General features: G+C 35.5%; 2 protein-coding genes across 13 annotated transcripts in view; both read left to right on the top strand.

The window, feature by feature from the left end:
- Positions 1-13,616, top strand: part of LOC149801224 (sodium-dependent glucose transporter 1A-like) — a 17,465-nt gene extending 3,849 nt beyond the window's left edge. The window contains exons 1-3 of one of the 2 annotated variants that reach the window (XM_089955290.1): positions 1,058-1,543; positions 6,335-6,626; positions 10,780-13,616. In XM_089955290.1, coding sequence (XP_089811416.1) covers positions 1,481-1,543; positions 6,335-6,626; positions 10,780-11,834 — 1,410 coding nt within the window. In that variant the 5' untranslated portion in view covers positions 1,058-1,480 and the 3' untranslated portion in view covers positions 11,835-13,616. Of the gene's footprint in view, positions 1-1,057; positions 1,544-6,334; positions 6,627-10,779 lie in introns of those variants that run through there. The other variant, XM_089955291.1, reaches the window with a different exon arrangement.
- A 33,459-nt stretch (positions 13,617-47,075) lies between these two features.
- LOC149801223 (uncharacterized) lies at positions 47,076-285,974 on the top strand. 11 transcript variants are annotated; one of them, XR_016420600.1, is made up of 22 exons: positions 47,076-47,663; positions 115,940-116,083; positions 132,986-133,084; positions 135,263-135,327; positions 179,045-179,091; positions 190,235-190,270; positions 197,712-197,813; positions 198,314-198,417; positions 210,471-210,509; positions 219,017-219,110; positions 227,990-228,600; positions 250,430-250,507; positions 258,360-258,470; positions 262,806-262,896; positions 265,973-266,109; positions 270,988-271,200; positions 272,249-272,399; positions 273,958-275,060; positions 277,679-277,810; positions 279,168-283,387; positions 283,429-283,463; positions 283,505-285,974. XR_016420600.1 is itself a non-coding variant. In XM_089955283.1 (20 exons), exons 1-20 carry the CDS (start codon positions 47,202-47,204, stop codon positions 279,459-279,461), a joined length of 4,095 nt encoding a protein of 1,364 aa, XP_089811409.1. In that variant the 5' UTR covers positions 47,076-47,201; the 3' UTR covers positions 279,462-285,974. The 11 variants fall into 11 exon arrangements, 4 of the variants coding, with proteins under 4 accessions (XP_089811409.1, XP_089811408.1, XP_089811411.1 ...); XR_016420596.1 differs by having other exon boundaries at positions 279,168-282,978; positions 283,084-285,974; XR_016420602.1 differs by lacking the exon at positions 283,429-283,463 and having other exon boundaries at positions 279,168-283,194.
- Positions 285,975-288,358: the final 2,384 nt, after the last annotated feature.

Here is a 288,358-nt window from a genome sequence, read left to right as displayed (position 1 = left end):
CTTGTTCATTTTGTGAGCAGATGGAAAGTTTTTTAACCATCTACTGGTCGCGTCATCCCTCCTAGCAACCAGCGAGAAAAACATCCAATGGTTGTGTTCCATCTACTGGTCGCTTCATCCCTCTCCAAGCAACCAGCGAGAAGAACAGCCATTGGTTGTGAACCATCTACTGGTCGCTTCATCCCTCTCCTAGCAACAAGGGAGAAGAACAGCCAATGGATGTGTTTAGTTGCTATCCGCCTCGACTGTTACTGGCATATTTAAATGCGTGAATTTTCAAGTTGTACTTGCCTGTCATTTTTCTCTGGCATTCATTTTTCATATATTGTACTTGTCTGTCCGTTTCCCTGGCATGCATTTTGTATTGTTTACAGTTACACTTTTATACTTTTTTCCAGGTGTGACATTTTCCAATTTTTTATCTATAAGGATTTGTCTCATTTTCCAATGTCGCGTTTTCCTTGGTCGTATTTGTTTGTAAATTGTCCATGTCAAGTATTTTCCGTCCCAGACCTTTATACCAATGTGTGTGATATTTTCCAGTGCGTACCTGTTCCTATGTCATTTTATTTTTGTGATTTTCCTATCATTAATTTTTCATGTCAGAAATTATCATTGTGCAATTTAATTGTCACCCTTTGGGGCCCCGAGTGGCCGAGTGGTCTAAAGCACTCACCGTTACGGATCACTGCCATCTCATATGAGTCTGCGTCGGTTCGGGTCTCGGTTTCGGCTAATGTGGTTATGTAAGAAAGCTTGCCAGTAGCTTCTCGTGGGTCGGTGTTTCTTTCCGGTTTTTTTTTCCGGGTTCTTCATCCACCATTAATACTGTTCGCCATGTATAGCCTATCTTGTGCTGAATAATGGCGTTAAACCCTACAACAACAACTGTCACCCTTCAAAATCAATGAAAACGAATAGCAAATGGCTGCTTAATACAATACGAACTTATTCAATTAAATCGATAATGAAATACTAAGCCAGCCTCGAGTGAAAAAGGTAGACCTATGACAACATCAGCTATTTCCTGATAGTTTCCTCTTTCTTTAAATTTCTCCATTCTATGTAACATGGTCTAAGGGTACTCTACGGAAACATTATCACTGGACTGATTTTCAAACGTACAAGTAAGCAACCCATGTGGATATTTAGTACAACGGATGTGCTAATTTAATATGCTTTTTGAAGTACCCATATTCAACAGTGCGTGTACTGAATGCATCTTAGTCACTGCTCACGTGGACTAAGATATACTATACATTACATGCATATGTATTCGATTTATACAATGGAGAAAATGCTTCCGTTTGCCATCATTTATGCGTTTTGCTTTTTGATGTTGTTTTCGAGTGGCATTTTATAGAAGGAATAATTAAGTTTTACAAGCATGATACTTTAAAGTTGATCACTGAGAGAAAAAAAGAATAGATCTCGTAATCATACGTCACAAGTTATAACAGGGTACAGGGAAAGACAGAAGATGGCGAGTCAACGCTACCTCGTAATCAAGACGTTGTTCCTGATCAGCATAGCTATATGCAAGGTAGGTTACTATCGCAAGAAAACTAAAACGTGCGCGCGTGTGTGTGTGTGTGTGTGTGTGTGTGAATGGCAATATATTGGATAATAAATTGTCATCTCTCACGCCCTATCTGTTTGTGAAAGCAAACGTTTCCCTCGTTATAGAAAGGCATTATTAACATATTAAAAATAATTTCATCATGGTCAGGAGGACACCTTGACGGAATGTAACTTAGTTTTTATTTTTTTAATTGGGGACCAGAGTTACACAGGGATTTAAAATTAAACATACTCTTAAATACCTGGTCTGGAAGTGATGTATGCAAATGTTCTATCCAAAGACGGGGGCAAATATAATGCTGATAAAAAAGAGCACGCAAAGGGACTCGAAACTTTCTTTCTTATTCATGACTTTCCTGTTAAACCTTGGTATATAGGATGTACATATTATCGTAAATGTGGTAAACAATGACATGATCCAAGACAATGCACTCCTAGAAAGGAAAGTGCAAGTACAGAACCAAACAAAACCCAGCAATTAAACAAAAATAGCTCCTTAATACTGGAGAATACCACAGTGCCCATAGAGGGAAACGTACACGTGTTCAAGCGTGAACGGCAGAGAAAAATATACAACCAGAAAGGAACTGCCTAACACCGATGAAAACCAGGAAGAAAGGAAAACCGACCAGATAATAAGAAAAAAAAAACGATTCGCCTTAACATTGAAAACAAAAGAAAGACAATTCATAGCTAAAGAAGAAAAGACTATTAGTTACTCTGAAACGAATTCCAGACAAATCAGGTCTCAGACTATATTTATATAGTTACATGTTTATATGCATAGATATACATGTTTATATGCATAGGTATACATGTTTATATGCATAGGTATACATGTTTATATGCATAGGTATACATGTTTATATGCATAGGTATACATGTTTATATGCATAGGTATACATGTTTATATGCATAGGTATACATGTTTATATGCATGTGTATATCAAACATGTAATTGCAGAAGATAGAAAGTGATAGAATGAAAACATACATGCACATGTTATACCTTACAATATAACCAACCCCGACAAACTGAAAGTAGGCGATTACAAACATATAAACCTAATTTTTACAAAACATGGATGTAAAGAAAACAACAAAACAGAGCAACCTCATTCAAAACTCTTGATTCAAAAAATTAAATCAAGAACGCCATTTTGGTATTTGTAACGTTAAAGAATAGGTACCAAGGTGTTTATTTTGTTTCAAGGCACTTTGATATCAGATGACTAACGAACGGGTGGTTTCATTTCCATATCAAGTGTGTGTTCAGGAAAGAAGTAGATGCCAATTCCAATTTATAAAAACAAATTACTTTCGAAGAAGCACACACGATAAGTCAACGTGGATTTTCGAAGAGAGAGAGAGAGAGAGATCGAGAGATCGTTCCCTTTTCATGTCAAGATAATTTGTATATTCATAATTATAATTGGATCCAACATGCATTACTATCACATTCGTCAAACTAGTATATATTTACTTAACGGGAATTTATTTTCATAAATTTGCACTACTTTTAATATCCAAGTCCACATGGGACAAATGACCGAAATGAGTCAAAAGTTCCAAGAGTCAGTTTGGTGTTAATGAGAGTGACTTTGACATTCAACCCTCACAGCCATGGTATGGCTGCAGTTAAGCTGACACTGAGTCACACATGTCTAAAATCTATGATAGAAACACGTATCATTACAGTCCTCTCAACAGAGTTCTTAACACCTCCTTTAAAGATTTTACTTAACTCCACACTGAATCAGAATTTCACTGAATCTACTTTGATGGTTTCTCATATAGATTAAAACCTATAATGATATGATCTAATCACGACATGAACGGGTATGCAAACCTTCATACTTAAGTACCAATTACTGGAGATCATGTTCTGTTGTTCCAAGTGAAATTGTAATCATATTCTTGAAAGAACGTCATCACTGATGTTGTCCTTCCCCTTCCGGTAATAAATCTTAAAAGTTGTATGGCTGAAGGGCAAGAGACCAGCGTAAAAGACATAGGTTATTATCCTTGACTTAGGTGAGTGGGTTGTGGTTTGTTTCTATGGTGAATGTCACTCCGTTCAGGCAATCTGATTAAAATCCGATCTCCGCTGTCTTACGTACGCATGGAGGGGAGGGGGGTTAACCCAAATGCATACGCTTGCGTATGGTGGGGGGTGTCTACTGATAATGTACGTACGGATGGGAAACGGGGTGGGGGGGGGGCTCGATAATAATTTGTCTAATACGTAGCCTGTTCGACTGGGTTCAGTCGGTGTTTGAATTTTAGCGGACACTAGACAAACCTTTTAAAGTTACGCAGCTTATTTTGATGATGCAGCCAGACAGTCAACGCCGGTAGACTATCTGTTTTATTAAACACGTTAATATTATTAATCCTTGATCGTTTCTGCGTGAATTAAATATAGGCCATTCTATAGAATTCGTGGGATGGGGTGCGTCAAGCGTATGTACGCCGGGGGGGGGGGGTAAAAAAAAGTACGCATGTGTATAGGGAGGGGTCAAGCTTTGCCAAATTTTTGCGTACGAATTAAATGGATGGCTCTTTACCCAGGCAGTATACTTCATTTGATTATAGTTCACACTTTCTTGGACTCATTGCTAGGTACATCTGCTTCAAATGGGCCAACTGTTCCTCTGATGTGTGTGTGTGTGTGTATGTGTGTGTGTATATATATATATATATATATATATATATATATATATATATATATATATATATATATATATATATATATAAAGGTAGAAGTAAACAAAATTATTAGGGGCCCCGAGTGGCCGAGTGGTCTACAGCGCTCTCCGTCACGGATCACTGCCATCTCACCTCTGTCTGCGTAGGTTCGAGTCTCGGGCTCGACCAATGTGGATATGTGAGAAAGCTTGCCGGTAGCTTCTCGTGGGTCGGTGGTTCTTTCCGGGATTTTCCCGGGTTCTTCCTCCACCATTAATACTGGCCGCCATGTATAGCCTATATCGTGCTGAAAAATGGCGTTAAACCCTATAACAACAACAATAACAACAAAATTATTAATTCCTATCTTAAGTGTTCACTCTCCTGGAATGATTTAGTTGTGATCAGATACAAGCCTAGTTAGTTATTTAAATCATTCATTGGAATTGCTAAAGTGGTCATCGACTGGACTAACACTATTTTTGGGATTGTGATTTCATTCAGTGACATTCTGGATTACATTATTCTGAAACATCAGAACATTCAGGACTACTGGAATTAATTCGGAACATTCTATAACTTTGGCCCTATGGTATAACCATTAGGATTATTTTGGATTTAATTCAAAATATAAGTTCCTCTAAAGTTTTAATTTTATAACTTAGAGAATTAAATTGTTTGATTTGACAAAACTTGGTTTTGCTTTTTTCTGTTACTTAAAGACCAAATAGTCATAACACATCCAATGGTGTACTATGCATAATGAGCACATCAAAATATAATTCGACAATTCTACCTCGTTCTTCACCTTGTCCATCCATCGAACAAACAAACAAAAAAAATGCGTAGCATGAGCTGTTTTCATTCCGAATGGTATATTTAAATTCAGAACAAACTAAATGATGTAACGAAGGCTGACTTCCCCTGACTGTCATCACTTAGTGGAACTTGAAAGTAACCTTTCGAAATCTCCTGGGCACTCGAAAATTTGCCTTCTCACATTTAAAACAAATTATATTTCATCACGCTTGGAGTTGGATATACATCAAAGCGGGTAATCTCGTTGATTTTGCGGTGTTCCACCCATTCTCAAGGTTCCATCTTTCTCATCAGTAATATCGGAGATGCATAAGACGATGCTGGCTTTATCTGCTCTTGATGTAGCATTTTCATCTAAGACAGGTTATATTATGCTTTGCGTTTAGCGGATGATATCCAGTATGCTTTATTCTCATGTGTTTCTGACCTGTTGTACGTATGTGATGTATCACCTGGTCAGTATTTGCTGAGTACAATAATGACCTCTTCACATATTTGCCTCAGCTGGTGACGCTGCTCAAATGAGGGCCAAATTTTACGGCGTTGAGCGATTCTTCCGAATGACATGGAAAATCGACCACGTCGTCGGCCGTATCTACACCATCTATGGCTGTAAACATAACTGCAGGTTTATATACTGGCCGCCATGTATCGTGTGCTGAAAAATCGCGTTAAACAACAACAGCATGTTTACATCGCGGTAGACAGGTTGACGTGGTAAGTAACTTATCTGCATCCCACGGCTGCCACCAGATGTTGCTGGTATTCTTTCAACAACAGACATACCAAAGGCATAGCTTTAAAACCTTTAATTTTACTTCTGATTTTAGAACCCAGAGCGCCTGATGGAGCACAAGGCACTTTTTTAAACCGTGGATCATCATATAAGCAAGGTATTAATCCCTTCACTGAAATGGGATCAAAAGTTTCCAGAGTAAGTTTGGTGTTAATGAGAATAGCTTTGACCTTAAATATAAAAATTCAGCTCACATTGCCATGGCATGGCTACAACTAAACTGACACTAGGTCACACATATCCAACATCTATGCTAAAAACATTCGTTGTCATAATCTTCTCATAATAGCATCTTAGCATCTTGACTGACAAAAAATACAGGTGTTTTATACAAAAATACTTTTAGCTTTTTCCAGCCTGATTGAAATCTAGATCTGTCGATATTAATATTTATTTGGTAGGAGATATCGATTTTAATCAAACTGGACTGTATTTATATTAATATTTCAGGGCATGTACGTCGAGATTCCTGGTGCTACAATGATCGACCTGAAGATACTTTTCAACGCCAAATACGAGCAAATCTCCAGATCTGTGTCAGCACGTGGGATTGGTTCTATCATCGGTGGTTTTGTTGGTGGATTCTTCATGGACCGCTTCAGTCAATGGTCAGACTTGTTGCTAGCAGTGTCCCTGGCCCTCGGTGGTTTCGTCCTTTTGTTTTTACCCTTCGTACACGACCTGGGATTTTTGTGGTTCGTTTTCTTTGCAACGGGGATAGCATCGGGCGTGTCTAACATAGGTAAACTTAGCTTTAAATATATGCCTCTCCCCGTGTAATACCTTTTCTTAAGATCTGTTGGAGTACTACCAGCTGCCTTTTCATAGAACCTTCTTAGAATTTATTCATGTATTTACAACAATTACAGAATCGATGGTTATCGTCTAAGTTTTCCAGGCGCAATATCGTAACGGACATTACTGTGTTCCGTTGCGTAATGGAAATGATAGAATCCTTAAAGACTTAAGTTTCGAATATATTCCATCTTTGAATAAGAAGGAGCTACGAAATCCATGGAGTGTTGCTATATGATTTGATGGGAGGGAGGCCACTCGTTAAGATAAGGAACATTATTTCGTTAGTTGATCAAGGTGACATTCCCTTTCAAAATTTCAGCGTCAGACCTTATTTCTGATATTTTCAAAAACAGTCTAGTTGTATAATAGTATTCCGTAACTTGTTTATATTCCTATCATGGCGAATTTAATAATTCACGCATCCACCCACCATTAAAATAGTATCTCAGTTACCAAGATTACGGTTAGAATTAAAAAATTAAAGTAATGTTAATGAATTTATATTAATCAGCGTATACCTTTACGTGATGGGTATTTATTGGCATTGGTGTCATGCTTTGCATGGTTACCTGATGATGATGATGATGGTTATGATGATGATGATGATGATGATGATAATAATCGTTGTCTTCGTCGTCATGTTAGAATTACTGAATCTAAAATATTTTAGCACATGTTGAATGAACTCACAGAAAAAGTTAAAAGCACACAAAGTAAATATTAATGGAATGTAAACAATACCATTGTCATGAATAGTTACTGCACATACAGTACATTCAGACAAGAACTTACATTATAAATGGTTTGAATAAGAGGACAAATATGCATATAAATAAGATGAATATAAGAGATTATAATTTATATGGTATTACGTACACTTCATCATCACCATGTACATTATTTATTTGTTCTTCATGTTGGTGTGAATGTTGGTACCATGACAGTCTCGTTTACTTACATGATCGTGAATGATGCTGTGTGTTGTGCTATGATTTGTTTGCCGAACTTCCTACCTGCGCCTCGTTTTCGTAATGCATGAATATTAATGAGGATCTGACCGCTCCGGTGGCCTAGTGATTAGAGCGTCCGCCTCGGATGCGGGAGGTCGTGGGTTCGATCCCCGGCCGAGTCGTACCCAAGACTTACAAAAATGGTACTAACAGCTACCTGGCTTGGCGCTCAACATTAAGAGGTTAGTGTTAGGACTGGTCGGCCTGGTGTCAGGATAATGTGACTGGGTGGGACATCATGCTACATGTCTGCGGCATGATGCCCCAGTGCTAGACATCACTATGAACTCCTACACTACAGACATCGTAGCGATATGACTGAATAATTGTTAAAGCTACGTTATCCAAATCACACACATTAACGAGGATCTTGTTAAAGAATGGTCTATATCTCAGTGAACTCCCAATTTTCTGTTCAAGAGTATCTTATTTTTACAAGCTTAATAGTAAGATAAATGCCCCCATGGGAATGGTTCGCGGTGAAGTATAATTACACCAATAAAGAAACTGAGAAAAGTCGGAAGCAAGCTGTTTTGTTTAATATCCACTCTCCCACCAGCTCCCCTACTCCAATGCGGTGACCATAGGATAACACGAAATTTGCGTATTGGCGAGTTATTTAATTTATTTGAACTGAATTGATATTTTGACCTGTTGTCAGCAAATTCGTTTGGACCCCCATTTAATAAAAAGGAGTTCACGAGCGGTTCCATGGTTCGCATTTCTAATTGGAGAAAGGACATCTGCACACCACGTGACTATGAAGTACAATAAAAGCAAACGACTATTATGGGTTCTCTTTTGCAGTCTGGTCCACAGTCTCTGTTCTGAGTGAGATTTTGTGACCAAAACCTTGTTCTTGTTTATGGGCGAAAGAGGCAATGATCTCCTATTCTTCGTATTTTTCGCGGAGCACACAGCTCGAGCTGAAGTTAAACACTCCAAATTCCGATATGTTATTTAGAGTAAATATGTATCATTAAAATGTGGCTGGGACATGAATGACGAAGATCCTTCAAAGTTCCAACATTCTTTCTCTACTCATCCATATTTACAGACTGTCTGCATTTTGGCACTTTGAGTTTGAGTTTCCGTCTCAAAAGGTTTTGGTATTATGCGACCCGTTTAAAAGAGACTGGGAATCCATTTTCATGAATTTTACTTCTCTTTTACTGCTAACATACAACGTTTTGTTTACTCTGTTAGTTTATTTAATGGTTAATGGTAATTTTTGAATTTTTGACATGTGTTCGCATGCATAGGAATGCTTACATGTCCACCATGCTGTAATGTTTTATAACAAGGTAAGCCTAGGTTACACTGTGAACGGAAAACTTGCCATTCGTGTGTAACCAACTTTAAGATCGTTAAATGACAGAAATACCTAATTGTATATCTGTTCCTGGTAACAGTTACCAAAGTGGGTCCCAGGTGAAAAGTATTTCCTCCGGACGATACATCAAGCCCGTGAGACATTCTGGATGCTGATTCAGGCCCCTGAGATATTCGGGACGTTAAATCAAGCCCCTGGGACCGGCGGGACAACGGACCTCTTAGATTGCGAAGAATGGCTTACCTTCTAATTAAAATAGCTATTTCTTTAAAATCGAGGTTTTCTTAAATTGAAAAATATTATGGTGATTGACATGGGAATTATCCATATGTGGTGAAAATTTCATGAGAATTAGACGAGAGATCTTAAAATTATATGGATTTTGAATTGTATAGGCTCTATACTACAACTCGAATAGGTAATCCATCGGGATTCTGAAAGACTGGCCGAATCACGTGTGGACTAAAGGCCAGACTCGATGATTAGACTAGGCAGCGGGCCATTGGAATTTCTATTATGCGCCTGTTGTCTGGTAGTTGCCTACTAACCCGATGGGTCGTGTAGGTTAACTCATAGTATTTGATCAGATAGCATTATATGGGTCTTTCCGATCTTTTACCTACAAACGCTGTTTGGTCATTAGTATTCAGCTGTCGCCATAGGGATTGATCTACAGATACACACACGGAAGGAATCGATCCACGTGCATCAGAATGAAGTGATTTATTGATACCGCCTCCTTATTATCCCTTCATGAAAATTTATATAAACATAGGAGAGAAAAAGACAAGGGCACAAAGATGTTCTTCAGAAGTGATTTCAGATACAAAAAGAACTATACATAAAAAAATTATAACTCAGAAGCATTTATACAGCTAGTTGTATAGATTTTAGATATAATAAAATAAAAACATTTTAAGTGAAGTTTGTTCCAAGGTCTGATCCGACAAAATTAAATGTTCAGCAATGCTAAGCTGAAAATTCCTTCACATGCCCCCTTGTTTTTACTGAATCAATCGACAGAGAATTTCTTTTCAATCATTTGGGGATTATGATTGTTGGAAATAACACCGAAAGATCAAATACATTCAAATCAAGTTTCGTATCTTATTGCATAACACAAATGTACAACTTAGATTTATTGATTAATTCGGAATATCACACCTTCGATAGCCAAAGGTAATCGATCCACTTCGTTCCACGTTGAAATGAAACTATAGACTACCCCTGGCAACAAAGATGACAATCACACTGATAACCTATTTTGCTCTGTCAGTATAAACTCATGATATGGACTGGTCAGCATCAGATCTGTACTGGTCAGTATCTTCCGATGTTCAGCTGAATGGTTTATATTTCTTTTGATGTTGTGTTGTTCCAAGATAAAATTATTAATTGCAATGAAAGCATTATTGACCTACTTAAGAAGCCATATCTGTGAATATGGACTGTCCTCCGGCAAAGGAATGTAACTTGGGTAGTATTACGAAGTAAATCGTCTTAAAATAAGTAATAGAAAAGTATGAGAAGCAACAAATTTTGTAAAATTAAAACGTATAATGAACTTGATTTTGGACAAGGTCAAGTCCAAAATACAATTATCCATAGCTTTTATTGAAATTTAAACAAAACTAACAAACAATGCAAATTAAATATACATAACAGTAGTCCATACCCGTAGAAGTTCCCCACTAGCATTATACAAGCTGTTTATCTTTTCTTGATATGGAAAATTTCTCTTATTTCATCCGCAGCCGTAAATGTTGGAATCCTACAGATGTGGGAAGAGAAAGCGGCACCCCCTCTTCATGCGATTCATATGGGATTCGGCGTGGGTGCGCTTTTGGCACCACTACTAGCAAATCCTTTCCTTGCGGTTGTAGCGGACGATCAGAGGAATGGATCAAGTGCTGGAAACACAACAGGCTTTGGAAATACAACCGAACATTACCTTAAAGAAACCGCCGTGCAATATCCATTCGTCATTATAGCCTTTCTTATTATTGGATCTGGTATTCCATTTTTGGTGTATCAGTGCTTGCATATTAAGAAGCGCAAAGCATATTCTCCTATCAACTCCGAGGAGAGAAGAGAACCTTCCCTCATGGAAATGATCAATCCAGCGACTTATGCTGATGGATCCTTGTTTTATGGATGTGTCATGTTCTGTTTGTTGTTTGTTTACTATTTTATGACGGTAGGTGGTGAACAAATGTTTGGAAACTTCGTTCGCTCCTTTGCTGTTGACAACCTCCATTTTTCAAGAAACCACGCGTCTTATCTGGACACAACTTTTTGGGCTTGCTTTACAGTTGGACGTTTCATTGGCATCATTTCTTCAAAGTTTTTGTCCTTACGTTTCTTGCTAATAACGGAGGTCACATTAAACTTCATTAGCGTCACTACCATGGACATCTCAGCAACAAGAGGGCCGTCGTACTTGTGGGGGTTCACAATAGCGCAAGGTTTGATAGCAGCGCCATTATACCCAATAGGGATGTCTTTCGGGAACACCCTTGTCAAAATCTCAGGAGTCTGCTTGACATTAATAGAAGTTGCCGGATCTCTTGGAGATTTTACATTCTTATGGCTGGCTGGCAAGTACTACGATTTGTATGGTCCACAGGCAATTTTATATGTCTATCAGGCCTCCAGCATATTAGTGCTGATTGTTGGAATGTTCTTTCTTATCGTCAGCTGTCTCAGAAAGAATCGATTCTCAAGGAGCGAGTTCGCCCCAGTGGAGTTACCTGTCTCATCAGAGGTTAATGAAATTGGAACTTCTAATTCGAACAATGAAAATGATTGAGAGATACAAATATGGCCAAAAAGTATAAATTAGATTCACGGTGATCTCCCTTGGGCCTTTTACGTTAATCAGATAACCATTTTATGAGAGTTCTTTTTGTCAGCATACTTAGAGATAACCATGCTCCTTGGCAGTACTGGCTTGGTTATCGAGATCTAACTTTCCTAATTGACATCTCCGCTGAATTGTTTCATACTGTCGGAATCGATACAGGTGCATGCACTCCATCCCAAAGCTCTGACAGTCTGTAAGTTTGATTTGAAAGAAGCAGAGTTTTCATAGCTTGAATCCGTCTCTTAGACTGGTAGATTTCAGTAAAGTATGTGAACTCCAAGTATTACATTTTGGAAGTCTGAATTTAAGCTCTTTTTTCGTGAGCAAAATCCATTGGATGATACGGGCCGGGGCTGTATTTATTTTACTATGTTGCGTCTCTTATTGAATTACATAGAGATTAGAGTGACTTTTCAACATGTTTCTATATAATATATATATAGTCACGATTATTTGTTACAATTCTCTCTCTCTCTCTCTCTCTCAAATTTATGAGGCTTGCGACAAAAAGAAATATTCTGAATTGGGTTCCGTACTTTTATCGGTCCCATTACCATGCCGTTCTTAAAATTGGACATAAAACAACCACAAACATCTTTAGACATACCCGTAAACGTACGTATCACAATGTCATTGTCCAAACTTGTTCCTTTGAATAATTAACAATAGTCCCAGAAAAATATTTTAAAGAGCACATTGTAATTCTAATGACTACTCCTTACAAATGTCTCATCGAAAATTATCTAAATTACAATATTAAACACATCCGCAGACTGATTTTAACATAAGACACAAGAATCCGAAAAAGGAATTAATCAAAAATAGGAACGAATCGGATTGCTCAGTTCTCTCCTTAAATACATCTTCAAGAGTCTATTATGACAACATGTAGCAATATACTCCACGTGACAGATCTAACTACTCAATCTAATATTTCAAAATATATATTCTTGTGACCTAATCCATCCAATGGGGAAATAATCTTATTCTTCTATGAACCCATCTGACCAACCTGTGGGAACCAACCTCAAACTCGTAATCAGACCTTATTACTAATATTAATTTCAATTGTCTTAAATAACTACGTCAAGGAATATTTATAGATCCTACGCAGTCTACACTCTTAATATCTTAATATAAAATTTCATACCTGTGTACAAAAGTTAACTATCTATTATCTTGACTATATATGATCATTATAATTTATAGTGATGAATTAGAACTACACATAATATATACACGATCATGTGCCAAGAGTTACAAATAAAAGATAGGCATAACATCTCCCCTCATAAAGAAAAATATTTATTAAAGCTTTTTCACACTTCCATCAAAACACATTCTATGACTAAATTAATCAGGAAGACGTCTTATGAATAAAATATAAATATATACATATATCATTTAAAGCTATACAGAACAATACACGTGAAAGTGCATCTGCGATCAGGTTGTCTCTTCAAGTTGATGTCCTGAATGTTGATGTCGAATTCTTGCAACACCAAACTCCACCTTAATAATCTGATTCTAGTTTTTCATTTTGTTCATGAAAGTAAGGGGGTTGTCATCACTAAATACAACTATCAGAGCATGAGCTGAATTAATATACACTTAAGAGAGTAGTAAAGCCACATTTAAATCCAAGAACTGACCGCAGTATCCGTGTCACAAAAAAAACCTCAGCTTGCGAGAATTGAAATAAATTCTTCCATTTATTGGTCATTCTAATGACTTCACTTATTTTTGTATATTTTAATTCTTAATTGCATTTTTTCCTGGTGATTCCAGTAAGATTTTCATCACCAAACCATGTGGTGGCCTGGAGAAAAAATACTTGTACTTGCCTCAGGAAACCCAGTTATGACCCCACACCACCTAAGTCCCCAGCTGGTTACCCTTTGTATCGGGTGAATCACAATTTAGCTATAAGCTACAATGTTGTTTCTCAATGTAAATTTTTAAGTTTGGCTTATTTTTGCAAAATAACATCGATCTACATAATGCTGATTACATATAGCAGCAGACAGGGTGAACAGACCTTTTGGTCATTTTTAAAAAATAAAGCTTCCTACGGAAATGAAAAATATAAGCGTAATAACGCTATACCGAACCTCTAACTTTACCGAGAGTTTCTCTAATTGGGTTTATTTTGTTACTTTATTTTTGTCGTTCTTTTCTTTCTAAATTTGTATTCGCGTTTTCGTTTACCCATCGGACGTTTCATTGAGGTCGCACCCTCTCTGCTGCTACAAATAAATCATTATTATATCAACCAAATAATTTATCAAGACCTACACGACAGCTTTTTCTGAGATCGTGTAAATTTATTGTTATAAATCCGTACGTACCAGATTGTGCTTTTGAAAAGAAATTTTTGAACTTAATCATGTCCATATCCCCACTACACCAAGTCTGATGAATATTTCGCAGAGTATCTGAATGAACTCCATTAAAAACAACTAAAATATTAGTTATCTCTGATCACTTTAATTATTTGTGTATATCGCTGAGTAACAGATAATATCTGTATTTTTATGCCTGCCTCCAGAAAATAGTCTTGCTGGATTTGTTTCTCTAACATTACATCATCATACACAACTAAATTATTCATAAATCCATCTAATTCATCTACAGACGGTGCTTCATTAATGTCTGTAATAAAATTAATATCATCGCCATCTTTATTTAATAACTTTGCATTTTCATTAAAATCTTTAAGTACATCGTAACATCTCTGATCATCAACTGACGGAGCTACCAAATACAACTTATCCCATTTGAGCCATCTCATTATCAAATTAAGTAATAATTGCGTTTTATCAGACCCGGATGGGTCTATTATTATCATTCTGATAGAATTTGGAAGTGCTGAAATATGTTTGACTTATTCTTGCTTTCGTGTCGCTGAGAAATCAATGATATCCATGTTGTAGAAATATAATAAATAATATGAATCTATATTGTGTTCGATGCTAAGCATCCACATCCACAAGTGGATCAACAACAATAATAACAAAAAAAATAAAAAGCGAGCACTTAGAGATAAATGTGTAAAATGTGGTAAAAATAAATATAAATTTATTTCTAATAATAAAATTGGTGGTGATATCGCTACTTCATTAGGAAAATTACCATGAACTCCATGTGCTAAATACCCAGGAGAAAAACACCTTCCTGGATATAATTGTGGTTCTGAAACCCGACTTGATGTCCGACTTGACGAGTTAGATCAACCAGGACCTGGTGATTATCCAATAAACGCGATTGATAAAGCATGTCATATTCATGATGTAGCTTATAAAAGTGAAGTTTTACAACGACATATTGCAGATGAGAAATTGAATCCTGCATTAAATTCTATTTTGACAAAAATCTTTCAGAGAGTCATTAGCTAATTGGCTGGTACAATCTGCGATGAAAGGTTTATTATTATTAGGAGCCGGTAATTAATCAACCGATTATTATAAAATAATGGAATCGATTTATTATACCCAAGGGAACATTGGAAAGGTAGAGCAGCGATTAGTAAACTCTCTGATGCAGCATGTGTTACAAGTTCTGTTGCTGCAAAATGGTTAGTACGACAGGCAATATGGCAAATTAACTACAACCTAAAATAAAGTCAGTATGCACATTTTGATGTCAGCACTCCTAATGGAGTTCATCAAGCAGATATTTTTTTACCACATGATGCTATTAAAATTGGAAGACGTTAATCACGTATTTACAAAAAAGCGTTAACTGTCGTTGACGTTGCAAGTAGACATAATGAAGCAGAGCCGTTAGCAACTAAAACAAAAACTGAAGTTTCTTCTGCTTTTGAACGAATTTATTACGAGGACCCTTACGCTGACCACAACTATTACAGGTTGGTCCTGGAAAAGAATTTCTTGGTGCAGTATCATCTCTGATGAAAAAACCTGTCAAAATCAGACGAGGACATATTGCAATTCATCGTGATCAGGCAATTGTTAAACGATTTAATCGAACACTTGCTGAACGGTTATTTGGATATCAATATGCAAAGGAAATAATTCAGAAAGATACGAGATCCCACAAATGGGTTGCAAGATTACCAGAATTTTTTTCCAGGATCACACGTTAATGTGATTACAAAAAACATATGCCAATACAACGACATGAATTTTTAAAACAACCAGTATTAGATAATGTGACTCAGGTATTTATATGAACCCAGTGAACATGAAGGCGGTAAAAAAAAGAGTGACTGATCCTATCTGGAGTATTACAACACATAAAATTTCTAGCGTGGCAAGATCCATGGGTAGACCTGCAATCTACAGATTATATTCAACTGTTCCTCAACATGGATTTGTACGCGAGCAATTACAAGTAAATCCTGAAGACAAACAATTACCACCGCATTCACCTTTGTAAACTAGCACCTCGACGTCGATTACATCAAAGACAGGTCAGCATTACATTTTCGCGTGTGTGACCAAAAGTACTATTAATTCTGTCTTAAGTAAATTGTGTTGGATTATTATTTGAATATTGTCACAACATTACTGTTTTGCAGTTCGCACAATGATTGTTCTGTTGTTGTTTCAATGTCGTCAGCATCGAAATCAAGATTTTGTTTTATCACTCTGCTTATAACTATTTTTTTTTTCTTCTTACTATATCATTGTCAATAACATCGTTATTGCCAGTAGTTTCTGTGAAGTCTGGCAATTCCACGCAGACGAGATATTCTTCTGACTCGAGACACTGCGAGATAAACTAAGTTTGACCATTCTATACAATCATCGACGATCCAAACAGTTGTATCAGATGGTTAATCCTTGTGACCAATGAATTGTCATTGCTTATACTAGCTTCCATTGAGTTTTTTCCATGGTTAACGCGCTGTCAACAACATTGACAGGAACTAAGACAATAGCATTTAATGCAAGATTGTTCTCCTGGTGATCCAAGTATATCAACGTCGATATTCTATTATGTAACAAAAATCATTGTTGCTGAAGTGTATCACGAACTATCTTTCTATTTGCAACTATCAAATCAGCTGATCTCCATAAATTCCAAAAATTGTTAAAAGGAGTTTCTGAAATTACTTCACGCATTATTTCACATTGAATTTTATTCGGGTGCAGTCTGATTAGTTTCTTAAACTCTCTTAATTCTGGATCAAGTGCTCTGTGATCATCAGTCATTTCTTCATAATAAGCTACAAAATTCCTCAGCCATCCATGTGGAGACAATCCAACAAAAGGCGGTGGGTGACCATGATCGCCACAGATTATTGCAGCATTATTTTTTGTCAATAACCAATCAAGAAATATTTTTAACGTTTCTAATAAAACGATGCATATTTCATCCCAAACAATAATCCTTGGAATATATTTCTCTCCCTTTCGTTCAGGAATCAATTTATCTCCCTTCCAGCGAAAGAACTTATGTTAAGTGCATGATTTAATATTTCTTTCTCTCATTTCTCTTGCGAGTCTGTGTGTAGGTGTTAATACAACTATTTCTGAACAACTGTTCAAAAATAATTCGATCACACGAGTTGTTTTACCACAACACCAGGCTCATTGAGATAAACTGTTTTATGTCTATCTACAGGATCATATACCGGTGGTGCAGAGGATAATTTTGATATTTGATTCTTTTGGTAATAAATACCCTTAATTTTAATGTAGGCGGATTCAGAATAATTAAGTATATTTTCTTGTTTTAGTATCCATTCACCCAATGATGCATAACTGCCGATATGTACTTGTTCTAGCAATCCTATATTTTTTATTGATATAAAATGAATCCGTGGCGACTCTGACAGCAAACTCAGAAACTCTATTTATCATCGATAATAGATTTATCGAAACGGACGCGAGCACTGAAGATCTTAAATGAGTAAACTGCGGTGACTCGCCATCAGTATAACTCATAAGTGTACCTAATTTAGTTCTGTCTGATAAATTAACATTACTTCGACTTATAAACGTATTTATATTCTTTGTATCAGCTATTTTAAAATCTAGTTCAGCATCGTCTATGATCAATCTTGCACAATGTCGTTTATGACCACTTGATCCTCTTTGTGAGAATTTACCGATTATTTTTCTGTCAAGATCATTTACGATTTATTCTCAATATCAGTCATCATCAGAATATTGCTTTTGTTGTGGTAACCAAACTTCTTTCTGCGGCGGATGTGATATAATTGCTTCACTTACTGTTAACAGTAATAGTGTTTTATATTGAGCATATACCGTAATAAAAGTATTGGTGCCCACGTTTTTTTCTGAAAAATGTTTGCCAAACCAGACATAACAAATCGGATGAAGATTTTCGGCAAACTAAAAAGACTAGATACAAGCAAATCCAGTCAAATCACAATCTGGTAATGTTCCGTTTATGGATATTCTGGTCGTTTCGTGTGTGAGATGTCCAAATCGCAAAATACTTGGAACACTCTCCCATCCAAGAAAACTTCCCAGATTTAGTATTCCATAATCCACCGTGTTTGTATTCGACACAACTGCGTTTTATTTCTTTAAGAAAATCCAATCGTGTTGGGTTCCACGAATTTGTCTCTCTAGCAAAATGAGCAGCCACTGAAGGAACGGTAAAACAATTACTCAGTAACTGTTCAGAATCGTCATGGGTTTATTTCAACGCAAGATTTTTCATTTCTTCATGGAGAGATTCTGTACGATAAATATCTCCATTACGCCGTACCAACCGATCATAATTTCCATTATCGGAACTTTGAAATAACCACACTGATACAGGATCACTTTTACTTATTTCGTTAATAAAATCAAATATCCCATTGATAAAACCTAATAGTTCGATTTCGTGGAAATAGTTTTACTGCGTTAGTCACGCATGTGCATTACGATCAATAATTTCAATTGAAGCTCCTTTCGATTTATACTTTGATTCGTATAAAATCTCTTCGGTTATCGTTCTTATTGTTATTGGAAATTTTAATTTCTTTCCTAATTCAGCTACGTCTTTGACAGATGCTCCGGTATCTTTAATTATTTCTCCCCACTCGTTTATTATTTTACGTCTTTTATCCGTTAACCGTTTCCACGTATCGCGTTTGTAAAACGTTCCGTTAGTCGTTCGGCTACACAATTTATTTTTGAAAATTTCATTGATTTTAGATTATTAACGCTGGGTTTATCATTTGTCATTTATCGGATAAATTCCATAAATAACTGCGGTTGCAGGATAAGCTCTTTCATAATACGGTTTGTCGATACCAGTCAACATTCCTGGTTTGGAATTTTTATTTAATACGGCAATGTTTTCATTATGAAGGACAGGGTCACGTTTGTCACTGATAATCTAAGTATTGTTTGTTTCTGCTAATAACTCCTTGTGACAAATCTTGTATAAATATTTCTGCGGATATAATTTACAAAGTGTATGGAGAGGGAGCTTAGGACCTAAGCCGTGTTTGAAATGTGGTGTTGGGGTTAGAGGCAACACGCAGTTCGTATAAAATGTTGCGGTAAAAAAATATAGAGAGCTCAAAAGATATTATAATAAAAAATAACACTGATACTAATGATAAAGTTATAAGAAAGGCTGAGGACTATCTGGCTAGATTTTCATATAATGATTAAGACCTATAAGGTGGTCCAATCCCCAAGGACCACCAGGCCCAGCTGCACAAAGCGGTGGACCCAAATCAAGAACCACCCCACCCAAATCAGGCTCAATAGATAAAGTTTAAATATCCCTACAGACTTTCACTATGCGGTCACTTGTGCGGTACTATCTTTAATTAAAAAAAAGGCACAGAATATATCTCCAAAGATCCGTCAAGAGGACAATTCATTAACCTTTTGGCACGGGAGTCAAAAAATTATACCCTGGATAAACCGATATGCCTTCCTAGTGAGCAGGCTCCTCCCTGACCGAACCTTCCTCCTCGCCACCGCCGGACATTAAATTAATAAACGTGCATAGCACATATTAAATACATGAAAGGAGGGGCACTTTTTCCTTTCTTCATGAACAATTAATTAACCCTCCACATGGGAATAAAAACCTAGGTGTCTATATGTGACGTCATAGTGGCGACCAATCGCTACTGGCGTCACATACTGCTTGGATGACATCCAGCGCAGCTAATGCAGACTGAATTGCTACCTTTAACTCGAGTGTGTTGTTGCTGTAGGGTTTAACGCCATTTTTCAGCACACGATAGGCTAAACATGGCGGCCAGTATTAGTGGTGGAGGAAAACCCCGGAAAGAACCACCGACCCACGAGAAGCTACTGGCAAGCTTTCTCACATACCCACATTGGCTGAATACGAGCCTCAAACCCACGCAGACAGAGGTGAGATGGCAGTGATCCGTTACGGAGAGCGTTTTAGACCACTCGGGGCCCCAGCTCGAGTGTGTGCTGTGTCTATAACCATTCGAGTATAGCCTTACATTCAGGTCGCTAGGGTCTATGAAGCCAGTCATATTGACCCAAGACCTGACGATCAATTAAATAGTGCCTTTTACGCACACTAATGCCGGGGGGATGAAGCTCTAATTCCTTCCCCAGGGATCAATTAAATAGTCCGCTCATGGACATTAACCAGATGTACATGCCCGTATGGGCGAAAACGTTTATAATTTAAATGATGATGACGAGATTATTGGGAAAGGCACTTAGCTTCCATTTCCTCGGAATTATATACACAATGATGTGTTAAAAATAATCCACTTTAACTATTTGGTTTATCCCTCCGTTGGTCATTCCGCTGTGTACTTTTGAATCTATCTGAGATATATTAGTGAAATATCATGTACTAAATAAACACTACAGTGGGTATTGAATACCATATTAAATTCTCTGTCTTCAAGGTCATGCCATGTGTGTGGAGTACCATATTGAATACGCAGTCTGAAATTCAAGGTCACATCTGACCGGTGCTCAACAAGAATTACGATAACGAAAATCAGTTTGCATGAGAGAGACACAGACAAAAAGACAGATCGTGTGCGCGCATTTGTGTAGAATGGTCATGTAAAACTCTGGTTATTATGGTAATATCTTATCTATCTGAGAATAGATTAGCCTTCGCTTCGTTACGTACGATTTTTGATACGCTATAGGAACAATTTTACTTCAGGTACTTCAAGCAGTCGACAGAATACGATGTCTAAATTCACATGTTTCATGCTGTCAACAGATTTTGGTGCCTAAATTCAGGTGCATCATGCATTCCACAGAATATGATGTCTACAATCCGGCAATTCGTGCACTCAGCATAATATAATGTCTAAATCCGGGTACTTTCATGCAATTGATAGAATTGCACTCGACAGAATATGATGTCTAAATTCAGAATGTTGACAGTTCTCATAACTGAGACTTCTGTGCTGCTTTGTTTATACTATTCGTACTTGTAGTAAAATCACTGAATAGTCTCAAAGTAGGAAGAGAAAAATTTCATTTTACAAACAGCCGACTTAAAAACAAGTTACCTGTATAAACTGCAGTATTCGCCTATCCCAGTACAGTTGTGCCAGTAGCCTGAAGGCAAAATCACCATGCTAACCGGAGGAATGTCGTTCGCGTATCAGAAAAGAATGGATCAATTCTGACAGCACTGACGAGTTTCGGTCCCTGATATACACTGTGACAATGAAACTGTCCTTGTCCCTGTCTTCGTTCTTCTTTTTGTTCTCATCATTGCAATTTATATTTGTTATTGCAATCTGATATTATAAAGAGCAATCCTAATTTCATGTCAGTAAAGCTAATTCCGTATCAATAAAACTATTCCATAATAACAAAGCTAATTCCTAATTCCATATCAGTAAAACTAATTTCATATCAGTAAAAACTAATTACATATCAATAAAGTGAATTACATGTCAATAAAACAAATCACATATCAAAAAAACTAAGTTCATAGCAATAAATTAATTATATATCAGTAAAACTAATTCCATATAATAAAAAAACTAATTCCATTTCATTACAGCTAATTTAATCTGAGTAAAGCTAATTTCGTATCAATCAAGCTAATTACATATCAGTAAAGGTAATTTCATATCAATAAAAGTAATTCCGTATCCATAGGCTAATTTCGTATCAATAAGTTTAATTTCATATCAGTAAAGCTAACTTCGTATCAATAAAGCTAATTTCGTATCACTAAGGCTAATTTCTTATCAGTAAAGCTAATTTCTTATCAATAAAGCTAATTTCGTACACATAAAGCTAATTTCATAGTAATTAAACTGATTTCATAGCAAGGAAGTTAATTTCCTGTAGCTAGAGCTAATTTTATGTCAATAGAGCTAATTCCATATAAAAATAAAAATAATTCTATATCAGTAAAATTAATTTCATATCAATAAGCTGTTTAAATATCAATAAAGAAAAAGTAAAACTAACTTCATAGCAATAAATCTATTTTCACATCTTACTGCGTTTCTACCATTTTCATCGTTTCAATTTCTAGCAGTAAAAGTGTCTGCGGTTTTCAGAATGTCAATTAGTAAAAGTGTCTGTCATTTTCCGTGGAGTGTATTGTCTAGTATTTATTTTTATCATTTTCCATCGAGTGCATTATTCAGTGTTTTACTTGTCTGTTTCCTATAGTGTGCCTTTTCCAGTGTTAGGGATCGACCATTTCATTTGGGGGTGGGGGGGGGCTTTGATTTTCTTTCAAATCAGTAAAAAAAATTACCTCAACAAAATTATCTTTAGTTAAAATAATGGATAGGATAAAACTACTTCTTTCTTAACAAATCGGAGCAAGATTAGTTTTTCAAGCTGTTTGAGGGATGGGAACTTCTTTTCAGAAATTCTTAGTCCCCTCCTTCCAGATTAAAAATTAAATGATCGGTCCTTTATTTAAGTCTGTCTTTTTCCATGTGTGGAATTTTGGTATGGTACAGTGCGTAGATTTTTCCATGTCTGTTATTTCATGTGATTTTTTTTTCCATGACAGGAATTTTCATGATCGGCAGTTTCAGCGTTTCGCTTTAAACCAACCGGAAGTATCAGCAAAATGGCTGCTTAATATACTACGTTCCTTTTGGTTTTTTTTCTTTTTTTTTTTCTTCCTTAAAATCGATGCAGAAATATTGTAAACCAACCTCAATCGCCTGGGTCTGTCAACACTGTTGAAAGTGTGCAATTGAACCTTGTGCAAAAGTCCATACAGCAACGCACTTGTAAAGCTAAGGTAACATCAGCTAGTCCCTGACAGTATCCTCTATGTATGTACTAAAAGTCCTAATAGTAAATTCATCAATTGGGCTGAGGGTCATCTGGCTTTTGTCGAACATCATACAGGTTTTAAGAAGTATGTGTCCACTACTGATAACATTTTTACATTACGTTGAATTTAAACTCATATACATTCAGGTAAATAAATTGGGTTTTTGCGTTTGTTGATTTTCCTAAAGCGTTTGATTCTACTGTGAGAGATATTTTCTGGTTCAAATTGAAGTGAAATGTTTAATACTGTGTATTGGATGTAGACAAATGGCAAAAGTAGAGTGAGATTAAATTATACTTTGTCTGAAGAATGTATGTGTAACTGGCGTGCGCGGTGGAGAATGGTGATTGTCGTCCGTTTTATTTGCTAGGTTTATTAATTACATTAAATAAGAATTTATTGACAGTGGTGTTCAAGAAGATGCTTAATGCAATAAGAATTGTTTATGATTTTATATGCAGATGACCTAATTAGGGTCTGCAGATAACTGTTTATGATTTTATACGCAGATGACATAATTAGGGTCTGCAAAAAGGGCCTAAGTTCTGGGAATACATATTGTGGTAAGCGTCGCCTTAAAGTTAATACAAACAAAAGAGAAAGTTTGGTTTTCTATTAGAGAGTAAGAATAGCAGATGATAGTTTATTCTTCTATAAGGGTTTAGATTCGTGTAATTTGTGCGTGTGATATTTTTGTTTTATTGTATTTACCAAACGTTCCGCCATCAATTTCTCTAACAGACTTAAACGTATATGGGTATAATTGCCGATGGCCAATCGGCTAAATGAAAGTAAAGATCAGTTTATTTAAATTTCCCCATGTAATGGACTATGAGTACTTTACCAAACACATTTTCAATAGACTGATTCTCAAACGTGTAAATTAATAGGTAAACCCAAATAATTATTTGGTGTTATGGATTTACTTTCTTGACATGCATGAAAGAAGTTCGCATATTCAAAAGTGCGCATGCTTATGCATCTTAGTCAATCCGCTTACGTGGACAAATCTGTACAGTGGAGAATATACCTTCCTGTTCAATAATTTATGGTTTTTTTTGTTGTTGTTGTTATTGTTGTTTGTATTTCAAGTGGTATTTAAGGAATGATGTGATAATATATTTTACAAGCATGTGATTTTGAAACGAGACACATTTTGGGAAGAAAAATATATATTGTAACCGTGCTTCACACAATATGACCAAGTACAGAAGACAGAACTTTGGTCACTCATCGATACCTCATCATTAAGAGACTGTTACGAATCAACATAGCTGTATGTACGGTAAGACACTATGGTAACGAAGAGCGTCAAAAAAAAGTGTGTGTGTGTGTGTGTGTGTGTGTGTGTGTGTGTGTGACAGTTACTTTATATGCTAATAAATTGGTATCATCATTTGCACTGTTGGTTTATGAATATAAAGGACAAACACTGGTTAGAGATTAGTTAGACGATATGCACGAGTGGAATTCCAAATATATCGTAGGGTGCGACGACGAAAAGGGTATTGTTATAGAAATAGAGGGCGCTATATAGCGCCCGAGTTACTCTGCCAATACTTGTTGAACACACACACACATTACGAAATAACTGGTATCACACAAAAGAATATTATTTAAGTGATTCATTTTATGTCCGTGCCTTTCTTTTCCGATTTGTATACGGTCAAGTCTCTTTTTCACCAGGGTTACACAAGCTTCCTTTATGCGCCTCTTTCCCAGTGTCGCAATTTCATTTTTACTGTTGTATCGTGCATCAAGATACATGTAGTTAGTCATTATCGACTGCATGAGTGACCAAACTCTTGTTTTGTTCCTAATCGCTCATCACGACGCCATTGGTATATACAAGTTGGATGGTGCTGTGGTTCTATTCAACAAGACTATTTTGCACCATTTTGTATCACGGTATGGGACCCCTCCGGTGGCCTAGTGGTTAGAGCGTCCGCCTCGGATGCGTGAGGTCGTGGGTTCGAGCCACGGCCGAGTCATATCAGACTTACAAAAATGGTACCCACAACTGCCTCGCTTGACGCTCAGCATTAAGAGGTTAGTGTTAGGACTGGTCGGCCTGATATCAGGATAATTTGACTGGGTGGGACTTCATGCTATATGTCTGCGGCATGATGCCCCAGTGATGTCCCTAGACATCACTATAAACTGTCACAATGCAGAAATCGTAGCGATATGACTGAAAAATTGTTAAAGCTATGTTAAAAATCCAAATCACCCACTCACTCACGGTATGGACTATGTTGAAGGCAGAGCGGGAAATGAATGTAGCATTTGTAGTTAACATTTTCTTAAATAGAAATTCATGCCGTAGTTAAGGTGGATTCTTGCACAGTTTTTTTACAAGTAAATTATTTGACTGCTTCTTTCGTAGCTTACCGCGGACTTAAGGAAACTCATTATTTCAGTCGCCTAAAGAAAATATTGGCTTGAAAGTGCAAGACCTTCTAACAGTCCCATCTAAATTTGCCTGGAAATACTACATTGCTTTTTTTCTGGAACATATTCATAGTGGGTTACAATGGGGTTTGCGGAATTTATACCAGCAAAATATTTCAAAATTGTTCGAAATAAATACGGATGACTACACAATTGTACATAATATTTCAGGATTTCATTCGTGGAAGAATATTTCAAAAAAGTTACTGCAGGGTGTGAGGCTTTGGACTTCTCTTTTGAGAAATGTCTGTCCATTCGCAATTCGATATTTTATTCCATTGTTCATTTTCAGGATGGTTCGATACTTTCATACTCTGTGTCGATTTCGAACACGAAACCGACCAAACCAACCCGAACCCGAACCCACCCCCACCCCCATCTCTCTCTCTCTCTCTCTCTCTCTCTCATTGTGATGCCGGAGACTGTAGCCAAAGTCTGACATCATTAATCACTATTGTACCTACTATACCAGTATATATTCAGAGCATGGCATAACCGTGGGTTACTAGAATTTAGAACATGGAAAATATCTGAGGTGAAAACCGCTGTCATGCAATAAGTAGCTTTAGATTTGAATCTATGTACATTGACATTACTGCGTGGAATTTTTATATAGTTTGTTATACATGTATATCCTTTTGAACAGAAACAAGATTTGTTACAGCTACTTACAATCCAGTGACTTCGTGTTTCTTATGATGTAAATCCATCAGACTTCGTCTCCTTCTATGCCTTACCAAATATTTATGTCGTGCCAGTGTGGCTTCCAGGCATTTGACACATCACCTTTCAGTGCCTGATTTTGTACACCACAATGCGTTTTGTTTTTTTATGCAAGTGTCTTTATTCTTTCAAAGGATATCAGAATGTGCTGTTGCAATTAATTTTGACGTTGAATGTTTGTTATAGTGATTGACTGCAAGGAAAGTGAAATCCTTCAATTGGATGAAAATGTTGCTCATCGATTAATGTTACTTTTTTATGCCACTTTGTTCCTTTTGTACTTGTAATAGAGGAATTAAATTTATATGCATTAAATATGGAAAGGTGCTACTTTTACTTGAATAACGTTTATACCCGCTTGCAAGTCGAATCAAATTGAAAATAGATCATGATCTAGTATTGCATAATGAGCCAGCAGATAATGGTCTATGCTACTGATTGCTCCAAACAAACTGGATAGATCCAGATCTGCCGGCATATTATGCAACAGTAGATAAGATGTATGGACTGTACCATTCAATTTCCTCCATATTTTTTTTGTTGTTACTTCTTAAAGAAAGTAACAACTCAGATATGGAGATAAATTTAAAACATCATTAGTTCATTATGTTTATTTATTTTGAAACTGTTAACAAATTTACACAAGGGATTTGAGTTTCTATCGATGCAATTTAGATGACTTTTTGTATTGGGCAATAAGAATGAGAACCAAACACACAACTATAGCCTATACTTCCTTCCATCACAATACCAGATATTCCTCCTTTAGATACCTCATTCATAGGCAGTAAACCAGTGTAACAGGCCTTTGGAATACGTGTCCTTCTCTGTGTGTGTGTGTGTGTGAGAGAGAGAGAGAGAGAGAGAGAGAGTGTATTTCACATTTTACTGTTATTTGTGCACCGGGTATTTCAATTTTCATTTCTATTAAATTCGTCAAGCGAGTACCATCTCTGCTCACTCATAAGTCGAATCCAGCTGCAATCTGCACAAACCCCAGTCTACCGTAGCATAATGCACATTATGGGATGGCAGATCTGGGTTTTGTTGTTTGAAGTTCGACTCGGCTTATAAGCGAGTATTAATAATATATATTTCGAAATGGCAACGTATTTCACACTTGTCAACCATTTCAACAATGAAGTCTGCATAGGCATGGGGAAAATAATTTGAGTACAAATGGACAAAAATATACAGTTTAACACCTGTGATTTTTTATAAGAATGCCAGCAATTGTTTTCCATCTGATTAAAACTGAGATCTGTTTACGTTAAATAAGTATGCACCTTATGTCGGACGCCTCTATTTCAATGAGACTAAATTGTATTTATATAACATTTCAGGCTCTGTACAGTAAGATTCCTGGTGCTACAATAATCGTCATGAAAATCCTTTACAGTGTCAAACACTAGAACATCTCCAGATATGTCATCACGTTGGATTGTTCCAAGCATCGCTGAGCGTATTGGTGGATTCTTTGTCGACCGTCGCAGTGATTGGTCGCATTTGCTGCTTGCGGTGTTCTTGACTCTCTGCGGTTTCGTTATTTTGTTTTCGCTGTCGTTGGAATCTACCTTTTGCTTTTACCCTTCATACACCACATGGGATTTCTGTCGTCAGTTTACCTCGCCATATCGACAATATCGAGCATATGTAACACGGGTAAACACAGTTTAAACCATATGCCCCTCCTTTACGGAATTCGTTTGCCCTTCACTCACGTTGCAACACCTTGTCTGGCTGGGGGAACTGCTGGACAAAACTCTTTAACTGAAAAACACTCCTTCGTATGTCCCAATTCTACGAAAAGCTACTGGCTGGGGTGGGGTGGGTGGGACATGGAAGTGTCCAGATAATTCAAACATTAAGAGAACAAAGAACTAAGATCGAGTGTCATTAACCGAGTTCCGTGTGAGAGGGAGAGATGAAGAGATGAGAAGATGTTGGAGTTCTTATAATTCACAGAGATTATTCTTGCTGGAAACAGATTCATTTATGAACCTGGTTATTTACATAATAATCTCTTACAGTAGTTCTTATAGGATTTAATGTGACATGCGCACATTGGTAACGTTTTTCATTGCATTCGTACATAACCGTATCTCATGTACTACACAGCTCTAATCGTTATTTTTTGTTTTTACCTGATTTTTTTTATTAAAGATTTAACTTTAAAATGCAAATTATGTAGGTCAGAAACATATGGGACAATGCTATGTTGTTGAATTCGCGAGATGCGCTTTAAGGTCTAAGCTGTTTTTCCGATTTGACACATATTTGCGGGAAGAAAAAAAACAGCAAATCACATACTATTTAACCATTGCCTAAAATTACTACAAGGACGTAGACAAATAAATAAACCATAAATTTGCAATCCTGTCAATGGACTGTTGTAATGAAGCTATATTAAAGTGAGTGATTACATTACGAAAACCTCTCCATCTAAAAATAGATGCACTCACGTCTGTATTGATTCAGTAGGAAAGAAGGGACTGCAACTTTCGATGGTGTGACTCCTATTTTTACCAAAATGGGAGTCCTGGACTCCTAGTTTTAAAATCCTAGGGAGACCTCTGCTTGACCAAGGATCAATCTATTGTGTTGTCTGTTATATTGGCATAGTATATTGTTTAAATCATGTAATATCGTGTTTGTGTTAGGAATGACCATTATATATATATATGTATGTATATATACATTGCTGTCGGTCGCTGTAACTTTGGCTCGGAGGACGTATTGGTTTACTTATGGTGAGGGAACTAAGCTTCGGGACCAAGGGATCTGCATGGAATAAGGAGGCTTTTGAGGGATCCTTTGGCAGATTGGGGATGGGCATGCTATTTGGCCATTTAATGAGAGCTGTGTAACCGGAAAGACATCGTGGTCGTGAACTGGAGACCATAACATATACGTTTGGTTTTTGTTTTGTTTTGGGGTTTTTAAAATTAATATTTAGTTCCATTATATGAGTGAAATCAATAATTCAGTACCGCTATAGGAGTGAAATCAATAATTGAGTACCGCTATATGAGCGAAATCAATAATTCAGTACCGCTATATGAGCGAAATCAATAATTCAGTACCGCTATAGGAGTGAAATCAATAATTCAGTACCGCTATATGAGCGAAATCAATAATTCAGTACCGCTATAGGAGTGAAATCAATAATTCAGTACCGCTATATGAACGAAATCAATAATTCAGTACCGCTATATGAGCGAAATCAATAATTCAGTACCGCTATAGGAGTGAAATCAATAATTCAGTACCGCTATATGAGTGAAATCAATAATTCAGTACCGCTATAGGAGCGAAATCAATAATTGAGTACCGCTATATGAATTAAATCAATAATTCAGTACCGCTATGAGTGAAATCAATAACTGAGTACCGCTATATGAGCGAAATCAATAATTCAGTACCGCTATAGGAGTAAAATCAATAATTCAGTACCGCTATATGAGCGAAATCAATAATTCAGTACCGCTATAGGAGTGAAATCAATAATTCAGTACCGCTATAGGAGTGAAATCAATAATTCAGTACCGCTATAGGAGTGAAATCAATAATTCAGTACCGCTATAGGAGTGAAATCAATAATTCAGTATCGCTATAGGAGCGAAATCAATAATTCAGTACCGCTATAGGAGCGAAAGTCAAATTAGACATATCCTACTTATGGATGAAACATTATTCTTATTTGGTATAAATTCTATACTTTAATACTCTTGATGCTAAATTAAACATTATTCATATTTTTGCACATATTCCATTCTTTGATTCACTTGATAATAGATTAAACATTATTCATATCATATTTTGTACAAAACCTATAATTTGATCACCCATGGAGACAGAATCATATCTTGTTCATCCTTGTGTATAAATCCTATACGTTGATACCCTTTGTGATAGACTGTACATTTTTCATATTTGTGTTTAAGTTCTAAATATTGATAATCCATGGTGACAGGGCGGTATTATCCAATCGACACAGTAGGCACTGTGCCTAAGGCTTACGATAAAAAAGTGACCTTGGTTTTTTGTCCCTTAGACGATGAAAACGGTAACAAAGATCTCTTCTTGAACACACACACACACACACACACACACACATATATATATATATATATATATATATATATATATATATATATATATATATATATATATATATATATATATATATAGTGTTAATGAACATTTTACAGAAACGTGTATGTACAAAGAGGCAGAGTCATGTCTTAAATGCATCGCCCCAAAAGCCTAAGAGACAGAGGTGCCTAGGGCCTACAAGGACCTTCATGCGGCCCCGTATGATAGTGTTAAGTCCATATATCAATCACATTTGTTCATAAATTACATACGTTTGATTCTTGTTTCATTACTCGTTGAAGTTATATGTTCTGAATAGTTCCATCGATATTACTTCCTTATCTCAAGTGTTCAACTGTGTGTCCATCATTCTGTAAAATTAATTGTTAGAGTATGCACAAAAACAGTGTCAGATTCAGTCATCGTTCAATTACATTCTAAATAAATATCTCATTTACAAAAGTATTCCCAGTGTCTTCGCTAAATCCAATCCCAACCCGTCTCTATATTGTTAGACATTCAGATTTTTAAACGAAAAGTTTATGAAGATAATAAAGATGACGTAAAACCAACCACCTCAATAAAAAAAAATAAGTAGATACTTTACCTGGAGAACCTTTTTTCATTATGCAAGATTATAATTAGATACTTCTATAATTAGAACGATGATGATAAGACAAGATCATATTGACGAAATTTAGGTCAGCTTAATCTTCCATAATAAACAGATGAGGATCTCTACAAGAAAATCAATGTTAATTAGAATGGTAATAATTATATGTATATACTCAAGGAAAAAGCAAGAATGTAATCAAACGAAAACCATTCGACTAAGCTAACGTAGAAAACTACAAACCTACTCAACGATGGCATACCAAGCCTCAGTGTACTAGCATACTTGTAAAATGTTAGATGATGCCTTGTAAGAGCCAATGGATGAAATAGATAAACTCAATGACGAATTAGCAGCTAGAAAGCACAGCGGAATCACCTTATGTCTTATGATAAAAACGTTGCAGCAAAATTTTGAAACCAACTGAAAAAGTTAGGGAAAGAATTTAAAAAAAAAAAATGATCTTACGATACGCCAAGCAATATGTGTAAGACAACTGATTATTACTACAACAGTGAATAGTTGATATCTAAATATACATTGGGGGGGGGGGACAGACATAAGAAATGAAAAGATTTATTTCATTCAGTTTCCATTTCAAGGGATTGAAAGAGTTGACTATTTAAAGGGAATGAACGAGATTTAAGCATTATTACAACCGTTTACTACTGAATTTAACATTGCATTCGTCTAATTAGAAAACGTAGAGAATAGTACAATCAATGAGGACTGATTTGCCTGACCTGCACAGACTGTCTGCAAAACTGTTCTTCTTTCCTGGAATGAGGAAAATTCAAAGGATGATTTTCTCCGAGGAGGGCCCAGATGAGGAGTTTCCAGAACATGCAAAGAGAAATGGCACGTATGCTTCACTGACGTCGGAGATACACTAGAAACAGGGTTTTCATTTCTGGGTTGTTGATGTGGAGAGCCGAATGATTCTGAAGAATTACGTACTCCGGTTGTAACTGAGCGCCCAAACCGGAATCTGACGCATCGGCAAAAAGATATGAGTGGGGATCGGGTACGTGCATATGTGGGTCCCAGTTAAGAATCTGTCTGGATTCATCCATCAGTATAAATGGTGATGAAAGTCTGGTCCTAGAGAATCAACGCTGATAGAGAATCTGTGTGGTTTCCGTCTTGCGAGAAAGTAAATGAGGGCAAATATGAAGACGTCCTAACTGAACTCTATCGGCAGCAGCGTTCAGTGTTCCTCATAGAGAGAGGTAAAGGCGAGCAGGCAACAGTCATTTTACTCGTAGCACCTCTAGAAGTGTCGGGATTCGATCTATCCGATCTAGTATAACCAGGACTAAGTTCTTGTTTGTGAGGAAGTTCATCCCTCGTAAACGAAGCCCAGGGATGGAATGAGTTTCGACTTCTCAAGGTTGGGTCAAAGACCCAACCAAGTTCACTCTGGACCAACAACGGAAAAAGCCTTGATGGAAGGATTTCACCTTAACGTTGTGGATCAGCCAGTCGTCGAAATGCTGAAGAATGGAGCTCCCAGTAATCGGAAACATATCGCTACTACTCCTATAGCTCGGGTGAAAACTCTGGGTGCGGAAGAGATTTCGAAGGTCAGAACCCGAAATGGAAAAACTTCCTGGCACAAGTTAACCAGAAGTATTTCTGATGTTGAAGAACAATCCGGACGTGCAAATAGGCATCCTGAAGTCAGCATCGCGCTACCGTAAAGGTATGAGGTGTTCGACTTCTCTTCCCTCTCGGTGGGAAGAGGCGAACTACTTCTCGCATGTTCATTCCCTTAGCACAGGAAATGTCTTATCCGTCTACGAAGGGCCTGGTCCCATCGGCTCCTTTGTTACCGGAGTGTCTTGCTAGCTGAAGAACTTCTTTGGGCTCTGTTAAAGACAAATCTGAAAATTCAGACGATGAGGGGACCTTACGTTTCCTCCAGGTATGTATGGAATCGACTAGCTTCCCGACTTCATCAGTCAATTTTTGTGCAAAAGGTACAGCGATTTTTACGTGTGCACTTTGATCATGTGAGGCAGTCTGGTTGAGTATCCAGAGAGGCCATTTTGTGGCCACGTGCACACATACTATCTCGACGCTATGCTCTGTAATAAAAGTTATCTGATAAAGAACAATAATACTAACAATATTGTTTTCATAGGTGAGATTTACCTCTTTGTATGTACTGCGTACTTCATGTACCCAGGTGTATTTGCACAAGGTAGACAATTGTTCTCTGATTAAAGTTTATGAAAGAGAACAATAATAATAATAATAACAGTAGTAACCTCGCCCGTTTGTATGCACTGCGTGTCATATACATCTCATTGTATTACAATTGTTCTCCGAATCAAAAGTTATCGGAAAGAGGACAGTAAAATTAATAATGCATTATTTTTAACACGTGAAACTCGTCTGTATTTTTATTCTGTGTACTTTGTGCAACCCAGTGTACACAAAAGAAAACTATTCACCGTGAGGAATTCTCACTCTCCTTTTTTAAGGAAGACGTTTAGTTGTTAACCTTTATTGTTCTCTTGAAACAGCGCAGATACACAATAACAAAGGGACGCATCAAGTCGTATAAAATACAATGGTGAAATAGAATAAAAACACAGAATAGATGTTTTTATTAAGGGATTTAGGAATTCCTATTAATGGATGTTGGGCCCATGTTGCGTTCTAAATTAAAACCCAAGACTCACCCGTGAACCAATTGTATTTTAAAAATAAGAGGGGTGTATCAAAACCCATAAAGAATGGGACACTACGTGACAGCATAATGAGACCTGTTCAGAACTAAGTACATAAAAGGGCAGGGATTACCAGCATAAGAACAGAAGACGAGAGGGACGAATGTAGGGCTAGATGAAATATGTGTTTGATCGGTTTGAGACACATCATCCCATATTCTTAACTGACGAGGGGGGTGTGTGTAAAACAATTTTAATTATGCAATACTTACCCATCGCTGTACGTAGATGCGCGTGTGAAGTGGACGAGTGGACCGTGTCTTATTAACAACTCTCAGCTCTGAGGGAGAATGTATTCACATTGAACGGACGAGATTTTTCTACAAGAAAAGAGAATAAGCAGCGCAATATCGATGGGTAAGCTATTGCTGCCATTAAACTCTAATTTACATTTCTCTGATTTAATTATCTTCCATTTCATTTCCCTAAAGAGCTAGTTTTCGATTACTCTAGTTCATTCTCCCCTTGTCTTCTGGCAAAGATTGTGACCGGTTACGAATTCGATGGTCGTAAACAGTGTAACAGAGAGAAGTAAAAGAAACAAGTTTTTAAAACTTAACAAATAATTTCATTATCAAAGTTATAAATTAAAATGTGAGCATCTTACAATATTTTTAAGTGAATCGACAATAATCCTAAAGAAAAAAAATTATATTAAAGTCCGAAAGAATTAAAAGTTATGTATAAACTTCAGAACCGCAAATGTACTGGTCCACCAAGAACCCTGACGTTGTCAAAATGGTGTTGTACAGAACACCGTTAAATAATTCACAATAATACCAGAATAATATTATAGTCCAAATATGAGCACTTTCCGTTTCCACTAAACGTTCCAAACAAATGTTTTTCTTCTCAAATAATATCTAAGGAATACATAAAACACGTCGACACACTTGATGTTACAACATTAACACAGGAAATATGAATGACACCAAAGTCGGTATGAAATCTGATTGCTCAGTTCTCTCCTTATATACACCTTCAAAGAGTATATTGCGATTATATGTCGCAATATACCCAACGTGACAGATCGTATTACTCAATTTAATATCTCAGATATACCTACCTATTCATCTGACCTAACTCAATCGAATAGAAATTAATTTTTCTAAGATACCACTTGATCGATCAGTCCAATGGGTAAAAGGCCGAATCTCATAAACGTATTTACTAATAGTTATATTATTAGTAATTGTCAACACGTACGTAAGTATCTTTATTATATGCTCATTTTTTCCCCCGTTAACTTTACATTGTCAGAATCGTGCAATATTACCCGATACTGAACCCGCGCGCCAATATACATATAGCATTCACGTGCATAAAGGAACTACTTTCTATTGTAAACAAACAATGGACGCAGACGCCAGCACTTTTGATTTGTAAACAAATCATGTACACTCGCGTAAGAGGCGCTTTACGTTGTGGTTCTTTAAATTTGTTTCTGAATGAACTAAAACAGATGTTTCGTGGACTGCCACATACCAGCTGCTTTGGCACATTCCGCGTTGATACAATGTTTCTGATTTAGGCTAGCTACAGTATACAACAGACGCAAGAAAGGGTCCTTACAAATAACATATAAGTGAAAAGTCATATACTGTCTTCTTTAGCTGGTCATAAGAATGGCAAAAACAAATATACTTGCAGTTTTACATCCTGAATTTAATCAAAATGTACTTTCTTAGTTCTGCAAATCCGAATTACATGAGCCATGTCATAGGTTCTCAATCTTGATTACACATTTCCAAATTGTACTGTAATTTCGATAAGTGCAATTACATCCTCCTTACTGCACTCAAAATGAAATAAGTATTAAATTCCATAGCGTCTTTTTGACAATTGCAATTGAAAGACTTCATATTTTCCCCACATTATGATTTCAAACATTTAATGACAGAAACAGAAACACATGTGCAGATGTCAACACGCTTCTCCCTAGCTTCTTCGATCCCATGTATTTCATGTGGAATTGTCACATACAAATCCAGTCCATAATCACGAAATTTCGTAGAATCGAACAAAAATACCAAAATCTATTCATTCCAGATCAAATGGAAAAGTTGTTGCAATGCACATTCATTCACAATATGACTCCAAATTTCAATTTTAACTAGACACGCCATGTCATGAGTTCTCAAGCTTGATTACACATTCTGAAATTGTACTGTAATTTCGACTATATTCCAAGTGCAATAACATTTTCCTTACTGCACTGAAATGAAATAAACATTAAATTCAATAGCGCATTTTTGATAATTGCAATTGAAACACTTCATATTTTTCCCACATTATGATTTCAAATAGTCAATGACAGAACAAACACACTTGCAGATGCAAACACGCTTCTCCCGCGCTGCTTCAATCCGATGTATTTCATGAACAATTTGCATAGATGAATCCAGTCCAAAATCACGAACTTTCGTACAATCGAAACAAAATGCCAAAATCTATTAATTCCAGAACGAATGGAAAAGTTGTTGTAATGTGCATTCATTCACAATATGACTGCAATTTCAATTTTAACTAGACACGCCATTTTCTTTCAAAAGTTATCTCCAGCGCGCGACTAAGTTGAAATTTATCTGGGCGGAGTTATGTGCGCATTAATAATGTTGTTGTTGTGTAATGATGAATCTGCGCTTGTATTTAGTTTGGAATACGGCATACATTCATTTACGTTGTTTCTTGTAGTGTACTTTGTTTTTATAATTAAGCCTTAGGTAGAAAAAGAAAATGAGCATATAATAAAAAGGTTATTGCATTTGTATGGGAAAATATGAACTCCTTTTTTTTTTTTGATGGATATACTGCACTCCTAGGGTCATGCAGTATTCCATCCAAAAAACTCGTTCATATTTTCCCATACAAAATGCAGTAACCTATAAATATATAACAACTTGTCGGCCTATTCTGCGCGTCGGGTAATTCTGCGCAACGATACGTCATTCATGTAAACATTGGATCACGTGCTGTTTTTGGTCGAATGTCCACTTTATATCAAGAAAGAACGATCGTCGTTTATTTAAGGAAAGTGATATTCATAAAATGTACAAAAATATCTCACATTTCTATTCTAGATGAATATGAAAATGTGATTTCTAAATGTCAACAGGACGACTCACTTTATGACCTTCTTAAACTAGTAACCCAGAAAAACCTATTTAATATTTATCTTTTATTATCATACAAATAAATACATTCTTAAAAAGATATAAATATTTACCTTAGAACAATACAGCCTCTTAATCCAAGTTTCTTAATTTGCAAGAAGTTGTCCCACACCAACTTTATCGTCTGCTACGCAACTTATCAACTTGCCGCTAGAAAGAGTTTTTTTTTAAAATCCTAAGTTTATAATCTGTTTCTAAAATCTTAAGTACATATTTTCATTATCGAGACATCGTAAACACATTACATTATATTCATTGTTGTTTCTCTTCAACGTAATAATTTATTTTATATAAAATGTTTAACTTTTACTACTTGTTTTACAAGATCGATTTAGTTTGCCTAATACCTCTTACCATTTAGTGGCAAAGTTACGTTGAGTTTTGTAAAACAAACTATAAATCTGACCTAGTTCCTCGGCTGAAATGTTGACAGAACGAGTCTAAAGTAATGTTTCATTTCCATAGCCCTATGCAATAATAATACGTCTTTCAAAGCAATGCACAGAATCGTCCGACATATCGCGAGTCGTGAAGAAAAAAAAAAGGGGGGGGGGGGTTTCCCGTGTTTTCGTCAACTTTACGCTCTTTAACATCTTAAAACAGACAGACCTTAAGCGCGTACACAATTTCAACTAAGGATAATTACTACAATTTAATGCCATGAATAAAAATTGCAAAAATTAGACAAAATCGAGTTACCAAAATATAGATATACATAACAGACCAAACAACTATTGTGGATTATGTTTAGCAACCGCACTAAGTGTACATGTTCAGAGCGAGGTTTCTAGATCGCTTCAAATATCACTAGGCAGCTTAACACGTAAAGCGTAGATTGCCAACCGCCGATGTAATACACATTTGTCATCGATATATTTTTTTTTTCGAATATTTTGGATTGTATTTGACATCTAGTGATATTAAATTAAACTAAAGGAAACAAATTCTGACATGACTACTACAAACTGATTTTTAACTAAATACTTGATAGTGTTTTAAGAAAAATAATAACATTGCTGATGAGCCTTGAACAATTGAAAAGGTTAAGACATCAAGTTTTATCCACTTTTAGTGCAATTCGCCCATGCACAAACAGTGATAAAATATCATCGTTTTGATGAATCCAATCATAAATCTTGCATTTAATTGAATTGGACGTAAACCAAGCACATTATTATCTGTTTGGTGTTTCTTTGTTTGTTTTATGTAAACTTTACGTTCTCGCAGCCCATAGCTTGACTGTTTGTTCCTTCTTTGGTTTCAGTCTTATTGTAGAAGAAAACCTTCACTTGCACTCCTGGATATTTCCCGTTTGTCGTGCCTGCATCTACAAGCATCCATATTCACTAAGGATGTGATCAGATTATAGTCATGCACGTGCTTCCAGTGCATACAGCAGAATCTCATCCCCTAGAACGGCGTTACGTTAAATACTTTGGACTTTTTTAAATTAGTGTTTATGTCCCAACACAATATCTATCATTATTTGAAACCTTGTGGAATATTTAGTCTCTCTGTCTGATTCCGTTGTATCTATGAATGTTCAGGATACAGAGATTCAGTTGCTTTCATCTCTTTTGATTTAAAATCTACCGCAGATTTTACTCGTGTCCCTTCAGCCTTCTGTCCTTTCTTCCGAGACGACCTTGTTAGCGCATGTAGTCCAACAAATTTTGATGGGTTGCCATGAAACTTGATAAATATAGCAGTTCAGCAAAAAGAGAATCGCATATCAGTTAAGTCACGTTGCTTCCATATTTTTTTTTGTCTTGTAACTGAATCTAAATTATGATAGAATCTTATTCTCGCATCCAAGATCATAGCTTTTGGTGGATTGCTATGGAACTAATATTTTGCCTGTAATTTTTGAAACTTCGGTATTATATAAACTTTGCAAGGGTGGGGGTTGCAAGCGAAATAACTGTTGAATAAAATATTCATGTTAGATCTCAAGGTTATCTCTCTTTGCCCTGTGGCTGTTACGCGGGGCAGCTAAACGTCCGGGGAAAGACTATTTTGGATATTTTTTCTTTTTGTCTGTTCTAAAAGCGCTTTTATTTTTTTATAAATTGTTGGCTATACCATGGCGAGACAATGAGATTTAATCGCCGTTCCCAAGAATATACCTTGACAGTCGACTGCGGCTAGCGTGGATGGGTATTGAAACCAAGATCCTTGGATTACGAGTTAGTTGTTCTACCAACCTTACTACCCCGGCTCCTATAATTAGGTCTGTGCGATTTGTTGTTTTCATTTTACGTTTGTTTGGGGGTAGCGGGGAGGAGAATTTCTGTGCGTATTTGTTTCCGTGGATTTCGAAGAAACAGTTGGGACTATGAGATAAACACCTTGGAGTATGTAATACTACCCACCCATACATGTGTGCGTTCGTTTCTCGTCCCCGTTCCCCTTAATCTTCGAGATATGATTTACTTCGTCTGTAGATGTGCATTATTAAAATAGGGACGGGAGAGAATGGCTGGGGGTGGGTAGGGGGTAGAGTGGGGAGGGCTGGTAAAACCGAGAAGTGCGAGAATATGACATGGATCAACGTTAAACGTTAACATAGGATGAAATACACAAAACGCTATCTTTTCTCATTAGATAAATAAATATTGCACCATTCTTTCTCATAAAGATGGACGTCAAATAATGTGGCTGATTATGATTTTGTAAATCAAAGATTCAACGCATTTAGATACTGTAAGTGTTTATTCACCCTCCCCATTTTTTCTGTCCTAAAGTTTAAATCGATTAGAAGAAAAGATCTTTAGAAAGGCAAACGATGTGTGTGTGTGTGTGTGTGTGTGTGTGTGTGTGCTCACTCTAACTTTGCTATTTGTATACGATAGTCTTGATAAGATTGGTCTCATCCAGCCAAGAACAGCACATTTTTCGTTTTCACTTTCATCGAATTCAACTAATGACTTTACGAGTATTTCTTGCAGTGTAATTCTCTCTTTTTTCTCTCATTCAGTAATACGCACGCACACGCACATACACACACACACGCACACACACATCTTGGATTGGCCATGTGCATTTATGAGGGACATTAAACACTGCTCTCGGCAAATGTCATATAATGTAACTGGAGCCAACATGTCCTCTGAATGCATGCCTTTTTTGTCTTCAAATTTCAAAGGTAGTCATTACGAACACATGTTAACATGTTAATACAATACAAGGACAATGAACATAAATTTAGCACAGACTGTCACATAAAAATATTGCTAGAAGTAAATTTCCCTGACATCAGGAAAAGTTAGTTTCGTCAAAATGTACGTAATTTCATACGAATGAAAACATACACTAGTGAAGTAAAATCCCAAGAACTGAAACAATTTTGGAGAAGAGCCAGGACCGGATCGGAGGTGTGGGTGGTTTCCAGGGTGTCCGATACCCCACAAGCTACATAAAAACAACAAACACAAACGTACACACACAAACACGCACACAAATGTACATTCACTTGTCACTTTAAATCTGACCATCGTTGTACTCTTGCGCGTGTTTATTGGGTATTGCGCACACTTTAGGAAAATAGGGAGAGAAAATTCAGGGCCCTTTTTAAATTTGCTACCAACAGCCACCCATCCTTTGACTTGATCCGGCCTTGAGAGTGATGCGTGTTTAGTTGTAGCACGTCAGACTTAACATTCCACGGAACAGTTGGTTCCATAGGTGCTCAACGCGAGCTTGATGTTGAAAAAAAAACAATAATCTGCAGGTAAAACAAAATCATACCCGAGTGACAAAATTACTCAGATTACCCTCATAACCCGTTCAGACATAGGACCCTGTCTATCATGATATACATCTCTTTTATAGTATGATTGACAGGGTCCTATGTCAGAATTGGTCATGAGGGTAATCTGAGGTAATTTTGTCACTCGGTATGATTTTGTTCCTTCAGATTATTGGGTTGTTTTTTTTCCCCCTACATCAGGTTCGTGTCGAGCACCTGTAGTAGGATCCAATATAAGAGGAGGATCTCCTTCACATTCGGGATTTCAAACAGACCCCTACTCCCCCACCCCCACCCCCAAAAATATGGACGGTTTACTCGATTCCAGCCAAGTGGTTGGCATAACGGACGGTTCACTCAATTCCAGCCCAGTGTTTGGCATATTTACGACAGTTTCAACACAAATTCATATTCAGAATTGCGCACCTTACTTTTGCCGGTCCCATTACCATTGTTGTTGTTAAAATTATACATGAAAAGGACACACACACACACACACAAACATACACACACAAACACACACACACACACACACACACACACATTTCTTGATACTCCTGTCAAAGTTGTTTTCCATGTGGATCATCAGACATAAGTTATAAAATGCTTCTAAAAATTGACTTATTTGTTTTGATAATTACATGCATTCAATATAAATGATACGAATATGACATAATTACATCTTTGCCTGCGTAAGTTTTGTTTTAAACTGGAATCATGACTCTTCCAGTAAAAGTGTAAAACGACAACTGATGGTGTAAATCTGGACAGGTGAAATTTACAGGATGTTGATTATTTTGTGTGTGTGTGTGTGTGACTCGTACCATTGTAAATCTGTAACACAGAAAGCTCAAACCGCGCATGCTCGGAACTCCATTGGATACGTCAATCTCACATTATGCTACATTGTGTATATTTGTAAAAAAAAAAAAAAAAAATCATTTTGTCCTGGTCTGGATACAAAAGAAAACCTGTATAAACAGATTGTGTATATGTATGTACGTACGTGTCCGCATTCGATGTCCTACTGTTCGGAAAAGCAAGTTTCATGCTTCATAAGTTCCTGCCTCGTTGCCTTGGTGGACTTGGAAGACAAGTAGATGGAAGTATCGTATGGAGGACGCAAGGTGAAAAGTTGAGAAGACAAACAAGCATGTGAGATACAAGGAATGTACTTGAAATAACAACTAATAAATATTTTTAATTTATAGAATTTATTACAAATAAGATAAACGCATTGAACTTAAAAACACGAAAATATATCACACCAGGAAATACATTGACAAAGACAATGAAAAAGTATATGATTAATGCATTAAGAGAAATGTGATGTTGCTCAGGTTTAATTCAAAGACACACACACACACACACGCACACGCACGTAAACATTCAATACACAACAAAAGAACACAATTGTTAAAAAACAAACATATTCACGTCCATACTGTCAACATGAAAAACGATTGATCAAGATCAATAATGAATCAGAACATGTCCCTCCTTTCTTGAATAATTAAGAACAGCTTTGCACTTTACTAATTATTCACGTCATGTTTTACTGTCTTTTAAAGTGTCCTCTTTCAACTGTGCATAGTACAAAAAAGTACGCATGATATCGAATGTGAATTCAAGATTTCACTGAAGATATTTTTTATCATTTGCATAAGGGACGTTAAATAGTTAGCAATGTTTAAAGGACAGCTGGAAAGATCGACGCTCTCCGATGAACATTGGGATTGAAACATACGGCATTAAACATGCTTTTGTCGTGATTTTAGCGCTAGGTAGAGTTCTGTTGTCATTGTAACGATGCAGAACGTACACACATAAGTATACGATACGGTATTCGAGATGGACGTACCCTCTATGCTAACGAGCGCTTTGTGCAGACCAACGTGGTGAAATTCCACGTTTAGTCGACAGATTTTGGCGTGAAAATTGTCTCATTTGCCGACCCAAAGTCGCCTCCTCCCGACAAAATCAATATTACAATTTCCCGTCATCAATAAAATCGAATTCGAATTATTATTACATACTCTTGTGATAACGCACCGTGGATAACGGTAGTACACACTGCGGCAAAAATTGTCACAATATGTTGGGAGCCGATTTGTCCCCTAGCGATGATTTTAATCACGCATTACTTAAAATAAATACATAAGTAAATAATTGTTTTTACCTCGATTGTACAACAAGCTTTATTAGCTTGTACGACGCCCTCTCGATGGATCAGATCTTAGCTTTATGTGATCTATATGGTTTAAGAAAAGTGGAAAACTCCGTTGAAACCACCGGCCTCGAAGGGGAAACCGCATAACATTGCAATTATCGAAAATTTGCATTTAACCCCAATCCGCATAGATGCAAAGCGAGCTCGTCATCGCTGAGCTATCACGACACCATTATTTTAATTTTATTCACTTTAATATTATTTTTCATCTAATGTTAGGGTCTCCTCGGCTGATGCAGTTGATACGTTGAGGACATAATGCATATTCCGAATATATTAGAATAAAAATAAATAAAAGTCATAAATTATATCGGTTGTTAAGGTTTTAAAACTTACGAAAAGGTTGCCTGCTCTGTTTTGGTTACTGCGTGGAAATCAAAGAAGACGGCGAAGAAGAAAGATAGTCAGAAAGAACAAACTTTTCCCTGAATTATTCACTTCTATCATTCTTTTTTCGTTTGTTTCCGCCCATGTAAAAATTGGATGCAAAAGCTACAAGGTGAGGAAAAACTCAGAAACTATTGTAATACCACCTTTATTGATGTATAACGAACATCCAACAGTGAAACGACCCGAATCCATCACGATCCGGATGCATTACGAATTCGTTCGAAACAACAAGTAGAACAAACATTCTGGATCATTATATGCTGGAGCACGGTTTGGATCTTCATTGTTGGTAGTTGTGTTTCTTATAAAAGATGAAAATAAGGTAAATTCCACTGACGTACCGTATTATACTCGCTTATAGGGAGGGTCCATCTGCAAACTGCACAGACCCAGATCTGCCGTCGCATAATGCAGCTCTGGGTCTATGTATTTTGTCATGAATTATCAATAGAACAAAAAATATAGACCCTGATCTGTCGGCGCATTAATCTGGCAGATCGGGAACTATGTTATTTGCAGTAGGGCTACCTTTAAAGCGAGTATACAATAAAAAGAACACTGCAGTCATCTGAAAAATAAATCTGTGTGGTTGCGTGCGTATTATACCTTTTTTTCAAAGAAAGAAAACGTATTTGCAAGCTAATATTTGTACATCCAGAATACGCTTCATTAGAAGACAGATGAACAAAAATATATTTTAAACAAAGATTGATCTATCATTATGAAACAAGGGCTTTAAAATAATGAAAACTGAGCCGTAGAAAGCATGTAATGATGGTAGAATGATTGCTATTTAATGTATTTGTATATATTGATGGGGCATTTAGAGAAATGTTTCATGCCCATAGATACCATAAGGCGGTTGACGGTTGACCAAGTCCCTTGTCCGGGCAATATACAAGTTATTAGAACGTTGGGTGCCATCGAACTTAATACACACACACACACACACACACACACACACACACACACACACACATATATATATATATATATATATATATATATATATATATATATATATATATATATATATATATATATATATATATATATATATATATATATATATATATATATGAGAGAGAGAGGGGGTATCACTAAGCCGCCACAAGTAACCTGAAGGTATTTACAATACACGAGCTCTTGATACTTTTGTCCAAGAGTGTACGTACTTAAATATTTTATTTGTCCAAGGTATGAACATTAAATTACAGGTTTATTGTGTCATTCTGAAGTATGTAGACGAAGTGTCGACCAGCACTTATCATCAATTGGCTGTGATTGGCGCCCCAAGTAGCAACATGTGTATCCATTTGATCCGTTTCAAAAGTGGGTGATATATAATTTAATTATGCTCCAATTATAAAATAATGGAAGTAAAGCCCCCTTGAGTGGTTGAATTTGGGAGCTTTTCACATAATATTTGCCATTTTATTTGCGTTGAATCGGTGGGCTCCAGAAGTCTGTTCAAATTTAATTCCACCCAAATTCGTGTATAAAATCACAGGGTGTTGCACATGTACAGCAGTTCATAATACGGTGCATGTAATTTGTATGTACCTACCAATTATTTATGTCAGTAGACTATTAGGTGTCTTCTTGTATTAAAATACAGATAAAAATAGTTTTACTGCGTATATTATTCAACTAAAGAATCTCAGCCAGACAGAATAAAGATTATACATTTTAAAAGTGTACATAAAATAGCGAGACAGAAACATAAAATGTTTTCATTTAGTACTCACAGATGGTTACTACATTTCATTCTATCTTCGATCCCATCCATCTACTTCTAATAGCTAAAGCTGAGAGAGAGAGAGAGAGAGAAAGAGAGAACAAATATACATAAGAGATTATCTCAAATTAGCGACGAACATAGTCGAATAGTATATTAACCGTACTTGACAAAGACGAACAAAACATTCGGTTGTAACTGGACATCGTTGCTTTAGGTTAACATTGACCATTGACTTCAAACAGACTATATCTGAACTGTATTTGAATATATATATAGAGTAACGGGTTGTAGTACAACCGTACACCCCCTATGCTCATTTAATTTTGATATCAAATCATCGCAAAACACATCAACGAAACAATCGATTACTATCTGAGGAACAAATTATAAAATGTTTTGATAAAAGCAAGAAAAACATCGGTACAATATAGATCAATGTATAATGTAGCTAAAGTCTATTTTATATTGACATTTCCAGACAGATGAAATTTAATATGAAAGGAAGTCCGATGTAACATTAACCGTTTATCCTCATATAGAAGTCGAGTCCAACAGCAAACAGCGCAGATCCAGAGCTGCCGTCGCGTAATGTACTCTCAGATCTGGATCTATGCAGATTGTCAGGAGTAGTCAGAAGAATGAACAACATAGATAACAATCTGTCGGTGTTTGCACTTGTACTCGACTTATTAGCAAGTGGTTATTGTTTGCACTTGTACTCGACTTATTAGCAAGTGGTTATTGTTTGCACTTGTACTCGTTTTATTAGCAAGTGGTTATCCTTTATCTTGATAGATTCGCGTCATCAAAGATTTGCTTTGGATGGTAGCAAATCGATCATTAAGCCCTCTAAAACGTGCAAATGAATATAAGAAACACACGATGACATAGACCAATACCACCACCAAAACCACAAGTACTATCTCTACTTCTATCACGTTATTTTTGCCACGACTAACTTGGACAATAATTATCCTGCCTACAACCACACCCGCGAAAAGAAAAATCACAGCCCCTCCCCTCCTGAAGATCAAATGGTTTGTACCATATCATTTGAGGTTTGGAATGTTATACTCGGCTTTCTTTCATGTGCAGTCTTGTTTTATGTAGTTTAGCTACGAACAAATACGGTGATACACCGAACAACGAAGTGTATCACCGACGAATAACAGCAATTTGAGATTTTTTTTTTCGTCTGTTCCGAGACATATTGCATTGGTTCGCATGTAGTTGAGGGGATACTTTAAGAAATAATTAGCTACTATTTACACTAAATGGCAATGGGTTCAAAGTCAGCTTAATACCCCAAAAGTCAATCAAAACGCTGTCAGGCGAACAAACATCCTTATTTTAAAACTCACTTTGCCTGCTGAAACTCTTTCGAATTTTGAGCTGTAAAATTTTGAAGTTTCTTGCAAATGTCTGCTTGTGTGTTTCATGTTGTCACAACAACCTGATTAAAATCAGACTTTCACTATACTATGCGAAGAACAGCAGGACAGTGGAGATCTGATTTTACAGAAGGACAGTGGAGATCTGATTTTAATCAGAATGATTGGCAAAAATAAAAGCAATAAGTTAGGAGAACTGTCGACACGAGCTGATGTTTTGTCTAGTCGAGTTGCATTTGATTTAGCATTCCAAACTTTCAGCATCTACGTTTTCATGCTGATGTTTTCATTCGTCTTTTCACGAGAATGAAAAGTAAATATCAGACGGTGAATATAAAGTGTTGATATAACTGTGAGGCGTGCTACGTTATACAACTAAGTAAATATTTAGCTAAAATTTGTGTATTTTTAGTTGTGTAGTACCTTCTTTGTTTTTACGGAGAAGGTTTATGTAATTTAGTGTCTGATGGCTACCTACCTTACTGCTAAATGACTGGTTGCCCCCCGCCCCCCCCCCCAGTGTAGTTCAAATAGTGACTATGTTAGGTCTTCGAAAATGTAGGAGTTATCTCCCGTTCTACCACGCTGTAAATAATTATACGTGACGGGGGAATTCCAACTGACTGCAAGGTGTTTTCCAGTGACGTTAATCTTAAACAATGCGCGCGCATTAGGTGATGTCTCTCTGATACTGTCATAATCCATTCATGTATGGCGCACCGAGTTAATGTAGACGATGTAGATATGGTGTGCGCTTTGTGTTCTTCCTGCCCATTTAAGCTTAGATACAGCTATATCAGTGCATAATGGCAGAAATAAATATTGTTGAAGAATGGCTGCGATCTTTGGACTTAATTAGATATGCGGAATCGTTTATAGACAACGGGTATGATGATTTAGAAATTTGTAAACAAATAGGCGAGCCAGATTTGGATGCTATTGGCGTTGATTCTAAGGAGGCGAGAGAAAAGCTGCTTCGTGCTATTAAGATTTTAAATGAAAAAGGAGGTAGTTCTGTGTATTTGACATTAGAGGATCAAAACAGGAATAGTAAAACTGAAGATACTGTACATAAAGCAAAGGACACGGATGCTGGCACACCTCCGACCCCCATTCATAGGCCACACGTGCCACCCGCTGGGGGTTGTGACCGGGGTGGAGAAAGACGGTCTCTTGTGAGTTACTCTCGGTTGCAGCTCTATGTTATTCTTAGGGATAAACTGATTGAGGAGGGAACTGATTTGGCTAATCCACCCTATACATCACAGGTAAGTAAAAAAAAAAAAAGGAATATACAAAAATAAAGGTTTATGTCGTCAGTGATTTACTAGGCCCAAAAGTTTGTTATCCACTGGTCACACTGTAACACTTTCGTGGCGCACGGTTGGTAATGTCAGAAAATAATACAAGCTGGAGGATAAAGTTTCTCGGTCAATCCCACTTCTTATTTGTCTGACATTACTTACTTACCATGGCCCGTAATGACTGAACATGATAAGAATTGCTAGAGAGCAACCTGTTGGTTTAGGGATATATTTTTGAGTCACATTTTAAAACAGTGTTTTTATTTTCAACTTCCGTTCTTAAATATATAGCCTGGGGAAACAAATATCTCAATCTGTCTGTCTTTATGTCATTGATGTACAATAATAAGTTTGAGAGGACAAGAGACTTTTGTTACAATAATATTAATAAAATAATTTGGAATTATAGTAAAACATGATGGTACAGCGTATTAGCAAAGCATCAGTGGTACAAAAATACCACTGGTCTCTGAAATGTAAATGCAGTATAAAACTCATTTTGTTATTTTAACCTTAATTATAAAAATAGATGTTTCTTGTACATTTCTTGTACATGATCTTTGGATGACAGAGCCAAAAGAGTCTGGTTGAAGAAGACAGTATGACATGATATCAGTATATACCATATATATTCGTTTACAAGTCAGGTCTGACTGCAAACTTGATAGACCTAGACCTGCCATCACATAATGTGCCATCAGATAAGGGTTTGTGTTTGTTCTTCTGACTAGCCCTAACAAACTATTGTAGACCCAGATCTGTCAGTGCATTATATGATGACAGATCTGGGTCTGTGCAGTTTGCATTTCCCTGATTTATAAGTGGATACAGGGTATCTAAAAATACACCATTTTCTTGCCATTAAGCATATTCCATGACTGGCTTTTTTTTAGGTGTTTTGTCCATAGTATTGGGATCACATGTAATCAAGGTAAATGTTTAGTTTTACGAAGAAAAGAATTACTTTATTTGTTGTCTCATGCGATGATGCGCTTACATTTTCCTTTATTTTATACCTTAATATTTGTATGTTTTAGATCTATAATGAGTGCATATGACTTTTCAATCACAGTGCTATTCTAATATTTCTTTTCTCCTCCCAGAATTTGAGTTTAATTTGGTTTTGTGTTTTATGGCACATCAGTACAAGTAGGTTATTTGGTGCCAAGATAATGGCAGTAAAGTGCCTTGCCCAAGGATACTGTGGTAGTAGACCTTACCAGATCCACTGGCCGGATTTGAACCTTGAGTCATTTATTAACAGGAGCATTTTGTACATTATATTTTTTAATCATTATATATATATATATATATATATATATATATATATATATATATATATATATATATATATATATATATATATATATATATATTATTAAAGAAACCAAACAAAAACCTTAAGTTTAAAACCAGTGCAGTATGAATAAAATTTTTGTTGGCCTTACTGAGAAGTTCTGACACAGTGCTAATTATCATTACTGGTACTAAAATATCATGTGGTCTCAGTGTTAAAATAATTAAATTGTATTTATACATAGCACACATAATACTTAATGTTGTATTTTATATTGTCACACAATTGTATGCAAATAATACCTAGGGTCATAGGTTATCAGTCTGTGATCCAGTGTAACAGAGGTGTATCTTATCAGGACTTGATCTGTTCCCACCTTTCTGACTACCATACAAACACGCTTGGGAGTCTTTTCTTCATGTTAAAACAAATGTTTAGAACAAAAACATTTTATGGGACATGGAAATCAGTCTGGCTTTCTTTAAGCTTTAATATGTGATTGGATCCATTGAAATATATTTAATTTTATAGAAGAACAGTGTTGTTTAATAATTCTACATGTTAAAAATAAAAATGTCATGTAAAACATTGGAATTAATCCATTAGAATTTAAAAGTCTTTTTATTAAACTGTTCTCAGTTATTTTTTATATGAAAGTAAAATTAAGATAAATGGGGTCATATCAGAATAGACATGAGATAATTTAGGAACAATGTGCTTTGTAGCTAACATATTGATATGTGTGGTATAGTAATGGGTTGTGCTCCCTAATTTTCTGGTGTTGTCATTCAGTGATGATACAGATTAACTGTACCATACTTAATAGAAGGGTTTTCACAGAGTTCTGCCTTATTTTGTTCCAGATGATCAAAACTTGTCTGGTTCCAGTGTTTTTAATTTTGTGCTTATGCATAACAATGTGCAAGAAATAAAATTCTGTCATTTTTATTATATATATATATATATATATATATATATATATATATATATATATATATATATATATATATATATATATGAACAAAAGCTTTTCATTTCTGTCCAACCTCTGGAATGAAAATTAATTTTATTTATACATTTCTTTTTTTATTCTTTCATTCTAGTGTGATAATGTAATCTAAGTCAAGGTCTACTCATCTTAAGTACATCTGATAGTTTCAGGTAAGGTCATTAAAACATATTTGTGGTCGGTTTTAGTCTTTACGTTCATGTTTCTCAATGTTGACCCCAGCACTATATTCCCCCTGGTAAAATTTTAAAAAGAAATTACATTATATATGTTTTAAAAAAACACTACCTTCCCCAATTTTAAAACCATTGTAATAGGAAACACACCTATTCAGGTTTTTTTGTGCTTACAGGTTAATGTTTGGGAGACATGTGAAATTCCTGGTCCACATGTAACATTGGTTTTGTCTTATGAGGCGATGTTTACAAACATTATGTTCCGCACGCACGATACCTTTTATTTACTTTCATAATGTGAAAGCTTTAATTTGATTGCCGAGAACCATAACTTAGTACCAGTTTACATCAGCACTCTGTTATTTTGTAAATTTTGAATTTGGCACTTGTTTTTGACCTTGTGCAAAATCTTTGGTCAGTTGTAGAAACAAAATTGCTGCTTTTGTTTTAATTTAAATTTTTCTTCTGCAAGTTCAGAATACATGGCACATAGTCTACAATAATTTTGCGTTAATTGGTTTTTGTGTGGCAACTAGTTCAGTCCCTTTGTCAGTGTTTTAATTAAAATTTAAATTCACAGATTATTACAGGTTTTCTGCTAGTTCTTTTTTTTAAACAAAAAAGGTCCTTTGTTTACTGTAAGAACAATTTCTATTACAGCCCTTTTTAAAGCATATATCTATCAGCCACAAAATCTGAATAATAAAACCCAGTTGTATTATAAAGATAGTTGAATATGTATTTAGAATAAGCAATAGCTGACATTCAGTCTATTTCAGCTTTCTTCATCTTCCACCACCAAAATATACTGGCTGCCTTTTATGGCCTGTCATATGTTAAAACTGGCCCCCAAAAATCAGAAAATCAAGGGCAGATTTTGATTTGGACTCAAATTGTTGGCTGATAGATGTGTCTAATTGATGGATCACTGACTCACCCACCTGATCCATTGTAATAGATTCCAATAGCTCACTGACCACTGCTATTGCTGGTTAGGCGTGATTGTTGCATAATACAACCAGGTTGAAATGAAAAACTTGTTGTCCAGGTAGCTCCAACACCTGGATTGCCAGGCTATGGCAGATATATGCTCAGGGGATCTTTTAGGAGCTGGACTTGAACTGTTACTGGTCTTAAATATTGTGCAGTGTGATGTTATTTGATTAGACTGTGTTACATTCCATCAGAACACCAGGCAGATGCATTAGTGATAACATATTTGCTGACATGCTGGATTAGGCTTGTCAGTCAGAGGAAAGATTGCAACGCAGTGGCAGGTTGTGCTATAACTCTTTGGCGTTCAATACAACCATACAAAGTTGAAAAATATGAGAACCTCTTGAAGCCACAGGTATTAAAATCTCAGTAATAGACATATATGTTTTTTTTTTAATAAATGAGTGAACATCATGTGCACTTATTATTTATATGGACTTATTGTTTATTGTTACACCATCCCATCTGTTTGTAACCCTCCACCAATTATAAAAACATAAGGCTTCAAGGATATAAAAAATGCACTAAAGTTAGTCATTTCAGTCATTGATTTATAACTTCTAACCTGATTGTCGCCAGGAGGTACCAAATGCTGTCCACTTATTGTCATTTCCAGGGGGTACCAAACACTGTCAACTTATTGGCATTTCCAGATGGGCTAGGTTTATGTTTTCAAACAAAAGATGTGATGTAGTTGACCATCTTTGATAATCTCAATAATCCAGTAAATTTTGGAGCTACATCTCTTCGAACACATGTATAAAAGAGTTCCTCTTGTTTATTTGTTCAGTTTATTTAGAAATATTAAAACCAGACATGCAAATATTGGATGCAGACAACACATTTTACTGAAATGGACTATTCTAGAAACCAAAAATGGACAATGAGCAAATTTTTGGACTTCATCCAGCTGTTCGACCAGCTACAGTCAGATGCAACTTTCTCTCATTTGAAAGTTTTGGTTCCTTTTGTTGTTACTCAACTTGACAAATATTATCCACCATTTTATTCAGGATCTAATCACATGTTAAATGAATCAAACAAGGAATCCACTATAATGGGTAATTTGAAATATTTGTAGCTGGTACATACAGAAGCTTGCTTCCTATGTGTATGTGGCAGTCACAGGACAAGTCCATAGATGCTTGAATGAGTGAAAGTGTATCTGGTTCCTGGATCTGAACAGTGAGGTGTAGTCATAAAATTTAGAATGGTAACAGGAGGTAGTGTTATGTTATTCCACATGGATTAACAAGTTGTGAAATTTTGTTTGCATTTAATCCATACAATTCTGAACATATTGCTGAAATATCCGCTAAACTGACCATAACTTGGAGCCATGCTGGTGTCTTGTATGCACACTGTGTGTCATGGACATATCTGTCTACATCATTTGCATGAATTTATGAAGAAGTGAGATCAGAACCACAGTGACTATCAGTGTCATTACAGGTTTGGGGGATGATTTAGTTGAGCAACTTTACTTATTTATTTTTTATAGTAAAAATGTTGAAATGCCCATGTGTGCTTATTTGCAGATATACTTATTCTCGGGACTGTCTTTGTTTATAGATATAAAAAGAATAATTATCTTTTTTGAAATACCATAACTAAGGGTCAAAGAAATAATTCCTAGATAAACTGTCAGAAAACTTAGGGTTTGGGGTGGGGATGTCAAGAGTGGTTGCTTAGTTTTTTTCTGGAGTTGTCTGAGTAACAAATGTGTAATGTAGATACAACAAAATTAACATCTTTTTACTCTTTGTATCAGTTGCTTTTGAGATATTTCATGTAAATGTTGTTTCCAAACAGGAAAAAGTAATTACTCAATAACCATAATAATTATGAAGTTGAGATGGATCTCACCACTACCAGATTAACAACATATAATGCAGTAAAACACCCAAACAGCTTACAGTATTGTGCAAAATAACATCCTTGCAGATATCCCAGCTGTGACCAGGAAATATTTCCCAATACGGTCTGCACATTTGACCTGGAAGATGGACAACCTGGTAGTTTCTCATACATGCAGCCACAAAGGGCCTTCACTGGCCAAATGGTCTAAGGCACTCACCTTTACAGATCTCACTTTGACCAACTTGGGTATTTGAAAAAGTTTGCCTGTAAATTCTCATGGATGAGTTGTTCTTCTTGTTTTTTTCCTCCACCAGAAATACAGCATGTATCATGTGCCTGAATGTGGCATTATACCCATAAAGCCATAAACCACATGCAGCCACCATAGTTTGCCATTTTCAGCAAGGCACTCTGAGGCACATCGGCCTATAAATTACACATACAGATACTGAAAGAAAGCAGATTTTGTATTCTTTTATTTGTGTATGCTTTGTCAAAATTTCTTGAGGTACCAAACATTTATTTCAGCTTCCAAACACCACCAAAAATCAACAGTAAATCTGTCAGCATACATCAAAATATGGTTGCCAGTGACACCATTCTGGATCTGCTACTCACCCATGCATCTTCCAGAATGAGATTCAAATTGTTTTCTAAAATTTATTTATTTACACAGAATCTCTGTGTCTTAAATAGAGCTTTTAGTCAATTCCTCTTTGGAACTTTATGCCAGCTGTATACATTATACTCCGAGGCTTTCAACTTGATTAAAGACAACTTAGGGCTAAACTGCAAGATTTAAATGTATTAACTTGTTGGGTTGAAACTCAGGGGTCTCTTTGGTGGCTGGATCGTCTAGACTGAGGAATTGAGAACAACACAATTTGAATTTTCATTTCTCTTTTATCTATTATTTCCCTACTGACCCATGATCTTTTAACTTTGTTTTTTGTCAGGTTGAACTTATTTATCCTTTCTATCTAACACTGTTCCAGTGAAACATAATACTCAAGCATGACTGTTTTTTTTCACAATGAGTGGATGATCTATTGTAGATGTTGACATTGGTGAAGCTTCAGTTGCCACAGCTGTCATACACGATCATCCTACTGTGTACCAGATTAAAGGGGAACCTAAAAGTATGACTATTAGTGTGTGGGAGTCAGCAAATTGTTTTTTTAAAGTTTAGAATGGGTCCTCATTCTCAGAAAGGATGGGTTTAGGGTTTAAAGCTTATTCTGAAATGGTGTTGGTAGAATTGTTTGTCATGGTTCAAAGTTCAGGCTAAAATGTATCTAGTAATATCTACTATCTCTTGTCACCTTATCAGACAAGTGTCTCCTTCTGCCTAACCCATCATCTGAGTGTACCTGTTGTCCAAGTTAAAGTCAGTGTGAGGTTTAGATAGATAATAAGGGTCACTGATACCAGGTTGGCTCCTATTATGTCATGGATTTCTTACTCCTTCTGTATTCCAGGCTGTTTCATAGAGCCCCTTATTAGGATTTCTTTTATCCTTAATTTGCTTTTTTGCCCATTTAAGTCACACATTATCTTGAGCTGATTTGGTATAATTAGTTTGAGGGAAGGAACACAATTCACTTATAATATTCTCATAACTTTTTGAGCACAAAAAAACTAAAGCTCAGACTCAATACCACTATCCAAGTTCAGTACCAGTACTCAAGTTCATTTTCAATACCAAAACTAAATGCTGGTGTCCACTGGTTCAATACCAATGTCCAAGCTCAAGGCCACTACCCAAAGCTCAACACCAGTGTCCAAGCTCAGTGCTACTACCCAAAGCTCGATACCAATATCAAAGGTCAATGCCACTACCCAAAGCTTGATACCAATATCAAAGGCCAATGCCACTACCCAAAGCTCAATACCAATGTCTAAGCTCAATACCACTACCCAAAGCTCAATACCAGTATCAAAGGTCAGTACCACTACTCAAAGCTCAATACCAATATCAAAGGTCAGTACCAATAGCCAACACTCAGCACCAATATCAAAGGTCTGTACCAATAGCCAAAGCTCAATACCAATATCAAAGGTCAGTACCAATAGCCAAAACTCAGTACCAATGTCCAAGCTCAGTGCCAATACCCAGAGCTCAGTACCAGTATCCAAGTTCAATACCAGTACCCAAGCTTAATACCAATATCCAAACTCGGTGTCAGTATCCAAACTAAATATAAATTTTGCATGATAAATAGAAATATTATGTAGGATAATAATATTTTATTATTGGTTCCTTGGATAAAGTTATAAAACATGCTGTGATTGCTCCGGTGGCTTAAGTGGTTAGAGTGTCCACCTCGGATGTGGAAGGTTGCAGTTTAAAACCGTGGCCAAGTCGTACCAAAGACTTATAAAAATGGCACTAGCAGGTGCCTTGCTTGGCGCTTAGCGTTAAGAGGCTAGTGTTAGGACTGGTCAGCCTCAGGTGTCAGGATAAGGTTGACTGGGTGGAGCATGATGCTATATCACTATAAACTGTCACACTACAGAAATATTAGCAATATGACTGAACAACTGTTAAAGCTATGTTAAAAATCCCAAAACACACACACACATTGTCATTCTCATGCCACTACCTTATTTACTCACTTATAGGTCGAGTAAAACTGCAAACAACAAAGACCCTAATCTGTTGTAGCACAATCATAACCAATGTTGTTTGTTCTACTGATTGCTCCTAACAAACTGCACAGACCCATATCAGCCAGTGCATTATGTGATGGCAGTTTTGGGTCTGTGTAGTTTGCAGTTGAACTTGTCTTATAAGTGAGCATATGTGGTAGCTGCTTAAATGACATGCTTTCTTTTTGCTTGACAAACATTCTCAAACATTTATTTACTCTAATCCTCTATTTTGCCTTATAGACCTGTGAAGATTGCATTACTTTCCTATGTATAATCAATCAGATTTTCAAGACCGAGGTCCATTGGTCATATTTACTGTTACCATTGTGTGATGCTTCACTCATGTGTGCAACAGCAAAACGTGTCTCTTGCTGACAAAGATAACATAATTAGACCTCGGGGATTACTTTCAATATAGTTTCACAAATAATACGGAAAACTAACCAGAACTACAACTATATTTAAATGAAACACTAAAACATTATCAAATGTGTTTTTTATTTGCAACCAAGGATATAATGCAGAGTAGTTTACCTAGCCAACTTCTGATGGGCATTGATGATTGAACTAACCAGATTTTATTGACAGTACATGTATATTCAGGAAAAAGTAATTTTCGTTTGCACACAGATCATCCAGACAGTGAGAACAGTTGATATTTCATAACGTCAGGATATTTGTGTTAATGACAGTAGACAGAATATAGTATATAAATTTGCTTCCGATTTCTGTGTGAATTGATACTTTAAGTATTAAAACATTGTTTTTTTAAAGTTCTTTTTAAAGATTTTATTTCCATGGTATGACGTAATTGCACAACAGCTATACTTTTAAATATCTCAAAACAGTATCCTGAAGTTGGTACTTTTCACCTTTTTGTTGAGCCATCATTTGTGGGAAATTAAGACAGAGCATCAGTGTCATCATTAGCAGTTTATTGTGGTTTTAGTGCAAGTTTTCAGATGCTGCTTTAATCACTTAGCAGTCCTGGCTGCTTTTTGAAATTTTTTAAAATCCAGCATAGATAATATAACAATATAAGAATATACAGTATACCAGTCTTATATCCATCTTCCCATCTTGCACCATGTGATCATAACCTCAGTTGTAAACACGAAGTCTTTTAGTCTGGATTTTAGGTAGCACACATGTACATTTTAATTGACAGGTAAGAGACGTTTGATCAAAGTTGATGGCAAAATCAAATGCATGATAGAAAATTGCTGAATTGCTTTTTGGTAGTATGATCCAAGACACAAGATCTTTAAGGAAAAAGTATATATAACTAAAGTTGGAATTAATACATAAAATATATTGATACTTTAGCGTTGGTTCAAAGTGCTCTCCATTCAAAGCCACCTTGATCCCTAAGACAGTTTCACTAATCTATGATTCGAATGTTAATTACAATTCAGTTCAGATATATTCAAAAGAGGGGCACTGGGTGGAGGAGTGGTTGCTCGCCTTTACAAATCACTCACACATCTCACCTGATGGAGCAAGTTCAAGTCTCGACTCAACCAGCATGGGTATGTGAGAAAGCTTGGCAGTAGCTCCGTCAAAATATACTATCCGCCATGTAGAGCCTATCATGTACTGAAAAATGGCATTAAACCCCACAGGCTAAAACTAAACCAATCAAAAGTGTTTTGATTAATGAACAAAACTTGTAATTGCTTTTCTTCTTATTTATTAAATTCAAACTTTTGAAAAGAAACTTATAAAAAAGAATGTGAGCATGAAAACTATTTTTAATTTTTTCTAAAAAAAACTACAAGTTCTTTTAAGTTTTAGATTCATGTTAGGGTATTTGTGGTTTTATTGACTCAGCAAAAAAATTGTGATGCAAGTGATATTATAGAAACTATTTTTGGACATGACACTTGTCAAACTTTTACTGCCAAATTTTACCGACTCAGAAAGGGGCTAGCTGCAGACTTCAGCAGTCCAGTTGGCACCGCCACTGATGACATACATCACACCTAGCCCCAAGCTTTGTCCAGCAAGGAGATAAACAGAAAAAAAAACAACTGGCAGCCATTATTCTGAGTCATAGGCAACACATACTATGCTCCTTTTTCACCTGTGTCTTCCTGTGACAAGATTAGGTTTATCGTGAAAGTTAATATCTAGATACATTAATATATCATCAAGAACAGTCTCGTATACATCAATGAAAGTGTCCTTTTCTTCAATTGATGTTTGTTTGGAAGGGTAATTTTTTAATGGACTCGTTCAAACAGTGGTACATTATCTGACAGAATATCTTTACACACACTTTTCCCCCTATTTATTCTTTTACACAGTGCATAAAACTTGAACTCCATCAATGTCTGCCATCAAATGATTTTACAGTTAAACTTGTTTGCTGGACATTATGGAAGCCCATGTTACATTTGGACTTTTTTCCACCATTTAGGCTGGTTAATTTAATCAAATATCTCGATTATTGAATTTTCAAGACATCAGATTTTCAAAATTTGAATTAGTTTTCTATAGCACATTAAATATTCAGACATCAAATACGTTTTAAAGTTTACAGAATTAAAAAAATGACATTGGAATGTAAACAAAATAATGTTTTATCCATACGCCAAAACAGTTTATTAAGTATGTCGATTGTTGGATGCTTGCTTACACTAATTATAGCCTGAGTTCTTCTGGCCCTCCTACCTTTTTTTATCTTTATACTGGCTGAGAGGGTCAAGATTTGCAGATCGGAAGATATTTTATTTCCCTGAGGGATCACCCGTTATTCTTTACTATACCATTGCCTTTTATGAACAGTTTCTAGTCATGTACATGGTTTGAGCCATAATAATTTTACATGCAGTATCTACTCCATGAAGAGTCAAACTGCATTCTTTTCAGCATAGAAGCCATCAGATTTTCAGGACTCGGTTCCCATTGTTTCTATCTAATGTTGGTATTGTTGACATGATGAAAAAGGGATGTCACTTTTAGGTGTAATGGTGAATCTCTCATGGCTGTCTTACATAGGCAAACTCTATCTTGCATGTATACAAATTAGAGAAATTATCATCTGGCTCATAATTAATATTTTCATGAAATTGCTGAACATTAAAATTCTTCCTTCATGTTTTTTTTTATATTAATTTTTTATCAAGTCATATATTTTCTTTTCCAGGCAAATTTTATTTAGGCACTTTGTATGTTTATTAAGCATGAGATGCTTATTTTAATTTCAACTTTGGTTAGGTTACTTTCTCTCCTCATAACAAGGAGCTGTCAGGAGCCTTTCCCTCAGAAAAGTGGGTTTATCCTGAAAAATGAGTTTTATGAATGACCAGTCAGTCTCAGGAAAATGCACCCAAACCCATCATCTGCCATTTTATAGTGGGATTTATTGCAGTTAATGGCGTGCATTTATTATGTAAAATTTTACGAGACATTTGTCATGTGGTATGCATGTCTTAGAAAGACTGGTTCTTATTTCAAAAAGGAAATGTTATTAAATTATATTGATAGGAAACTAAGTTTTAGGTTTGTAAAATGATGTTAATTGGTTGGAGCCTTAAAAAAGAACACTTACTTCACAATCTGTGGTCTTGTGTTCAGTATTTTCAATTGATCCTGTACCACACTCTCAGAAATATTGATTTTTTTTAGAGCACAGTGCTGCTGTAGCAAGGAAATGTAATTTTACTACAGCATGTTTAAGATAAAAACTACAAAAAATAATTCTCTGTTTGTAAAACATTTTCTGCATCTTCTCTGTATTGACCTCAACTGTAAAGTTTGATCCCTATGGGTGGGTCCTGACTGAGGGAAAGGAATGCCCCAAAGGCAGATGTCAATTGGGTATGAACAGTCTGTCCTAACATGCCTGTCAAACATGGTTATAGAGTCTGGATCTATGATTTAAGGACTTAAAGTTCCTTGAGAGGTGACAAGGCATTCCAGTGTTAATGTCAGTTACACCTATTAATTTAGCTTTTCATAGTAAGTGTATACATGTATATGGTCATATGATGAGGATTTCAGTTGTGGACAAGTTGTGATCCTGGGACCAAGTTCCTGGGGATAGGGCCTGACCTCTGGGGTTAGTTGCATGTACCTGTGTTTTCATCCCCAGGTAATGCTGGGGAAATAAATATTTGTCTGGTATGATCCAGGGGCTGAGTTACTGGAGGGTATGAATGCTCCCAGAGGTATGGCCTTATAGTTAATTGTTGAAATTTGGCTTATTGGTCATACATGCTAATTCTGAGAGATACAAGACATGCAACCCTGGGGTTATTTATGAACAGTCACCTCTGTCTCCACCCCCAGGGATGAGATCACATTTTCAAAATTGTTGGCACAATTTCCACTGATAGGGCAGTCATTTACAAAGGTTTCATGTGTCTGGTTTAATGGATTTGGAGGAGATATGTATCTATCGATGTTACACACCTATGTATGTTTATCATATGTAATCACTGACAAGTCAGGTCCAACTGCAAACAACATAGACCCATATTTAATGATGCATAATGTGTGAGAAAATCAGGGTTTGTCTTATTTTGTTCTACAGATTAGTCATAGACAAACTGCATAGACCCAGATATGCTGGTGCATTATACATTGGCAGATATAGGTTGGTGTTGTTTGCACTTAGATAAGATATATAAGTGAGTACACATGGTATTAGTCCAGTAAATCAACCCCACAAATCTGTGTTGATACTGATGGATGATGTTGTGGGTATGATGTCATCTGTTTATTAAAATATGCAATTTTGCTGCATGCAAATCATTCTGGAACAAACCTGCATACACTTTAGACACATACCGGTAATTGGTAACAGCCATATGAAGCGCAAAATTCAAAATGGCCACAGGACAGATGGTTGTGCATTTCCAGGTGGATTTACAAGTCACCAAACATATGATATGCTCAGGAAATATAATCTACATGTCACCAAAAGAACCCTTCAGCTGACAGGAGCTGCACAGCCACGAGAAATACCGGTAAGTGTATAAAATATACATTGATGTGTGCAGCCAAATTTGTATGCAGATAATTGCAGCTTTTAATGAATAGGTGATGTCAGCCCTTCATCCGAAAATCAGTATCACCACAGGTGATGGGCTGATTTATTGGCCTAACATGGTATGTACAGTTGGACTGACCTTGCAGTATCCATGTGTTAAAAAGAGATGGATAAAAAAATAAACAATGGAATGCAGAATAGATTTAGTGAAATGTGGGTTCTAGAAACATGGAAGAACATAATCCTTTGGGAGTGACTATTTTAATAAGGGAGAGCTTTTAAAGTTTCATTTAAGTTGTTAATTTTTTTCCTTTTTACCTCACATATTTAACTAATATAATGGGTTTAATAAGGTGGTTTTATTTTTGACAGTCAGAGCTAGAATATTTTTTCATGCTATTTGAGAGTTTCAGTCTTTCAAAAAAGTCCCATGTCTCTTTCTTCCCCCTTCCTATGATAAATGGTGGGTCCCTTGATGAGAAAAATATGATTTTGTAAATGTTGTTATTCAAATATCTTATTTAAAAAAAAACAATGATTGTGATTCAGATATCTGATTTAAAAAAACAATGATATGATGACAGTTTTATTTCCTCCTTCACCCATTGCCTCCCCCCTTTTTCATTATCTATAAATCTGATGTCTAGTTTTGACAAACCTTTGATGGGGTTCATGGATCAGGTCAAATTACTGTATATGCCCTATTAACTGCCTCATCCTGTAGGTCAACCTTTTTTTCAGAATGAGACACATACATAAAAAATCAAAGAAATAGAGGAAAATAGGGGTACAGTGAATAACACTAAGGAAGCTGCAAACTGTATTTTCACACCATCAGAGTGAAAAAAATAACATAGTAAAAAGACATTTACTAAAACATGCTTTTAGTGTGCTTTTTGAGATATCAAAATTACTTTGCTAATCTATTATTTGATTATATTCCAGTTATGCCATTGGGTATTGGAAATAACTTTTTACGAATGATAAATTTGTTGCATCATTGTTTTGTACTTAAAATGGTTTGATATAGCAGATGCAACATAACTTCAAAGTACTCACTTATAAGTCAAGGCAAAGTGCAAACAACAAAGATCCTAATCAGCCATTACATATTGAACCAGCAGATCAGGGTATATGTTGTTTGCTGTATTGAATATTCCTGACAAACTGTACACATCTGGTGGTGCATTGTATAATGTTAGTTTACAGATGGACTGGACTTATAAGTGAGTATAAATGGTTTTAGAGATGGATCCATTGGTGAATGAGATCTGTAGTGGCACGACTATATTGATACACCTGGTAATGACCACCTGCCTCCACTCTGCTGTTGTGAAAGGATTCCTTCAGGACAAAGGTAGTCCCACTATGCACTCCAGTGGCTGTCACCCAAAATTTGTTCAAACATTTAGACATAATTGCCAACTTGAAATGCGTGTAATTTATATTGACAAGTTGAGTTATTATAATTTAGCTCCTTTTAAATTACACCAGATCATTTTCATTCATGATAATGGTATAAAAAAATCTTTTTAAAAAGTAAACTGAAACACCGCTAATATTTTGCAAACAAATTTTACTCATCTGTAAATCAGCAGGTGTTCTTGTGGTAAGTAAATTACCCTCAATTATGAGGAACAAACAAATAATGAAGGTATGAGAGATAAACCATCTTTGAATGAACTCATTTTAAAAAGTATTGTATAGCATTCTCAGCTGTACGTACTGTAAAACCTTTCATAGGTGGTCTTATAGTTAGTACAGTCAGTCTCAATGTACAGAGGAAGGATATATTGGATCAAATGGGTTGGCAACAGGCTGCCTTAATTAGTGATGCCTGAAACTACCACTAAATCTGTCTGCAGATATATTGAAGATGGCAAATGTCTATAATTTATCTGCTTCCACTGTTTTATTCCTGAAATTGCTTGACTAGAACAAATTGTTTAATTATTTCATTGGTTTTCAAAAACACTAAACTGGTGTTAACAAGAAAAAAAGGCGAAGACAACAGGCTTTGTAAAATTTAACAAATAATTTATTTCCCTTGAAAAACAAGGTAAAAATGAGGAAAAGAACTTACAGTTTTAAGAATCAAATCCAAAAATAATCCCAGAATAATCCAAGAATTAAAAATTAGAAGTCCTAGTAATAAGACGTTCTAATGAATTTGAGTTTGAGTCGCAACAAAAATCCAAAATGGAAGGCAATGATGTATACTGTAGCCAGTATAGTATTGACCTGTCAACAGTTCTTTGTTGTACCTCAGAAAATAATATTCTGGTATTTGAATTCTGAATAAAAAATTTCAATAAATGTCTTTGTCCAAGTATTCTATGTGAGCACTTAAATATTCCCAGAGAAAAGAATTAATCTCTTAGAATCCAAATAATTTGAAGAAAAATTAAAATACAACTCCAACTGGTCACAACAGAAGAAAAAACACCTTGATATCTAAGTGTTTAAAAGCACAGTTGATATTTTTTCTCAAAGCATCTATTAAACCGGACTACTGCGCAATTCTGGTAAAACCAGAATTTTGAAATAGAGACTGTTATATGTAAAAAGTCACGTACACCCAGTACAGCTTCAATTCAACCCTAAAATCCCACACTAGGAATGAATAAAAATAAAAATTAGAATTTTTTTTACTCCAGCTGTTATTAATTTTGAATCAAGGTCAAGAACTAGGTCAGCATAAAGATACAAAGTTCTCTTATTAGGTCAAACTAATTTCTGAAAAATGTCAAATTCCAGTAAGCAAAATTACATTGGTATAAGATGTAATGGAATAAAATAATTTAAAACTAACAAACAAACAATTAAATTAAATCAGATATAAATTAAATCTAATATACATAACACTGGTATTGTTTTTCAGACATGCAAAATATATGTGCATTTTTGAAATTGTATGTGCACTTTTTGCCTCCAATTGTATGAAAGTATTTTATAAACTTGAATAGGATAGTGAAATCATGAAATTTGTCACATTTTCTCCTACATTTACATTTTAAATGTGTATCTTTTTGTAAATTGTTGTTATTATTCAATTTGTTTTTGATGAAAACAAATTGGAAGATGGATTATTTTATTAGCCTGCTATACCAACAGTATTTTTCTTTGAACATTTAACTCTATTGGCATGCCTATTGTCACAACATTTTGCTCTGCTGGCATGCCTTTTGTCACACCATTTTGAAAATATTAGATGAACTTTTTTCTTTGACATTTATAGTTTTCAGCAATATTGCACCTATCCAGCATTTTGGTGACAAATGAAGGTAATATCTGTCAAATTAAGGTAGCAGCTGTCATCTATCTTTCTGATTAAGGTAGCATCTATTATTCTTCAGGTCCAAACTAGCATCTATTATTCTTCAGGTCCAAACTAGTCTATGATCTGTTAAACCTGCAATGATTTTTCATGTGTACCTGGTTGTTGATTATTGTTTGTAAAGACAGCATGTAATGAATCTGTCACTGTGGCAGTCATTAACAGCAGGTCATTGATAAGACTTTTGATTGACAAGGGTCTTTTATTTGGAATGATGGCAAGACTGGTATTTGCCCTTTTTGCTTTTGATAGTTTTTTTTTTAGTTTCACATTTTTTAGGGGGCACCATAATATTTTCAGTGCTTAGGGCCATGGAAGGTCTTAATCTGGCCCTGTGGGCAGGTTATGAATTTGCTTTAATGATATTAATAGAATTGATGCTATTTACCCACAACACCTAACCTGAACCATCATTTTGCTTGCGGACAAACAAAGCAGCATTGGAGTGTATGCACAGTGTGATATTTATGCTAAATTATGTCTGTACTCGGTGAACCATGTTGCTCTGCTCTTTGTGTACAAAAGAACACCCAAGGATGAACTAAAAATCAGATTTGGTTGATTAAAGAAAACAAAAGAATTCATTTATAGCCTTTAAATTCTTGAATTGGGGAGATATGTTATTTTTCTGCACAGAGGATACTTATTTTAATGTTTGGTCTAATAAAACAGTAAATAAAACTCCCATTAAAATCTAACCTCTTTTTCATGTCATAATTTACATTTTGTTTTTCCCTTACTGGTTTTAGTAAAATTATAATGTCTGTTTGTGAAATATTATGATCATTGATTATCCTTTGTTTTCATTCGTATATAAATGATATATATCATATTTTCATTTATATATAAATGTTATATTTTATGTTTTCATTCATGTAAAAATGATATATTTCACATTTGTCTCATTTCTTACACCAGAATATCATTTTTTGGTGATCGTAAGGACATGTGAATTGAGAAATTTACAAGTCCTGTTGAATTTGGACCATTCCTTTATTAACTGACCAGAAACAACTAAAACTATACTAGCCATCAGATTGAAATTATGAAAACTACTTTCTGACAGGAAATGTACTACTCGACTGGTAGATTTGTTTGTTTGTTGCTTTAATGCCAGTCAAGACAAGTAGGCAGTAGGAGAATAGGAAAAAGGGCTTTGCCCTGGAAGGACATGCCATTGTAGGTGACCTAGACTAGCCCGTTGATAGGACTGAAACTCGCACCCTATTGGTCGTGAGTTCAGAACATTATAACTAGTCTCAGCCACTGTGACTCCCACTTCCAGGCTGTTGGAATTTGGTACCGCTAATTTCAAGTCCTGTACATGCATTTATTGTTTGTTCATTCTTTTAGTCATTTTATTCCTATGTCTACTCTTTTGCTTACTAATTTGTGTGCATCTATATTTCCTAGCTTGTTTCATTGTGTGTTCATTTTAATTATGCAACTGACTGGTGAAATTGAATTAGGTTATCAATGGCAATCTCATTACAAATCGTCAGAAAATCTTGAGGCACAAAGTTGTAATTAAGTTTTAAAAACTCCAGAAGATTATTTTTGAATTTTTATCGAGCAAAAAATATGCATGATTTCAATTTTTGAAACCTTAATTTTATTCCAGTAGTGAATGGATTGCAATTATTGAATGTTGAGAAAATATCAATGCATAAGACTACGTATACCTTGTTTTACAGTTCTCTTGACTTTTCAGTATTTTGATGTTCTAGCCACAAACTAAATATTGAGTCAGGTATGAAGATGGCATTGCTTCCGAGTATTTGTAAAATTTGTTCTGGAAATAATTCACTATTAATTCTTGATGAATATTATGCTGATGACATTTACCAAGTTTGTGTACCATTTATTAGCTAGACAAGAAACTACACTTAATGTCGGATATTTATAGTATTAAAAGCATATTGTATTTCAGAATATTGACCCTTTTTTGAATATATCATAGGATGGTTCTGAAATAAAGAATATAAGTTTAATTTTATTTCCACTTGTAGGGAGATGACCTTGTATCCACCCTTTCATTTATATAACAGAGTGACTTTCTATCAGACTGAATGATAATTTGCCATCCATGATGTGCCAGCAAATATGGTTCTGTGCAGTTTGTTAGGAGAAATCAATAAAACAAACAAAATAGACTCTGATCTGCTGAAATGTTATTCAGCACCACAGATAAGGGACTATGCTGTTTGCAGTTAATCTATTCCACTGTACTAAGGCTCCCCCCCTTTGTGATTTTAATTGCACTGGGTTGGTTTTTTGTTTTTGTTTTTTTATACATTATTAATTTAATGTGATTCTTTGTGTTTTTTATATATATAACAGAAATGTGTTAGAGTTTGCAATGAGAAAACATGGATGATACTGGATACACATATATTTCTGTTTTTTGCCTAATGAGCGAGTATATACTATAGTGTGGATTACTGACCAACAATTTTGAAATAAAAGTCAAGTCACTATACTGAACTAATCAACATAAAGTTTGTTGATTTTGTGGATGAACTCTTCAGGAAGATATTAAAATTATTTCTTAAGCCAGAGAGGGTAAATTGTACTCGCTTATAAGATGAGACCAGCTGCAAACTGTACATATCCAGATCTGTTGTATAATATGCAGGCAGATCTGGGTCTGTGTAGTTTGTTAGGAATAATCAGTAGAACAAACAACATAAAAACTGCAAGCATGTTATGCTTCAGCAGATCTGGATCATTGTTGCGTGTGGTGTTACTTGACTTATACAGTGAGTATAGTTGGTAAGTTAGTCTCTGCTTAAGTAAACAGAAGTTTACTATGTGAATTTGATGAAATTCAAAATGTACTGGAATTAACTGCCTTTAGTCACCACTTTTTTGATCTTTATATTTTTATATTGCTATAACTTTTTTGTTTCCAAGTCACTTTCATCATTGTAAGTTACAGTTGATAATGCACTATGCTTCTTAATCACCAATGGCTGCCTGTGCGAGATTTCTTTGTTTTTTTCATGCATGTGCATGAACAAAAATATGTCATCAACAACAAAATGTAACAATCTCTTGAACATCAATGAAAGTGCCTGTTTTTTCAATTCATAAGTTACTGACTTGTTGTTGTTGTTGTTGTTGTGGGGTTTTACGCCATTTTTCAGCACGATAGGCTATACATGGCGGCCAGTATTAATGGTGGAGGAAGAACCCGGAAAACCCCGGAAAGAACCACTGACCCACGAGAAGCTACTGGCAAGCTTTCTCACATGCCCACATTGGCTGAATCTTTGACTCGAACCGCAGCAGACAGAGGTGAGATGGCAGTGATCCGTAACGAAGAGCGCTTTAGACCACTCGGCCACTCGGGGCCCCCTACTGACTTGTAGAAGACATTTTGATTGGCTGATTGAAACAGATTTACAGACTATGTTAGGTCACATTGGCAAAGAAATTTACATATGTTCACAGTGATTGGTTACAGGTTTATGCATATTGATGAGAAATGAGGAAATCTCACAGGCGGCCATAGGTGAAACAAGAGTGTTGCAGATTTATGGCCCCCCCCAAAAAACAGTTTCATGGGAGTCATGTTTGCTGAGCCCTAGTTAGTAAGTTGTGTATAAACTAAGGTATTATTACAAGCCATGGTTTGATGTCTAAATATTGCAGCAGGCTATAGTTAATCTCTAACGCAAGGTTACTGTGACCAGAGAGAAGACCCGACATCTTGAATCGACACAGGCATTAGATGATGTGACTTCCCACCTATGTGTTACAGCTTAGTTCTAAGATCAGAGGAACCCATGAGGGACCGGGGTGTGTTTTAAATATGTCCCCACATGGACAGACAGTGAGAAGGGTATTTTCCGCTAAGTTCGATTGGATGGGGTCAACGCGACACCCAGTAGGAATTGTGATAACAATTTCAATCTGAATTATAACTTCTGACTAACAAGCGAAAATTTGGTCTTGCCTAGGAAGATTGCTGAGCAATATAGGGTTACTCTAAGGAAGCCCCTCATAATTTGGCAGTAAAACGAGTCTCTAAGAGGGAGACAGAAGTGAGACTAGCAGAGCAGTCTGAGTCAACAAATCTAGTTGGTGGAGAGAGTCGAGGAGGAGGAGGAAAAGGAGTTGAGGGGGAGAAAGTGGAGAAGGAGTATAGAGAAGTCAAGAAGGAGAAGGAATTTGGAGAAAGTCGGGAGGAAGAGGAGAAGGAATAGGAGGAATAAGAGAGAAGAACACACAGATGAGTAGAATACAAGGACAGGTGGAAAGCTATCTCACGCTACTAATCAAATGATGCAGTAGGTTATCACAGAATCGAGTGGAAGGAGAGTACTTGGGAAATTTTAATCATTTGAGTCCTGAATTGTCATTAAATTGTTAGTCCTTGAATTTCATATTTTTGTATATTCAAGCACCCCACCCCAACCAAACAGACCTACCGCAGTAGTGGCATAACAATCCATCATGCCACAGTGATAAATTTGTGCCCTTAATGGGCCTGTGCAGATGCAGGGATTGCATGGGGGGTTGCTAGGCCACTGCATGTGATGAATCATTTCATAATTCTGTCCATTAAAATTAATTTGATTAATGAATCAGTTCAGTATGCAAGATGGTTCTGGCATAAAATGCATAGTTTTAATGTATTCAGAAATAGCTTTCAAAATGTGTTTCCTACTCGAATTTCAGGCGAAATGTGTTAACAGGAACTAATGCTTTAATCTTGTGACATGCCATATGTACTCGCCTACAAGTTGGGGCCAACTGCAGATGACACAGATCTTGATCTGCCATCACATAATGCACAAGCAGATCAGGGTCTGTATTGTTTGTTCTGTTGATTAGTCCTAACAGACTGCATAGACTCAGATGTGTAAGTGCATATTGCTACAACAGACCTGGGTCTGTGCAGGTTGCATCTGGATCTGGCTTCTATGTGAGTATATATGGTTAGTGGAACAAACAAATGGTTTTAAATGAACATCAGCTTATATTGCATTTGATGATACAGTTTTGTGGTTTTTAATGGCAGCAGACGGTTTCTCTTTGGAATAGATGTGTACCCATTTTACCCTTGCATTTTAGATAAGGCCAGAGTTACAGGCCTTGACCTGTTTTCACACTTGCAAGTTTGGGTGTCATTGGGACAGACCCAGTGTTTGCCTAATTGTGGGCACCTCTAGGTCCTCCTGGGTCTTGGCTTAGTCTAGGTTAGCCTATAAGCAAATAAGGTGGGGTGGGGTAGCCTAATTAAAACCTTTTTGGAGAGGTAATCCAGGGACACACCAGGATTGGCAGAATTTGCCAGTTGGGGTGAAACAATAGATATATCAATGTATCAGTATTTTTTACCGATATCATTACAAGAAGTGTAGAATTGAGATCAGTCACTACAAATTACCTTAATCTTCAGCAGTCGTGAATAATTATTAGTCATTTGCATTTTTATTCTTTACACTGTGAATTCATTTTATACAGCTGCAGCAAGAACAATTGCACTGATTTATGTCAGCAACAAAGAAAAACTATTGACAAGACCCAATCCCCTTCTACAAATTAGTAAGACAAATTAACAAACTCGTGTGGTTTTAACTCTGCTCCACTCACTCGCCTATTCAGTCAGTTCAGTTTTGCCCATCACCCCTGCCGGTGTGTAGGCTGCCCACAAAAGATCACCAGAGGTTTTCTGCCACAGGTTGGTTTTTGCTGGTGGTGTCTGGCCAGTGGATCTGGAGAATTCTTCTTAGGCAGCTGTTGATGAAGGTCTGAACTCTATACTCGTCTATTCCATACTGATTATTTTATCACACTGGTATGCCCAACCACAGATTATTTGATCACATTGATATGCCCAACCACTGATAACATATCCACAAAAAGAAGACATGTTCATCATATATGATTTAAATACTTTACTGATCAATTTAAAACAACATTAGCACAAAATGTTTCATCAAGTTTTTTTGTAATGTCTCTTTTTTTTTACACTGATATATCATCAGTGACAGAACATATTGATAGAGAAAAGAAGTGAGTACAGAATCTGCAAGCAGGCAGATTCCAAATTGCATAGAGCTATAGTCACCATGTTAATTTGTAGAAGGGGAGTGGGTGTTGTTCAATAATTTCCTTTTTCACAGACAGAAATGAATGTCTGTGGCTGCAGCAGTTGTTAAGCATCTACAGGAAGTAAAATGTTAAGGATTTTGTTGTAAATTGTCATCGCTTTCAATACATTGGACTTGTTCTAGATGAGATTTTTGTTGCACAAGGAATTTGCACTATTTCTTCTAGTTTGAAGATCGCAGTCTGATACCTTCCAGATTTTAGTGGAGATATGAAATTAATAATAAAATGTTTTAAAAGCATTCACAAGATGAGTCCTGCACCTGATCAAATGGACCAATCAGCCTTAAATGGCCTAAGAGGTTGAATACAAATCAGTCATCTAAAAGGCAGTCTGTTTGGAGGTATTTATTTTTAAAATAAATCTTATCGTTGATCTTATTGATACACATATAATGTATATTGGCCCTCGGCCTAAATTGGCAGCCTGAAAAGCTAAGGTTGGCCCTAGGCCTAAATTGGCAGCCTGAAAAGCTAAGGTTGGCCCTAGGCCTAAATTGGCGGCCTTAAAAGCTAAGGTTGGCCCTAGGCCAATTACTGGTAGATGGAAAATTATTTACCACATGATCTTTATCATGTTTGAAATATGTTTATGAGTGTTGCCATGGTATTTAGGTCATGGGCCACCATTGGCATAGTCAGTTTTAGCAATATTATGCTAGGATGACCCCTGACTATCTGTAAGTGTTACAAGGGTATAATTTAACTTTTGTGGTTGTCATTGGCTTTATTTGATACAATATGCACATCTTGTTGTTTAGTCTAAACTTGCTTTAAAAATCCATTATTCACAGCCTGTTTTGATTCCAGCATGATGGGATTGAAGAAGATGCTAAGATCTAACTGGAAAATCTTGATTTACTGCGAAATGACCACCATGCATGCTTGATAATTTGCTGGGAAATTACCACCATGCATGATTGGTGATATGCTGGGAAGTTGCCACCATGCATGCCTGTTGATTTGCTGGGAAGTTACCAACATGCATGCTTGGTGATTTGCTGGGAAGTTGCCACCATGCATGCCTGTTGATTTGCTGGGAAGTTACCACTGTGCATGCCTGTTGATTTACTGGGAAGTTGCCTCCATGCATGCCTGTTGATTTGCTGGGAAGTTACCACCATGCATGCTTGGTGATTTGCTGGGAGATTACCACCATGCATGTTTGGTGATATGCTGGGAAGCTACCACCATTCACACCTGATGAATGTTACCACTTAGCTTTGTAGCTTAAATAAGTGTCAGAAATGGACCTTACATGTTTTATTTGCTTGACCATATATTGTAAAGATAGAATGCACCTTCAAAGTGGAGACTGCCCAGCATGGACATGGGGAGCTAATTTGTTCAGTATGTACATGCATGTCATGCGAATGTTGTGACATTGTCAGTGTGCACAAATTATAGTGAGTTTGCACTTCGTAAAATTCATCCAGATAAGTGCACAGTACAATACATGTATTATGTTTAATGTAGGTGGCTCTTGGTTTACACCATTGTGCATTCCTTGGGTTATTGTATCAAAAATTGGCATAAATTGATAGTAACTATCCCATAGGATACTTGTAAATTAATGAAGTTTCGGGGCATATTATATCTTTAAGTTTTTAAGTAATGATTATTTATGCATAATTTTGAAACAAATTAATACATATAATTTTTATGTCAGCTGCCTGTGCTTCAGAGCACATGGTGCCAGCGATGGCATAAAAGCGAGGACAGTGGCACAGATTGAATCTTATTTCTTCATTAAAAACAGCATTAAAATGAAAGAACATAAATTGAATTGGCAGATTTTTTACTAGCAGCTTTGATAATGTGAAAAATACCCTAGATAATAGTCTATGTACATTATTTTCATCTAATTAATCTGAAGAAAACTGGTAATTAAATAGGTCAAATTAACCTAAAGGTTGTATAAATTAGGTTGATTTTATAAATGAATTTATGATGGTATTACATGGTATAAAAGCAGTATTTGGATAAATGTAAGGTAGATTTAAAAAAAATCAAATTGTATTTGCAATGATACAAAATTTACTTTAGCCCTCATCAGTTCTTGTTTCTCTTCCACCAGCAGTAACAAGTATCAATCTGATTAAAATCTGATCTCCACTGCCCTACGTGAAAACCTGACAGCGACTGCTAAAGAGTCATATTCCGATGACCTGTGTTATTACCATAATTGCTTACTGTGTCAGCCAATCAGATGAAGTCTTATATCTTTGCATTTGGGAAACTGAGCAGTATGACTGGAGAGCATCAATCACTTTCAAATTTCTGAAAGCTGCATTTCTATTGGCAAATTCAGAAGTCACTAGAACATTACCCCATTATAGTGTTCACTGAGTTCTTCACATAGGACAGAGGCGATCTGTCTTTAATAAGATTGTAACATGTATTGGCAAGGAAATATTATTTACTATAGCCCCTTCAGTTCATATGTCTCATTTCCACCCACATTGTATATTGACTAGGAAATATCTTTTACTATAGCCCCTTCGGTTCTCTGCCTGATCCCCCCCACCCCCAGTGTATTAGCAGGGATATATGATGTACTGTATCTTCTTTCAGTTGCTTATATTTTATCCACCAACAATAAGGTTATGCTACATAAATTAATAAATATAGACTATTGCAGTAAAGTGCCCATATTTGATTTTTATTTATAGACTATTTATTGAGTTGCTGTGGCCTGATTAAAAGACCTTGTTATGTTCAAGTTATTCTTTGTGTTACCTGCGTTACCATTTATACATGTTCATAAGTCATGTCCTTGCCAATGCACTGATGGTGGAAATGAGACACAGAAACTGATGGGGGAAGGGGTGTATAGAAAATCATACCATATATATTCGCTTTTAATAACAGATCCTGATTTGCCAGCACATTATGCAATAGCAGATCTGGGTCTGTGCAGCTTGCAGTTAGACTCAAATTATAAGTGACTACATATGGTATGTCCTTGACAGTAAACTGTTATTAGAAACATAACGTAGAAATTTTAGGGGGCTATAAAGTATGTTCGAATATATTATTCTGTGTTCTCCTGAGCATCAAGTATTATCATTTCCAATCTGCACGGAACAAGTACAGCTTAAGAGCATAGTATATATATCGAACAAACACGCACTAATACTAAATGGATTGTGTTTATAGCAGGAGCAATATGCTAACAACTAAATGTTTAAAATGTAAATGTTTTGCATAATTTTGATGCATTACAATTTTCTTTATATATTTGTTGTTAATTTGTCTGCATAAAGTCCACAAATATACAGCTTGGTTAGTGCTTATTGTTATAGACTGGTTGTTGAAAAACTCTGTTACAGTCATCAACTTTTTCATTTGCTTTTCTGTAAAAACTGTAATACATGCACCAATGATCTTGGCAGGTGTAAAAAAAATTCTTTCAAAAACATGTATATATTCCATGAAATTAAGAATTAAGCAACCAGAAAAAGAAAAATTACATAGCTAAACGTTAACTATCCTGTCACAATGCTTTCTTCCTCATGCTGTATTATTGTGTTTCAGTAAAAATGCTGTGGAGTACTGCTATGTTATAAATATAAAAAACCCACATTCTTAATGCAGTGTATCAGTCTAATGGGAATGCAACTTGTTGCTTTTCCTCTCCAGAATCTCAAAACCAATAAAGCATCTAGTGTACCATGAAGCACAATCCTAATGCAGTATTTCACTGTAACTGGAATAAAATGGTTTCTTCTCTGCTCCTGAATGGCAAACACTAATGAAGTTTCTAACGCAGTAGTTGCTACATTGTTGAATCGTACAAATAAATTCTGGTGACTCATGTAATCTGCATGTCATAGAAGATTAATGTATGCCATTTAATGGCCCTCTGTGGACTTTTTCAGAATCTATTTTACATACTAAATGTAAATGTTCCAACTGTAAACACCATGTCATTAAATGTAAGCTGTACGTACTGTATATTCAAATCTAATGGCAAACTACATAGATCCAGATCTGCCATTGCATAATGTACCAGCAGATCTAGGTCTGCACCACTTGTTAGGACAAATAAGAAGAACAAACAAAATTGACCCTGATCTGCCAGTACATTATGTGATGCAGATCAGGGTCTGTGTTTTTCACAGCTTATTTTCAAACTGTTTGGCATGTTCTTCAAATACAGTACAGTACTGCTCCTATAATTCATCGTAAAGGCAGAAAAACAAATTTGTATTAACTAATTATTTTGTATAAAATCAGCGTAATTTATGTTTGGTGATTTATATAAAAAAATATGTCGTCCCGAGTCATATGGAAGGCCTTGCAGATCCTGCAGCTTGATCATCCGATACCAGTAGAATGCTGGTCTGAAATATCATCGTACAAAGAAAAGTAACCAGTAGTGTAGATGGGTGGTAGATAAACCGATCATTTTTTGGATTTTAAATCCAATAAAAGGAGGCAAGAACATAAAAATTGAAAAACAAGAAGTTAGTTGACCACATGTGTTGTTTGAATCACATGAAAATAAAAAATAAAAAATTTCTTGATCAGTCAGATAATAGTCAGTAATATGGTGTTGTTCCCTCCCTTTGATGATTTGTTGTTGTCAGTGACAGTGTGATTGTCTAGGAGCTTATAGTATCTCAGATACACCTATCCCTCAACAGGTTGTCCTTCAGTACTACTCACAAACCAGCTTATAATGCTGTCTTAGGTGTGGATCCCATTTATTTTTCTTCTGGAAAATACCAAAAGAATTAGTCCTTGTTTGTTGATGTGAATATAATCTGGTGAATGAAACTTTGATATATTGCTAGTTTAAACATCAGTTAGTACTTAAGGAAATTCGAATCTGCATCATGACATTTGCAACTTTTAAGGCCCCTTAAAAATATGTTTCTGGTCAGTCAAACATCCCTGTTTCTTGTTGCTGACCATAGCACCTTTTTTCCCCCCATGGTAACCCCCACCAAAAAAATCACATTAAATATATATTATGTTTTAAAAAAAGAAAGGAAAAAAAAACAATCTGACTACCCTGATTTTAAAACCAGCGCTATAGGAAATACACATAATTTCTTTTAGCCTAACAAGAAGACATTTATTTTGTTAAATTTTCTTTACTGAAAATATTCCCAGATACTTTAAATAACAATATTCAACAATATTTTGATGCATGACAATATTAGTTGTGACTAGTGTAAAATCTGAGTGCCATGAACATAAGAACCTTCTGGAAGAAATAATAATAGTTGTCAGTACCACAGATTTGACTTGCATAAGAAGTACCTAATGACTGCAATACATGACTACATAAAGGGTAACAATTTTCTTTTATCGTTTTAGTAGGTAATGTGAAGAAAAGTGAATTGATTACTTTGGTTTTTGTGTCTGTTGACTGTTTAAGCCTGTAACACACAATTATGGAGATAAAGGGAGTAATTTTAAGTGGCCTACATGGTGTGAGTACCTTCGGTGTAGTGTCAGAGCTTTCCATGTTTTAGTTAATTTTGTTCAGTCTGCTATAACAAATTGGCCTTGACATTTCTCACCTTTTTCTAAATGTTGCGTGTATTTCAAACCTGAAAAATTTGATAAGCTGTTGGTCTTTGAAAAGTAGTTAATTAAATCAACCAAAATATGAAAGAAGTATTAGCAGTAAATTGGAAGAGATTGTTTCAAATAGATTAAAGATAAATTGTTATGCTGTTAAGGCCTAGATTCCTTGCTGGACTAAGATTACTGTACTGTTTCCTATTCTCAACCAACCAGCTACAATCAGCTTGGGTGATCTCTACTACTGTGTGGACTACAGAAGAACATCATTCATCCAGACCTGTTTTGGATTTCTGGGGTATGCAGATAACATATTCTCTGAACATGAAGGCTTGGTATAACCGAAACTCGGTTGCATTGGAATTCTGCTCTCCTACACATTGTTCCATATTTGATCATGTTCAATATAATATCTGCAGAGTGATGGTCCATTTTTTTTGTATTCCTAATTTTTGAATGCAGTGAAGTTCTCTTTCTAGCTGATTAGCCAATCCAATTGCAGCTTACATACTGATTTGTAATGACAGAAACCTGTACAAGTCATTGTTATTAACAAAGTTCAGTGTGATCATGTAAGTGCTTGATTAACTGTCACACAACATTATGCATCCTTTGTTAGAGTGCAGGCTGGAGAAGAAACTTTAAAGCTCTTAGAATGTAAATACATGTAAGTGGATAAAACCAGGTTATGGACCAGATCTGGCCTGTGGCCTATAGGTTGTACCAGCCAGGCTTACTAAGTGACTTTTTTATTATTTGGCAATCATAGGCGTTCCTTGATTATTTGGTTATTAAAAGCATTTTACCAAAGACACTTTGCGAAGTTGTACAATTGTTGGCATGCAGTTTTCCACATATTGTAGTACAAGTATGTCCCTGCTCTTACATGCGGCTCTAATATTTACAGGTGGTACCATTGTTACAATGATTACGTGATCACTGCTGGTTTTGTCTTTATGCATTAAAACTTATTTTTAACACACACATTTGTTGAATGTATCAGGAGTCTATTCACAGAGGATATTCTCAAAAAATCCTGTCCCCTTTAAAATTTGAAGATACCCCTCATGAAGAATGCCTTTCAGTGTGTTTTTGGATGTTTAATGTAGCTTTAAAATTTTTAGTCATGTCTCTACGATGTTTGCAGTGTGGCAGATTATAGTGATGTCTAGCACTGGGGCATCATGCCTCAAACATGTGGCATCATGTCCCATCCCAGTTACCTTATCCTGGTACCAGGCAGACCAGTCCTAACACTGACCTTTTAATGCTACCAAGCGACACAGCTGCTAGTATAATTTTTATAAGTGTTTGGTATGACTTGGCCCAGGTTGGAACCTGCTTCTTGCATCTGAGGCAGATGCTCTAACCACTTAGGCCACTGGAGCTGTTGAAAGTCCAAGAGAAATCAGTCTGATCACTTGGGAACTTAACTTGGTGTGACCTATGATTTGCTTGTTCTGGCCACAAACTTTTCAGCTGATATTTTCAGTTTTCAGCTTCCTACATTACATGGACCCCTACAGCTACTATTGGCTTATAGGCTGTTTCATTAACATGGCACACACGTGAAACCATTTTGTCTATCACAGCCTTTATAGTATTTCATGTTTTTCATACCTATTTGAATGCACTCTCATACAAATCTTAGTTAACTGGAATATTAAATTTCAAAATTATCATAATTAAATTTATCAAAAAACTTGAATGTAATAATATTTAATAACATAATTTATATTTTCTGAATTATTAAATAACTTTGACTTATTGCTAATGACTGGACAACCTCATCTATTTCTGTACAACAAAAATGTTCCAAGGAATTGACCTCGAAGTTGCAGATGCTCTGTGATGTTGTGAATAAGCACATAGGTGCATACCTTGAGCACATACCTGTGGAGGGACTATCTTTATTACTGGTATGTGCAAGGTCAGCAGGGTGCTTACTCAATTATTGATATGATTCAGTAGCTGTAGTGATCACTGCCTACTTAATAGAAAGGAAATTATTTTAAGGTGTTTGCTGATGTGTACCTTTTACCTGTGATATTTTAACAGGTGTTGCCCTATTGTGGGATGGGGAAAGTATCTTATTATTGTCTTTGGTAGAGAGTGATGAACAAAATTAAGCAAAGATTATATAAATGAACTATTCCTATATTCACTTGTTTCTGAGTTGAGACCAACTGCAAACTGCACAGATCCAGATCTGCCATTGCATAATGCACCAGCAGATCTGGGTCTGTGCAGTTTGTTAGGAGTAATTAGCAGAACAAACAACAGAGACCATAATCTGCAGATGCATTATGCAATGTCAAATCAGGATCTATGTTGTTTAGTAATAACTCAACTTGTAAGCAAGTACATAGAGTAACCTTTTGAAGTTTTACAATCTATCCTTCACTGTCTTTCCTTTTTTGAAGATGTGATTTTTACCTGTTTTTGATTTCTTTTAATTATGACTGAAACAGTAGATACACATTATAGGAAGGAAATATAAAATATGAATTGGGAATACAGACCAGACTGTTAATGTGAGAACATAAGACGATTTCCATACAAACAGGTAAAATGTACAGTTTCAAAAACATACAGTACACCACAAATTTTGACATGTTTTTTTTATGCAAACCTTGATTTGATCTTTACTGCTTTATCTCTTTTTTAGTCTGTTTATAGATAATTCAAACAGTAATCTTATTGCTGTTGGACTGTAACAAAACATCAAAAAATATTTTATTACGTCTGAAAAAAAGAGAAATAACAACCAGAAAGATATCTGTTCTTAGTTTCACTAATGCAAATGGCTGTAGAAGGTCACAATATTCACTCTTGGAATAATCTTGATTATAATTTTTCGCACAGCAAAAGAAACAATTATTGAGTTTTGGTGGAAGGTATGAAAGTAAAAAGTAAATTTCTGCATGGCATCATCATAGTTATGAACAGAACTAACTGATTCGATATTGAAACTTGAGACATGTCGCAAAATTAATTGCATTCCTCTACCTATACATTTAAGATGTTACATAAAACATAAAACACAAGGATACATTTTGATTTAGATTAATTCTTTGAGAAAAAAGGTTATACATGTAATAAAGTATTAACCACAATGGAGGTATTAAGTATCTTTTTCATGATGATGCTTTGGACTGGACTGGTTTTCAGTTGTACTTATCAAAAACCAGGAGAGCTAATATGGGATGGGTGTTATTCCTTCGTTGGCTGTCCGACCTCATTATCCATCTTCTAAAAACTTTTTATTCATTAGCACAAATTTGTTGTCTCTGCTCCACTTAAACTTCTTGGAGGGATGCCATGACATTTAACATTCACATTCATGTCTTAAGTGAAAATGGTGCCAGGCTAACATCAAATATAGCCACCATCACAACCATCTTGGAAATCTTGTTACTGTTACTCCTAAATGGAAAGTCATATCAACAAGATGTCTTCACCATTCTTATTGTGTTTAGTTGGTTATAAAATATATTGGTGCTACCTGGACATTCCATATGGCCACAACAGCAGTCAACCTGAATTTTTTAAAATTGAAACTACACCATAATGGACGGACATATTAACATGAGGTTTTGACTTAAAGACTTTGCATGATGTCTAGTTGGCCAAAATTTGCTGAGTTGACATTTAATCAGGACACCACAGCAGCCATCTTAAAATCTTTTTATTGCTACTACTCCTGAATGGAAAGTCATGTCATCATGGGTTTTCACTGGAAAGTTTGTTATGGCATCTACTATTGACCTCTAATTAAAACTGATGTTTAGTATGGTCACTGCAATGTCCATCTTGAAAATCTAAAAGTAACCTTAAATCTAAAGCCATATCAGTGCTGGCTTTTCACCAGAAGACTTATTTTGATGTCCAGTTTTTCTTGCATGAAAGTGGTGCTGAACTGACATTCAGTAAGCCTACCATGACAGCCATATTGAAAATCTTGTTATTGCTACTCATCCTAAATGAAATTACATGTAGTTATGTAGGTTTAATTAATTGATTGATCAGGATTTTAGGTAGCACAAGCTTTGTAAGGTTATGAAGCACCACAGAAAGGTGATATCATATGTGATCTATACATAAAAAGTGGTTAATTTGACCACCATGAGGTAAAAAGAAAATGATTAATTGATTGGGATTTTTTACAGTGAACCAGCATTGTAAGTCTATATACATGTAGCAACATCTGGGTTGTTGTTTATTTCACAAGACTATAATTATATCCAGTTTTCAATAAGAAAATAATGTGGGTCTGACCTCAGATATGGCTTACACAGTAAACATATTGAAGCTCTTTGTCCCTTAAAATTCTCTCATCATGGGGTTTTCACCACACCTCTTTTAATGGTGTCTGGTTTGTCCAGAATGAAAATGGTGCTGATATGGTGCATAGCTAGTAGCATCATTCAATCTTACAAGCTTTTTAATTTCCATAGCATCTTCAATAATTGCCATATTTGAAAGTTGTGACAAATGGACAAACTAAGTATTTGTTGGTTAGATGGTGCTCATGGTTTTGAGGGTGAATTGCTTGAATGTAAAGGGCAGTATAAGGAACAGAATACATAAACTAATTGTAAGATTTCCTGGATCAGTGGCAGTCCTTTACCAGCAGATGCCATTTCAGTGATAACATACCAGCAACATGCTGGCTGCTAACTTGGCACAGCATTTAGCATGCTGGAGGGGGGGGGGAGGGAGGGGGGAATACAAGTCTACTTTAACAGAGCTCTAGACCAGTCAGAAGCAAACAGGCCTTTCAGTGGTGTTGATAAGAGTGAATACAAAAAACTATTGAATCAGAAGAAGATAAAATAATTTTTAATAAAGAATTTTGTATTTCATTTTCACCCACTCAGGTCTCTTCAAATTGAGAATGTATAGTTTGTATCCACTGTTTTAACAAGGCAGTTTGTCAGTGGTTTTGCATTAAACCATTTTGAAACAAATTTTTTGAGTTTTTCTTCAGCTTTATGCTTTTTGCATTTATGTTTTTGGTTGTAAAATATAGTTAAGATTTACTAGTGAGATTTGACCTGAAGGAATTTAAGTGTTTTCCAGATATAAACTTGAAGACATATTGTGGACATTTTTTGGTTTCTCGGTAGTCTAGTTTGCCAAAGTGTTCATGTAATAATAAACATTGTTTGTGAGAAAGTCTAAATGTACATGCATCTCTTGGATGAAAATACTTGATTTATGCATGCATGTGCATATCAACCAGAGTGCAGACCCTGCCAGTCAGCTGACAGAGGAAGACATTTCTTTCAATATTGTCATCTTCCAGCCTGTGAGGCATATATTTTGATGTGAACTCAAGGAAGAAATATTATGATGTGCCATCCGAGAAAGTCTTAAACTTTGTGACCAAAAAATATATAGGATTTGACATGTTTTATGTTTCCTTTTCTTGTCTTGTACAGACTGTAACATATTTACCTTTTATATTTTATGTTATTGTACTTCATGTTTACATTTATTTAGAAGGGTTTTTGGTGGGGGTTTGTGCAGTTTTAACAAATTTTCTTTTTTTTTTTTAAAGCTTTACTTTTAATTGGAACCATGTATCCATTATTATGCAGAGGTGAAGTTAATGCAAATACATAGATACAATGTAATAAATCATTTTAACTTTGTTCAGATGCATTATTTGGGAGGTTGAAAATTCAAAACAATTTATTGATTTGGTTGATTATTGAATTTGCAACACTCACTTTAGAGTACTTTGACATTTTCCCAAGTGTTGCAGTGACACATTGAGGACATTAGCAAATCTTCATCATTCATGCTTAACTAGTGTAAATGTTTTGCTAAGGTTTGATACTGGGCTGACCTGAATTGATCTAGGGTATTAAGGAACAGTGCAAAATCATTAGTATGCAAACAAATGTGAAACCCTTTGAACACTCCACATTCTACTCACTTATGGATTTATTGGATGTATTGTTAAATTGTCAAAACATACTTGACCAAAGATGAGACATTTTTCTCCTTGTCGGATGTTTGCCTCAGCAAGAGTTTGATTTATGATGGAACTATGTGCTAAGGCTATTAAACATTCAGGACTACCTTTATTGTTTTGACTTTGGCCTTGTTTTCAAAGCTTGGTACAAGAATAATTGCAAGTAATTCCTTGATGCTTGAGATCAATAATTCTCTTGAGTTGTGTGTGTTAAGTGCATGTCAGATTGACTGGAGAAGAAAATCAATACCATATTTGAGCATGTATAAGAACATTTGCATTCACAAACAGTGAATAGGAAGCTCTTACCTTAGATAAAGACTGCTCCAGTGGCCAAGCATCTGTCTTGGATGCAGGAGGTCATGGGTTCAAACCCTGGCCGATGTTGTACCAATGACATATAAAAAGTGGTACTAACAGCTGCCTCACTAAGCACTCATTATTAAGAGGTTAGTGTTAGGATTGGTCGGCCTGGCGTCAGGATAATGTGACAGGGTTGGACATGTGTGCGGCATGATGCCCCAGTGCTAGACATCACTATAAGCTGCCACATTGTAGACCGTGTCATGATATGACTGAAAAATATTTAAAGCTACATTAAAAATCCAAATCACATGCACACACCTTAGATAATGCACTAACTGATCAGGGTTTGTTATTCCTACTTACAATTTCCAGTGAACAGTGTTCACATGAATTGCCAGGGAATCATTCAGTAACTACTGCATGCACAAGGTGTATTGTGCATGCAGTAGTTACTTGTGTGCAGGGTGCTGTTGAATGTAGCTCAGTGATCTGTACCTGTGAAATCCCTTTTAAGTAGCTGTACATCTCTTACAAGGTGTAACCTTGACTCTACAGCACTCAAAAGATAATTCTACCAAGGACAATTTTCAGATCACCTGTAAAGAATGTACTGAAGGTTTTAACTTCATGTGTTGTAGATCAATCAATTCAAACCCAACAATACAGTGTGGCTCAGACCTGAAAATCCTAGATATTTCACTGTGTAGTCTGGTTGTGGTGTACTTGGGTGGGCAACGGTGGAAAATAGTTTGTGTACAGTGTACAATGATGCATTTTTTACAGTTGGTTGGTTGGCTTACATGGATAAATCTAGTATTTTAAGTTGTATCGCCATGACAGCATTTTTAGTCAAACACAATAATATCACTGGAAAAGTATTGGAATTGTGTCAGATCTTGCCATCATACATGTCCTTAGGCTTCCAAATTCCCAAATGTATAGTTATTGCTGGGGTTTATATATAGGAAGATGAGGCAAGATTTCTGTACATTTTGGTTAGGATGACTTTAATATGGAGACGGGTCGAAAAATATTTAACTATTGTACATGCCTTTGAAATTCCAGCACATGCTTAATATAGTTGTTGTTGGAAAATCAATTCTTTGAATCGCTTCATAATTTATTGATTTTATATCTGACTTAAAAGTCGGACAAATTTAAAAATCTGATGGTTGCCCAATTGGTTACCAGGAAAATGTAGCCCTGCCTTAATTCATTAGCCCACATAAAAACTGTAGACTTTTGTTTTGTCTTGTCTTATAATTTACTAGGAGGAGTCATTTATAACTATTCTATTTTATGTGTGAGCTATTTTTATAGCTACATTTTTGGTAGAAAGTACAAATAATCATGATAACGTGTAAATTAGTGTTGGGAATTGGTCGAAAATTAAAGTTCTAGGATTGGTTCATCAGAACCGATTAACCATTGATTTTTAATCTGTTGGTGATATTTTCTAGATTTTTTGGTGGAGAATGTAATTTTGTCATAAGCTCCTTTCATCCTGGAAAGTCTTATGGTTTATTGACTATTTGTCATCTGCTGTTGTTGCAGGTGCTTGGATTTTGACACTAAATAGCGGAAGGCTATTTTAACTGGAAGCTTTTATTCACATATTTTGCATTTCCAGGAAGATTTTTTGCAGAGTAGAATGGATTAAAAGCAAATTTTAAACAGTTTTATTTGGTGATAGAAAATCATAATGGAACACCTGATTGATTTTTTAAACTTGGTTTCACTATCATGTAGTTTACCGCTATCCACCACACAGTTGCCCATGCCTAGTATTGTACACCATGATGTGATGACTTATGTGTTTAGGCTCAAATAAACAGTGACAAAAGAAAGAGTGAAAACAACAAGCTTTGAAAAATTTAACAAATAATTTAGTTCCCTGGATAAACACTGTACAAATGAAAAGATAAGAACTTATGGTCTTAAGAATCAAATCCAAAAATGATCAAAGAATAATCCACGAGTAAAATTTTAGAAGTCCTAGTAATGAAATGTTCTAATGAATTCAAGTCTGAGTCCTGGTGAAAATCCAAAATGGAAGGTGATGACTTTTTCTGTGTCCTTTATTGTACAGGTTTGTCTACATTAATTTGCTGATTCACAAACAATATTCTGGTGTTTTAATTTCTGAATAAATTTTACAGAAATGTCTTTGTCCAAGAATTCTGTATTAGCACTCAAATATTTCCAGGAAAAAGAATTAATCTTTCAGAATCCAAGTAATTTGAATAAAATTAAAATATAACTCCAAACTGGTCACAAGAAAACAAACACCTTATGTCCCAGTGTTTAAAAACCCAACTAAGATTATTTCTCTATAGACAAAGGTTATACAGACGAATAATGCATAAAAGAGATACCCATATGAGGGTCACGTGATCATATTCCAGAATGGTTTAGGAGGTATATACATGTCTAAGGTCACATATTCCAGTACATCCTTGATTTCACTATTATCATTCACATATAAGCAATGAATTAAAGAAAAGAAGTTGTTTACTTGATTCTCGATCAAGGCCAGGAACTAGGTCAGCAAATGATACAAAGTTTGGTGTTTATGACTAACAGTCAGGTCAAACTAATTTCTGGAAAATATCAAATTCTTAGTAAAGAAAACTACATTACTTTTACAAGCACTGAAATTAAAAATAAAATGATTTTAAAACTTAAAAACAATTAAATTAAATATATATAACATATGGCAGATCAGGGTCTGTGCATTTTCAGTTGGTCTCACCTTCTAGGCGAGTACATATGGTAGAAAACATTTTTTTTTTAAAGAACACAGGTGCATAGATTCTAGTCACAATTCTAATATCAATTTTAATAGTCTGACACTTTTGTGAGATTTGACAAAATTGAATATGATACCACTATACCTTGATATGTCCTTAAGCTTTCTTATTCTGACTCCATTTTTCAGGATGCTTTTGCATCAAATAACAATTTCTCTGACCATTGTTTAAGTTTGGAGACCTGGTGGTTTGGTGGTGAATTTGGTGTGCCTGTTTTTCTGCAGCTGGCATTTCTGCAAGATGCATTTCTATTAATTGTCATTTCTATGACAGATAGATGGGTGATAAATAATTTTTTTAATTTAAATTAGAAAGGTGAAAATAAATCTTTTAAAGGCAATAAGAAGGGCATAATAATTATTACACATTAAATGGATTTATTACTTTGCTCAATTGCCAAAATCTCATTTTTATATTTACTTAGTGCATTAATTAGCAATATTTTCATGTTGTGAGTAGCACTCCTATTCATACCAACGTTTTCATACAATTAATTGCTGATGTGGTGGTCACTAAGAAAGATTGGCATAAAAAATGTCATTAGCAGAAATGCAGCTGCTGAAGTGACAGGTTGCGGTATAACCGATAAACCGTTAATTTGCAGGACATGTGATAAGATGAGTGCAGTGTTGAATCCTGCCTAAACCTGGCTGGGTTGGGTGGTGTGGTGAATCCTGAAGGCAGGGCATTGTCTTAACATGATAAAGCATCTTATGTATTGATGTGCAGCTAATCATCACACCAAACTTATTAACCAAAAGCATTTTGTTGATTTGGACTACTTGTTTATCTGTAGGAAACAGTAGAACAAGGTGTCCAGATTAATAGGGTTTCACTGTTATGAATTTATGCAATATAACTATGTACCAAAAGGAGTAACGTATTTCTTTTCAAATTTTACGTTTCGAGATGAACTGTGTTCTCATATGTTTGTAAGTCATCAGGCATTTGCATTACAAAACATTGAGCACAAATCAAGAAACCCATCTTACATGTAAATATCTAAAATAAAAATGTCAAGAAATATTACCTCATTCAATGCAGTATGAAGAAGCATTGATTTTCATTACAGTATTTACTTGCTTATAATTCTAGTCTAACTGCAAAATGTATTGCCCTATAATGTCTCCATTCACATTATATGCTGGCAGATTAGGGTCTGTGTTGCTTGTTCAACCCAGATCTGCCAGCACATTATGCAATAGCAGATTTAGGTATATGTAGTTGTTAGCTTATAAGTGAGTAGTTTTCTTAACTCTAAAGTTTATATTTTTTATTTTGGTGAGTTGTAAAATTCTTTTCCAATGGATTATGGGAATGAAGTACTAGTGCAACATACAGTTGCAGATTTTGCACCCAAGAATTTGCTTGAATCCTGTGATGTGGTGATATGGTTCCACATGAGAATCTGTTTGCATTGGGAAAGTATCCATCATGCAGATTTGAATGCAAAATTTAGTTGATTAAGAATGCCTATCTTTCTCTTCAGGTTGATAGCGGTATAGTAGCCATTTATTCTAATCATTCTTAACAGGTTCAGAATGTTTGCAAAGATGTGATAGACCAGCTGTCTTTTAGTGCTAGATTCGTAAAACAACATGCAGATATTGATGAAATTCTTCCAGAGTCATGACTGGTACAATGAAATAATGGATGGACCTTTTACATTGTTATCTGCACTTGAGTGGCATTGGTGATGCAGACTATAGGTCCACAGTGGCAGATGGGGCACCATGATAGATCATCAGAAGATGAACCAATCCAGCTGCTGAGGTCTGCAGTAGCCATTGGTCAGTGTCTAAACACACAGCCTTGAACAGTAATTTGATCTTCCCACACAGATAAAGCACCTTATCTTGTGTAAACACCATTTGGCAAATTTTCAGCTGGGGATCTGGAAATAGATTTTGAATATATCAGAGTATATCACCCTGAATTTTATGGTCAAAAAATGCAAAGATTCCATCTTAAACCTATAATGAAAATGACTCTATAGCCATTTGGGATTGGAATATAAATAAATATGAGAGGGAAATATATCAGATTTAAGTAGGCAGGGTTGTAATGTTTACAGTTATTATTACAAAAGAAGGCATTTGATATGCATGTGTAGGAATCCGTATGAACAACATGCAGGTATAAATCCAGCCTATTGATAGGATCTGTGTTTGTGGCATATATTTGATATACAGGAATGCAATTTTTCCCACACAAATGTCTTCTTGATAACTTTTATTTTATGTACATTATTTTCAACTTGGTTTGTTATCAGTTTCCAAATAATTTTGAGCTTTCTGCAAATTTTAACCGTAGTTTTTTAATGGATTCAACATCTGTGCCTGAGTAATATTAATTTTAATCAGAATATTGTTTTTTTTTCCCTTCAGAAATAGGTCTAGACTATCCCAAACTTTCAGTTCATTTTGGCAGATCATTTTATGGCTTTGTGGATTTAACGCCATTTTTCAGCACATGATAAGTTAGTTATACATGGCAGCTAGTATATTCATTGGATGAAGAACATGGACAAATTCTGGGAAGAAACACCGATCCATGGGAAGCTACTGGCAAATTTTATTTCACACACTTTCAATTTCAAGCAATTTACATGGTGGGCACCATGGTATTATGATGGGGAAATAATGTAACGACAGTGTGCCTTGGTCTAATAATAGAAATACCATGCATTGCAGGCTCCTGGGTCCTGTAACAGAAGAAATACTGCTCATGACAGGTACCTAGGTCGTTTAATAAAATTAACATGCATGGCGGGCACCTTGGTATTGTAATAGAAGAAATGTTGTGCACCTAGGCACCTATGTCTTGTACTAGGATAAATGCTGTACTTGGCAGTCACCTTGGTGTTTTAATAGGAGAAATACTGTATGGTTAATCATAGGCAAGGAAGCTTTATTTATATAATCTTTGTCACTGCAGATTAATTTACCAGCACTTCCTTCACAAACAAGAGTTTTAATTTTAAAAGTTAGGAAATGCATGCAACACCTGGCAGTTCCAATTACAGTGGTGAAGTTTTTGCTATGTTCTCAGTTTCTAAACTAGTGACTAAGTGACTTGTACCATAACAGCTTGTTTTGAAGACATGGAAATGAATCTAAAGCATTTTTCTTTTTTCTGAGAATCTGTCTAGTATAAAGACAAATTTGAGCTATCTGTTATCTAATGTTTTTTTAATTTATTTTCATGATTAGATGCCCCCTGCAATCTAAGGCATATCCTAATGTTGATAATAGGGCTGTCTGTGCAATGTAATATGTACCTAACGGTTTAAGATAATTGATGAGCTTTAAGACTGATCCTAGGCTGAGATTGAACAGAATTTAGGTCAATTGTTCAAACAACTTGACTTTACTTCATTATAGACTCCATATCTGACTTGGAAGAATTCTGACTGATCCAAAATTCTACATTTGTTCATTATGAACAGGTGTCCTTTCATCGAGCTTCTGTCCTCCGGTGTCTGTTGTCAATCAACATTTGCTGTTTTAAACCTTGTTTCCAAAACCTGAGTTGATTTCAACCAAATTGTGCAAGAATGGTTTAAACTTTGTAGAAATGATGCAGAACTACCATCAAATAGGTCTGCCACTGCAAAAAATCGGAAACTTCTAAAAAATGCTCAACAGAATATGTCAGAATTTAATAGAAAATACCCTGACATTTAAATTTGTACAAATGATGCCAATCTGTTATCAAGGATTGCTGCCATCACTTTTTGAGGGAATGTTTTCCATCATGGAGGGCTTTGAAGTTTGTCGAAATGATGATAGTTGGTCATCAGATATGGCTGCCATTACTGGAAAAAAAATGTTGTTGTTGTAGTTGTTGTAGGGTTTAATGCCATTTTTGAGCACATGGCTATACATGGCGGCCAGTATTAATGGTGGAGGAAGAACCCGGGAAAACCCCGGAAAGAACCACCGACCCACAAGAAGCTACTGGCAAGCTTTCTCACATACCCACTTTGGCTGAATCCGAGACTTGAATCCACGCAGACAGAGGTGAGATGGCAGTGATCCGTTACAGAGAGCACTTTATACAACTCGACCACTCGGGGCCCGTGGAAAAAAAAAATCTTTAATTTATTAAGTTGTTTAAAGGGAAAAAAATAAATCTTTAAACAACTTATCTAAAACGACTGGAGAGAATTGTACTAAATTTTAATGAAAGCATCATGGCATAGAGGGCGTTTTAATTGTTTACATGTACAAAGGATGCTGTTGTGCTGTCAAATATAGCCATTGTTACTAAAATAAAAAGCTTTAAAAACATCTCAAAAACTGCTTTCAAGAATTTGACCTGGTTTTACAGAAATTATCATAGCCTTAATGTCTTATGTATTCATACAAAGTTTATGGACAGTGTTAATATAAAAATAAGATGTTTAAAAAAAATTGCTCAAAAGAATTTAACCAGCTTGGACAACAACCATCTTTGCCTGGAGACCATTCAGTATTAGGCAAATTATGTTGATTTGCCCTCATTTATGGATGAAGTCACACAAAAAAGGAAACTTTGAAATAAGTGTTGTCATAAAATAGGCAATCAACAGCTTTTGAAGAAATTTCCGTAGAAGACAAGTATGTGCATTTCCAGGGCATTGATGTTGCATTAGGTAACTATTGGCTATGTTTGAAACTGACAATTTAAGATGGGGGGAGGCATGTGGGATTTTCTTTTGAATCATGCTATTTTAAAAAAATTTACCTTTAGGTAAAACAAATTTTAAAAGTAATAGATTTAACAGGTTGTTGTTTTCCTTGAATATTTTGTTCACGTTATTTAAAGGGCTAGAATTTTTTTTTTCTTGGAAATCCCAGGACTACACCCACACCTCATTAAATTGTTGATCTTGTTTCATGATATTAAAGACATCTTGCATTTAAAGCTTGATTCTTTTTTTTCCTCAGAATTTTTCATGTTATTAAAAATATTGCAGTTCAAGGATGAATAATGTGTTTAGAGCCAGTAAAATGATATGTACTTTAGATTTGTATGGCTAAGTAAAGAGCAGCAGACAGTTTTATTTTTGCCAGCCATCATGGCTACTGCAGGATGGATTGGTTACTTGTAAGGTAACAATGTGAACACACTGATTTTGGAGTACCAGTCTGTTTATGTGCTAGAAGAGGGTTATCAGGGTTGGCTGCTGTGTAGACAATGTGTCTGTTGCCGAGAGGAATTTACACCTAGCACACCATCGCTGTTTACCTACTTGGTACCTGATACTCTTGTAAAGTCACACAATCAAGTCCTTCTGTAATATTGGTCTTATTTGTCAACTTTTATTACCATACATGCTTATATTGTAGTCCACTTTGACTTCTATAGAACATCGATACTGACTCTACCAATGCCATGCATTGGTATGGGGTAAACCCCATGTTTTGTTCCATCCTTTGTTTGTGTCCATGGAAGCAATTTTGGGGTTATAAACTAAATTGGACTATGTGGCTACTTTTTGAGGGTGAATGAATAAGTTACCATTGATTACTACATCCCATTAGCTACTTTCACAGATGATTTTTAGGAAATGTTCCTTTTATTATTCACTGTACCAGATAATTTAGATCTGCTGCACTTTATATCCCATTGGCAATCATTTTTACGAGATTATTAAAGATCTTGAATGAGAATTCATGAATAAATATAATTTCAGTAATTTTTTCTTTAAATTTAAATAAAATTAAAATAGAAAGTATTTTTTTGCTTAGCTTATTGGTCTCTTTAATATTTCTATCATTTTTATTTATTAAAAGCTTTCCAATTCAGAATGGTCTTCATTTTTGCTAAATTTATAAAACTCTTCATAATTTAGCATAATTAGGTAGACATTTTGTGTACATGTATTTCAAACCCAGTCTGACAGGCTTAAACCATTAAAAAAAAATGACTATATGTATTGATTTTTCCTATTCCTCACAGCCGCCAATCTGATAAAAATCTGACCTCCCTGTCCTACTTGAAGATCTGACAGTGACCACTAAGGGATCATGTTCTGATGACCTAAGTTACTACCATCATCGCTAAATTGATGAGCCAGTCAGATGAAGTCTTGTATCTTCACGTTTGGGAGACTGAGCAGTATGGCTGAAGAGCATCAATGTGTGCCGAACAATTTGATTCACTTTCATAGTTATAAAAGCTGCATTTTCATTGGCTAATTCAAAGGTCACCAGAACATGACCCCTAAGTGGTTGCTATTAGATCTTCATGTAGGACAGTGGAGATCTGATTTGAATCAAATTGCCACATCAGGTCCCAAATTTAACATAAATTTCTTTTTGACCAGAAGGACTGGTGAATCTTCACTGCAAACCTTCCCACAAATCAATGTCAGGTACATATTGAGATTTACTAACCATAAGTTTTTCTTAATTATTATTCAAGTTACTAGTCCACAAGAATTTACTAATCTCAGGCTAATAGATCACTGCTAATTTCCAGCCCTGAACATGTCTTTATAAAAATAATCTGGACACTTGTCATTCATGTTATTTACTTAGGGGATACTGGTTCCTATCGTTCAGGAACATTAGCCAGAGAATGTCATTGGCCATTGTCAAGAAAATTGATGTTAACCATTCTTACTTAGAGAGTTAAAAATACTTAATGCATTCATTGAGCCCTGTGTTTTTTTAAATTATTTTGAAGATCCTTTCTGAACCACGTTTTATTAGCTTTAGGTGAGTAGGTGAGACATCCATAGTCTCAGCTCAGGACTTCTTAAAAGCCAGGGTTTGGGTAGGGAAATAGTTGAGTATCATGTATTCTCAGTAAATATTGGCATAGGTTTTTAAGATGCATCATTCAGTTTGGGTTTATATACGGTTGGTACCTGTGAATGTCAAATCGTTACATAAATTAGACTGCAGGTCGGATATGATGGCTCTCTAAAGTGGCCTGCGGTAGATCAGTTGGCTTCACTGGCTCCAGTCTTGATCAATGAGTGACTCCTATCATGCTGTGGAGAACCTGATGGTTCTGTTGTATGGTGGGGAATGTCTTTTTCAAAATCAGATAGGAGATTATCCATTCTTACATCTATGGTTGATAAAGCAGTGTTATTTGTTAATACCAGGGTCACATTTCAGCTTGATTGTTTTCTTACATGTTTGAGTGCATTATAACAGAAGTGCATATAAATTCATTATCCCTGAATGCTGGCTTTTTGTATCTTGAGGTCATACTCTTGTTCAAGGTTTTATATCTTAAGCACAATTCATGATAGACTGAAGTAAACGGTATTAGTGAGGAGAGATGCCAAATACTGTAGACATTCTAATTGCATTTGAAAAAACCCTGCCAAAGTTATATTTTTTTGAGACCCTGTTCATGGAATTCGAGTTTGTGTCTGATGTTGGGCTTCCTCTCTTCCAACCTGAAGACAGATTTATCGTTCTAGCACACAGACAAATGAACCGTTGGAAAAAATAGGGTGAGGTTAAGTTGAGGATGATAAAGGGACCTTGAGGCAAAAAAGCATGGTTCCAATAAGCCCCCTCCTCCAAACCCATAAACTCATTTCCCTCATATGATTTTGTTTTAGTGAGCAATGGGTAATGAAAAGCAACATCTTCAACATCTCTAAAATGCATTTGACTGTATGATAGACTGTTTGAATCAGATGTACATTTATTCAGTCAGAAGTACAAGAAAACTTTGTATCCTACCCCTATTTCAGGGCAAAAAGGAAATAATATCCCTGAGGTAGTGCCAAGACGTCATCTATATTATATGACTTTACAAAGGCCAAGATAAAGATGGGAAGAATCGGCTTTATAAGTGAAACTTAGGTACATGCAGTTGCATTATGATATTGACTTTTTTTCTGTCTCATTCTGTTCAGGGTCAAAAGTGTGAAATTTGAAGGTGAACAGAATTTAAAGAAAGTTAAAAAGATCAAGCAAGTTTTTCTTTGACTATTTGCCATGAATAAAGTGCATGCAGAAGTCTTTATGGCAGTATATACAGTGTGATGGGTCACATATATACAGTGTGATGGGTCACTTATATACAGTGTGATGGGTCACGTATATACAGTGTGATGGATCACAAAAAGAATGATAGGGTGTTTATAAGATGTAATTGGCCTGCTAGGGAGTAAAATATATAAAACAAATGACAAGAAAAATCAAGAAAATGACTGGATGTGAAAAATGGCGAGTTACATTTCAGGCTCTTTTTAAAAAATAAACTGTACCTAAGTCTTGTCTGTGATATTTATGTGCAGACTACATAAATTTTGACTTTGAAAGGGCAATACCAGTTATCGCCCTGCTGATAATTACCTTTCATAATTACAGGCTGTCTTCACTAATGGAATTCTATGAGGTATTATTATAACTAAGCTGACCACACAGGACACTAGTTTATCGATGTACTAGATAGAAGTGATAAATTATTACCAATCTGACAATCTTGGATAATGCAAAAACATAATTCGACCAGAATCATTTCCTGTCCATTGTGATATAATTTTGTTACTTGGCAAATTTTTTTTTAAGGAAACTGATATAGATAAATCACAGATGTATCACAAATGTGCACTATATACAAAGATTGTTATGTAAATATCTTATGCAGTATTTCCAATATTATCTTATTTTGCTATTGTTTGGGGTTCTGGATTGACTGAGGCTGGCATTTGCAGACTTCGCATCAACCATCCTGATCTGTTGGACCATTTTGTTGTCCTACAGTAATGCCAAACTGTCACTTTTATCCTACAGTAATGCCAAACTGTCACTTTTATCCTACAGTAATGCCAAACTGTCACTTTTATCCTACAATAATGCCAAACTGTCACTTTTATCCTACAGTAATGCCAAACTATCGGTTTTATCCTACAGTAATGCCAAACTATCGGTTTTGTCCCACAGTAATGCCAAACTATTGGTTTTATCCTACAGTAATGCCAAACTATTGGTTTTATCCCACAGTAATGCCAAACTATTTGTTTTATCCTACAATAATGCCAAACTATCGGTTTTATCCCACAGTAATGCCAAACTATTGGTTTTATCCCACAGTAATGCCAAACTATTTGTTTTATCCTACAGTAATGCCAAACTATCGGTTTTATCCCACAGTAATGCCAAACTATTTGTTTTATCCTACAGTAATGCCAAACTATTGGTTTTATCCCACAGTAATGCCAAACTATTTGTTTTATCCTACAGTAATGCTGAACTAATGGTTTTATCCTACAGTAATGCCAAACTATTGGTTTTATCCCACAGTAATGCCAAACTATTGGTTTTATCCCACAGTAATGCCAACAATCAGTTTTATCCTACAGTAATGCTAACTATCGGTTTTATCTATGTAATGCAAAACTATTGGTTTTATCCTACAGTAATGCCAGACCATCAGTTTTAGTAAAATCTGATTATTGGTTTTCTCCTACCAAACTATTGGTTTTGTGCTTCATTAATACCAAGCTATAGGTTTGTGATAATAATAGAAATACTCGGATGGTTTTATATTTTTGTAATGTATGTATATGGGTATAAGCACAAGTGTGAACAAAATAGACCATGATTTGATATTGCATAATGTGCTGGCTGATCAGGGTCTATTTGTTCATTCTAATGATAGTTCCTATCATACTGCATAGACCAAGATCTGTCAGCACATTATGTGAGAGCAGTTCTGGGTCTGTGCAGCTAGACTTGACTTATAAGCAAGCGTATATGGTACATTGAAAAATGATGTGACCTAATTGGTGAATCTCGTAGACTTTTCTATTACTCCCATAGAAACACCATCAGACTTCTGTAGTACAGCAAAATGCTTTTAGCTTGATAATTTAGCCTTTGATGGCCAGTTGTTTCTTGCAGTAAAAGAAACTCTTCCCTTTAATCCAAAATCAGAGGATATTTATCACTGTTAACAATATTTACAACAGAAATATTGATCTTATCCCTTGTCTGAACAATGCTATAGACAGTGAACTTGGCCATAAAAATGGCTGGTACCAGGAATATGTACTTTACGGCTATCAACCATCACTTCTCAGACAGATCTAAAATCGATTATTAACATAGACATTGACTTTTTGGTGCTATATCTTGCCACTGGATCACGGTTAATCCAATTTGTGAAGGTCACCCATGGGAACCCCATATATACTGTATATACTTGCTTATAAGTTGAGTCCAACTGCAAACTACACAGACCCAGATCTGCCATCATTTATTGTTCTGGCAGATCTATATCTGTTCAGCTTGTTTGGAGTAATCAGTAAAACAAAGTAGACCCTGATCTGCAGGTACATTATGTGATGGCAGATCAGGGTCTATGTTGTTTGCAGTCTGACTCAGGACCTGTAAGCAAGTATAGATATTACTCATTTTAATATCAAGTTTAACTGCTAATAAGAAAGACTCTGATCTGCTGTGTCATAATATGCTGGCTTATTAGGGTCTATGTTGCTTGTTCTAATTGTTACTCCTAACAAACTATATAGACCCAGGTCTTCCAATGCATTATACCACATTAGAACTGGATCTGTTTGCACTTGGTTCACTTGTACATAAGAATATATGGTATGTACTGAAAACAGCTCAGTCAAGAGAAGATGGCCTCTGAACGCAGCATTACCTAAATTTGTGTTCATTTAGCACAATTGGTCACATAGAAAATGTAAGACAAGTTTTATTTGTCTACTTGTCCAATGGATTGGATATTATTTGACCACTACAGAAAAAAAATTGTTGAATTTGTTTTTTCACCATGAGGATCATGGCTGGATAAATGCAGAGTGGATTGACCATATTAGACTGTAGAAGTCAACTTGTACTGATGAGAGGCAGCTGTATAGAAATGGCTGCTTCTGCAGGGTCAGTTATTTTGCTCTGATAATTTTTTTTCTGATTGGCTTAGTATTTTTGAACTCATCCTTTCATTTTAACTACATGTCTTTTCATGATGAGTGCTGCACAGTGTATCCTGCGTTTAAGCATCACTGGCCTCCCTTAGTATTTAACTTATCATAAGTCACTATTTTCATCTTGCAGATAATACTCAAAATATAACAAGTTTTATCAGGTACTGTTGTTGATAGTCTTGGCTTGGTGGTGACATAAGCTCATTCACCAGTTCACCCTGAGATGGAAGAAATTGGAGAACATACAAGCAACTGTAGAAGCCAAAAGAAACCTCGAATCTGGGCCTGACCATGAATTAATACAACTTTTAGGACTGTGACACAAATTACTTGAAGCTACAGGCTTCTTGGTTCTTATAAAGTGTTCCTGTTTATTTTAAAAGTCTCTGCTTAGGCCAGTGGTTCCAAACCACTTTTGGGACCGCTTCGGTGACCTAGTGGTTTGAGTGTCTGTCTCAGATGTGGGAGGTTGTGGGTTCGATCCCCGGCCGAGTCATACCAAAGACTTACAAAAATGGTACTAACAGCTGCCTCGCTTGGTGCTCAGCATTAAGAGGTTAGTGTTGGGACTGGTTGGCCTGGTGTCATGATAATGTGACTGGGTGGGACATCATGCTACATGTATGCAGCATGATGCCCCAGTGCTAGACATCACTTTAACCTGCCACACTGCAGACATTGTAGCGATATGACTTAAAATTTTTTTAAAGCTATGTTAAAAATCCAAATCACACTTACACACAAACACACGCTCCCCAAACCACTTCTGGCTACAAAACTAAAACATGGTTTTTTCTGAGCCTCGTGACTAGCATTTTGATAAGTTTTGCCACCCTCAAAAAAATCCTGGCGACCCTCTCTAGAATTTCTTTGCAACCCTGGTTTGGGTCGTGTCTAGGGGATTGGTAACCACTGGCTTGAGGCCACAACAATTAATATTTGGGTTAAAAGTCAGAGCCTTTCACACCCACTGAAAGGCTCTATCTTTATATTGTTCTCTGCTCAGGGATTGTTCTCAAGACTGGAGGGGTGCAAATCAAGTGTATAATAATGACCTTATTTAAAGAAGGTAACACAATTAGCTAAAAACTAATCTACCTTGAGGCCCTCATACAAAGGAATTTATTTATTTTAGCTGCATCTCTGAAGCCACTGGCTATATTGGGTTTGGAAGAAGGAAATAGAGTGGGCATTTCTAATCTCAACTGGAATACTATTCCAGAGCAGAGTTCCAGAGTATTGGAAACGTTTTTTAAATAACTCCTTGTTTGGTTTGGGAATTTTATACTGTTCGGTAGACATGGATCACAGGTGGGGAGTATTACCAGATAGCCTATACTGGAATAGTGATTGTAAATATTCAGGAGCACTATTATGAGATATCCTGTACATTAATTTGGCTTTTCTCAAACAGATTCAGTCTTTAATAGGTAATATTTTTAACCTACCAGCTAAATTTTCCTTGCTTTCTTTCTGGATTGATATTAGCCCAAATGCTCTTTTTTGAAGATGTGCCAGCTCAGCTATGTTTTTATCATTTGAATTACCCCATACTGTATTACAGTAGTCTAAATAGGGTTGTATGTAACTGTTATAAAATAGTTTTCTGTGCCTTTCAGGTAGAAAATGTCTCATCCTACTGAGAAACCATAAACTTGAATTGACTTTTTTACTGATATGTTTGATATGTTCAGTCCATGATAGGTTATTATCTACCAGAACACCTAATAGTCTATCATGACAGACCATTTGCAAATTTGTATCCTTCCATGTCAGACATAGTTCATCACTATCAAGATTTGTCCTTCTTTGCTGTGTTGAGATAAGTAATATTTTAGTTTTACCAGTATTTACCACCATGCCATTGCATGTGCACCAGTTTTCCATTTGTTTAGGGCATTCTGAAAAGAAATTTCGAGTTCATGCTTTGTGTTTTGGTTGTCTGTCAATGTTGTGTCATCTGCATAGAGATCTGTAGATGATATTGTGTCCCTTAGTAAAAGTGGTAGGTCATTAATAAATAAAATGAATGGTAATGGACCTAGAATTGAGCCTTCTGGTACTCCATATCTAATTGTTTCAGGTTCAAACAGAACCTTATTTATGTAAACATGTTGTGTTCTCTCACTAAAGTAAGAAGTAAACCATCTAATTGTTCTTTCATCAGTTACTCAGGGTGATCTCCCCTGCTGACTTTTCTGATGATTATGGATATGTCACTGAGTGGGTGAATTTGGGGCAGACTGATCTGTGTTGTTAGATATGTATTACATGTAGATTATAATAGTGAAATACATGTAGACTGAGTGATATTGTGTTCCAGAGGAGATAAGCTTGTCTTGACTCATTCCTTAAATAAAATGAATTTGCATTAGGCAAAGTTTACTTTTTTGTGTGAATTGTTGTACATTTATATTTTTGTGAAACTTTTGTGGTCACCTTGTTTACCTGGTTTCTCATTATAATTCGGGGTTTTCTCCACTCTACACCAAAAAGTATGCCTTTTGCTTTGCATGAATTATTATTTCTCTCTTTGTAATGGGATAAACTACATTGCATATGTAGAAACCTAAACAAGTTCTTATTAACTCATTCGGCCCCAGAGGTTTTTGTCGTTTTTGCCTGAAATGTGCGTAGGAACGAGATGTGGGGTGCTATTTCTGAATACATCGTAACACAGCGGTTTTCAATGGATTATCCATGAGAATAATGCCTATTTGTATTAGAAACATCAATTTCCATTGGTTATTTTGCTTGCGCATGAGCAGAAGGGTAAAAGTTGGAGTTCTTTTTTTTTTTTTTTTTTTTGCTTAATAGACCCATCATTTTCGTATGGAGACCGCAATTTCTTCCAAATGCCCACCTTATCCTAGTTTTTGCAAAGGTTCACCTGTCTGTGTGCAGTTAAGACCAGTATGCCTTAGATCCGAGGCCGAAAGGTCTAAAATCCGGACACAAAATCGCATTCCGATCTCGAGCGAATTTTGGGTGGAAAAAAAACGGGTCCAAAAAATGAGCTTTTTCTAACTGTATTTTGTAGTGCAACTAGAACTTCCAGATTATTTGATATCAATTTAGAGCTATATCTGTCTGCTATTTTTTAATACCATCCACGTTGGTCTATCTTAAATGGCCTTGATGCTGCAGGGCTTTGAAGTAGGGTACAGCCTCATCACGCCTACAGACGGGATCGGGGCCGAATCGGTTAAGAAAATTTCCATTTCTCTTTCAAACTGGTCAAAAAATTATCTCCCTTAGCAGATCTTGGGTCATCATATTCATAATCAGGTCCTCTCTCAAACCGGCATGTATGATAAACATCCAGTCATAAAGGAGCCATTCCCCATGGATATCAAGAGTTACAAGAATATTTACATCTACATCAAGAGTCCAGAATCAATTATACTACTTTAAACATAAAGATCAGATAAACACCCAACAGTTATGGCGGAGAGAATATTTCCTTTTAATAGCCACCTTTGTTCGGCCACTATGGCAGAAATTTAGAGATTGTCAGAAAATATGCTTGCACATTCATTTACACCATAAGTATGAGATTTAGAATAATTTCATCATTATTCGTTGTTTTCAAAGGAAAAAGCAATTTAATAGTAAATTGGAAATATTGATTTTGTCTACATCAAAACCTCTTCAAATCAAAGCAGACTGACACAGTATTTTCTGTTCCAAGTATCCTTGTTCCTTGAGCATTTAGACATACCATGTTTAGACTTGGTAGATTTTGTTTTGATATGTTAATGGAATACAGTATTTCTGCCATATAATAAAATGGGTTGAGTGGGAGCCTAATCAATTGGTCCAAGGAGTGGGGTGGAGTGGGAGCCTAATCAATTGGTCCAAGGAGTGGGGTGGAGTGGGAGCCTAATCAATTTGACCAAGGGGTGGGGTGGAGTGGGAGCCTAATCAATTGGTCCAAGGGTGGGGTGGAGTGGGAGCTTATTACCATACAACGAGATCCTTGGTAAATATTTGCTAAACATTTCACAGATTTTGTGAAAAATGTGGGCGGGCCAAGAATGGGCATATCATTGGATAAATATGGTATACCAGTAGTGGTTCATGTCTAGTTATCCAATTTTTGATGAAAGAATGTGCCAAATGCTTGTATTTGTTGAACTTGAGATAATGAATTTTACTACTCTGTCCAAATTTATTTTAATACTTGCAAGAATTGGAAATCATGGAAGTACAAACTTCTCTAAACCAAGCACTTTTAAGAATTAGAAGTGGCCAGTATAAAGAGGTTTGATTAGAAAAGCAGTGTACAGAGTAGACTGGGTAATGAAAAATATAATGAGGTTTGATTAAAAAAGCAGTGTACTGAGTTGACTGGGTTATGAAAAATATAATGAGGTTTGATTAAAAAAGCAGTGTACAGAGTGGACTGGGTTATGAAAAATATAAAGAGCTTTGATAAAAAAAAGCAGTGTACAGAGTAGACTGGGTTTTGAAAAATATGAGGTTTGATTAAAAAAGCAGTGTACAGAGTAGATTGGGTTATGAAAAATATGAGGTTTGATTAAAAAAGTGTACAGAGTGGACCGGGTTATGAAAACTATAAAGATCTTTGATAAAAAAATGCAGCATACAGAGCAGACTGGGTTATGAAATATATAAGGTTTGATTAGAAAAGCAGTTTACAAAGTGGACTGGGTTATCAAAAATATAATGAGGTTGGATTAAAAAAGCAGTTTACCGAGTGGACTTTAATGAGGTTGGATTAGAAAAGCAGTGTGCAGAGTAGACTGGGTTACTTCAAGCCCATTTTAAGGTAGTTTTGCTGTACTTGAGATTTTTAAAAAATAACTGGGTACAAAAGTTGTCACACTGTTCTTTAATTTAGAAACAGTAGGAGGTACACATTTTTTCTAGTTTTTAAAAGCATAATATTAGCATTGTGGGGGATAAATAACATCAGAATAAATGGAACAAATGGCAAAAAACCATGGAAGGGAAATTGAATGACTACTGGTAGTTAATGATAAGGTTTTAGTTTTCGTGCAGTAACATTAAAACTGAGTAATGGCAGATTTGTGCAGTTCACTGAGTACATGGTATCTAGCATAGAGACATTGAGACAAGCTTTCTGTCAATCTGTTGATCATGCAGTCACTTTAATGGTTTATATATGTATCAAACAGTGAACACCATGCACCCTGATCTGTTGTGACATGATGTACTGACAGATCAGGATCAATCCTGTGTACTAAAACAGTGCCTTTTGTGAAGCATGCAGTACTTTCTGATTTCGAAAAACATAGCAGTGAACTCAACCAGTTGCTTGAAAATCTCAAATTATTGTTGTTGTTGTTGTTGTTATAGGGTTTAACGCCATTTTCAGCACAAGATAGGCTATACATGGCAGCCAGTATTAATGGTGGAGGAGGAACCCGGGAAAATCCCGGAAAGAACCACCGACCCACGAGAACTCAAATTATTCATGCAAGCCCTACTTGTTAGCCTTGTTAAATTTCTGCTATATTTAAACAATTTACTGTGATCAAACCAGCGGGACCAAACACACTATTTTTCTTTAGTAATATTTTGGTTGTTAATTAAAGCAGAAAATTTGAGATGGGGGCTAGTTGTAGCAATAGAGGAAGTAGAGGAGTCCCAAATCCTGTATTTTGCCGAGACCACTTCACTTCAAAATATGTACCCAACCAAGTGTTTTTTCATTTACTGCATGGCATAGTGTTATACAAGGGCATTATTAAAAAAAATTCATAGCCACCTATATTCCCGTTAGAGTTTCAGTCCATTTAGTTGTTGATAATTGTAGTAGTGCTAGAGGCCTTGCTTGCATAGGATGAGAGAGAGAGAGAAAGAGAGAGAGAGAGACAGAGAGAGAGGGAGAAAGAGAGAGAGAGAGACAGAGAGAGAGATCTATTAGATAAAGAACTGAGAGTTGTACTGGAGGAGATCTATTAGATAAAGAATTGAGAGTTGTACTGTTTGTACTAACTTATAAGTTGAGTCCAAATGCATAAAACTTAAACCCTGACATAGACAGCAGATCAAGGTTTATGTTGTTTGCTGTACTGATTACTCCTAGCAAACTAGATAGACCCATATATGAAGGTGCATTGTGAAATGGCAGATCTGGGTGTGTGCAGTTTGAAGATGGACTCAGCATATAAGTGTGTACATATCATGTGTTAAGTAGACATACAGATATGTAAAATTAGCTTCCTATGATAACTGAGATATCTATCAATGCACCTTTATAGTTATAGAAAAGGAATTTTTTAGAAGTCGCTGAACAAATATTTTTTATATCTAATTGTAATGGCTAATGTTCACAATTATTTGTGCATATTTGTCTTTATATTTTTTATCATTGATTGTTAACCCATTGGTCACAACACAAAACTGGGTCACCATGCCATTTTGAATGAGTTGCCAAGATCAGCCATACTAATTAGAAATTTCATTCTCAAGTGGTTTTTTTATTGTTCAATGGGTCACAAGGCTAGCACCACAAACCTTATCTGGGTTGCCGCCCAAAAAGTTTAAGAACCACAGTTTTAGATGAATCTCAGATTCCATCAGGCAAGTCAGCCAGTCTGTCCTTAAATCCTATGGAAAACAATATAGTATATATACATGTACACTTGTAGAAGTTGGATCCTACTGTTGACTGATAAGATCCAGATCTGCTATTGCATTATATGCCAGCAGATCTGGGTCTGTACAGCGTGTTAGGACTTGTAAGTTAACATAAACATAGACCCACATGTGCTGACACATTATGCAATGGCAGATCAGGGTCAGTGTTGTTTGCAGTTGGACCCGACTTAAAGGTTACTGGTAATTTTGTGTTGTAATTATTTGATTATATTGTACTGTTAATTTTGTGATGTAATTGAACCATGACATTGTAGTTCACAGTAGTACTACATACATATATATTAAATCTGTCTCAAGTGCTGTTGATACTATATATATATCTTTCCTAAGCAGTCATACCTGGGAAGTGAGTAAAGTGGAGTCATTAATTTGTTCTATAGGACTTTGCAAAGCTGATTAAGACAGGTGATTGCTTGATACAGGTGACTCTGAAGGCATATTTTGTACTGTACTTGTTAATAAGGCCCAAAGATTCACAGACAAAAAAATTCCCATGGATCCCCCTTCCCTTACTCCCTCCCCAGTTAACTGTCCAGTCCCTAATTGCCTTTATTTTGTGTACAGAAATGGAGAGAAACTGAAGGCACATGGACAGTAGAATACTTGGAAATTTTGGAACATAAAAATGGTACCTGCTGGTACATGTACAATGGCAATGTTTTCTATATGTTATTTTCCCTCTAATTTTTAATCTGTGTATATGTGCAAAAATGTAATGATTGCTCTTAAAAAACGAGGCCTGATCCCAACAGGTGTTTTCTTCAAAGAGATCTTGGTTGATAGCTGTTCATTTCAATAACAAGAGGCTTAACCCATATGAGATAAGATGTATTTTGGAATGTACTCTATATTCTCATTAGTGCTTGCAGGTCAGCATTAAATACCATCGCTTATAAGACGAGTCCAGCTGAAAATTGCACAGACCCAGATCTTTCATCGCATAATGTTCTGGTAGGTAAGGGTCTGAGCAATGGTTAGCAGTAACCATTAGAACAAGCAACATAGACTCTGATCTTCAGGCACATTATGCTATGGCATATCAAGATCTTTGTTGTTTGCAGTTTGACTTGACTTGTAAGTGAGTATAGATGAAATGTCTGAATGTTTTATACCAGAGGTTGGCAACCTATTTTAAATCGTGTGCCACTTCCCCCCCACCCCCATTAATTACAAAATGAACAAGTGCGTGCCACTAGTAAGAGATTTACACTGCTGAAATCGAAATTTTGGGCTGCCTTTGACACATGCTGTAGGTTACCGAGCCCCATTTTATATAAAGTGTCTGTGATAGTGTAGCAAGACTGAGATTCTGTTGCAAATTGTGTGGATTATCCAGGTTTAAGATTTACCATGTTTACTTTGTGCTTCATTCTCATTGGCCAAAGTAATATTGTATGTACTTGCTTATAAGTCAAGTCCAACTGCAAACTGCACTGACTAGGATCTGCCGTAGCATAATGCTCCAGCAGATCTGGATCTGTGCAGTTGGTTAGGAGTTGTGAGTAGAATAAACAGCATAGACCCTGATCTGCAGGTGCATTATGCATACCACTGATCAGGGTCTTTGTTGTTTGCATTTGGAGTCGACTTATAAGTGAGTATATACAGTAATGAATCTGATATTTAGGACCATCACCTCACAACCCCATCCGCTATCAACAAGAATAACCCTTGTTTATCAGAAAATGATTATAATAATGAAACCACTCTTGCTGGTAAAGAATTCATTAGCCAAAGCTACAAACCAAGGAGACAAACAGTACTTTTCCAAAAATTAGAATGGATGGATATAGACTGGCTAAGTAATAGTAGTCTTCTGGTCAGTGACTATGAGACTTATTTTAGCACTGAAATCCAACATGGGAATGGGGAAAATTAACAAAAGTAATTATTTTATGTACAGTTTGTCCTTGTTTCCTCTGACCTTTCCCACCCCAGTGTACATATTTGGACAGTTGGGGTGCAAGGTCAGAGTGTATTTCCTACCAGTATCACTGAAACCATACATTGGCAGCATTGGTAGTCATTTTAAGTAGGTGATGTTGTATTGAATCCCACCTGTCTGATTTGGATAAGTAAATAATTGTATTTTTATTTATAACATTTAGAACTTTAATAAGCCAGTGCATAAAGCAAATCTAGTGTTTACAAACTGGACACCATACTTTTTGATATTGCATGGTGACCTGTTCCAAATATTGCGGCCTAAATTGTTCTTGATGTCAAAGGATCAAATTATACAGGAATAGCTGAATAGACAATTGAATACTAATGCTGTTTTAACAGTGATGATACTAAGCAGTGCTACATGGAAAGGTTGATTGTAAATACTTGATGATTTGATCTCTTTTTGGTTTATTAAAGTTCCAAATTAAATGTTAATTGCTGTGTCTGAGAAGGTAAATATTCTACTTATTGATATCAGGCGGGCAAAGTTCAATACAATATTGCAGATGTTCAACAGCCCCTGATTAATGTGACTTTCCCATGCTGCTATATATGGGGTTTTATTTGGTTAACTTCTATTTTGGGATGTTTGTGTGTGTGATATTATAGACTTTCACACCTGCAAACTGTCAAGGGCAACCAGAAGAATCTACCTCACTGTGATGAAGAAAAGCCAATATGTATGTATGTATGTATGTATGTATGTATGCATGTATGTATGTATGTATGTATGTATGTTAAGGACATTATAAACCTAGGCAATCAACCCACACAGAAACATTTGTGTAATATTAATACTGTTCAGTTTTTAGTCTGCAGGAGTGAAATAAAAAAAATATTAGAAATGGGGGAAATAAAATTGGCGTTATTAATGGTTTTATTTTCACCAGGCACAGAAAACTTTCTTCTGTCTCTGTGATTTCATGTTCTATCACATGCAAATAATAATGTATGTAGTCACTGTTGGAAACCATCAAATGCATGTTATTGGGATGTGTTGTAGCCTTGGATGACAGGTTTGCTGAATTTGGGACAGGAAGAGGGCATATTTGTCCAACAGAGAAATTCAGTCCTGAATAGGTGTGGAGCCAGTGTTTACAAGATTGACCTGAGTTTTGCTGACGTTGACAGATTCAAAACTATCTTTCAGACTCTACAGCTCCTGTTTCCAGAAGGTCTTATTGACAGCCTGCATTGCAATTTTCAGTTTATAAAAATTTGAAATTTCTTTAGATTAGTGTTTGAAAATATTGGAAATAAACCTTAAATGTGTAATCTACAATACTGGCTGTGTTTCTAGAATAAATGTGGCAATGTCAAAAGGATTTTATTCAGTGTCAGAAGTTCAAGGACCAGTGCTCTAAGTTACATTCTGCTCATTTGCATATTCTATGCAAATAAATTGATTAAAAATATATAAAGACACATTTTAATACATTTAAATTACACAAAACAATTATCTGTTCCAGTGTTGTCAGCGTATTGTTCCTGCCATGAAGAAAGTCTGTCATTTATTGCGGTTCATTTAATAAATAAAAAACTGCCATGTGCTATTTGGACAAGTTCTTGATGCACATGTATGTTTGAAATACTAGTACAGAAAAACCTGTCTTGAAATAGCATTGCAATGAGGTACCACCAGCCTCAATAGACCAGATTCTCATTTCATGCATTTATTGATTATATAGTGTTATGACCTCTCTTGAGAGGCCACTGTCTTGAGAGATTATGATTGTTGGCAGAAAGGGTGGTCTTTCAAGACAGTTTCTCCTGCATTTTATCACTGTGAGAACACTCACTCATATAGAGCCAGATAATTGAATATAGCCAGAATTAGTCCTGGTTGCTGATGAGTTAGCTGTCTGGATGCAAATTTAAAAGGCTTGATTGAAGTCTGACCCAGTCTGGTATCGTAAGTTTGCAATTTGCAATGTTCATTAAATGTTCACAAAATATCCTATTGAATTTTTAAAAATGCAATTAGTTCCAAACGAAGGAGTAAAGCATGCAGTTAACTAAATTGTTATCTAGATCTCGGAAGGATCTAAATGTAGAAACTCTAGTAAATCATTGTTGAAAATGAACATGCAAATCCAAATAGTGGCTTCTAATTTATTATGCCAGTGATGATATATAGTGTAATTATAGACAGTGTTTAATTATGTTCCAGAATTCATATGCAAATGAGGTTCAATTGGACTTCCAGAGTCAAAATTAAAATGTGTTTTTTTTTTTTTACAAACTGATGACATGAGCCAGAGTATCAATATAAAATTTGAATATGAATATGTTTGACTGATACAAATCATAAAGGTAATGAGCATTTAAAACAATGGATACTGTAAGTAACAGTCAAACATTTCATTTAACAGTGTAATATCAATTTGTAAATACATTGATGCAGCTTCCACTTAAAAAAGAAAACAAAAATTTGAGATTTTGATAATGTCTGCTCTAGACTGAATAATTGTTTAGGTTTCCCCTTCTATCAAAGAGAAGGAAAAGTTTTTAATATGAAAGGAATTTAACAAAGAAATAAAGATGGGACTTTCAAATATGATACACAATTTGTCTTCATTGTGTTGAATTTTCAAAGTGAATATGTTGAAATTAGTGTTAATTCCACAATCATGTGTTCTAGAATATACCCAAGTTTTGGCCTCAGTCATACCATATACATGTTAATCAATTCTTCCTGTTATTATATTGTAACTAAGCTCTTCTTTTTTTCCATTAAATTTTGTGTTTGTCTTTTAAATCACAGAAACCATGAACCACAAATTGTACTCTCATGAACTAGAAACATTTTGGTTTGAATATTTTCATTTTTGTGCAGAGACCAATCTGTCAGGCAAAGGGGTGAGGCTTGCCAAGTTAATGGCCTTGCCATCCATGTGAGGCATTACACACACACACACACACACACACACACAAACATGAATGGAATCTTTCAAATTAATACCCTGTTTTTTAGATCAATGTTCTAAAATCTTTTAGTTGTCAAACATGAACTACTAGAGTTAGCCATTCATCACTGAACTTTCCTAGTAAAGTCTCTAGCAGATGATTTTAGGAATTTTGTGGAATTGTTTTGTGAGAGCTTCAAAATGATGATAAAGATCAGCATGTGCTGATGAAAACAGTTTTACCTCTACTGGTCATAGACACGAAGAACATATGGGATGGTCCGTTTTCTGTCTGTCCGTCAGTTTATTATCACTATTTCTCTTAAACTACTTCGGGAGGATTGTCATGAAACTTTACACACAAATTCATCCCATGGTCTAGTTGGTCCTAGATGATAATAGTGTGTTCTAATCTCCAACATGGCTGCTACAGTGGCCATCTTGAAAATATTGTTATTGCTACTTCAGCTTCATAAAGTGTAATATTGTGATGGTGTTTCCTCCAGAAGACTTCAAACAATGTCTAGTTCATCCTAAGTAAAATAGGTGCCAAAACTGGTGTCCAATATGGCCACCATAGTATCAGACTTATAAATCTTGTTACTGCTAATAGTAAAGTAAAGCAAAACTGAGGTCACCTGACGTTAGACCTTCTGCAGCTGGGTCTTAAAAAGTAGACAGCAATTTTTGTTTACATGTTTCTTCATGTTTAATTCTTACCTTGAAATATGGCTTCCAGTTATGTCATGTGATGAAGATAGTCCTTATCTTGTTCAGTAAATAAGGGCTGCAGAGTTCAGAGAGTTTTGAAATAATTTTATCAGTTCCTGCAATTTCTTGGCATGCATTGATTATGCTAGATAATATATTTTGTAAGTTTTGCCACTGATACCATGATAAAGCTTAACTATCTACTACTGTTTGTTTTCAAACAAGTTTCTCAGATAGCATTGCAGGCCTGGCAGATTGTGGTGTAATATGGTACAAATTATCTGACATTAGCATCATGAGGTATTACCCTCCCACCATGGGGATTTGACATGTTTACTTGGACTGGTTTTGCTTTTTCTCATGGATCCTGGGTAGTAAGACATATTAATGATTAAATAGGTACCAGTCTCTACAGTGAGACCCTGTGTTGTCACATGTCAAATGGTCATTTGTTTCCATTTAGTGATTGGGTCTTACCTATACACTTATAAAGCTCTAGTGTCAAGAATTTATTTCTTAACAGTTCCCCCCAGCTGTGAACATTAAAAAACCCCAAACTATTTTGGACTTGTTCATGTTGTTGTAATATTTACCAGCTGTCTGTGAACCAGGCTACAAAGTCCACATTAAAATTTCAGATACAAATTAAACACTTAAAAATTCAAGTCATTAAAAGTTTCACATATATGAGTGGCATAGAGAGGGTGCTAATGATGTATATGCAGGTCATACAACAAATAAGTGAAGATTGGGCTGTTGTAATAATTCTTACTGATGTAAAATTCTTTTGACATTAATAATAATGCCTGATAACTCTCATTAAAACATGGCTGTTGATCCCTGCCAGAGCACAGCAGTCATCTTGATAATCTTGTGCTGCTTTGTTGATCCTAAATAGAAATTGTGCCAATCTGACATTTAATTCAGAACCATGGCAGCCATGTTGTTTAGTACTGCTCCTCCTGAATGGACCTGGGATTTTCATTTTATGATGCTTTTTTTTGTCCTGAATAAAAAGGTACCAATCTGATGTCTAATATGGCCACCACAGTGACCATCTTGAGCATTTTGTTACTGGTACTTTGCCAGAATTGATGGGGATATCAAGATTGGTTTTCAGTAGCCAACTTCTTACGATGTTTACTTGGTTCTAAATAAAAATGGTGCTGATCTGTTGTCCACCTTGGCAGCCATCTTGAAAATCTTGGGAGTGCTACTTCTCCAGAACAAAGCCATATTGACATGATAACTTCTAATGATATTTAGTTTGGTGCTTAATGAAAATGTTGCCATACACACATATAATATGGCTGCCACATTGGCCATCTTGAAAATCTTGTTATAACTACTTCAGAAGGAATGTTTATATCAGCATAGAGTTTTCCCTTAAAGACTTTTCATTGATGTCTATTTGTTTGTAAATGAAAGTGGTGCAAATCTTCTCTCCAGTATAGTTACTTCTAGATGCCTGGTAAATATGGCTGCAGAAATGTCTGTCTTGAAAATACTGTTATATCTGTTTTCCTTGTTGGCTGGTAATTGACATTGTGCTTTCACCAGAAAACTTTTTATGTCAAATTGAAACAGTGTGCTTCTGCTACTTAATATTGCTACCTTGACAACTTTCTTGAAAATTTTATTATTATGCCTTCAAAACAGAAAGCCATATTTCCCACCAGAAAACTTCTTATTCTGTTGTTTTGGTCCTAAATTAAAATGGTGCTGATCTGATGTTCAGTATGTTCACCTTGATGGCCATCTTGAAAATCTTGTTATTGCAGCTCATCTTTAATACAAAGTCATTTTGACATGGGGTTTTCATATGAAGAGTTCTTGTGGTGTCTAGTTGGTCCTAAATGAAAATGATCCAATATGACTCTCAGTATGGTCACCATAGTGGCCATCTTCAAAATATTGTTATCTCTACTCCTCCATGACAGATGGTTATATCAACAATGATTTTTTGCCAATAGATTTTGTATGATACCTAGTTGGTTCTAAATGAAAATTGTGCCAATTGTACATCCAACATGGCTGCCATGATGGCAGTCATGAAATACTTGATGCACTAATCTGACCTCAAATATGTCTATCATAGCAACTGATAAGAATATCAGAGATAGTTTCAACTAGGTTGTCATGTTTATTAATTTTTTTTAAAGGTTTACATAATCATTGGAACATGAAATGTGTTATGACTCTGTGGTCTTAAACTAAGTAATTGAAAAGAACAAAAACCATTAAGTGTTGTAATTTTCAACAAATAATTAATTTTCCCCAAATACAAGGTGAAAATTTAAAAAGAACTTACAATAATAATTAAGAATTAAATGCCAGATAGTCTTAAAAGTTATATTACAAATCCAAAGTGTGGACTATTCCAATGAATTCCAGTGGTATTCTGAATGAATTCCAAGTATGAATATGCCGATGTGCCAGAAGTCTTGAATGTGCTAATGTGCCAACAGTCTTGTGTAACATAATGATATAATCCAAAATGTCCTGTAATGAATTCACATTAGTTCCAAAATATTGATTTTGATCTGAAGTCATTGAGCACTTTGTAATTACAATGAATAATTTAAATAAGTAAATTAATCCTCACAAATTAAAATTGAACACAACTAAAGACTGATTCCACTTTGAATGTTAAGATAGGAATTATTAGTAACATTTAATAACAGAGCCAGGGTGAGGGTCACTTTTTCATCAAATTCTTAAACAGCTTCTAGAACTTTTTTACATTTCTGAAGAAAAAAAACTAGATCATGAACTTGACATCATAAACATGTTTACCTCCATTTAAAAATTATCTCAATAGATAATCTAAAATTATAGATATATATTAGCTACCATATGCAATATGTTGTTTACAAAATAAGACATTAGTCAGGTAGGCCCTTAACTCAGTTACTGACCAAGGTCAGTGACACAATATCGAGATACGTAACATATAATCACTGAGAAAACCATCACAAAATACAAATTAAATATACAACATGTGATTTGTGCCAAATGTTTTCATAAAGATATTGATAGGAAGATAGTCTTCTTAATTAGGTTCAAAAATATGTATTTTCCACACATTACTTGATAAAACTATTCAGGGGCAGATCCAGAAATATTGTTTGGGGGTGGATTTGAGTGTAAAGAAGTAGGTGTGGAGACTGTTTGACAGAACATCCATTGGAGACCAAAAGGGTGATGCTCACAGAAGCCCCAACATCTTTAGCATTTCCTGGTTTTTTAGCCATCTGACTATGAAGAAAACTTAATCTTGGAAGTGTTCTGGTTTCAGGGTCATTTTTATGGGGGCACACCTTTATGCTCCACCCTCCCCTTATGCCTCTGATATTTACCTGTATACCTAAATTACCATCAAATTTTCACAGACCAATAACTGATACAAGTGTCAAGAAACTTAAGACACGGTGTATTACAGAATTTGGACTGACACGACACAGTGTATTACAGAATTTGGACTGACACGACACAGTGTATTACAGAATTTGGACTGACATGACACAGTGTATTACAGAATTTGGACTGACACGACACAGTGTATTACAGAATTTGGACTGACACGACACAGTGTATTACAGAATTTGGACTGACACATTTCTTTAATGATTCCATAAATGGCATAATGTTATAAGATTAAAACAAGGATCAAACTTAAATTTTGTTATCCAGCTGAGTTGAATCTGTAAGGATACATATATTTTATTAACACAGATATGTCTGTATTGACCAAACACTACAAAATGCATATTCAGTGACTTCACTGATAAAACAAGTTGAGCCCATCACAATGTTACATCATAAACAGTTTGCAGAAATGTGCAGATTCATTCACCCAAAAATTTACAATTGCAGACATTTTCTTTCTTTTCTCACACAATATTCTTCATTAAAGAGAAAATTTGGAATACTTCAGAATATAGTTTGGTTATATTTTAAGTCAGTTAACAACAATGCTTGCAAAATAATACACAGAGAACAGCTTTCCCCCACAAATATAGCTGCATTTTATTGCTGTAGATAGTTGGGCAGGTCTAGTACAAGGATCAATATGATAACCGACCTCTGTTAAAGTCAGTTGCCAATTTATTGTCAGAGTCCGGTGGGTAGTATTGCATGTCATTAGAAAATTGGTTGGGTTATAATTGTTTTTGATTTTTATTATTAACATTTCACATGTAATGGAAAAAATTGCATTCCAGAATGATTATGTACATTCAAGTACTAAAGATGCTTTGCATTGTATTATTTCTAACATATCTGTTAACAATTATGAACTTGCAAAAAAGATTTTATTTGAAAATGTACAGTACAACCATTCATAACGTCCACTTTTCTAAAGAACTGCCTTTTGCTTCTAGCAAGGTACTGATTTCCTTTCTCTTTATTATATTTCCTTTATTTAATTTAGTGCAGCCATGTTGTCTGGTTCCCTACCTGACATCTCCTCCCACCCTTTTAGTTAAAGATCCATAATTCACATCATCAGTGACTCCTTTGGGTTGGAGACTATACATTATTCATAATGTTCTATTTAAATGTATCTGGCTCTTAACAGTTGCTTGGATGAATGTGTAATGTCATTCCTTTTATGCCTCCTGAAATTAGGTCACAAATAAAATCAATTAACCTCAAACTTCTTTGTCCACTTCTGAATATTTGTAAACAGTTTACAGTTATGCCTAGACCTTTTTAAACAACTTACATGTTTGCACAGATATTTGTAAACAGCTTACAGTTATGCCCAGATATTTGTAAACAGCTTACAGTTATGCCCAGATATTTTTAAACAGCTTACAGTTATGCCCAGATATTTGTAAACAGCTTAGTTATGCCCAGATATTTTTAAACAGCTTACAGTTATGCCCAGATATGTGTAAACAGCTTACAGTTATGCCCAGATATTTGTAAAAAGCTTACAGTTATGCCTAGATCTTTTTAAACAGCTTACAGTTATGCCCAGATATGTGTAAACAGCTTACAGTTATGCCCAGATATTTGTAAAAAGCTTACAGTTATGCCTAGATCTTTTTAAACAGCTTACAGTTATGCCCAGATATGTGTAAACAGCTTACAGTTATGCCCAGATATTTGTAAAAAGCTTACAGTTATGCCTAGATCTTTTAAAACTGCTTACAGTTATGCCCAGATATTTTTAAACAGCTTAGTTATGCCCAGATATTTGTAAACAGCTTACAATTATGCCCAGATATTTTTTAATGGCATACAGTTATGCCTAGATCTTTTAAAACTGCTTACAGTTATGCCCATATATTTTTAAACAGCTTAGTTATGTCCAGATATTTGTAAACAGCTTACAATTATGCCCAGATATTTTTTAATGGCATACAGTTATGCCTAGATCTTTTAAAACTGCTTACAGTTATGCCCATATATTTTTAAACAGCTTAGTTATGCCCAGATATTTGTAAACAGCTTACAGATGTATGCCCAGAAGAATATACAAGTAGATAGATAAAAGTGAAATTTTGCAGTTTTGATATACATGTATTGCAAAATAAGAATTACATTTACTGTATTCACTCTGTGAACAATGTCACTGTTCACTGAAGAGTGAACAGTGTAAAGACCCTGATTTACTAATGCATTATATGACCTCATGTCAGGGTCAGTGCTGTTCACTTTGAATCAAAGGCAGAAAGAACAGGGTTGACTCTTTATCATAGAGTAATGAATGCAAGTCTTCCCTAGTGGGGTGGGGAATGTAGCATTGGCCTGACACACCTTGCTGCATGTTCTAAGAAGCTATTAATGGAGTCTGCCAGGGTTGCATCCCATCATAATGTTCCAGCTGAGACGGTCTTTGGTTGTTTTGTTTGTTTTTAAGGGGAGTGCAGTTTATTAAAAGAAAAATTGACTTTGTAGTTTTAATCCTTTTTTGACTCATCATTGTTTTGTATGCCATTATTGGAATGTGTAACTAAGCACTATATAGCCAGGATGTGCTGTTATACCCTATGCATATATAAATAAATATACAGAGAGGCATTTGTCCTGTCAGTAGTTTGATATGTGTTTTTCTAAAGAAATTTTCTTTAAGTCAACTCATGTAATATCTTTACTAAAAACATGTCTGTGTATCAGTCTGTCTCTATTTTTCCATCCATCCATCTTACTGCATATACTCATTTATAAGTCTAGTCCAATTGCAGGCTGCACAGACCCATAATGTTGCATAATGTGCCAGCAGATCTGGGCCTGTGCAGTTTGTTAGGAGTGATCAGTAAAACTAGCAATATAGACTCTAATCTCCAGGCACATTATGACACGGCAGATCAGGGTCTTTTTTGTTTGCAATTTGACTCGACTTATAAGTGAGTAATGTGGTTGGTCTTAGATGAGACAAAAAGTTATTAAAGCTGTGTTACTTAGCTACTGTATGAAATGATGTATACATGTTATGGTATTCTTTATTACAGAAAGTTTAATATGCTCACCGATTTTTCTTAAACCACAAAGGATGGTGTTTAAGTGCTTAGTACATTAGCTCATGATGATTTGGCAACCCCAAGACCAACTCCCACAGGAAGGTTATCAAAATGACTGATTAGGTGAGGTGATAGTGGAAAGAGAAAACCTTAAACGCCCTACTGTTATTGTAAACCTGAACAGAACAATTAGTCTTTCTAGATAGCTAGTGAACTGTTAAAATTTGCATTTTGCAACCTTGTTGTTTACTGTAGAAATTCTGGCATTGAAATTGTTGATTATTAATTATTAAATTATGATTTTGTGTCTGCTTGACCTACATTATATTACATAAGGACATGTTATGAATCAGGTGTGAAGTTGATTGGTATGTAAGTGAATAATATGATTGATTGATCGATTGATTGATTGATATTTTAACAGCACATTAGCACATGAAGTACTAGTTAGCTAAGTGCCTTGCCCAGATACCACCAAACAGCTGTTGCAAGCTTTACTTGGCAGGGTTTTAACCAGAGTCCAAATGAGTGCATTTATATTATACCAGCTGCTTAGTTAACCCAGAGCAGCTCCATCAGAAAACTTGTTGTACGAACATAAAATATGTGGCTTAAAGAAAATGATCAGTGTTTAGTTTCCTTTCGCAGATTAATTTTTGTCCTTTTTAGTTTGATGTCAATGTCTAAGCCCAATATTGAGAGCCATATGTACTCACTTATAAGCCCAGTCCAGCTGCAGATTCCCCAGATGCTGATCCCTAACAGATGCATGATCAATGCTGTTAGTTAGGACTGATCAGTAGAATAAAGAGCATGGGCCCTGATCTGCATGTGCATTATGTGACAGAAGATCAGGCTCTATGTTGTTTGCAGTTGAACTCAACTTATAGGCAAGAAATATACTTAATTTTGCACTACTCTTCTTGCATGTATGGTGGCATTGAAAAGGGTTTTCATTAAAACATTTCTCGCAATATTTAAACAGTTTTGAATGAAAATGGTGCACATATGATGAGTGACCACCAAAATATCCACACTTTTGAGAATGAATTTTGAAAACCATACCCAAATGACCTTTGAGTCAAGGCAGAGGCCGTTGATTGCATTTGTTTACTACAATGAGCTTATGAAGACATTGACTTGTACAAATGAATATTGGCTGGACTTTGTATTTAGTTGCATTCCAGTGAATAAGTCAGTAGTAGTCTGTAAGGTCTAAAATCTTGATTTTGACTTTTAGCTGTACTGGCTTGTAAGAATGACCACAAAAACACTCAGATTCTATGAATTAAAGAACACCTCCATGCAGCTGCTGGATTATAAGAGTACATGACAGGTTTGGTTGAAATACATTAAATGGTTTGAAGTTATGCTCTGGAAACAAAATTGTTTTCGGTCAGGTGGACAGTCAGGGAGACGTACATACAGACCAGAGTATTGATATATTCTTCCATATTACTAATTGGAGGAATAAGGCATTCTGCTTTACTACAGAAAAATTGCACTCGATTCTCCATTGATTTCAAGATCTGAATATAGATCATTTTTTTTGTTTTATTCTAGAATTTTTCCCCTTGCCAGAGCAGTTTAACAGCACTAGCAGTGAAGTATGCCACTGAATTACAGACACATTTTGAGGATGTGCTGGAATGTCTTGAAGACATGCGATTGTGGCAGGTCAACGAGGATGCAGTATCCATTTATACAGTAAGTCAGGCTGTTACAACTATCTACCATATATACTCACTTATAAGTCATCTACTGTATATGCTCACTTTTAAGTCAAGTACAACTGCATTTAGTGTAGACCCTGATCTGTAGTCACATAATGCATTAGCCGTTCTGGGTCAGTGTTGTTGGTTCTACTGATTACTTCTAACAAACAGAACTGCTGGCATATTATACAGTGGCATATCAGGGTCTGTGTAGTTTGCAGTCGGACTCATAAGTGACATTTCTGTCATGTGGCAACACATCATAAATTTACTTTTTATTAAAAAACTTTTGTAGTCTCCAGGGACTGAAACTAAATTTGTTATTAGACACTTTAAAAGTTGAGTTCAGTTTAATCCTAGTTTACACCGAGACATCAGCATGCATTACTTGTAACTGCCTTAATGATGTCCTTTCTGTCGTTAATAATCCATACCATGTACCGTTGAAGCGTCATTTAAGAAAATCCTGATGATGCATTCGTGCATCATTTTATGTTGTATGGTCCAGTGAACTTGCACTCGACTGCTTTTTATGTCTGAATTATAACCCTGTACTTTCAATAAATCATTTTAAATGGAACTTTAAATTCAATCACCTAAGTTGACAGGCAGTTCAGACGTTTAGCTTCTTAATTCTGTCATTTTATGGTGGTTTAATCAGGTATTAAAGTCGTGTTTGTGTTTTTGAAATTCTTTTGCCATTTTTATCTCTTGAGTTTTGAAATCTGCAGAGAGAATCTAAAATTACATAATAAAAATAATTGAACTTGTTTATGGAAAAATATTCCATAAATGTGCAGCAAAAATCCGTCAGGACATGGAGTTGATAGCTGTAAAAGAAAATGCATGAAAAGAATGAAATCCCTCTAGACAGATATCGATATTTAAGAATTGTGTTTGCATAATTGAGTTCTTGTTCTGCAAGATAGTGATCAGTTCTGTCTTTATACAAACTCTAGAGGTGCTTTTAGGTTTGGTTTTCCCTGGGAAAGGAATTATATGAAAGCTGTTACAGGGACTGTCATATTTCTCCTTGTACTGTGAGTTGACTACTTTTGATGGAGTACTTATTTTTGTGATTCTGTGGTTGCAGCAAATAATGAATTTAAAGATCTAAGACTAAAAATAGATTATTTTTATTTCTGGTTTTTGCATTAAGAAAACTGGGTCAGTTGGGTGAAATAAAATGCTAAAAATTCATTTTTCTGCCTCCAGTGATAGAAGAATTCACAAAGTCATCAAGCAGAAGATATGGTAGGTTAGGACATCAGAAACAAGGCTGTTTTCCATTTAGATCCATTGAGTACTGGTGGAAACCTCAGAACTCTGCAATAAATAAATTTAAGTTCAAAAGTTCAAAAAATGTTATTTCTTTGCAAAACTACAAAAAAAAAGATAACCACGAAAATAATTTTTTAAGAAGTTTTTATTTTTTTATTACAGACACCCAGAAAGATGGGTGGGGTGGGGAACCCAACCACGCATGATCACATTTTTAGCATAAAACCCAGCTGGGCCAGATATTTCTGAGTAGTGCAAAAACCCAGCTGGGTCTGGGTGGCCAGGACATGTACCTGTCCATCCCTAATAAAGACCCTTGAAGAACTAAGATACAAACATAAAGTGGTAAACACTAAATTTGGTGTATGCAGCAGAGTGTGCAGTTGGTATAAATGAATGGAAGAATTGTTTGTTTTGGCTAAACGTTGCACAAACGATACAAAACTGAATATGTGTGGCTTTATTATTAGATTTTGTCATAGAAATATTGCCACCAACCAGTTTTTTGAAAAAGATTAAGTGATAATGATAAGTGTACTTTTTTAGGAGGGAACAGAACATATTGAGCATTTGTTTTTGTCTACTGAGCCATTAACCACTTTTGGAAATTATTTGTGGAATAGATCCGAAAGTATGATCTGAATTTTACCTAAAAGATGTTTTTAAAGGAAATAATAGTTTTAATAATCTTTTTAACTGCCTAATTTTGCTTGCAATATGTTATATATAGATGCATCAAAACTTGCAGATTGCACCAATTGTTTGTCATACAAAATGCTGGAAATATGTAGTTGAAGTGAATGACAAAAATTGATAAGTTTGAGAAGAAGCAGACTGTGTTGTCAGCTGAGACTGGTTTTTAGCAGACTTCCTGTTGATGATACTCCTCCAGAACAGATGGTCATATCAACATGATGTTTTCAGCACAAGACTTCTTATGATGTCCACTTGCAGTGTTTCGGTGTCATGGGGCTCATGTTTTTTTTTCCCCTGTCCCCCAAACCCTTTAACTTGTGTGCCCTTCTGGGTGTCCTTTTTTGTCAGAAAAAAAACAACAAAAACAATATACATGTACATGTACCTACACGTTTTCTTTAGTGTATATTCACCCATGTCTGTGTTGGTGCTGCATGGAGATATGTCCAAATGTAAGATGACAATAAATATAGATGTATGTGTAAAAACATTTGGTCATTTAGTTGGTCAATGTTTGATGGCCATTGAAACTTCGTGTGGGTGTGGGGGTGAATGTGGGTGTGCATGTGTGTATGCATTTGCAAATATGCAAAACAATTTAACTTAATGCCCCATGCACCAGGTCAGGTCATAAAATGTAAAATCTTGACAAGTTATATTCACTAAAGAAAAGCAGAGGTTGAAAAATTGGCTTGTCTAACTTGAAATGGCAAGTAAATATTTTCGGCAGTCCAGTGGGATTTTCAATCATTTATTCAGGATTTTCCAGTGTTTCTCTTTAATGAAAATGATGTTCTGTTGAGAATATTGCAGACTGTGCTGACTGGAAGTCCATACTTTCTATCAGAAGTTTATTTTCCATTTGTTTTAATCACACTCATACAAGTGCTCCAGTCTTTATCATCAGTACTAATAAAGACCTTTCAGAGGGAGAGCAGACTGATCTCAATTTGTAATTACTTGCAACTGGTCTAGAAGAGTCACAGAATAAGTTCGAGATAATAAACTTACACATGATCAAACTGATGTTAAAATCAGTTAAAATCATCAGCTTTTATTATTTCTATAATAGCTAGTTGAGCAAGACTTTATTCTGGTCGAGTAAAAACTTGTATTACTTGCCTTAGTGGGCTTAGGGTCAGTGCTGTTTGCAATGGGACTCAACTTATAAGCAAGTAGATATGGTATGTAGCCAGATTTTGTTTTTAAAATTTATAAAAATAGAGACTAATTTAGAAATCGAAGTGGATGATCACATAACAAGATGAATTTGGAGTATCAAGCTGTAGTCTCTGTCACATTACGGTCTATCACATTATGTCAAGGTGGCATTAAATTTTTATTATATGGTACTGTGAATACTCGCTTATAAGGTGGGACCAACTGCAAACTGCACAGTCCAAGATCTGCTGTTGTATAATGTATCATTAGATCTGGGTCTGTGCAGCTTGTTAGGAGTAATCAGTAGAACAAGCAAAATAGATCCTGATCTGCAGGTGCATTAGGATTCAGCAGATCAGGGTTTATGTTGTTCACAGTTAAACATGACTTATAAGCTAGCATAGATACTGATAATATGATTAAATCCACTAATACCAGTGTACTGCCAGTGGAATGTACTTGCTTGTATGGTTCTATAAAACTAGATGTAAAGCCCATAATTACTTGAATTGAGGAAGAGTCTAATTATTAATGTGACCCTCAGATGGATGTATATCTTCTACTGAATCCAAGTTGTGGAACACCTGTAGGCTTTTATTTGTGACTTTTATTTTATTTAGATCAATTTTGGAGAGAATAAAATAAAGTGGGAGTTACAAATAAGCTGAATAGAGGAGAAGCTCTCTATTATTGATAGCCATCAAAAAGAGTTCAGCTGACAAAACATTTGCAATTGGTCGTTTTCTTGTGATTTCCCTGCAGTTAGTCGTAAATTACATGTAATAAAAATGGCACTTACAGCTGACTCCCTTGGCACTCGGCATTAAGAGATTAGTTTTAGGACTGGTGTCAAGATAATAATAATAATAATAATAATAATAATAATAATAATAATAATAATTTTACTTAAAGAGGGCAACACAATTAGCAAAGAACTAATATACCTTGAGGCACTCATACGAAGGAATTTATTTATTTTACTGCATTACTGAAGCCACTGGATGTATTGGGTTTGGAAGAAGGAAATAGAGTGGGCATTTCTATTCTCAACTGGAATACTATTCCAGAGCAAAGTTCCAGAGTATTAGAAACTTTTTTAAAATAAATCTTTATTTGGCTTGGGAATTTTATACAGTTTGGTATACATGGATCGCAGGTGGAGAGTATTGCCACGTAGCCTATACTGGAATAGTGATTGTAAATATTCAGGAGCACTATTATTGGATATCCTGTACATTAATTTGGCTTTTCTCAAATGGATTCAGTCTTTAACAGGTAATATCTTTAACTTACCAGCTAAATTTTCCCTGCATTCCTTCTGGATTGATATTTGCCCAAATGCGCTCTTTTAAAGATGAAGTTACTGATCAAAAGATGAATGCACATACAGAAAGTTCAGTTCTTTCATGATACAGTCAGTTATTAGCTGTATAGGTCTCTACAGAGTTACCTTTAGGATTAAAATCTCTGTGGATTGTTCAATCTTATCAGATCAATTGACAGTATGATAGATATATGATTCCACAAAGTGAAGTGCTGTCCTACAGAATCATCTGTCTAAATGACATGATAATGATGTGATAATTGCCACAATTGTACACACCATTATTATACCTGGTATTCAATTCACATTGCTATATTGGAAACCAGTCATGCTTGCATAACTAAGATATGAGATCATCAGTTTGGTTAAGTTAGTTGTCCTTTATAATTATTTTGTTAAAATTTGTTTATAAAATATTGTGTGCCTTTATACATGTGTGTATGTGTTTTTGTGGAAGGACTGTGCAGCTCAGGGTTCCAGAAAGGTCCTCAAAATGTACCCAGTTATGTGTCACAATAAATGTATTTTGATCTCACCCTTTTTATTGGATGACTCTATGGTGTTCATTATACAGACATGCCCATGTGAAAATAAATGTGCAAAATGTTTAATCTTAACCCCAGGCTTGCATTAGGATTTGATGCCCACTTTGTAGTTTATAATTTACATATTAACCCCCGGAGGTTTTTGTCATTTTCGCCTGAAATTTGAGTAGGAAACACATTTTGAAAGCTATTTCTGAACACATCCTAATACATCAAATTCCAGGTGATTTTCCAATAATGCCTAGTTGTGCTAGAAACATTGTTTTTCATTGGCTATTTGGCTCGTGCATGAGCAGAAGGGTAAAAGTTGGGATTTTTTTTGTTTTTTTGTTTTTGCTTAATGGATCCATTATTTTTGTATCGAGACTTTTCTTTATTCCAAATGAATATCTTATCCTACTTTTTTGCAAAGGCTCATCTATCTGTTTGCAGTTCAAACCAGTCTGCCTTAGATCTGAGACCAACAAGTCTAAAATCTGGACACAAAATCGGATTCCAACCACAGGCGAATTTTGGGTGGAAAAAAATCAGGTCCAAAAAATGAGTTTTTTCCCACTGTATTTTGTAGTACAACTAGAGCTTCCAGATTATTTGGTATCATTTGTAGAGCTACATCTGTCCACCTTTCTATAATACCACCCACTTTAGTGTATCATACATGACCTTGACGCTACAGAGCTCGGCAGTAGGCTACTACCTCCTGCCACGTAAACTCGTCGCCAGGGGTTAATGTGTTAAGGACCTATTTGTGTACTGGGAATGAGATACAATGGTCCATTCCTTTACGTCTAGGAAGGGAGTAGAGAGGCATGGGCTGGGGTGGGTACATTGTATGCATATGAGGAAAGTATAAGATATTCTGTATGCAGACATTGCTCTTACATAATCACCAACTTGGTTTTCTTCAGGTTACCTTAAAAGTTGAGTGGCACCCCCAATGTCCAAGTGGTCTAAGGTGATCACCTTTATAGACCACTGACATCTCACCCTTTACCATGTGGGTTTGAGTCTTGAGCTCAGTCAGAGGGGAATGTGACAAGCATACCACTAGCATCCCATTGGTTGATCGTTTTCTCAGGTTCTTCCTCCACCAGATATAATGTCCACCATCATGTGATGAAAAATAGTGTTAGACCCACAACAAGAACAAAAACATAATGTTAGTTTTTTCTACAAGTTTAATACACACAAGAGGTCAAAACAGCATTTAATTGCATAGTTTGCTCTTGTGCACACAATGTTGCATGCTTTTCTTGACCTCGATTGTTCATAGATAAGACAAGAACCATCACAATGGTGGGGGTGGAGGGTGTGTGAGATGTGTTACTGTGTGATTTGTTTTAATTTGACTGAGCTGGTAATGGAAAATGGTATAACCCTTAGTTGATCATGGGGTGTGCTGTGTTGCATTTAACTGAGTTATGAGTACAGAATCCTCTTGTGCAACCTAGAAACAAACTGTAATCTGTCATATGCAGTACAAGTGTGGTAAACAATAGAGCAAGTCTAATGCAGCCTTGTGGCATATTGTCATCAGTTATATGCAGTACAGATGTGGTAAAGAATATGTCTAATGCAGTCTGGTGTCATATTGTCGTGTATTGTATGTAATGCAAGTGTGTTACAGAATATGTCTAATGCAGTCTGGTGTCATATTGTCGTGTATTGTATGTAATGCAAGTGTGTTACAGAATATGTCTAATGCAGTCTAGTGGCATATTGTCGTGTATTGTATGCAATGCAAGTGTGCTACAGAATATGTCTAATGCAGTCTAGTGGCATATTGTCGTGTATTGTATGTAATGCAAGTGTGTTACAGAATATGTCTAATGCAGTCTGGTGGCATATTGTCGTGTATTGTATGTAATGCAGGTGTGCTACAGAATATGTCTAATGCAGTCTGGTGGCATATTGTCGTGTATTGTATGCAATGCAATTATGTTATAGAATATGTCTAATGCAGTCTAGTGGCATATTGTCGTGTATTGTATGTAATGCAAGTGTGTTACAGAATATGTCTAATGCAGTCTAGTGGCATATTGTCGTGTATTGTATGTAATGCAAGTGTGTTACAGAATATGTCTAATGCAGTCTGGTGTCATATTGTCGTGTATTGTATGTAATGCAAGTGTGTTACAGAATATGTCTAATGCAGTCTGGTGGCATATTGTCGTGTATTGTATGTAATGCAAGTGTGTTACAGAATATGTCTAATGCAGTCTGGTGTCATATTGTCGTGTATTGTATGTAATGCAAGTGTGTTACAGAATATGTCTAATGCAGTCTGGTGGCATATTGTCGTGTATTGTATGTAATGCAGGTGTGCTACAGAATATGTCTAATGCAGTCTGGTGGCATATTGTCGTGTATTGTATGCAATGCAAGTGTGCTACAGAATATGTCTAATGCAGTCTAGTGGCATATTGTCGTGTAATGTATGCAATGCAGGTGTGTTACAGAATATGTCTAATGCAGTCTAGTGGCATATTGTCGTGTATTGTATGCAATTCAAGTGTGTTACAGAATAGGTCTAATGCAGTCTAGTGGCATATTGCTGTGTATTGTATGCAATGCAAGTGTGTTACAGAATATGTCTAATGCAGTCTAGTGGCATATTGCCATGTATTGTATGCAATGCAAGTGTGTTACAGAATAGGTCTAATGCAGTCTAATGGCATATTGCCGTGTATTTTATGCAATACAAATGCATTACAGAATATCTCTAATGCAGCCTATTGGTATATTGTGATCTGTCATATGCAATACAAGTGTGTTACAGAATAGGTCTGATGCAGCCTATTGGTATATTGTGATCTGTCATATGCAATACAAGTGTGTTACAGAATATGTCTAATGCAGCCTATTGGTATATTGTGATCTGTCATATGCAATACAAGTGTGTTACAGAATATGTCTAATGCAGTCTAGTGGCATATTGTTATGTATTGTATGCAATGCAAGTGTGGTAAAGAATAAATCTAATGGCAGCCTATATTGTTGTTGTTGTTGTTGGGTTTAACGCCATTTTTCAGCACACAATAAGCTGTACATGGTGGCCAGTATTAATGGTGGAGGTAGAACACGGGGGGAAAACACCAGAAAGAACCACTGACCCTGTAGTGGCATATTCTCATCTGTTATATGCAATACAGGTGTGGTACAGAACAGGTCCTACAGTATGTGGTCATGTGGCATTTATCATCTATCATACATGCAGTACAAATGTAAAGAATAGGTCTAATGCAGCCAAGTGGCATATTGTCATCTGTCATATGTGCAATGCCAGTGTGGTACAAAGTGATGTAACTTGCAAAGTGGTGGAAATTTAAGGAATTCTGTGGAGCTTATTAAAGATGATGGACTAGATCACTCCTTTTGTCTGAAAAAATTGACTAACCCTGTATTTTATAAATTACCAGTACTAGCCTGTCAAACCGTTTTTTTCTTCAGGAGGTGGGTGGGTGGGTGATTGGGATGATGGACCATCAGACAGCTCAAGAACAGTATTCTTGGTCTGCTTGTTAAATAAGACCCATCATATTAGTTGAAAATAAATATGGCAAAAGAAGAAAAATTATCCTGACAAGGCAATCCCTAAAATCAAGCACACACAATTTGTCTGCAACCTGTTGAATTGCTTGATGGCAAATGTTCCAGGTCTGGAAAGGAATCAACTACTACTAAATATGGACTGTATATTTGTTTCTTCTGTGAAGAGAGGCATGAAGGGAGCTGACCCCTGTTCCTTCATGATCACAGGATTTTATAAATTAAGGCCAAGTCCAAAATAAGGCTACTTTTAGTAAAACATTTTACTGCAAAAGTTAAGATTTTCATTATAATAAATATGAAGGAAAAATTGGATGCTAATCAGATTTTTGAAAATCAAGAACCATGAAAAATGTAATTATATAATTTTCTGATATTTATTGTAATTGAAAAGCGTAATATTTAGTATTAATATATAAAGATGTCTCAAGTTCTACTTTGCATAATTTTTTTAAAATTTTCATGTGTTTTATGTATGTTCTGTGGACCTTAGTAAATATTTGCATGTCAGCCTTTTGTTGCTGGGCCAGTGCTTTATTTATGCGGACATGGACAGAGTAAGATTCGACTAGTCCTCAGATCAATTAGTGTGAAATTTTCAGGCTCTGAGGTGTGTTGAGTTTCTCTTGAACATGTATCACTTCAGATGAAAATGGATATGATGGGCATGGCATCAAAATATGAAAGGTTAATTTGAAATGTAAAAAAAAAAGAACAAAAGAAGATTTGAATCATTCTCATCCATTTTGTGCTTTTATTTAGCCTGATCTGTTTGGGGGTTCAAGCTGCAGAAGGTTTGGGAGAAGGGAAAACTATTTTAGATTTACAACTTCTATGTCTGAGGATCTACCTGTTTGCTTGGAATTATAAATGAAAAAGTTTGACCCAGATCTGTTGGTACATTATGCGATGGTAGACTTAGCTTGATGCAGTTCACAGTTGGTGTGCCATGCTTATGAGCAGATATGGCTTGTGATGAGTCTATTGACCCAAAGGGTCTTGAATTGTTTAAGGGCTCCAGTGTGATGAATGGGCTTGTTTTTCAGATGTCATTTAGGGATAAAGGAAGCCCATAAATCAAGTGACAGTTTCTCTAATTGTCTGTTTATCCTTGAGATGTCCTTGAGATTTCTAAGCAACACTTGTATCTTCCATCTGTTGCCCATTATTATTTGGATGTAACAAATTTGTCCCATCATGCTTTGTGACTGCTTTTGTGGATGAACAGTTTGACTAGCTGCATAAATCAGGATTTGAATCATCACCACTTTTAGATTTAACTTGTGTTTTGTCTACCTTCTGTACTTGCTTATAAGACTAGACCAACTGCAAGCTGCACAGACCCAGATCTGCTGTTGCATAATGCAGATTTGGTCTGTGCAGTTTGTTAGGAGTAATTAGTACAACAAACAACATAGACCCTGATCTGCAGGTGCATTATGCTATGGCAGGTCTGGATCTTTGTTGATTGCAGTTTGACTTGACATAATAGGAAGATACATACTGTACGTCATTGTCTTACTATTTGTACATGAACCATTATTTCTTTAATGTATTTGCTTGAAAAGTTTGTGTAGAAATGGTGTATATGGCAGTGAATAACAGGATTTATGGTAACCCTTTAGCAGCAATGAAGTATAATGTAAAGCATCAGGTAAAATTTTGGATGCAGACAACATGTTCACTTTTTCCAACATGGTTCCTCTTATCAAATGAATCAGTGTGTAAGCATTGCAACAGTTGGCATTTGTGAGGAATGAGATTGTCCTACTGAAGCACATATTTTCTTGATGGCTATAAGTTACATGGAAATAAAAAATGACTAAAGTAAAGTTTCAGTTTGTTTCTTATTTAAGGGATCAAGACAAGCAATCATATCCTGTCATAAAGAAGTGAAGATTTTGTTTCTTTGAGAAGTAAAATATCCGTTGATTTAGGTGACTTGTATTTTTAATTCATTTTCTTCCTGCTTTTGATCCTATCTTTTTCTTGAAGTTAATCATCAAAAATAACATTGTCAATATTACGAATACTGACAATAATAGGATAATGACTTTAAAGATGGTTATACACTGGCCTTGACGTGAGATAATATTGAGTAATAAACTGATGACTACCAGTCCAGATGTCTAGAAAATGAATACAAAATTAGTTTATATATGCCTAATGCAAACTTGTACACTGTCAAACCTGTTTTAATCAGACACCTGTGGAAAGTGAGAAAATCTCCTAATACAGGTATCTGTTTCAAATATGTTAATTTCTGCTGTGATCATTTTTAAGGGATCAAGGAAAAGTGTGTTCAAGACAGGTGGCTGCTTAATGAAGGTACCCATTAAAGCAGGTTTAACTGTAGATTCAAGCAGTAATAAAGACTTCCAAAGTTCTACTTCTTGATTAAAGTACCATATATACTTGCTTGTAAGATGAGTCCAACTGCAAACTGCACAGACCCAGATCTGCCATTGAATAATGCACCAGCAGATTTGGGTCTGTGCAGTTTGTTTGGAGTAATCAGTAGAATAAACAACATAGACCCTGATCTGCTGGTGCATGATTGCCCTGCAGATCAGGATCTTTCTTGATTGCAGTTTGTCTTTTCTTATAAATGAGTACATACAGTACCTACCTTATATATCTGTGTATGTCAGCTCCAACTGCAAACTGTACAGGCTCAGATCTACCATTGCATAATGCACTGGTAGGTCACGGTCATTGTAGTTTGTTTTAAATGTATTCAGTAGAACAAAAACATAGATCCTGATCTGCCTGTGAAGTATGCTATGGCAGACCAGGGTCTGTTTTGTTTGCAATTGAACCCAACTCATATGCAAGTATATATGGTAATTTCATACAGTACTTTTCATGTAAACATGGAACTGCAGTAACTCATTGGTATTGCAGTTTATTTATAATCTAAGGTTACGGGGGTGGGGGTGGGGGTCATACCTGTCCAGGACAGCTGGTGTCAGCTACGTTGATGCTCATATTTCCTCAGCATGATATAGCCAAAAAACTGTTCAAAGTCTCCTTAAAAACCAACCAACAACCCAATCATGCTGTCCAAAGGTTCCATGGAATATACAGATTACGGGTCTGACTACCTTAACAAGGAAAGGCCACGAGTGGCCAAGTGGTCTAAAGCGCTCTCTGTTACGGATCACTGCCATTTCACCTCTGTCTTCGTGGGTTCGAGTCTCTGATTCGGCTAATGTGAGTATATGAGAAAGCTTGCCAGTTGCTTCTCATGGGTTGGTGTTTCTTTCTGGTTTTTTTCTGGGTTCTTCCTCCTCCATTAATACTGGCCGCCATGTATAGCCTATCGTGTGCTGAAAAATGGCATTAAACCCTACAACAACTACAGCAACAACCTTAACAAGGAACACATTACGCATTTAATTACCATATATCCTTGCCAATAAATCAAACTGCAAACAAAACAGATTCATATATGCTGTAGCATAATGCACCTGCAGATCAGGGTCTATGTTGTTTGTTCTACTGATTACTCCTAATAAACTACACAGACCTATATCTGCTGGTGCATTATGCTCTGTGCAGTTTGCGGTGGGACTTTTCTTATAAGCAAGTATAGAAGGTACTGCAGAATTAAACTGGATCCGTTACCCTACTATTTAAGGAACCAGTTTTTTTTAAAATAAAGTGTTTATAATGAGAGTGTGTTGTTTTATCAGTTAGTTCACAAATTCTTTTTCTGTTTGGCTGAAATTGAGTAAAACATTCAACTTAACTAGATCCAAATCCATAGAACTGCTACAAAAGCATCAGTCAGACCTATCAATTTCTACATTTTTGTGTGCAAATGATATTGCTTTTATCAGTGCTAGTATTGGATTGCATTGATAGTATCCTGCTGTAATTTGCTTACATGAAAATAAGTGTATGTGGAAAGAAGAGCACACAGGTCCTTGTTAGTTTGGTGGCAAAAAAATGCCCTGGATTTATACTGGTATCAATTTAAAGACATAAATTGATTTTTCTGATGATACTTGAGTACTAGTTGCATGATTAGGAATAAAATTGACTTTTCTGATGATGAGTATTAATTACATGATCAGAGATAAATTGACTTTTTTGATGATGAGTGAGTATTAATTGCATAATTAGATAAAAATTGACTTTTCTGATGATGAGTGAGTATTAATTGCATAATTAGATAAAAATTGACTTTTCTGATGATGAGTGAGTATTAATTGCATAATTAGATAAAAGTTGACTTTTCTGATGAGTGAGTATTAATTGCATAATTAGATAAAAATTGACTTTTCTGATGATGAGTGAGATTATTAATTGCATAATTAGATAAAAATTGACTTTTCTGATGATGAGTGAGTATTAATTGCATAATTAGATAAAAATTGACTTTTCTGATGATGAGTGAATATTAATTGCATAATTAGATAAAAATTGACTTTTCTGATGATGAGTGAGTATTAATTGCATAATTAGATAAAAATTGACTTTTCTGATGATGAGTGAGTCCAAAGTACATGATTAAACATAAATTGACTTTTCTGATTTGTGAGTACTAATTACATAATTATAGACATAAGCTGACTTTTCTGATGATTAGTGAGTGCTAATTACATGGTTAAACATTGAGTTTTCTGATTTGTGAGAACTAATTACATAATTAGAGACATAAGCATACTTTTCTGATGAATAGTGAGCACTAATTACATAATTAGAGACATAAACTGACTTTTCTGATGATTAGTGGGCACTAATTACATGATTAGACATTGACTTTGCTGATTAGTGAGTACTAATTACATAATTAGAGACATAAAATGACTTTTCTGGGTTCTTCATCCACATGGTATACTGGCCATCATGTATAGCCTACTATGTTTTGAAAAATGGTGTTAAACCCAATCAGATCAGTGTAAAATAAGGTAATTTAAAAAAAAGAAACTTTACTAATAGCATATAATGTATTTCATCATCATCAAGCACATATGAAATTTAAGTGCATGTGACCTTTGCTAATTGTTAAAATAGGCATACTGTCTATACTTGCTTATATATATAGTCCAGCTGCAAACTGCATTGACCCAGATCTACCATCACATAATGTGTCAGTAGATCTGGATCTGTGCAGTTTTATTATGAGTAATTAGTCAAACAAACAACATGCACCCAGATCTATGAGTGCATTATGCAATGGCAGATCAGGGTCTAGCTTGTTGCAGTTGGACTTGACTTGCCAATTACATATGGTATATATGCTTGTTATTCAGATTTAAAAGATATAGGTCATGCAGTGCAGCCAAAGGTTTTATGGTGCTTGCTCAGGAGTTCTCTGTGATCTTTGTTTACTTGTCCTCAACTTCAAATGTAAAAATGTCAGTATTCAAAACATATTTTGCTCCTTGAATATGAGGCCACTTAACTATAGTATAATTTATACAGAAGAAAATAAATGTTTGCTTTTAATGGTATCACTTGTAGAATACACCTGGTAATAAAGTACTCTTTGCTCCCTGACCCCCTAGAGTTTGTGTAAAACCTTTGTAATCTTATTCCAAACAGGCAGATTTTTATAACAGGATATCATATCAATGTATTTGACTGTGCACCCCTGCCTGTCACCAGGTTCAAATTTTCTTAATTGAAAGCACTTGTACCAGTCCCAACCCCATCTCACTCAATGGAGCTATCATCTGCAGAATTGTCTACATTTTCCATACTTTATTACAGGATTCTATATATAGATATAGAGACTATCTCAGGTGATTTGTTAGGTAATGATCAAATACTTTACTTATATGATTTTGTAAAGCAGTCAGGGGGAGCTGGTTGAGTATTTAATGAAGAAAGAAAAATAAAACAAGCATTGTGTGCATGAGTTGAGTGCAGTATAAATATACTTCATAACATTTGTTCATCTGCAACTTGTACTGACTTGGATCCCACATAGCACAGTGAATGTGTGTAGGCCAGGTTTCATGTTTGTTGTTTGATAATTTGAAGCAAACATTTTGATCCTTTTTTACATTTATTTAAATCTTGGTGAAGCACTACATGTCATCTAGCTAGAAAATAAGTGTATTTTGGTTAGACCATGTCCAGGAATGATTAAATATAAACCATTTTCAGTGGGGGCCCCAAGTGGCCGAGTGGTCTAAAGTACTCTCCGTTACGGATCACTGCCATCTCACCTCTGTCTGCGTGGGTTTGAGTCTAGGATTCGGCCAATGTGGGTATGTGAGAAAGCTTGCCAGTAGCTTCTCGTGGGTCGGTCGTTCTTCCCAGGGTTTTCCTGGGTTCTTCCTCCACAATTAATACTGACCGCCATGCATAGCCTATCATGTGCTGAAAAATGGCGTTAAACCCCACAACAACAACAACCATTTTCAATGGATAAACCATATTTATGTTAGTATTGTTTCTTGATCACATTTATGAAGGTGTGGTCTAATGAAGTTTCTCTTGGCTTATGAGCTTATGGCCATGTGGCTGTTGTCTGTCTGTCAGCATATGCATTTTTTTCCAATATGGAGGCCGAGTTTTGTATCAAGTTTTGATCAAACTTGGAATGTAGGTTTATATCATCAGTATCTGTATTGAGTTCAGATATGAGTAAGATCCATGAATATTAATCAGGCAGTCTTATTTCTGAGGGTTGAATTTGTTACCACTCATGAATATTAATCCAGCAGTCTTATTTCTGAGGGTTGAATTTGTTACCACTCATGAATATTAATCAGGCAGTTTTATTTCTGAGGGTTGAATTTGTTACCACTCATCAGACTTAGTTTATATTCTTATATAATCAAAATCGTGGACAATTTCGATTATGAGTGAGATCCACACATATTATTCAGATTATATTACATCAGATTGGCTAAAATGCTGACCAGCTGACTGTTGTAAATAACATAATTTCATCCAAATAGGGATGTTTAGGTACTTGACATTCAGAGGAAGTTTAATATTTCCAGCCTATTTTAAAGAATTGTTCTGGAAAACCCAGACCAGTTTTAAACTGCATGTGAGACCTTTAAACAGCTTTAAAAGAGCAGTTAAGAGGCCTTTAATGGTAAGCCAATTAACACCAGAGCACAGACTCAAATGATGGTAAGAAAAAAGGGAGATCTGAAGGGAATTGATGGTAATTTATATGATTAACAACCTGACAGTGCTCTACATTTGTACACTGGTCAGTTTTTTCTGGAACATTATTCTAGAATTTGTCCGAAATATTATTGTAATGTGAATAATTTATAACTTTCTTTGATTTCCAATATATGTTCTGTATATTTCAGTTATTAAATTTCATATGCACAGTAGAATGAAAGTAACGTTTAGTGGTCATTATGTCAGCATTTAAGCATCAAGTCAGTCAGCAGACTGGTGAGCATTTTACAGATCCCTGTTTCTCAAATGTTCCATTATGGCAACGAATGAATTGTGGAACTGCATAATGTTCCCCAAAATTATTTTCATTGTCATAGGACCTGCAAACCATTAAAATCTGTAACTTCTATGATTTTTACTCATAATTTTAATTTAAAGACAGTGTCCATAAATATTTCTTGCAATACAGGAACATTAGACACTCAGTAAATGTGAACAAATTGTAACAAGTGTCTTTGGGTCAGACAGCGCTTGACATGCAAACAGTATTTTCATGAAATATGCAAACAGTATTCTCATGAAACATGCAAACAGTATTCTCATGAAACATGCAAACAGTATTCTCATGAAACATGCAAACAGTATTTTCATGAAATATGCAAACAGTATTCTCATGAAACATGCAAACAGTATTTTCATGAAATATGCAAACAGTATTCTCATGAAACATGCAAACAGTATTCTCATGAAACATGCACACTATTCTCATGAAGCATGCAAACAGTATTCTCATGAAACATGCAAACAGTATTCTCATGAAACATGCAGAGAGTATTCTCATGAAGCATGCAAACAGTATTCTCATGAAAATTCTTGCCATAATGAAAACATTCTTTATCCATGAACAGTGGTCTTGGGCAGAGGACTTGTATTATCTCAGAAGTGGGCATGAAGAAAACAAAGATGGTGGAACGTACTGAGTGTGATGTGTCATGTTTGTTGTTCTGAGAATAACTTTGGCATTGCAGCATCTATTATGAACATCAAAGTACATCTAAGAACATGTGTATGACATCATCATGACATCACAATGCATTAGTCAGTCAGAACACTCATGTTCCAACAAGCTTTGCCCAATATTTGTTTTACCAATTTCAAAATAGACATTCATTACAAACAATTTTCAGGTTAGACATAGTGTTCAGTAGAATTTTATATACATGTTTTTCTGTTCCAGCCTCCATCCATGACATCCTCCATACAGGAAGATCTGTATAATGCCAGCTTATACTCCAGCTCTGGTCGTGGACCTCCACCTATACCCACAGTCCCACCGGTATAACTTCTTTCATTAACCATGCATTTTGTACACCCATGTGGCAAAAGTGTTTCTTCAAAGGAGAAATGGAAATATAAAAGAACAGAAACTATGAATAATTTACTTTTCACTCACATGTAATTAAAGAGAGAAAGCTTGCAAATAACTATTTTTTTAAAGTACCTATTGAAATTTATTTACTAGTTACACATTTGAAAGCATTCTGTACAGACGAATGCTGATGTTGTGCTTGTATATAGATGAATGCTTATGTCATGTACACCTTTGTATACAGATGAGTGCTCATGTAGTGCTCATGTCATTCATAGACACACACTTGTGCTTATGACATGCTCATGTATAGGTGAGTGCTCATGTCATTCACAGACACATTTGTGTGCTCATGTTATGCTCATGTATAGGTGAATGCTTATATTTAGCTCATGTATAGATGAATGCTTATGTCATGTACACCTTTATATACAGATGAGTGCTCATGTCATTCACAGACACACATATGTGTGTTCATGTTATGCTCATGTATAGGTGAATGCTTATGTCATACAAACACTTGTCTACAGATGAGTGCTCATGTCAGACACAGATGTATATATATGAGTGCTCTGTAAAATACGCACATGTATAGATGTACAGATGAGTGCTTTTGTTATGCTCACATGGATGAATACTCATGTCATGTACACTTGTATACAGATGAGTGCTTATGTTACACTGTACAAGTGAGAGCTTCTGTCATGCACAAATGTATACTGATGAGTGCTTATGTTTTGCACATGTATGGATGAATGCTCATGTCATGTACACAGATGACTGCTCATTGTTATGCATATTTGATTTAATTTATATTTGATTTAATTGTTTGTTTTTTAGTTTTCTTTTTTTATATATTCCATTACATGCTATTGTAATGTAACTTTATTTACGAGGATTTTGAAATTTTCCAGAAATTAGTTTGACCTGACTATTTTTTCATAAACTACTTAATAATAGAAACTTTGTATCAGACAGAAAGCACCCTGGAATGAAAATCTTTCATTTTTCATTGTTCACCATCAGATTGGTCTGCCATTACTACACAGTAGAAAAACCTCGAAATGGCTTAGCAGCATTTGACCAAATTTGTCACAAAGCATCCTTGCATGAATGTCTTGCATGAATGTTTTGCATGAATGTCTTGTGAATGATGCCATTTTCCTGTCAGAAAGCACCCTGGTATGAGGATCTTTGAGATTTGCACAAATGGTATTTATATGTCATCTAATATAGCTGCCATTATTAAAAAAGTTAAAAACTGTTAAATGTCAGAAAGCATCATACTTGATCCAGATTTTTTTTATAGCAAAATGCCCTTAAATTACATTATGTATGATATGGATGAGTAATCTCCCTTGGAGTTCTTTTTTTTCTTCCAAAATGAAATATGAATTATTGATTTTACCAAACTTGGCACGTGGGAATCTCGACAGTATCACAGTCAGGTTTATTGAACTTGTGTCCATGACATGTTGATGGTCAAACTCTGTGACACAGAATTTTGTATTGTGCTTGACATCATGTGAACATAATAACTCAAACACAGAAGAAATTTTTGTCACCAAGTTGGAGTTTCTTAAGAATACTATACTAATTATCCATACTAGGATGGGAAGAAAACAATGTAAAAAGAAAAGTTAAAAGAAAATGGGCATGTGAGTTTTCAAGAAAGTTTGTACATAAAAATACCCCAAAAGTATAAACAAAATTGGGATGCTGCCACAAGTTTTAAAATCGTGACCTCTTGTATGACAGTCATGACACACAGAAAGACAAATGTGGGTGTTTACGTGGTATGGTTTTGTACTCGGCATTTAGGAATATAAGAGGACAGATAAAATGGTCATGTTATGGATTCTCAGAATTTTTGTTTGGCCAATTTTAGGAACTCTTGTTTCCATTATATACTAATTCCATTGTAAAAAATACTGATATTTTAAATGAATGCACGTAAACAAAAATTGTTTCTTTTTTAGGCAGTCATGTTCAGAATACTGGTTGGAAATACTGAACAGTTAAAACAAATGAATTTTTTGTTGTGAGTTTTTTTCTGTTAGGATTTTTTAAATATTTTATGATCTTTTTTCTTTGAGTTACTTAGCATCTTGTACAGATGTTTACTAAAAAGTGATTTTCTTTCAGCCTGATGGTAGCCATCTTGATAGGGGCTATGGGGGCTATGGAGAGCTGAGAAGTGTTCAGTCAAGGTATGTACATGTTTTATCATTATTATCTAAAGTTCCAAACCCCCAAAATATGTAAGATATGTAAATGGATAGACTGGACTTGTGAGGTTTGTCTTAGACTTGCTCCACCATCACAGTTTATTACAACAACTTTTCCCCCTTACAGTATTTCTATCCACTATCTTGATTGTTTAATGTGATTTGGAATAATGTATTACCCCCCACCCACCCCCGGCCATTACTAACAGAAGAATCTGGATCTGGATAGCATAGTGGTAAGGCGCTTGCTTTGCACATCTGTAGTTCCATGTTAAATACTGGGTACTGAGACATGCAACAGTGAGTGGTCAGGAGTCCAAGGATGGTGGTTTCCACCTAGGGGTTTAGCTTTTTTCCACACTTGCCAGAATCTGAACTGTTGAGAGAGCATTCAGTAAATTACACGAACTTGTACAGTTGACAATTATAAAAAAGAGTAAACTCTTGGAAGCGTGTGTGTGTGTGTTTGTTCTGGATTCTTAATGTAGCTGTAACAGTTTTTCAGTCATATTGCTATAATGTGTGCAGTGTAGCAGTTTATAGTGATGTCTAACACTGTGGCATTATGCCGCAGACATGTAGCTTCATGCCCCACCCTGTCACATTATCCTGACACTAGGCGGACCAGTCCTAAAACTAACCTCTTAATGCAGAATGCCAAGTGAGGCAACTGCTAGTACCATTTTAATAAGTCTTTAGTATGACTTGGCATGGGTTTGAACCCACAACCTCACACATCTGAGGCAGAAACTCTAACCACTAGGCCACAGACTCTTGGAAAAAAGACAGATAGTCAGTTTGTTGTTTTTGTTTACAGTGTAAATCCAAGCAAAGCAAAATAATGAGAGGGAGACAGGATTTTTCAGGTGGATAAGTATTTGCATGATACATTTGAGGTTTTAGGTTTGATATCTAAATAATGTCATATTCAGGTGTAAGTAGTTGTTGATCTGATGTTATGTTCTCCATTGCTGACACATGTAAAGCCATCCCTACAATTAACAAGGAATATTAAAATACCAGTCCTTTTGCAACCTGTTGTACATCTATTTACTTAAGGCAGGAAAATCTGTTCAGGCTGAATTTGATCTTTCATGGTATCAAAAGGTTTACATACATGCCAACCATTACGCTTTTAGTGTAATAGTTATGCTTTTTTCCCACTAAATTATGCCTTATTTTTAACTGTATTCGGATTACATGTTTTTGGTATATCCCCTTCCCCCCAAAAAAGTAATTTTGTTTTCTCATTTTTATTAACATCCCATTAATCCCACAGACTGTATTCTAGAAAAGACAGCATCTATGTAACTACGACATAAGATTACGCTTGTCCGAAGACTTGAATGCACTTTCCTAACAGTATTATGTTCTATTTATAGCAGTTACCCTATTTCCAAGAAACATGCTGGTTTCTACTTTTGACCTCAGTTTCTATTTATAGCAACTGTATGGCTTAGTTAGGAGAGAACAGATGGGTTTTCTAACTTTCAATCTTTGCTCGCAGATTTTTTGTTCTAAGTCATATTTGGTACAGAACCAGTCTATAGGTATTTGGCACTAAAAGTCGTCAGATTTATTCTAGTCAATGTGTGTGTTAGAGCAAAAAATATGTTTCAAATAATTTCACAGATGGATTAGGAAAAGACGAAAAATTGTTTTAGTGATTAGTACACGTACATGAATTACACAATAGAGCATACCATTCTAGGGCAGCTTCACGCCCCTTGCAGGCTACATGGAAAGGATTTTAATATTGGTCATGATGGTAAAACAAAGAAACCTTGAATTACACCTCTCCCTTGATAACTCACGCACAAAGGAGTCCACAAACATAGACCGCACAATAAGCGAGGCTCGAGTTACCGAGGGACCTCCAGAAATTAAAATCACTTTGACATCGAGAAAACCATGGGGTGGGGATCGGCATTAGGGAACTGGGCTGTTTATTGACTGAATCCTCATTTTACAATCACTGTTTATTGACTGAATCCTCATTTTACAATCACTGTTTATTGACTGAATCCTCATTTTACAATCACGTCGATAATAATTTTTAACAACACGCATTTTCTAATGAAGTTGTTCATAATTCTGTTTAAATAACATTTATTTTCAAAATATCAAACATATGAAAGATCGTTCCAACTGGTTTCAACAACCATCACGTGTCCGCATAAAACATGTGTATTACGTCGCTGCGTTTTGTTTTCTTCATGAGTCTGGTTCCCGTATTGGTGTTTGATATTATCTTGCCAAATTGGGAGTCCACACTGCAGGGAACTAGACTAACTATTGATACACCACCAAACAAGATTCTTTTTACTAAAAAACACGCTACATTTATTTCGTGAGACAATCTTCTACGTTAACACTCAATTTTTGTATTGCTCAGTTTGTGTCATGAATTAATTAATTGGAATTAATAATGAAACTTCTTATCATCCTTGAGGATATCTCTAAGTGCCAGTTCAAGAATTCTCTGAAAGTCACTTGCCCACAATGGTCCGTATCTGTGAAATCAAACTCTTTATTTTACGAAGTATTCATTTTGCTTGGCTGACTTATCTTTGATCACAGTTATGAAAGAGTCAGTTAATTTTTAGGTAGTTTATGTTGCATACACGAAAACATTTATAAGTGTTCAATTGATCAAATGAAGTGAGTTCAACCGACATACGACCAAGGCCGCTAGATTTTAAGTTTGTAGATTTTTGTGCCTTTAACTTTTCTTTTATTCCACCTCCTTTATTTGATTCAAAAGACATAATTAGTGTGATAATACAAAGGTCAGCTTTTAATTCAGTGCAGCAATACAACAAATGCTTTCGGAAGTCAGTTATTAAAACACGGTCAGCACTTAATTAGGTTCTCAGAGAAATGCTCGCAGACGTAGCTGTTACGGTGGATTGATGCATTTTATGTTTAATTACAAGAGGACACATTGCATTTATGACGATTACACTTAAAAGGAACTTAAAGATAGAACTAGAACACAAACTTCAGTTGATTAAAAAAAAATTTAATTTGTGTTTATTTATTAAAGTACTGCCTCCACTCGGTGTGAATGACATTTTCATTGATCAAAATTTCCTTACATATCGTTAAATGCGGTGTACTAGGAATGTCGTTTGGAAAGAAAATGTAAAAAATTATATGACCTATTTTTAAATGTGATAATTCAGTGTTGATTAAAATTTCCAGGTCCTATCTACCGTTTTCGATGATAAAATGAGTGAAACATCAAAGTTTCCATTACCAATTTTGATCGCGATTTTCTTCAGGTTCAACAAATAGTGATATATTTTGGAGGTATTTTCTGGTTTAAATATCCATGCCTGACCCTGCATTATAAGTGGGTTCACAAGTTATCAGGGCACAAGTTATCGAGGGAGTGGTGTAGCTTGTTTCACTAACTCCAATACTAAGGTAACTTCTTTTTTACAGCAGAACTTAATTGTGGACACAAATTTTATAAATGCCGAGGCGTTATCTACCAAGTTCTTAATAGAACACGGACTACACCTAGCAGTAGAAGATTACATTGGTCCTTTGTTCAAACTGATATTTCCTGATTCCAAAGTTGCAGAAAATATGCACATGCAAGAACAAAATCATCTAATACTGTTAGGTGTTTAGCAGAAGATACTTCACTTAAAATTGCACAAGCCATGAAAATTGGGCCGTTCAATATTGCAACAGACAGGAGTAGTGATCATGACAAACAGTAGTACCCAGTCTGTGTAAGAGACTTTGACAACAAAAAGGACAAAGTCAGAGTGCTCTTCTTTCATTGCCAGAATTAACAGTAGATTCCACTGGAGAAAACATTTTTTTTATTTGCTTGATAATGCTCTGAATAAACATAAGTTGGCAGAACTGTACGGGTTTTTCAGCTGATACTTTATCAGTGTTGACTGGAATTCATAAAGGATTTGCATTCTATATTTTGAAAAATGTCTCCATCATTGTACATGTCAGGTTGTCTCTGTCATATGATGCACCATGCTGCAGGAAAGGCTGCTGATACAGTTAGAAAGAGAACTCTTGAAGTATCAAGTTGGCACTCTACCTGACAATGTACTTTATGCGGACAGAGTTGTTTTTTTTTCACCTTATTTTTCAGCTAAAAGACCCAATAACTGTAAGACATTAATTTCCTCTTCTTTGTCAGGTTATGAAAGGATCATTGGTTCTTTACCATTCTAATGCTGACTGTGAGAGATTGTTCACTATTGTTAACAAAAATAAAACTGTATCCAGATGCAGGCTCTGTAACCTAGCACTTAGTGCTCTACTGGTGTGCAAAACATTCATAGTCTCAGCTGGTAGAAAGTGTTTTGAAATGCAATATGAGATTCTGTTGCTTTTAAAAGTGGAAAGCATTTAAATATACGAAAACTTGAATCTCTAATTGATGTTAAAAGTCCAGAGGGATAAAAAACTAATTTTGTACATATGCTTATTGAATTTTTATCATGTTATATGTGGATTACTCTTTTTGTCCACTTGGATTACACATTTTCCTCGCCAGGGGTTGGCATGTAGGGGTTTAGTTCTATATGGATTACACATTTTCCTCACTAGGGGTTGGCATGTAGGGGTTTAGTTATATGTGGATTACACTTTTTCCTCTCCAGGGGTTGGCATGTAGGGGTTTAGTTATATATGGATTACACTTTTTCCTCACCAGGGGTTGGCATGTAGGGGTTTAGTTAGTGAATGCTTAAATAGAAGTTTGATAACTCGAACATCATTCACTCCAGCAATCAACATCCCTTATGAAGCTTGTGACCTCTACAGTTGTTGACATTCTACTGTGTTTTTACATCTTACATATCTACATGTTAATAAGTCAGGTCCAATTGCACCCAGTATAGACCCTGGTCTGTGGTCACAATGTGCCTGCAGATGAGGGTCTGTGCTGTTTATTCTACTGATTCTGCTGATTACTCCTAACAAACTGCAGATCTGGGTCTCTGCAGTTTTCAGTTGGATCTGAATTATAAGCATATATGTACAGCACATCTTGTCACAGCCCACATAAAGTTATCGGGATGGTACAAAAAGTAATCATAAAGTAGGAGCTATCCTTTTTTTATTTTGCTGTTTTGACATTTACTAATGCAAATTTTGGTTCATCTTTATTTGTGTGGAAGGTTCTGGTTGCAGCAGAAAGTATTTTCAATCATAGAAATGATTATTTACTTTAGCTTTTTCACATCAATGGAAAGAAACAGTCAGAACAATGAAGACTAATCAAAGATATTGTCAGTCTAGAAAACCAATTTTAGATATAATTCAAGATTTTCTCTACCAGTCTACATTTTAATATTTTTTATCTACTTTGCAGTCTGACTGATATTTACCATATGTACTCGCTTATTATAAGTCAAGTCCTAACAAACTGCACAGACCCAAAACTGCTATCACATAATGCACCAGCAGAGCAGGGTCTGAGCAGTTTATTGGGAGTAATCAGTAAAACAAATAGCATAGACCCTGATCAGCAGGAACATTATTCTATGGTCAATCAGGATCTTTGTTGTTTGCAGTTGGACTTGACTTATAAGTGAGGATATATGAGCCCTCAATCTATAGCTTCATTTGTGTTGTCTGATTGAGACTTATATTTCTGTATATTATTGATCACATATGGTGGTACGGTTTTAGAACTTAATAAACTTGTAAAGGCACTACACCCATATTTTAGAAAGATAAAGGATTATATTGTATTTCAAATGAAAGACAAAATCAGTGGTGCATTGTGTTTCTTGTGAAACAAAATCAGTTAGATCCAAGATACATTAAATTATCTGCTACTGGTCTTGATTCTTCATCCAGACATTTGAATGATTCTGTCCATTGAACCGCATGTCACTTGGCATTAGATTTTGTCTGCTGAACCAACTCACATGTTGCTTTGTAGTTTTTGATGAACAAAATGAACACCCTTTGGATTGGTTGATTGTTGGTAACTTCAGGTGAATCCATATAATGTGGTTTTGAATGAATTTCTTTGTCAAATACACACCATAGTTGTCACTGATGACTGATACATCCATTACGTGACAAGCATGTGGGTAAGTATGGTATTTTCACTGTTTGAAGAAGATACCACTTCATTGTGAGTGACCTTGTTTGACCTCAGTAATTCTTGTTTAAGGAGCAGTTCTGTCATTGTTATCCTGGCAATATTATGGTAGATAGCTTTGTCATACAGTGATAACCACAAGGAGGCTTCAGTATAATCCAGAAATGCTAAATAAGTAAAATTGATTTTGTTACTAGTTGCTTATTTCTTAAATCTCAAAGGTGACTCACTTACATTTACCCATAAAGATACTGAAGTAAATAAATTTTTGCCCTAGGTACATTTATAATTTAAATAACATGCTTTTCTGAGATGGTCATATTGACTTTGTTCCAGTAATGGTCATTCAATGCAAATGTATTCAGTCAATCATTGGTATTTTTATTCTATGGAGGATACAAACAACATTTGCATGCATTCGAGATTGTATTATAAGGTTTAGGTTTTCATCAAATCCGATGACATTTGCTGAATGTGACTCTGATAAACTGCAGAACTCTAAATAAGACTTTAACGAATTTCATGTTTAACTTCCTGGTTTGCAACCAACTGCAGTTTTTAACAGTTTCTGTTGTGTATTTTGAATTCATCATCAAGGCTTGTCATGCGACAAACCGTTTCCTGACAATGACCAACTCAGGGTTACTCAGCGGGACATGTCTCTTTGATTGCATTCACTGTTATCAAGTGCTATTGAATAAATATGCATGGAACATCCACAAATTCTGTTATTTACTTAATATATACATAATAGAATAAAATGTTGTTGATGCTTATGATGTCATAAATACACTGACACCCGGTACCTAAATGCTTAAAATTAAATGGTTTTGTATACTTTAAGCGCATAAACAATTTTGATCTAATTTTTAGTTGGTTTATTTACATAATTTATAGACCAGCTAATTTGTTTTTGTTGGTTTTATTGGTACTTTTAGCACATTATTAGCTATATAATACTGAGGAAAATGGGAGCCAAGTATTATTCCCAAAGACTTACCAAGATGGTCTTGGATGGTCCGGGTGGGTATCCAACCTGTGAACATTTTAGATTATGAGTACAGTACTCCACCAACAACTAGGTTTAGATTCTGCTGTGTATTTACCTCCTTCCTCTTTTGTTTTTTTAAAGCAAAACTGAAAAAATAGTAAATCTTGAGATGAACACTGATGTTCTATTGATTATTCTTTTCTTAATTTGGTGACTTTGTTTAACCATTTTATCTGTTAGCATTAATTTTTTCTGTTACTTCCTTGTGTATCTTGTTATCTTACCTTTCTTTTATCATTCATCATATTCTGTAATACCTGGTGGATAAAGAAAAAAACTGCACACACTCACTCTTAACGTATATACTCACATAAATGCCCATTTGTGTATCAGCCGACCCCCAAACTGAACAGGTTTAAACACTGAAAAGTGCATGACCCACATTTAAGCCGACCCTCAACTATTAGACATCACAATATGCACGAGGTAAGTTCTAAATGCATTTATTTAAGCAAACTTATATTAGCAAAAATTACATGTATACTTATCTCGAGGTTGGCATGCATGATTATTAAAAAGAAATGGTATAAACTTGTTTGAAAAGTAATTTATATAATTTTCTGTTTTCTTATTGTTATTGCCTAATTTAGATTTTAGCATAATTTGATCGAACAATGACAAGAATTTAACAATCGCGAATTGCTGTAACACTACCTCTCCCGTTTGACTCAATTATTGTTTGTTTATGCATTACTGCATTGGACATTTTATATCAGTGCACCAGTAATTACGTTTTTACTTCGCCTAGAAATTGTAAATACCTACCTCATTAAAATGTAATCCCAGTATGACAACACAATAAACAAAGATATGGTTTGATTCAATGCTCGCAATTAGGCTACTGAACGTATTTACATAATGGCCCCGCCACATGTACATTGTAGATTTGAACATGCACTGAATGAAGTACATTCCGCTGAATGAAATACATCCCTTGGAGTCCAATCATGGGCACCACTGCGTTAAACTTTAATGATATCTTCAAAATACAATAATGAAGTTCAGAATTAATGCTTCAAAAAATATGCTAATACTTTAAAAGCTGAGTTGCAATTTGGGGTTGCTCCACGGCTACCTCCCAATTTCATAATATCTTCCGATTTTTGCAGAGAACTCCCGATTATTACATTAAGTCTTCAATTTTCATTTCTCCTAAACAAGAAAAGTCCTACATGTTCTGTTGTATCACCTGTGAATTATTGTTGTGACGAAATACTTACTTTACTATAAAACATTTGCTTCTTCACTAAATAGAATGTTAAGTTTAAACATTATTCACGTCAATTAATGACTTTTTTACCTGTAGAAAAATAAAAAATAAACCAGAACAAAAAATAAACCACAACAGTAAAATCATCGACAATTACTTTCAATCCCAAGAATGCTGTAACTCCATCTGCTATATAGTGCCATTCCCACCGAACAAACTTAAACTAGTGAACACCTGGCATTTTTATACTGTATATACCAAAATTAATAACCATTGTTCAGTTAATAGAAGGAAGGAAAATACATACTATACAGCAAGTGTGTCCTCAAATAACTGATTCGGAATACACGTTTTGTAGCAAACAATACTAAATGCCTTACAAGTTGACATTAATGGGATAAGTCTGATATACAATGAGGAGAAAATAGTTGCCACATGTGAGGCTGCCTATTTAGGTACTTTCGTTCAACGAAATTGGAATTCTTTATTTGCCAGTCAGTTGGTGGTGCTTGCATAACGTACAGTAATGTAGAATGTGGTTTCTTTGACTTATGACAGAGAGCCAGTCATTTTCACAAAATAGTTGCAGATAACGATTAGCTTTTAATAGTCACACTAGTTTTCATGCTTGTTTATTTAAGACTAACCTTTAGTTATTGTGCAGTTTGGCCACAGCTAACCAGAATATGAAATAGGGCATGTCCTTGGGGAAAATAGGGCTCATCACAGGGAGAAACAGCAAATCGTTTTATGAATTTCATGCATATTGGACCAGGAAGATCGATCAGTATTTAGTGAAATCAAGGCTTTAAAAATGTCATGAAAAACCTTCTGATTTTTTTAGGTCCAAATCTCTTTATTTTTTATTCAGTCTCCCTACTTGGCGTTTGACAAATTGACAGGTATGCCTTACAAAACTATGGTAATTGTGTTAATTTTATGGAATTACACATCAATGTACTGGTATAGTTGACGGTCAAAACTCCCTCTTAACATAAGCCAGTTTCAGGATTTTAATGATTAACTGGCCTGTATTGCTGTCAGAAAATGTAAGACAAATTTGCCGACTATCAACAAAGGAGATGCCAAAACATCAAGCTTTCCACTGTGTGGAAAGTTAAGGTGTTGTTCAGCCAAAACACAAAACTAAAATTGATTGATGTTCAGCTTAGTTGATCTAAATGAGAATTTTAGCCTTTATTATTATCACTCTTTGTGAACATGTAAATTATGATGGTTATGTGTCTTGTACAATTAAAAGTGCATACCTTTTTATAAATATTACCTCAAGTTGTAGGACCGCTTACATCATTGAAAATGAGTATCTTATGAGCGTGTGATGCAGCGTAAATGAAACAGCTATTAAGGACTAGCTGAAATGTTATCTGGAAGAATGCAGTTTGGTTGAAACAATGAATAAAGCAAAATCTGCATCTAATGTGTTTGGGAATAAATAAGGATTTAAGTGACGCTATGCACGCTTTGCACTGTGTAAGTACTGTACATTATAGTTAGCCTGGTCTCCTGAGTAAACTCAACCATCCCATGAACTATGAAGTATGTATTTACCTTTATTTAATTTTGTGTTGGAGAAATCAGAAAATATGCAAATGAAAAAAAATAATAAAATCAATCACAGTACTTTATAACAGTTTAAACAGTGTTGGGTCACCAAAAATGATTTTATTTATAACATGGATTTCTCTTAGGACATGGAATTAAAAACTGTCAAGTTTATACATTGGCCCTCAGATAAGACACCCCCCCCCCTTTCCATGCCTCAATTTTTTGCCTTAATTATTCAGCTAATACACAAGTATATACAGTAGTTCTTTGGGAATACATTTCGCTGTTGATAAGTGCATACAAATAATTACATGTGATTTTTAATTATTTCTTAGACTGATGTATATGCTTATTATCTTGATTTTACAGTAAGGTGAATGACAGATCAATTAGGGTTTTTGTGATTGAAGGTCTACTCACTTAGATTGTGTTGTACACTGAGGGCTGAAGACTTCATGATCTAGATCCTAAAATTGCCCCTTCCCCCAAAAATAGTGAGACACTGATAAACAGGAGATAGGCCTATGGCGCATAGGGAGTGAGGGAGGGGGGATAGAGAGAGAGTGTGAGAGTGAGTGAGTGGAGAATCAGTTTTCTTGAAGTTTGTTCACAGAATGGTGACATTTACAAACAGGAATTGTCCTATAACCCATGGACTTGTGGCTTAATATATTTATCATCCTGAGAGAGAATGCTAAAATCAGAAGGTAATGGGGTTAAACTGAGGTTAACGGTTCCTGCTTACAGTGCTATGACAGTGCTTGGTGTAGAAAGTTATTGTCTTATGGACAGACGTGTTTTAATCAGGTCTAGTTTATTAGTCATACTTACATGTAATTGTATGTAAAAATATTTTCAGTATTTGCTCACACATGACACTTGTCTTGTCAGGTTTTATTTAATTATTCATCCAGAGACAGGTTGACCACAAATGCACTAGCCAAAATTTACAAAATTTCATCTGAGCATCCAGTTTAATAAAACAAACAACAAAATATGTTTTTTTTCTTCTCAAGATTTGGGAAAGCTTGCCAGTAGCTTCTCGTGGGTCGGTGGTTCTTTCCGGGGTTTTCCCGGGTTCTTCCTCCACCATTAATACTGGCCGCCATGTATAGCCTATCGTGTGCTGAAAAATGATGTTAAGCCCTAAAACAACAACAAATCAAGATTTGGGGATACAGGCAGGTTTCTCCTGTTACTAAATTATTTTACTTTATAAGCAGCTTTTTTTAAAATATCCCATTCATTGTTAATCAGTTCTAACACTAAGATTATATGCAGCTGTTGCACCTGTTTATGTTTATTAATTCACAGTTTTATTGAATTGTAATGTTACGTTGCTAAAAGCAGCCTTTGTACATCTACATGTTCTTTAATACAGTGTTATTAAGTTGTAATGTTCAGATCATGTGTTGCCTTTGCACATCCACATTGTTTTTAATGTCACAATCACAGTGTTATTTAGTTGTAATGTTAAGATTATGTGTTGCCTTTGCACATCCACATTGTTTTCCGTGTCAAAATCACAGTGTTATTTAGTTGTAATGTTAAGATTATGTGTTGCCTTTGCACATCCACATTGTTTTCAATGTCAAAATCACAGTGTTATTTAGTTGTAATGTTAAGATTATGTGTTGCCTTTGCACATCCACATTGTTTTTAATGTCACAATCAGTGTTATTTAGTTGTAATGTTAAGATCATATGTTGCCTTAGAACTTCTACATTGTTTTCAATGTCAAAATCACAGTGTTATTCAGTTGTAATGTTAAAATCATGTGTTTCCTTTGCACATTCACATTGTTTTCAATGTCAAAATCACAGTGTTATTTAGTTGTAATGTTAAGATTATGTGTTGCCTTTGCACATCCACATTGTTTTTAATGTCACAATCAGTGTTATTTAGTTGTAATGTTAAGATCATATGTTGCCTTAGAACTTCTACATTGTTTTCAATGTCAAAATCAGGGGCCCAGAGTGGCCGAGTGGTCTAAAATGCTCTCCGTTATGGATCACTGCCATCTCACCTCTGTCTGCATGGGTTCGAGTCTAGGATTCGACCAATGTGGGTATGTGAGAAAGCTTGCCAGTAGCTTCTCGTGGTCGGTGTTTCTTCCCGGGGTTTTCCCGGGTTCTTCCTCCACCATTAATACTGGCCGCCATACATAGCCTATCATGTGCTGAAAAATGGCGTTAAAACCTACAACAACAACAACAATGTCAAAATCACAGTGTTATTTAGTTGTAATGTTAAGATCATATGTTGCCTTAGAACATCTACATTGTTTTTAATGTCAGAATCAGTGTTATTTAGTTGTAATGTTAAGATCATATGTTGCCTTAGAACATCTACATTGTTTTTAATGTCAAAATCACAGTGTTATTTAGTTGTAATGTTAAGATCATATGTTGCCTTAGAACTTCTACATTGTTTTTAATGTCACAATCACAGTGTTATTCAGTTGTAATGTTAAGATCATATGTTGCCTTAGAACATCTACATTGTTTTTAATGTCAAAATCACAGTGTTATCAGTTGTAATGTTCAGATCATGTGTTGCCTTTGCACATCCACATTGTTTTCAATGTCACAATCACAGTGTTATTTAGTTGTAATGTTAAGATTATGTGTTGCCTTTGCACATCCACATTGTTTTTAATGTCACAATCAGTGTTATTTAGTTGTAATGTTAAGATCATATGTTGCCTTAGAACTTCTACATTGTTTTCAATGTCAAAATCAGGGGCCCAGAGTGGCCAAGTGGTCTAAAATGCTCTCCATTACGGATCACTGCCATCTCACCTCTGTCTGCGTGGGTTCAAGTCTAGGATTCGACCAATGTGGGTATGTGAGAAAGCTTGCCAGTAGCTTCTCGGGTGTTGGTGTTTCTTCCTGGGGTTTTCCCGGGTTCTTCCTCCACCATTAATACTGGCCGCCATACATAGCCTATCATGTGCTGAAAAATGGCATTAAAACCTACAACAACAACAACAATGTCAAAATCACAGTGTTATTTAGTTGTAATGTTAAGATCATATGTTGCCTTAGAACATCTACATTGTTTTTAATGTCAAAATCACAGTGTTATTTAGTTGTAATGTTAAGATCATGTTGCCTTAGAACTTCTACATTGTTTTTAATGTCACAATCACAGTGTTATTCAGTTGTAATGTTAAGATCATATGTTGCCTTAGAACATCTACATTGTTTTTAATGTCAAAATCACAGTGTTATTCAGTTGTAATGTTAAGATCATATGTTGCCTTAGAACATCTACATTGTTTTTAATGTCACAATCACAGTGTTATTTAGTTGTAATGTTAAGATCATATGTTGCCTTAGAACATCCACATTGTTTTTAATGTCACAATCACAGTGTTATTCAGTTGTAATGTTAAGATCATATGTTGCCTTAGAACATCTACATTGTTTTTAATGTCAAAATCACAGTGTTATTCAGTTGTAATGTTAAGATCATATGTTGCCTTAGAACATATCTACATTGTTTTTAATGTCAAAATCAGTGTTATTCAGTTGTAATGTTAAGATCATATGTTGCCTTAGAACATCTACATTGTTTTTAATGTCAAAATCACAGTGTTATTCAGTTGTAATGTTAAGATCATATGTTGCCTTAGAACATCTACATTGTTTTTAATGTCAAAATCAGTGTTATTCAGTTGTATTATTAAGATCATATGTTGCCTTAGAACATCTACATTGTTATTAATGTCAAAATCACAGTGTTATTCAGTTGTAATGTTAAGATCATAAGTTGCCTTAGAACATCTACATTGTTTTTAATGTCAAAATCATAGTGTTATTCAGTTGTAATGTTAAGATCATATGTTGCCTTAGAACATCTACATTGTTTTTAATGTCAAAATCATAGTGTTATTTAGTTGTAATGTTAAGATCATATGTTGCCTTAGAACATCTATATTGTTTTTAATGTCACAATCACAGTGTTATTTAGTTGTAATGTAAAGATCATGTGTTGCCTTAGAACATCTACATTGTTTTTAATGTCAAAATCACAGTGTTATTTAGTTGTAATGTAAAGATCATAATTGTCTTTGATTTGTTAGTCATAGTTCAGAAGAGTTTATGGGATGGTTTGTTTTCCATCATCCATCGATTGATTTGGACAAGTCATTTCTGATTAAAAAAAATTACTTGAAAGATTGTCATGAAACTTTAAGCACACATTCATCCCAATGTCTGGTCAGTCCTAAGTTAAAATGTTGACCCTTGGACATCCAACATAACCACCACAGCACATGTCTTTCAAAACTTATCAATATTCCTCCTGGACAGAGATGTTCATATCATTATTGGGTTTTCACTAAAAGATCTCCTATAATCTCAAGTTTGGATTTTAAAAAAATAGTGCCTGTCTAACATCCAGGATGTATAGTCAAATGGACTCCATCTTAATTTGCTTCTTCAAAATGAAAGTCATTCAAACACTGCTTGATCACCAGTTGACTTCTTATGGTGTCAGGATGGTCATAAAGTATATGTATGCATGAATTGGTGTTTAACTGCATATCAGCATATTAATGGCTATATGGTGTAAGTTGAAAGTATGGTTCTTAAAATATAAAAAAGAAAATAATTGTACAAATACTGTATGAAGGTAAACAGCAAAATAAATTATGAAAGGCAGGGATGTTCAAAAATTCTGTTAAAGGAATATAAAATGAAAGCTAAAGATAAAACTTGTAAAATCCTTAAAACATGTGGTCTTAAAAGAAAATTATGCTATCTGATATCCAGTATGGCTGCTATGGTGGCCATCTTGAAAATATTGTGATCAGTTCTCTTCCTGAATGGATGGTCATATTGATATTTTGTTTTCTCCAGAAGTCTTCTGATAGTGTCTTGTTTGTCCTAATGTCTGTATATATATATATTTGCATTTAATGGCACTTCAGCACAATAATGGCTACATGGTGACAACTATAAGCAAAGTACTAAAAAAATACAAATAAAGAATTGCACAAAATCTTTGTTGGTTCTTAAATATAATTGTGACAAAATTTACATTGAGTACAGTTTGTGTCTAATTTGTACAGAATAAAAATGGTGCCAATCATGCTATTCTCACTCAGGAATATCAGAGATGGTTTCAACACTCAGCAGTTAAGTTAAAGAAACAGTCTTATCTTGGATTTTTGGACAGTAGATTTTGGTCCCTCTGGCCCAAAGTGGCCCATAAGGTCAGCAAGGTGGAACAAACAAAAAATAATCCACAAGATTACCAACTCAGCATATCCAGTTAAAAATCTGCAGTTTGCAGAAATAGTTTGGCCACCCTGGAGAAGAACAAATATATGACGTTTCTGTAAGTAAACCTGTCTAATTAAGAAATGACTATTGTAGAGTTGCATGTAGAGTTTGACTTATTGTTCACATAAATATCCCCGTTTTATCATGGCTTATAAATTTAATGAAACAATAATCTGGATGAGGGACATTTATACATTTAAGAAAAAAAGGTCCCAGAAATATAGACAGGATATTTGCCTGAAATGGCTGAATAACAGATATATTTCGCCGAGTGGGTGAAAAACTCAGTATTTCTACAAGTGGCAAAGTCCTGGTAAAAATACTTAAGTGTTTCACTGTGTATGTAACGATGTTTCCTCTTGGTAAAGAGGGGTGGTTAATTTATCTAGAAGATGACCTCCCTAGATTTTATTGCCTGGTGTGAGTGGATAGATAGAACATCAACAGAGAACTGAGCAAAACTATTGAGGAGAAATAATACAATATGAGCCCCCTTAGACAAGAGAATACAGTTTAATCACTGACATAAACAGTGTCAGATTCAATTCAAACAAATTTACATTACAGAATTTCAATGGCAGTTTTCTATTATTGATTCATTTCATCATGATAACGAGAGTGGTGAAACGATGACAATGTCCATGCCTGATTTGCATCACCTAGTGTTGCTTTCTGTCTCCGTGTATGCCACGTCTTCCCACCTTCACATGTATACATTTGATCTTTCTTGATCCTTCTATCCTAACCGCTCAATCACTTTTTTGGACTTCCGGCTTTCAGACTGTCCTATACTGTTCCAGAGAGCTGTTTCCCTTAATGCTGTTATTTCCAAGAAATGTGCATCATGACACTAAAGCCTGTGTTTGCCTTCAAGACAGCCACCTTGTCCCCTTACTTGTCTTAAAACAAGGAAGAACTACTTTTTTGTTTTCCCAGGAGTCAAACGAGTCTTGATTCTCTTGCAGGAAAATCTCGAACTGAGGAAATTTGCCAAAAGTCATTACTTTAAATTCAACTTTTCTTCCAGGGTGTATGCCTTAAGTTAAGTTGACCAGTCATAATCAGCTGTTGCTAATTTTTTTCCCCAAGATAATTATTTCTTTCTTCAGATTTAGACAGCCTAGAATCTGAGAATCTGACACATACCAGCTTCCTTTTGTTAAATGGCTATTGACATGGCATTCCCATTAAGTGGATATGGTTGGCATCTTAATGTTTACTTTTCCAGTAGAGCTTTGTGATGCCTGGGTCAATTCTAAGTTAGCTGTAGATGCTGGCCTCCCCTTACCAATGAAATATTCCAACTGACATGGGAAAAGGTCATAGTGATCCTTCACATAATACCTTGCTGGCATGGCTGTACTGAAATTTTAATGTACATTGTATTCAATTTTAATGTTCAATACTTATTCAAAATTCGACACATTACACACTGATTAGATTTTCATTTTCATATCAACTAGCAGTGTGTATAACAGATTGAAGTAGCAAATTTCTTACTGTATCTGTACGATAATGTCAGCGGTTAACAATATGTATTCTGTGTTTGTTTTTGCACAGATTATATCAGTAGTAACATATTTCTTTTTCCCAATTCAAGGTAAAACAGCTCATTATAAAAAAAGCTAAAATTTCTTGGTCAAAATATCACTGATGTGGCATTGACAAAATATATCTGGTATTTCACTTCAGTGAATTATCAAAATTATTTCTATTAGAAAATCAAGTAATTCCCAGCCTAGCATAAAATAAATTGTACTAATTGTTTTCTAATTGGTTTCAGTAATTATTATCAAAGCAAGATCTTGAAAATGATATTGTCCCTACAGTATTTATCCATATGGGGGGGGGGGGACTATGCAACAAGATGGGTATCAGTTTTGGCTTCCTCTCTCAGGGTCCCATGGAGCAAGTTAAAGTTTATAGTTACTAATAAATCAATTTCAGTGACAAGTTTAAATATTTTTACTCAGACATTTTGTATCCAGTCACAGTAAAAAAAGGCATATTGTAGCCTTAAACCATGTGACATGTTTTGGGTTATGTTACCAATTGATGGGTGATGAGGGATTAATGGATGTTGGTGGTGGTAGGGATTGGGTGGGTTTGGTAGATAAAATATACTAGTAAATAGAAAGTATAGATTTTCCATGGAGAGTCATGAAAGTAGCTCAAGTTTTACATGAACTTCCTAGCAACCCATCAGAAGGTCAAAAACAAAAGCTTTGGGTTGATTGTTGTCAGTGCTTTTTCACACATGAAAGAGATGGTTGTTGCACTCATGGACCACAAAATTCCCCTTGAAACTAGATTTATGATAAAAATGAAGCCTTCAGTTGAAAGATATGTCTTTGTTTCATTATTCTGTACAACATGTTAGACATTAGGCACATATGTTATCTTCAAAAATGCCATTTGAAGGGCACAGAGGTTGTTCGGAGAAAAAACAATATGGTGGCAAGTTACATTATATCTCTTTTCATGTAGCGCACCCACCATGTTCAAAAAGTTTCACAGGGAGGAGGGACTTGGTTTCATTTGACACTTTACAGTACACGAAAACAGTTAGGTTTTTTAATTCAGTGGTAATTGGAGTAAAGTGCCTTGCCCAAGGACACAACAGTATCTGACCCAGGCTGGTCTGATGGTTGGATTTGAAATCATATCCTTTCAGTCGTGAGTACGGGCACGCTAACCACCGAGTCACTCTGGCTCCTAAGGAGGCAACTAATCAGGGTGAATTCATCATCACTATAAGTAGTTTGTACTTAAATTACATAATCCACTCCACAAACTCCTGTGAAAAAAGCCAGGGATTACTGGCTGATGACAATATTTCAGCCATAAACCAGCTTTATGTGTTTATGTATTGATTTCATTTACTTAAACACAAAGCATTTAAGAGTACCATTTATGCCCACGTATAAGTTGAGTCCAGAGTGTACAGACTGATCTTTGTTGCATAATGCACCTGCAGAGCGGGGTCTATGCAGTTTCTTAGTGCATTATATGACAGCAGATAAAAATCAATGTTGCTAGCAGTGGACTCAACTTAGAAGTGAGTATATATGATAAGTGATAAAAATCACCTTGGTAAATCGCACCCACTGTAAAATGGTTGGCTGTGTTTCACTTTCAGCAGACAAACATACAGTAGGTAACTTTTAGAGTGCCAGTGTTAATAATTGCAATTTCAAAATGGGCAGCATCTGAATGAATTTTGCTCCGTTGTGTTGTAATAGCACTTTGCCTGAAGTCAGCCTTGTTCAGGATGTTATTATGAATATTGTTAAATTCTTTGTGAGGAAAGTTAATCTTTCAAACCCTTTTCTCATTTCCTTCCCCACCCATAACAATTTATAAATGCATTACAGCCAGAATATTCTTACCTTTCCTAAAAGCTTTTAGGATGTTTATTTGATCAGGTCTCTGAACTATCAGACCTTCCTGATTTCTTTAATGTCTATGTTTTCAGACATTCTCCATACTGGAATGTGTTCAAGTAGGTGGGTGTAATCACAATTTATTAATTGAATAGTCTGGTTGATGATCAGTTCCTTGGGTGATGCAACCAGAATCTGGAGAACATGACCCGAACTGTAAGATTTGGACAACTGTTTCAAAATGTACAGAGGGAGCTGTCATGGTTCATTGCTTAGAGTACTGGACTTGTGACTAGAAGTGAGCAGATTCGAATCCTACCTGAACCAAGCCAGGTTGCCTGCTATGGTATGTCACAGGGCAAGACATTTTAACAAGCTAGGTTGCCTGCTATGGTATGTCACAGGGCAAGACATTTTAATCCAAATGCCTCATCATTATATTATTACCTTTCTTGTGTTAATTGCCATTAAATGCCAGACCTAACCAAACCATTGGGTTAGGAAAGGTTGAAGTGAACTGCACTGTAATCTTCCACAACAGTCACATTCTTTGAGCAACATCCTCAGTATTCTGGCCGGGTCAGGTGTATTTTTATTCCACATTTTATCTGCATTTTTCACTTCTCTTAAACTGCCACCTTCTTTTACCAGTCAAAAAGTTATCCATTCCATTAGTGGCTGCTTAAGTTGGTTGGTTGGTTGGTTGTTATGAATTTAAGGCCATTTTTCAGCACATGATAGGCTTAATCCATGGCATCCAGTATATTGGATGGAGGAAGAACCAGGAAAACCCTGAATAGAACCACTGACCCATGGGAGGCTACTGGCAAGTCTTAGAGAGTTTGTACTTTTAGTGGAAAAATGTTGCAGGATGAACATTTAAGCAAAATGAATCCCTCTCTTCTCAGTATTGCATTGCCATGGAAACAAATCCTGGATCCACTTCTGAAATAGCAACCATTCTCCTTGTGACTATATGCAGAGCAACAAACTTAAAATCTGGACACATACAAAATGCACACTGTGTGCAGCACCAGTAGCCACAATAAGAATATAAAATGAACACTGTGCAGCATCAGTAGCCACACTAGGAATATAGAATGCACACTGTATGTAGCATCAGTAGCCACAATAAGAATATAAAATGCACAGTGTGCAGCATCAAGAGCCACAATAAGAATATAAAATGCACACTGTGTGCAGCATCAGTAGCCAGAATAAGAATATAAAATGAACACTGTGTGTGGCATCAGTAGCCACAATAAGAATATAAAATGTACACTGTGCTGCATCAGTAGCCACAATAAGAATATAAAATGCACACTGTGTGCAGCATCAGTAGCCACAAAAAGAATATAAAATGAACACTGTGCAGCATCAGTAGCCACAATAAGATTGTAAGATGCAAACTTACTTCTGCCACAATACAAGTGTAAATTTTTTTCATAAAATCAGGGGCTAAGTTTTGTTCTTGATTCCTGGCTACCAGACTTTTTTTTATCTGATTTATGCTGGGTGTGGTCCTTTGGCATCTCTGCACAAAAGCCGTATAATACAGTACATATTATTCTGTGCAGTATTTCTTTACAATGGTGAATATATTTTCCAGATGGGTGGCACTGTTTTTTATTTTTAATTTTATTGCTGCCTACATATTTATCTACATGGTTGAATATACCTGTTATGATTCTATTGTAACTGAGCCAGCTGGACTTTTATGTTATAAACTGAGGGTCTAGAACCTTGGGGTTTAGGAATTCTCAACTCTGTTATAATAGAGCACTTGTGGCTGGCTGGCAGACTGTGATCTAAAGCTCAGGCTTAGGATTGTTTTCTATTAACCAGGCAGCTATGTCTTAGAGCCTACACAAAAGTGTCATTTTTTATTCAAACGTTTTTGAAAAATATCTGAAATTAACAACAATAGCAGTGAGATGAGAAACCAACCATGATTGTCATTGTCATGCATAGCAACATCTCATGGCAGACACAGAACAGAGGAAATGCACTATAATACATATCAACATCTCAATGCAGACACAAAACAGAGGAACTCCACTATAATGCAATGTCTCACTGCAGACACAAAACAGAGGAACTCCACTGTAATATCAATGTCTCATTGCAGACACAAAACAGAGGAACTCCACTCTAATGCACAGCAACCTCTCATTGCAGACACAAAACAGGAACTCCACTATAATGCAATGTCTCAATACCGACACAAAACAGAGGAACTCCACTATAATGCAATGTCTCATTGCAGACACAAAACAGAGGAACTCCACTGTAATATCAATGTCTCATTGCAGACACAAAACAGAGGAACTCCACTATAATGCATAGCAACCTCTCATTGCAGACACAAAACAGGAACTCCACTATAATGCAATGTCTCAATACCGACACAAAACAGAGGAACTCCACTATAATGCAATGTCTCATTGCAGACATAAAACAGAGGAAATCCACTATAATGCAACGTCTCATTGTAGACACAAAACAGAGGAACTCCACTATAATGCAGCGTCTCATTGCAGACATAAAACAGAGGAACTCCACTTTAATGCAATGTCTTATTGCAGACATAAAACAGAGGAACTCCACTATAATGCATAGCAACGTCTCATTGCAGACATAAAACAGAGGAACTCCACTGTAATATCAATGTCTCATTGCAGACACAAAACAGAGAACTCCACTATAATGCATAGCAACCTCTCATTGCAGACACAAAACAGGAACTCCACTATAATGCAATGTCTCATTGCAGACACAAAACAGAGGAACTCAACTACAATGCATAGCACTGTCTCATTGCAGACATAAAACAAGAACTCCACTAGAATGCAACGTCTCATTGTAGACACAAAACAGAGGAACTCCACTATGATGCATAGCAATGTCTCATTACAAACACAGAACAGAGGAACTCCACTATAATGCATAGCAATGTCTCATTGCAGACACAAAACAGAGGAATCCACTATAATGCATAGCAACGTCTCATTGCAGACATAAAACAGAGGAACTCAACTACAGTGCATAACCCTGTCTCATTGCAGACGTAAAACAGAGGAACTCCACTATAATGCAGTGTCTCATTGCAGACACAAAACAGAGGGACTCCACTATAATCCAACATCTCATTGCAGACACAAAACAGAGGAACTCAACTACAGTGCATAGCACTGTCTCATTGCAGACATAAAACAGAGGAACTCCACTATAATGCAAGGTCTCATTGTAGACACAAAACAGATGAACTCTGCTATAATGCATAGCAATGTCTCATTGCATACACAAAACAGAGGAACTCCACTATAATGCAGTATCTCATTGCAGACATTAAACAGAGGAACTCCACTATAATGCATAGCAACGTCTCATTGCAGACACAAAACAGAGGAACTCCACTATAATGCAGTGTCTCATTGCAGACATAAAAATGAGGAACTCCACTATAATGCAGTGTCTCATTACAGACACAAAACAGAGGGACTCCACTATAATCCAACATATCATTGCAGACACAAAACAGAGAAACTCAAGTACAGTGCATAGCATTGTCTCATTGCAGAAATAAAACAGGAACTCCACTATAATGCAATGTCTCATTGTAGACACAAAACAGATGAACTCCGCTATAATGCATATCAATGTCTCATTGCAGACACAAAACAGAGGAAATCCACTATAATGCAGCGTCTCATTGCAGACATAAAACAGGAACTCCACTATAATCCAACATCTCATTGCAGACACAAAACAGAGGAACTCAACTACAGTGCATAGCACTGTCTCATTGCAGTCATAAAACAGAGGAACTCCACTATAATGCAATGTCTCATTGCCGACACAAAACAGATGAACTCCGCTATAATGCATAGCAACATCTTATTGTAGACACAAAACAGAGGAACTCCACTATAATGCAACATCTCATTGCAGACATAAAACAGAGGAATTCCACTATAATGCAATGTCTCATTGCAGACATAAATCAGGAACTCCACTATAATGCAAAGTCTCATTGCAGACATAAAACAGAGAAAATCCACTATAATGCAACATCTCATTGCATACATAAAACAGGAACTCCACTATAATGCCTAGCAATGTCTTATTACAGACACAGAACAGAGGAACTCCACTATAATGCATAGCAATGTCTCATTACAGACACAGAACAGAGGAACTCCACTATAATGCATAGCAATGTCTCATTACAAACACAGAACAGAGGAACTCCACTATAATGCTCTCATTGCAGACACAAAACAGAGGAACTCCACTATAATGCCTAGCAATGTCTCATTGCAGACACAAAACAGAGGAACTCCACTATAATGCCTAGCAATGTCTCATTGCAGACACAAAACAGAGGAACTCCACTATAATGCATAGCAATGTCTCATTGCAGACACAAAACAGAGGAACTCCACTATAATGCCTAGCAATGTCTCACTGCAGACATAAAACAGAGGAACTCCACTATAATGCCTAGCAACGTCTCATTGCAGACACAAAACAGAGGAACTCCACTATAGTGCCTAGCAGTGTCTCATTGCAGACACAAAACAGAGGAACTCTACTATAATGCCTAGCAATGTCTCATTGCAGACACAAAACAGAGGAACTCCACTATAATGTCTAGCAATGTCTCATTGCAGACACAGAACAGAGGAACTCCACTATAATGCAATGTCTCATTGCAGACATAAAACAGAGGAACTCCACTATAATGCATAGCAATGTCTCATTGCAGACATAGAACAGTGGAACTCCACTATAATGCCTAGCAATGTCTCATTGCAGACATAAAACAGAGGAACTCCACTATAATGCTTAGCAATGTCTCACTGCAGACACAAAACAGAGGAACTCCACTATAATGCAATGTCTCAATACCGACACAAAACAGAGGAACTCCACTATAATGCAATGTCTCATTGCAGACATAAAACAGAGGAAATCCACTATAATGCAACGTCTCATTGTAGACACAAAACAGAGGAACTCCACTATAATGCAGCGTCTCATTGCAGACATAAAACAGAGGAACTCCACTTTAATGCAATGTCTTATTGCAGACATAAAACAGAGGAACTCCACTATAATGCATAGCAACGTCTCATTGCAGACATAAAACAGAGGAACTCCACTGTAATATCAATGTCTCATTGCAGACACAAAACAGAGAACTCCACTATAATGCATAGCAACCTCTCATTGCAGACACAAAACAGGAACTCCACTATAATGCAATGTCTCATTGCAGACACAAAACAGAGGAACTCCATTATAACCCAATATCTCATTTAGACACAAAACAGAGGAACTCAACTACAATGCATAGCACTGTCTCATTGCAGACATAAAACAGGAACTCCACTATAATGCAACGTCTCATTGTAGACACAAAACAGAGGAACACCACTATAATGCAACGTCTCATTGCAGACATAAAACAGAGGAACTCCACTTTAATGCAACGTCTTATTGCAGACATAAAACAGAGGAACTCCACTATAATGCTTAGCAATGTCTCATGACAGACACAGAGTAGAAGAACTCAACTATAATGTATACCAATGTCTCATTGCAGACACAAAACAGAGGAACTCCACAATAAGGCATAGCAACGTCTCATTGCAGACACAAAACAGAGGACCTCCACTATAATGCATAGCAACGTCTCATTGCAGACACAAAACAGAGTAACTCCACTATATTGCATAGCAACGTCTCATTGCAGACACAAAACAGAGGAATCCACTATAATGCATAGCAACGTCTCATTGCAGACATAAAACAGAGGAACTCAACTACAGTGCAAAGCAATGTCTCATTGCAGACACAAAACAGAGGAACTCCACTATAATGCATAGCAATGTCTCATTGCAGACACAAAACAGAGGAACTCCACTATAATACCTAGCAATGTCTCATTACAAACACAGAACAGAGGAACAACACTATAATGCATAGCAATGTCTCATTGCAGACACAAAACAGAGGAACTCCACTATGATGCATAGCAATGTCTCATTACAAACACAGAACAGAGGAACTCCACTATAATGCATAGCAATGTCTCATTGCAGACACAAAACAGAGGAATCCACTATAATGCATAGCAACGTCTCATTGCAGACATAAAACAGAGGAACTCAACTACAGTGCATAACCCTGTCTCATTGCAGACGTAAAACAGAGGAACTCCACTATAATGCAGTGTCTCATTGCAGACACAAAACAGAGGGACTCCACTATAATCCAACATCTCATTGCAGACACAAAACAGAGGAACTCAACTACAGTGCATAACACTGTCTCATTGCAGACATAAAACAGAGGAACTCCACTATAATGCAAGGTCTCATTGTAGACACAAAACAGATGAACTCTGCTATAATGCATAGCAATGTCTCATTGCATACACAAAACAGAGGAACTCCACTATAATGCAGTATCTCATTGCAGACATTAAACAGAGGAACTCCACTATAATGCATAGCAACGTCTCATTGCAGACACAAAACAGAGGAACTCCACTATAATGCAGTGTCTCATTGCAGACATAAAACAGAGGAACTCCACTATAATGCAGTGTCTCATTACAGACACAAAACAGAGGGACTCCACTATAATCCAACATATCATTGCAGACACAAAACAGAGAAACTCAAGTACAGTGCATAGCATTGTCTCATTGCAGAAATAAAACAGGAACTCCACTATAATGCAATGTCTCATTGTAGACACAAAACAGATGAACTCCGCTATAATGCATATCAATGTCTCATTGCAGACACAAAACAGAGGAAATCCACTATAATGCAGCGTCTCATTGCAGACATAAAACAGGAACTCCACTATAATCCAACATCTCATTGCAGACACAAAACAGAGGAACTCAACTACAGTGCATAGCACTGTCTCATTGCAGTCATAAAACAGAGGAACTCAACTACAGTGCATAACCCTGTCTCATTGCAGACGTAAAACAGAGGAACTCCACTATAATGCAGTGTCTCATTGCAGACACAAAACAGAGGAACTCAACTACAGTGCATAGCACTGTCTCATTGCAGTCATAAAACAGAGGAACTCCACTATAATGCAATGTCTCATTGCCGACACAAAACAGATGAACTCCGCTATAATGCATAGCAACATCTTATTGTAGACACAAAACAGAGGAACTCCACTATAATGCAACATCTCATTGCAGACATAAAACAGAGGAATTCCACTATAATGCAATGTCTCATTGCAGACATAAATCAGGAACTCCACTATAATGCAAAGTATCATTGCAGACATAAAACAGAGAAAATCCACTATAATGCAACATCTCATTGCATACATAAAACAGGAACTCCACTATAATGCCTAGCAATGTCTTATTACAGACACAGAACAGAGGAACTCCACTATAATGCATAGCAATGTCTCATTACAGACACAGAACAGAGGAACTCCACTATAATGCATAGCAATGTCTCATTACAAACACAGAACAGAGGAACTCCACTATAATGCATAGCAATGTCTCATTACAAACACAGAACAGAGGAACTCCACTATAATGCCTAGCAATGTCTCATTGCAGACACAAAACAGAGGAACTCCACTATAATGCCTAGCAATGTCTCATTGCAGACACAAAACAGAGGAACTCCACTATAATGCATAGCAATGTCTCATTGCAGACACAAAACAGAGGAACTCCACTATAATGCATAACAATGTCTCATTGCAGACACAAAACAGAGGAACTCCACTATAATGCCTAGCAATGTCTCATTACAAACACAGAACAGAGGAACTCCACTATAATGCATAGCAATGTCTCATTGCAGACACAAAACAGAGGAACTCCACTATAATGCCTAGCAATGTCTCACTGCAGACACAAAACAGAGGAACTCCACTATAATGCCTAGCAACGTCTCATTGCAGACATAAAACAGAGGAACTCCACTTTAATGCAATGTCTTATTGCAGACATAAAACAGAGGAACTCCACTATAATGCATAGCAATGTCTCATTGCAGACATAGAACAGTGGAACTCCACTATAATGCCTAGCAATGTCTCATTGCAGACATAAAACAGAGGAACTCCACTATAATGCCTAGCAATGTCTCACTGCAGACACAAAACAGAGGAACTCCACTATAATGCCTAGCAATGTCTCATTGCAGACACAAAACAGAGGAACTCCACTATAATGCCTAGCAATGTCTCATTGCAGACACAGAACAGAGGAACTCCACTATAATGCAATGTCTCATTGCAGACATAAAACAGAGGAACTCACTATAATGCCTAGCAATGTCTCATTGCAGACACAGAACAGAGGAACTCCACTAAAATGCGATGTCTCATTGCAGACATAAAACAGAGGAACTCCACTATAATGCATAGCAATGTCTCATTGCAGACACAGAACAGAGGAACTCCATAGTATATTTCTGTGTTCAATAAAAATTGTTAAGTTTGAGCTCAGTGACCTTGGTAAATAATGTAGATCTAGTGTAATGAAGAATGCAAATAATGACCGCTGGTATTTGAAAGAATTTTGGTCCGCATGCTAATAAGTAAGTAGATAATGTAGATCTAGTGTAATGAAGAATGCAAATAATGACCGCTGGTATTTGAAAGAATTTCGGTCTACATGCTAATAAGTAAGTAGATAATGTAGATCTAGTGTAATGAAGAATGCAAATAATGACCGCTGGTATTTGAAAGAATTTCGGTCCACATGCTAATAAGTAAGTAGATTCAGATTGTGATCTGTTAGTTGTTATGATTTTACATAGATTAATAGGTAAAACAATATGGTAGCAATCAAAATGGTAAAGGCCATTAATCCCTGTATCACATGTCTGACCTTCTGTTTTGATAAGAATTGGATCAGTTAAAGGCTTAATCATCCAAGTTTTATTTATTTTTGTATTGGTGCCATTTCCACTGAAGAATGTGGGGACAAGTGTTTACGTCTATAGATGTGGCCTGTTCTTCCACCTGAACTCGGATGCTCCAAAGCAATTTAGGATTTTTCTGTTTTGTAGAGTTACAATGGTTGCCATTATAAACCACCTCAGTATAACACAAACCCTGATATAATACATAATTGGTTTTGGAATCTCATCATAAAGCACCTCCTTATAGCATGATCCCTGATAAAACAAGATATGGTTTTGGAATCCCATTATAATGAACATCAGTATACCATAATCCCTGATATGATACAACTGTTGTCATGGAATCCCATTATAATGAACATCAGTATACCATAATCTCTGATATGATACGACTATTGTCATGGAATCCCATTATAATGAACATCAGTATACCATAATCCCTGATATGATACAACTGTTGTCATGGAATCCCATTATAATGAACATCAGTATACCATAATCCCTGATATGATACAAATACTGTCATGGAATTCCATTATAAAGCACCTCATTATAAAATGATCCATCTATAACACATATATTCATGAATCCTATTATAAATATCTCAGTATAACAGAATCCCTGATATAACATATATATGGTTTTGGAATCTCATTATACAGCACCCCATTTTAACATGATCCCTGATATAACACAAATATATTCATGAATCCCATTATAAAGCACCTCAGTATAACATGATCCCTGATATCATACAGATGTGGTTTTTGAATCCCATTTAAAGCACCTAATTATCAGATGATCCCTGATGTAACACAAATATATTCATGAATCTTATGATAAAGCTCCTCAGTATAACATGGTCCCTGATATAAAATAGACATGAAATGCACAAAGGCATCCTTTTATTTTTTGATTGGTCAGAATATTTTCAAGTAAGATTTGGAGTCGTGTACAGTTTTGTGATGGTTTTATTCCCAGACACCCTCAAAAATTCCTTGACAATTTCCCTTGGGATATCAGGCATCCACTTTTTTGTCAATTGGAGCCCAAGAATGGGCAGTCTGCCTCATGTTTGTTTGTGGGCTCTATGGTCACACGGAAATGTGCCTTTAGAGGAAGAAAGAAAGGGGAGGGTGTGTATGGCAATCCAGATTCCACTTTGTACCAGCCTCATATTATTTCTCTGCCAGTAAATAAATTCATATTTTACTAGCTGACAATTTCTCTAATCAGTTATTTGCAGTTATTTTAGATTGTTTTTCTGGTCATTACCTACAAGATGGTAGAATTAGAGATGCCATATGTCACAGTTACACTCAATCAATTCAACACCATTTGTTGAAATAAAGGACAAATATTGCAGCAGATCTGATCAACGATTGACATTGTGACAGTCTTTTGAAAAAGGATCTCCAGATATTGGTGTTGATACATGGAATTCAGATACATGATACTTTAATCTTTAATCAATTACTAATAGAAATTTTTCATTGCAAGGCAACAGCATTAGGTATAAATTATAGTTGTGTTCTTGCTTGACCTGTCAAATCTGCACTAAATGAATGTCTTGTAAAATGCTTCATTTATCATGTTATTCATATAAAGTGTCATGGTGAAGCTTTGTATAGGTGAAAATAGAGCAGATCTTCTATGCATCTCACATTTAGTTCTAGATGTTTTTTCTGCAGTCATTCAAGCTATATCATGTGGAAAAGGATACACTGATGTATGAGCTTTATCTCAATTATCAAGTGAAACTGTGTGTCTATGTGAAACATGAAATTGCATTGTCATCACAATGATGTATATTATGTCACCTCATCTCATCAACCAATCAAAACAGATTTACAAGTTTCAGGAAAGATTTGTTCTTGTATTAGAAAGAAAACTGGTTTTTGTTGTGGCGGGGGTTGGGGGGTATACCAGAACCTAGTTTGACAGATCCATGAAGACATGTGAGAGAGTTTGATTGAACAAGACTATGTAAACTAGAGTGCAGTAAATTGCAAATTCATTTATTTTCAAAGGCCTTGTATTTCATATTGCAAGGGCCTTATGTTTGATGTTTTTAAAGGTCTTATATCCACTGTTTTAAGGCCTTGTATTTGATGTTTTAAAAGCCTTGTATATGTTTTAAGGGGGTTATATTTAATGTTTTAAAGGCTAATATTATTTTTTTTAAGGGTTTTGTATTTATCATTTAAAAGGCCTTATAATTGAGTTTTAATGCCTTGTATTTGATGTTTACAAAATGTTCCATTTTCATTGCTCCCTATATTTAGAGGATAATCCAACATTTCATTGGTCCCTATATTTAGAGGATAATAGATCTGCATTTATTAGTTTGTGTGGGGCCCCAGAGTGGCCGAGTGGTCTAAAGCGCTCACTGTTACAGATCACTGCCATCTCACCTCTGTCTGCATGGGTTCAAGTCTTATGCTCGGCCAGTGTGGGTATGTGAGAAAGCTTGTCGGTAGCTTCTTGTGGGTCAGTGGTTCTTTCTGGGGTTTTCCTGGGTTCTTCCTCCACCATTAATACTGGCTGCCATGTATAGCCTATTTTGTGCTGAAAAATGGCATTAAACCCTATAACAACAACAACATTAAGGATGTTTAAGTGGTGGTTTTACTGTGACAGTGAGTTTTATAGGCAGTGCTGCAGCAGAGCAGGTTAGCTGAATGTTGAAATGGTAAAACCACCATTAACATTCTCAAATAATGTAACAGTTTAATTGCATTTTAACAGAATTTAAGAAATACATTGTGCAAAATTCTGAAAATATTAAATATTTATAGCTTTATATCACAAGGAATGCATTGCTACAAAGGAACTAACATGTCTGATTATATCTTTTAGGTTATATGTGGTATGACAGGTTTACAATTTTTGGCACTGCACTGTTGCACATTTTATCTTATTCTCTTTAAGTTTGATCATGAGTTTGATCCCATGTACCAGCAAATGAAAGATTTCATGGTTGATGCTTTTCTGAATAAAATAATCTCTGTTAGTCCAGCCAGATCTATATATTAAGAGATTATTAAAGGGAATCTTATTTTGTTTAGTTGCAGTGATTTCTCTAATGCTAAAAGGATGTGCATAAAACCACCTGTGCCATGAATAGAATAAATAATTCAAGGTCAGAGGGTCATAACTTAGTGTAGTTGATTGTCAGAAAGATGCTTGATTTCACTGCTTTGGTAGGTCATGTGCTGATGCTTGCTTGCAGAAACAAATATTGAATTGAACATAGTAGATGAATCAGTTCTATCACAGGGTATGACAACCTTAATGCTACACAGGAAATTGACTGAGATTTGATGGAGAGAATGTCAAATGGACAGAAAATGTAATTAATTATTTAAATGTCTAACTAGCTCATAGTATGTCTGTTTTAATTCATAGCTGTCAATCTTTCCCTTTAATGTTTCAGATCATTTAATTCCTGATTATTGTGCTAGTTCAGTTTATAATAGTACTATTTTAGTGCTAGATGCCAGGCTAAAAAAAAACAACACTTTATATGCCAGTCAAGCTCACTAGCCTAGCAGAGAGAGAGAGAGAGAGAGAGAGAGAGACAGAGACAGAGACAGAGAGAGATCCCCTTACATTTGTGTGCTTCCATAGCAATGATGTTTCTTAAATTGAGAAATTTAGCCATTTTTAAAATAAATTTGGTTGAGACAATTTGTATGACATGATTTACCACATTGTTTTCCCAGGTTCATTCCCAACAGTGGTGTGGCTTCAATACCAGCTCTCTGTAAAATCAGTTTTTGACTTCTTCTTTAGAATGACTGAGACTATTTTTAATTAGCTTTGTTTTAAATTTTTCATAGGACATGTTCTACCACAATAATGTTTTGGGATGTCTTCCATAAAAGAACCAAGTGGAAAAACCTATTGGTAGTTTCTTCCCCAGATTGGCTGATTGAAGTTTGATTGAATTTGGTTGGAACAATTCTTAGAAAATGTTCTAGCAGAAATTGTCTCTATCATAACCCATAGCAGTGGTGTTGTTTCTATAGCAACCTAGCAGCCATGTAGAAAACAAGATTATTTTACTACTTCTTCTGAATGCTATATTCAATATAATATCTACTCATGCCTTAGTAATTGCATACTCTGGGTTTTGACCAAAAGTTGTATTTAAATGCCTTTTTAAGCACTTCTGTCTTGAGCACTGTATGGTTCTTTGAAGTGAAATTGAATAAACCAGCATGATTTTCACTGAACTTACCAGTATGAATGCCTGGTGTCTTGGCTTAATTGGTGTCATAAATGGATCTTGCAATATGAATTATTTAGTTTGATCATATTGGGAAAGGGAATGTACCACCAAAGATGAGAACACCCATCATATTCAAAGGGAGCTAACTCTTATATGTACATGTGATTTTGACATGGTTTATAATATCACTGGCATGTACTTATTATTATTAGATTAACTTCATGAAATTTACACAAATAATAGAACAGTGTGGATATTATACATGAAATACAGTTCATAGTTTGACTTTCAACAGAACTGCCTGACCATACCAGATCAAATTTGATAGATTTACTCGTAACATGAATGCCTTTAACATTTTTGTATAAAAGATTCCAATACAGTTGTACAATATGTAGTACAGCTGAAGTTATTCAAAGAAACACAGTTAAACAACATGTCAGATACTATTAGTTTGAACAAAATTGCTGAAAATTATCTTGCCATAGATCTCTTCAACCCAAGTTACCTGATTTATTGTTACATTGGCCTTTTAGACCAGTTTATTCCAGTGAGTAATATATGGCCCAGTTGGGTCTCTTGTTTGGGCTTTAAGTTGTGTTTTGTAGCAACCATGTAGCAACCACAAAAGAAACTGTAGAAAGTGTGAATTCACAGTACCATCTATCATCCTCGGACAATAAAATAATGATTATTCTCCTGTCCCATAAATCAAGTTTAAACTTTTTTTAAACCAACATCACATGTCCCAAAACTAAAGGAAACCAAAACGATTACATGTTACAGTAAATTAGGTCAAAAAAATGCTTTTTCGATAACATATTGAACAGTAAAAATTATGAAAATGTAATCACTGCAGTCAAATCCAGATATTGGCTTGTCCCGGTTTGGTTCACATCTTGGTTTTTACATTAGACTTACTGGAGTTAGTCCTTGAACCAACTATCAAGTATACATGGGAGTGGAATAGATGCTTTAATCTACCGATGATTTTATACAAAATGCTCACATGACAAACCTTTCTTTATTAAATTATAGCATAGTCTTGGAATGTTCTGGAAGTGAAAACAGGTTGAAGGTGAATGGGGCAATCAGCCTTTTAAAAAGTCCAAACACTTGGCAGTCAGAAGTATAACAAGCAGTATTTATTTTGATACGGAGCCATGCTTGGACGAATTGCCAGAAAGGCAGCAGTTGCACTTGGTATGCATCATTTGTCAGCTGGAGTACAGCCCATGACTGAGGAAATGGCTGCCACCATGAAAATTAAGAAAAAGAAATGGAGCAATTAGTAATTGACTTCCATGCATTTTGGATGTGTAGTTTCTGAAACAACTGGAGTTCATTAAGGCCAAAGTATACTGCACATGAATTTTTGTTGAACATAGTGTTGTCTTAACATCATTGGATCACACTAATATTTGATATATTTGTTTTCCACTTTTAACAAGGGCAAGTACATATTTCATTAACACCTTACTGAAAATTGATCCGACTTATGAAAAAATAATGACTGCTTTATTTAGAATTTAGTGCTGGAATAAACTTTGGGTTTAGGAGGAATCTTATTAATTTGGAATTAATTGGTTGAAGGTCAAGGTCATATGACTGAAAGAATAAAAATGGTTTCTGCACAAAAATATCAGTTATTGACCATGTTCGTTAAGTTGATGGATAACTTACATGCTGGGTAAGAAAGAAACTTGTTAGTTTTTGGGTCAGAAAGTGAAAGGTCAAGGTTAATTTTACTGAAGGAATGAAAATGTTTTTTGCATAATAACTTTACTACCCTGACCAAAGTTTGTGGATTGCTTGTACTTAAGGTATGGAAGAAGTCTGTTTATTTGTGAGTCAAAAGATCAACGGTCAGAGTCATTATGGGTTAAATATAAATGGATTTTCCAGAATAAGGTTTGTAAAATTCGTGGATACACTCGAAGTAATAAAGAAACATATATATTCTGGTGTCTAAAGGTCAGAAGCCACATTTGTGGTAGGTCTAAGTTTCTGCACTGAAGCCCATGTGTGTGACACAAGTTCATTGATTCCCCTTGGTCAGTAATATCCAAGTCAGTCATGGAGAGTGCTATTATACATGAAGTGGGCGTATAATGTGCTGTTTGTTTTAATATGCAAAGTTTTCTAAAAGTGATTAGTAGATTTCTCAGCCTGCAAACCTGTACTTAAACTACCCCTGAGTATCAGTACAGTTTTGAGGGCTGACTGATTTATTTGACTGTATAATTCTAAGAATATTTTTTTAATGTAGTTGTAATCGACACTTCAGTGACTACAAAGTTTTGTCCATTATGACCATTTATCTTTTATTAAAAGTGAAATGTTTGAGTAAATGTAAGAAAAAGGTTCAAAAGTTGTACTTTATTAAAAGTAATTCATTATATTAAGGTTATAGCTGAGTCAGATTTTATTATACAGTTAAGTACCACATTGAGTCATGAAGAAAAATTGTATGAATGGGAAAGAACAGTTTGATAAAGGAAACAAACTGAGTTATTGTGACCAGGATATTAAAATCACCTGTTGTCATTCTTTTACTTCTTCTCTTAGAGTACAGTGCTATAATTTGTCTCTTGAATCCTACTTAGCCCATTGCTTGTCAGTACTGACATTATTTTAGTATCTGGTTGATAGGTCATATGGCCATTTAGTTTTTCATGCCTGCCATAAAAGGTGGATCATATTGTGATGTTGTCCATTCAGCTGTCTGTCCAGCCATCTATATGTTAACAATTTTGTTGTGCACAATAACTCAAGTTCTCCACTACTGACACTTAACACTTTATGGATAGCTTACACTTAGCATACGGATATAAGGATACCAGCCTTAGGAATCACAATGTCAGGGTCATTTTGGCTGAAAGGATGACAATTATTTCAGCACAGTAATATTAGTTCACCATGACACATTGGGGCCAAACTTTGTGAATGGTTTGTGCCTAGGTTATGTTGCTGTTGTTGTTGTGGGGTTTAACGCCATTCTTCAGTAAAAGATAGGCTATACATGGCGGCCAGAATTAATGGTGGAGGAAGAACCGGGGAAAACCCAGGAAAGAATCACTGACCCACGAGAAGCTACTGGCAAGCTTTCTCACATACCCACATTGGCTGAACCCTTGACTCGAACCCACTCAGACAGAGGTGAGATGGCAGTGATCCGTAATGGTGAGTGCTTTAGACCACTCTGCCACTCAGGGCCCCCATAGGTTATGGAAGAAGTCTATAAATTGTGTGATCACATGAGCATTGGTCATGTGACTGAAAGAATAAAAATCATTTATGCACAATACTTTTCACTGTACATACAGACCATGGCCATCCTTTGTGGATAGCAATGCACATAGAATAAGGAAAAGGTTTATTCATGTTCAAAGGTCAACAGGCCATGAATGAAGAAAAATGTTTTCTGCACAAAATTTTCAAACTGTATATTCATCAAAGTTTGCAGATGATTGCAAGTTGGGTAAGAATATGGTGTTTTGAGAATCAAAGCATCCAAGGTCAAGGTCACTAACTGAAAATAATATTAAAAAATTGGTATAGTAACTTAACTTGTAGACCATGTACCTTGACCAATGTTTGTGGAGGGCTTGCAGTTAAAGTATGGAACATTTTTTGGTTTTGGGATGGAAGGTCAGGATAACTTGGAAATATGGATTTTTGTAGAATAATTTTTATTTTGAACTATGTTCCCTGACCAGAGTTTGTCTTAGGGTAATAAAGAAACACATTCTTTGGTCTAATATTTAGAGGTCATGGAAGTAGTAAGTTTGATAAGAAAATAGTGGTTTCTGCACATTAAATTGACTTCAACACTGCATACCGCTTCAGTGGCCTAGTGGTTAGAGCGTCTGCCTCGGAAGCAGGAGTTTGTGGGTGCCCCACTGCTAGACATCACTGTAAACTGCCACACTGCAAACATCGTAGTGATATGTCTAAAAAATTGTTAAAGCTACGTTAAAAATCCTAATCACACACACACACACTCAACACGAAAGTCCAGGATCAGCTATGTGCTATATTAGTGCTTCACAGAGGATGAAACATTGTGTCACTCATGTGCTCATGTTTGTAAATGATTGAGTACTGCAGATTTCTAGATAACACTTGAAATTTTAGTAATTTTCTTTGATTCATAGTGATGATACCTCCAAGTGAATTTCTTAAATATGGAGTGAAAAAAAACCAACAAAAAGCAGAAACATTTCCCCAGAATTTAGTAAGTACAAGACCAGTCCAGATTACATTAAATATATCTAGCTGTACTGGTTGTAATTTAATTTTTTGCATATATATGTTTGGGGGGGAGGGTTGGAGATGGTGTAGGAAATTGTCATACCTGTCAACTCCCGATTTTTGGAGTCATTCCATGCCTACTTCACGATTGCTTAATACTGTATCTCACGAGTTTTGCAGAGAACTCCTGATTATTATATTATGTCTGCAGATTTGAATTTTTCAGACAAAAATCCCACATAAATAGCTATATCATATACAATCCACAGAAGCGATGTTCTATTTTATCAAGTGTATATTAGTGTTGTGACATAATACACAACACACTTATCACATGACATAAACTTCATGACAAATGGTTAAGTAGAATAGATTTAATTGAGTTCACTTGTGTAGTTTAAAGGGGAATTTTTTTAAAATTATCTTTTAATTATGGTTAAATATGAAATAATTAATTATTAGTGGGCTTGGGTATTATAAAGCATGTTTGAGTGAAAGAGTAATTAGCAAATGGCAGAGTATTATTTATGGCATTGATGAACATTTTAAACATTTTCAAAATGCCAAAATGCAAGCATGACGAAAGCTCACCTGATAAGAATGAGCCGAAGGGGATGAAGTATCTGTGTTAATTCAACCAGGATGGTTTGGAAATATCAATTGGTTTTTGAAGTCTCATAAAATGCTTTAAAAAAAAATAAATATCATCATAATTTTAAAAGAACATTTAATGTTGAATGTGTTTTTTGAATATTTTATTCCTTAACACATTAACCCCTGGTGATGAGTTTATGTGGCAGGAGGCAGTAGCCTACTGTCGAGCTCTGTAGCATCAAGGTGAGTGGTATAGAAAGGTAGACAGATGTAGCTCTACAATGATACCAAATAATCTGGAATTTCTAGTTGGGAAAAGGGGGCCCCGAGTGGCCGAGTGGTCTAAAGCGCTTTTCGTTACGGATCACTGCCATCTCACCTCTGTCTGCGGCGGTTCGAGTCTAAGATTCAGCCAATGTGGGTATATGAGAAAGCTTGCCAGTAGCTTCTCGAGGGTCGGTGGTTCTTTCCGGGGTTTTCCCGGGTTCTTCCTCCACCATTAATACTGGCCACCATGTATAGCCTATCATGTGCTGAAAAATGGCGTTAAACCCCACAACAACAAAACAACAACTAGTTGGGAAAAACCTCATTTTTTGGACCCGATTTTTTTCTACCCAAAATTTGCCCGTGGTCTGAATCTGACTTTGTGTCAGGATTTTAGACTTTTTGGTTTCAGATCTAAGGCAGACCAGTATGAGCTGCAAACAGACAGATGAACCTTTGCAAAAAGTAGGATAAGATGGGCATTTGGAATAAAAAGTGGTCTCGATACAAAAATAATGGGTCAGTTAAGCAAAAAAATTAAAAAAAAAATCAAAAGAACTCCCAACTTTTACCCTTCTGCTCATGCTCGAGCCAAGTAGCCAAATGATAAACGATGCTTCTAACACAACTAGGCAGTATGTTATTGGAAGATCACCTGGAAGTTGGTGGTTTAGGATGTATTCAGAAATAGCTTTCAAAATGTGTTTCCTACTCGAATTTCAGGCAAAAATGACAAAAACCTCCAGGGGTTAATGTGTTAATGGGTGCATTTTGATGATGTCACCAAATTTGAATATTCCTTGCGTATTTAATCACTTATGCATCGACATTGCACATAAATTAAAAATTTAGCGATTCCTTGACAATTTCGATTCCTTGACAATTTGTAAAAACATTCAAAAATCCTTGATAACACATTAACCCCTGGTGACAAGTTTATGTGGCAGGAGTAGTAGCCTACAGCCGAGCTCTGTAGCGTCAGGGTCATGTATGATACACTAAAGTGTGTGGTATTATAGAAAGATAGACAGATGTAGCTCTAATGATACCAAATAATCTGGAATTTCTAGTTGCACTGCAAAATACAGAGGGAAAAACCTCATTTTTTTTACCTGATTTTTTTCTACCCAAAATTTGACTATGGTCAGAATCCTCTTTTGTGTCTGGATTTTAGACTTTTTGGTCTCAGATCTAAGGCACACCAGTATGAACTGCAAACAGACAGATGAACCTTTGCAAAAAGTAGGATAAGATAGGCATTAGGAATAAAGAGTGGTCTCGATGCAAAACTAATGGGTCTGTTAAGCAAAAAAAATGACAAATAATAAAAAGAACTCCAACATTTACCCTTCTGCTCATGCGCGAGCCAAATAGCCAATGAAAAATAATGTTTCTAACACACCTAGGCAGTATGTTATTGGAATATCACCTGGAAGTTGGTGTTTTAGGATGTATTCAGGAATAGCTTTCAAAATGTGTTTCCTACTCGAATTTCAGGCGAAAATGACAAAAACCTCCAGGGGTTAATGTGTTAATGGGCACTGTTTTGTGAAAATGATGCTTAAAAAATTCTTTGTAAAAGCTCCTATTTTTAGGTCCCAATCTCCTTTTATTCAGTCTCCCTTCTTGACTTTTGAAAAGTTGATGGATATAAGTTGTTGAATACTTGTTGTGTTTGTGGATTTGTGGCAGAGGTAGCATTTTGTGGTTTTCTCTTGCAATTGGGCATTATTGCTGGAAATCATGTTTTGATGTCACCTTGAATACAATAAAGCAATTCATTCCATTGCTATATGTATATATACTACATTGTATTTGTGCTTACTTATATTTCATAAACATTCATTTGATATAATATAGATGAATTTTCTCTAAACCTGCTAATGACATAGTACCATGGTACCTGTGGTAGGAGATACCTGTCCATCAGGGACTTCATTTTTTTTATTACACTTTCAAATTAAATCATTTTTATATAAAGGACACCTGTCTTTAGAACAATGTTGTGTCCTTTATGTACATGGTTTGCTATATATGTCACTATGTATCAACTTAGAGTGGCCAGCACAACCTAAAATGGCAGAGGTTGGTTTATATTGATTATGACAAGCATAGGCAAAACTCTGCTATGCACTTTTCACTCTCATGGATGCCTGTGACATGATTTCCTCATTCTCATGAATATGTGCAGATTAAAATGTCATACATAATAAAAATAAGCAATAACATATCAGCTAAAGTACTCTTAATGGTCAGTAAGTATTTGGAAGATTGATTGATTGATTCATTCATTAAGTATAATATGTTGGGTCATTGTTGTGAGAAAATTTTACTTGGGCTGGCAGTGATTGGTTAAGCAGGTTTGTGCATGTTCATTGGAGATGAGATCTTATTACAGGCAGTAACAGGTGCAAAGGTGTTTTGAGCAATTTTGCCCATGGCTTGCGACAGTTCTGCATACAGGTAGGATATGGCAACTTTTTGTATACAAGATCACACGTACTGCAAATCCATACCGCCTGTAAACAAGTCCACACAGACTGCAAACAAATCCACACTGACTGTAAACAAGTCCACACAGACTCTAAATTGCAAAATAAAAGCAAGTATAGCAGTTTTGTGAGTTTAATGATTGCAGTAATTTTGTGATGACTAGGTGTATATCAAATGAATGCTAATGACCAATCAGATGGACATTCTGAATGTTTGTTATTAGAGTTATCATAGTTGTTATTATTTTACAAATGCTTTGTTACACTAAAGACATGACACGAATAAGTGAGCATATAGACATGTGGATGTTTTATTTAAGTGGTGCTTTGAGATGTTTACTTTAGTTTTGTTTGAAAACATTTCATTGTCTGCTGTTATTCATGCTGAAATACCAAAAATATCAGTCTTTTGGCATTCACAAAGTTTTAATGTCACCAATATGCATACATAATTTGCTAAAATTTAATGGTGCTACAATATTATAATTTAAAGTATGTGCTTGTTCACATATGAGTTTTTTTCTTCTTTTTGAATCAGTTGTCTATCACCTAAGGACAAAATAACTTATTGTGTTGTATGATCAAGATAACAGGGGTGGGGGTGGGGTGTTATTTTAATATGTGAGAGGGTCAGTGAAGGTCATATGTTGTTAACCGATTAGGGTAATATTAATTGAAAAGCCTGTCTTAAAAAAAAAAACAATCAAGGGAAGTAACTCACACAAAAAGAATGCTTATTGCAAAATTATCCATAGAGATGAAATAAATGAGCTGTATGAACAAAATTTCCAAATGTATTACTTAAAAGTAGTTAGATAAGGTGGCCTCATTTGAGAGGACTTCTTAAAAAGAGTCGAGTTGCATATGAGTTTAGTCGCATTACAAAACTCTTATAGACAATGCATGTATGGATATTTGCAAGTCCTTGCACACAGTAAGTCTTTCCGATTTGGTCAATCAAACATGACAGGATCTGCCATATTAAAATGTCTCATGAATATTTACGGACACGTCAATTGCTTCAGGACTGTTGATGATACTTAAGCCATCATTGTATGGGAAACAGTAAATTACTCCACAAACTAAAGGGTGATTTATGTGCAAATGATTTGTTAATTTGTAAATGGGTTATAGATTGGTGGTATGATTGCTTAATATTGTGGTTTTGCCAAAGAAATAACATCATGACATATATTACTTTGAAAGCATTGTCTTTGGTAAAACTTTTAGATAAGAAAGAGAGATAATAAATGAGACAAATAAGAAAAGGTGATGAAAAATACTGAAAAATCATTTCAGTGTACGAGTGTTTACAGCTGCATGTACTATAAGGAATGAATGAAGTGGTATGATCATAATCTAAATATACAATTCTGACTGTGTATTAAACCTAGGCCATCTGTGTTGCTAAGCATGTGCTTTTCCAAAGTGTTAAAAGAATTAAATCCAAATTTGTAACCAGGATACATTTACCATCCATACTAGTTAATATAATGCTTACTATGTTTTATTCTGTGTGACAAAATGCAAACAGTGTAGATCCAAGCCAATCATTCTCATAACTTACTGCGGAAAACACTTTGGATATGTGGAATAAATAATTTAATTGACATGACTAATTCCACTGCTCTGGTAGCCTAAGTGGTTAGAGTATTTGCCTCAGATGCGTGAGGTTGAGGATTCAAAATCTCAGCTGAGTAATACCAAAGACTTATAAAAATGGTACTAGCAGCTGCCTCATTTGCGCACAGCATTAAAAGGTCAATGTTTGGACTGGTCATCCGGGTGTCAGGAAAATGTGACTGGGTGTGACATCATGCTACATGTCTGTGGCATGATACCCCATTGCTTGACATGACTATAAACTGCCACACTGCAGACATTGTAGCAGTGTTAATCGAATTGTTAAAACTATGTTAAAAATCCAAATCACACACAAACACAACTAGTTCCTGTGTAAATGACAACTACATGCAAGCCATTTGCACATGTAAATGGCGCAGCCTTGCTCAGTACAGCAAACTCATTTTATTCTTGATGCATAACTGCTTAATCAAAATTGCATGCTAGTAGAGAAACTCGAGTTATGAAGATCCAAGGAATTTTATGATTTTAACTTCATTCTAATTATAGTTATGGAGAATTTAAAAAATTCAGACTTGAAGGTTGGGCTTTTACTTTTGCATTCAGAGTGTTACATGAATATTTGACCAAATCATATGATGGACCAGTGGTTTAGGGTCAACATTGTTTTGATTGCAACATTGGTTTTCCCATTACATCAAACCAAAAGAGTCGCACACACGAAGATATGCAACAGAGATTCAGATTGTGTGTGTTAGTGCTTGACTTCAGATTAGTGTACAGTTTTGCCCCAAGCAAACATACCTTCTATAAAGGAAGTGGCATTATTTGTTCCAATTGCAGCAAGTATGATAAGAGTTATCTTTCCTTGGGACAGTTTAAGTGTATCCTGCATACAATAATCAAGGTTATTCTTAGGTCCGACAGAAATGGCAGAGTGGATTTCCAATTGTGTTTGTTTTACATATGACAGCTGAACAGCTTAAACCCTTGACCTGTCATCTCAAAACATTTTAAGCTGGAAATTACGCTGAATCTCAAAACCTAAAAGTCATTCCCACTTGGATAGTCTTTAACTTCAATTAGAATAAATCTAGAATAACTGAATTTCAGATTTTTCTTCTGGCCCTCTGTCATATTTCCATGCTTTTTGTGTACCATGAATGATATGCCATATGTACTCACATATTAAGTCCAACTGCAAAATGCACAGATCCACGTCTGCCATAACATTTTGCGCCGGCTGATCTGGGTCTGTGCAGTTTGTTAGGAGTATTCACTAGAACAAACAACATGGACCCTGATCTACAGGTGCACTGTGGTACAGTAGATCAGGATCTTTGTTGTTTGCAGTTTGACTCGATTGTAAGCTATACATAGAGTCCATGGAGATATGATCACCAGCAATTCATTTCCTTAGGAACTGAAAGGTAACGTAAATTGAGACATTATTAACCATAATAAATTGAAAACTCCAACTTTGACATTGAATGTAGGATGTCTAGGTCACAAAGCTAGCACTTAAACATATGACTCAAGATTTGACCACCTGAACTATCATTACAGTGTATTGATGTACTTATGGTCAGTTTATTTTTCCATATATTATTTTAATCCAGAACAATGAAGTCTGGTAGCTCTACATAAAAATTAAAAAGGTGGTTCTTTGGAAGATTTAAAAAAAACCCCAAAAAAACCCCCAAAATATGACTATTCAAGAAACTTTTTCTGGAAGCATCGTGCAGAAATAAGAACCCCCATGCCTGTTCTTTGGGTTTAGTCCTACATTTTCCTAAAATTAGGTTTGCTGTAAAGTACAATTTTGAATGCTTTTTTTTCTTCTTAATGACAGTTCTCTAAATAAATATGAATGTATGTAGCTGCTTTTTTTAAAAAGTCATACCAATTTATGAATTTAAAAAGTCATACCAATTCATGAATTTAATAAGTCATACCAATTTATGAATTTAATAAGTCATACCAATTTATGAATTTAAAAAGTCATACCAATTTATGAATTTAAAAAGTCATACCAATTTATGAATTTAATAAGTCATACCAATTTATGAATTTAATAAGTCATACCAATTTATGAATTTAAAAAGTCACACCAATTTATGAATTTAATAAGTAATACCAATTTATGAATTTAATAAGTCATACCAATTTATGAATTTAAAAAGTCACACCAATTTATAAATTTAAAAAGTCATACCAATTTATGAATTAAAAAATTCATACCAATTTATGAATTTAAAATGTCATTCCAATTTATGAATTTAAAAAGTCATACCAATTTATGAATTTAAAAATTCATACCATTTTATGAATTTAAAAAGTCATATCAATTTATGAAGTAATTTCCCTGGAGGAAGTTTATGCGTCAAATACAGTTGCTGCCATTGGAGATGGAATACAGACTTTGACTTGATGCAGATCTATCTTTTTTAACAATCCTGAAGGGCCGATAATGAGAATTTGAAATTGATTTTGTGGTTAGTGTATGTCAACTTTAAGGATGAATTGCTTCCTGCATCTTTAATGACACTTATATTGTCTTTTTAGCTAGAAACGTTTATTAAATATCTTTTTCTTCCACTAACAGTGGTAAATTATTTAATTTCATTCAAGCAGTATCTAACTTTATGGATTTCTCTCCAAAACAGAATCATTATTAAATGTCTGTTTCCTTGACTAGCAATGGTAAATTGTGTAATTTAACTTGGTTTATTTCCCTTTTCAGACATGGTTTCCCTGGACCAGATTATAACTATGTTGCCCTAGGGACAGGTATGTATGAACATGATGTCTTTGAGGATAGCTGTTGATAGCTCTAGGAGCATGGTTGTATAACAATAATAATAATAATAATAATAATAATAATAATAATAATAATAGTAATAATAATAATGTTATATAACTGGTGAAGAAAGAATCTAGGAAACCTAATAAGAACTGCCAACCTACTGTAAGTTACTAGCAGTTTTCTCATATACCCACATTTGCACAGGCCAAGACTCGAACCCATGCAGACAGAGGTGAGATTGCAGTGGTCAGTAATAATAATAATAGTAATATAACTTGATTTAAGGAAGAAGCTCATTTTGGTCAGTAAACCAGTCATGAAGCCTTCTGCAGTTAAATATATTTGATGTTCAGTTTGTACAGGTTATGGTGTGTTTAGACAACACTGCTATTAAAAAAGTAGATAACTGATCCACTGTTAATATTAGGGCATTACAGATCAGTAGTTACAGCATTCACAGCAGTGGTAAGTACATGTACGTTTATTGTACTAAAGAAGAGTAGTACTGAATTACACAAAATCACACGTTATTATTTTTCTAGTGTTGACTAAGATACATCTTAAAAACTGACCATGTCTTGGGTGGAACAGAATTCCACAGTTTGGCTCTAGGAAAAGCAGTCTTATAAAACTCCAGATTTGTTTTAGGTAAATGTCAGTTGCTGTTTGTGAGGAATCTTACTGTATATACCCATGTATATATCAGATCCAACTGCAAACCATATGGACTCAAATCTACTGTCACAGGATGCAATGGCAGGTCTGGATCTATGCAGTTTGGTATAATTAATAAGTGGAACAAGCAAAATGGACTCTGATCTGCCAGCACATTATGCAATGGCAGGCAAGGGTGTACGTGTTTTGCAGTTCAACCTTACTTGAATGTGAGTACATACGGTACATGTAGTTCATATGTGTGGCACCATTGGCAAACCAATGGGGTAATAATCAGTCAGTTGCAGTCAGAATTGAAATTAGCATGCACATGATATATTCCAGTACTCAGGATTTGTATGCTTCCTTGAAAACACAAAGTACAGGATTTTAATCTTTTAAATTTAAGGCCTTGAAATCATCTGCATTTTAATTTATAGGTCCTTCAGATGTTCATGATAATCTTTTTTGCTCCCTTGAAAATTATTTTGGACTATTTTTTGTCATCGCTTCTGGAATATCGGCATCATCAGTTCATCAGTGATATTTCCCAGGTGTTGCTGATCGCTGGTGTTTTAGCTTTAACGGTTTGTATTGCTTATCATTTTGGTACATGAACACTTTTGTATTCTTTATGGTAACATTGATCTGGATATCACTGTCAGTTTGGGGTTTAAGGAGTTAAATGAATACATTTTGGAAGAAGCAGATCTTGTTGTTTTTGTTTTGGGTTTAACACCATATCTCGGCACAAGATAGACTACGTATGGTGGCCAGTATAACTGGTGGGGGCCGAATCTGAAGCAGATCTTGATTGTGGCATGTCAGACATTAAATTAATTAACGAGTTATAATAAATTAGTTTATTTCTTGTATGTTCTAGTTTTATTTTTAAAATGTCTTTGGGTCACATGGTTGGCAAGCTGCTAGCTTGTTCAGATTTTAGGAAATCCTGATGTGGTGGACTGAAAATAAGATACATATTGACGTGGTGGTTTGAAAGCAAGACTTCCTTTCACCAGGTTGTAAACACGCATTGTGTTTGGATGATATGTTTGATTCTTGACTGGGTTTGTTATATTTTTAAAGGTGGGACATGTTTTAATCACCTTGCAGTGATGCTAGGACAGGAAGAGCATGTGCTTAACACTTTGCCCATCTTCAGTGGTCATTGATCTGCTTAATTTCATAGACCTTTTGGTATATGTACTGGCTGTAACAGTTTCTGCCACTCTATTATCTCATTGGATGCATCGGAAGAAAAAAAAACAAATTTAATAATTGTTACATTTACCAAGGAAAATTGCTTGGATTAATCATAGCATTTTCTGTATGTCATATTTAAATTTTTCCAGTTTAAACATTTCATACATAATTTTCTTTTGGATCAAGGTTTGTGGACATCATGGAGGTCTCAGTTTTGAAATCATGGCATTGTTAGCTTCATATGCCAAAGGTTGAGGTGGAATGTAGTAGATCATTGATCCTTGGCCAGCACAGATAAAGTAGCCAAGCCACACAATAATTAAGTGTGACCTGTGTACCAAAGTATGAGCCTTACTGACCTTTTAGCTAGTTTGTTTACATCCTGATAGGTGGGCATGATGAAAAATGTACCTTCTGGAAATCACCTCAGAGTGCTTAATGCAGATAAACTTGGGTCTGACTGCAAACAGCTTGGACCCCGATCTGTTGTTGCATATTTACTGACAGATCAAGTCAGTGTTGTTCATTCTACTGATTACTCCTTACAATCGGCATTGATCGAGATCTGCCAGCATATTATGCAACATCAGATCTGGGTCTGTACAATCTGCACATTGATCTGTCTTATGAGCGAACATGTACATAAGCAGCTCTGTTGTGTGTCTGATGTTATGTATCCTTATCCCATAGATTATTATTTTTGTTCCACTCTGGTGTGCATTCCCCCCCCCATTATTCTTGGCTAACCTAGGAATCATTTAATGCCTTTAAATCAGTTTTTTGTGAGACATGTAGCTTTAATAGAAAATAAAAAGGAATAGTTTGCCAGTGTGATATTCAGATGTCTTACTGTATTACCATTTGACAGCCCTAGAAGAGTCCTCAAACTGTACTACCATTTGGCATAGCCCTAGAAGAGTCCTCAAACTACTACCGTTGGACATAGCCCTAGAAGAGCCCTAAAACTGTACTTCCATTGCACATAGCCCCAGAAGAGTCCTTGGATGCAGGAGGTTGTGGGTTTGATCCCCAGCTGAGTCATACCAAAGACATAAAAATGGTACTAACAGCTGCCTTGCTTGGCCTCAGCATTAGGAGGTTAGTGTTAGGACTGGTCGGCCTGGTGTCAGGATAATGTGACTAGGTGGGACATGATGCTACATGTCTGTAACATGATGCCCTAGTGCTAGACTTCACTAACTGCCGCACTGCAGACATCGTAGCAATATGACTGAAAAATTGTTCAAGCTATGCTAAAAATCCAAAACACACCCACACCCAGAAGAGTCCTCAAACTGCACTACCATTGGACATAGCTTAAGAAGAGTCCTCAAGCTACTACCATTGGACATGGACCTAGAAGAGTCCTCAAACTACTGCAATTTGACATAGCCCTAGAAGAGTCCTCAAACTGCACTACCATTTGACATAGCCCCAGAATAGTCCTCAAACTGTACTGCCATTTGATATAGCCATAGAAGAGTCCTCAAACTACTACCACTGGACATAGTCCCAGAAGATTCCTCAAACTGAACTACCATTGGAAATAGCCATAGAAGAGTCCTACAACTATACAAAACATGTAAGACCCTGTTAACATGGGATATCAAGAAATGTGTTTCTTGAAATATACCAGAACTCATACTATGTCTGATCTGTTCCTTAAAGTTTGCCACAAATTATACCATGTCTGGTCTATTCCTTGAAGCATACCAAAAATCATACCATGTCTGGTCTGTTCCTTGAAGCATATCACAAATCATACTAGTCTGGTCTATTCCTTGTGGCATACTATTTCAGTAAGGAGTATACTACAGAAAATTAGATAATAATAATACATTATTCTAGATATCTGCCCTCAGGACACCATTTTAACAGAAAGTGATTGGGTAATCTTAAAACTTGACAACATACAGCAACTTTTGAAGAAATACTGATATGGTTGCTTGAGAAGTGCTGATCCTCATCAAAAATAAAAACAAAACTCCTCACAGCCAGATTAATCTGAATACTACTTTACATGTGATGGCTGTTCAAAATTCTGAGTGGCCCACTTGTAGTTTGTGCAATATATCTCTCTCTCCAAGCATTTCAAGCAGTCAGTTTGATATTAGCCATCTTACTGAACAGGTGTCGACACCTTTTCTTGGTAACTTTGATGCCCACCTACACTTTGGGGCTGTAAAGATATTAATGCTAGAGCAAAGAAAATAGAAGAACACAATCTTTGCCTTTTTAATGATAATTTGTATACCTTGCTGCATCCTGCCAGAGGATCCTCAAACTGGTCATTAGATCTGACCATCAGAAATCCATCTCTTGCATTTGACTTATTGTAGGAGGTTGGTTACAACCTTTATAATTGTGACCACTATCTAAGCTACTTGAGAGATAATATTCCAGACATTAAGGACTTGGACAGGGATGGAAATTAATCAAAAGCAGACTGGGAAACATTTCAGTCTTACTGTGAATCATATTTGGAGAGCCAATTATTTTGCCCACATAATGGATCCAATGCCCATTTTAGTAAAGATACAGATGTTGCTGGGGATACAATAGGAAAAGGTCTTTAAATATTTCAATGCCATTCCAACAACTGAAAATCTGAACAAGTATGGTATATACCAAACTGAGTACATGTATCATCATAACATTAGAGATGGCAATAGGAAAATGGAGATCCTATGTCTCTGGGTTGAACTCTCACTTCTCCATTAAATCAGTTTTGAACATGATATGAAAAATCATTTGCAAAAATAAAAGCAGCAGTATCAGAAGTCTAAACAAATCTAATTAAATGTTCACAACCCTACCAGAAATCTCAAATACATTGGCTGAAACCTTCTTAGTAAATTCCTCACAAAGGAATTATTCAGAAGAAGCATCACCATCTTTTTGGATTCCCTTTCCAAGCAGAAAGCTTGGCAAAACCTTAAATCTAACAACCGATAAGTATCTCAAATCTTACAGAAACATCTTAGGTTGCATAATCTGGAATTCTGTACAGTTGAGTGCCAAGTCAAATTGGTATAATGGGTCATGAAAGACAGATAAAGCAGCAAAAGCTGTGCTGCAGTAACCTGGTTCTTAATGGAGGTTTCTATATACTGTTTTTAGATATCATCTAAATCAGCATGTTTTTCACATACATAGACACACACATATGTACCTACCTACCTACTCCTTGTAGTATGCACTATATACACATGCATGCATATATAGTATGTTTGTAGTATACGTACATATATACATACACACATGCACATACATACTCCTTGTAGTATACACCATGCACACATACATATTCCCTGTAATATACACCATACACACATACATATTCCTTGTTGTATATACCATACACACACATACATATATATTTATTGTAATGTACACCATACACACACATATTCCTTGTAGTGTACACCATATACACATACATATTCCTTGTTGGATAAACCATACTCACATACATATATATTCGTTGTTGTGTTCACTATTCACACACATTCCTTTTAGTGTACACCATCCACACATACATATATATTCCTTGTAATATACACCATACACACATATATATTCTTTGTAGTATAAACCATACACACATACATATTCCTTGTAGTACACACCATACACACAATTACATATACCTTATATACACCATACACATATTCCTTGTAGTGTACACCATACACACACATTCCTTGTAGTGTACACTGTATGCACACATATTCCTTGTTGTATACATGATACACAGACATATTCCTTGTAGTATATTACACCATACACACATACATATATATTCCTTGTAGCATACACCATATACACATACATATATATTCCTTGTAGTATGCAACATATACACACACATATATTCCTTGTAGCATAATGCAGCTTCTCATCCAGCTAATCAGAGCAGTGATCATAGGTCACACAAAGGTCATGCTTACACCTTAAAGGTTATATAATTGATAAATGTTGATGTTCATAGCATACACTACTTAGTTTATACATGTTTGAATGGAAATGCCAAATCACCATGTGATGGAGCTAATCTTTATCCCCCTTGAGTCACTTTTTATTTAAGCTCACCCTTCTGGAACATATACCTATTTGTAAAAATCTGCATCCCAATATTGTTAAGATTGTAACTTTTTAAATAGAATAATTCGGGTCACCTAATTTTGCTTTATAGCTGATGAGTAAACTTTGAAAACTTATGCTTTTTTTATTTAGGTTTGTTTGGTAAGTTAATTTGATCTATAATCATGCTTGATAAACAGTTTGTATTAAAAGATTACTCATTACCAAAGATTTAAGGAGATGTTAATTTAATTTTTTAATGCCATGTGAAACCTCACCATCAGGAACATGATTGCTTGTACTTTGAGTACAACATAATGAGTATATAAAGTAGTAACTGTTTTCAAGTGCTTTTGAACTTTGCTTCCTGAGCATAAAAGAACTTCATTTACACACATTGAACTTTTCATCCTGAGCATAAAAGAACTTCATTTACATGCATTGAACTTTTCATCCTGAACATAAAAGAACTTCATTTACACACATTGAACTTTTCATCTTGAGCATAAAAGAACTTAATTTATATGCATTGAACTTTTCATCCTGAGCATAAAAGAACTTAATTTACATGCATTGAACTTTTCATCCTGAGCATAAAAGAACTTCATTTACACACATTGAACTTTTCATCCTGAGCATAAAAGAACTTCATTTACACACATTGAACTTTTCATCCTGAACATAAAAGAACTTAATTTACATGCATTGAACTTTTCATCCTGAGCATAAAAGAACTTCGTTTACACACATTGAACTTTTTATCCTGAGTGTAAAAGAACTTCATTTACACACATTGAACTTTTCATCCTGAGCATAAAATAACTTCATTTACAGACATTGAACTTTTTATCCTGAACATAAAAGAACTTCATTTACACACACATTTGGTTCTCTTCTTTGTTTAGATTTTTCTCTCCTTGAATAGGATCTTGCAAACATTTTTCATAGAGATCAACAGAAATCTCTGGCAATTTCAGGTGCAGAATGATCCATCTCCACTTTGTTGGACATTACTGGTTATAAATATCCATTTTGCTACTCTTTATTATGAATGAAAAGTATGGGATTTTTTGGGTCCCTATTTATAATTTTAAACATGAAATAGTATCTAAGAATATATCTAGCAGTTCTGAATCAATATTTCTTTGATTTGTCAGATACATTCAAAATAAGAAATGATATTTGATATTGTCATTTTCATAAAGTATTTTCATTTTCGTAAAATACAGACCATATCTATTTTTTATTTTCACGAAATTGTTATCATAAATCAGCTTAAACAGACTGGACTTCTGGACCAATGAAAACATCTAATATTCCATGACGGTACTTTTATTATGCGAGGCATAACAAAGCCCAGATATAAATCAGGTATTAATCCACAACTATTACATACATACTTTAAGTAATCTTTCTGTATTAAATTGTAATGCGTAGCATTGTAATATGTCTGTCTCTTAATGACTTACATGGGTTTTTGGTATTTTAGAGCTCTTCAAGTAGCAGCCATAGTATGGAAATGGCAGTTAGGTCCCACAGTATGGAATTCACCATACTGAGTGTAATGATGATTCATTTTGTGAATGTTCTGTTTTTCCTTTTTTTATTCCTTGAATTCAAGTTTGCATCCTTGAGACATTTGACAATTTACACTGGGGACAAACCATATAGATTGCTTAACCACAATTCAGGCAAGTTGATATTTTCATCTACTTGATATTTTACTGATTTAATCAAAGTCTGTGTAAATAGCTGTTCATTTTGCATTTTCCTTCCTCTCCAGTAATCTACATATTTTTCCCAAGAGAGCTGGTTGAGACAGGAGTCTGAATAGGAAGAAAACTTGTGGTTAACAGGTGTTGAATTATAGTTGTTTTGCTGATGGAGAACATCCAGAATTCCATGTTTCTGCATAATGTGTCAAAAATGTGTATGTTGCATGCTAGCTATAATTATGTTGCTATGGCAGTCATAAATCTGGGGCAGAAAGATTTCCATTCCTAAATTATGCTTGTGTGTGCCCAATCCATTAGTTATTTCATGTATTCATTTGTGAAATACCTCATGATAGATACAGTATGTACTTGCGTACATGTCAGGTCATACTACAGAGAACATAAACCCTGATCTGCAATCATTTCATGTGCTATCATGTGAGGGTCTTTGTTTTTCATTTTAGTGATCTCTCTCGACTGTATTATTTGATGGCATATAAGGATGGATCTGACCTATAAGTGAGCATATATGGTTAATAAAATCCTATTCATTGGTATGGGTAGAAAAAGTCTTATTTGAAGGTCAAAATTTTTCAGGAGAAAGGAGGCTTTGGCAGGGATGAGATTTCCATGTCTCACTTTGGTATGGATGAGATTTCCATGCCTCACATTGGTACATCTGATTTATAATTTTTATCTCATTCTTTTACAGAGTTAAATTCACAATGCTGAATACATGTATATGTATACTGAATTGTGAAAATCAACTTCTTGATTATAGGTCATACGATATCAGTGTCAGATAACAAGGCCTAATCCTGGAGCGTTTTCTCCAGAGTGCATTTCTGAGTTTATGTCATACTAGAATTAACAGTGATGCAAAGAAATTCACCAAGTACGTCCTTTTGTACATGATCATAATTTACAACTTTTTATTTAAATTGGAAGTGTTTGATTTTACTAGAAGCCTTACTCAGCAAATAATTTTATATTCAATTATCAAATGTTTTACAACACACTGTAGAGGCCTTAGGTAATAAATTGGTCTGAAGCACTTTCCTTTTCCAACCACTGCCATCTCACCTCTATCTGCATAGGTTCAAGCCACAGGCTTGGCCGATGTGGGTATATGACAAACTATCTGCATATGTTTGAGTCACAGGCTTGGCCAATATGGGTATATGACAAAGCTTTCCATTGGTGGATCTTACAGGCGTTTTCCCAGGTTCTTCCTCCACCAGTTACACTAGCTGTCATGTATAGTGTCTCTTGTGCTGAAAAATGGTGTTAAACCTACAAAAACAAACAGAGAACACACTGTATGCTATTTAAAAGCAAGTGCTCAAAAATATAATTGATAACCTGATTTTCCATGAAAATTTTGCAGCCAAAACAGTACAGTTTGTGTTTTTTCACTTGCTAAGCACAAATATGGAAGAAAAACAGAAATAGCCTAATGAAAGTGTTCAGCTGAAGATTCACATGATGTCGGCTTCTAATCCTGAACCAAAATCCGTAACAAAGCGAGTATTTATACAAAAATGGGCTGTCAAAAATGCATGGTTACAATACATAATTGGTAAAATGTATTGCAATGTGTGTTGTTCCAAGAGAAAGGACATTTGGTGCATGCAATGATGTATGAATTTCAAGTAAATTCATTAGATACATTTCCTCCTAGCACCATAAGGCAGCTTTGCAGGGAAATCTCTTTATGTAAAGATGCAAAATTTTGAGGTCACACTTGTATTATAAAAACCAGGTAGGACATATTTGATATGTGTTTTACAATGAGATATTGAAATATATGAGGGGGAGAATAATGATATCACCAAAGTGGCAGTACAATACCACTTTTATGGCTATTGTGGCATTATCACATTTGGATCTACTTTCTTTTCCCATTTAGGAAATATATCTACTCTTATGTATATTATTCAGATCTGTATTTCTATATTTAGGTCTGTTGAAGTTTTCTTTTTTTCTGCTCCAATCTCACTTTTTCTCTCTCTTTGGATGAAATGTGTATAGACTGTATATCCTCTTGTTGAATCAAGATGGAGGCCCATTTCGAAATGCTTAAAACAGAACTCCAAACAACAGAAGTAGGCTTCAGCAATAAACTGTTTTAGTGTTCCAGATGAATCCTGCAGATTATTAGTGACTAAACTTACATGAATGGTTACAATTTGATTTTTTGTAATCCATACATTATCGTATGCTTTTTCCACTCTACAACAAATTGACACATTTTTTTAGAAAAAAAATGCTTGTTTCAATAATGTAAACAGAAAATTCAGGTTGCGATTGTAGCTCTCAACAAAATCATAATCTTGTTTGAAAATGATGGAGAAATCAGGCATTGATGAGTGTTGAGAGCAAGTTGAAGTTACAATACAAATTTGAGTGCAACATCTTTAACCAAATTGCATTGCAAGCTTGCCTGGCCAGAAATTCACTTTGAATGCAGAAATGAACAAAATAAAGAACCAAAGTCCATACAAGTTAACTCACAATCACTAAAAGCTTTTTTGTAAAGCTGAAATCTGTCAAATTTAACTGCTATCTTATTAATCTTTTTTCATTTGAAAAGTAATCAGTTTGACAAGGTGCACAATTTGAAGCATTATTTGTGCAAGCTAAATTTGTAAACGGTCACCTTCCTAAAATTATTTTTAATTTTGGAACTTGCTGTATTGCTGAAATGGACAGTGATGCCTGTGTATTTAAACTGTCGGACATAGATATCCTTGATTTCCATGGGGATATGAATTTTATCTGAATAAATAATTGTCTAGATAAATGATTATAATACACAGAACACATACTGTAGGTCAAGAGAAGATTCTATTTTTTTTTGAGGAGGGCAATGTCTAGGTAATTAGTGTGCAGACAAGGGACATATGACTGACTGGACCCACTTTACAATGGAGTTTAAATTTGTCATAACAGCTGTACATATGTTGGATGGAATGATTGTTACTCTTCAGATACATGAATTGGCATGTAAATTAATAGATGTACTTTCTGATTGTTTCTTAAATTTACTCATGCTGTACAAAACTGCTGAAGTTGTAGCCTACAAGCTGGAGTTATGACTCCTGTTTCACTTAGTACTTTGCCCATGAATTGCATCATTTTGGTGGACAAGGACACATTTCTAGACCAGTTTTGTTTTCTTTCAGTTAATTTTAATGCAAACATGGCAATATTCATATTTATTGTAAGTTTATGATTAATGTTCATGTTTATGCTGACATTTTCAATATTTTTTGGGGGGCTACAATAGCTAGTATAAAACTGGAAACATTGTTTTCATTTCTTATCAGTTTTCGTCATTGCCAATTTATATTTAGCCAAACTTTTGTTTCTATTACAAAAGAGAATGCTGAGATATATTTATTATATTTCTGTTACAACAGTAAATATTGATGTATATTTATTATGTTTCTATTTTCTATCTCTTCAGGCATGTGTTGTATATTTCCTCATAAAGTCTCTACAGGTATTTGGCAAATGTATTTGCTTTGGCTTACCGTATATTTACTTTTCAATGCTTAGTTTTTTGTTTTTTTATGTCCCATTGCCTCAATCAGCTTTTTAAAATGGCCTAGGGTGATGGTCAAAGCACATTTTACCTGATAACACTTCCCCTTTCCTTGCACACTAATATATTCCCCTTGTGGGCTTGAGGACGTAGAATAGGCCTGATGCTCCTACTATGTATCGTAAAAGGCAACTAAGGAAGGTAGGCAGTCTTCCAGGGATGTGTCCTCTAATGATGTTGTGGCTTTTACACTTTTTAAAAGAGTAATAAAATTTGACTTTGCATTTGAAGGATTTAAAATTTGTTTGGCTTCTTCTTTGTTTTGTGTGCCCATCTGAGAGACTTAAATTTACAGGTTACTTTGTAGCCATGATTGTGATGATGTGCCATTTAACCCTATAGATATATACATACAAACCATACACTAATAATTGTGCAATTTGTATGAGCTTGTTTATCACCACGCACATAATGAACCGCTTATGTGTGGCTTGTGGTCACATATTCATCAATTATAAAGGGCTTGTAGGTGACGATTCAGTTTATTTACAGGTGATATACAGACGAAGGATTATGAAGGATTAGGATTTTTTATGCAAATTATGCATTTCATTTATAAATGAAGAATACCTCTCGTTTAAGTGAAATGTGAGTCATTAACTTGCAACACTTGTTCACCTATGGGGCGAAAGATTATCTGCATGAATTATTCTTAACTTTTAAGTGAAGGTTAAAAGTCATTTACATGCTCCATTTATCCATGATACAACAGCAGATTCTCACAAAATTCTGAGTGGCTCACCCCCACCCCCATTTGACATAAAAAATGTATCCTTATATAAATACAAGTGAACAGTTCTGACCTTATACATTTCCATTTAAGTAAAAATTTGTGAAATGATTCCAATAGTCATTAGCCTGTTAAAATCACTGCATTTGAAACAGATCGCTCAATATCAGCGTTTTATGGAAAATAAAACAAAAAAAGTGACAACCAAAGACATAATGTATTACCTAAGTAATAAATACAGTGTTTCTTTCAAACATACTTATTGGTAAAGATGTTAAAATTTTAGAAAACTTCTACCGATTACCTGTTGATCCAAATTAAATGTGTTCAAACCTGAAGTTAAGTCAACATTTAAAAGAAAATTAAGAGTGTACTATAGATATCACTACCTAATTAATGTCAGGTATAAAGTTCAAGAATTCATCCTCATTATCTGATAAAGTTCTGAAATCCCTCTTCGTAGTCTAGTAATCAATGTGGACTAATCATCATAAATATTGTCTGACTCCCTTTCCTTGGTCTCACTGTCATATGCAGATGCTTATTTAGAGACTGAGCTTGAGCTTTGTAAGTAACACTTTGATCATACAATTTGTGACATCTATTCAAGGTTGCAACCGAACACGTCATTTGTGCAGCAGGATCAAATAACCACTCTCTGTTACAAGCCACTGTACCACATTGGCGGCTCGAACAAAGAATAGTCACATTGGGAAACATGGGGTTCAGGTCTATTATTTATTGGAGGAGGCAGACTTTGCTTGGCACTGTAAAAGCTCATGTATTTGCAGCTCAGGCCAAACGATTGTCAACTTCAAAACAAAGTGGCTTTTACAAGCACTGGCAGAAAATGTTTTAATGATAAACAGGGAGCCTATTGCCCATTTTATTACCTGGGTTATTATCATTTGGTGGGTACCTGAGTACCCAGATACCGGTTGGCATCTTTGGGCAGAATCTGTCATCCTCATATAGGCCACTACAACTGAATTTGAAATCAGGCTTTGACTCACTAGCGATGCTGTAGTTTTCTTTCAGAATCCAATGACCACTTTAAGGCTAATCATTGTGTGCTGTCACAAATTCCGTTGTTGTCATTTGAATTATAGGATATTTGTGTATACTGCACAATTCTCTATAGGACAAGAGTGAATGAAACAAAACCACCATAGGGAACACATCATTGTAACATAATTCTATAGATGCAGACTGCCATGTTTTAAATTCCAGAAATGGGAGAGGAAGTGTTGCCAAGTCTAAATTATGATAGTGTTCACCCTGGAATATAGAAAAAAATTCAGCATCCAACAGTAAATTATTTCCTTTCAGTTCATTACATTATAAACAGTTGAATGTTTAGTGCCAAATAATATTATTTTAAATTAAATTATTAATAAAATATATTCCTGGATGCATACAAGTCCATGTTCCAGGGTATGTCTGCAATGTGTGGGTGGGTGTGCTTTGCTCATTTCCACATTTTGCAATTTACAGATACACAAATGCATGTAGTCATACACATTATGCTTTATTCTAGTCTGGATACCAAAAATCCATTTAAGTTATTAAATTTAAAAAAAAAATCTTAAACCTTTTAAAAATCAAACATGGTGAAATTCTCATTTTTATTTGATACTAATTGAAATTTATAAATCTAGTGGGAAGTTTAATGTTTTTAAAAATTGACACAAAAATTCGTAATAGCACCTTTGCTGGACTTGGGTTGTATTTTGCAGTAAACTGTTAGTCCAGAGATGACATTGGCCTTGAACTCAAGAATCATACACATTTGATGAATGCTTATACCACCTATAAATCAGAATGTCACGTGTAAGTGAAATGTTGGTCAAGCGTGGATTAATCTTGTTTTCACTTTAACTGTACTTACTTTTACAGAGACTAACTTTACACTTACTTCATTACATATGGAAAGTAAAGTAACTCAATAAGAGACCTTCATGTCCCCTGTAAGTTAAGCATATATTACTTGTAAGCGAGAATACCACACATACTTGCTTATAAGTCAAGTCAAATTGCAAGCAACAAAGATCCTGATCTGACGTAGCATAATGCGCCTACATATCAGGGTCTATATTGTTTGTTCTACTGATTACTTCTAACAAACTGCACAAACTGAGATCTGCTGGTGCATTACGTGACAGCAAATTTGTGTTTGTGCAATTTAATGTTGAGCTCTTATAAGCAAGTATAGTCGGTACATTATTTCCATGAAGCGGCCACTGCTTCTGTTTGTGGAGAGCTGCATGGCTTAATGATCAGTTCTTGGCTGAGGGTTGAGAAGTCACAAGTGCAAGTCTTGACTTTATCACGGCTTTCATCATACAGCACTCCCTCACTATAAGACCCTTCATTACAACAGTTCTCATTATCAAGCAGGTTATATAGCATTCTTGGTCATGGACCTTATTTGATGAAGTGGTAGTAAAATTATATGTATAATGTACTTACTTATAAGGTGGTCTCACTAAATGGCCATCTAGTCGGTGGCTTCCAACGACAGTGTTATAATAACGGGGTACTGTGTTAATATTTGTCAAATGATACAGTTGCATGTGTTGTTATCGTAATATCATACATGTACTTGACCAATACTACATTTGTTTCAAATTTTGAAGGACATGAAACAGATGATGTGGTCATACAGGGCAATGGCATATTGTCAGTGTGGTTGAAAGAACACTGGTTTCTGGACAGCAGATTGTTTTTACCAAGTTTTCTGCATCACTTGCACTTGGATAAGGAAGAACCCAAATGATTTTTTGGTCCAAAAGGTCATAGTTCAAGGTCATTGACTGATAGAATAAAAATGGTTTCTGCATAATATCAGTTCTACATCTCATACCTGAACCAAGCTTTGAGGTTGCATTGCACTTAATGTTGGGAAGAAGCCTACTAATTTTGAGGTCAGAGGTAAAGGTCTCTGTCACTAAAAGAAGAAAAATGGTTTCTGCACAATAGCATTGGTTCTAGATTAGTTGTACACTACATATATGGACCAAACATTATGGATGGTGTGCACTGGTCAGAAGATCAGTGGTCAGAGTTATTGCAACAGAAATAATTTGCAGTTCATGGTACTCTTCTTGGGTCATGTGATGAATAGAATCATCATTTAATGTTCATTGTAATGAGGTTGAATGAGGCCAGTAGAGATATAACGATTTACTGATGCACTCTGATAGCGTGATATTTCTTTCCACCAATGCATGTTTTGGCAGTAGGTAGAAATTGCTTGTTCACCACAGTGCAATACCTCAGAATTTAGACAATGTATTGATTCAACTCATAAAATATTGCACATCAGGATACACGTAAGAAATATGAAATAGAAATGACAGAAAATCAAAGTTTTGCATTCACTTTTCCAGAAATCAAAGTTTTGCATTCACTTTTCCTTTCAACAGAGAATTATTTATAATTAGAGTTAAGATAAACAGTAAACAAATCAAAGTAAGATTGAATTAGGTACGGGAATGCGTCATTGTGTGGAGTAATGTATGCTCTCTGAGGATTATGTATCAGATTGGTGTCTGGAAATTTCCAATTCATGGTGATCCAGATGCTTGCCATGCTTGTAGATGAACATTTGTTGCACCATGATGTGTATCTCATTGCAAGTTTAATATTGCAATGTGCATCAGTTTGAATTCTCCAAAACAATGCATACTGTCATATATTTCATTTATATCTTGTATCATATTTCTAGACTTCACATATTCAGCTAATTTCATTATCATTTAGTTATAAGCACTCAAGTATATTCCACTATTTAGTTATTCATTCGGCCACGATTTTTCTGTTTCTGATCCATTGAGTCAGTTGTAATGAGCAGTTCTGGGCAAGCTTTAACCTGTAATGGACTGGCATTTAATACAGGTAGAATGTTGTCATTGTATTTGGTTTGACCCAACAAATCCAGAAAAACTAAAGCTAATAATGTTTAATTTGCTATTTGGTGGTTCAGGCAAAATTAACTTAATCTACTTAAATTTAATTTAAAGTAATTAATTGTAATTTAATTGTTTAATTGTAATTGTTATTTAGAGTAATCTACTTTAATAGCTACAGTCACAGGTCACCACATTATTTTTTGGGGTATATAATCGAAAGCAGTAAACAGGTCTGCTCATGGAGTACATGTACATGAGAGCAGTGCATCCTCTCTTTGCATGTGTACTTTGGGTAAGGTTAGACAAACAAAGATTTCAGAAGAATTAATCAGCAAACTGGGTTTTGATTAAAGGAATAAGAAATGGGAATCATTTGTGAATGAATTGGCTATAGCAAAAATGCATTTCTTTGTGATATTTGATCTGAGATTGGAGAATCCTGAAGTGGGTGTACAGATCTCGTATACTGTTGTCAGTGGGCAGTCAGGTCTCTATTTTAGTCTGTTGGCCCTGCTTTTTGTTTCTGGTTTATAGTGTATACCAGTCAAACAAATGAGGTACTCTCTTGTGGCTGCAGAGTGGTTCATTTTGTTTTGTCCAAATAAATACTTGTGCAGGTTTTGTAAGGGTGAAGAAATAGCTGACGGATGCTATGCTACTTTTTAAAGAGCATCATTATTTCACTTATGTAGGTGTGTTTTGATTGTATTCCAACAGAGCAAATTTTTACTGTATTTAAGATATTTTTGTTTATCTGACTTGCAAAAGCACATTTAAAATGGCTGCTTCATTTATTCCATCAGAACAAGGGTCTGCTGTGTGTTAATTTTACAAGAAGAGTACATACGTGTATAAAACAGTACATACATGTATAACACAGTACATACATATGTAACTACATACATGTATAAACAGTACATACATGTGTAACAGGAGGCATGTGCAACTTTCTAAAGGATATGAGCCAGATGGTTTTTAAATATACCCATATCAAGTATATGTAATTGGATAATCGTAATTGTTAGGTCAATGTCTGGATGTGGACTGCAGGCCACAGGTTGCACATGCCTGATGTACAGCATTCAAACAGTCTGCTTGCAGTATACATAAAGTGTATGTACAGCATATGTACAGTCCATTTAAAGTATACATACAGTGTACCCATCTTTCATCTGAATACAGTCTTACTGGCCACATCAACCCACTATCATTCACTCATCACAGTGATTGATATTCCAGCTCAAAATGAATTACCTCCCTTACAACTGGGCAAGTTGAAATGGTCAAAGTAAGTAACATTGGTCAGAGATTTAAAGGGAGAATTATCTATATGGAATTAAAACTCCATCTTAAAACTATTTTCTTGATACTTATTAGAATGAGACAAACACTGTTCTTTGAAATGATTTCAGTCTTTAAACTCTGAAAGAGTACAGTCTTTGTGTGTACCATTAGCAAACTTTATTCATTATTTGCAAGTCATTATGGCAAAACTTGTGTGGGGGACTGATTACAGAGAAAGAGAATTTAAACAGCAGTGAAATTAGTAGAAATTAAAGCAATCATAAACTTTCATACAAACTCTGGACGTTTATTGATTTTCTAAGACAATGGCAGTACTGATGTGTAAGTCTGTCGATTTGCAATTTGGCATGTTATACAAGGGCCTTAATGTGGGAAGATCACAATACATTAACAGAACTTTGCAAAAAAATGGCAATCAGAACAGGCAGCTGATGTAAGATGTATTCCATATCCTTTCATAATCAAAAGTACAAAATGACTTTTTAGTATTGGTATGATAATGTTTACATACTAGCTTACCACGAATCAAACTATAATTAACATAATATCATTTTCAGAGTTTACTTAGGTTCTGTTCCATGGTCGATGATTTTCATAGAAATAGATGTACTTTTATCAAAGAAGGTGGTCTATTGTCTTTGGACGTGAGTTAGTTTTATTGGCTGATAAGTTAAATGAGAACATAATGGGTCTGAGAGAAATTCATCGTATGGTTACTTTATTTTATGGCATTGAGATCACACAGGTTTAAGAGTTGGCTTTAAATTTACCTTTTTAGGACTTAAACTTTTGATTGGCATGCCATTAAACACATAAACACACATACACATGCATGCACGCACAAACGCATTTGGTTTCAGAATGCATAACTTTGACATTCAGTAACTTTACTTAAAAGACAGAATCGTTATATTAAAGGTTTTCTTACCGTGTGGTTTCTCTCCCAGCATGCTCAGATGTTAATAAATCTTTCATATTTTTGGGTTTTAAGTTACTTACTGTTCAGTTTTAGAGATTTGTCAGCCTAATGCTATATTTGGTTTCTTCAATCAAGTGTCATTAACAAAATAAGACAGCTGGGTTTGTTAAATCAAGTGTCATATGACAAAATCAGACAGTCGGGTTTTGTTTAATCAGGTGTCATTCGCCAAAATCAGACAGTCATGTTTGTTCAGTCATGTGTCATAGGACAAAATCAGACAGTCGGGTTTTGCTAAATCAAGTGTCATTTGCCAAAATAAGACAGTCATGTTTGTTCAATCATGTGTCATATGACAAAATCAGACTGTCTGGTTTGTTCAATCAAGTGTCCAGAAAAAATCAGTGTATTTTTGCTAGGATACATTTGCAATAACTCTGGTAAAGAAGCAAACTATTTTATTTTATTTTTCAGATAAAGATGGTGAACGTAAGAAGTCGTCTGTCCTTGGTAAGCTGTTCCGCAACATTGGTTTCCGGCGCTCTAGTAAAAAACATGCATATAAGCAGCATAAAGGTAGGAAATAGAGGAAAATTGTTGGTGTCCATAGTAACATATATTTTCTCCAGAAATCTTGTTTATTTATTGATACTTGTAGCAATACCACCAAGAAAATGTATTTCTGTAATCAACAGTGAAAATTTCACAATGTTACTCATTACTGGATATCTGTCGATGTGAAATAGTCACAATTATTGTTTCATTACACCAAATGCAAGGTAATTTTACAAAATTATCTTATTAAGCACAGATACGTTCAATTAATTAGCAGTATTCAGTAAAGCCATTATTGGGGAAGAAATTGATTGGTAATTAGTGAAAAACTAATTAATAATTGGTATGATATAGCAGTGAATCTAAATGAGATTTAAATCATTTGGAATGAAGGTTTTTAATTTAACTGAGAGACTGTAATGTCTGCAATTTGTACCCTCTTTCATCCAACATGAAATTATTTAATATCAATTTATCAACTTCATTGCACATTTCACGCAAATTATGGTTTTCCTCGGCAGGGGACTTGAATGCATCAGAAATCACAATGAGTGACAGGGACAGGATTGCTCTAATGCAGCTGGTTAAGGAGGGCAAAATCTCAACAGAAACAGCGCTAGAAGTTGTAAGTTACCCATTCTGTTAGTCATTTTGTAGACTATTTTCATTGTCAATGACAATAAAATATATGCAGTTGTTGCAGCCTTAAAGATCCTGGATTTAGCCAGTTTTCAGAGTTAAAGTCCCATTTATTGTGTAGTCAATGTACAGAAATCCTGTTTTGACAAATTAATTATAAGACCATTACAACTACTCGGCAGTCATCCTTTAAGATGAAAGATGTATATTTATGATGTCACTATAGCGAATGACATTTGAAGGACCATTATTATGGGGTTGGTGTTTTATAGCACAAACACAAGTAATTTATTTGGTGCCGAGGCAATTGGAGTAAAATGCCTTGCCCAAGGACACATTTGAGTAGCCAACCTATCTGCAATTGCAAATCAGGGCATGTGTTGTTTGATATATAGTCCTAGCAAATTGAATAGCCCTAGATCTGTCAGTGCATTATGAAATGGCAGATCTCAGTCCATGCAGTTTGATCTGAATTGTAAGCAAGTATATGCTGTATATGGTATTTAAATGATCAAAAAACAACATTTGTTCAATAACATTCTCATGCTGGTGATTAGTTACTTGTTTCCTATGCCAAACAGCCAGTCAGATCCAGTTAAGGAGATGCTGACTCGATGACAGCCAAATGCAGATTTAAGTAAAAGTGCATCCCACTCTCTTTGAGACAAAAAATTTGTATGCCTCTCTACGAATGTGGAAGGGGTATGTAATGTATTGGCACATATTTTTGTTTTCAGTTTCCTTTAAAACTCCCCAGAGATTTTCACTTGAGTGGATTGGCAGGAATTTCAGACCTCAGGAACATTGATCTCCTCTTGGAATTATTAGATTCTTATTTAATTCTTTGTAGCTGTTTTACCGTTTGTTTTAATCCCAAGACTTTCTGCTCCATTTTAGGTAATGAAATGGATTTATGCTGACAGTTTTTGTTCCTTGGTGTCCATTTATGCATGTTTTAAGTCTATCCAGAGAGTGTCTGTCCTTGGTTTTGCAGAACAAGGCAGCTGTTGTGCATAAAGCTACATGATTTTGATGCCAAAAATATATGAATTATTTATCATGCCTGAAACAAGTGGGTTTCATTTACTGTTCTATATTTATATAGCCCTGTCATTCTCGAAACAAAGTTTTGCTTACTTTGGTGTTTTATAGCACAGCGACACAATCAAGTACATTGTTGGAGTAAATTGCCCTGCACAAAGACATGCACAAGTATCCAACCAAGGCTGATCTAATAATAACAGTTTGAACACACACCCTTTCAGTTTGCATTTCCATCATGCTGACCTCAGAGCCACCATGGCTTCTGCCTCAGTTAGTCATTTGACATGCTGGAGGATGCATCATCTTACCTATCCTTTATCCCCAAGACCACAGGAGGCCATTCTTAAAACAGGCAACCATAATTTCATCATGTTACAAGAAACCAGTGTTGACTTTATTTTGGTTTGGTTTAGTGCTTTACGGCACAAGTAGGTTATTTAGTGCTGAGGCAGTTTCAATTAAGTACCTCGCCCAAGGACACGCCATAAAAGCAGACCCAGGCGGGTTGGATGGTAGGATTCAAACCTGCACCCTTTCAGGGGTGAGTCCAGCATGCTAACCACTGAGCCACTGTGGCTGCAAGTGTTAGCATGGATTTTTTAAATTCGCATTATTATGAGTCAACTTCACATAATGTTTCAAAAGTACGGTACACACACTGCATATTTAATTACTTAAACTTCACAGTTTGAGTACTGTACACACACTGCATATTTAATTACTTAAACTGTCACAGTTGGAGTACTGTACACACACTGCATATTTAATTACTTAAACTGTCACAGAGTACTGTACATACACTGCATATTTAATTACTGAAACTGTCACAGTTGGAGTACTGTACACACTGCATATTTAATTACTTAAACTGTCACAGTTAGAGTACTGTACACACTGCATATTTAATTACTTAAACTGTCACAGTTGGAGTACTGTACACACACTACATATTTAATTACTTAAACTGTCACAGAGTACCGTACACACTGCATATTTAATTACTTAAACTGTCACAGTTGGAGGATCAATTAATGCTAGAGGGAACCTGTAGTACTGTGAATCACCTCATAGTTGTAGGTATTGAATTTCAAGGCTTTGTTGCAAAATGCATATTATGGATACTTCATTTCTAGGATTTTTGCTATTAAAAAACAACATCCTCCACACCCAAGAATTAGTGATGATATGATGATATTAATAATGAACAGATTATACATATAGTGAGAGATCTGAGTTCCGAATCTGAGATGATGCCTGCATTCTTTTGCATTTATTTAAAATGAACAAGTTTAATACCACTTTTGTAATTATTCAGCCTGAGATCAAACAAACTTAATACAACTTCTGTAATTATTCAGTCTGAAATCAAGCAAGCTAATACCACTTTTGTAATTATTCAGCCTGTGATCAAACAAGCTTAATACAACTTTTGTAATTATTCGTTTCAAATGAAACAAGCTTTTATACCACTTGTTTCATTTGACAATGAATAATTACACTTCTGTAATTACTCAGTGAAATCAAACAAGCTTAATACCACTTCTGTAAATATTCAGTGAAATCAAACAAGCTTAATACCACTTCTGTAATTACTCAGTGAAATCAAACAAGCTTAATACCACTTCTGTAATTACTCAATGAAATCAAACAAGTTTAATACCACTTCTGTAATTAATCAATGTGAAATCAAACAAGCTTAATACCACTTCTGTAATTACTCAGTGAAATCAAACAAGCTTAATACCACTTCTGTAATTAATCAATGTGAAATCAAACAAGCTTAATACCACTTCTGTAATTACTCAGTGAAATCAAACAAGCTTAATACCACTTCTGTAATTACTCAATGAAATCAAACAAGTTTAATACCACTTCTGTAATTAATCAATGTGAAATCAAACAAGCTTAATACCACTTGTCTAATTACTCATTGTGAACAGAATGCAGTAGTCCTATTGGATGCTTTCAGAGTACATGTACATAGAGAAAGCTGAATTGATCTGCTGGTTGCTGGTAGTTATGTGCAATAAAAATGTGCTGTTATGAAGTCTGTTCTGGAATACTACTTGCAATCGGAAGAATAAAATATTAGTAAAACCTCATTTTAATTTATAAAAATTTTTAATATTTGAATCAGAGTAGGTAATTGCTTTTAAATTAATCTAGGAAATCTAACTAGATAATATAGCTCCTCTGTGATCCATGTGTTGGACGTTTTCATGAATAAACAGCTACCATTATCAATCAGAGATGTATTATGCTTGAAAGAACAAAGTGTGGTTAACATTTTATTTTCTTGACATTTTATTTTCTTGAACTTAAATGCTTTCACATTTCTCACACATTTGCAGATTTAAAATAGGGATTGTATTAAATTTTACTGAGTACATATTTATTATTATCAATGAATATACATGTACTTTTTGCAGCAAAAAGTAAACAGTGTGTAACTTTGCATTTGTTACTTTGCATTAAATACTTTGCATTTATTACTTTGCATCTCATAGTCATTACATTAGTTTAGAGCTTTCAAGTTCAAGAAATTTTGCTTGCAAATTAAATCATAATAATTTCCATTGTTTGTCATACTGCACTGAATAATCATTTATATTATTACTAGAAATGCCATTTGGTATTCAGTCAAATGAGTGATGCAGTTCAGAGGGGTAGGGATGCAAGTGTACTTTGAATATCAGCTTGGTTCATATTTCATTGGAAATTTAAATTTGTCATCTAGCTTGCAGATAAACTCCACAAAATAATTTGTACCCCATGAATTTAAAATGATCTTATCATGCAGTGATAATATTGCAAGAAAGGTAAAGAAGTACAGCTTGTGATGGAAGTTCAGACCTCTAGTGTAAATTTTAGTCTGTTTTATTCTTTTATGTGTCATTGTCATTTTTCCACTAAATTATACTGAAAGCTCCCTCCTGCGTAGGGTTACCCTCCCTCATAAACAATTTAAGTGGTTTGGTATGTATGGTGCATATCGATGGTTTGACATCAGTAAATGATGTTTTGTCGGACTGCATACTGTATCTTTACAGTTTTGAGTATCTGAGGCAGTAACACAAATTAAAGTTAATGAAAGGGGTGCTTAGATGCCAGTTTAGGGATGTATGCATAAGTTTATCATGTTTGAATAGTTTAAAGGCAAAAAGAGACATTTGTACAAGATTCTTTTCAATAGTCACAGTGGCATAGCAAGAAATTTAGCTGCCCCTCCCCCAGAACATAGCTCTGGATCCTCTTCCAACAGAAGAGGTAGCTCTCACTCACTCCAAACGATGTTACAACTTTCAGTTTGTTTTCTTTTTGTATCATTAGTGCTTGCTCCTGCATAAGCCTTGTTACAAATCCTACACTAAATTATCTTCTTTGAGGCAAGGACTTGATAATCTGTAACCTAAAATAGAATTTAATCAACATTAAGTTAAAATCCGTGGTTTAACATCTATAAAACTCAATGATTTAATGTATTTCTGCTATCATCGTGCGTGAGCAGCATGAAAGTACTGTAGTAAAAACTATTTCTTATTATTGCAGAAGCAGTTGATATAGGTGTGTGTATTGCTACTTTGAGACTAATGGTGTGTATTGCAATATGAATGACGTGGTGTGATGTGTATCATTATACATTTTTGTTGACTCTTTAACAACTTTATGTCTTCAGGGTCAATTTAATAAAGACATTATGATATCATTCTCCTGGAATTTTAAGAGAAACTAAATGAGCATGGTTCTTTGAAAGGTCACATGTGAATATTAACTCCTCCAATAAGAAAGAGTTATTGCTGTATGTAGTTTTGCCTATGTGGTAACTTAATAATCTGTGTGTGTGTGTGTGGTGGCACATCAGCACAATCCTGACTATATATTTTCCAATAAGTTCAGGTATCCCAAAAAAGCATACAGAACAAAGGTAAAATGTCCAAGTCCTTTTCTCAGCTGGAACATAAATATGGGACACATTCCAGGGCAGAAAGTTTGTTTCCATTAGTTGTCTTTTGTGACATGCAGGGGGGTACACTGTGCCTAATTTATATCCATCAGCTTGCAGGGTGGTTTGGACTATGTACTTTATAAACTATGCTTTTATTAATGAAATATAATTGTTCTTTGCCATATCATGAAATAAATTGAGAACATAGTATTTGCACATCCATCTGTCTCACTTTTGCTTCCATGCTTTAATTTCAAGCCATTTGTGATTAAGGAATGAAACTTAGGATAGTTATACTACATTTATAAAGAAAAACATGTCATATACAACATTGGGGGCCTTATCTGCAACTCCAAGGTCATGACTCAGTATTATGTATTTTCCATGACATTTTCCATTTTGTTCTATAACTATAAAGCCATTGAAGATGAAGGGATGAAACTTGGTATGCTTGCATAACATCACTAAAAGGTCCTTTGCATCCTGTACTGGGTGTGTGTGTGTCTTTCTTTGAGGTCAAGGTCAAAGGTCATTATTTGTTTGTTTTCCATCACATTTTCTCTTTCACCCTGTTTTTTTCAAAGTCATTTAGATTCATGGATGAAATATGCTATGATTATGCAACATAACTAAATTGTGAATCACTTTTAATTGGGGTCAATCTTTCAGGTCAGTGTCTCAGCTCTAGTGTTGCACCTTGAGCATGGCATTATGGCTTACTTCTCACAATTTTTTGTCCTGTGTCCCCCAGATCTTGACCCTCTGACCAGCATGCATTGTAATAAATGCAGGTAGCAATAAGGTCTCACTGGACAGCATTTTTTGGTGAATTTTCATCTGACAATGACCTTTTACAGAAAAATGAGAATAATTTTACATTAAAGATACAAATAAAAACTAATGATTTTTGTAGAAAGCATGCATGTGAGATTTTGACTGTGGCAGCCAGGCTAATTCCTTATACAACTGGTGGCTTTTATACTGAACCAACACTGCCACCAACCCCTCTTTTTTACATTCATTTTCGACAGGAAAAAGCTATTTTGAATACTTTCCCTGTGACAAGGCAGCTAAAAGAAACAGTATGTGCCATGATTAAAGTTCACTAGTACTGTAATAAGTTAGGATACTTTTCATCACCCCTCAACCATCTGACTTTTAGATATTTACCTCTGTAGCAGACATGTAAATGCACAATCCAAGTTGGCTGTTCATTTGCAGCCAAAGTTATGTATTTGATCTCCAGTGCTAGTCTAACTGTGACAGGCAGTCAACAAACAAGCCAACCCATTTTCAAGCCTAACTCAAAGTAAATCTAAACCACATTGCAGATTTAGCTTCTGTGTGAATTTATAAATGCTAGGCTTACAATAATTAAGTTCATGCATTCTACTTTAAAAATTAGGGAAGTGTGAAAATATGAAACTATCCAGTGAGACCTAAGTTAATACTACAGTTAAAGGAAATCAAGATCCAGAAAGGAAAATTCCATGGTGCAGCTCACTTCAGGTTCATCGGATGTTCAAATATGTTAATATTTTTTTAGGAGTTTCTGGAGCACATGATAAAATGTTTATTTGTAATTGTAATTATTGATGTAAAATTTGATGATGATAAAGTTAAGATAGCAAAACTCAAAGAAAATAATGGAAATTATTTTGCTCCACTAGTGCATTTTTTACTTCAATTTATGTACTACACTTTTTCTTTGTCCCTTTTTAAATGTGGTGTGTACACCATATTTTGGGGACACAGTGCCCTTTCTTCTTACCACCCTTTGTACACAACACAGTATGTTAAGTTTTTCATCACTCATTCTCTTCTGTACTGTAACTCTGAAGCTGTTTGCTATACTTTTATATCATCATTTGAAGGACAAACCACAATGGAGTTCTATTTTCAAGGTCAAGGTAATGGCTTAATATTTTATGTTTTTTATGTTACTTTCTCTTCTGCTCTTTACCTTGTAAGGTTAAGGGATTAAAGCTGGTGTGCTGGTTTATCTAGAAGATGTGTTATGAATTACATTGGGGTTCCAGTCTTCAGGGTTAGGGTCAATAGCTCAATTTATTTTCTTCAGTTTTCCAACACATTTTTCTTTCCACTCTATAATTTTATAGCTGTTTGGGACTTAAGGTTTATTTGTGTCATAACTAATAGTTTTGTCTCATGTCATATTCTGGTTCCAGACTTTATGGTCAATATCCCAATGCAGTATGTAGAATTTTCCACTCATTAAATTTTTTGGTCATTTGCGATGAAGCGTGGTAAAACTATATATCATCATAAAAGTGTGTGTTACATGCTACAGTGGTAGTCCTGTCTTTAGCGTTGCTGGTAAGTTTATTTTAGGTTTCAGTTACATTTTCTCTTGCTAACTTAAAAGCTGTTTAAGATAAATGGACCAAACCTGGTATATTTGCATAGTGTCAATTGAAGATTTGTTACTTTCTACTTAACACTCCAAACAAACTGCACAGACCCAGATCTGCCAGCATAATGTACTGGCAGATCTGGGTCTGTGCAGTTTGTTAGTAGTAATCAGTAGAACATAAATACAGACCATGATCTGCAGGAGCATTATGTTGTGGTAGATTAGGATCATCATTGTTTGACTTATTAGTGAGTATGGCTGGCATTTATTTGATTCAATAAAGACTATTGGAAATTTTAAAAGGACTAAATAAAACTTCACATGTAAATTCCTTTTTCTTTGTCTCATTATCTGTATGGATTAGGATATTGTAGACAGGTGTTGATTTCAAGGAAAGTCTTGGGTGGCATGTGTGTGCCATGATTTATGCAGTTGTAATATTAATGTCTGACCATTCCAATTTTTATCCCTGATTGACCCTTGATATTGGTCATTAGGATGGCTCACTGTTAAATTTGATGTTCAGTGTCTCATATTTCTGGTAATAATGTCATTTCCATTCTCAAGCCAGCACTAATTGAGTAGGTCCCAGACAATTGGTCTGTGAATTTTATTGAACAAAGATTCCCATAAGTCCTTGTCATCTGCATTAATGTACAGGCTTAAAGTCTGGTAACTGAAATCTAAATTATAATCAGCTTGAGAAGTACTCTTTAGCCCCATATCATGCCCTCCAACACTCTTTGGGTGAGCAGATTTAATTGCCCTGTTTGCAGTTTCAAGCGAAAATGACCTTTTAGTGCCCCACCTCAGATGTGGAAGGGGAATATGCATTGAAAACTGCCTTTGCAGATACCTCTATAGGAAGGACACCTAGCTATAAAAGAAAACTTAGATAAATCTTTTCCTTAATTTGCATTATATATTTTATGTTTAATAAAGAACACCTGATCATAAACTTCATAATTTATTATCCAGTGCTTTTCCTTTCTAAACCGGTTTCATTTAGTGTTTCTTCCAGTGTCCATCAACCAGTATGCCTAATTATGGTTTCGCTTTTAGGTCACTGGGATAGAGTATTTGCTTCCACGAACACATTTCAGTCAAGGTTAATTTGACATTTAATTATATTGACAGATGATAATGTAATGTGCTACACCCATTTCTTCAATTGATTTTGTGTACTGCAATTTAGTCTGGGAAATATTGGATTTCTTTTCCTGCATTGTGAACAGAACATACAGATCAAAAATATATTTAACAATGTTACATTTGTATCAGCACCAGAATAACAACTTACTGTATTTATTTTATAAGTTGTGTCCAAGCAAAAATTTACACTGGTCTGCCACCATCATATCAAGGTCTTTGTTGTTTGTTCTTTTTATTCATCCAAGCAAACATTCACATCAGGTTGTTTTCACTGCTCCTCTGAAACTACATGGAGGATTGCCATGAAACTTTAGCACATGCACATTCATCCCAAAGGTCTAGATGGTTTTCATTCAAAATGGTGATGTTTCAGATATCCAATATGGCTACCACGGTGTCCATTTTGAAACTTGATATATATGCTTTTGTTGTTGTTGTGGGGTTTAACGCCATTTTTCAGCACACGATAGGCTATGCATGGCGGCCAGTATTAATGGTGGAGGAAGAACCCGAGAAAACCCCGGGAAGAACCACTGACCCACAAGAAGCTACAGGAAAGCTTTCTCACATACCAACATTGGCCAAATCCTGATATATATGCTTTTTGTAAATGAAAATGGTGTTGACTTGGCCTCCAGTATAACCACTATGGTGGAAACTTGAAAATATTGTCATCTCTACTCCTTCTGGATGGATGGACATATCAGTGTGAGATTTTCATCAAAAGGCTTTTAGTAATATTTAACTGATTGTTAATGAAAATGGTGCCAATCTGACATCCATTAAGGCCAATGTGGGAAATTTAATTGAAAATTATTTTGTCTCAAAAGAGAAAATCATGTTGAAATTAGCACTTCACTAAAAGACTTTTTATCATACCTGTTTGGTCCTAAATAAAAATGGTGCCAATTGTGTGTCAAGTATGGCTGATATGATAACTGAATGGATGGTAATATTGAAATGGGATTTTCACCTGAACACTTCTAAGGATCTCATTAGTGGTCCTTAATGAAAAAGGTGCAGATTACATCCACTATGAATACTGCAGTGGCTATTTTGAAAATTATTTTGTCACTCAAGAATATCAGAGATGATTTTAACACTTAGCAATCACAAAGTAGAAATGGTCTTGTGTTTTCCCAGTATTACTTTTCAGCATGTATTGACACCACTTTATTGGAAAGAAGCTGTATGGTATTAGCTCAATAAAGGAACTTCATGGTGATGTTTCTATGGTGATGTTTCACTGAGAAATTTGTAGACTTTTTGAGGAAGTACAACTTAAATACCACATTCTGACTACTTGTTTTAATAATTTTATATTTTTATCTTTATATTTTATTTTATCTTCTAATACTTCATGTTTATGTCTGTTTCTTTGGAAGGAGGGGCAGGTTCTGTTTTGTGTGTGCACAGGTGGCTGATGAGGCCAATCTTTGCATGGAATGTTCTTTTGCATAGGGGACAAGGGATGAGTGGGACATCTCCATGAGGATTGATGACACACACTTTTCTGGCTCTGCAGCTATTGTCCTCACACAACTTGGAGCCTTTGTTCACGGAGGAATGCCAAGTGACTCAATCGCTTGCTGCTTGCTCCCATGAATCAGGCTTTATGTTGAATGCTTTCAATGCAGCTTTCAGACTGTCTTTGAAGCGTTTCTTCTGATCTCCATGGGATCGCTTTCCTTTCTGTTGTTCACCATAGAAGAGTCTCTTAGGCAGCCAGTGGTCTGGCATGCGTGCAACATGTCCCGCCCAGTGTAGCTGAGACTGCATCAAGATGGTGTGGATGCAGGGTAGACCTGCTTGGGCGAGTACCTCAGTGTCTGGAACCTTGTCTTGCCACTTGATGTTGAGGATTTTCTTGAGACTTGTCGTGTGAAAGTGGTTCAGCTTCCTGGTGTGGCATTGGTACACTGTCCACATTTTGCATGCGTAAAGTAGTGTGGGGAGGACAACTGCCCTGTAGACCTTGAGTTTGGTCTGGATGTTGATGCCTCTTCTATTCAAGACATACAGTCTGCCAAAAGTTGAGCTGGCTCTGGCAGTGTGGAGGTTCACTTCACCATCAGTAGTGATGCTCTGTGACAGTGTGCTGCCAAGGTAGGTGAAGCGGTCCACTACATTGAGTTTTTGGCCATTGACGGTGATGTTGAGCTCAACATAGGGCTTTCCAGGGGCTGGCTGATGTAGGATTTGAGTCTTCATGGTGCTGATGGTGATACCCAAACTTGTGCACGAGCTGGAGAACTTGTCAATGCTGCATTGCAGGTCGGCTTCTGAGCCAGCATTGAGGGTGATGTCATCAGCAAATAAGAATTCCCTGATGGTGTCTGTCATAACCTTGTTTTTCACTTGAAGCCTTCTGGGGTTGAACAGTTTTCCATCTGTACAGTAACTAATGCTTAATTCAACATCTCTGTCTCTGAAAGCATTAGTCTAAATGGCAGAGAACAATAGACTGAACAGTGTCGGTGCCAGAATAGAACCCTGCTTGACACCATTTGTTACTGGGAATGGCTCCATTGTCCTGGACTCGTGCCTGCATTCTGTTGTGAAAGTGCTGCACCATGGATGTAAATTTTCTCAGGCATCCATACTTGGTCATTACCTTCCACATGCCTTTTCTGCAGACTGTAAATAAAGGCCTTTGTCAAGTTGACGTGGATGGAAAGAGGTCGGCGTTTTGCTCTTGACCTTTCTCTTGTAGCTGCCTCGCAGCAAACACCATGTCCATGATCCCACGAATCAGTATACAAATGATAAACTCTTTCATCTGACTTTTCTTTTCCAATATGGCTACCACTGATGTCTGTAAAAGGGTCTATAATTTGTATGTTTATATTTAATTACAAGTCAGATCCAACTGCAAAAATGACATAGACCCTGAACTGCTGTCACATTATACAGCAGCATGTCAGGGTCTGTATTGTTTGTATTACTGATTACTTCTAACAAACTGCATAGACCCAGATCTGCCATTGTATAATGTGCCAGCAGATTGGTGTCTGTGTCCTTTGTTGTACTAATTACTTCTAAGAAACTGCATAGACCCAGATCTGCTGGCACATTATGCGATGGCAGATCTGGGTCTGTGCAGTTTGCAGTTGAATCCAGCTTGTATGCTGTCAGATATGAATATCCCAAATGATCATGTGAGAATTTAAGATTACCTATTTAAAACCTCTAAATTGTTCCTCAGTAACTGATTGAAAGTCTTAACATCTACTATACAACTGGTGAGTTTGCCATGGCAAAAGCTTGAATAGTGATCACCTTGGCATCTGTTTGCATGTCCATCTGTCTGCCTGACCACAGTCCAGATTAACCTCAGTGTTAAATTTTTTTTTTTACTTTATACTTCAGTAGTGTAGTCTGTTCCTCAAGCACAGTTGACCACAGAGTCCTGTTACTTGGTATGTGGATAGATTTTTTATGTGTACAACACCGTGATAGCAAAACTTGTATGGTGGGGGCTTTACACACAACTTGTTTACTTTTATTTTTCTTTACATTACAGGTGAAAAGATACGAACAGGATAGGCGTGATGATTCTTCGGTAAGTATCACTGTCATACTTTTCATGGCATTAATTTAGCAGAATTCCATATATAATGCTTATTTAATATGTGGAAAGCAGTGTGAAGCCTCAGTACATGAAACTATTCAACTCATGATTTTGGTGTTATCAAATTCCTAGTACTTTGGTATATATTAAAGAAGAAATAAACAGTACTATAAGAAGCACAAATTGAGTGTAGCACCTGGAGCCAAAAGTAGAAAATGATCTCTTCTTATTGTGTAAGCATTAATTAACCTAGTTGTCTAAAGCACATCTCAGAGATTGTTAGCTTTTAATCTGGTCACCTTTGATTCAGGTAAACATTTTATATCAGGCATTATGAAGAAAGAAAAAAATCCAAGATTAGCATATAAAAAACAATAAATCAAAAGCAACCCTTGATTTTTATAGACATCTAGCATAGCCACAGGTGCAATGGTCTTTAACTTAGTATAAAAAAAATTGAGATCCTGAGCCTTTAAGAACATGTGATCCATAATCGTCTTTTACAAACTACACAGCTTCTAATTTCCAACTGATGATGTACATCCTGTTAAACAAGACAGTCTTACTCAAGTGCGCCACATATCAAAACCATCAAGTGGGTCACCACATATCAGAACCAGAAAGTGGGAAACCACATATAAAAACCAGTAAGTGGGACACCTCATAAAAACCAGCAAGTGGGACACCACATATCAAAACCAGAAAGTGGGACACAAGATTTCAAAACCAGCAAGTGTGACACCACATATAGAAACCAGCAAGCGGGTCACTACATATCAAAACCTGCAAGGGGTACACCACCGGTATACCACATATGAAAATCAGCAAGTGGCACACCATGTATCAAAACCAGCAAGTGGAACACCAGATATCAAAACCAGCAAGTGGAACACCAGATATCAAAACCAGCAATTGGAACATCACATATCAAAACCAGCAAGGGGGTCACCACATATCACAGAAAGACATAAGCTTTGTTGCATTTTCTGGAAATCATTTTGAAAAAAAGGGAAATATGCAGTTTTGTTAAAAGGACACTCACAGAATATGCATCTTTTGTGTCATCCTACATTGAAGTCAAGAAGCTTAGTTTAATTACAAGCAAGATCATAAAAATACTCAAATTACTGGAATCTAATATAGAGCTCTGGTAGCTCAGAATATGAAGGCTGGAAATAAATATCACAGGTATTTGTAGGCATTGTTGTGGTGGGGGGGATCTTCTGTGCCGCCTTTTCCATGAAACAACCAGCCATCTAGTGGGGACCCTGAATCTTGTATCTGCAAATGTGCAGTTAATAATGCAATGGGATAAAAACAACTTATATAATTTTATGATCAAGTGTTCAGATTGCTTGTGAAATGTGAGATTTAAAAAAAAATTATGTTTTAGAGAAATGGCACATGGGAGTTAGAAATATACACTGTGTTCACTTATCAACTATCAAAGTGCACCGCTAACTTGCACCTTGATAACTTATATATCTGGATACAGTGTCATCTGATTTGTGGTGAACTTGTTTTTAATTCTTTTTTCTCCCTGATGAAAATCGTATCCTGAGCAGTGACAAAGTCTGACTTCTGCAAAATCCTTGGGACATGAAACACATGGAATATTTATACCATATATGCTTGCTCCCTTGTGGGTTTCAACTTCAAACAGCATAGACCCTGATCTTCCATCACATAAAGTGATACTATTCATATAAGAAAATATATATTACAAATCATCTTCATAATGGAAGTTAGAAAACATGCCCTTTCTCTCACAGTTACTGCTAACTGTAAGTTTGCTGCATTGATTTTTTTACCACATTACTCACAAGTTAATAGAGGGAGTGGTGTGTATAAATATTTGGAGTATAAATGTGTGCTTGGTAATGTTTTAAAAGGTAATTCAATATAAATCTGTTAGGTTGCTTGTGTAAATTTGAGTTTTATGGGCACATATAAACACTAACATAGGATTTAAAGCAAAAATGTTCTGTTAAGCAGAAAAGTTGTTATAGCAATGGAAATTAGGCAGAAAAAGTCATCATTCAGAAAAATAAACCCATTGGGAACTTAATAATTAAAAAGATGCAGAAAAGATTTATCACAAATTAAACAAATTTGACAACATTGAAATATTTTTCTTTGAAAACATGTCTATTCAGACATTTTTTGGACAGTATTTTTTGTTGCATAATGTAAAAGTGGCTAAGCATTTATCCAGCCACATTGTACACACAAATCTGTTGTATGATTGTACATGTGGCTCAGAGCATATCTGACTGTACACAGTGTACACCCAGATCTGTTGTTGCATAATGTATAGGTGGCTAAGGTCTGTACAACTGCAGGCACACCATGTTCATTTGGCTCAGGATATTTCAAACTGTCAGCAGTGTACACCCAGATTAATGGCATAATGCACAGGTGGCTCAGGGTCTATGCAACTTCAAACAGTTTCACCCAGATCCATTGCATAATATTCAGGTGGCTCAGGGTCCAAGCAAATGCAAACAGTGCACAACTAGATCTGTTGCATAATGTAGATATGGCTTAGGGTCTATGCACCTGCAGACTGTATAACTAGATCTGTTGCATAATGTACAGGTGGCTTAGGGTCTATGCAACTGTAGACTGTATAACTAGAAATGTTGCACAGTGTAGAGATGGCTCTGGGTCCATGCAACTGAAAACTGTATAACTAGATCTGTTGCGTAATGTACAGGTGGCTCAGGGTCTATGCAGCTGCAGACTATAACTAGAAATGTTGCATAATGTAGAGATGGCTTAGGGTCTATGCAACTGCAGACTATAACTAGAAATGTTGCATAATGTACAGGTGGCTCAGGGTAAATTATAACGACTCTATGGTCTTGAACAAAGTAACAGAAAAGAGCAAAAACCAATAAGTTTTGTAAAATTCAGCAATTTATTTCCCTAAAATACAAAGTGTAAGAAATCTTAGGGTATTGTGAATTAAATCCCAAATAATCCTAGAATTACTAACACAAGTACTAAAGAATAAAGTTCTGAATAAACTTTAGTGGTATTGCCAAAAAAATCCAATGCTAAAAGTGTGATGGCCAGAATAGCAATGATTTGCCAACAGTTATTTGTTGATTTCACAATAATAACTTCCAAGGATATATCCTTGTTTGAATTTCACTAAAAATCCAAATCTATTTTCAAGAATATTATTTTAGATGAGCACTTTGTATTTCCAGTGAATAAATAATTTCAATTAGTAAATTCCAGCCCATGTGAAACACTGGACACAACAATGTGACTGATTTCTGCTTCAGATGTTATTGCAGGAATAAACAACTTTTCCAATAAACAAGATTTTATACTCCTCTGCCTGACCTAGTCCATAATTAAACTTTTATATTAAAAAAACTATTACCTCATGGAAAATTTCATTCATGAAGGTTCCATCTCCTGCATTATATGTCCAATTCTCTACCAACTGAACTAACATGGCTCAAACCCAGATCAGCCGTCTTTGCTAGCCAGTAGGAGGCAAGTTACATAATTATGCCTTGGTTGATGCAAAATGAATGTCTTCTACCAGACACTTAAGAATTTTAAAATTATTGCAGATAAAATTGAGACTTTACATTAGATTTGTTTGAGGTCATTTTGGCCTAGACTAAATGTGTCATCCAAATTGTGATCCAGAGTCTGTTGTCCAGTTGGTAAGGATATACACAGGGGCATGACCCCGGGGCAGTTTTTGGTTTAATAGAAAGTGAACAGTTTGCTTATGCAATATTCCATAGATAACCTTGTTATGCCAGGTAAGCATGTGTATACTTTAAGGTGGAACTATGAATAGTTTCAAAGTTATGACTTGGGGTGGATGGGGTGGCAGTCCTCAGAAGTCAGAGAAAGACTCAGTGGCTCATCCTGGTTACATAAATTGCTTGGCTTTTTATGCTACGCTTGTGTCTAAATGATTGTAGGGTGGTGATCTCAGTGTTGTTCAAATTTTGATCCAGGAGCTGTGCTCCATTTGGTAAAGACAGACAGAGGGGCAAGACCTAGTGTTCATTGAAAAAGAAAGTGAACTGTTTGCTTATAGAGTATTCATTTTATCAAAATATGTAGAAATTTGGAAGGTGACCTTTGATTGCCCCCAATTCTCCTCCACAGTGGTTGGGATTCACTAGAACAAAAAACAAAAATAATTCCCACTCCAGAAACATTAAACTTAGAAAGTTTTGTAAACATTTATACCATTTGTTTTAATGTTATGAGCTTGTGTAAAACCTTGTACATTAACATTATTGCTAAGGATAACTTTGTGTTTGGTCCATTTCACATGTTTTTCAAAGGAAAGTGACACAGAATAATCATCGTATCGCATACTGGTATTAAAGTTTAGAAACTAGTATTGTTTTGGTTACCATATTTTAAACAAATTGTATTTTTACTCTTTGCTCTTTTAAAAATTTCCAATCTAAATGGTGTGACCCATGAAGAGTAAATGGTCATTTAGCATGGTTGAGTATTATGATTCTATTGTTTGAATTGATAAATCATTTTCATTAAATGGATGGATACGTTTTTTTAAATATTATTAAGACAACTCCTTAGAGTGATTTCCCTTAGAAGCTGAAAGCAGAGGCATAGTTTTGTCTCCACCTATGTAGATAACCCTGATGTACTATATGGCTCATTATCACACTCTGATACAAATTAGCCATATAAACAAGATAAACTAACTTCTGATTAAGATAACCAATATGTCAGACTGTAGTCCTGTAACCAGATTAGATAGTTGTTATCAACCATTTTGTTTTAAATTGCCCAGAACCACACCTAATGGACTTATTGCTGCTTATTGTGTGCCACTGAGTTAATACTATCTGGCACATTTTATGGTTTGTTTGTTTTGATTGCTTTCCCATCACCATGGCAAACATGTATTATATTTCAGCTCTCAGTACTGACAGCAACTCTTTTTTTAAAAATCAGATAGGAATCCTTAGGAATCCATAAATCTGTGTGATTGTGCTTTTTTTACACAGAAAGTTGGATCCATTTCAACCATGTAATGTGATGGATGAATTTTTCTCTCTCTTGGTCTGAATGTGAAATCCTGCAAAGTAAATCTTACATTACGGTAAGATGCATGTAACAAGCCAGCTCTGGAAAGCAGAGTGACTGCCTGATTTCTTATTTAGTTGTTGGGAACATTGTTGCCAAAAGTGGATGATTGCATAACATAAAGGTGACTGGATTAGGTTTGACTGTAGGTTGTACATGTCAGTGTGTTATTTGTCGGTGGATTAAAAAACAGAAGACATGTTGTACTGATACTTATGTAGCACGTGTATTATAATAATGTAATTTTGCCATCGTGTCTACAGATCTTTGATTGTCAATTGGTTACAATCACTCTTTTGACAGGATTGTTGTCCCTATTCTTGTAGGCTTCAACAATCAGTTTTGGCATCTATCCCCATTTCCTTGTCATGTGTATGAAATTTTATGAATACATTGATTTTGATGAGTGATACATACTGTTAGAAAATTGGGTCACAGTGATCTCGTTTGTATTCTGCAGTGAATGGATTAGGTTATACATTTAGTTATTTTTTTCAAATTTTCACAATTGTTGCATGTTCAGTAAATGTTGTACTTACATTTATATTAGAACTCGCCCTTCCCTTGAAAAACAGGCCATAGTGACCTTTTTTATGCCCTTGCCATATCTCTAGCTGGGATATTCAGTGTCATGTCATGTAACATTCTGTCACATCCTGTAGATTTAGTTTCCGGTCTATAACATTTGAAGGTCTTCATGGATTGAAATCAGATTTGGTGCAAGTCTAAATTACACCACAAGTACTTGGTCAGGATTGATTTTCAAAGCCTTGTTGCAGACTTGCCAGTGAAATCCACATTTATTTCTAATTTTGCCCTTCCAATTTATTTCTACAAAATAGTTTTTGAAGAACTTCATGAATTTAATCAACTTTTGTATGAGGTTTTATATCAGCAAGACCTAGGTCCACAGTTTGCCAGGAAGTTTATAGCATTATGTTTTTTTAAACTTAGAAACCTCCACATCAGTTTTGTTTCTGCTCAGTAACATTTGAAGGACAGAAATCAAATTTGCTGTGGGGGCTGGGGGTATTGGTGGGGTTGACTGGCAGATTGTAGCTTCTTATAAGGTGTCTGCTTTATTTGGTTATTGTTATCTAGAGGGTGATCACCCTTGGTGTTGTTGCCGAGGTGTTATATAAAGAAGATCATTGTACAAATTCAGATAGATGAACTCAAACACAGGTAAACTAATATCAAGAAAAGTGATCTATGGATTTAAACAATAAATTCATGCAGATATAAGCAAATAAATTAGAGCAAATCATTATATTGGTATCAACGAATTACATGAGACTGACACAGATACCTTGTGTTTTCAAGCTTTGCTCGCTTCTACCGCTAGAATTGTGTATGTTGACTTTCCAGACATCCAGTCCCTTGGATAAATGTTTTACAAGACAATTTCTGTTAAATTCAATCTCGTAGTCTCATATGTTTTTACCTCTTGCAGGAAAACATAGACTGACTAAATTTTGCAATGGGGCATATTAAACCAAGAAATTTTGTGTGGGAAACATGCCCCTTATTTAGTGTAACCAATTAGGATTTAATATATCTACCAACCTTATAACTAGATGCCAAAATTGTGGTCAGCCTGACTTCTAGATTTCCAAAATAACTGATTCTGGATAATTTCAACTATGACATTTTTGATATTTCCTTAAGGTCTGTCTGATGGTTAAATAAACAAAGGCTTAATCAAGAATCACTTCCTCTTATGACACAGACATAAAAAATCATGCAGTATAGCGATTTAGCATGCACCTGTCCCCATAAATCTAATTAATTGTTCTCTTGCCTAAACTAATGTGCTATTTATAGATCGACAGAAATTTACACCCATACACATGGTATGAGACTTTACGTTAAGAAGACATAAATCAAGTTGACTTTAACCATTTTCCTGCAGAATGTTGTGTAGTTGTGACCTCTGTTTGACCTAGGACGTTGCCTATTAATTTCATTTCCACTCAATAATATTTGATAGCCTTGATGTCATAAAACCAGATTTGTCACAATTTTTGTATTAGGGTGATTCATTTCATTTTATTTTTCATTACATTTTTTCAAATTGTGAGTTATGGTGCCAATCTGCCAATATTTCTGCCATGGTGGCCATCTTAAAATTTGTATTTTTCATTAGTTTTTTTCAAACTTTTTGAGTTATGGTGCCAGTCTGCCAATAGTGCTGCCATGGTAGCCATCTTAAAATTTTTTTTGTATCTTCTCCTGAATGGATGGTCATATTGATGTGGGGTTTTCGGAAAAAGACTTATTATGATATCTAGTTAGTCTGAAATGTAAATATTGTCCCATAAATGAAATGTTATCAGCCTGATATCCAGTATGGCCACTATGCTAATTATTTTTGTTATTGCTGATTGGCCTGAATGGATGGTCATGTTGACAATTCATTTTCCCTAAAAGTTTTCATGTAATTGGCCCAAAATGAAGTCTATATCCCACAGACATCCAATTTGACTGCCATAGAGGAAATCATGGAAATCCTGTTATCACTAATCATTAAGGAAAAGTTTTGTTACCAAATTTTGGTATGTTGGAGCTTTTTAAGAATGTCAGAGATGGTTTTAATACTCAGTAATTAAAAACAAGGAACAAACTTGTGTTAGATTCCTGGAATTCTTTTTGGCCAGTAGATTGTCTGTCCCATCAAGAAACTCTTGGTATTTCTGATGATACTGGGCTTTATAAAAGAGGTAGATATAATTCAAGGAATGAAAACTGTACACCATGGAACCCTTTTATTCATGAAAAATTAGTTTAAGAATTCCTCAAGTTTACAGAAAACCTCAATTCCTTTTAAAATTAACAGAACTACTGTCAGGAAAACACAGGATATTAGGATAGGATTTTAATTCACGTTTGCCTGCTTGATGTTAGTGAAAAGCTTGTGATTGCAAGCCAGGTATCGAGACAGATATTCAAAAATATTGATTAAAAGATGAAAACTTGAGTAACTTGATGAAACCAGGATAGGTTGTCTTTCTTGGCAGTGTTCTGACAGATTTTACTTTACAGCTCTGTAACATACCATATTTACTCGCTTATAAGACAAGTTCAACTGCAAACTTCACAGACCCAGCTCAGCTGTCGCATAATCTGCCAGCAGATCTGAGTCTCTGCAGTTTGTTAGAAGTAATCAGTAGAGCAAACAGCATAGACCCTGTACTATAGGTGCATTATATTTCAGCAGGTCTGGATCGTTGATGTTTGCAGATTAACTTGACTTATAAGCGAGTACATGTGGTACTCATTTTGCACCTCTGTGATCCCGGGTTGATCTAAGATTTTGTGACTTACAGTTTTCTTCCAGTAAAGTTTTGAATTGCTAGTGTCTTGTGTGGTTGAATGTTAACTTTATTTAATCTATTCAGAACTTTTGTCAAGACAGAGAGGGTAGAAGTTATGGCAGATCAAGAAAACAGCTGAACAACAAACCCGCCAAGTCACCCTCGCTGATATATTCAGGTAATTCAATGCATTCATTCTTTTGGGTGCAAGATAATGCACCTATTTACCTATCAGAAAACATTATGCAACCCGAATTAGACCTGTACCAAAAGTAATAGTTGTTTTTACTAATGTAATTTAGCTCAAGGCCAGGTACACAACTCCCTCGATAACTTGCGCACATTGGGGTCTAAAAAAATATAGAATTAATTATTGTTTCATCTGACATGTATTCGGCAGTGGGACAATCATTGTCAGCACAAATAATAATAATAATAATGAGGACTTTGTATAGCACCTAATCTTTAGAAGCTCTAAGCGCTTTACAACATTAGACAACACCTATAAGATAAAAAACATATAATGATATGATTACAAAAACAAACATCATGAAATTAGAAAACATATGCTGAGAATATTTAAGGTAGGAAACATTATTAGGTCTTTAAGTTTGTTCTTGCAGTCGAAATAAGTGAGTTTTGAGAGCCCTCTCGAATGTGATCACTGTGTCTTTGTGTCTAAGTTCAGTGGACAATTCATTCCACGTTGCTGGGCCCTGGTATGCAAAAGAACGCTGTCCATATGACTTTGTTTTCATAGTGGGAATAATGAGTATACGATTGTCAGAAGAGGAGCGTAAGTATCTTGCTGGTGTGTACACATGGGTAAGATCAGATAGGTATGTTGGACTAGAGTCAGACAGTGAAACATAGCACAGAGAACAAATTTTGTGTTTGATTCTGGATCGAATGGATAGCCAGTGTAGGGTACAGATCATTGGGGAGGTGTGCTCTGATCGTGGTATTTTAAGTATGATCCGAGCAGCTGTGTTTTGAACTTTTTGAAGTTTCTGAAGCAGATATTGAGATGAACCTGACAGAATTGAGTTACAATAGTCCAGTCTTGAAAGTACTAATGAACACACAAGTGTTTTAGTGGCATCAACTGAAAGATATTTGCGAATTGAGCTGATACGTCTCAGCTCAAGATATGCAGCCTTGCAAATGTTCATGACATGTTGGTGCAATGTGAGAGTACTGTCCAGAGTAATACCTAGGTTTCGTACTGATTGTGTGAATTTAATGTTGGTGTTGCTGATATTTATTGTTTGAGGTAAAGGATGTGAATGAGAAAGTCTTTGTGTTTTGATCAGAATGGCCTCAGTTTTATCATCATTCATCTGCAGCTTGTTACATGTCATCGATGATTTCACATCAGAAATGCACCTCTCTACACCTTGGATGGTAGCATCAACTTCAGTTGGGTGGCTAGATTTGTATATTTGGGTGTCATCAGCATACAATTGGTGAGACACTAGATGATGATTTATGACACTTGAGAGCGACTGAGTGTACAGAATGATGAGAACAGGTCCAAGAACAGACCCCTGTGGAACACCACAACATAGATCAACTGGGCTGGAGTGTATTCCATTTGCAGACACAATTTGTGATTTGTTGACCAAGTAGGACTTGAACCACAGTAAGGCTGTATCCTGAATGCCAAATACATGCTGGAGACGGTGAAGTAATATGTCCACTCCTCCATATCATCATCAAGAGAAACGCCCATCTCAGGACCATGAGTCTGTACAAATTTCTCCCAAACAGCCTCTGCATTAAAGACAACAGTCTCACTGAAACCTTGAAAGTCACTGTCATTGTCACTGTCTCTGTCACTGTCAAAGGCAGCTCCAAGACCCTTAATCCAGCACCCCTCTATGATCTTTGGAGTGATTGCTTTCCAAGCCTGACCACCCATGAATACAGCCTCTTTTAAATTCACACTCTTGAGAAAGTTTGTAACACCTTCTTCACTGATCAGTATTGACTGTATTAACAGCCGATGGTAATTCTGTTTAAAAATGCTGATAATTCCTTGATCCAGTGGCTGGATTATAGATGTTGTATTTTTGGAGAGGTATTCCACCTGGATCTTTCCATTGCTTGTTACAAGTGAATCAGCAAGGGGTTGGGCTGGGCAATTATCCAATAAAAGTATAGCTTTCTCCTCTAAGCCACTGGATCGCTGGTGGTTTCTGATGGCTGGGACAAACATCTTCAAAAACCACTCCGTAAATATGGTCGCAGTCATCCACACATTTCTGTATACAAGTAGAAGACTGTCCATGTTCATATGATGGAAACAATGAGGGGACTTGTATTTGCCAATATATAATGGTTTCATCTTATGTGTACCAGTTTTGTTCACACAAAACAAAAGTGTTAATCTGTCTTTGTTGAGCTTCAAGCCCCCCTTTTTGTGTGGGTCATCTTTGGAAGCAAGAGTTTTGTCTGGCATCATTCTGTAGCAAAGACCAGCCTCATCACAGTTGTAAATTTGGTCTTCTGTGTATTGTTCACTGATGATTATCTCTTTGAGATGGTTTGGATAATTACATGCGGCTTCCTGATTCGCTGAGCATATCTCTCCCGACAATGAATTCTGTTTAATTCCATGTCGGTGCTGAAATTAGCAATGTATCAAGGTTTAATTTACCAAGTCTTATAATTTTTTCACGTTCAGCATATTTTAAAAGATATTTAAAATAAATTTGCTTTGGAAAAAAAATTGGGATCCACACCGTACACCGCGTTATAAGCGGGTTCACGAGTTATCAAAGCACAAGTTATCGAGCGAGTGATGTATTTATAAAAAAAAATTACAAAAATTAAAACAAATAGGCATAATTGGTGTTGATGTTTTGTGTAGATATGGCGTAGATGCACTCTCCCCAATGATTAACTGTTTTGCACTGTTATAATGTGCTTAATAATGAACAAAGTAAAATATATGCTGAATCAATTACCTGAACATCATTAATTTAAATAATTTTCAAACTAAATAGAGAAATAAATTCAGTATGTGTGTGTGTGTGTGTGTGTGTGTGTGATTTTGATTTTTAATGTACCTTTTACCAATTTTTCAGTCATATTGCTACAATGTCTGCAGTGTAGCAGTTTATAGTGATGTCTAGCACTGGGGCATCATGCCACAGATATGTGGCATGATGTCCCACCCAGTCACATTATCCTGACACCAAGCCGACCAGTCCTAACACTAACCTCTTAATGCTGAGCGCCAAGCAAGGCAGATGTCTCATTTTTATGTCTTTGATATGACTCTGCCAGGGTTCAATCTCGCTAACCTCCCGCATCTGACGTTATGTTGAACCACTTAGGCCACTGGAGCAGTCCAAATTCAAGTAGGATTATAGGATGTGGATGGTTGTTTTTTGGGGGTTTTTTTTGAAGAGCACTTTTAAAGTTATATCATGCTGAAAAAGTTGAGTTATGTTGAGGAAAGTCTAGAGCAGCTTATTTTCTGGAATGAATACAATGGGAAAAATAAAGAAAATTGATTTAATTAAGTAAAATGATGAACATTTAAAGTTGAATATATTAAAAAAATCTGTAAGGTTACTGTTACTGAACTTGTTATTGAACTGGAGGTCATATATTTTTTCTAATTTTGATCAATCACGGAATATTGCTTATATCACTTGAGCTAGTTCAGTTATGAGTGAATTCCTTGTATATTAATGAGATGTCCTGCATTAGATTGGCCAGGCTTGTTAACACTCTGGAGGTCATGTTTCCTACCAGAGTTTGATCAAACTTAGAATATGGCTTGTATCATCAAAATCATGAATGGGTTTGATAATGAGAAAGATCGAAGCATGTCAGTGAGGTGGTTTTGCCTAAGACTGACAGAGTCTGTTTTCTCTCTGCAGGTAAAATTTCTGATTTTATTTTGATCAACTTTGAATGTACAGTACATACTCACTTATTTTAAGTCAAGTCCAACTGCATACTGCATAGACCCAGATCTGCCATCACATAATGTGCCAGCAGATCTGGGTCTGTGCAGTTTGTTAGGAGTAAGTCAGTGGAACAAACAACATAGGCCCTGATCTGCAGGTGTATTATGCCATGGCAGATTAACCCTTTATCTCATGCAAGCGTCTTTGGACGCCTCTACTCCATTCGCATGGAAGCGCCTTTTGACACCTCTACTCCATTCTCATGGAAGCACCTTTTGACGCCTGCTGTAAACATCAGCCATTTTTAGCCGGTTTTCGTAGCGCCACCTTCGGGGAAAACTCCCCTATTAGATACTACATTCATTTCTGCGAAAGACAATTAAATCAGATCACGTGGTCACTGTTTATGCACTGGTCGATATCTGCTGTTTAAAGTAACTGGGTCGTAATCTCCACTCTCCAAAATGGTGGTCGCGGATTAGAATCACAACTATGAAAGCTTGAATAACTTAGGTAAAGGCTCTGATATTGATGTAGGCAGCAATTCGTTTTTATAAATTATAAAATTCAGATGACTTAGTGATGTAGATGCAGACGAAAAACTTCGAGTATGAGAAATGGCAGCTACGGTTGGTCACGTGACCTCACTGACATGACGGTGAATGAGTTCTCTCAAGATTTTAAAGCACATAAAAAATTCTTCCGTGAAAAATAATTACACAGCTATAACAATTGGACTTTACTCTTAAATTTTTCCACAAATAATAGATGTGTACCAAAAAATGTAAAATGGTTAAAATTGCTGTTAAACGTAACATAAACTACATTGCTTAACGGTTCACAGGCAGGCCTATGCGTATGGAGTCGAATTGGTAACAGGAGTTCTATTTATAGCGCGCTGCACTTTGTAATTATGCTGTATGAGGTAAAGGGTTAAGATCTTTGTTGTTTGCAGTTTAACTTGACTTATAAGCGAGTTTATATGGTATGCTTATTGCATCAAAATCCTAGAGGAGGTGGATTAGCAATATCCATGCATATTAATGAGATGATAATGCATCTGGCTGATCTTGTTATCACTGTTTGCTCTATTATTGATTCAGTTAGGCTAGTATCATTAGGATGTTTTCTTTGAGCCTGATCAATGCAAATTATTGAGATGGTTTTGCATCTGATTGACTTTTTACACCCTGGAGTCCATATCTCTTGTCCAGTTTTAATCAAACTTGGAATCAGCCTTATATCATCAAGATTTTGAGCAAGTTAAATAATGAGATCCAAGGATATTAAGGATGTGTTATTTTGGATCCGATTGGCTGCTGTTATCACCACAAGATTCTGTATTTTTTTATCAGATTTTGTTCAAACTTGGTAAATATCATCAACATTTCAAATGAGTATAAGTATGATCAAAAGCTATGCATGTTAATGAGGTAATCTTGAATCAAACTAAATGCATTTATTCCTGAAGTGGTGACCATACTTTTCATTCAGTTTTTGAGTAAACTCGATCAGTTATTTATATCATCCAGTCACTTTGTGAGCATGTTCTGGGCGTATAACTTGTGCTATTTTCAGAGTGGAAGAATGTGATCAGACTTTAGTAAAATTGGTAATAGCATAGGTATAGGTTCGGAGATAGTTTGCATGGGGTTTTGTTCTTTCAGTGTTACAGAAGTGAAATGATCAACTGTTGGGTTATGTGAAAAAGGTTAGTAATATCAGGTTCACTTGAGCCTCTTGTTTTTGTATTGGAGTTTCATTAATAATGGGTGCTTGAATTTTAATGTGTTCTTTTTTTTAAAGGGTTTAAGGGACCCAGTTATAATGGATGCATAAAACTGTTACATCTTTATGGGAGAACTAAATTGATAAAAATCAGAAAAATTATCAACATAAAGAAATATAAACCTTATATCAAATGTTTTAAGTTGTGAATTGAAGTAGGAAGGATCATGTAAGAAGTATTTAAATTCCAGGGTCCAAATTTTTGTTTGGATTTGACAAGTGTTTGGAATTGGCAGGGTTTGGCTTCAGGTACTTTCACTTAACTTCAGTACTGTATCACAAATTTACCAAATTTTGCAGTGATTTGATTCTGAACTGTTTGATTCTTCTTAACATATAGCAGTTAAAGAATCAATGCACATTAAATTCCATTGTCTTGCAAAGTGATTTAGTTTATTGGTTTCAATTCCAACGTTGCTGGCACTGGCAATAAAATCTAGTCACATGCAGTATATTTCCTTCAGTTTATTGAAAAAATTGATTCTTGTGTTTTAGTTAGTTTTTTTCAGTGGAAAATGTATTTGGAAGCTGTTACTTAATTTCTGCCAGATGGAATTTAATTTTGGTTCTATTTGTATGCAAGTCTAATCAACAAATCTGAAATCAAATTGGAACTTAAATCCTTTTCCACAACCATGTCAGAATGCACATTTTAATTACCAGACCTCAGAGTAAAATTGGATATGCACATTAAAAAGTGTTCTGTGTCATAGCTAATTCGTTATGATTCATAACTTGTGATTGCAGCTAATTTGTTCCAATTCATTACTTACAACCTCAGCTAATTGGTACAGATTTATTACTACTGATTTCAGCTAATTTATACCTCAACCCACAAATAATTCTGAAATCAGATTTGATCGTGAATGCAGTTATTCAGCATCTTTTGTTTTATTTGAGAAGAATTGTAACATCTTTACGTTTTATCTTGTAGTGCTACATATTTACAGTGTTTGGGAGGGATTGATCTTTCTGAATTTTTTTTGTAATAGTCTCATTCAGCATTATACAAGCATCTCGTGGGTCGGTGGTTCTTTTCAGGGTTTTCCCCGGGTTCTTCCTCCACCTTTAATACTGGCCGCCATATTTAGCCTATTGTGTGCTGAAAAATGGCATTAAATCCTACAACAACAAAAAAAATCAGCATTATACATAATGTACTTACTACACATACTGTACATGTACATACCCCTTTCAAAATGGGCCATGGTAGTTCATTTGGTATAGAGTGTCAGACTTGTAATCCATTTTTGTCACCGGTTCAGTACCTACGTAGGGCAGCCCAAGGTAAGTTGCCTTGGTGTGTCCTTGTGAAAGGCACTTTGCTCCCATTTCCTTGGCATGTTATTGCCAATAATGTGTTTATAAAATTCCAATAAAATCCACATAAACTATTTCAGACTCATAGTAAGATAGATTCACATGACATACTGTATTCAGCAAAATATAGCATATGTCTTAATAAATGAACACCATTCTTTATGGTTAAAACTTGGCCACTTCTAAGCATATCTGTCTTGATCACAGAGGGAGGGAGACTGCTGTTTATATCTACCTTGAATGTCGTCATTTTATCGATGCCTGCCAAAATAGATGCCTGATTCAATTATACAGTTTAAATTTTTGTGTTAATTCAGTCTCCAAAATTGTTACTTGGGTCTTTTATTGGGTATGACCATATTGGAAGAGAGAGAGAGTTCACCTCCATAGTGGAGAATTCCCAGCATAAACAAAAGGAGCTAATTCTTGTAGTATATATCTGACACAGGAAACTATCCCAGCATGAACCTTATGTTGAGCTTTAATCTATTGAAATTTCCTCTTGAAATTTACCCAGATTATAATTTTTTATCAGCACAGCGATGGTATTGCACTCAATATGGCAGAGAACGCATCTCAAAATTATATTCCTAAAAAACACATTGGTAACATGATTGCTTTTCACAGCTGTAATCCTGGGTTAATTTCCCAGACCAGACACATGCAAGGCTTTGTGGTTGCCCATGCAAGGTCATTGGTTTTCCTTTCGTCCATTGGTTTTCTGCAACTTTTGTCACAGTATCTGAGCCATGGAGTATAGTTATAATAATAATTCATTGAATACAAAAAGTGAAATTTTGCATTTCTGCAGGGTTTTCACCTCACAAGTTTAGTCCCAATTGTCACTCATTCAATCTTAAAAATACATTAACTTGGCAGCTGTCAGGGACTTTGCATTGCATCTTGGCAGATTGCTGCAAACCTTCTCTGTTTTCATTCCAAAAATTGTTGTTTAAAGTGGAAGTTAAACTTAAATACCAGTAGTTGCCAAGTTTTTCAGATTTTTTCCCTGACAAAATAGTGTGCCCGTCGTATGCACAGGAGACAGGATTTGTAAGGACATAATAATTGGGGGAAACCTGTGATTCCTTGTTCGAGGTACAGCTTTGTAGATGAGTGTCAAAAAGGCTGTAACACATCTTGATCAGTGACTGCATAGGAGCTCTTGATAAGCTTATGGTCATTCTCATATATTTTAAATGCTCCTTTACCATCTCTATAACCGCTCCGGTGGCCTATTGGTTAGAGCGTCTGCCTCAGATGCGGGAGGCCATGGGTTTGATCCCCGGCCAAATCATACCAGAGACTTACAAAAATGGTACTAACAGCTTCCTTGCTTAGTGCTCAGCATTACAAGGTTAGTGTTAGGACTGGTCGACCTGGTGTCAGGATAATGTGACTGGGTGGGACATCACGCTACATATCTGCGACATGATGTCCCAGTGCTAGACATGACTATAAACTGCCACACTGTAAACATCGTAGCGATATGACTGAATTTTTTTTAAAGCTAGGTTAAAAATCCAAATCACACACACACACACACACACACACACACATACCATCTCTGTACTCAAAGCTGCTATGGTCTTCAAGGTAAATTTGATCTTTTGAATACAAACAGCAATCCATGTTTTTGATTGATTATTCTGCAAATTTCTTGTAAGATTGAAACTTTCCAGTTATTGTTAAAGTTGCATACATATAATTAGCATTGATTGTTGAAAAGTGGCGAATTTGCACTGCTTGGTATAATTTGCATAGAAAGAGCAGTGTCTGCCATCAAAGAAGAAACCAAGAACAGCAACTGAAATAATTGTTATTGTTAGTACACATACACACACACACACACACAAGATGTATCTTAAATTTCATGTTCATTGAAATGTTGTAGTATTTAACTGACATTGCCAAAGTTAAGTGTTTTATGCACATAGTTTTAACACATTTATTTCTTTATGAATTTTTCTGAAATGAAAAATAATAAGTCTTTTACTGAAGAAAACTTTTTCATCTTCCATTACAGATGAAAATAACAAATGTGAGGCTTGTCAAAACCTTCAGGAAAGTCCTTATGGTTTCCCAGGAGATCAGGGGTGGAGTGAGCAAAATCAACTTTTCCAGTGTTGCCGACACCATCGGGTACACAGTGTGAGTCACATCGAACGTGCTGATCATGGCCATTCTCCAGAATCAGCACGAGCAATGTCATGTTCACCATTACGATCTCATTCAACTCAAGTATCTTTGTTGAACTCTCCTGTGCAGTTTTCTCCCAATCATCATTCACGGATATACTCACCAGTTATTCCACATGAGATGAAAATGTACTCAGGTGTTCACGCTCTTTACGGTATGCCAGGAATGGATGTATTAAGGGACCGACTTAATGTAATAAAAACATCAGCATATGTCCACAAAACACCATCAAAAATTTCCCTGATTTCCTCAGGCTCTGAACACTCGATGGAATGCTCATCCCAAGCAACAACCCAGACTGACTTAGCAGTGATGAGGGGAGATGACCTGAACTACTGTAGTAACTCTACAGTCTCCATGAGCTCTGACACATCACCGGCTGTGAATGGAAGGAGGAAATATAGAGGTGGAACAACGGAAAAGACAAAGACAAACAAGGTAATTGATTGATATTTCCAATATTTCTTCCAGGTGCCAAGGTTGTGAGCAATTCACAAGCTTGAACTGAAACTCTGTTCAAAATTCCAGAGTCTGATTGGTTGTTGTGTGGTGTCACTGACCAATCAGACGTCAGAATTTTTACTTAACACATTAGCCTTTGGAGGTTTTGGTCATTTTCGCCTCAAATTCAAGTAGGAAACACATTTTTAAAGCTATTTCTGAATACATCCGAAAACACCAACTTCAGGTGATCTTCCAATAAAATACTGCCTAGTTGTGTTAGAAGCATCGTTTTTCATTGGCTATTTGGCTCGCGCATGAACAGAAGGGTAAAAGTTGGAGTTCTTTTTTTTTCTTTTCTTTTTTTGTTTCGTTTTGCTAAACGGACCCATTATTTTTGTATCGATTCCAAATGCCCATCTTATCCTACTTTTTGCAATGGTTCATCTGTCTGTTTGCAGTTTATACAGGTTTGCCTTAGATCTGAGACCAAAACATCTAAAATCTGGACACAAAATCGATTTCGACCACAGCAAATTTTGGGTAGAAAAAATTGGGTCCAAAAAATGAGTTTTTTTTCCCCTCCATTTTGTAGTGCAAATAGGAATTCCAGATTATTTGGTATCATTGTAAAGCTACAACTGTCTACTTTTCTATAATACCACCCACTTTAGTGTATCATGCATGACCATGATGCTACAGAGCTCAACTGTAGGCTACTACCTCCTGCCACATTTACTCGTCGCCAGAGGTTAATGTGTTAAGTCTAATTTACAGCTGTGAGGTATCACTGTCAGTTAAATCTGATTGACTGCTTTTTTGGTATCATTGACCAATCAGATGACAGAATTTTAAGTTAAGAGCAAGTTGAGCATGAAAATTTTTTGTAATTTCTGATCCAAGTCCCAATAAAACAGTTTCTCATCCCAAACATCTTGTGTAAAGTCACAAATTTTATGAAAAGTTCCATTTTTCTTTTAAAAAAATGAGGACTCCCAAGTCCACATCACATTTTGAAAATTATATGGTTTTCAAACTAAACAGTTACAGCTAACTAGGTGTATTGAAATTAGTGAGAACCATGTGACACGAGTGTTGATGTGACAACAAAAATAAACTTATCTTCACATGTATCCCTTAAAATTGCATTGTATAGAAAAAGCAAATACTGTATAATTGATTTTTAAAAATATGGTAAACCTCTTTATAAATTTCCCTTGTCTACAAAGCTCATTATTTTTGTCTAGCTTGTCAGTGTTACTATCAAATATTTGTTGCTTTTATGCATACTACTTGTATTTGAAGAAGTTTCTTTTTTTAAGCTATAGTTCACTGATTGGTTGGAAAGTGGGCTAGTCAAACTAAGTTGGAAAAAATGGTTGCTTTTACTTTACAGACTTCATTGCATGGCTTAGAGCTTGATTTAATCAAGCAAATTTTGATATATCTGGCGTAAATCTTATTTATCAAAAGGGACCGACAGTAAATCGGGATAAATAATGTAGAATCAGGGATCAACTGAACTCACTTCAATCTTCTTCAAAATCTGTAAATCACATAAGAATTAGAAAATTTACTGTTTAAAAGCCAATAATGAATGTTGTAAAACATTTTAACCATTGGATATTTTCTGGCTTAGGCTTATTTCAGTCTTGTTGGCTTCACTCTGAGAGGAGTCATTGAATATAGAATTAATCAGTAACCAGTCAGATGTTTAAAGCTGAGTGCAGTATAAATTATAAACCAGTTTGCTTATTGAAGTTTTGTCTTACATAAGGGACTGTGTGATGTAATGTAATCCTTCTTGATAGCTCTCAAAAAGGTCTCCTGTTGACGTAAATGTGTGATTGTTTTGAAATTAATTCCTGTTCCCACAGTTAAATCTGTGTCTTGCAGCCTAATGGGTTGTGGTAGCTGTTTTATGGTTTTCCACAGAATGTATCATTTATCTTGCAGCAGTCTCCATCGCACTTTTATGTTGCATCCTCTTATTTTTATCATCATCACAACCACCACCAAGACATACAGTCATCTTGTTGTCACCACAACCACCACCATCATCATCATTATTATAACCATTTTGTTCTTGTTATTCTTACAGTTAAGGTCAGTAAAATAAGAATCCTGTGGCATTCTATGAAATGGTGAGAGTACTAGGATTTTGGTATGATTTGGTTTGGTGTTTTGCTGCACACCAAGTTGCCTAGTTTTAAGTGGTGACAAATCAGAGTTGGGCAGGCTGAATTTTCCATACTTGGAATTTTTTTGTGACAGTTCTTGTTTCTACTTTGTTCTACATGCATATACTATCATTATTTCCATTCTTTTCTGGAGCTTGTGTTCATTGAAAAAGATGAAACCAGTTACATATAAAGGACACTACAAAACTGTGTCCTTTATGATCAGATTCCTTTATACAGAGTTTCAAAAAATGGGAAAGTTATCAAAAGGGACCCATTGCCATTATCATTATTTAAACAGGTTTTATGGAGGCTTCCATGAAGGCAAGTTTCATCTTGGCAAACTCACCATCATTTTCTTTGCCCTTACCCCTTTTCCTTAAGATTAAACAATCTAGCATAAATTCATTTCTTTAAAGAAAGAAATCAGACGCTGCTTCTACTAGTCATGGGATTTAAGTATGAATTCGTTTGTCAAACATTTAATCTTAAAGAAAAAAGAAAATCATCTTTTTTTTTGAATGAATACGTGCAGTGAAAAAATATCATGAAATGGTGAAATTACATGTAAATACTGAAAATCTATGAACCAGACTGTCAGATGTAAAATTTCTATCATTACTTGAAGAATGTTAATTCCCGGGGTGGCTGGGGTTGGGTAGTGGATTATTGCTTTGGAAGGAATATTTCATGCTCTTCATGATAACAGATATCTTGATTTAAGTGGTTCGTGAATAGTTCATGGCAGCCATCTTGAAAATTTGTATTGTTACTCTTCCAAATTGGAAAGTTCTATCAACATGGAGTTTCCACCAAAATTCTTCTTATTCTTTGTTAGTCTTAAATGAAAATGGTACGAGTCTGACAGCCAACATGTCCACCACAGCATCTAATCAGAAAATCATGTTATTCCAGAAGAAGAGACAGTTTCAACACACAGCAGTTAAAGGAAGAATGGTCTTGCCTCAAATTCATGGAAATTATTTTCATCCAGTTAAGCGTTGAGACCCTTTAAGGAGTCTTGTTTTTATGTTATACAGATTTGCTTCATGTTGCACTGGTAATTTGTTTTTTTTAAAATTATTTTGCATCAGAAAAATTCCTGTAATTAGCAACATTTCATATTTGCAACATGTTAGGGCTGTGAAGCTAGTGCCAGACTTTTAAATTACATTTTACACCCAGTCACATTCAAATTTCATGACTTTGTGCATTTGGTTCATTTGAATAAATCAAGTTACTTGAATATGGTGTCTAGATTTTTGAATTGACTGATCAGTAGACAGGGTGTTAAACAGGAAAGGAGATATGTAGATTTGATTGATATACGGTACCTTATTGATGGATTGTATTATCAGATTGGGATATAACTTATTGCCTTTGTATTCAGCCTACACTTGTAATCAAAAGTTGGGTCTTGTTTTGTACCTGCCATCTTACAGCTTTCATTCAAGGAGTGTTTTTATTCTCAATCCTGATTACACTATAGCAGATACCTCATATACTTGCTTATAAGTCGAGTCCAACAATAAACTGCATAGACCCTGATCTGCTGGCATATTTTGCTACAGCAAATCTGGATCTTTATTGTTTGCAGTTTAATTCTACTTGTAAGTGAGTATAGATGGTAATAAAACACAGGCAGTTGCATTAATGCCAAGATTGGGTTGTTAGCTCTAAGAGTCTTAGACCAGACAAGCTTACGGGTATATACAGTAATGGAAGATTTTATTGTCAATGGTTTTAAAAGGGTCAGTATAAAGCAAACACAGATAAAACTCACAAACAAATCTTATTGTAGACAAATTATACTTGCAACAGGAATGATTTGTAGTGGTAATTTTTGGACATCCTGTAGATCTAATGCTGATGAAACACTTATAACTAGCTGTGCATTCGTTTATACAATAGCCATTGGCCTGTGAAATACTGATAATTTCTGGTCAACAATTAGGCTTGCCAATCAAGTGGAGTTGCCAGATCATGCAGATTGCCAGAGGTAGATTATGGTAACAGTAGGAGCTGCATTGCAACTTAACTGTTGTACTAATAGAACAGTCTTTACAAATAGTTAGTGGCTTAGCAAATAATTTGCCCCCCCCCCACCACCACCACACACACACACCACCACTACCACTACCAAACTTAATTCTGAGGCCCCTATCAAATAAGGACCTAAGTAATATGGGGCTCGAAACACTACAACAAATTGCACGGTTTCAGTCAAAACTAGTAAGAACAAAGTTCTGTGACAGTTCTAATATGTTGGCATCATTTAATCGTTACAATCAGTCTAGCACATCTGCAGCATGAACATTTTGTCATTTGCTCAGTGGTAGTTTATAAATGTAGCTTAATTAATTAGTATAACATTTTATGAATATAGTTTTTTTCAAGGAACTTTTGACAATTTTATGATTCTGAAAGTTAAGTGATTTTTTTTATCTCGATATTTTAAAAATCTGTATATTGTGCTCAGGTGTTTCAGGTAGCGCATGTCCAGCACAGTAAAAGCCATCTGTGCTACTGACAGAGTTTAGGGGCCAAACAGTTATTGGGGTGGAGGTGGGGGTGGGGTAGATAGTGGCTCAAATTTTTCTTAAAGAAAAAAATGTCCAGCTGTCAAATAGCTTCAAAAGGAATATTCTTACTTTGGTTCATAGCAGCAACAGACAAGAAAAACAACCTGTTATATCCATAATACTGGTTGAAACAAAATCAATTATCTTCAGATAAATTAAATAAAATAACTCTGCCTCTCCCCCCACTCCATGCCAGCCAACCTGCAACCCCCTTTCAATTTAGTGGTCAGCCCATCTAAAGTCTTGCAACTGTATGTTTTTGTATGGTGCTACTGACACAAAATAAGTTGCTTCATCCTTGAAATAAGCCATATAATTAATTTATGTAAGTGGATCAAAACCATCCTTGGCAATAAATTAATCTTAGTTAGTTACAACAAATAATCAGATACTTAGGGCATATTGATTACATTCATCTCTATTTTTATCCAATCTTGGATTTATATTGCTTCAGTTGCTACAACTGAATTGAATGGACTTTTCTGCTTTTCCACTTACCTATGAGCTGTTTTGTAGAGGGAGGCTCAATAAAGACTAAACTGCATGTAATCAGACTTTCTAGTACACATAATAATATATTAATTGTCATTTTTTCATATCCTTTAAATAATATACCATCAATTAATAAAAAAGGAATTACTTAGCTTCTTTGCAGCCATCTTATCAGATGCTCTCAGCTGACTCAAAGCTTTGATTCATTTACAAATTTTAACATGGTAGCAGTCTACTTTTTTGTATTACCATCTAAACCTCCTTATAAGACAAGTTTAACTGCAAACTGCACAGACTCAGATTTGCCATTGCACAATGCACCCGCAAATCTGGGTCTGAGCAATTTGTTAGAGGTAATCAGTTGATCAAACAACATAGACCCTGATCTGCAGGCACATTATGCTATGGCAGATCAGGGTCTTTGTTATTTGCAGTTTGACTCATCATGTATATGAGTATATATGGTAATTTTTTGTATTCATTAACCTTGTACTTCTAATTAAGAACTTGTTTAATAATGCTAAAGAGTTACCTGCTTTAATTTTGTATACAGAGACTATTTCTTTTAATTTGCAAGTTTTAGGCAGTTAAGAAAATTATAAATAATGTTTTACCTATCATTATTTGTACAACCCCCAAAATAACTAACAAATTGTGCACACAAAGCTTGTCAGCCTTGTCATTATGCCTTTGTTATAGTTTTGAACTATCTGTACGCATTGTTGTGTTGTGTGGAACTTCCTGTAAGATCAGACATTAAAAGATGCAAGGAATGTTCATTTGGTGGTTACTGAATAGAGTAATGGGTTATTTCTGACAACTTCAGCCATAAGGAAGACTACCATTCACACATGCTGTCATAAATTCATCCTGTCTGCAGGTAGGATTGTATTTGTCTTCAGTTGCAAAATCTCTTGAATGTTTCCTTTCCAGACAGCTTCCAATTAGCATTGTTTTGTAGGCAACACAAACCACATACATCCATGTAGAAGTACTCCCATCACGGTGCAGCCATTATGGGGCATTCATGATTGTACCATATATGCTCACTTATAAGTCAAGTCAAAGAGCAAACTGTGTCTATGCAGCTTGTTAGTAGTGATCAGTGAAACAAACATTTGAAACAAACATTTTTGACTCTGATCTACAGGTGCATTATGCAGTGGCAGATCTGTGTCTGTGTTGTATGCCATTGGACTCAGCTCTTTGTGTGTGTGTGTGTGTGTGTGTGTGTGTGTGTGTGTGTGTGTGTGTAATTTGGGTTTTTAATGTAACTTGAACAAAATTTCAGTCTTTCTGCTATGATGTCTGCAGTGTGGCAGTTTATAATCATGTCAATCATTGTGGCATCATGCCACAGACATGTAGCATCATGTCCCACCCAGTCACATTATACTGACAGCAGGTCAGCCAGTCCTAGCACTAACCTTTTAATGCTAAGTCTTTTGTATGACTGCCAGGATTTGAACCAGTAACCTCCACATCTGAAACAGATCTTCTAACCACTAGGCCATCAGAGCAGTCCTATAAGTTAGTATAAATGGTAGATTCCAACTGTTGTGGATATAATAATAATAATAATAATAATAATAATAATAATAATAATAATAATAAACAATTTATTTATCATTATACTGCATGGAAGGATTTTGTTTTGTGTTGATATTATTGCAATATTAATTAATAGTATAAAAATAACTGAACAAAAGGAGAAAAAAACCTGAATTAACCATGATGTCATTATCCATGAATTGAGTTCAATCTTGTATAAGAATAAACCCTTACCCTTGCATTCAGTCCATGAATTGAATAGCCTGATCTGAGAATAAACCCTTACCCTAGCATTTGGTCCATGAATTGAATAGCCTGATCCAAGAATAAACCCTTACCCTTGCATTCAGTCCATGAAATGAATAGCCTGATCCAAGAATAAACCCTTACCCTAGCATTTGGTCCATGAATTTAATAGCCTGATCCAAGAATAAACCCTTACCCTAGCATTTGGTCAATGAGTTGAATAGTCTGATCCAAGAATAAACCCTTACCCTTGCATTCAGTCCATGAATTGAATAGCCTGATCTAAGAATAAACCCTTACCCTAGCATTTGGTCCATGAATTGAATAGCCTGATCCAAGAATAAACCCTTACCCTAGCATTTGGTCCATGAGTTGAATAGTCTGATCCAATAATAAACCCTTACCCTTGCATTCAGTCCATGAATTGAATAGCCTGATCCAAGAATAAACTCTTACCCTTGCATTTGGTCCATGAATTGAATAGCCTGATCTAAGAATAAACCCTTACCCTTGCATTCAGTCCATGAATTGAATAGCCTGACCTAAGAATAAACCCTTACCCTTGCATTCAGTCCATGAATTGAATAGCCTGATCCAAGAATAAACTCTTACCCTAGCATTCATTCCATGAATTGAATAGCCTGATCCAAGAATAAACCCTTACTCTTGCATTCAGTCCATGAATTGAATAGCCTGATCCAAGAATAAACCCTTACCCTTGCATTTGGTCCATGAATTGAATAGCCTGATCCAAGAATAAACCCTTACCCTTGCATTTGGTCCATGAATTGAATAGCCTGATCCAAGAATAAACCCTTACCCTTGCATTTGGTCCATGAATTGAATAGCCTGATCTAAGAATAAACCCTTACCCTAGCATTTGGTCCATGAATTGAATAGCCTGATCTAAGAAAAACCCTTACCCTTGCATTCAGTCCATGAATTGAATAGCCTGATCCAAGAATAAACCCTTACCCTTGCATTTGGTCCATGAATTGAATAGCCTGATCCAAGAATAAACCCTTACCCTTGCATTCAGTCCATGAATTGAATAGCCTGATCTAAGAATAAACCCTTACCCTAGCATTTGGTCCATGAATCGAATAGCCTGATCCAAGAATAAACCCTCACCCTTGCATTCAGTCCATGAATTGAATAGCCTGATCTAAGAATACACCCTTACCCTAGCATTTGGTCCATGAATTGAATAGCCTGATCCAAGAATAAACTCTTACCCTTGCTTTCAGTTAATGAATTGAATAGCCTAAGAAAAACCCTTACCCATGCTTTCAGTTAATGAAATGAATAGCCTAAGAAAAACCCTTACCCTTGCATTCAGTCCATGAATTGAATAGCCTGATCCAAGAATAAACTCTTACCCTTGCATTTGGTCCATGAATTGAATAGCCTGATCCAAGAATAAACCCTTACCCTTGTATTCAGTCCATGAATTGAATAGCCTAAGAAAAACCCTTACCCTTGCTTTCAGTTAATGAATTGAATAGCCTGATCCAAGAATAAACTCTTATCCTTGCATTTGGTCCATGAATTGAATAACCTGATCCAAGAATAAACTCTTACCCTTGCATTTGGTCAATGAGTTGAATAGTCTGATCCAAGAATAAACTCTTACCCTTTCATTTGGTCCATGAATTGAATAGCCTGATCCAAGAATAAACTCTTACCCTTGCATTTGGTCCATGAATTGAATAGCCTGATCCAAGAATAAACCCTTACCCTTGCATTCAGTCCATGAATTGAATAGCCTGATCCAAGAATAAACCCTTACCCTATCATTTGGTCCATGAATTGAATAGCCTTATCCAAGAATAAACCCTTATCCTTGCATTCAGTCCATGAATTGAATAGCCTAATCCAAGAATAAACTCTTACCCTTGCATTTGGTCCATGAATTGAATAGCCTGATCTAAGAATAACCCCTTATCCTTGCATTCAGTCCATGAATTGAATAGCCTGATCCAAGAATAAACCCTTACCCTTGCATTTGGTCCATGAATTGAATAGCCTGATCTAAGAATAAACCCTTACCCTTGCATTCAGTCCATGAATTGAATAGCCTGACCTAAGAATAAACCCTTACCCTTGCATTCAGTCCATGAATTGAATAGCCTGATCCAAGAATAAACCCTTACCCTTGCATTTGGTCCATGAATTGAATAGCCTGATCCAAGAATAAACCCTTACCCTAGCATTTGGTCAATGAGTTGAATAGTCTGATCCAAGAATAAACCCTTACCCTTGCATTCAGTCCATGAATTGAATAGCCTGATCTAAGAATAAACCCTTACCCTAGCATTTGGTCCATGAATTGAATAGCCTGATCCAAGAATAAACCCTTACCCTAGCATTTGGTCCATGAGTTGAATAGTCTGATCCAATAATAAACCCTTACCCTTGCATTCAGTCCATGAATTGAATAGCCTGATCCAAGAATAAACCCTTACCCTTGCATTTGGTCCATGAATTGAATAGCCTGATCCAAGAATAAACCCTTACCCTTGCATTTGGTCCATGAATTGAATAGCCTGATCTAAGAATAAACCCTTACCCTAGCATTTGGTCCATGAATTGAATAGCCTGATCTAAGAAAAACCCTTACCCTTGCATTCAGTCCATGAATTGAATAGCCTGATCCAAGAATAAACCCTTACCCTTGCATTTGGTCCATGAATTGAATAGCCTGATCCAAGAATAAACCCTTACCCTTGCATTCAGTCCATGAATTGAATAGCCTGATCCAAGAATAAACCCTTACCCTATCATTTGGTCCATGAATTGAATAGCCTCATCCAAGAATAAACCCTTATCCTTGCATTCAGTCCATGAATTGAATAGCCTCATCCAAGAATAAACTCTTACCCTTGCATTTGGTCCATGAATTGAATAGCCTGATCTAAGAATAAACCCTTACCCTAGCATTTGGTCCATAAATTGAATAGCCTGATCTAAGAATAAACCCTTACCCTAGCATTTGGTCCATGAATTGAATAGCCTGATCCAAGAATAAACTCTTACCCATGCATTTGGTCCATGAGTTGAATAGTCTGATACAAGAATAAACTCTTACCCTTGCATTCAGTCCATGAATTGAATAGCCTGATCCAAGAATAAACTCTTACCCTAGCATTTGGTCCATGAGTTGAATAGTTTGATACAAGAATAAACCCTTACCCTAGCATTTGGTCAATGAGTTGAATAGTCTGATCCAAGAATAAACCCATACCCTTGCATTCAGTCCATGAATTGAATAGCCTGATCCAAGAATAAACCCTTACCCTTGCATTTGGTCCATGAATTGAATAGCCTGATCCAAGAATAAACCCTTACCACAGCATTTGGTCCATGAATTGAATAGCCTGATCTAAGAATAAACCCTTACCCTAGCATTTGGTCCATGAATTGAATAGCTGGACCTAAGAATAAACCCTTACTCTAGCATTTGGTCCATGAATTGAATAACCTGATCAAAGTATAAACCAGGGGTTGGCAAGCTATGGCAAGGTGGCACATAAAGAGGTTTTGTCTGGCACAAGAAGGGCAGCCAAAAATCTTAGTTTTAACAGTGTTACTCTCTTGCTGGTGGCACGCACTCATTCATTTGAGAATTAATCTGGAAAAAGTGGCACGTTATGTAAAATAGGATACCAGACCCTGGTATAAACCTTACCCAAGTGTTTGGGGCCATGACTTGATTAGTCTGGTCCAAGTATCATCCCTTATCCTAACATTTGGTCCATAAATTGTGTACAGTCTGGTCCAGGTATAAACCCTTACCTTGGCAAATGGTCCATGAATTGAATAGACTGATCCAAGAATAAACCCTTACCCTTGCATTCAGTCCATGAATTGAATAGTCTGATCCAAGAATAAACTCTTACCCTTTCATTTGGTCCATGAATTGAATAGCCTGATCCAAGAATAAACCTTACCCTTGCATTCAGTCCATGAATTGAATAGCCTGATCCAAGAATAAACTCTTACCCTTGCATTTGGTCAATGAGTTGAATAGTCTGATCCAAGAATAAACCCTTACCCTTGTATTCAGTCCATGAATTGAATAGCCTGATCCAAGAATAAAGCCTAACCCTATCATTTGGTCCATAAATTGAATAGCCTGATCCAAGAATAAATCCTTACCCTAGCATTTGGTCCATGAATTGAATAGCCTGATGCAAGAATAAAGCCTAACCCTATCATTTGATCCATAAATTGAATAGCCTGATCTAAGAATAAACCCTTACCCTATCATTTGGTCCATGAATTGAATAGCTGATCCAAGAATAAACCCTTACCCTAGCATTTGGTTCATGAATTGAATAGCCTGATCCAAGAATAAACCCTTACCCTTGCATTTGGTCCATAAATTGAATAGTCTGATCCAAGAATAAACTCTTACCCTTGCATTTGGTCCATGAATTGAATAGCCTGATCTAAGAATAAACCCTTACCCTAGCATTTGGTCCATGAATTGAATAGCCTGATCTAAGAATAAACCCTTACCCTAGCATTTGGTCCATAAATTGAATAGCCTGATCTAAGAATAAAGCCTTACCCTAGCATTTGGTCCATGAATTGAATAGCCTGATCCAAGAATAAACCCTTACCCTAGCATTTGGTCCATGAATTGAATAGCCTGATCCAAGAATAAACCCTTACCCTTGCATTTGGTCCATGAATTGAATAGCCTGATCCAAGAATAAACCTTTACCCTTGCATTCAGTCCATGAATTGAATAGCCTGATCTAAGAATAAACCCTTACCCTTGTATTCAGTCCATGAATTGAATAGCCTGATCTAAGAATAAACCCTTACCCTAGCATTTGGTCCATGAATTGAATAGCTGGACCTAAGAATAAACCCTTACTCTAGTATTTGGTCCATGAATTGAATAACCTGATCAAAGTATAAAACCAGGGGTTGGCGAGCTATGGCAAGGTGGCACATAAAGAGGTTTTGTCTGGCATGAGAAGGGCAGCCAAAAATCTCAGTTTTAACAGTGTTACTCTCTTGCTGGTGGCACACACTCATTCATTTGAGAATTAATCTGGAAAAAGTGGCACGTTATGTAAAATAGGATACCAGACCCTGGTATAAACCCTTACCCAAGTGTTTGGGGCCATGAATTGATTAGTCTGGTCCAAGTATCATCCCTTATCCTAGCATTTGGTCCATAAATTGTGTACAGTCTGGTCCAGGTATAAACCCTTGGCAAATGGTCCGTGAATTGAATAGACTGATCCAAGTATAAACCCTTACCCTAGCATTTGGCCATGAATTAAGTACAATCTTGTCTAGGTATAAACCCTTACCCTAGCATTTGGCCATAAATTGAGTACAATCTTGTCTAGGTATAAACCCTTACCCTAGCATTTGGCCATGAACTGACTACAATCTGGTCTAAGTATAAACCCTTATCCTAGCATTTGGCCATGAATTGAGTAGAATCTTGTCTACGTATAAACCCTTACCCTAGCATTTGGTCATGAACTGAGTACAATCTGGTCTAAGTATAACCCTTACCCTAGCATTTGGTCATGAATTGAGCACAATCTGGTCTAAGTATAAACCTGTACCCTTGCATTTGGCCATGAATTGAGCACAATCTTGTCCACATATAAACCCTTACCCTAGGATTTGGTCATGAATTGAGTACAATCTGGTCTAAGTATAACCCTTACCCTAGCATTTGGTCATGAATTGAGCACAATCTGGTCTAAGTATAAACCTGTACCCTTGCATTTGGCCATGAATTGAGCACAATCTTGTCCACATATAAACCCTTACCCTAGGATTTGGTCATGAATTGAGTACAATCTGGTCTAAGTATAACCCTTACCCTAGCATTTGGCCATGAATTGAGCACAATCTTGTCTACGTATAAACCCTTACCCTAGCATTTGGCCATGAATTTAGTACAATCATGTCTATGTATAAACCCTTACCCTAGCATTTGGCCATGAATTGAGCACAATTTTGTCTACGTATAAACCCTTACCCTAGCATTTGGTCATGAATTGAGTACAATCATGTCTATGTATAAACACTTACCCTAGCATTTGGCCATGAATTGAGCACAATCTTGTCTATGTATAAATCCTTACCCTAGCATTTGGCCGTGAATTGAGCACAATCTTTTCCAAGTATAAACCCTTACCCTTGCATTTGGCCATGAATTGAGCACAATCTTGTCTACATATAAACCCTTACCCTAGCATTTGGTCATGAATTGAGCACAATCTTATCTACATAAAAACCCTTACCCTAGCATTTTGTCATGAATTGAGTAGAATCTTGTCTAGGTATAAACCCTTACCCTAGCATTTGGCCATGAATTGAGCACAATCTTGTCTATGCATAAACCCTTACCATAGCATTTGGCCATGAACTGAGCACAATCTTGTCTACATATAAACCCCTACCCTAGCATTTGGCCATGAATTGAGGACAATCTTGTCTAAGTATAAACCCTTACCCTAGCATTTGGCCATGAATTGAGCACAATCTTGTCTAGGTATAAACCCTTACCATAGCATTTGGCCATGAATTGAGCACAATCTTGTCTATGTATAAACCCTTACCATAGCATTTGGCCCATGAATTGAGTATAATCTGGTCCAAGTATAAACTATAGGAAACTGTGCTGTACTCTGACTCTATAGTGACTGATTGAAAGCATTTTATGCTGGAAAAGTGAATATTTTAGTCTTACAAAATTAATAAATCCACAACCTGAGGGCCTGTGATTTTTTTTTTATACCAGCCTCCCCTTTTGGGAGCAAACATTTTTTTTTTTACCAGCCTCCCCTTTTGGGAGCAAACCATACCGGAATTTGAATTCCTCAGTCTCAAGTAACCATATGTACATGCTGATAAGTCAAGCCCAATTGCAAACTGCACAGACCCAGATCTGCCATTGCATAATGTGCCAGCAGATCTGGGTCTGTGCAGTTTGTTGGAAGTACTCAGTAGAATAAATAATATAGACCCTAATCCACAAGCACATCATGATACGGCAGATCAGGATCTTTGTTGTTTGCAATTTGAGGTGACTTATAAGTGGGTACATATGGTAACCATTCCTCTAGAATTTATTTTGGACACTGAGTATACATTTTTCCTGGTATATGCTACTTTTGAATTAAATGCACCACTGTTTGTTTTTTTTCTTCAAAGATTGCATCTCTCTTTATATTTTCTAGTTTTGATTGTTGACCAGATGTTCTTGATTAGTAACCCCAGCTAATCCAAATCAGTAAGACATTTCTGTCAGCAAGTGAAATGAATCATATGCTTTGTTGGCAATGAGCTTTAGAGGCTGTCATTTTATCAGTCTAAAATTAAGTGTTACAACAATCCTTTATCTTTTCTTTTCTTGGGTCTTTTCTTACCTTACCCTATAATTGGTGCCATGTGGGGAACTTTCTTGAACCAAAGGCACATAAAAAGGGTCATTTTATAAAAAATTCAGCCTAAAATGAAACTTGGTTTATATTTGTCCTACACCACAATAAACAGAAAACATGGTATGTTTTAATATACTGCTAATGTGTTACAAAAATGTTGCTTCCCTTTCCCCTCTTCCTGAAAATAACTGACATTCAAATGTTGGTTGTCATTTTTTAATCCAATATGGCAGGGGACCAGCATGGTAGTTTGGACTTAATTATGGGACCAACCATTTAATTTTCTGAGGGAGGGCCTATTATTTTGTAGAAATCCAGCCCTCAGGTAGCTTGACAAAAAGACTCCTGCTCTGAGTTGTGGAAGAAAAAGTTCTGTCCCTATTCTTTGCCCTCCCCCCTTCCTAAAAGATGAATTGGTTTGTCCCCAATAGACACAACAATATGTTCCCCAACCCCTTTCCCAGAAGATTAAATGATCAGTGCCTAACAGACAAAAATGTTTTCATTTATATTAATACCTTAGTCAACTTTGCTAGATATGGCCTTATACTTAATCTTTTGATGTATTGAAAATTGTTTCTCTCTTAATCTAATACACCAAGTGGCCAACAAGCTAGATCAATCCCAGTTACTGAGAGTTTGCAGAGTGTTAGACTTAGTGCATTTATTTGGTGGAATGTGGCAAAAAAGAGTACATTGAAAACCTGATACCTTTGTTGGCAGAAATTAATCATTACAGTCTAGTGCTTACATATATTTTCCCCCAGATGGAATTTCTTGACTCCATAACAATGTGTAGGAGACTTCTTGTAAAGCAACCCTCCATCCCTTTTATAAACAGCTTGGCAGGAGAGGGTTTGGGGGTTTGGGGTGAATTAAAAATATTACATTATTTAAAGACAGTTACACGGTAGTCCAAACACAAATATCCCTTGTAGTCCTCAAAAGAAATAGAAATAATCAGACTCTTTATATTAAAATTTGTGCATGCTTCACTAATCCATCACTTGATTTTATTCTTTCTCCCTCCCTTCCTCCCACTCTCTCTCTCTCTCAGTTTTTTTTATTATCTCTTTCTCATGCATGCATATGTATACACTAACATATCAAAATACTTAGAAGAACTTAGATTGCTGTTTAAGATGGTACCTTTTGCAACCATTCAGTAGTGAATTAAAAATTAAAACTCTGAAAACTGCAGACTTTGATGAAGGATAAAAATTTAAAAGCTATGGTGGCAGTATTGTCACCATCAACAAGATGCAAGTGTCAGAGGAAACCAGTTTTTAAAAAAATGGAAAAACGAAACTTTTTGGGTGGTGTCCCAGATTAAGTTTTGTGGTGTTGGCCTTGCCACCCATCAAATGTTGAAAAAACCACTTAGGTAGAAAATTTTAAATTATTACGGTCGATCTCAGTGACCCACTCAATACAGCATGGCAACTCAGTGACCCACTCAATACAGCATGGCAACTCAGTGACCCACTCAATACAGCATGGCAACTCAGTGACCCACTCAATACAGCATGGCAACTCAGTGACCCACTCAATACAGCATGGCAACTCAGTGACCCACTCAGTACAGCATAGCAACTCAGTGACCCACTCAATACAGCATGGCAACTCAGTTTTGGGTTCGACCTGTGGGTTAAGAATCAGAGCTCTAAAACTAAGTGTGCTTTAGGACTTGGATGAAATGGAATCCCGCCTCCACCCCCTCCACCCCACCCCACCCCACCCCTTTCATTTGGCACAAGGTAATGGTAAATCAAAGTGTATTGTCATTGTCTTTAATCATACATAGCATGTAAACAGTATAGACACCAGTATATCAGGGCAGTATGGTAGAAAGGCAAATTGAACTTGTACTAATTGCTAAACCACCTGTGGACTGTACCACTTTCTTTAAGACCATCACTTTTACACAGTCTGGGCCAAGGGAAAAAATTCAGGTAGAATAATTGGTATGTGAACACCAAATACCTGTGCCATTTGTATATTGCAATTGAAGAATAAGTTGTGACATTAGAGGGAGTTTAACCATATTCTTAATGAAATCTGCATGGTGAATGTGGAAATCAAACATCTGTCTCACTGGTAAGAATGAAGAAGGGAAGTTGTTACTTTTGGTTTCTGGTTAACAGGCAAGATTGCATTTCAGTGGTAAGAACTGAAGAGAGGAAGTTGTTAGTTATGGGTTTTGGTTAGCAGACATGATGGGTGGCAGGTATTTATGACTTTTTTTCTAGATCAGTAATGGGCTGCTTTGACATGTTGGAGGTAGATCAGATGTCAAGAACAATTTCTTTCTAAATAACTGGTAGGACACAACAATGAGAGACAGCTGGATTTCATCTTGTGTTATTTAGAGTTATCTTTAAATATACACCATTGCATGTACTATATAAGATGCTTATTTTCCTTTGTTTTAAGAGATCCATTGGAGTTCAGTTGGCATAACTTTGGATTCGCAATCTGAGGATCAGAGATTCAGTAATCACCCAGGTCAGCCTGGATTGTCTTCCTCATTGTGTCTTAGCATGGTAATCACACTTTTCTCCCATTATGTCAGCACGATACCTGGCTCAAAATTAAAGCTAAAACGCAATCTTACTGTTAGCGTTGATTTTACAGATGGATCACTAAAACCCAGCCATCACTGAACTGTTCGGAGCAGTGAAAATTACCGCTGGTTGGCATAATTACAGTTAGGAAGAGGTTGTGAGTCAGCATTCCTTTTAATGGTTAATTGATCGTTGTGTTAACTGAGTACCTACCAGCAACTTTACAGTTGACAAGGTATGATAAAAATGCTTGTGATGCAAGTGGACATGTGTTAAACCACTCATTGAGTCAACAAGTTAAAACAGCCTGTGCACACATGGAACTTGATGGGTGTAACGCGCCCAGGCTTTGATTTCATTACTGATGATAACAAAATGTATAGGGTGTCTTAGCTAGCATTGACCAGTGGGAAAAGGTTGCATTTGCCGACTTGATGAATAATCCAGAATTATGCTGAATAGTGTCTTTTAATATTTATATCGTTGTTGCTAAACATTCACTGCATTGTGTGGTGACATTCATAAACATGGAAGTATTTGCAAGGTACCCTGCCATCACTGAAATTACAGAAATTAGATAATGACAAGAGAAAAGGTATTTGCAGATACGATAAAGAGAAGAAAACTGAGAAAGTAACAGAAGTGCTGGGAAAATTAACCCAAAGTGTGACCCAGGAGAAGCCGTTATGTGCACTTTCTACACTGAGTATTCAAAGAAATAGGGCATACAGTGCTTTATTCTTGTTGGTGAAATATAGTTGTTATTGTTTGTAGTTGATGTTAATGAATAAAAATGAGTTAGAAACTGAACTGGCTCCTGTTTGAATTAGCAGTTTTGGTAAACATTTTGTTTTTTTTTTGATCTGATGGTTAAAAAAAACCTGGTTTTGAGCCCAGATCATGTAGCCAGTGATGTTTTAAAAGTGCTGTTAAAATCCAACCAATCAACCAACCATTCTTTAACTGTTTTACTACAGAATTTAGTGGGTGAGCATGCATATATGTATGTGTGTATGTATGTATTGATGTATGTATGTGTATGTATGTGTATGTATGTATGTATGTATGTATGTATGTATGTATGTATGTATGTATGTGTGTATGTATGTATGTATGTATGTATGTATGTATGTATGTATGTGTATGTATGTATGTATGTGTGTGTGTATGTATGTATGTATTAATATATGTATGGGTGGGTGGGGGAAGGGGGATGGCAGATCAGCACAATCCTGGCTATATAGTACTAAGTATGATTAGATATCCACAAAAAAGGCAAACAAAACAAAGATAAAAGTATAAAGGGGCAAAATTGTTGAACTTAAAATTTTAATTTGAAGTACTTTTTAAAAAATCCAAATTGCTTGTCGGCTTAACAACTGTCATCATGGGATTTATCCCAGGGTATAAAAGGTTGCCCTTTGTTAGCTGCCTCGTACTAGACATCCAAGTTTTTCTACATCCCAAGTCAGCATGGGGGGAGGGGATAGGTGATATGTCAATGAAAAAATAAGAGATGTAGATGGTATTGCTTTCTGACACATTTCAGTACTAATTTGTTTTCAAGGCTAATATTGAATTTGGATAGTTGATCGCATTACGTGATGACAGATTAGGATCTATGTTGCTTGTAGTTTGACTCAGTTTATAAGGAGTATATACAGTATGAAATGTGTTAAATATTACTTGTTTATTGTCTTAGAGTTTTGTTTGCAATTTTTATTTATTTTTACTATTAAAACATTGCTTTTAATTGGTACCATATAGCCAGTAATGTGTTGACATGCCATTAAATTCTTCAACTAATCTTACCTCGTTTTAATGTGCGTTCACTACAAGACAGTTTTCTGGTATACTGTATGGCTCCCATGGAGCATAATGAGGGAGAAGTCTCTAGTTTGTACTGACAGTCGGAGTTGCTATCTAACACGCATAAACAGAAAAATATATCATAACCAAACACTGTCATGGCTTTTATACCGAGATATTTGCAGTCTACAAAACTGTTTGTATACTCTATTGACAAATCCTAAGTAATTTAACTGGAGGGGTGGTGGAGTGAAATATAAACTGTTTCAACCAGTTAATATAACTTGTTGATTATTCAGTGTTAAATATATTCTCATTGTTTCTGGGGGGAAATCTTGAATATACTAAACAGTGTTGTACACTGAGCGCAGGCTCACATGCTTCTGTTCTAAGTGCCTCTCCCAATATTTTTACGAAAATCTGTTTTAGAAAAATATGACTTTAATTGTTCATTAGCCAATGTCCACCCATGTCTTGGCTGATATTAACAATGTGTCAGATGATTAAAACATCCAAATTTTTGGTAGTTAGCCAAGTAACATATTTTTTTAGATTAAAGTCACGCCTCTGGCATGGAAGATTCAATTTTTTTAAGTTGAATTAATGACAAAAGAGACTAAATTTGTGCAAATAGATAATTTGTCATTGAATGTATGATTTGTAAGTTTTGGAGGAAAAAATTCATAAAAAGTAGGTATTTATTATAATAAATGCTAGTAGATAATTAATCAATGTACACTAAAGTTAAATTAGAGCAAGACCCAAAACAGAAAATTCTATGGCACATCTCATTTCAGGTTAACCAGATATTCAGATATATAAATGTGTTCATGAGATATTTGAGCATGTGATAAACCTTTCTGGCACTAATGTTAATATTCAAGGAATATATGATAGTGCAGTGCAGAGCAGAGGGTTATGGTGGCTTAACTGTTGAAGCAAATGAGATTATATCATTTTTATATCCCTCCTAGTGCATTATGTATGACTATTTTCATTTGTTCGTCTAAAATGTTGCATGTCCTATGCCCATGGCATCATGTGTGCATCACTGATTGCACACCACCAAAACAAAATTTATGATTGGCAATAAATATGGTAAGGATGGAAAAAAGTTCCTGTCTTCATATCAAGATATTTTTTATGGGCATGGAAAAAGTTAATTTTCTGCAGCTGAGATAAAATAATTGAAGCAAAATTTTCTTTCATTTGAACTTATATTCCAGGTAAAATAATTCCTTTCTCTAGGATCTTGCATGTAAATGCATATAACTGCATAATTTTTGAGAGTGGAAGAAATTGTGAAAAACAATTTTCTGTTGCCTAGGGACTGAGAGATTAAAATGGGAAGCTAAATCATTAAGTGACTTGCTTTCCTGGTGTTTTATTGTTGACATATATGGTGACACTATCAAGAAAATTGATTCAGTTGCAGGGGAAATTTTATAGCCATGTAACTCTTGACATCAGTTAGACATTATTCTCACAAAATGTTTTAAGCCACCTTGTCTCCAGATAAAGCCTTGTCTTGACATTTCACAGATTTCTTATTTATTTACTGCACTGTTGCTAGCAGCCCCTATCTGATTGTTAGGTTGTTTTTATGACCTTTGGGAATGTATGTAGTGACAGCTTGCAGTAAATTTGGCACCAAAATCTGTTTTTTGTAGCAGTTGCATGTTTTTGGTTGGTGATGAACATTTTGATAGAGAGACTGATATATCACTGGTTTTGTTACTTTTAACCCTGACAAAAAAAACCACCTGCTTTCTTCAGCAAGCTGGTTGAAAAGGCTTCTTTTTTAGGTTATTATTTAAGTATCCCATTTCTTATAGCCTGAGTAACATTTTGCTGTTTGTTGTTAAATAATGTACTTGTTTTGCTGTGCCGTAAAATGAAAAACCAAACCAAACGGTTTTTTTTAACAGAGGATTTCAGATCTTCATTCCCATCTGTTTTAATTAGTAGGGAATTTTGTGTCAGTTTTAACCTACATCAAATAATAAAATCATTTCCATTCCATGCTGGATTTTTTTTCCTTCTCATTGTGGGCACTGGATGGCAAAGTTTTCTCATTGTGGGCACTGGATGGCAAAGTTTTCTCATTGTGGGCACTGGATGGTAAAGTTTTCTCATTGTGGGCACTGAATGGAAAAGTTTTCTCATTGTGGGCACTGGATGGAAAAGTTTTCTCATTGTGGGCTCTGGATGGCAAAGTTTTCTCATTGTGGGCACTGGATGGCAAAGTTTTCTCACTGTGGGCTCTGGATGGCAAAGTTTTCTCATTGTGGGCACTGGATAGCAAAGTTTTCTCATTGTGGGCACTGGATGGCAAAGTTTTGTCGTTGTGGGCACTGGATGGAAAAGTTTTCTCATTGTGGGCTCTGGATGGCAAAGTTTTCTCATTGTGGGCACTGGATGGCAAAATTTTCTCACTGTGGGCTCTGGATGGCAAAGTTTTCTCATTGTGGGCACTGGATGGCAAAGTTTTCTCACTGTGGGCTCTGGATGGCAAAGTTTTTCATTGTGGGCTCTGGATGGCAAAGTTTTTTCATTGTGGGCTCTGGATGGCAAAGTTTTCTCATTGTGGGCTCTGGATGGCAAAGTTTTCTTAGATGCTTGCCATTATAGATCACGCATCTCACCTTTATCCATGTTCGAATCTTGGCCCAACCAATGTGGATCTGTGAGTAAGCTTGCCAGTAATTTCCCATGGATTGGTGATTCTTCCTCGATGAAATATACTGGCACCCATATATAGCCTATCAAGTGCTGAAAAATGGAATTAAACCCCATAAAATCAATCCAAACTTTTCCATCGTCTGCTTTATTTTTACTTCATCGACATCAGTTCTGCAAAGTCAGCAGTGTGCATACCTTAAATAAATAACATTTAAAATTTTCCAAGTTTAGCTTGAATAGACTAAAAGTAGAGTATCAATAAAAATGAATTAGCTTATTTTCTTCTACTTTTTCAGTGGCAGAGATCAGGGAGTTACAGTGCTGGAGATGATGGGATGTCAACAGACAATGAAGATCAAGATGATATTGACAAGGTAAAGATAAATCAGTGTCAGTAGATAACTTATTTTCAGTTGTCTTAAACCTATTTGTGGCATATAATTACTGTACATGCTGTATATACTTGCTTATAAGTACTGTATGCACTGTATATACTTGCTTATAATTACTGTACATACTGTATTTACTTGCTTATAATTACTGTATGTACTGTATATACTTGCTTATAGGTACTGTACACACTGTATATACTTTCTTATAAGTACTGTACGTACTGTATATACTTGCTTATAAGTACTGTACATACTGTATATACTTGCTTATAAGTACTGTATGCACTGTATATACTTGCTTATAAGTACTGCACATACTGTATATACTTGCTTATAAGTCGAGTCCTACTGCAAACTGTATGAACTCAGATCTGCTGTTGCATAATGCATGGGCGGATCTGGGTCTGTGCAGTTTATTAGGAGTAATCAGTACAACAAACAAATCTTTGTTGTTTTCAGTTTGATTTTACTTATAATTGAATATATACAGTACACACTTATGTATCATGTACAACTCCAAATTGCATTGACCCAGATCTGCCATCACATAATTTAGGTCTATGTTGTTTTCCATTGGACTTGTGAGCGAGATTATACATGATGTCTTGGGGGGGTAAGCATATCACATACCATATACGTGCTCATTAAGTTGTGTAAACTGCAAACAACAAAGATCCTGATGTTCTGTAGCATAATTTGCATGCACATCAGGGTCTGTGTTGGTTCTTCTGATTATTCCTAATAACTGCACATACCCAGATCTGCTGGTGCATTATGCATTTTGACTATTAGATATCATCCAGGTAAATGATATCAGGCTCACTTGGATCTCTTGTTTGTTCACCTTGCAATAAACCCTATCAGCTTACGGTATGACCCTGCATCTGTCATGCTTTGTCCATAGTGCATCAGTCAACAATTCCTATTTTTAACCTTTTTGTCAAAAATCACATTCTTTTCAGTAAGTTTTGGCAGATGGAGCCCTGACATGAAGGACTTTAAGTTTTGTACATGATTCTGCTCTGCCATCAAATATGGCCAGTGTTACTACAGACAGATAAACAGTTGAATGAATTCTTTCCAAAACTGCTGCACAGAATTTGACCAAAGATGACAGATGGCAAATATTAGGTCTTCAAAATTTTGTACAACTAATTCTGATCAAATTTCTCTGAAAATAGAAAAACCTTTAAGTGACTGCTAAAATTCACACAGCAGAATTTGACCATACTAAACAGAAAGCATCTTGTCATAGACTAGAATTCCAACCACTGTATATTTGCTGAATTTTGGACACAGATGGGACAAAAGTACTTTGACACTAGTGTGATTGACTGGTACACAGACTGTAGTATCACACTGTAAACTATAGTATGTACATAAAATAAACCCAGTCTGTTTGTATTGAAGTGAAATATGGGAGAGGAAGAGAAAAGAAAGATGCAGATAATTGTTCAGAACTAATATTTATAGTTATTGTATTGGGCAAAAATGTATAAAATCAGAAAATTTATTCTCAAAATTCACAGCAGAATTCGACAAGATTGGACAGAAAGCATTATAGTCTTTACGATTTATACAAACCTTTTGTATCTGCCTTCAGATATGCCAATGTTATTAACTCTGAAACTAAACAGCTTTATCCAAAACAGGGTTCAACAGAACTTTACCAACTTTATCAGAACAGAAAGTATTCTGGCATAAAGACCTTTCAGTATTTGACAAATGATGCCAGTGTGCCATCAGGTATGGATTAAAACACAAAAATGAAAAAACCTTGAAACAAGTCTTCATAACATGCAATCAACAGCATTGGAATAAATTTCTACAGAAAGCATCTTACTTGACAAGATTTTATGGTCCATTTCTGTTGGACTTGTCTGTAAGGAAGCTTTTACCCAAATAAATGATCTTAGACCCAGCTGATCCTCGTGTTACAGACTATGGTCTGCTTGGAGTCAGATGGAGTAGACCATGTTTATACAAAGTAAATCAAATAGTATATTCCCTGAACCAGCCTATCCCTTTTAGTCAATTAATACAAAATCACCGTGTGAACCAGCCTATCCCTTATAGTCAATTATTACAAAATCACTGTGTGAACCAGCCCCATTCCTTATAGTCAATTAATACAAAATCACTGTGTGAACCAGCCCCATTCCTTATAGCCAATCATTACAAAATCAGCGTGTGAACCAGCCTATCCCTTATAGTCAGTTATTACAAAAACACTGAGAACCAGCCTATTCCTTATAGTAAATTATTACAAATCACTGTGAACCAGCCTATCACAAATAGCTAATTATTTCCATTAAACATAATTAAATAATAATAGCAAAGGATAAAGTTTTGTAGAGAATTACATTCAGAAGCCTGGGATGTTACATTTAGTATGAAAATCAGATAATGCACAGTCTATTCAAAAACTGAAGAAAAAAAAGGGGAAAATTCCTTCTTCCATCTAATAAAAGGGAGGACATTTGTTAATACTGTATAGGAGGAATTTAATGAGAAATAAAGGTAGGGCTAAATATAATGCTCTACATTTGTGCATTCAGTCAGTTTTTCTGTACAGTATTTTAGAAATTAGCATTAATTTTGCAATTGCACACCCTAGAACAGACCCTGATATTATGAATTTATTTTTGTCAGTATCAGTTTTTATGGCTTTGTAGAAAATTACATTTTGGTATGTAAATAAATTCATGGATTACTTTAATTTCTTCCTTGGTCATATCATTTAGAGAGACTGATACTCAACCAGATTGTTGAAAAGGAAGACCAGTAGTTCATTTTACGTTTTGTTACAAAATGTAATAGTACATGAATGTAACATAAATCAAAAGCGTTTATTGCTAGGTTATCAAACATTGTACAAGTGAACTACATGCTTCATAAGATACTGTTTATAGCTCCTGTTACAACAAGCGCATTGATGAATCATTGGGTGATCTGTGTAATAAATATCATGTTATACCATGCCATAACTGCAGTTACGAGTGAATTGATGACTCATTGTATGAGTGATCACAGTGTAATACATATCACATTATGCCATGTAATAACTGCTGTTATGAATGAATTGATGATTATGTGATCACAGTGTAATTAAATATCATATTATACCATGTAATAGCTGCTGTTATGAATGAATTGATGATTATGTGATCACAGTGTAATTAAATATCATATTATACCATGTAATAGCTGCTGTTATGAATGAATTGATGATTATGTGATCACAGTGTAATACATATCACATTATACCATGTAATAGCTGCTGTTATGAATGAATTGATGAATATGTGATCACAGTGTAATTAAATATCACATTATACCATGTAATAACTGCTGTTATGAATGAATTGATGATTATGTGATCACAGTGTAATTAAATATCATATTATACCATGTAATAACTGCTGTTATGAATGAATTGATGATTATGTGATCACAGTGTAATTAAATATCATATTATACCATGTAATAACTGCTGTTATGAATGAATTGATGATTATGTGATCACAGTGTAATTAAATATCATATTATACCATGTAATAACTGCTGTTATGAATGAATTGATGATTATGTGATCACAGTGTAATTAAATATCATATTATACCATGTAATAGCTGCTGTTACAACCAGTACATTGATAAATCATTGTATGAATGATCATCATGTGATAAATATATTACACCATGCAATAGCTACTGATACATTACAAAGGATCATCATGTAATAAATATATTTATTATACCATGCAATAGCTGCTGATACAACCAATACATTGATGAATCATTGTATGAATGATCATCATGTGATAAATATGTTATACCATGCAATAGCTGCTGATACAAGTACACTGATAAATCATTGTATGAATGATCATCATGTGATAAATATATTACACCATGCAATAGCTACTGATACATTACAAATGATCATCATGCAATAAATATAATATACCATGCAATACTTTTGATACAACCAATACAGTGATTAATCAAGGATACCTATCTCTCTCATGCATTATACATTTAAAGTGCAACAGTGAGATAGGGACCTTTCTGTTATGTGTGAATCGGACATAAAATGCAGACAAAACATTTAGCCATCCAACTGAAATAGATGTGTCTTATTATATGTTTCAAGTTTTACTAATCTAGTTGTGTGACTTTTCTTAGGAACTGCATTGGCATTGGTTCTATTCCTACCACTGCATTAGCCCAGGTTAGCTAACATAGTGTGTCTGTAGGCAAGGCACATTACTCTAATTCCCTCAGCATTAAATAACCTACAAGTGCTACTGTGCCATAAAACTGCCAAACAAACCTTATCTTGTGTTGTCTTCAAAATAATTTGGCCTTATATGAAGAATTGGTGCCTGTATTTCTGGTGCTGTAAAGTCATGTATGATTAAGTATAATGGCACATAATATTGTGTAGACACTCATACATATCTTATCCTCTCCTTTCACAAGTAATATTGGCACCAGATCTGAACATTTAGTAAAGTGTTCAGTGACAGTAAAAGTGATGAAACAGACTTAATCAAATAATTAGATTTTCAAAAATGTATATGTATCAAGTGCTTCATCTTCATTCTTGAACCCATTTACTCAAAACCAAAGGTTCCACTCCAGGTTTTTATCATAACAACATCTTGCACTGCTTGAAAGAGATCATTGGTCATGATGAATAGAAATCTCGAATCACTGTCATGAAGAACACCAGGCACTAAGAAGATTAAAGTCTTTATGGTAAATCAATAGTTGGGTCTTGATTGGACAGGATTGTCATATCCAGTCACACCAGACAGCTGGGATCATCTGCAGTCTGGCACAGCATTTGATATACTTTATATAATCACTTACGCGTCCAACTGCAAACTGCGCAGACCCAGATCTGCTGTTGCATAATGTGCTGGAAGATCTGGGTCTATGCAGTTTGTTAGGAGCAATCAGTAGAACAAACAACTGAGACCCTGATCTGCAGATGCATTATGCTTCAGCAAATTTGGATCTGTGTTGTTTGCAGTTTGGCTTGTGAGTATATGTGGTATAATAATATAGGAATAATGTATGGTTTGACTTGACTTGTGAGTATATTTGTTATAGTCATATAGGAATAATGTATGGTTTGACTTGACTTGTGAGTATATTTGTTATAGTCATATAGGAATAATGTATGGTTTGACTTGACTTGTGAGTCTATTTGTTATAGTAATATAGGAATAATGTATGGTTTGACTTGACTTGTGAGTATATTTGTTATAGTCATATAGGAATAATGTATGGTTTGACTTGACTTGTGAGTATATTTGTTATAGTCATATAGGAATAATGTATGGTTTGACTTGACTTGTGAGTATATTTGTTATAGTCATATAGGAATAATGTATGGTTTGACTTGACTTGTGAGTCTATTTGTTATAGTAATATAGGAATAATGTATGGTTTGACTTGACTTGTGAGTATATTTGTTATAGTCATATAGGAATAATGTATGGTTTGACTTGACTTGTGAGTATATTTGTTATAGTCATATAGGAATAATGTATGGTTTGACTTGACTTGTGAGTATATTTGTTATAGTCATATAGGAATAATGTATGGTTTGACTTGACTTGTGAGTATATTTGTTATAGTAATATAGGAATAATGTATGGTTTGACTTGACTTGTGAGTATATTTGTTATAGTCATATAGGAATAATGTATGGTTTCACTTGACTTGTGAGTATATTTGTTATAGTAATATAGGAATAATGTATGGTTTGACTTGACTTGTGAGTATATTTGGTATAATAATATAGGAATAATGTATGATTTATAAAGCTTGAAGATTTTCAGGAATAGAGGCAAAGATTATGAATCCAAAGGTGTATAGACTGAGTAGTATATAGACTGAGTAGTGTATAGATTGAGTAGTGTTCAGGAAATGAATCCAAAGTTGTATAGACTGAGTAGTGTGTAGACTGAGTAGTGTATAGATTGAGTAGTGTTCAGGAAATGAATCCAAAGGTGTATAGACTGAGTAGTGTGTAGGCTCAGTAGTGTATAGACTGAATAGTGTTGATGAAATGAATCCAAAGGTGTATAGACGGAGTAGTGTTGAGGAAATGAATCCAAAGGTGTGTAGGCTAAGTAGTGTATAGACTGAATAGTGTTGATGAAATGAATGCAAAGGTGTATAGACTGAGTAGTGTTGAGGAAATGAATCCAAAGGTGTATAGACTAAGTAGTGTATAGACTGAGTAGTGTTGAGGAATTGAATCCAAAGGTGTATAGACTGAGTAGTGTTGAGGAAATGGATGCAAAGGTGTGTAGGCTAAGTAGTGTATAGACTGAATAGTGTTAATGAAATGAATCCAAAGATGTATAGACTAAGTAGTGTATAGACTGAGTAGTGTTGAGGAAATGGATGCAAAGGTGTGTAGGCTAAGTAGTGTATAGACTGAATGGTGTTAATGAAATGAATCCAAAGGTGTATAGACTGAGTAGTTTTCAGACTGTGTATAGGCTGAGTATTGTTCAGGAAATGTGTGAACATTGCAAACTGTTAATTATGAGTTGGTTTTGAAATGAATCCTGCAACATGATAATTAATGAAAAATCATTGTATTGTTTTATTGGGTATTAAAATTTATAGTTTCTGGAAATTGCAAAATCCACAAGAGTGGTATGCTGAGAAAAAAAAAGCATGGAATCCACAATACCCAGTAGTCAAAATGGTACCCTGATAAAAAATATTAAATCCACAAGAGTGGAACACAGAGAAAAAATACAAAATTTAGAATAGTTGGATCTTGAGATGAATTAATACCCACTTTTCATGCTGCATTAGTTTTTCAGGATATTTGGAGTATGCCTGAACTGAATTCTTGTTCTAATCTGTGGTTGAATTGTTTTCTGCAAAGTGGGAGGAAAATGTCATAATACTGTATGATGGTTTTCCAAGATCATGGATAAAAAGCCATTCCATTGAATGTACATCACAATAATTTACTCTGTTCTTTACTAATGCCATATTCAGAGGATCATGATTCAAAGCAAGAAAATACTTTACTTTTTATAATAAAAATAAAATAAGAAACACTCAGAAATGCATGCAATTAATAGATTAGAAGACCTTGTGCAAGTCAAAGATATGGGAATATAGTTTATCTCTCTCTCCAGACCTTTGATAACTTTCTGTCGGTTACCTTATTTCCGGTGCTGTACTTATGCTGTGTTCTGTAGATTTAAACTGGAAATAAAGAACTCTTTTATTTTTCATGAATGTAGTTATAGCTTAGGAATTCGTGTGTTTATATCACATTTAGGATATAACTCTTCAGAGTCTCTGTAGCTGTTGGTAGCTGTTGGACTTGTTTCAGACCGCCTTTTGTGAATGCCTGTAACAATACTACACCCATAATGATTTTGCCATCACACACAAACACGAACACATGCATTCTTATGATGATCCACAAACAATGCACACACACACATGCACACATACACACACACACACACACACACACACATATATATATATATATATATATATATATATATATATATATATATATATATATATATATATATATATATATATATATGGTACTCTATTGTTGTTTTGGAAACTTGCAATTCAGAAGAGACTACATGAAATTCTTTTGGACTTATTTTGTACTTAAAGACATACACTGGGATCTGAAATGTATTGATTTAGCATTTGGTTGCATGTAGCTGCAGACATTAATTTTCAGTGTCTACCAGAAATGACCTTCTTTGGAAAACAAGGTATATCTTTTGCGTCTCTTATATATAAATCTGTCTTCTCTGCAGAGATTACTTGTCCGCAACTCTGGCGCCAGAATGTCCGAGAAAATCAAGGATATGAAGAATGAGATTAAACGGAGGATTCTGCAGACCAAGGACATTAAAGGAGATGGAAAGGTAAGTTCCCTCACTATGTTGTTCACTCACTATAACAATGTTCTGGGGAGCCATAAAAGTTTAAGTGAGGCTTCCTAATACTGGGGATATAGTAGAAGTGATTCTTTGTGATGGAAATCGTAATCATGTCCATGTTATATCAGGTCCTGTGTTACATCCCACGCTACTGGGAAATCGGGAAGAAGTTGGGTGAGAAAGAATAAGTTTATTTCTGCCGATTTAGAACTGGTGAACAGTATGTTTGTTGATTATTGTGGTATTTCATTGACATTTATTTTGAACAAATCAGTCTTGACAGGAATTAGCTAGTATTTCATACCAATATGGTAACATTGGATGATTTCTTTAGTGTCGACCCCCACAGTGTTCACTCTTTGTAAATTAAACTCATCCAAATTTTCCAGCATACATAGGATGGGGTTCATCCTGCTTAGCAAGAGGTTTGCCAAATTCAAATCTAAATGTGAAAAATGCTGCTCGATTAACGTGACAAAAGTCTATCACTTTGAATGGTCCAGGATATGACAGTATCTGCAATGACAAAGAGAAAAATGGTTTGAATGACTGAAATACTGAGAAGAAAAATATTTATAATCCAGCTTTTAGCTTTTATTATTTCAAATTTAGATGTACGTTATGTACGAGTTACAGAGAGTTTCAGTTCACTCTCTACTGCTACTTGTAATCACTAATATAGTGTATTTCTGTGATAAAATGACCATGCTCAAAAATAAGACCACTCACTACTTCAGATCCAGGAATCCAACAAAAGAGTCTACAGAGATTCGTAATGTTTTGTAAAGAGTAAAGTTTTGATCCCTATTTTGTCATCTACGTGGCAGGAAAAATTTCATTCATTCAATAGATAATTAAACGTGAAATCTATTTCTTGATCTGAGAACACAAAGATTTTATTATTTCTAACCATAATGGAGGATCAGATACTTCATCTCTCCCTCAACACCATAATTAAAATCAAGTTGACATGCATTACTCACAAATATGCCCACCAGTAAAGTTGGAGTTGTCTCCTTGTCTGTATCAAAGCACATATATCAATCATAACATTGTGCTCTGCAGTTTTGTACTTTATATAGGGTTACATTTTTTAAGAAAAAGAATTTGCCCAGGTTTTCCTCACTTGTTATCCTGGCAATTTAAAAAACACCTTGTAAATCTTAGGTATTGTTTTGGTTTTTTTATATATTTAATTCCGTTTATTTTGGTGTATGATTGATGGGTGTCATTTGGGTTACAGATTATACAGCATGGCCTTACTTCAGATTTGCACGTATCAAAAACTCCTAGCTCTGCTGGGTCATTTTCATTTCCTGGATGTCAGTGTAAATTGTAAAAAAAAAAATTAGCTGATAGCTTTTAACTTTTAAAATATTTTGTAATTCATTCATGGCATTTTCAAAAATGGAATTGCCTATTCTGGCAAAATTCATTTTCCCTATTTTAATAACAGCTAAAGTTTGTGTACCATGGACTTGTTGAGGTACATTGAGAACAGCAGTTTTGATCAGCTGCCTGCTTAGATCATGTACAGTTCCCACAAGTACAATATGTAAAGAAATTTTAGCCACTTTACATGAAAATCGCATAGAGGTATGCCAATATTCTCTCAGTGTGCATGTTGCAAATGCAGACGTCACTTTACACCCATCACCATCAGATTTAGATAATATCTGTAGAGCAACCACCTGAGGAGACACCAAGAAACTTGAGCTTTGTAGCTAGAATTACACCCATCGCCAAACCTATCAATATGTCTGCACTGGTTAGTTCCCCAAAGTAACAGTTTTAAATGTTACTGTAGACTTCTTTGTCTAAGTACATGGCAGTGACTGAGTACAATTCAGTATCATAAAAATGGTTGACACATTGCATCCCTTAAAGCCAGTTTGAAAAAAAACAAACTATTATTCACTATGTAAGAAACTACACAAATATTTGAGTTTTATCAGAATTTGCAAGTTGTTTTTGAATATGTCACTGCAGATTTTTAAAGAACTATCCACTTACTAGCCAATGGCAAAAAATTGGTATTGTCTTCAGTATGTGATTTACAACAACAACAGAAACAATTAGGCTGATCTACATTAATATATTAGTGTGATGCTGGCATCTTTCATGTACTGTGATGTACTGGAGATAATTATTCTGTTAATTACCTTGTGTCATTCATGTTTGATGACCATTAAGTTCTCAGTAGTGGTTTTAAAAAATCCCGCTTAACTGCTGAGTGTGCAAGGATCTCATAATAGTGATCCAGTGCATTGCCATGATGGTTGATTGACTCTTTCATGTTTGAGTCGAAGAGGTTATATCACATTTATGATGATTACATTGAAATTTAATTAAAAGCAAAATTGAAATTTAATTAAAAGAAAATTAAACCAACAATTTCAATTTACAAGACTTTATTTAGTATTTATTTCCTATCATGTTGCCACTACTTGGCATTTGTAGGCATTTTAATGGAAAAATATTTTGTTGTTTATTATATTATTTAATGAGAAAGTTCTTGTTTATGGACAAATTTACAAAATTTATGACATTTTCATGACAAAAATTTGCATATTTAATAATATCAAAATTCCAACATTTTAATACACTGATTTTTTTAATGATAAAACAAATGATGTATCTACCTAATATACTCACTTATAAGTCACGTCCAACTGCAAACTACATAGACCCAGATCTGCTGGTGCTTTATGCACCAGCAGATCTGGGTCTGTGCATTTTGTTAGAAGTAATCAGTAGAACAAATAACATAGATCCTGATCTGCATCATTTGCATTATGCTACAGCACATCAAGATTTTTGTTGTTTGCAGTTTTACTTGACTTTTAAGTAATTATTTACGGTAGCTCTCCTTATAGCAACATCAATAACATTCCCATCTTAGAAGTAAGAATACAATTGTCCCTTTTTCTATAAGAACAAAAAATGGAATTTACAGGTGCCTGTGTCTTATATATGGATTCACTAGTTATCTGGGCACACTCATGTGAGTGGGCAGTGTACTTACTTGACTCTGGTTTTGGTTGATGATGTGTTGTCAGTCTAAAAGGTACATAACATGGGTTCAAGGAATGACTCTCTTGCAGTCACTGCCTGCAATATAACAAATAGTGAAGCATATTACACTCAGTTCTTAACGATTTGACTTTAATTTGACATGGTCAGATCCAGAGATAAGCCCTTTCTGCACTGTTTGAAAAATATGTTACTTTGGCCCGAACCCCCAGTCTTGTAATAAAAATAAAGCAAAGAAGTAAAATGAATAAAACAAGCCACATTACTTTCTACATGTTTGTAGAGAAACGTGTCCAAAATACATCTTAGAAATAATACTGCCTGAAGGATATTGATTGCAAAACTTTATTGCAGAGGGTATTATCTTTTATAAGTCAAGTCCAACTGCTGACCGCATTGACTCAAATCTTCCATTGTATAATGTGCTGAAATATCTGGGTTTTTGCAGTTTTTTTAACGAGTAATCTGTGGAACAATCAACGTAGACCTTATCAGCCAGCACTTAAAGCAGTGGAAGGTCAGGGTTGGTGTTGTTGCAGACTCAAATTATACTTGAATATATCTGTTAGGGGAGAGAATTTGCTGATTATACCCAAATGACAGAAAAAGGGTGCAAATTAGTTACCGTATATACTCGTGTATAACTCAGAGCCAACTGCAAACTGTATAGATACAGATCTGCTGTGTCCCATGATGCACCAGTAGAAAAGGATCTTTGTTGTTTGTTAGGTGTATTCAGTAGAACTAACAACACAGACCCTGGTCTATTGCCACTTTGTGCACAGGGTTGAAGTTCATTGCAGTTTGCCCTGACTTGTAAGGTACCATTGAAGTGTTGTATATATCCATAGAGCTCTATGGCATAAATCGGCTAATTGGGTATGGCATGCAGACTTTGTGCTTAACATGTGGGACTGTTCTGTGTAAGTTTAGTTTAATAAAGCATTGCTTAAATACAAAGGTCATATATGGAATAAATTATTGGCATTTTTGTACACTTACCCTCAGTTATCTGGTAGTTGGTTTAATTAGACATCTTTTGAGGGCACGGTTTTCATTTGGCTTGATAATAGTTTAGTCTCAATGATTATGAGCAAGGATTTATAATGATGCCTAATTTTAAGACTTGACAAAATGGCAGTGACATTAAATTTTTGGACTGAGAGATGCATAGCGAGTGGTTTTCAAGATAGAACATGCAATTGAGGATAAAACTAAGAAGAATGGACAGTTAGCTTAATTAGTATTTAAATAGGTTTTTTTACACGTATGGTTTTGGTTTTGCAGGGGCACCAATTAAGTTCAGCCTACCAGTCCCCAAGTGCCAACCAATCAGTCAGTTCCACAGACAGTGGGAATAGCGGCTCTAGTGGACATGGTGAGTACAGAGTTTTGGAAATTGTCTACACCATATATGTATATCAATAATTTCAATACACGAGTCCTCCTTTCATAAGCTTAGCCCTTATATAGTGGAAAGCTGACCTCATTAAAATGGCAGTTTCTTGTGGGGTAGAGAATGAATTAAAATATACTATTCTGAAATTGGGCCAGGTGGCTTCTAATCAGGAGGTGGCCTCTTTTGAGAGGGCATCCACTGTATTATCATTACAAACCAATGGAAAAAGTCTTTTTTTTTTTAGTTTTCTAAAGAGATCATATATTTTGAGATATTTTGAACTTCTGTGACAAATACAATATATAAACAGTGCTATTTTTTGTTTAGATAGAAAATCCAGTCAGTATCATATATATTCTCTTATAAGTCAAGTCCAGGTGCAAACAACTTAGACTCTGATCTGCTGTTGCATAGTGTTCTGACATATCAGAGTCTGTATTGTTTGTTCTGTTAAAAGTACTTGTTATAATGCCACCCATTATACTGCACAGACACCCCATTACATATTATCCTATTTTTTGAACTTCCCCATAATACTGTATGCTCAATCTACCACTATCTGTCAGTCATTTGGACAAAATTGTTTTGTATGCAGATACCCATTTTGCTGTGTCTTATATGGTGTCCATGCAAGGGAGTGAATTCACTTGAACATGCCCAGAAAGGGAGTTAACTTTGAATTGCCTTATATTTATGTAATTCCACTGACTCCATGTCTTTAAATACAATCTGGTAATGATAATTAAAGTAAAATGTCAACTTCTGTGTCAGTTTTCCATCAAAGAAGAACAAGGAAAGTTAGAAAAAGATTTTGGCACTGCAATTTAATGGACTTAATTACTTGAAATACATTGCTGTCAGTGAAATTCCTGTTTAAAAGCTTGCATATGATCCTTGAAAAATGAGTGAAAAATTTAGTACTTAACCAATTCGGCCCCGATCCCATCTGTAGGCATGATGAGGCTGTACCCTACTTCCGAGCTCTGCAGCATCAAGGTCATTTAAGATACACCAACGTGGGTGGTATTAAAAAAAAGCAGACAGATATAGCTCTAAAATGATACCAAATAATCGGGAAGTTCTAGTTGCACTACAAAATACAGAGGGAAAAACCTCATTTTTGGACCCATTTATTTTTCACCCAAAATTCGCTCGATGTCAGAATGCGATTTTGGGTCCGGATTTTAGACCTGTTGGCCTCAGATCTAAGGCATACTGGTCTTACCTGCACACAGACAGGCAATTCTTTGCAAAAACTAGGATAAGGTGGGCATTTGGAATAAATTGCGGTCTTCATACGAAACTGATGAGTCCATTAAGCAAAAAAAGAAAAAGAACTCCAACTTTTACACTTCTGCTCATGCGCAAGCAAATTAACCTATGGAAAATAATGTTTATAATACAACTAGGCATTAGTCTCATGGAAAATCTATTGAAAGCCTATGTATTACGATGTATTCAGAAATAGCCCCCCAAATGTCTTTCCTACACACATTTCAGGCAAAAACGACAAAAACCTCTGGGGCCAAATGAGTTAAGTCAGAAGTGAATTGTGATTCAGTTGACTTATCTGGAACTATTGCTAATAAAATGAATATTATGACTTGCTTGAAAATATCCAGGTCTATTGCTAATAAAATGAATATAATGACTCAGTTGAAAATATCCAGGTCTATTGCTAATAAAATGAATATAATGACTCAGTTGAAAATATCCAGGTCTATTGCTAATAAAATGAATATAATGACTCAGTTGAAAATATCCAGGTCTATTGCTAATAAAATGAATATAATGACTCAGTTGAAAATATCCAGGTCTATTGCTAATAAAATGAATATAATGACTCAGTTGAAAATATCCAGGTCTATTGCTAATAAAATGAATATAATGACTCAGTTGAAAATATCCAGGTCTATTGCTAATAAAATGAATATAATGACTCAGTTGAAAATATCCAGGTCTATTGCTAATAAAATGAATATAATGACTCAGTTGAAAATATCCAGGTCTGTTGCTAATAAAATGAATATAATGACTCAGTTGAAAATATCCAGGTCTGTTGCTAATAAAATGAATATAATGACTCAGTTGAAAATATCCAGGTCTATTGCTAATAAAATGAATATAATGACTCAGTTGAAAATATCCAGGTCTATTGCTAATAAAATGAATATAATGACTCAGTTGAAAATATCCAGGTCTATTGCTAATAAAATGAATATAATGACTCAGTTGAAAATATCCAGGTCTGTTGCTAATAAAATGAATATTTATGACTCAGTTGAAAATATCCAGGTCTATTGCTAATAAAATGAATATTATGACTCAGTTGAAATATCCAATGATTGTATCCAGCATTCCGTCCTTTAAACATATGAAAAGGAGACATCTACTTTTGAAACAGTTGCTGATTTTTCACTATGACTTATATTCCGGGCTGCTTGATTTGCTTTTACTGCAGTATATTCTCACTTAAAAGTTGAGTTCAACTGCAAACTGCACAGGTCCATGGCTGCCATCATACACAGCACAAGCATATTTGGGTCTATGCAGTTCTGTTTGTTGTAATCAGTAGAACATAGACATTGATTTGCCAGTACATTATGTGATGGCAGATCATGGTCTAGTTTTTTTGCAGGTAAACTTGACCTATAAGAAAGCATATACAGTTTGTTATACAATATCTGTAGTGAAACAAACTGGGAAAAGTTGTAATATTTTTGTGAAGTTTTTATATTTTTTTTAACATTTTAAATAGTATTTTGATGGTATTCTGACATGAAAATACATAAATTTACCAGTTTAAAGTGATTGTTGTCAACATTACATGTTATGAACTTTTTGCATTCACTTCTTCCTATTTTCTGTTAATGGAAGAGATTAAGTAACATATGACTCAGATGGTAAAATCTTTTATGATCAAAAACTTATATATATATATATATATATATATATATATATATATATATATATATATATATATATATATATATATATATATATATATATATACTACTTACCATCCTGATACTAAAGTTTGACTTTAAATTTTCAGGGAGTCAGCATGGTGCATCAGGGGATGTGGTTCCAAGATCATGGGAATATCAATCAATGGCCCCTATCCTTGGTTATGCTAGGGCCCACACAGACTACAACCCAGCCTCTGATGAGACGGATTTCCTTGTATTAAAGGTCAGAAGAGTTTTTATTTTGTTCACCAGGATTTACAAATTGAAGACTGTAGGTTTCTCTTATTTTTATTAGTGGCTGCAACAGTGGTATTACTATTTACAGTTTACAATTTTGTGTTGTTGTGTTGAAGTCTTAGAAACTCATAATATCATACTGTATTTGATCTAATACCTATACTATGTGTTTGAAAAATTATTATGTGGGTAAGTTTCTCAAGGAAAGTCCATCATTGTAAGAGTACACAAATGATGTCATAAATTGTTTCCTTAACACATGTATGTATAGGAGGTTTTTTTTGCCATTTGTTACTTTTACAGTATTTCTTTTAATTGGTGCCATATAGCCATTATTGTGCTGACATCTCATTGAGTGCTAATATATACATTCCGGAAGAGTTATCATCCATTGCCCATGTTTTGCAGTCTCCACTTGAGAGGTACATTCTATCTCCCAATATGGCCATGCTGAATAAAGCACATGTAATGCAAAATAAAGTACATTAAGTAAAATAAATAAGATGTAAGGCAGCATTAAACAATTTCATATTTTGTCAGTGACATATATTTTTTATAATGGAGACACTGGTAAGTAATCCTCGAGTAACTCCACCATTATTAATAAAGGTGTCATGGACATATGTCTGTTTTTGTGGTAGGCCTTGTGGAACATCCATTTTGGGTGGAAAAACTTTATGCCATTTGGATTTGACTTTATGTTTAAGATAAGTTATGAGTGACTATCCAGTGAGAATTGACCCTGGCCAGAAACCTGCTTGGTAATTCTCAAAGTAAGTAATTTTGTAGAAAAAGTTCATGGTCCACTTTTTTTAAATACATACTTAAGTCTCTCTTGATAAGTCATTACTAGCAATTTGCAGGATTTCATTTTGGTTTTCATCTGTAATGGGGTTTTATTGTCATTTCAATGAATTCATTTGGTTTTCATCTGTAATGGCATTTTATTGTAATTTCCAGAAATTTATTTCGTTTTCATCTGTAATGGGATTTTATTGTCATTGCTGGGAATTAGTTGATATTCATCTGTAATGACTTTACTGTCATGATTTCATTTGGTTTTCACTAATGGGGTGTTACTGATTTTTATACACAATTGATTGGAAAGTGGGTATTTAAAAAAGTGAAATAACCTGAATAAATATGTTCATAATCCATTTTTTTATTTATACGGTTTCTCTGTTCTCTTATAAGCATTGTAATGTATCACAGTGTGTGAACTTTCATCTGCCAATTTTTAGACTGATTTAACCCAGAAAGATCAGAGGTAATGAGACACCAGGCAATCATGGCGAAAATTAAAATGGTTAAGTGAGTTTTAGCAGTCACTTTACTCCAATGATCAAGAAATGTGTGATTAGGAATGGCTATTTGTATGGAAGTTTTATCAAGAAGGAGTTGTGAGCACTTATAAACTGTGTGTGGGTATTATGTCCAGATACAGTACATGATAGTACTATTTCTTTTGCAGTTACCTGTTTCATTCTGTCACTTTTGATCTTGTGTTCATTCAGTTTGAAAAACATTAGAATTAGTCTATGGCTTAAATACAACTGTAGACGTCGCTTATAATGTCATATCAGAAAATAAGGTTATAATGAGGTTCTTTCAAGTTAGTTTATGGAATCCTTGACCATACGTGTATTATATCAGGGACCATGTTATATTGATGTGCTTTATAGTGAGGAACCACTATATATGGAATCCATGCCCATTCCTGTGTTATATTGGGGACCATGTTATATTGATGTGCTTTATAGTGATGAACAACTATATACGGAATCCATGCCCATACCTGTGTCATATCGGGGATAATGTTATAATGGAATCCATGCCTATGCCTATGTTGTATCAGGGACAGCATTGTAAGGGAATCCATGCCCATACATGTGTCAGTTATTTCAGGGACACTGTTATAATGGAATCCATGCCCATACCTGTGTTATATCAGTGATGGTGTTATAAGGGAATCCATAACCAATCCAGTATTATGTCAGAGATTATGTTATATTAAGATGATTTATAGTCAGGGACCACTCTTTAAACACAAGATGAAAGGATTCAAGCATTTGAAAATCTGTGCTTAAGTCATAGCAGTCTTTTACTAAATGTAAATAAAGATTAGGTACAAATTTTTAGCCTATGGTATGACAGAAGTTTACATGTCAACTTTATGAACTGTTTGCCAAGTAAAAATAAGTTAAACATAGATGGTCTTTTATTGATATGGCAGTTTTGGGAAGCACTGTTACCACAGCACCAGTACTTATCTATCATTGAAAACAATGCAGACATTATTGGATCAGCTATGCTAGCATGGTACTTGTCCAGTTCTGAGTTTCCAATGGCCTTCAGAACAGGTTTCTAAAATTAGATACTGTTCATGTGTACTGTATTAATGAAATCAGCAAGCCAAAATCCAATAATTGAACATTTAGAAGCTTCTGCTTATGCTTTGATTCACACAGAATCAGTATTTTGTGTAAAACTTTAATAAATTTATAATTTTTCATTATTTATACACATTTATTGTTCATTTTAGTTCTGGATCTAGGAACAAAAAGAAACATTATATAGAGTTGTTTCCTCATAGCTTTATTATAATTTAATTCTTTTTGTTAAAAACTTGAACTAATTTAGTTAATACATAAGTAATCTCCCTTGAGGCCATCTTCTACTTTAAAATTTACAAAAGAAGTTTAATGCATGCATAATACTTCACCTTACAATACGTAACACTCTCAAAAGTACATTATTACTGATGAGCGCCCATATACATGCCACTGACAAATCACCAAATTAGAGGGAAAAGATTGAAGATTTTCTTTTCAAAATTATATGACTTCATTAGATCTTAATTTATGGTTCACTGTGAAAATCTGTCAGAAGATAGTAAAATTATAACAGTTTTAATTTGCACATATATATGTAGTAAATTAGCCAAAGTGGCAGACAATCATTCAGTCAAGGCACTTATTGTCATGTAAGCTTAGCACCCTAATATTATATAGTTAATTATAGAGAACCCAGATTGAGAGTGGGCATTAGTCCATTATTATAAGAAAAACCCACTAGACTCTTGTTGTTGTTGTGGGGTTTAATGACATTTTTCAGCACACAATAGGCTATGCATGGCATCCAGTATTAATGGCTGAGGAAGAACCCGGGAAAACCCTGGGAAGAACCACCAACCCACGAGAAGCTACTGGCAAGTTTTTTCACATACCCATATTGGCCAAATCCTAGACTCGAACCCACTTAGACAGAGGTGAGATGGTAGTGATCCGTAACAGAGAGTACTTTAGACCACTCAGCCACTTGGGGCCCCAACACCAGACTGACAGCTCTTGTTATGTAGGTGGAACTTCGAGATAGATGACTTCAACACCAAGTACACCACAGTAATTTTTATATGGGGAAATATCTCAGTTTCACTTCAAACAATACCCTGCAGGAGTCATGGTACTAATTCAGTTCCCATAGTAAACCTATGCAAAAACCATGATATTAAAAATTCAATAATTTTTAGTGTTCATGATCAACCCTATATTTATCAGTATAGATGAAACTTGGATGCCGGCTTCTGTGTAGAAGAAATGATATGTGCCTGGCATTTTCTGGACCTGCTTGTGTTTGAAACATGTGCTTTCAATTCTGCACCAAAGAGCCAGGTGCTAATTTTAGTAATGAGTGTTCCAAACTCAAGACTGTTAAAGGACTAAAATTCCATCAATAAAATAATATCTCTGTTATTTTTTTCACTTACAACTAGGATAAGCTCTCAAAGGATTCTTTTTCTTAAAACATAACTTACATTATTAACCAATCCTGGCCAAACCCATATTTACTCTCTGTTCAACCATTTCCAGGCTGGTTCCCATTTTTCCATATCATTAGTACTGTGTGTCCTGCAGTCTTTCGCAGTCTGTCAAATGGCCCCTGCAAATAGCAACAATCTCGTACTGACAAAGGCTGTTATGAGACATTAAACCATAACATTATAAATTGCCATGAAATAAGTAAATGACCTTCTGTTTTTTTAATATTCACTCTATTTGTACAAGTTCATGATATTTCCTGTTGAAGCTGTCTGTTGAGCCTGCCATTTTGAGATTTAAGAGAAATGAGTTCTGTGTGAATACTGAAAATGCATTTAAATTAATTAGTACGTGGTCTTGGAATCTTGAAATTACCCCACCCACCAACCCAGGCTAAGCAAAATGAATTTTTTTAAAATTTGGTTGAAAGTTAGTCTATTTTTCTGTTTTGCCACTTTAGTAACTTAAACAGAGCTGCTGATCTTTTATATCCATTCTATTCTATTCTGTGTATTCTATGTAATTGTCCTTTACGACAATTTTCCCTAACAGTTGTGCTATCATAATCAATGATAGGCAGTATATAGGCATATTTATAGAAAAATAAAATTCTTGTATTTCTGGGTAGATATCTTTTAATCCTGTTTAAAAAAGGTAATTTTTTATGAGAGATCTACATCTATGGTCATCATAATATTCATGTTTCAGATTACTGTCACCTCAAGAAATTCATCAGTAACATTCTCAGTAGGTTTATCTCCATTTTCCAGGTTTAATTCTTTTCTGTTTATATGTAGACAGCTTTTTAGATCTACCAGTGAGAACAAGTCATGTTTTTGTTTCATTTATTTTAATTTTCTTCTGTTTCTACCATTTGTGCACATTTTCAGGTTTTGGATCTGTGTATTGCAGAAAAGCAGATATTTTTTATCATAATCCTAGGATATATTACTCCATGTGAGAGTGTGACTGGTTTTGTGTTGTTTCATTCCAAACTGGTTTTATGTTGTTTCATTCTAGATTGGTTTTATGTTGTTTCATTCCAGACTGGTGATCGAATTAGGATTCTTGAAATGTGCAGTACAGGTATATGGAAGGGAGTGCTAGACAACAGAGTGGGCTGTTTCAGGTTCTCCCATGTGGACTTGATTCATGAGACAACACCACAACATCAGCGTAAAGAACGATCCAGACGAAGATGTTCAAGAAGATCTAAACCCAAGTCTGTAGAAGAGCTGCTACAAAGATTAGGACTTCAGGTTCATATATTATACAGTTTCTGTATCATTACAGGAAATTTTACAGGTTCTGTTCATTTGAATTAGCAAGAGGCAAAATTGTCAATCCCTCTCTTTTAAGCAAACATTTAAAAATTTTGCAGGTGCTTTCAGACTATTTTTGCAATGCTGCAGTGGCAAACATTTACCACTCAGAAAAAGCTGTTTCACAAAACTTGATTTTGATGTGCATATTCACAGGGGTTGAAAAAGAACTCGCCATAACTGAAATGATGAGTAAAAATTTCCAGCGTTCAAGCGAACTCAGTTGAGAATATTTCTAAATTCATTCTTGAAAAGCCCATACTTAGTTTATTTTCCATTTGATTTGATTAAATTTATATTGGTACTTTGCTTTCACCCTTCATAAATGACAAATGCTTTACTAGAGGGAGAGCAGACAGGTCTCAGTTGGTAATTACATACAACTGATTCAGAAGGGTAACAGAATAAGTTCTGGAAAACAACTTTTCATAGGTCATTAACAACATCGACTTTTACATTTCTATAACAACAGTTTAGTTTATTCTGGATAAGAAACACATTTTTTATTAGCTCTAACTCCTCATAAATCAGGTAAGTATGTTGTCTGTCATCTGTTGTCCATCCATCTGTTTGGAGAAGTTTGTTTTCACTACCCCTCCTCAACTTGCCATGAAATGTTAAACATATATTTACCTATGACCTAGTTAGTCCTAAATGCAAATGGTGCCACTTGAACATCCAAAATGTCCTCTTTATTGGCCATCTTGAAAACCTAGTTATCAGTACTCTTTTTGAATGGATGGACATATCAGCATGGGATTGTCACTGAAAGGTTTCGTATGTCGTCTCTGGTTATAAATGAATATGAGACCGTTTTGATGTCCAATATGGCCACCACAGTCGCCATCTTAAAAATCTTGTTATTACTACTCCTAATCAACAAAAGGTCATATTGACTTGACAGTACAGCATTTAATACTACAATACATTATCATTCCTATAAATGGAAATGCATTATTTCTGATGTTTCTCCATTATGTTGCAGCACCTGTCCAGCCTTTTTTTGTTGAATGGCTACGACAATCTGGAGATCTTTGGTGAGATAGATGAGGAAGACTTGAATGCTTTGAACATAATGGAGCCTGAATACAGAGCCAAAATTCTGACAGCAGTAGAGCTGCTGACAGACATTGATGGTAATTAATTTGGAGAAGGTCATTCTTACTACATATACTTGCTTATAAGTCAAGTTCAACTGCAAAAGACTGAGATCTGTCATCTCACATTGCACCAGCAGATTTGGGTCATTGCATTTTTTTAAAGTAATCAGTAGAACAAACAACATAGGCCCTGATCTGCAGGTGCATGATGCAACTGCAGATCAGAATCTTTGCAGTTTGACTTGACAAAAATCATTTTCAACCAATATAACTGTTTTATATATTGTTATAGTGAAATGAATGATAACACAGGGGCAACTCTGTGTGTGTGTGTGTGTGTGTGTGTGTGTGTTTTTGTGTGTATGTGTGTTCATAAACAGTGATACATCAAGATCTATCAGCTGATATTGAGTATCATTACAGACATCACTGATACATCAGAGTCTGTCATCTTGTATTGATTATCATAACAGTCATCACTAACACATCAGAGCCTTTGAATTTGTATTAAGTATCATAACAGAAATTGGTCAAACATCAATATCTGTAAATTCATATTGAGTATCATAACAGAAATCAGTCAAACATCAAAGTTGTTTTTATTTGATGCATTTTATTAACTCATTGTACCCAGGAGACTACTTTCAATTTTATTGTTGCTTGTGATCGATTCCAAGTATGTATGATTCAGAGAATTTCAGATTGCAAAATGCTTTGATGTGTAAACATGTTTCAGATTTGCTTTTTTTCAGATTGATGAAATTTTACCTACTTTTTAATAATTCCTCTTTTTCTAAAATTCTTATGTTTATCTTACTTTTCTTTCCAAACATTCATATGTTCATATACTGTTTGAACTGTTCAGCTATAGATCTAACAAGAAGAAGTCTAAAATCCCGACAAAAACTCTGGTTCCAGAATGGTGAATTTTTTTTCCTGAAAAGAATCTGGTCTCAAAATTCTGCTTTCTCTGCTGCAATTTTTTTAATTGGAACATATATGTTATTTGGCATCAGTGTAAAGCTACATGTTGTCTTTTTTCTCCAATAACATCATCTTCAGTTTGTCATGAAATTTGACAGCGTCACACACCCTGGAACTCGGACATTACCTCATGATGAATGTGCCATTCAGGCTTGATGATTCTAGTCTCATCACTTTAACTGACCATATGCTGTGGAAATGGGAGCTAAGTGCTCTTCCCAAAGATACACCAAGCCTGCTGACCCAAACTAGTCTGGGTATCAATCCCATGATCCTTCGATTGCAGATCTCTTCTTTGAGCTAGAAATCATTTGTAGAATTAACAGAGTGAACCTGGATATGCCATTTTATGTGGCTATAGACCTGGGTCTTGTTTTTCAGTTTTATACATATGTATATTCAACTGTTTTCTAGATCTTAAAGTATTAGGGGAAAAAAACAGAATCTTTAGTTCTTGGTACATAGCATTACAAGGTTAATTCTTGTACAAAATGAAAAAAATCATTTAACTAGTCCATGCTTCAACATTCATCTATGGTAAAATGATATAAAATAAATAAAGACATTATTTGTTTGATTTACTAATAGTTCCCATGTCCACATGTTTCAGGCAGGGAGTCCATGGATACAAGAATAAGGGGAAATAACTCCATTCCTCTTCAGGCAACACCCTGCAGTCTTTCCCAGTCTGTAGTAACACCATGGAGTAATGTTCCCTGCAAACACCAGCTTGGCAGCAGGGATTCTGGTTGCTATGACAGCAGTGAATATCTTATTAACAGAGATATAATGGCTGATCCCTATGCTGTAGGAAAAGTAAGGATCCCTAGTCAAGAAAATAAAGAAAATCAGAGGCCAGTATATAGTGGTGCTTCAAATAAAAAAAGCCTGAAAACCCCTAATTCCGACAGTATTGGAGAAAATAGTGGCAACAACATTGGTGCTACAAAACTGTCAGATAAGCCATCACCATCTACTAAAAGTGAGAAGTGTTTAACGGAGGAGGATCGTGAAGTTTGTGATATTACTCATGGATATATGTTGCATAATATAAATTCAGATAATATCAATTTGGACCCTAATCAAGATGTTATTGTGAATGGAGACGAGACTTACAAACAAGTGACTCCAGATTTCCTTGGTCCAGGATGGGTTTATTTATTGGATTCAGGAACGCAAACCAAACACACCTCTCTTACTGATAGTTTTCTTGGTAACGATATGGCAGCCAGTATGTCATGTGGTGTGGACCTAGTCTACCATGGAAAACCAAAACCTTTCCCACGAATTTTTCCCGACAATCGAAGACCAGTCCGTGATGCTCAAGTTCAAGTTATGTGTCCCCTTGGTTCCTTTCCACCCTCAAACCAGTCCCCTAGAACTGTTCAGCATTCTGATATCAGAACATGTTCACCTGGAACTACTCCAGTAAGGTGCCAGTCTCAGAACTCCGTGCCAGTTGGCCAAGAAAATTTAAATAGTGACGTGGATAATTTGAAATATTACAAGGAACATGCCAAATTACGAGAATCTGCTAGTGCTCAATTTGGATTAGACCGGACAAGCTGGAATAGTGGAAAGACAACCCCGGAAGCTGTCTATGGGCCAGTGCATCAGGGTTTTAAATATGTGAAGCGATCTCTTGTACCAAGATTGACTTCTAAATTAGCAGCAGAGAAAATAGATTTAGCAGAGGAACCTTATTCTAGTCAGGTTAGTAAGAGACATCTTCATGAAACAATGAAGATATTGGGGTCTTTTTTGTCTTAACCATAAAATTAAAGTGAAATGTGCTATGCAAAATTTGTACAATGTACTAAACTTCTGTTTTGCAGTTTTCAAAAGGAGTCGCATTAATAGCAAGCATTACTCAAACAAGGGTTTGAATTTACTTAGTGTATATTATTAGGAAATAGATGGTTAAAATGATATAAAAGTTTATATTAGTTGTTAGATTGCTGGGTTTTCTTTAGAAGTTACAGAAGCCACTTTCAGCTGGCTATAAACTGAACCTACATTCCAAGCTTACAAATTTTCAAAATATGAAAACTTATAAAAGGTATGAAAATAACAATTTTAATTTATACAATTCATACCACCCACCCCCGACCCAGGAGACCTGTTGGTTTTGTCCTTCATTCTCTTTGTATGTCTTACCTTGTAAGCAAATTGAATATTTAGATACTTTGAGTGGGTTCCAAGACCTCATTAGGTTCTTGTTTCTCAAAGTCAAAGGGGGATACTTTGTGGTAAGTGAAGGACACTGGCTTGTAAGCAAGATATTTCCAATACATTTTGACCAGACTGGACCAGATTTGATATGCAGATGTTGATGGGGCGAGGGCATTGATCTGTGAAGTTTTTGGTGACCTTGACCAAACATTCAAGGTGACAATTAGAGTATGTTTGCTGAGATCAGGGGGCTGCTCACATTAATCATATAAGCAAGACATTTAAAAAACAATTGAACCAAACAGTCCTAATGGATGCTTAGATAAATTTGAAACTGCCTCCAGAAGCAATTTGGTTGCAATTATAAATTTATGAAAATGGTACTAGCAGCTGCCTTGTTAGGTGCTCAGCATTAAGAGGCTAGTGTTAGGACTGGTCGGTCAGGATAATGTGACTTGATGGGACATCATGTTGCATGTCTGCCGCATGATGCCCCAGTGCTAAACATCACTATAAACTGTCACACTGCAGATATCGTAGCAATATGACTGAAAAATTGTTTAAGTGATGTTAAAAATCCAAATCTCACACACACACACACACACACATACACATCTTTTGACATCACAAATGGTTTCCATGTGATCCAGGTCTCATGGCATTACTCTTTTCATGATGTTAGAAGTTTAATGATAGCATGCCAGACATTCTCAGCATAAATTTTCAAAACTTATTAAATTTAAATTATTGATCAAATACCAAAATTAATCATATATCTTGTGACTGGAAAAACTAGTTTTTTTTCATTCTCCAAAAAATTTAAAAGATGAATAACTGATGTTAACAAATTGCTCTAAAACATTTTTAAAAAATAAGAAATTTTTATTGACACCACTCCCACCCACCGAAATACTGCATCTGTTATGGAATTAATTATTCAGTCTTTGATCAGAATGGTATCAATACCTTTATTATTCTTTCTTAATTTCTTTATAAGTCACTTTGTAGATATGGATATTGTTTAGTGCTTGTGTTCCACTGGTCACAGTCAGTGTCTTTCTAATTGCTTATGGGCAATTTTCATTGATGTAAGAAGCCTTATCTGCACAGTGAACATCTTTTTGCAAAATTTAAGATAATTTCCCAGAATACTTACATTCACATTTGGCTAAAATTTTGTATAGTGTTTGTAATAGTATGGTTATAGCTCTTTGCTATGCATGTGTGTGATTTGGATTTTTTAACATAGCTCAAAAAAATGTCAGTCATATCTCTACAATGTCTGCACTGTGGCAGTTTATAGTGATATCTAGCACTGGAGCATCATGCCACAGACACGTAGCATCATGTCCTACCCAGTCACATTATCCCGACACCAGGCCAACCAGTCCTAACACAAACTTCTTAATGCTGAGCGCCAAGCAAGGCAGCTGCTAGTACCATTTTTATAATTCTATGGCATGATTTGGCTGGGGTTTGAACCCGTAACCTCACTCATCTGAGGCCTACGCTCTAACCACATAGACCAACAGGGAGCAGTTGTCTTTGCTATGCAGTTTACTAAAATTGTTGTATAGTGTTTCTGTTCTACGTTAATGTTTCTGGTAGTACAGTAGTGTTGTAGTATGGCAGTATTTTTGGTAGTATGGTTATCTGCAGTCGATGTGTCAGGTGCATGTTTAGCTGAACAGTAAACCCAGCTGTTTATTACTCAGCCGTTAAGAACACCTTGTTTTAGCCAACACCTGTTTTTTCAGTCAGTTTGATTAGGAATTATAAAGCATTTACAAGTCATGCTGATTGAACAAGTAAACAAAATGAAGAAGTTCACAAATGATCGCAAGTGCCCCAAAACCTTTATCATAATTTCTTTTACTGAACTGCAATGTCTCCAAATTTACACTGCATTACAAATTATTATTATCACAACATTTACAGTAAAGCAACATACAAAGTAAATACAGTAATTTGTAAATTTGAGTTTATTAAAAATAAAAATTTAGAGGTAAAATTCTGAGTTGAGAACCTAGACAAATTTGAAGTATATGTAAAGATGGCTGGGAATAGTAAACAGTTGCATTTCATGATATTGAGACTCAAACCAAGAAGCTGTTTACTGTAAAGCAAGCACTGAACTACCCTCTTATTTCATCTTTCAGAGTGGAGAGTGTGGGGTCCCACCACTTCTGGTACAGAGATATGCCGAGGAGTTGAAACAGGACTTGTATCGTACAGCACTTGTGTTGGACCAAGTCCGCATTCACAAATTGACCACCATGGGACGGCCAGTGGTATGCACAATTTTCCATTAAAATTTGTATATACGTTTCATGAAAGATTGATGTTATTATGGTAAATATGCTGTTTATGCAAATTAAAGGCCTAAAATTTCTTTGTCATTAGATTATCATTTTATAACTTTTTGTCACAAAAGATAGTACCTGAAAAATGGAACCACCAGTCACCTTGACATTACCAGTAAATAAAGAAAGGAAGGAGTAATTGGTATTATTAGGAAGCAGAATTACATTTTTTAAAATGACAACATAATTATACTCACTTTGGAAAAGAAAATTATCTAGCTTAATTTTGTATACACCCACCATAAGGTTACAGTTTATTCAATCCATTACCAGTATTATTTCTGCACATATACTAAAGTTGTTCTTTGTCTACATTTACCTAACTTTGTGGATGGCCTGCTCAGTGTTACCATGACTGAAAGAAGAAAAATGGTTTCCACAGTTACCAAACTTTATGGATAGTTTTGATTCAGATAAGGAAGAACCTGATTGATTATGGGGTAGAAAAGGTCACTGTGACTCAAGTAGAAAATAGTTTCTGCACAGTGACTTAAGTTCTCCACTATCTACAGTTACCAAGTTTGTGGAAGGCTTGCATTTTTAGGGCAAGAAAAACTTTATCAATTATGGTGTCTGAAGGTCAAGAACACTGTAATTAAAGTTCAGCATCCTCAACCATTACCAGACTTTGTTGATGACTTGCATTTGGAGTATGGAAAAACCCATTTTGATTTTGGGTCAGAGGTCAGGATCACTGTGTATGAAAAAATAAAAATAGTTTCCACACAACAGCATCCCTTGAATGAACATTGTGGTTGGCTTGCACTTGCATTGAGAAACACATTGATGTTCAGTTCCAAAGTAAGGGTCACTGTAATGGAACAAAAACATAACTTTGTGGATGGTTTTCACTTGGATAAGGATTTGGGGGTCCAAGGGTCAAGGTCACTGACTGAAAGAAGAAAAGTAGTTTCTGAACACAAATTTCAGTTGGCTACATTGATGATTGTTAAATACAAGGTGGGTATATAATGTGGATTGTTAAATACAAGGTGGGTAGATAATGTGGATTGTTAAATACAAGGTGGGTAGATAATGTGGATTGTTAAATACAAGGTAGATATATAATGTGGATTGTTAAATAGAAGGTGGCTAATGTGTTGTTTACTCTGCTCTTGTTTCTTCATTGTGTAAGTAAACTCTTGCTTATAAAACAAAATATGCAAGGTGAAGGTGACTTAACCATAGCAACACAAGTACAGTTCTAATCAAAAACCATAGCATAGTGTAAAAGTACTAACTAAGATTTTTTCTGGAAATACTCAGATGTTTACTTTCATTTTAGGTACCTTTAGTCAAGCTTGAGGAATATGCGACAGCCACTTCTGAGTTAAAAATATCTTCTGTCAAAGATTTCTTCCTTTCCATTGGTCTGCCTATGTATGCCAGTGCTGTCTTGAGCAAGGGCTTTACTTCAGTGGAGGCTTTGCTCAGCCTGTCAGATAAAGAGATTCAGTCGGTTTGCAAGCCAGACAAGAAGCACCTGAAACGAATTCTGCACGCCCTTGACTGGGTTAGGAAAAAACTTTCTTCACCGACAAGAAAGACGAAAGTTTCACCTGTTAAAGATAAAGTTTAACCAAAGAAAAGAATATTTGATACTACCTACTTTAAATCAGATTTTTCAAAGATTTTGTTTATTATCAGTGTCAAGACAATTTACTGGAGTTACAGTTACAGCTTTCATGTTAGCGCCATGCTTGAGGTTAACAATCCACTCATATCATAGTACCATATTTTATTGTACCAAAACTGAATGTTCAAAGATACTTATATGGTTTTCATAAATGCAATATGTATAGTCTTTTGTATTTTTCTTGAACTCTGATTGTATTTCTTTACCATGTATGTACCATAATTCATGCTGTACTTTTAACACAACTCTTCACATCAGCTTGCTTTGAATGTTGAAGCTGAAGGGTATAAAAACACCAGAATAAGCTTATGTTGTCATTGGTGTAAAATTAGACTACTGCAGAAGGTAAAATACAGCTTGCCACATGCACAAGTCAAATCCAACTGCAATCTGTGTTTACCCTGATCTGCCATCACATAATGTGGCAGCAAATCTGAGTCTTTGCAATCAGTATAACAAATAACATAGACCACAATCTGCTAGCAAAAAATAGCGACGGCAGAGTAGGATCTATGCTGTTAACAGTTGGATCTGACTTTTAAGGAAGTATAATCGATATGATAAAGGTGACATCTTCATCATAAGTGGTATTGTTTTACCCTCTCAATTTATATTTTATACCTATGATTTTATGGTCTTCTGGTTGGTTGTTTTCCCTCTGGCATAAGAGAAATAATATATTGCCTTACAAAAACAATATAGAAGTTGTTGAACATGTTCTGTTTTGTTCAAGTTTTATTTGTTCATTCATGTTATTTATAATTTTGTTGGCTCTTGGCTATGGGATGGCCTTTTGTTCGTATGTCCATTGGCATGAGTTTGTTATCAGTACTCTAAAATTACTGTGAGAATTGCCTCAAAACACACATTAAGCAGGTGCTGAATGAAAAGTATTCCTTTTGGGCATCCAGTACGACTGTCATATTGACCCTCTTAAAAATTTTGTAATTGCTACTCCAGTACGGCTGTCATATTGGCCCTTTTGAAAATCTTGTAATTGCTACTCCTCCAGAACAGAATGTATCAACATCGAGTTTTTACTAACGGATTTCTTTCGTCTAAAAATGGCACTGATCAGACACACAGTATGGCCACTAAAACAATGACAGCCACATTGAAAATGAGTATCGCTACTCTTGACTGGATGGTAATATAGAGATGTGGTTTTCAATAAAAAGACTTCTTGTGATGTCTGCTTGGTCCTAAATGAAAATGATGCCCTTTGTGACATCTGCTTGGTCCTAAACGAAAATGATGCCTTTGTGATGTCTGCTTGGTCCTAAATGAAAATGATGCCCTTTGTGACATCTGTGTCCTAAATGAAAATGATACCCTTTGTGATGTCTGCTTGGTCCTAAATGAAAATGATGCTCATTGTGACATCTGCTTGGTCCTAAATGAAAATGTCCCAAATGAAAATGATGCCCTTTGTGACATCTGCTTGGTCCTAAATGAAACTGTCCCAAATGAAAATGATGCCCTTTATGACATCTGCTTGGTCCTAAATGAAAATGATGCCCTTTGTGATGTCTGCTTGGTCCTAAATGAAAATGATGCCCTTTCATCCAGTACAGTAGCCAAAGGGCCCATTTTCAACTTTGTTTTGTTGTTAAGCCTTTTGAAAGGATCCTTTCCTAATGTCATGGAGTTTTCACTAAAGAGTTATCATTATGAAGTCATGTATGAAAACCATTATGGCCACCATGCCATCTTGAAAATCTTGTTTTTTCTACTTCTGAATGGTTGGTCTTATTGATGCTGCATTCTCAATAAAACATTTATGATATCTAATTAGTCATATTTGAAAACAGTGTTGATATAACATTCAACTTGGCCACCACTGTAAGTGTTGAAAATCTTGTCATCACTGTTCCATCTGCATGGATACTGGTATTGACCTGACTGCATGGATACTGGTATTGACATGACTGCATGGATACTGGTATTGACATGAGGTTTCAACTTAAATACTTCTTAGTTGATCAGTAATAGAAATAGTGCCAATCAGAATTCCAACATGGCTGTCATAATGGCCACTGGAATGTGTGTTATTGCTACTTCTCCTGTATAAATGATCATCTCACCTTGTCATTTGCACTAAATGACATTTTATAATCATAGATGAAAATAGTGATGATCTAACTGTCATGATGGACATCTTGAAAATCTTGTCATCAATACTTTTTCTGAATGGCTAGTCTTGGCAACATGGGATTTTTGCTCGAAGACTTCATGTAGTTGGTTGCAAATAAAAATGGTGCCAGTCAAACTTCCAACATGGCTGTCATATACACATGGATTTTTAACTACAAGCTGATTGTATCTAGTTGGTCCCAACTGAAAATAATCCTGATTAGAGAGAGTGACCATCTTGATAATCTCTTTATCACTACTTGATGGGATGTTGATACCAACATGTGGTTTTGACTATAAAAAATTAATGATATGCAGTTGGTCTTAACTGGAAATGATGCCATGTGATATATCAAATTTGAAACATCAATGAATAACTCAACAACCTTCCAAAAGCCACTCTTTTGCATTTGCAGTATGTAGTTTGTTCCTTTATTAAACGTATGCCAATTCAGTTGTAAAAATGGCTGCCTTGACAGCCATCTTGAAAGATCTTTAAATAGCTACTTCTCCTGAATGAACGTTTTTATTGATATGGGAGACATATTAGCATGTGATTTTCATGAACAACAGCTTTATTTATCTGGTTCTGAATACAGATGATATGCTCATCTGACCTGCAGCCATCTTGAAAATATTGTTTTTCTAGCATGACTGGCATCACTGACATACTTTTCACTCCCGTTTTTTTGCATTGTTTTGGTTCTGAATGAAAACTGTGTATACCTGAAGAGCAACATACACACATTTTTGTGAAGGAGTTTTAAATTAAACACTATCTGTAATTTGCTTTTGTCTTAAGTCAGAGGTCATTACTTGCATTTTTATATTTCTTGGGCTTATGAACACAGTGATGACTTGCAAATTATAGAAGGTTATTTTGACTAGACTTTATATTGCATGCCAATGAAAAAATTCATAACAGTGATATTGATTTTAATTAGGTCAGAGGTCATGACTCACATTTTTAACTGCATGACAGAACAAAGAAGTATGAATGAATGTTTTTCAAACTTAGTTTGTGAATATATCTTCAGAATACCACTTACATAACTTACTTTTCCATACAAATATTATTGACTTAACCAAAAATAATTTGTGGGTATATCTTGACATTGAGACCATCTATCCATGACATCAGGTTCAAAGTCAAAGGCTGCGACAATCATTCTTATTGACATGCTCCTATAAGAATATTTTTAAAAACAAGATTTGATATGTTAGAGTTGGTGAAGACCATCAGAGGTGATTTGATTTAGAGTTAGAGTTGGTGAAGACCATCAGAGGTGATTTGATTTAGAGTTAGAGTTGGTGAAGACCATCAGAGGTGATTTGATTTAGAGTTGGTGAAGACCATCAGAGGTGATTTGATTTAGAGTTGGTGAAGACCATCAGAGGTGATTTGATTTAGAGTTGGTGAAGACCATCAGAGGTGATTTGATTTAGAGTTAGAGTTGGTGAAGACCATCAGAGGTGATTTGATTTAGAGTTGGTGAAGACCATCAGAGGTGATTTGATTTAGAGTTGGTGAAGACTATCAGAGGTGATTTGATTTAGAGTTAAAGTTGGTGAAGACCATCAGAGGTGATTTGATTTAGAGTTGGTGAAGACTATCAGAGGTGATTTGATTTAGAGTTAGAGTTGGTGAAGACTATCAGAGGTGATTTGATTTAGAGTTGGTGAAGACTATCAGAGGTGATTTGATTTAGAGTTAGAGTTGGTGAAGACTATCAGAGGTGATTTGATTTAGAGTTAGAGTTGGTGAAGACTATCAGAGGTGATTTGATTTAGAGTTGGTGAAGACCATCAGAGGTGATTTGATTTAGAGTTAGAGTTGGTGAAGACTATCAGAGGTGATTTGAATTCTCAGTAGTTTAAGAGAATAAAGGGACAGAAAAACATACTCATCCTGGATTCCTTGAAATTTTTCAGCTAGTAGAGCATAATTCCCTTCTAGGGACTCTTGTTAGATACATGTCCTCAACAAAAAACGTTGGGATTAGTTTTGTTAAAATGTGCAATAATTCTTTTGAAAAATAGATCTTTAAAAATTCTGTTTATATGACATAACAAGTTACTCATTGTTACATTATACTGCCAACATGTTGTCTGGTGGCTTTACAATAGCATTTCACTTTACTTTTTTCTTTCAAGCTTTTCTGTATGTAAGGTCCATATTGAATAAGTTTAATGCCAATCTGCAAGTGAGACTCTTGAAAATCTGTTTAATATATTGCTGTGTTTTCCTGATAGTAACAGAAAAATATTTGAAGACTATATGAAAGAAGACTATATTTAGATGAAATTTAAATTAAAATTAAATTTAAATTAGAAGATTGGTCAAGTACTATGAAATGTCTTAAGAGCTATATTTACAGTTTTAACATTTTCGAGTTTACAACTATGGCATTGTTGTACAGAAATAAGAACAACATTTTGAGGTCAAATATCATGTCAGTCCAATACTCAACATCACTTTAATTACTTGATTGAAGTCTAAAGCTTTGGAGTTCAATCTAACCCTATAAAACTCAGAACAACCAAGAACTCAAAACAAAATGTTTGGCACTTGCAGCAGTTGGGATTCTTGAAGGTTTACTATTATTTTGCTAAAACAATGATATTCAATTGTTGTGATTTCATTTTATTTCACTGTATCAATTTTATTGCTTTTCAAAAAGTGAAATTTGTCTTGGCAACCTAATTTGTGGATGTAGGAAGGGTGACTATTGTATTTACAGAAGGATCTATGTTGGCTCTTTGAGTTTGTGGTTTATAGCAATCAGGGCCACCATAAGAGGTGTGATAAAGGCACACAGCCCTGGGCCTGATAAGGGTGATAAAGGCACACAGCCCTGGGCACCATGCCTGATAGGGGTGATAAAGGCACATTACCCTGTGCATACTCCACACATACTAGTCGAAATACAATACATGTGCAATTTACAATCAATGGTATTATGATGAAGGTGTTACAATATGTACAGTCCTTTTACTATATCCAATTAATTAGTGAGCTACCTCTAACCTGATATACTATGACCTGTGAAGTTTGATTTTGTATGCCAGTATCCAGAGCAAATGCTTGTAATGCCATACCTTTTCTTAATCTGAAGTGTTTTCTCAGAGTAGTCCAGAAATTAGTGATCTGACCAGATGTTCAGCATGACAATCTTCAAGTGGAATTTCTTAGTTCACAGCTATTTAATTGGCACAAATTGGAAAAATGGCATGTAGCCATTACTGAAATCAGGATGGTCAATTTGAAATATAAAACAATGCCAACCTTTCATGTAGTTTTGTTACACCTTAATGGATATACTTGTATCTTACAGAAATTGACTGTCAAGGTTCAGATGAGTATTCTGAGTATTATGAATTTAGATTAGCAATTCACATTTTCAGCATTTTTCCATGAACCAGATACATGGATAAATTGACCAAAATTACCTTTTGGTTTGACTTCTTTTTACTTTACTCTCGGATGTTGTGGTGTATGTATATTATGTGGGTATATCTTGGAGCAGTTATACTGATAAAGCATTTAATGGAGTTTAAATTATTTTAAACATGTGTTCTTCATTGATTGGAAAATAATATTATCTATCTTCAGAATATTCATTTAATTGTTATCATAAAAGAAACTATCAAAATAAGCATCAGCATGTTTAAGATATGAAATTTATTACACATCTAGGTTCTAAAACATGTTTAATTATCTTGAACAAGCCCTTCTGCAAATTTCCATGACTTGCTCCTTGTGAGCTACTTTGTTAGACTTGGCGTCTCCAAGACCACAAAATGACAGTCCATCATTTCAGTCTCACAACTACAAAATTTCCGTATAATATCCCTGCTAAATACATCCCAAATGTACACACAACCAGACATAGCCCTGTATTTTCCAAAACTGCCTTAGCGCCAAAAAATTAACTAAAGTCTAAAGTTACATATGCTTCGAATGTCAAGTGTGACTGAAGACAATCCCAAAATTTGTGTGATCCTCTCTTGAAGTGAAGTTGTAGAATGTCAAAACTTTGAAAATTTGAACAAGAGTTTAAATCTCGAGATCAGACAGTTTTGCAACTACAGGTCTTGTCTGTAAAGTGAATTCAGCCTTGTTAAATAGGAACAGTCAAACTAAAAAATATCATTTTAGTTGATGTATACTCGTGTCCTGGCACATGATTTCAGTATGTCTACTCAAACTTTTTTCTTGTTGGAAAGAACTGAATGTATATATTGAAAGTTCTGAATCTGTTATCTTAAGTATTGAATGTTTAATATAGATGAAGAAATTGGAGAAAATAAATAGATATTTTATTTCAGTATTTTTTTATGAACTTGCCCCAAGTGCAATGAATAGAGATACACATTACCAATTATTTTGAATGTACTGTAATTCGTAAGGTAACAGTTTATGTGCATTTTGTGATTGGTGTAAACCAACAATTTTTTAATTGAAGAAAATATGAAGACAATTTAAATTGTCTTAATGAGTACAACATATTCAGACTGACAAAAATTTAACTTTGTTAGCTTTACCCCAAATATAAAATGCAGAAGAGATGAAGTTTACATGTCAAAAGTTGAATGATTGGTGTGTGTGTGTGTGTGATTTGGATTTTTAACATAGCTTTAACATTTTGTCAGTCATATCGCTATGATATCTGCCGTGTGGCAGTCTATAGTGATGCCAAGCACTAAAATAGCATGATGCCCTTCCCAGTTACAATTGCATTATCCTGACACCAGGCCAACCAGTCCAAACATTAAGAACCTCTTAATGCTGAGCGACTAGCAAGGCAGTTGTTAGTACCAGTCTTTTGGTATGACTCTGCCAGGGTTCGAATCCACGACCTCCCACATCCGAGGCAGATACTCTAACCACTAGGCCACCAGAGTGGTCTTGAATAATTGGTTAAATACTCTGTACACAAATGTACCTGATATACTATCTTGTTCCTAATAACCTTGATCTTTGTGTGCTAGGGATTTCTTGATATGGACCTGGATGAAGTTCAGTGACATATCAGTAGGGGTTAAAAGGACTTGGCCTGAATTAGGAAACAAGCCAGTGACCTGCATAATCCACTGTTCAAGTATTGTAACCCTGACCTCGGCGTCTTGGAATACAAGTGAATACCCAAGACACTATCAGATGATGATGTGTGTTGTTTTATGTGTGTGTGCGATTTGGATTTTTTATGTAGCTTTAAAAACATTTCAGTCATATCACTACAACGTCTGCAATGTGGCAGTTTATAGTGATGTCTAGTACTGATCTCTTAATGTTGAGTGCCTAGCAATGCATCTGTTAGTACCATTTTTATGTCTTTGATATGACTCCACAGGTGTTCGAACCCGCAACCTCCCACATGCGAAGTGGACGCTCTAACCACTAGACCACCAGAGCAGTCAAATGATGATACATAAAAAGCTAGTTTCATTCAAAATTCTTAATTAGTTCACAAGTTCTACCTGTACATGGATTTATATTTTCTTGTGCCATTACTTTGAACACTGTCTAGTCTTCATACAGACCCTTTCAATAAGTAGGGTCTTTCAAGGACCTCTACTTTACGACTTAAAACACTGAGAACAAGTAAAACCTCTTTGTGCCAACACATTATTATTGCCTTCTGTGGGATAGAAAAGTTTTTATTTTTCATTTTGACTTTTCATTTTGATTTTCCGTTTCATAATTGTTGTTTATTAGTAGTCTGATTATCAAAGGTGACAACCAAACTCTTCAGACATTGCCCCTCAACCTGACCCTGAAAGGCATGGAATTGACCAAAAAGGGACAAAAATCACATTCTTTTTGGCATGTGAGACGATCAATCATTTTTCTTTTTGATCAATTAAACTACCATGCCATGTTCCACTTTTGTCATGGCAATCAATAAGAGAGATGAGATAAACAGCAGTAGTTTTAACTTGTCATTATAATCAACAATTTCTCCAGATCAAATGATTACTGCATTTTATGCATTTGGAACATGCTATCCTTAAAGCAAACTCTCCACACTGAAAAACTCCTGGATATGGAAATTAATACACTATTTTATAGATCAAGATTGAAAATTGATACTAGAATCCAAGGTTGACATTGAAAATTATCCTTACAATAAAACAAAATACATTACGTAAAGGAAGTACATCAGCTGCTAATGTACGGAATATAACTTTAAATCTTTTAAATCGAAGATCGAAAATCAGTCATCAATCAACAGTTACTACAAATTAGTTTGTATTAAAAATGAACAATTCAAAGCATCTAACACACAAAGAACCTTATAATAAATAGGAAATACATATCTGTGTTCACTTTGATTCTCTTATTCGATAAATATAAAAAAATGTAATCATAAAATTCAGAAGTGTAAAAATGAAAGGAAAGACTATAACTGTGTGAACTTTTATACCTAAATAAATTAGATGAGCTGCAGATTGATGCATTCCCTGTCACGTGTCCAATTTTTTTCTCATCTTCCCTTCTATGACCAATATGATATATATAAAAAACATTGATGTAAAATATAAAACTACACAAAACAAATGTATCATAAATTTTTTTAAAGGATGAATTACAGAATGTAACTGTACACGTTTCCCCACATTTCCTATAAAGAAGAAGGCTGAGGTCATACAGTTTGCAAAAAATATTATACCACAATATAAATATATCGAGTACAATAGGGACC

This window comes from Sinohyriopsis cumingii, chromosome 4 (genome assembly GCF_028554795.1).
Source record: "Sinohyriopsis cumingii isolate HCF-2022 chromosome 4, ASM2855479v2, whole genome shotgun sequence".
In the NCBI taxonomy this organism is placed as follows: domain Eukaryota; kingdom Metazoa; phylum Mollusca; class Bivalvia; order Unionida; family Unionidae; genus Sinohyriopsis; species Sinohyriopsis cumingii.
Note: the sequence above shows the minus strand (reverse complement) of the source record. Positions and strands in the feature narration are given on the sequence as shown.

Coding starts and splice junctions, on each gene's coding strand:
- LOC149801223 (XM_089955282.1), top strand. CDS start 47,202: ATGGCAGAAATAAATATTGTTGAAGAATGGCTGCGATCTTTGGACTTA. Junction 47,664..115,939: donor ATCCACCCTATACATCACAG/GTAAGTAAAAAA, acceptor GTTTTATTCTAG/AATTTTTCCCCTTGCCAGAG. Junction 266,110..270,987: donor CGGATTTCCTTGTATTAAAG/GTCAGAAGAGTT, acceptor GTTTCATTCCAG/ACTGGTGATCGAATTAGGAT.